The 288,358-nt window shown below is 36.9% G+C and overlaps 2 protein-coding genes, 1 non-coding gene and 1 pseudogene across 6 annotated transcripts; 2 read left to right on the forward strand and 2 right to left on the reverse strand.

Moving 5' to 3' along the window:
- Window positions 1-24,544: 24,544 nt before the first annotated feature.
- PLBD1 (phospholipase B domain containing 1) lies at window positions 24,545-84,134 on the forward strand. Its single transcript, XM_019744731.2, has 11 exons — window positions 24,545-25,038; window positions 36,970-37,189; window positions 52,441-52,524; window positions 53,844-53,982; window positions 56,457-56,597; window positions 57,022-57,166; window positions 75,968-76,168; window positions 76,275-76,415; window positions 80,929-81,114; window positions 81,789-81,895; window positions 83,854-84,134. The coding sequence occupies exons 1-11, from the start codon at window positions 24,918-24,920 to the stop codon at window positions 84,028-84,030; spliced, it is 1,662 nt and encodes a 553-aa protein (XP_019600290.2). The 5' UTR covers window positions 24,545-24,917; the 3' UTR covers window positions 84,031-84,134.
- A 695-nt stretch (window positions 84,135-84,829) lies between these two features.
- ATF7IP (activating transcription factor 7 interacting protein) lies at window positions 84,830-200,216 on the reverse strand. Of its 4 annotated transcripts, none has more exons than XM_019744727.2 (15): window positions 200,015-200,216; window positions 153,019-154,676; window positions 146,017-146,097; window positions 138,096-138,241; window positions 136,244-136,381; window positions 128,243-128,308; window positions 118,524-118,603; window positions 115,060-115,148; window positions 112,067-112,705; window positions 106,846-106,910; window positions 98,880-98,958; window positions 96,613-96,768; window positions 94,853-95,035; window positions 92,626-92,738; window positions 84,830-88,670 (listed from the first exon to the last, which is right to left on the reverse strand). In XM_019744727.2, exons 2-15 carry the CDS (start codon window positions 154,667-154,669, stop codon window positions 88,251-88,253), a joined length of 3,906 nt encoding a protein of 1,301 aa, XP_019600286.2. In that variant the 5' UTR covers window positions 154,670-154,676; window positions 200,015-200,216; the 3' UTR covers window positions 84,830-88,250. The 4 variants fall into 4 exon arrangements, with proteins under 4 accessions (XP_019600286.2, XP_019600288.2, XP_019600287.2 ...); XM_019744729.2 differs by lacking the exon at window positions 200,015-200,216 and adding an exon at window positions 175,971-176,102; XM_019744728.2 differs by lacking the exon at window positions 200,015-200,216 and adding an exon at window positions 160,206-160,305.
- LOC141570335 (U6 spliceosomal RNA) lies at window positions 136,783-136,889 on the reverse strand. Its single transcript, XR_012494327.1, has one exon. It is a non-coding gene; the product is annotated as a U6 spliceosomal RNA (small nuclear RNA).
- Window positions 200,217-223,086: 22,870 nt separating the features above from the next.
- Window positions 223,087-224,387, forward strand: LOC109454251 (mitochondrial import inner membrane translocase subunit Tim8 A; annotated as a pseudogene).
- The last annotated feature ends 63,971 nt before the right edge of the window (window positions 224,388-288,358 follow it).

Here is a 288,358-nt window from a genome sequence, read left to right on the forward strand (position 1 = left end):
CTCACCCAGGCCTCTACCCCGAAAACCACTCTACAGATTAAGAAACATGTGTCTTCTTCATCACCTAGAAAAGCAGAAAATCAAAAAGTAAATTATCTCCTGATTGACAGGTTGAGAACTTAGTATACAGCAAGAGTCGTTATTTACAATCCAGAGGTTTATAATCTGTGCCTCAGTGTGCGGCACAAGAAGACATTTTGCATGGGGATGAGGTTGTGTTGTAAAAGTTCCTGGTCATTCATTTAATAAACATATATTGAGCATCTTTTCTCATTCTAAGAACTGGGCTTAGTGTTGGAGTTATGGAAACATGGTCTCTGCCTGCCGAGCTTTGAATTTTATAGGGGAGAGAGAACTGTAAAGAGGTAAGTGGGTTTGGGTACAAAGCAACATTCTTGACAACAGACAAACTTAGCAACTCTAAGACCAACCAGGAAAACTCAAAATCATCTTTAATGCTAAGGGGCACTGATAAAAACAACTTCTCAATTGAAAGCTCGTGTTTGTCTTCTATTGTAGAATCTACATGACAGTGAAACATTTCTTAACCTTTAAACAGATGTGTGGCCTCCGCTTGTCCACCTCACGGTGGATATATGATGCCAGTGACTAACAGTGGGACCCAGGCAAGGGTCAAATTCCTGCACTGCTCTTTTCTAGCTGTGTGTTCAGTAATGTTTCTAAGCTCCTGGTATTTCATTAATAAACCATGAATCATAATACCCACCTAAAGGAGTTATTATAAAGATTATTTTTTAAATGAACTTTGTCAAGCAGCTGAGCATAGTGTCAGCCACATAGCAGGTTCCTGACAAATAACCTTTACCTTCAACTTTCTCCCTCTCTCTACTTGCTTTATAAATCAGAAGTAAAACAGTTCAAACCTGGGATGTTCATGTGCACAAAGTATACATAAGATGATTTATTTTTAACATTTGATTATAGAATTTTTTAAGTGTACACATAAGTAGAGGGAATAGCTAATAAATCCCTATATAGTCATAATTAGTTTCAAGAATTATCAACTAGGGTTTCCGGGCGGGAATTCCTGCCCGTTCTCAGGGAATTTTTTTCGCTTTCCCGTTCCCGAATCCCGAGATATAAACTGTTTTCTGTTCTCCACGATGAATCGTTCCCACAAAGTGATGGCTGATACTACCAACCACCTGGGTTCAAGGAGCCGATTTTCCCGATTTCCCGACCAACTTTTCTCAGGATTTGGGAATGGAAAAGCAAAAAGAATTCAAGAGAACAGGCGCTGAATTCCCCCCCGGAAACCCTATTACCAATATTTCCCAGCCTTGTTTCGTCTATCTTCCACCAACCTTGTTTGTTTTGATGTATCATTTTAAAGGAAATCCCAAATATCATATCTTTCACCTACAAATACCTCAATATATCTTTTTAACAGAGGATTGATGAGCTTTTTTTGTGAAGGGCCATATAGTAAATATTTTAGGCTTTGTGGGCTAGATTGTCTCTGTTGCAACTACAGTTGACTCTTGAACAACACAGGTTTGAACTGCATAGGTTCATTTTTATATGTGGATTTTTAAAAAGAAGTATATTGGATAATTTTTTGGAAATTTCCTGACTACCATGACGCGGTCATATCGATTACACAAGGCTACCATAAAGCAATCATATTGCTGCTTCCTTGTTCTCAGTGCCTGAATGCTTATACCTGTAAATATGAATTTTCTTTTTCACATTACCATTTTACTTTTTATGTCTAGTGTTAATAATATGTATAACATCTACAGTGTTTTGTGTCATGTAAGACAACATTAATGTAGGTACTGACAGATGATTCCCCTTGTAACCAGATGACGTAAACGTAGGGTATCTATAGATATATTACAGTACTGTAAATGAATTTTCTCAAAAAAAGGTGAGAACTTATTCGCAGTTAACCTACCCTATAATAAATGTTAAATGAAGTTCTTCAGACAGAATGAATATGATACCAGATAAAAACTTGGATCTTCACAAAGAAATTGAGGAGTACTGGAAATGTACAGAAGTATAATGAATTTTTTTCCTATTTTTAATAATTTGAAAAAACTCATGTTTACCTTCTTGTTTTGAGTTTCCTGTTGGATAGTACAAATTTAGAAAATTAGAGCTTTGTGTTGGTATGTTGTCTGTGAAAAGCAACTCAGTATTCTGTTAAACAGGACAGGACCATTTTGAGCTGGTTCTGCAGTTACAGATGGAAGGCAGCTTTCCAACTGTGAGACCTGCTAGGTTAAAGCCTCTGTAATTGCATATGGTCAGGGCTAAAAACATCACACACAGGTTTTTAACCAGAGCCAACCTCCTCAACATTAAAAGCCAAAACACAGAAACAATGAACTAGAAGGGGTATGCTCTGTTGTTGCTGCTGAGGAAAGAGCGAAGTTAGGGGAAAATGATGGGATCTCTTCTTAGCCTTACTGCTAAATTATTAACAGAACTTGAAGCTTGAGGAAAAACAATAAATATATCTTTGACTTTTGAACTTTCAAACCTTCCTGTAACTCTTCAGTCCTGCCTTAGACATTATACAGATTGGTGCCTGGATTCCAGTCAAGCATAAGACCTCCTCAAAGAAAATCTCTCCATTACCAGACTGACGCCTCTCATAACCACCACTTGAAATTCATCATCATACTTATCAATACTAGTTGACTCATCATAATGAACCAAATAACTAAGAATACAGGTCTCCTTTCTCTTTTGTGATTCACTTATGCTATAAAAACAAATGATTTTCCTTTGTTCCTTGGAACTCTTCTGGGTTTAGCCTAGACTTGTTTCCACTTTGCAAACTCTAAGACCCATGAATAAATCGCTGTCATTTATTTCTAGCCAAAGCCTCCAGACTCTTTTTGAATTTGACACTGCACTGCCACCTCCCAGGTTTTCCAGGGAAGGCAAATAAAGCATTATATCCCTCTAGTGACAAATTCCTGAGAGAAGAGTCCAAACCTATAGACCAACTAAAGCGAGGAAAGAATACATACTCTTATAGTAAATTAGAAAAGATTGACAAAACTATGACCTAGAATTTATCTATACTTGGGAAAACTGATGCAGTTCACCTGTAAAAAGCAGTAAAAGAAAGAGTAAAACTATGAGTTTTCAGTGAGACACCACTAAATATGTGGTGTCTTTTCAAACACCAACAGCCAATTCTCTGACACGAACTGGGTGACTAGATTTCAATTCATTTCTGACACTAGTGGGCGTTAGCACCAACTCCACAGGTTAGGGGCCCAGTCCCACATGATGTCTTCCATTTCAGGTGCCAGTCACACATCCCAGAGGGCCACCCTTGTGATTGAATGACTCAAAATCAGAGGTTCACACTACCTATCGCCTCCTCAGTTTTGGTAATTTGCTAGTATGACTCACAGAATGCAGGAAAACATTTACTTATATATGCCTGTTGATTATATATGACACAACTCAGGAACAGCCAAATGGAAGAGAGGCATTATCATGCAGGGACTCTGGTCCCGCTCCCCGCATAAGAACGCAGGACATGGTGAGGCCAAAAAGGAATACCCACAGAGCCATAGATAGGGGAGTCATACCACTATATTCTCGATGACGGCTGGGTTGGAGGCACAGGGAGCAAACATCTGCCAGTACCCCAACTCGGGGTCTTCCTGCACCCCAGTCTTGCTGGCGGCCAGGTGAGACACAGAAAGTAGGATCCACACGATCAGCAATCCACAGTCTGCTTCTCTGCCTGCCTGCCAATCAATCAACCAACTAACCAACCAACCAACCAACCAACCAACCAACCAACCAACCAACCAACCAACACAGCCACGGAAGTTATATCTGTGGCTAATTGGCTAACTGGTTACAGCTGATGTCCAACAAGCCACAGCTGATGGCCATCTACTACCCGAACCAGCACCTTTCCACATGAGGCTGAGAGCCTGGAAACTACTTTCTGGGACTCTGTCCCCACAGGCATATAGGAAGGTAATGGGGGAGGGAGGAAGGGGGGGCTGCAGAGGATGTGTAGAGCATTCAGGCCCTCTCCAGGTTGTCATGCTTACAGAATTTTGATGTGTTCACCAATTCAGAAGCTCTCAAAACCCCGTTATTTGGGGGATTTTTATTGAGGTTTCATGACGTAGTCATGATTGATTAAATCACTAGCCATTGGTCTAATCTCTAGCCCCACTCAATCTCTCCAGAGGTTGGGGGTCAGATCTGAAAGTCCTATGGCTGGTTTTTCTGGCAACCAGCCCACATCCTAAAGCTATCTAGGGGCCCTCTGCCTTGGGTGATCTCACTAGCATACAAAAGACACTCTTATCACTCAGGAAATTCTCAGCATTTAGGGAACTCTATGCTATGAATAGGGAAAAGACCAAGCCTATTTTTTATTATAGTATAGTCAGGCTTGCTGAAAGTGGACAGGTTGGGAATAAAGAGCCAATTTGCAACTTCCAGAAACTGCTATGCATGCTCCATAGAAGACAGCTATTGTTATTATTAGTATACTACTATATACTCATTATTTATAATTGGTGTTGATTGGATACTGTATTGATTTCTATGGCTGTTTAGTGTGCTGCTCTTGAAACGGGTCTAGTTGGGACCCCCAAAGTAGAGGCCTCACTGGGTCCCTGGCCTCACGTTTCTTTGACCTATAGCTTAACAATAAATCAACCCCCTGCGGCTTGAGCTCGGAATGTCCCCTGTCCCACCCAGTTCCCAGTTTCAGAAAATTACCCTGAAATTTATGATTAATACCCTTAGGCTTATTGATCACAATCTCTATGGTCTCGCATTCTTTCTAGGCTACTTTCATCATTATTCCTGGGTTCCTGACTCCACTAGAGAATCCTGTGGCCAGAGGGAAGGCTCCATGCAGAACCTGGAACCATCACTGTAGCCTTTAGAGGAATGCCCAGATTTCCCCTTAAATATCCCAGCCAGACTGAGCATGTTAAGGCAGTTTTTGGAGGTGTTAATCCACTGCCTTCTCAGACCACCGGTGCAGAATAAGCCCAACTCCTGCGTCCGTCAATTGGCTGAATGGCACAAACAGCACAAGCCCCAGACTCTGTTGGCCTCCGATTTCACTCTCAGCCTGTCTATTACCAATATTGCAGCTGGACTGGTCCTTGTGGCTCTTCTTACGATTACAAAATACCCTTTAGCAAAGATCATCAGGAAACTTTGGGGGGGAAAGTTTTATTATATGGTGAAGAAAGAAACTTTCCTCTACTCTCAAAGTTCTGGTCTAATAATCAAATAGGCATGAGACAGATTAGCAAGAGAAAACAACCAAACTTAATGTAAACATATGTATGGGAACACGACATACATGAAAAAGCCAGAGACCACATGTGTACGCCAGGTTCAGAGACAGAAAGGGAACATTGATATGTAAGACATCCTGTGCTAAGGATGAGGTTAGGAGCCTCAAGGGCTTCAAAAGCTCACTGTGGGATGAGAAGAAGAGCAGATACTCTGTAAGTAGAAGTTTGTCCTGCACGTTAGGTAGGTCAGAGGTTATCTCTAATAATCTCTTATTATGGGCAAGGCCCCTAATTCAAGTTCCTCTAGGTAGTTAAGGGAGGGGCAGAAGTTTCTCTTGAGCCTGAGGCTAACATTGCCTTTAGCTCAAAACAATCTGCATACCACAGAGGCATGTCTTAGGATGACTCATTCCGAACCTCCATAATTACTTATGGGTCCTGGAAATTACATGGCACACCTGTGGTCAGCAAGATAATGGGAAGGGGGGCCAAGGAGGCGAGAGAGAGGAAAAGAGAGAGAGAGAGAGAGAGAGAGAGAGAGAGAGAGAGAGAGAGAGAGATAGAGAGAGCTCACACATGCTGTGAGCTTGGGCCTGGGGTTCTGCTTTTATTGGGGTCAAAGATGGGGGCTTATGATTTTACCGACTCACTCTATTGGTGAATTTAAAATATCAGAGCAGGAATTTAAAGCACAAGAAGAGAAAAAACAAGTGGCCCAGATGGTCAGTTATCAAAATCAGCAAACTCTCTAAAACAAAGATGCATGTATGTATATCCCCAACCGGTCTGGGGCCTGGCTCTTTATCAGGTCCTGTGCTACCATACCTACAGCCACTGTGGACTGGATACCTCTACTCTGAAGTGAGCGCCTCAACAATACAGCTTAAGTTGGGCACTTGTGTTACAAAAAAGAAAAAACTAATGTCAGGGCTTACATTACGGGCTGCTTGTAGCAAATAACCACAAACCTGGTGGCTTAAAAAAAGAAAGAAATGTATTCTCTCAGTTCTAGAGGACAGAAGTCTGAAATCAAGGTGTTGGCAGGGTCGTGCTCCCTCGGAAGTCTCTAAGGGACAGTCAGTATTTCCTTATCTCTTCCAGCTTCCAGTCATGGTGGACCTCATGACTCCAATCTCTGCCTCCATCTTTACGCATACATGGCCTTCTCCTCTCCTTTCCTGGAATGAGGGTTATTTTGAGTTGAAGGCAACTAAGACCCAGCAGACTCAGGAAAAGTTTTTTACCTCTCCCTTAACTGCCTAAAGGAATTTAGATTGGGGGCCTATACCAGGAAGAGAGCTATTACCAGAGAAAACTTTTTATACCAGAAACACTTACCTGCATGAGATGGCAAACATGTGTACCAAATATTTGCTCTTTTCTTCTTCTGGTGCATTGTCTTCCTCCCCCTTAAAGGGACAGACCCCTGTCCCTTTCCTTAGCTCAGGATGGTATATAAGACTCAATTGCCTGACTGTGTTTGAGTCTCAAATTTTTATGAGACACTTGTATGTATGAAACTAAATTTGTTTTTTTTCCCTGTTAATCTGTCTTGTGTCAATTTAATTATTAGGCCAGCCATAGAACCTGCAAGGGAAGAAGGGAAAAGTTTTCTGTCCCTGCACTATCCTCTGAGTATCTCTTATAGGGACACGTGTCGTTGAATTTAAGGCCCAGCCAGGCAATCCAGAATAATCTCTGAGGAGCTTTCATATCATTGCATCTGCAAAGATTCTTTTGCCACATAAGGCCACATTCACAGGACATAGACATATCTCTTTGGGCGGCCATCATTCAACCGACTGCAGATACATTCTGCCCAACTCATATCATCTCAAAAGGGAGGCACAGACTTCCCTTTTTCATCCCTTTTATTCATTTCCATGGCAGGGAAGCGTAGACACAGATCTGGGTGAAAGCCAGTGAAGAACTAGAGAGTCTCAGTGGGAGAAGTGAATGAGACTCCTTGGTCCTTTCTTCCTCTTCTTTACTCTTTGCTCTGGACTACTGTGACCAGGAAGGCCCAGGGGACAAGAGCAAAATCCACAGAGCCCTGGCTACTGGAGATAGGAACTGCTTTGGCTTTAGAGAAGGGCCAAACAAACTGAGATTCCTAAGTCCAGCTCAGCTAGTAAGAGTGGCAGATCAGATGGAAATTTGAGCACCTCTTTGGCACTTTATCAACAATAACTCATAAATTCTCAGAACGATACTGCATTTTGTAACTGAGAAAACTATGGCTCAGAGAACTTAAAGCTACTTGCCTCTACTTATTGGTGGAGACAAGATTTGAAACCAGGTCTGCCTGACTGCAAAGTCTCCATTCTTTCCGTCAAGCCCAGAAGGGAAATTCAATAGCATTCTCTGAAAAATGGCTGTACTCAGCAGAAGTAGCCATCTATGCTGTTGTAAGGGAGAACTTCCTAACCAGGAGAGTTCTCAGACATTGGATAACCATCTCCCCTTTTTTGGAGATCCCACAGAACTAGAAACCTTTTCTCAACCCGTGCATTTCTCTCTGTGACTCCAGCTTTCTTCTATTTTCCTATGTTCATTAAACACTGAGTCCTAGGGATACCCTTTAACGTAATCCACAACCATCTCTGCAGTAACTATTATCCTTGCTTTACAGACTTTGTAGCCATATAAATGAGCAGTTTGCCTAACATTTCATGACTACTGAAATTCAGGGCCTGTATTGGGACACAGGTTGGCTAGACCCCAAAACTAATGATGCAACTGAAACCTTGGGGTTATTATTTACTCTCTCCTGTCAATACCGCTCATTTGGTATTTATACTTATTCTTTAGTCATATCGGAGATATATCTATACATTGCCATCATTGACTAGTCTGAAAGTTTCTTGCAGGAAAGACATTTGCCTTATACCTCCTTCATTCTTCTGACACTAGATACAGAAGTTTATAGAGATAAACATCTTCTATTTTTATCTGGGCTGGATATTTTCTTTCTGCTCCTCAGATCCAATCTGCACCCTCCTGTACTCTGCTCTGTGTCCCCAGGAATCTGGCCTTCAGAAAATAGGCTCCTTTGAGTTCTGGTTACCAGCTGAGTTAGGCAAACAGAGAGCTTCAGCTTGGAAGGGGGGAGGAGAGCAGGGCCGGATACATGGGTGTGTGACCTGTATTGGTACACAAGGTCCCATAGAAGGGACTTATACTTGGCTTAATGTTCTGCTGTCACTGTCTTAAACTCCTTAATGATTTTTAACAATGATCCCTGCATTTTCATTTTACACTGGATCCCAAAATTATGTAGCCAGTCCTAGAGGTGAGTGAGTTTGGGGTGCCAAGATCACAGCTTCTGTACCCTCTCCACACAGCTAGCCCCAGTCACTCCTTCAGGTCTAGGGGTGATAAGAGAGTCTCTGCTGTTACTAACCCCGGTGTATTTTCCTATACCGTGCTCACACAGTTCTTAATAATCTCTTTGACTAATTTGAGTGTACTATTTTGAATGTAGAAACATGACCATAGAGATGCTCTTAGTCCAAATGAGAGCTGTAGTGCCTCAGCCTCTGGGCAGCACTGGGGATGAGAAGTAGTCAGATTCTGGGTATATTTTGAAAGTATATCCATCAGACACAGAGATGAAAGATGTCAAAGCCCACGCTAAGATGTTTGGCTGGTGGAACTGGATGAAAAAGGTGAAGGGATTAGAAAGCACAAATTGGTAGTTACAAAATAGTCATGGGGATGTAAAGTACAGCGTTGGGAATATAGTCAATAATACGGTAATAGCTATGTATAGTGCCAGGTGGGTACTAGATTAGTCAGGGGGATCACTTCTTACATTATATAAATGTCTAACCACTATGCTGTACACCTGAAATTAATATAAAATAACATTGAATGTTAACTGTAACTGAAAATTTTTAAAAGGGGAGGAAAAGGTGAAGGGCAATGAGTGGTCCAAATTTCCAGGTATAAAATAAGTTAAGTCATGGGGATGTAATGTACAGCATAGGGAATATAGTCAATAATACTGTGATAGTGTGGTACGGTGTCAGATGGTGGCTGGACTTATCATGGTGATCACTTCTTTAGGTCTATAAATGTTGAATAACTATGGCGTACACCTGAAACTAATATAATATTGTATGCTAACTATATTTTTAATAAAAATCTTTTAAAAATAAATACATAAAATTTTATTTTTCCCTTTAATAGAAGAGTGTTTTTTTTGTTTTTTTTTTCTTTTCTATAAGATCAGCAAAATATCTCACACTACTTAGTGGGTTCTGGAGGACAAACTTCTCATGTGATTTCTGTTCAAGCTTCTCAGCCGTTTCTTGAACCACTTTCTCTCTGAATGTCTCCAGGTAGCTTGTGAACCTGCCTGGGGGCTTGTCCTGAGGCTGGCCTGAGTCACGTGGAGCAAGTGGAAACTGCTGTGCTGCAGGCTCCTCTGGGGTCTTTAAGTCTGATCCCAAGACTCACAAGCAAAGAATAATGTGCAAGTGGCTTCTTCCCTGCCTTGGCAACTGGTTGTTTTTCTCCTACTGGGGGTGAGGCTTCATCAACAGCACAGTAGCCTTCATAGGCTTTCACCTGCAGTTGGTCTCCCTGCTTAACTGCCATCTTAAGTGCTTGTCCGTACTTTCCTTGACTGTTGACCGACACCTCTTTATTTTCCTCATTCGGGCATATTATTTGAATAGTGTTCGGATCAAAAGAAACTTATTATAGCTTCGACATCAGCCCAAGTTGTATTTTCTGGATCAGAAACCAGACAGCTTTGAGTTTCATTTTTAGAAGGCACATCTAGAGTAACTTGCGGTTCATGCTGTAAGGCAGCTTCCTGCCCCTGTGTGTGGGGTGGGGGGTGGGGGGAGGGCGCCTACCAGCGGCCAGTGCAGGAACCGGCTGGCTGCCCGCTCTGCTGAGATCCGTATGGGGTGAATCTCGATGTTCTTTTTTCATATAGGGAAAACCACTTATAATAGTTTATATAAGCTTCCATACCTTTTTCTATGCATATACACACAATTATTTTTCATGAATGGACAATATGCATGATACTGTGAATTTATGTTAACATAATTTATCTAGTTCTCAAATGTTCAGAGATTCCCCCATTTTCACAGCCTAGATTGCACTAATTCTGTGGCAGGTGCATGTTCTAATGCCTATTTCTTTCCCCTGATATCTTAATATGACCTCAGTTTATGATGCTGCCTCAGCATGTACTATTTGTGCCTCTTCCTAATGTATTCTCATTAGGAACTGCCGGCTTCCAGATCTCAGCTTTCAAATAAACACAACAGTGAGAAGCAGTTCCTGAGAGACTGGTCATCTCTTATTAGCTGACAATCAACTTCCTGTACCATCAAAGCTGAGGACCACAAGGACATCTCCTAAGCAATTTCATCATTGGTAGTAGCCTTACCTGGACTCCAGTTTCCTTAAAATACATTGTGTCACTCTGCCCACAGCAATTCCTGCTGTATTCACTGCCAATGAAGTTTTGCCTTATCCTTGTATTGTCATGTCACACCTTGTTCCTTACATATCACTCAAAAGGTCAATGAATTTCAAATAACTTTTTAGTAGTATAATTTTTTTAATTAAATAAAGCATGGAATTCCACTGCCCTTGGGTTGAACTTTGTGGACAAGGCAACTTTAAAATCATTTCTCCACCTGCCTTCTTTCTTTCCTCTGCTAACACCTACTCACTTTAAGAATCAGCTCCAGTTTCACCTCAACCAGGAAGAAGACTTCTTTGATGCACCTCACCCCAAACTATGTTCTTACTTTTTTGAATTTCCAAAATACCCTGTGTTTATCAATCACTTACCACATTGTATTATAATTACATGCTTATGCTTTGACTACCCTATTGTTGTGAAATCATCAAGAGCAGAGATTTTATCTTATTCTTCTTTGTACCCTAATGCCTAGCAAAGTTCCTTTTACACATGTTATGAATGAACAAATAATGAATGAAGGTCTAAAGCACTAGTTAAACTTGTAGGTCAAAGACAGCTATATTACCTTAGATTTATTTCCATGTTGAATATGTATGCTTTCATATTTGGTTGTACAAACCTGCCCATCTGACAACATAATTACAACTATGAAAATAATAATGGGTAACATTTATTGAGTTTGTACCATGATAACCAGTTCTATACCCATTAGCTCATTCAATCTTCAAAACAATGCTGAAAAGTAACTATTATTATTTCAAACTTTCAAGTAAAGAAACTGATTCCAGACCCACACTTATGCTATATTGTTTTTATTGCCTAGTTCACCCAGCCACAGGCAAGCATATTATCTATCATATGTGTCACTTATGGCACACACACCCTCAGATTAAAGGTAGCCCCAAAACCCAGGTACACTGGGGTGATCTGCAGCTGTCCCCGTTTTCTTCGAGCTCTCCCTCTTCTCAGTGACCATGTGCCTCTACATCTGTGAGGGTTTTCTTTATTCAGCCTCACAAAATCCTATGATTTAAAAAATTAAGCTACAAAGGAGAGAAAATTGTCTATTATTCAAAGGGAAAATAAGATAAAGAGTTTTGTTTTTAATGATAGATTGCAGCAGGTTTACATGTTTTGCAAAAGGAAAAAGACAGTCAAAGATAGAGAAAAAAGAATAAACATTTGATAGTATTAGGTTGAATTAGGAGTAAAAAAGGGAAAGGAAGAGAAGGTGGAAAGATGCTAAGAGGAAGAATACCTCTTTTATTGAAATAGGCTGGAACAAAGAGCTCATGGGTGAAAATGCAGCTACTCGTGTAAAGCTGCTAGAGGCAAGATGAGGGAATTCCTACATTAAGCCTTCTACTTTCTCTCTGTAGTAAGAGGTGGGGCCGTCTGCTCAGAAAAGAGAAATATGAAGAGAATTGAAGTAGTCTTTGTGGAAGGGAGACAGCAAACTGATAAAAAGAAATAGAATAGCATGGCTAGGTGGAGCTGAGGACCCATCTGAGGTTGAGACTTATGAACGCTAAATGGCACCAATCTTTTCTGCTGACAGGTTTTCTCCTTTAGGACTCAGCTAGTGGAGTGGAGTCACAGACTAAACAGATGGCTGGATTCATCCAGGGATTTTGTCAGTGGGGTTAAACTGGTAATTGTGATGCTATTAGTGAAACTGAGGGTCCCTATGACTTTTATTAAATTTATTTTTAAATCCTAGCTCTAGAAATCATATCTCTTTCTCTTTATATCTACCCCTCAGAGACTTGCCTTTCCCCTGGATAATCAGCAACCCCCGAGGCTGCAGAGGACAGTAACCCCAGACCTGATTAATGGTCACATGGTCCAGACCTCAGGCAGGCTAAAGATAACATCTTGACCTAAGTTATGTTTCAGTTCCTGAGCCCCAAGGTGGAAAGACCCCCTGGCTACTTTCCCATGAGACCAGACAGAGGGACTCCAGAAAAGACTTCAGAGCTGTCCTCAAGACCCAAAGAAATGATTCATTACCCTTACTTCACCTCTGACCAATCAGTTCCCAACACGACCCCAAACCTTTAACCCACGGTGTCTTGTGATTTTGTCTTGTAGAATACGTAACCCCCATGCCATGGGGGAACCAGGTCCGAGAACTAGCTTACCTGTGTCTCTGCACTTGGTGCGATTTAAAAAAAAAAAATAAACCCTTACTTGCTGTGCTACAAACTCCTGTCTGTGTCTCCATGGGCCTTGATGCATGCAGGCAAAATGAACCCCTAGTTCAGTAACATTAGGATTGGCCTCAGTAGGTCCACTGTGAGGCAAAGTGGTCCTGTTGAAGCTCCAGCAACTCAATGATGCCACTTCAGTCCTTTTCAAAGCAAACCATTATCCAAAGTGAAAAAGTTTGATCTGAAATTCACTTTATGTTTCAAAGTGTACAACAGCCAATTTAAAAGTCCTTGTTTTTAATTGATTGTTGTACACTTTGAAACATAAGTGTACAACAGGTTCTGGTTATAGTCTATGAAGAGGATTGGTTCAGTCAAGACACCTTCAAATATTTTTATTTTGTTTATATAAAATGAAATATCCTATGGATATTTTAAAATAAAAATTTTAGATGAGAAAACTACTATATTCTTGTAAAAATTTTGGAAAATGCTGACATGTGGGGAAAATATCACTCCAAATCCTACAACACAGAGATATCCATTATAATATGCTCACATAATTCTTTCCTTTGCTTAGCCTACTTCCCCTCCCCCACCCCTATTTAAAAATTGCATCCATTTGGATATATAACAATGTATCTATAAACAGGCATGCAGTAAAATAAATTTGTTATAATACAATTGGCAATTAATTCCCATCCTTCACCCAGCCACCATTTTTATTTCATTAATCTTGCACAAGTGTGTCCCTTATATTAAACTGTATAGTTTTTGGACTCTACTCATGGCATTATGGTGGGATTTTACCACACATATTCATTTTATCTTAGTGTTGTCAATGCAGTTTGGCCCTCCCTGTTGTTTTACATACTGGAAGCCATGCTGACCTGGAAAGTATGCTCTCTTCCCCACTCCATAATGTGAACTGTTATCTGGCATCAGAACAATGCTCTAATGGCCCCAAGTCTCATACTCTTCCTTGAAATCTGCTTCTTCTGCCTCTGCCTGAATCCCTATTCTCCTCCAAGAGCCCAAAGCAAGGTAACAAGGAAGGCAATTTATGGAAGAGACACCATGCTTTTCTCTACATCCCTTCTTCTTTCTCCCCATCCACTCTGCTTCCCTCCAAGTTCCCACACACAGACCTACTTCTCTAGTTTCCTTTCTCAGTAGAAACCAACTCAGACAGGTAGATACATGTGGACTCATGCATTCATCAGACACATCCAAACACGAATTCTTGTTCAGCTCAGCCAAAGCCTTGTTAATAAGATCAATCCCTAGAAGAACAATAAGAGAATGAGCTTCTTGAGTATTGATAGATTGATTGCCCCTGAGTCATTTGCTTTTTGTAGCCACATTTTAAAAACATGGCTCGTTATTCAAGAGTTGCCAGGATGTAGAAAAATCATTGCTCAATGTATGTGGCAATGACAATTGCCATTATGGTTTTTATGCCACTTTGCTTCTGTTATGTAATTTTTGTTGACACCATGTTTCAAACAAGTTACTTGCTTGCAAATGCTGAACACAAAAGCACCTACAAGTGCTTTAAATGGTCGTCAACCACAGTAAGGAATCAATCTGCACTGTGCTGTAAAGAATGCAGCTTGAGAAATGCACCTGGTGCCACCAGGCAAGAAGAGGAAGCAGAAAGAAACACATTCCTGCAAATGGAAGCTCCGAGAGGTTGGGCAAGCTACCCCTTAGGTTGCACCTAAGAATGAAGAACCAACTTGATTCTCGAATCTGAAGTCCTCAATTTACTAAATTGAGTGAAAGATTCCCCTCTAAATCTTTACATTATGATTTCCCTATGCTTCAGGCCTTAACTTTGACTTGTCAGTCAGTTAAAGTACATCAAAGTAATTCTTTCAAAAATGATTCACAGAAGTTATATCTTCTGAAATAGTCCTTGAAAATGTGTTACCTTAACACATGAACTAAAATTAACTCAGTGTAAAATGTCATGGTCACAACCTTTTCCCTCAAAAAGTCTGTAGATGATTCTCCATTGGCAAAGTCAATCTGATTTTTAACGCTTTGCAGAAAGTATTAATAGAAAATACTTTCCACAGTGAGGGATTCTTTTGTTTTTATTTTCTGTTTGTTTGTTTTGTTGTTTTGCATTTGTCTCAGTTCAGTACCTACCATTTTCTTAATAACTGGTATGCAATTACCTCTATGGAGAGATCCAACTTTGTTGAGAGAAGGCTTTGATAAACCTAAAAGGTTAAAGGTTTTCGCCTCCAGGCCAGTGAACTGATGAATCTAAGCTTGAGAATATCTGTGCCTAAGAGAAGGAATGTGCTGGCTGCTGAGAGAGGAAAGGGAAGAGGTTCCCAGAGCTTTAGGTATTGGTGGCAGCACAGAAAGGGAGATTCAGGAGGTGTAAAAAGCCAGCTAGCTAGGAAGCCAATGAAAATACAATTATTAAAAACCGCACCTTTACATTAAAAAAAAAAAAAAAAAAAACCAGCTTGTTTAAAGGATTCTTACGGGGTGTTTTTTTTTTGCCACCTTTATTTTACTTGTCTATGTAAGAAACGTCCAAACATGTAGAGACTTTTTACGAGTTTATTTGAGCCAAACTGACTACATATGCTGCAGAGCAAAATCTCAAATGCTCCAGAGAATAACAGTTTTTCAACTTCTTTTATGCATTTGAAATTACAGAGGGAAATTAAGGAAGATTATGCCAAGGTGGGAGAAAGCAACGAGGGAATGGGATTATAAACAAATGTCACCCCAATAAATTTAATAAAAATTAAAAACACAAAAAGATTATGTGCTCTCTTCCTGGGTCTGAAAGGGAGCATTTCAAAATTGTGTTAGGCTGGATGCACAGAAACAATGGACTAGGTTTACTTAAGGCAAAGATAAAACTTTCACTAAAGAAGTTATATGTCTGGGGTGTGACTACCCACCATGACTTGTCCAGTTAGGAATTTATGATCAGATCACCCTGTGAGGTTACTTCCACAGAACCCCTTTTTTCATCCACATACTTCTGTTCATATATGCATTTATTTTTACCAAGCCATTTGAAAGTAAGTTGCAGACTTCATGACACTTCATAGTATGTATGCCCCTAAAAACTAGAATACATGCTTTTACATATTCACAATACTATTTTCACACCTAACAAATTCTAAAAATATATAATACTGTCTAACATACAGTTCTTATTTATTTACATTTCTCCAAATGTTCTCCTAATAAAATATTGTTTGTGTATATCTCCATACCCACATGCCCCATTCAGGATCCAATTAAAGATTACACACTGTTTTGGGTTGTCATGTCTCTTTAATTGCCTTTAACCTAGAGTATATCCTTCTTTTTTTTTCAGGGGTGTGTGTGTGTGTGCTTTGGGGAGAAGTATTTCTATTAAGCAACTGACATTTAAAAAAATAATATAGGCCAGTTGTCTTATAGAATGTCCCACAATCTGGATTTACCAGATTCAGGAATGGCTACATAATTTGTGAGGCCCAGTGCAAAACTGAAATGCAGGACCCTTTGTTCAGAAATTAGTAAGAATTTCAAACAGTGAAAACAAACCATGGGTCCCATCTAAGGATGGAGCGTATTTGACTGGACATGCCACGTGCCCATGAGGCTGGCCCTACCAGGTTTTATCCTCATTATTTGATTCCGGGTCAACATTTTTGCCCAAACCACCACATCGGTGATGTGCACCTACCATCATATCATTTCCAGGGAAACACTCAGGTTTGTTTATTGAGCTTGGGAAAGTTTTCTGGATAGTGAATTTTTGTTTTTGTTTTTGTTTTCTGACTAGTTTGCTCATTTATTCTATTCTTTAGATTCCACATATAAGTGAGATCATATGATATCTATTTGTCTTTCTCTGTCTGACTTATGTAACTTAGCATAAGGTCCATCCATATCGTTGCAAATGGTAAGATTTCATTCTTCTTTATGGCTGAGTAATATTCCATTGTACAAATGTAGATAGTGTTTTGATCAGTACTTCTTTTTTTTTTTTTGTATATAAAAATAAGCTTTTATTGTAAAAAGGAATACCTTTTTTTCTTTAGTGGGTGACATGGGGTGAGCTGTAAAGATGGAAAATGTTCAGAACCATCAGACCAAGTAGGACTTTACGGAGCTAAACACACGATATCCTTAAAAAGTTTATCTGAGCAAGATAAAGGCCTATCTATGTATTTTAAAAGTAGGGGTTATATATTTAAATTGGTGCCTATTTTGGGGTTGTTGATCAGTACTTCAATGGTAATTAGTTCAATTTCATGTTCAGCAACACATGTCATTCTTAGGTTGAATTGTAAAGTCTTTTGTGTCTCTCACCTTTACCTCCCTTTTCTTTTTTATCTTCTCCCTCTATTTCTTAGAGGGCCTCATCAATTTGTCCTTCAAATGACTGGCTCCATCTTCAAGTGTTGATTTCTGCTCTTAACAATTAACTTCCAATGGAAATGTCAATTCTACTATTAAATTTTTAGTTTTCTATCAACCCTTTTTTATTCTATCCTTTTCCCTATTCATCTCATGCATTTTCTTTTCAACCTGTTTTTCTTTATAAAATTTCTTCTGTTAGTAAATAGAAACTTTGTTTTCTTGTATCCTATAGAAGATGCAAAAACATTCTTAATAATTTCCTATTGGTTCCCCAACTTGGTAGTTTTTGGAAATCTAGATTTCATGATGATGTCCCTTTTTCCTCAACCTGCAATATTTTTCAAAGACTCCATGTTGCTCTGGTCCTTGTTTCTGATCACTTGTCTTTAAATTGAAAAAGCTAGAAAACAGTGTGTGTTTCTCAACAGAGAGAGTATTCATTCAGATTGTTCTTGGCACCACTCCTTCAGAACTTCCTTCTCAGACTACGGTTGTCTGGAAGATTGATAGGCACAGTTTATACTCAGTTCCCTGTATCCAGGAGATGCTCATCTAGTTTACTCAAGTAGACTGAAATAGGATCTTTTTCTAGTAAAATTTTTTGGAGTTTTGACCCTGGGTTATATTTAAATGTTAATTTCTAGCCACTTTCCAATAATTAACTGCCTAAGATTTGTCTTGTTTTTTTTGTTTTTTGTTTTTTTTGTCTTCATTTAAAAATATCAGTAGCAGCCAAATTCATCAAATATTTATCAAATACTTTTTATTTATTCATTGTTATGTACCATTCAGGCTTACATCCTTTCTTATAAACTAAAAGAAGAGTGGGGACATTTAAAATAGAAATATTTTGCATCTACAGTCAAGGTTAAACACATCTAAGAAAGAATTGTGTATTGTTAATTGTTTTTATTTGGCATTTGTACTTCTGTCTGTAGAATGAGAGAAGATACTAAGTTATTAAGAGTGGGAGAAGAAAAGTAAATAGAGGAAGTTGGTGACAGCTACTCCATTTACACACTGATGTACCACTTAACTTAGGAGAGAGGTAGAAAAAGAAGTTTAGAGAAGTTATGAAAAAAGAACTGTCAGACAAAAAATTACATCCCTTAAACAAAGCAGGAAATGCTCTTGGCCCTTTAAGTATTCCAGAATGCCATTTCCAGTCTTTTTGGAGGTAAAAATGGGGATGAAGATGCCTATCAACAGGGTGGGAAAAGTCCATGTTTGTCATGCATACAAAAAAAATTAAATTAAACCACCTAATCAGTATTCAGTTGGTACAGAAATCTCTCTTAACCTCTATCTCTCCTGCTGTAGTCAACCCATTCCTGATTTACATCTCACCCTTACACCACAGTCCTAACGCCAAGACATGCTAATGGCCTTGCAATGACTGACCAATGGCAGACTCTCTTTTGTGTACCCAATTTACAAGACACCAGCAGTCTGGAAATTATAGTGGATGGCAGCTTATATAAAAGGCAGGTAAGTGAGAGGAAGAGAGGCTAGAAAGAGTACAAAGCTGTGTTATAAGTGCTCAAAACAAGCTCCACAGGCATCAAGCCCAAGCCTAGGATTTCCATCCCTTCTTTGGTTCAGGAACAATTTGAACTCAATATTCTGCTATCTAAGCAGCAAATCGTAAGCTTAAACTAGTACCAAAACAACCTAACACACTAATGGAGGAAAAGAATAGAAAATAAAAGGAAAATTAATTACAGAAGTAAATATACAGAAGAGTAGTTGGATAGTGGTCTAAAATATATACTCATTATATAAAATATATACTCAATATATAAAATACTCATTTTTTCTTCTGAGAAGTTCTTGTTTAACCTACTAAATCTTCTACCGCTAGATTTATTCCAAGACTCTAAGGCTTATTGATCAAGAGAGGAGAAAACAAAAATATTGCAAAATCAAAGAGTAACATTTGTGGCTTTTTGAGTAGACAGAAACCATTATAGTTTTCAAAGCCATTAAAATGTAAGATTTGATGCATCTGAGAGATAAATATATTTTCAGATATTCAAAGCTTGGCTTAGAAAACTGAAAGGCACAGATTGCAATAAAAGGACATAAAGAATATTCAAGAACGATACCTTAGAGTAAGGATGTATAATAAGGTTGAATTAGTTCCTATTCAAACAAGTGAAAAGTTTGAAGCACTGATAAGAATACACATGCAAGGGCCAGAACCGGACTCCCTCTAGGAGATGAGTTGCCTACTTGTTGGGTGGGGTGGAGTGTGGAAATATTTGGTAATAGAAACTCAAGATAGGACTAGAGCAGAAGAGATTATGTTTAAACTTTCTAGAATGTAGCCATGAACTTACGAGCCTTGAGAAGGATTTATGTATCGCACACACACCTGAGTTGTGGAGCAGCAATGACTGAGGGAAGTGTTTGGGGAGGTGAGTTTGAGGGTAGACTCACTGATTGATGCACACTAGATCAGAGTATCTTTGAGTCCCGACTGCCACTCCCCAGGGCTCAGAGGGGCCTGAGAATGAGCCAAAGAACCCAATAGAATCCAAATCTGGATGGAGAGATTGCTAAGAGTATCAGAAACAGTTGGCTTTCTACCAAAACTGTGTTCTTGTTTCCACACTGAGAGATGACATCCCAGCTGGAGGTTGAATTTCCCAGCCTCTTTAGCATATAGGTATGACAGTATGTCTAGTTTTTGTCAATGGAGTATAAGCAGAAGAGATTGAAAAGCAGGAGTGCTTTCCCTCTACTCTTTCCCCTTCTGGCTGCAAAAGAAGACTCCAAGGCTGTAGGGTCATGATTCCTGCATACAGTTTGACAACCACAGTGAATTCACAAGGAGTACCTAGGATATATTAAATATTGACAGGAAATAGTAATGTCGGTTAGAAAACAACATAATGAAAAAAAAAAGTGGTATTTGGAATAGAATAGTCACCCGTTATCTGCAGGGGATACTTTCTCAGACCTCCAGGGGATGCTTGAAACTGCAACTCATACCAAACTCTCTATATACTGTCCTTTTTCCTATACATGTAAGAGATTAACAATAGCCAATAATAAAATAGAACAATTATAACAATATACTGTAATAAAAGTTAAGTGAATGTGGTCACTTGTTTCAGGGGATCCCTTGTTGAAGTCTTTGTATAGGCTCAGTGTTTTCTGGTGCAACATGTTGCCATTAATCAGAACACGTTTTCTGTTCGTGTCTTCCACCCACATATTTAATGTCTTTCCATCTAACTAAGCACTTATCATACACTGTGGCTGTAACTTTTGAGTTGAACGTGCAACAGCAAAACTAGCACAAAGTTCTTTTTCACTCCTCATAATTTCACCGACAGAAGATTCGTTCCTACCATACATCTTAGCAACCTCAGCATACGATTTTTTTTCTTTCCTTATTAAATTGAGAACTTTCACCTTTTCACTTAAAGGAAACACTTTACGGCTTCTGTTTGGCAAAGTCGAATTGCCAGTATCACTACTCGAGTGCTTTGGGGCCATTATTAAATAAAATAAGGGTGACTTGAACAAAAGTATCGCAATACTGTGACAGTCGATCTGACAATCAAGACATCTGCTGAGTGACTTAACGGGCAGGGAGCCTACTTAGTGTGGAAACGCTGGACAAAGTGATGATTCATGCCCCAGACAGGACGGAGCAGGAAGTCATGAAATTCTATCACACTACTCGGAATGGCACACGATTTAAAACTTGAGAATTGTTTATTTCTGGAATTTTCCATGTGATATTTTTGGGCCACAGTTGACCACAGGTAACTGAAACCATGGAAAGTGAAATCGCAGATAAAAGGGGACTACTGTACTGTACATTTTTGAGGAAAACAGAGTACTGAGCAAATTACTATAATTAAATTGTTTTTGGCTCTGTCAACTTAATTAAAGGAACTATGAGTTATTTATTTTGGCCTGCAGCCCCAAGGATGTATTATTGAGACTGTAACGGTGCTATGAACCAAGAAAGTTTGGGAACCTCTGCCTTAGGAAATAGTGGAACCACAAAATAAAAGGAGGCTGGGTTCCAAAATTTCTACATGCCGGAAAGCCACCTATCAATCAAGAACTCCCACATTGAACTGGTATATGAGCCAGAAATAAATTTCTGTTGCATTAACCCACTGAACTTTTGGAGTTTATTTGTCATAGCAGCTAGTGAGGACTTATAAGAACTTTACTATCATAACTTGCGGCCCGACATTTGGATTATTGTAGCTTGAGCTCAGAAGTTACTTACAAGGCATAATTTTGCCCTGGTGGGCTCCAAAACCACCTTCAGAGCAATCAGCCCCCCTGCGTTGATTGTACTGTTTGATAAATAATACCCGCTGGGCAGTTGATAAGCAATACCCCCTGTACTAGAACTGCTCCACCAAAAACCTTTGTTCTGTGGTAGGACATTGATAAAGGCTTAATCACATATTACCCATTGTTCTTACCATTGAAAGTTCAGTTGCCCCCACCAATCAGAAAATGAATGGTGCAAGTTTATAACCTTGTTTCCCTAGCAACCCTTCTCCTTTTAAAAACCATGTTCTTCCCCATCCCACCTCTGAGTGTATTTTCAAGTCATAGCAAGGGCTACATTTTCTGATTTGCAAAGCATATATGAATAAAACTCTTGTAATTTCTTTTGGAGATTTTGCTAATTTAGTTAGCATTACCCTAACTAAGACAAAGAGCGTGCAGGAATCTAGACCTGAGGCCAAGAGCTGCAGGTGTCAACAGTAGATTTCTGCACACTACCATGATGACCAGAAGAGATAGTGGAGGCCAAAGCCAAGAGGATGACACAGAATAGATGTCCCTTGTCCAATACCAGGTCAATGCATAAGCCCTCTGAAACTACGATTAACCTCAAGGAAAAGAGGAAAGGTAAGGAGGAAGCAAAGGATGCTAAGGATTTAGCCCAAATGAGACTGAGTAACCTTAAAATTTTTACTATCAGTGGAGAAGTGTTTGAATGCTAATTACACCTTTTGGAAAAGAAACAAATTTACATGATATATATTTCATTCTGGAACTGTAAAATTTTTTAATTTACTATATATGTTACAGTAAGGAAAGAAAGAGGCTACTGTCTCTGTTTCTACAACTGGTCACGTGGCTATAGATATTCATGACTTTTCTTCTCCCCATTCTTTCCATGTTCCCCTTGCTTTGGGGCCAGCATTTCAGCTTGTTGGGGTTCTTTGCCCCTTGGGGTGTGGAGCCTGAGTCCCTGTGGTGCTGCCTAGGTGAGGTGACAGCACTTTTGTTAACCATTTAAGTAGAACACATTGATACAAGGGACTCCTCTGAGCTCCTTCTACTGCTCCTTTTTCCAGCTGGAGCAGTGTTGATTCCATTCCATCATTCTAACCGACACTATAATCCTATTCTTGCCCATTATTTTTTTTCCAGAGGAACCCAATATAGACCAGGCAGCAATTTCAGACTCCAATTCAGTGAAATTATTATTGTGTCTCTTGATGGAAACATACCTTCTCCCTTGATCACTGAAACTTCTAAACCAGTGGAATCCAGATTCATGAAAAATTGGTACGAGGAAGAGGGTAGTGGATGGTAAGCAGCCCCAAACCACACATGTCTACTACAGAAGTAATAAAAATATTTCACAGTCAACATCTTCTTTGGTCCTCCGCCCCTCAGCTTTGGTATAAGTTTTGTTGCTCATTTCTGTCCCAGATATACAAACCGTGCACGATTTAAAGAAGGCAAGTTTTATCACCATCTAATTCAGTGATTCCAACGGAGGGTAATTTTGCCCCCTAGGGGAACATCTGGCAATGTCTGAAGCTGTTATCAATAGTCACAACTTGGGGGGCAAGAGTCACATGGGTATCCAGAGGACCAAGGCCAGGGGATGCATAGGACAGCGACCCCCCCAACCCCCCACCCCCGGCCAATAACAAAGAATTGTATGAGCCAAAATGTCACAATGCTGAGGTTGAGAAACCCTGATCCAGTGAATTTGTTTATATGTATGATTTGCTTCCCCCACTAGAATGCTAGCTCTGTGAGGACGATGACTTTGTCCATCTTGTTTACTGCTCTATGCCTGGAACATGGATGTCAACGAATATTTGATGACTAAATAATAGATGAATCAGTGTCTTGTAGCTCACACCAGGCATTTTTATCTATATAATCGAATCTGAACAGTTGGCTCCTGGGATTGGAAGGGTTAATAAGGTGAAAGAGGGTGGTAGAGGGTAGCATGATTAAAATATTCAGGGTGCAACAACTTCCTTGGATGGCCTAACATATTTCTCTTCCCAACATAGCACAACTAAAATGTTCATAATTTTCCTTCACTTTTATTTTCTAACTTGAAGAAAAATGTGGTTCTTACAGTGTCCTTAATTCCTTCCTTCATTAAATAATATTATCATCCAGGTACTATGATATGTGTTGTCATCAACCAAAAATTATGACTCAGGATTTGTGTTTCACAATTTGCAGAGATTTGATGTAATTGTTCTGTGTCTTTTCTAACAATTATATTTCCCGCCCTGGGATAGATAACTCTTGTCCCCCTTTCCCTTCTCTCCTTAACTCCTCAGTTAAGCTTGGAAGAAAGACTAAGAGAGAAGAATGGGTGCCTAGGCCCCCAGCTGTGTGGTGGCTTGTCTGGTCCTGGGTTCCCTTACTGTACCTTCAGCATAGTTCTATTACAGCACTAACGACAAGTTCTGAGTACCTGTGTATTTATATGGCTTTGTCCCTTCTCGTCTGTGGTAGGGCATGCTCTTCATAAAATCACTGGTACCTGGCCCACAAGATGAGCTCCATAAATGCTTATTGAATGAATAAAATGCCTTTTGCCTACTTCACAATGTCACCCAGGGCACCCTCTGCCAACTTCACAATGTCACCCAAGGCATAATTTTGCCTACTTCACAATGTCACTTTCAACTGACCCTGTACAGAAATGGGGACTTCATGGGGGCTCAGGGATATATGTAGTTTCAGCCCTGTCTGAATCACTTTCCAGTGGAGGCTCCAGCCAATGAAGACAAAAGCAAGGAATCAAAAGTCCTGAGCTGCAGCAAATGGATTTAGGTTAGACAGCCTGGGATGGAGGGGCACTAAACCCTGAGAGATAATGGACCTGTGAAGACCTCTCCAGAATGACAAAGAATCAGAGCTGCGTGTAGTCAGGGGCATGCATTTTCCCATTGCTCAGGGTGCCCCATCCCCACCGCTACAGAGGAATGGCCGGCTCTGGAGTCAAAGACTAGTGGTGTTGGTGTGAACTGATTTGTTACAACCTTGGGCTGCAAAACTGCCGGAAGTGTGCAGAGAAAGTGGCGCGTAACCTCGGCAGATCCCAGAAGTGCAGCTAGGAAACTTTCCCAGCCCTGCCCACAGGGCGCTAGAGGATCAGAAAGGACCCGCCTTTCCCAGACTGGGGCCCAGCAGGGCGAAGGTTGTTCCCAAGGCCACGTGAGGCTTCCTCGCCACCAAAAGCCCCAAATAAGCAGGGCTAATGCAAGAGGAAAGTTAAGGACGCCTCAAGCTCTGAGACGAGACGTCCTGCTGCCAGCACAAGAGCCGGTCTTCCAACAGCTGCCACCGCCGGCCGGCCACCGCGGACGCCTGGTCCAGCTGAGCCGAGGTCACGGCCGCAGAGCGATGATCGGTCGCAGCCTGGACGGGCGCCGCCTCAGGCTGCCCGCGCCGTCGGCCCCGCGGCTCCCGCCGGAGTTGCTGCTGCTGCTGCTCTTGGCAGCTGCCGTGCCGCGGAGCCTGGCAGGTGAGCAGAGCGCGCCCGGTGCAAAGGCCCCTCGCCGTCCGCCCTCCCGCCCGCGCCCGCTGCGCCTGCAGCCGCTCGGTGCGCTCCCACCGAGCCCCGGGTCCCGCCAAGTTTACTTTCAGAGGGTGTCGGGCTTCTGGGTGGGCGCTAAGGAACGCGCTTCTGCGAGTGGATTGGCCAGGCTCGCTCCAGCCCTGCTGTGGCTCGGGCACAGCCCCTGAGAAGGCATGGTTGTGCTCCTGAGAACTTAAAAAGTGTTGGCCACAATTCTTAGCAGGCAAATTGGTTCGCTCATGCACGATTCGGCTTGCTGAGCCTCGGCTGGTCCTCAAAGCGCCAGCCAAAGGACATCTAAATATATTTACTCACATCATAGGGAGGTATAATTCTGAGTTGCATTTTTTCCCCTTAACTGTCAATGACTGGCTTAAAATGATAAGAAATGCAGACTGGTATTGTCAGCTTGATATGTGCCAGGCAGTGTGCTAAAGGGAGTTATATTTTTTCCTATAATGCTCATTATAATTCTAAATAGGATTATTATCCCCGTCTACAGATGAGAAAATTTTAAATTGAGAGAAATCCAATAATTTACATAGATACACAACAGATGAAGGCAGAGCTGAAATGCTTAAAGGGCATTTACTTAACTACTCTCCTGGTAGTAAAATAAGTTTTATCCCCTACAGATATTGACACTTAATCTATATCCTTTGGGGGGGGGGGAAACCCTTGAATTTGTCACTCTCCTTCCCAATGAATGAAATCAACATTAACTAAAGAAACTTGAAAGACGTCAAAAGTAATATTAAGATAGGACTAAATTTGTTTTCTTTCATAATCCATTTCCTGTTCTGACCTTGTGTAAAAATAGGGTGGAGTTGAGGCGAGCATACCCCTTCCAAGATAAGTGCACCGATTCTTGTTACACCACCTTCCATCAAGTATGTGTAGTTACCAGATTTCAAGACCTTTGCTTCCACAACTCCCCCACTTACTACTATTAAATTCTTCCAGTCTCTTACCCTGCCTTGGCTTCTCGCATCAGAAGTGATGCACCCCCAGGCTCCTGACTCTCGATTTACCTGCACATTCTGTTTCTTGCTTGGACTATGGAGATGGCATTGGTGCCACATTTTAGCCCAGGGAGACTGCTCATTCAGACTTACCTGGGACAGGCTAGAGTGCCCCAGAAATAGGAAGGGCTTTTGTATCTGGAATGTCCGCTGAAACTCTTCTCCTTTTCAGGTTCTTCTTTTGGATTTTGGGGATTGTTTTAAATGTACCTGTAGATGGAGGGGGTAGCTTGAGCAGTAAGGAGGAGACATTGTTTTTCTGAAGATGGGACACTGTTTATTCAAGAAGCTACACTATTACCTGGCAAGAAACTGCTTCTTAAACTGAGTTCGCTCAATAAATAAACAAGCAGACTCCATGCCAGGTGGGTTGGGAACCAAGGCAGAGAGTGAGGGCATTTCTGCTACAAGGGATCCTGACAGCACTGTGCCCAGCAATCCAGAAAGACTTCTTATCATGGCGTCCGCGGACAGCTGGTAATGCCCATGCTGACTGTTTCAAAAGATGTGATCTCTGTTTCCTTTGTTCCACCCATATTAACCTGTTTTCCAGTACAACTTTTGGCACTTTGTCTTAGCCTTCTACCAACAACTGAGACTGCCAACAACTGAAGGCAACTGAAGGGTGTTGGCCATTGCTTGCTTTTCATGTTTTCTCTTAAGTGCCCAGCTCAGAGAATTTAGCGAGTACCCAAAAACACTACATGCCCCTGGAGTGAATTTTATATCCACTAATGTGCACCTATTTATTCATAAACAACTTTTTAAATTTTTTTAAAACTTTTTTTATTGGGGAATATTGGGGAACAGTGTTTCTCAAGGGCCCATCAGCTCCCAGTCATTGTCCCTCAATTTAGTTATGAAGGGCACAGCCCACAGGCCCATATGGGAATCAAACTGGCAACCCTGTCATCCAGAGCTCACACTTTAAACAACTGAGCCATCCGGCCACCCAACTTCTTTAATTTTTAAAGATTATTTTGTCCTTTCATTATTCTAAAAATTGACAAACAGTTGCACGTTCCTCCTCGCCATAGCTTTCAAACTATTAAAGACTTCAGACATATAATAGCATTGCCTTTATCTTTCCAGACTGAAAAACCCCGTATATTTGTTTTAGGATGTCTTGTATAATTTTCCTAAGCCGTATGTATAGTAAAGTCACGTTGTCAGTAGGAAAAGGGATGGGTTGATTGCCAAGAGACTCATAAGATGGCATAAACCTTAGTAAAACTGGTTCCAAATCCGGACTTCAGACTTGCAGGGCTAGACTCCAGAAATTCATTCTTTCCAGTGCTTCAGAGCTGATCAGATACAAGGAAGTTGATTCGCCCTGATAAACACACAAGTCTATTCACCAAAATACCAATTGTTAATTTTTAGCAGACTAAATATTTGTGTAGCCTGCTCCAGGCATGTTCTTGTAATCAAACTACATGGGATAGATAACATGAGGGATTCTCAGGATGGAGGTCTGATTCATCTGCTTCTCAGTGGGACTGGACACCAATCAGCCTATGGGTGGGTACTCCTCCATGATAGTGCTCGCCTGGCACAGCTAGCACCTGACTCTGGGACACTGTCTTTTCTGGGATTCTATGGTTCACCAGTGCCCACTTGAGACTAATGATTGCCTCTCTAGATAGGCTAGTACCTTTATGTGGTTGTCGAGGAATTTACTGTCTTGGGAATCATTCAGTCTCCTCAAGGTGACTTAGCAGATCTTTGGTTGAGGCCAGTCACAAACAATGGACCCTTTAACTCTGAGGGCATTCTTATTTCAAAATTCACTTGAAGTGCTCCATATGTTCATTCTGTGGCTGTTCTTCATGTTTGGAAGTATAGTCTTAGAGAGGTGGTATGGAATTCCAGAAACAAACTGTGGAGCCAGACTTCCTGTATTTGAATCCTAGCTCCAATGTTTACTATGTAACCTTCAGTAACTTATCTAATCTCTCTGTGCCTCAATTTCCTCATCTGTAAAATGGGTATTATAATAGTATCTAGCTCATAAAGTGGTTGTGAGAAACAGTGCCTGGCAAACAGTAGCGGCTATATACAGTCATGCCCTGCATAAAATTTCGGTCAATGGTGAACCACATATACAATGGTGATCTCATACATTGTAATGGAGCTGAAAAACTCCTATTGCCTAGTGATAGAATAGCCATCATAACCTCATAGCACAACCCATTACACAGATATTTACTATTATGTTACAATTGCCTACAATATTCAGTACTATAATATGCTATACAGGTTTGTAGCCTAGAAGCTATAGAGGAACATGATTTGTCAACCAAAAATGTCTGTTTGGCATAAGGATTATTTTAGGCTGGTTAATTTTAAGGAACAGCAGACATGGGAGAAGCTCTGAAAACCAAGTAGAAGTTAACTTTTCCAAAAGCCATTTTTATTTGTAAGAGAAATCTCCATTTGTAGGAGTGTCTCCCTTACTGTCCCAGGAAGAGGCGGATGACCTTATCTCCCGAAACTCTTATCAATGTGGAAGGCAACAACTTAAATCTGCATTATGACCTTACTCGTTTCTTGTACTTTTCCTGGTAACGTTTCATAACTGACTCTCCTACCCTCAACATCTTTTGTCTTCAGCTGAAGATGGTATTTAAGGTGGCTTCAGCCATTTTGGTGAGTTACTCAGTTTTCCTGGATCTCTCCCATGTATAGAGGAGGCACACATGTTATTAGACTTTTATTTGTTTTTCTCCTGTTTTCTCCTGACTTTATTTCTGGGATGTCTCAGTCAAAAACCCAGAAGGGTAGAGGGAAAAATTATTTTTTCTACCCTACAGAGCAATAGGCTATCGTACTGTTTACTGGCCAAATAATTCTCCAAGTAACCCACCAAAAGAATGGTTTATTCAGGAAAAGAAACAAAGCCACCAAGGAGTGTGTGTTCGCATACTTGTCAGCATACTTGCCAGCCAATGTCCCAACCAGACGCCCACATGGAAAAAGCCCCGAGACCAACATGGCTTCCCCCTTTATTTGCATCCCTTCCCGGGAAGTTACCACAAAGTTCAACAGGAAGTCAGGACTAGAGAGTTAACAAGGGGCCCAGTTCCACCCATACTCCTTCCAGGTTAAGCATCTTAAGATACCAGTTCACTTTTATCAGCACATAGCCTAGCAGTGTAGTAGGCTATATATACCATCTAGGTTATGTAAGTGCACTCTATGATGTTGGCAAAATAATGAATCACTTAACGATGGAATGTTTCCCCATCGTTAAATGGTGCATGACTGTAATTGAGTGGCTGTTGTAATTGAGTGGCTGTTGGCCATTGGAGTTGCTTTTCTCTGAAAAGGCATCATGGAGCTCTTGATAAGGTAACCAGGATTGCAAATGATCATGTATGTGCTGTGAAGTAATAACTTCTTATACAAGTAGGGTTTGTTGTACAAGCCTGGTTTTCCTTAATCATGGCTCAACATTTAGGGGATTTGGGATACACATATTAAGCAGCTGTTTCAGAAAACAGTGAGCAGTGTCCTTGGTCGCTTTCCTGGGTTATAGCTGTGACTGAAATCACCTTGATTACTTTTTCCTAAGTGAAATTTTATTAACCATGGCTGCTTTAGAACTTCCCAACTCTTTTCTGTCTTTCTGAGCTTTGCTAAGTCTTCCTGCAGCTCATCCCATTGTTGTGGTGTTTCAGACCCAAAAGAAGCCAGTGCTCTCTGTAAACTAGAACATTTTCCTGTGCTTTCCCTGTATCAGGTTGTTTATTACAATGTTTTACAGTATAAGTTCCAGAATAACTTCTGGGAGAAGTGCCCATTTATCTCTACTATTAAACTTTGTTTCCTGGTCCTTCTGGAAATGTGATTCTGATAGCAAAGATAAAAAATTTTCTCCAGAAGAAAATTAAAAAGAAAACTGAGATAGATAGAACATTAAAAAAAAGCTTTTTCATGGTTATTTATTTTTCATAATATATGAACTATGAATCACACGAACTTCATCTTGGAACTTTGTTCTAACATACAGAACAGAAATTTTTGCTTTCATGCTTCTTTAGACATTATTTTTACTTTTGTCACCTGTTATCTTTTGTTTTGTTGGATTCCAAATTATGTATAACGCATAACCTGTTGAGCTATTATAGCAAATGAGGTAGTGGCACCAATAATGGAATGAATCTCAAAGGATTTATTTTGTTCAATATTTTAACTTTTTTTTTTAATGCATTTAAGCTTTTTTTTTTTTAAATGGAGTAGGTTACAGTTGCTCCTAACTTATATTTCACAATCTTTTGAAAGTTAACTTTAAATTGTGGCTCAAAAATATATTAATAATGTTATTATGTAGTGTACTGCTGCAAAACAGGAATTTACTCAATGCGATAAAAAATGAAACTAATAAGAAGTAGTGAAACTATGAGGAGACTTTACCAAAACTTGAAATTCTGTGAAAGTACAAACAACAGATATCATATTATAATCTTCCAGTGGCAAATTGTGAACGTTTCTTGATTGAAAGGTACAGGCTTGTTCTGAAAATTGTCAGTTAGCCTTGCAAATGCAGTGACAATTCCAACATGAGTTAGTATAGAGTCATTCAAACCAGCATTTGCAAACCTAAGATACCAAAATTTGAATTCACAATTAGAAATCAATGATTAATATACTATAGACTTGATACAAATCAGCCTCTAAGTGTGACCTTCCCAGCTAGTGGGAAAATTTGGGATTTAGGCAGCCACATTAATGAATTATGAATCAATAAAGCATTGTGTTAGGCCTAAGGGAGTCAATACAATGGTTACTTCTCCTGATTCTCAAGGAGCTTGTGATTAAATTTATTGGACCAAATACATACAAACACACATAGCTAAAGAGAAATCTAGATGAGGAGGGAACTAAGAGAGCCAAATCAGAATGGGGCAAAGTTGACTATCCGTTGGTAGGACTTTTGGCAAGCACTCTGAATTAAGGTGGCAGTAAAGAATAGATTGGTTTCCAGGGGATAAAGGAAAGGGATCATTCCAGATTCAAGAAAGTCCTCAGCATTGTTCTGCACGAATGTTTTGTTGCTTAGAAGCTACTTTTAATAAGCTATCTCCCTTTCTATATACCTAATGTATCAGGCACGTTACACATCCCACCTCACATTCTTTCACCTGCTTTTTATTCTAGCTTCATGCAGGTATAACCTGGGGCACCTTAACTCAGCCACATTGCAGGAATACCTTGCTTTCTGACTCAGAGCTTCTCTGAAATCATAACCATTTAGTACTGGAGCACATGCAAACCTAGGAGTGAGGGATTCAAAACATTATAGGACAGCCTTTGACCTCTGCAGAGTGGGAGCATGCTGATGAATACTCCCTCTTCTATCCTCGGGATGGGGTCTTCAGAGGCTTATTCTGCACACCTCCTCGGACCATCTCAGAATGCACCCTTGAATTAGCTTTCCCTCCTTTGTTTCACTTTCCCAGTTCCCCATTCCTGTTCACTGGGAGCACTTCCCAAAATAATCCTCCTTTTAGCAAGAGCCCCAGTTTCCGACTTCTGTTAGGAATGAGAACTGAAACACCTACTTATAATTTTGTTGCACGGAGGCTGTTTATTCATGAATCAGTTATTTTTTTTTTAGTGACTCTTATAATCAAAGCAAATCAAAAACTAGATATTAATTTATTGAGAACCCTTTCAAAGAAGGGAAGTGCAATGTCAAGGTACACACAGAGAGAGATCCTGAGAGACTGTGTATGCTCAGTGGACCTAAAAGAAAAAAGCAATCTAAGGATCAGAGTAAGTGAACTATTAGCTAAATTCAATCTGAATAGAGTAAGTTGCAATCTTAATTTTGTAATGTTTTCTCTCACATATTCTGCTTCTGCTCTTTCATGTTTCTTTCTGTCTCTAACTTACTGAATATATTAGCCAAAATTGTATTGCTCAGGGTTGAAAACCACTTACTGTTTCATAAATGAGGTATTAGGAAAATTAGGTTCCAAATATGGGAGAGAGTGATTTAGGTCACTCTATGACTATTTTACAAATTCTAAGACAGGGTTAGGAATTTTTTCAACTGAAAACAATTAACACATAGAAAATATTAGAATATACAAGTAAATACAATAAATTTTAAAAGATTGGATTTCTTCCATCTTAAGTTTATAGAAGAAAAAAACTCTGTTTTTATAAAGTAACATTCTCATTTACCCAACAAATATTTATCATGTGCATTGCTTTTGAGAGTGTTGCTGTTAAAAATATTTAAATGCTATTTTTCATTTTCACAACTCAGAGAAAATATCAACACATGGCACTTGCCCCTTGGGCATCTGAACCATCCTCTAGGCTACAACCTGAGCTTGAGGACATAATTGACTTGAGTGAGTTATTTTAGACTAACTTCTGTGAATGTTCTGATAAATGTCACTTTCATTTCAAGAACACCCACAATTAAACTAGATTCATCACAGAAACGTTCTTGTGCTGGGTACAGTGATCCCAGAATATGCTGTGGTAAGTAGAAAAGATCCCTGCCTTCACAGAATTTGTATAAAGCTAGGTTAGGATTAGAATTATAAAATATTTTTCTACCTTTTCACTATTATGCTTTTCACACCATCTGCCTCCCAACATTGAGATAAAAAAAAAAAAATTAGAATGGCTTAAAAGCTATTAAAGGATTTAAAAAAAAATAGCGTGGTACAAAAAACAACAACAAAAAAGAAAAAGATGATATGTGGAGAAAACATTGAGGAATGTAGAAAATCAATTAGGGGTGGATCAAGAAACTCAGATTTTGGCTTAATTTTCAAAACCTGCTAAATTGGTCAGCTTGTTAGCAGTAAATTTTTATTGAATTCTCTTGATGATTGGGTAAAGATTTTTTATGCACAGAGGACACTAGTGTCAGAAAAGCACAGATTTGCAGAAGTTTATTATCTGTGGTCAGGAAATAAGGTAGTAACAGGAACAGTAAAAATATAGCCCTTGCGTGTTTAGATTGAGAGCAAGCCAAGTTTATAGGAAAAGGGGCTCCTGGAATGGAAAAGGAAAGCCAGGATGCTGGATGAGAAATGCCAACATTTTGGAGAAGAAACAAAGCTGAAATCATGCTATGTGGATAGAACTGAAAAAGGGACTGACAAGTCTTACCATCCCGCTTTCTTTTACAGTTCCTGTTTATGACCTCACCCCTGCTGTAGCACTTGTGCTGCAGCTTTTTAGTCAGCCATGCTTTCTCATTTCCCTACAAGACTCATGGGAGGTGAGGGTGGAAGAGGACATGTGAGAAAGGTTGGGGAAGGGCAAAGGTTATGGCTTTTGTGATCCAAAATCAATTTGGAGAACATATGTATTTATTGTACTAGGGAAGAAAAGAAAGGAAGTTTCTATGGATACTGTCCTCAACTGTCAAATTGCGGCCAGTTGGTTTTATTAACAATTAGACTATTGTTTGTCATCAGGAGTCTGTTGACAAAGTATTCTGCACCTACCTATATAACAATCAATGTTATTACTTCCACTTCACCATTTTTAAAGGAAGTCCTCCATTATGGTCATGATGCTTGAGGGTTAAGATTATACTTTTAGTACTTTATTTGATAGATAATCTTTGCATCAAAAAAAATAAAATGTTGAGTCAGTTTTGAATGTGGACAACAGATAACCCTATATAAATATTTAACCTGAGCTAGAATTTCTAGTATCTTAACCACTAGAAACTCAGTATGTCCAAAACTTAACTCACATTCTTTCCCAGACCTGTTCCCTACCTCCCTATCTGCTCCCTCTCTCAGTGAGTGATACAACATTCATCTGCTGAGTCTCACCCTAGAAACTGAGAGTCATTTTGACCTCCTCCCATCTCTTTGATGACCTGAATGTTAAGTTTGTTTTTAACCTAAGCAGCTGTGCCATGGTTTCTGAGGGAGAGAAACAAATGTATTATATACTGTTTCCTTTCTCCATTTCTTTTTTCTGTTTTTTGTCTCTCTTCCTAAGTCTCCCTTCCTTTCACAAATATTTATTGAGTATCTGTTATGGGTTAGGCTCTATACCTAATGCTGAGGAAACATTCTTTGGCCTCAGAATTTCATAGGCTAGGAGCAGGGGCAGACATGTAAATTACAGTACAAAGCAGTAAGACCTAAAGAAGATGTACATACAAGGTACATTGAGCTTGTAGAGGAAGTCAGCTGCTTCAAAAGGGGTGCTGTTTCCTGAGTTTTAAACAGCAATTTTGAGATTGGTAGGTGATTAACAAGAAAGAAACTCTCAGGCAGAGGAAGCCAAATATGCAAAGTCTGAGGGATTGGACCAGCTCATGGCAGGTTGGAGAGCAGTATGTAATGGTTTCCAGATCACAAAGTGCATGGGTTTGTGGATGAAGCTGGAGAGGGGGGCAGAAACCTGATCATGAAAGCCGATAGTATAAACTGAAAAATTTTATTTCTAGGAAATAGAATCCATTGAAGATTTTTGGTAGTCAAGTAAAGAAATCAGTCTTGCATTTTAGAAAGGTCACTCAGGCAAAGCTTGAAGAATAGATTAAAGGTCAGAGCGACTTTGAAAAAGACCCGTAAAGCTAAGGTTAGCTGTGATATCCAAAGTAGCATAGAAATGCAGAGGTAAAGAGGTAGAGACTGATGGGAGAGATATGAAGGTTTTGCTTAAATATGAGTTATGCGAGGGAGAGAGAGGGGGGGAGAGAAAGAGAAGGCCTGCATGGACTTGGGTTTCTGTCTGAAAGATCACAGAGATAGCAGAAGATGGAGGATGGGTTGGGAGAGAATATGAGTTTTGTTTTTTAATTTCTAATGTTTATAGAATCACCCAGATGTTGTTATCAAATGTGTTGTTAGGTCTACAAGATAAAGAGGAACCCCTGGGGAGAATGAGGAAAAAGACAGGCAAAGGAGGGGCAGATTCAGAAGAGAGTGTTGTCCCAAATGCATGGGAGGAAACAGTTTTAAGAATAAGTGGTCACCAAAAAAAACAAGAAACAACAAGTGTTGGTGAGAATGTGGAAAAAAAGGAAAACTTGTGCACTGTTGGTAGGATTGTAAACTGGCAGGATCCTCTAAAAAAACAGTCTGGAAAAATAAAAAAATAAAGACAGAACTGTGATTTACCAATTTCAGCTCTGGGCATTTGACCTAAGAAAACAAAAACACTAATTTGAAAAGATATATGCACCCCTATGTTCATTGCAGCATTATTTACAATAGCCATTATATGGAAGCAACCTAGGTGTCCACTGACAGATAAAGAAGATGTGGGGTGTGTGTGTGTGTGTGTGTGTGTGTGTGTGTGTGTGTGTGTGTAACACAATAGAATATTACTCAGTCATAAAAAAAAACGAAATATTGCCATTTGAAACTTGGATGGACCTAGAGGGTATTATGCTAAGTGAAATAAGTCAGAGAAAGACAAATACTGTATCATCTCATTTTTATGTGGAATCTCAAAAATTAAACAAATCAACAAACAAAACAGACTCACAGATACAGAAAACAAACTGATAGTTGTCAGAGGTTTGGTCAGTGGGGGGTGGGCAAAAAAGTGAAGGGGATTAAGAGGTACAAACTTATTGTTGTAACATAAATACGTCATTAGGATGTAATATACGGTATAAGGAGTACAGTTGCTATCATAATAACTTTGTATGTTAACAGATGGTTACTAGACTGCTCATGGTAGTCACTTCGTAAAGTATATAAATGTCCGATCACTATGTTGTACACCTGAAACTAATATAATATTGTATGTCAACTACACTTTAATAATTAAAAAGAGCTTTATATCCCCCCCCCCCCCCAAAAAAAAAAGACTAAGTGGTCAAACACTTTCAGATGTTCACGTGAAATTGGGATTCAAGGATGTCATTAGCGACCCAGCCAGAGCAGCGCTGGAAGCATGGTGGAGATAGATGCCAGCCTGCCACTAAGTGATGAAAATGAGGAAGGGGAGCGGATGAGGTCTGGGACCGTGCCAGTCATTGTGACAGCTCTCTCACCAGCACCTTGGATAATCCCTAACACAGCGTGCTCTATAAAAATTGTAATAATTTTATGATGGGAATGAGAGGTTCCAGTAGTAGCCAAATCTGCTCACAGGATCCAGAAAAGAGAGATGCTGTAGTTGTTTTACTTTTAGTTGTGAAACAGTGGAACGTATGAATTCACTAAAGAGGAAAGAGCCAGTGCAGAGAGAGAGCTTTAGCGTACAGGAGCAAGAAGATATAGGATGGAACCAAATTCCTAACGAAAGTGAGAGGGGTGGGATCCAGAGCATGGGTAGAGGGATTGAGGTGAACAAGAAGGGAGGCCTGGGTACAGGATTTGTGAGGATGAATTCACAAAGTTATCAAGAACTTGACGGCGTCACAGGCGACAGTTTCTATTTTATCTGCAAAATAGGACTCTAATGTCACATGTGAAGAATTAAGCAGGAGAGATAGGCTAAGGAGCCAGAGAATATGGATGCTTTGGCCCAACTGCTGAAAGAAATGGAAGGCGTTGCTGACCAGGGACGTGAACCCTATCTTTGGCTGAATGAAGAAATGGGCAGGGTCTCCAGCTCTGGCCTTGCCCAGAATCCCATCTCTAAGGATGGAGCTCTTAGACCCACCTCTGTGATGCTCTAACTCCGCCCCTACTTTAACTGGGTTTTTTTTCCTATGGGCTTTTCCCTTTGATCCAGACTCTGGTTTTTCCCCATTTGCAACAAAGAGAAAATATAGTGGCAGATTTCCCAATTCAAATAGAATGAAGCTCTTTAAAAGAAAATGTGTTAGAATTGTTGGTTACATAGAAAAATGCAACAGCAAAGCAGTTCAGTGGCATCCTATCATTATTTCCTTTTCTTCCAGGAGTCGTCTATGCAACTGCATACTGGATGCCCACTGAAAAGACAGTACATGTCAAAAACGTACTGGACAAGAACGGGGATGCCTATGGCTTTTACAATAACTCTATGAACACCACAGGCTGGGGCATCCTGGAGATCAAGGCGGGGTATGGGTCACAGGCCCTGAGCAATGAGGTCATCATGTTTGTGGCCGGCTATCTGGAGGGTTACCTCACTGCCCCGTAAGTACCCCAGTCATGGTGGAGAAATATCAGGCAACCTCTGTCTCTTTCTTTGTTCAGCAATGGCCCTGGTCTTCCTGGAATTGTACATTTGTAGCTGAGCTTCTTCTCATAGGATAGAAACATTATCAGAATTACATTTGTACTTATAACCAATACCTGCCTAGAAGGAACAAAACCCCCAATTGTGGCACTATTCAATTCTCATGGCTCTCACCTTTTAAAATTTTTCCTTCTCCTGAAACTATTTTAAGAGTCAGCTAAGCCGTTTCATCCTACGAGTCATTTATGGTCTGGTAGAAAGCAAAGGACAGGTGGAGTGATTCTTTGAGAACCACAAAACTGCGAAGATTAATTAAAAATGTCAGAGCATTTATTTTCAGCAGTCTTAAAACAATACTTTCAAGTAGGTAAAGAGATTTTTAGATTTAAATTTTAATGTCTAATACAAATATTCCTTCCAGTTCCATTGTGGCTTGATTCTTGTGTCCTTGCCTTGTCTAATAAAAATAACAAAAATGTAGTTAATGATAATGCAATCAGGACCCATTCTTTTTAGAGAAAAGCTCTTTAAGGTAAAGAAAGTTGCAATCCATTTAATCAAGCCTCATCCTTCCTTTGATATAAAATGTCATGATGAATTGTCTTTCTTTCTTTTTTTCTTTGTGACCTAGATTGTCGAGTGCAGTTTAACCAAACTGTTTCTCATTGTTATTGCCTTAGTCATAGTAAGTACAGTACAGATCTTAATCTGTTTCTGCATTCTGAAGATAATATCAGATGTTGAATGACTAATTATTGGGTTCTGGCTGGGTTTTTTTTACATTTTTTTAATTTAAACTAGAAATTCCTGTTTTTATTTTTATACCAAATTTTACAAGTCTCTTTCATATAGTACACTCTTCAGAGATGTATAAAACTCTATAAATGGAATAAGGTTTTAAGAACATGTCTACAACTGTATTGTACATGTAAACATCTGAACTTTTCATCTTGCACTCAAAATGTTTATCCACTTTTGTATCCACTCATTTGATTGTATTATTTAAATTGAGTTGCAAATTTGGAGAAATAATTTGGACTGAGGTTGTGTGACTATAAGTAAATATATTAGATGAAATATTGCTCAAACTCCTAGACCCAATCTCAGATGTTATCTTCTTGAGGAAGCTTTTTCTGATTCCATTCCCACTGAATTGGAGCTCCATCTCTCCCTTGCACCATCTGTTAGTGCCTTGAGGATGGAGTCTTTTATCTTATTCATCTTTGTATACCCCAGACCCTTGGCACAGTGCTTTTGCCCCCAGCAGTTACTTAATTACATGCTTATTAGGTTTAATTGAATCTTGTGGTTGTTCCAGTTTTATTAGAGATGAAGCAGAATGTGAGGTACATATTTCCATGCAATGCACTGTCTGGCAACCTTGGCCCAGTGGAGCTTCTTCCTTTGTTTTTAACTCTATGGAGTGGCTCCCTAAGAGCTGCGAATTCAGAGTCCCTGATGTTTCACTAATGATGTTAAAGCTTCTAAATAGTCATGGGTTGATTTTTAATAAAATGAGTCATGAAACCTTTCTGGAAAGAATGGTGATGAGGGTGTGGGGACCTGGTCTGCTCTAGTTTTTAATAAAGTGGCTGACTCTTGTGTTGCTGAAGCAGCTGCTGAAATATGACCTCCTCCGGAATTACCCAGTTAGAGTGAGTCAATTCAGTGCAACAAACACTTGCTGCACTACAGGTGCCAAGCTCTGGTGACAGGGAGAAAGGTAGTGGGGAGTGGTAGTTCCTGAGTACATTCTTCAAAGAGGACTCATTTTAAATTAATATGTTGACACAATGGTTACTAAAACTATGATGAAAAGATGTTATAGCAAGATTATGGCACAAGTAGAGAAAGTAGTCAAAGGTGGTACCTTTTTTGGCTTAGGCCTACTGCCAAGAAATATCTCAAGAATCTCCTCCACACCCCCCAACTTGCCCCTTTTGATGTTAGAATCTGAATATGCCTCCAGATCAAGGTTATGGGCAAAGCAAAGATAAGTGAGACACAATCTCACCCTCAAAAATATCAAATGACCCATCAACTTATAATTACCTGGATGATGATGATGATGATACTTTCATAGCAATTGTATAGCATTTAAAATGTACCAGACACTGTTCAAAGCAGTTTACATATGTTAAATTATTTAATTCACAACAATACTATGAGGTATGTACCACTATTATCCCCATATTATTGATGTGAAATAGGCACAGGGAAGTTAAGTAACTAGTTGAAAGTCACAAAACTAGTAAGCAGGAGCCAGGATTGGAAACCAAGCTATCTAGCTTCCGAGTTTACTCGGGCGCGCGCTCTCTCTCTCTCTCTCTCTCTCTCTCTCTCTCTCTCTCTCTCTCTCTCTCTCTCTCTCTCTCAAATGGATTAATCACTGTGGGAAATACTAAAGGAGTCCAACATGGTATCTGACCTCAAAAGTCAAAACAGTTGAGGTCTGAAGTCAAAACAAGTAGAAAACGGTAGGAGACAGCAGATGACAAGTGCTAAGTGATGGGGGTATTACATAATGCAAAGAGATTCAGGACAAGGTGTGTGTCTTCATGATTCTCACATATGAATGCATGTGACAGATGTAAAGGTGAACCAAGTTTTGGCCTGCTCAGGAGGAAATTTACCGATTTTATGCACCACAGGAGCTGAAACTAAATCTATCACATCCATGACATGGACACTAGTGTTGGCTCTGTTTGATAAGAATTCGGAAATGTGGAGAAATTAGCAATCTTGCTTGTGGTCGTACAACCTACAAGTAGTAGAGTCAAGCTTTCCTCAGTATTCGATGCCTGTACTTTTAACTGTTACAATTTACTGTCAGCACACAAAAATGTAGGATCCTGGGCCCAGGGATCAGAGAAGGGCCTCAACCTGAGAAGCCTGCAACTGACTGTATTCCTCAGGGCCCCTGAATGGAGTAGGGTCATTTGAGGCCTCCACTTCGGATCTCAAGGTAGAAGTTTCTCTTCCCCTGCTCTAAATGTCAGAATTGAAAAATCTAGTCTCCATCAAAGAAAGAAAACATTTCAATAATTCTAGTCCAGTTACCTCCCATGTCTCCATCTGTCTTGTCTACTATTATGAGGACATCCTCAGGGACCACCCACAAGTCAAGATTAGTGTTTCCTTGTTTCAGGGTTTCTCAACCTTGGCACTATTGACATTTTGGGTTGAAGTCTTCTTTGTTGTGGGGCTGTCCTGTGTATTGTAAGATGTTTAGCAGCACCCCTGACCTTTACCCACTAGATGCCAGTTGCACCTTATCCCTTAGTGTGACAACCCAAAATGTCTCCAGACATTGCCAAATGCCCCTGGAGGGAAACATCACTCCAGTTGAGGAATACTGCCCTATTTTGAAATACACTGAAAAATTGAGGGGATCTGGAATTCTGGATGGATCTAGGCAGGGTTCAGTGATGGAGACTGGGTAAAAAGTATCAATTTATTGTTTCCTTACCTGAGTGAGCTTTGTTAAGTCAATAGCCCACAAATTATTTTTTTCCAAGAAATAGAAATTTATTTTCATATACATCATTTTAATTTTAAGAGCCCATCTATCCCGATGGTTAGAAAATTTACCATAGTCATTCCTATAGAAACAAAATATCATTTCAGCTAAGTAAATTCAGAATGTTCCACTTTTTTCCTAGAATGGATCTGTGTTACTGAGGCTGCTTGGAGGGAGGGGAGATGTTTAATCAGTGGTTGTCCTGTGTCTTTCTCTGGCATTCACCAATGTGTAACAATTTCATTGAGTCTTGGCTTGGGTGTAGCCCCGTCTGACATCTGATGAACCTACCATGGTCTCCAGCTGTATAATCAGTGCTACCTGAGATCGCAATATTCACTGCAAATGTTAAGTCCTCTGCCCCCATGAGCTCCTAGTATCCACTTATTTCACCCCAGGCTGCACAAGAAAACATTTGGCTCATGAACCCACATTCCAGGCAGCCATCTCTACCTCCCTACACAGTCTTAGAATGAGAAACTATAGGGTTGTTGTCTCCCTGAGCTACTAAATCAAGTCATTAAACTCACCTGTAGCTTCTGCATTTCATTCCTCTGAAGTGTGAAGCCAGGGCAGAGAGTCCTGTCTTGTCACCCACATACCTATCTATTGCTACTCTCTTCGTCAGTTTTAGAGTGGTGAAAAGGGAAAAGTGACCAACTTGATAGTAGAATAGATGTGGCAGCATGAAAGATATATAAACAAAAGTTAAATGCGATCATTCAATTTTTTTAAAAATTTGCAAATCATTTGAAGGAGAAACTCTCATGAAGTGAAGTTTATTGAATTCAAGGACCATAAATTAAGAGTTCAAAGGATTTTCTTGTTGTTTATCTAACTGGCAATAAAAACTATTCTCATTTTATCAGTTTCTATTCTGGAAACTACATTAAGTTCTCACTTAACATTGTCTTGCAACTGCAGTGAAATGACTTATAAAGAAACCAGTTTGACCAAAGGTTAACTGATATAAACAGGAGGTAAGTTCCTACTGCATCTCATCAATATCATAACAAAATGACGTTAAAGGAAATGACGTTATTCGACGACCTGCTGTACGACATAAAGGATATCTAAAGTTCCAAAGTACAGGGAGCCAAATTCCCAATTTTGGAATCTGAGTCACTTCATGCTTACAATGCTGACCTCCTTATAAGCATCAAATGAAAATCAGAACTAGGACTTTAGGCAAACTTAGAGAGTGGAAGGGGGTTCACAATTTGACTGATTTTGCTCCAAGCTTACAGCAAATAATAGATATAGAAATATATAGAAAGAGAGCATCATAATAATATAGTTGGGCTCCCAAACAAGATGAAATATCTCTTTAACACAAAATGGAACAGAAAACAAAGTGATGGAGAATGGATATGCTGGGCTCTTGGCCTGAAGCAGGCGAAGGTCTCAGTGCTCTGGGTGAGCCGAGTCAAGGCTGCTTTTGACTGTAAACTAGGCAGCCACAGAATAACCTCTGTTGATGGGCATCCTAGCCTACAGATTTATACGAAACCATGAGTTTGGGGAAGGGGGGTAGGGCCAGCAACCAAGAATCAAATCATCCACGTGCTGGTCCAATTACACATATAGCTACAACATTCCATAGGAAAGAAGTCCCCAAAAGCTACTTTAAGACCTACTTCTCAGCGAGTCTGATGGAAGCAATTAGAGGAAAATGAGAGGAGAGAGAGAAATAAATAAATGAAAATGCCTATACACCAAAATTCCAAAATACACAATAGAATGCTAAGAAAAATAGTCAACAAAATCAATAATAATATCATGAATATACTCCAGATTGATTTTATGGAATGGTTTAACAAAGACTAAACATGCTTATGGTACTCTAAGTATAAAAGAAGGAAAACTTGAAGAATTTAAGTAACAAAAAGGAAGAAATAAGAAGACATGCAGATATTTAAAAAGAATCTGTTTTTGAATGTTAGAAATAAAAATTATGGAATGTAATTCTTAAAAATATCAGTAAATGGGCAAACCCTGGACTAGACACAGAGAAAATATTCTGAATCTGAAATTAGTATTGAGTGATTTACAAAATATGCTGCCCAAAGAGACAAATGAGTAAAAATAATGAGAGCTGTTAATAGAGGAGTTTGAGAAACCCAATGTATGTCTATTAGGAGTTTCAGAAAAAGAAGCTGAAGGGAATTGGAGATAAGCAATAGTTGACAAGGTAATAGTTGAAAATGTCAAAATTGAAAAAGACCTGAGTCCTTAGTTGGAAGACACAGTCTATCAAATTGTTACAAGATAATGGGTGAAACTATAGAAAATTGAGGATAAAGAGAATAATCTTAAAAGCTATCAGAAAGCAAAGATATTGACTACCAAGGGGTCTCAGCTAGACTGACAGCATACTTCTCATCAGCAGCAGTAGAGCCAGAAGACAGGAAGGTAATACATTAAAAGTACTGAGGAAAAGTAACTAGAATTTTATAACCATTTAAATCACCCAAGAGCAAGGGCAAGAAAGGACATTTTCAGATTATACAAATAAAAATCTTTCAGGCTGGCCCGGTGGCTCAAGCAGTTGGAGCTCTGTGCTCCTAACTCCGAAGGCCGCGGGTTCGATTTCCACATGGGCCAGTGGGCTCTCTACCACAAGGTTGCTGGTTTGATTCTTCGACTCCGCAAGGGATGGTGGGCTGCGCCCCCTGCAACTAGCAATGGCAACTGGACCTGGAGCTGAGCTGCGTCCTCCACAACTAAGACTGAAACGACAACTACTTGAAGCTGAACGGCACCCTCCACAACTAAGATTAAAGGGACAACAACTTGACTTGGAAAAAAAGTCCTGGACATACACACTGTTCCCCAATATAAAGCCCTGAAAAAAAAAATGTTTCACCGCCCACAGATGTGCATTAAACAAAGAAGTTAATAAAATTTGATTGTGAAATTAAAAAAAAAATTAATAGAATTTTTAAAAAATTTTATTAAATTTATTGGGATGACATTGGTTAGTAAAATTCTATAGGTTTCAAGTGTATATTTCTATAATATATCATCTATATATCACATTTTGTGTTCACCATCCAAAGTTAGTTCTCATTTGTATATATTTGTTCTATATATATATAGAAATATATATATATATATATATATATATATATATATATATATATATATATATATATATATATCTGGTGGATTCTATATATATATTAGGTCTCCTTCATCATATATTTAACCACTTTTACCCTCTTCTACCATCTCCCCTCCCCCCTTACCTTCTGGTAACCACTAAACTGTTGTCTGTGTCTATGACTTTTTGTTTGTTTATTTTTCTTGTTCGTTTGTTGCTTTCAGTTTTATAACCCACATATGAATGAAGTCATATGGTTCTCAACTTTTTCTGTTTTCCTGTTTTTCTTTCTTTTTTTTAATTAAAGTTTATTGGGGTGACAATTGTTAGCAAAGTTACATAGATTTCAGGTGTACAATTCTGTATTACATCATCTATAAATTCCATTGTGTGTTCACCACCCAGAGTCAGTTCTCCTTCCATCACCATATATTTGAACCCCCTTACCCTCATATCCCACCCTCTCACCCCCTTACCTTCTGGTAACCACTAAACTATTGTCTGTGTCTATGAGTTTTTGTTTCTCATTTGTTTGTCTTGTTTTTGGTTTATATACCACATATCAGTGAAATCATATGGTTCTCTGCTTTTTTGTTCTGACTTATTTTGCTTATCATTATATTCTCAAGATCCATCCATGTTGTCACAAATGGTCCTATATCATCTTTTCTTACTGCCGAATAGTATTCCATTGTGTATATATACCACAACTTCTTTATCCATTCATCTATCAAACAACGTTTTGGTTGTTTCCATGTCTTGGCCACTGTAAATAAAGCTGCAATGAACATTGGAGCACACGTGTCATTATGGATAAATGTTTTCAGATTTTTTGGGTAGATAGCCAGGAGAGGGATTGCTGGGTAATACGGCAATTCTATTTTTAATTTTTTGAGGAACCTCCACACTGCCTTCCATAGCGGCTTCACCAGTCTGCATTCCCACCAACAGTGTATGAGGGTTCTTTTTTCTCCACAGCCTCTCCAACACTTGTTACTATTTGTCTTGTTGATGATAGCCATTCTGACTGGGGTGAGGTGATATCTCATTGTGGTTTTTATTTGCATTTCTCTGATTGTTAGTGATGTTGAGCATTTTTTCATATGTCTATTTGCCATTTGTATGTCCTCTTTGGAGAATCATCTCTTCAGGTCCTCTGCCCATTTTTCAATTGGGTTGTTTGTTTTTTTATTGTTGAGTTGTATGAGTTCCTTCTATATTTTGGATATTAGCCCCTTATCGGAGGCACTGTTTGCAAAAATCTTCTCCCATTCAGTTGGTTGCCTCTTTATTTTGTCAATGGTTTCTTCTGCTGTGCAGAAACTTTTAAGTTTGATATAGTCCTATTTATTTATTTTAGCTTTTACTTCCCTTGCCTTTGGAGTCAAATTCATGAAATGCTCTTTGAACTCAAGTTCCATAAGTTTAGTACCTACGTTTTCTTCCATGCAGTTTATTGTGTCAGGTCTTATGCTAAGTCTTTGATCCATTTTGAATTAATTTTGGTACATGGTGACAGATAGCAGTCCAGTTTCATTCTTTTGCACGTGGCTATCCAATTCTCCCAGCACCATTTATTGAATAGGCTGTCTTTTCTCCATTGTATGTTTTTTGCTTCTTTGTCAAAATTATCTGTCCATATTTATGTAGTTTTATTTCTGAGTTCTCAATTCTATTCCGTTGGTCTACGTCTGTTTTTCTGCCAATACCATGCTGTTTTGATTATTGTGGCCCTGTAGTACAAGCTAAAGTCAGGGAATGTGATACCTCCAGCATTGTTCTTTTTTCTTAAGATTGCTTTGGCTATTTGGGGTCTTTTGTGGTTCCAAACAAACCTGATGATTTTTTGTTCTTTTTTTTTTTTTTAAATGCCATTGGGATTTTGATGGGGATTGCATTAAATCTGTATATTGCTTTGGGTAATATGGCCATTTTAACTATGTTGATTCTTCCAACCCATGAGCACAGAATATGTTTTCATTTCTTTGTGTCTTCTTCAATTTCTCTTTAAAATGTCTTGTAATTTTCAGCATATAGGTCTTTCACATCCTTGGTTAAGTTTATTCCTAGGTATTTTATTCTTTTTGTTGTAATTGCAAAATGATTTTTTTTTCTTTTTCTGAGATTTCATTGTTAGTGTATAGGAATGCAATGGACTTTTGTACGTTGATTTTGTAACAGGCCACGTTACTGTATTCCTTGATTGTTTCTAACAGCTTTTTGGTGGAGTCTTTACGGTTTTCTATATACAGCATCATGTCAACTGCAGAGTTACAATTTAACTTCTTCATTCCCAATTTGGATGCCTTTTATTTCTTTCTCTTGCCTGATTGCTCTGGCAAGGACTTCCAACACTATGTTGAAAAGCAGAGGTGATAGGGGACAGCCCTGTCGTGTTCCTGAACGTAGAGCAAAGGGCTTCAGTTTTTCACCATTAATTATGAGATTAGCTGAGGGTTTGTCATATATGGCTTTTATTATGTTAAGGTATTTTCCTTCTATACCTATTTTATTAAGTGTTTTAATCATAAATGGATGTTGTATCTTGTCAAATGCTTTTTCTGCATCAATTGATATAATCATATGATTTTTGTCCTTTATTTTGTTTATGTGATGTATCACATTGATGGATTTGCATATGTTGAACCATCCTTGTGCCCCGGGGATGAACCCCACTTGGTCGTGATGAATAATCTTTTTAATGCATTGTTGTATTCGATTTGCTAGAATTTTGTTTAGGATTTTTGCATCTGTATTCATCAGAGATATTGGTCTGTAGTTTTCTTTTTTGTGTTGTCCTTACCAGGTTTTGGTATCAGGGTAATGTTGGCCTCATAAAATGAGTTAGGGAGTACTGTCTCTTCTTCAATTTTTTGGAAGAGTTTGAGAAGGTTTGGTATTAGATCCTCTTTGAAGGTTTGGTGAAATTCACTAGTGAAGCCATCTGGTCCCGGACTTTTGCTTTTGGGAAGGTTTTCGATGACTGATTCAATTTCGTTACTGGTGATCGGTCTGTTTAGATTTTCCAGTTCTTCATGGTTCAGCCTTGGAAGGCTATATGTTTCTAAGAACTTGTCCATTTCTTCTAGGTTATTGAATTTGGTGGCATATAGTCCTTCATAGTATTCTTGGATGATCCTTTGTATTTCTGTGGTGTCCGTGATAACTTCCCTTTTTCATTTCTGATTTTGTTAATTAGTGTCTTCTCTCTTTTTATCTTAGTGAGTCTAGCCAAGGGTTTGTCAATTTTGTTAATCTTTTCAAAGAACCAGCTCTTTGTCACATTAATTTTTTCTATTGTCTTTTTGTTCTCTATTTCATTTAGTTCTGCTCTGATTTTTGTTATTTCCTTTCTTCTGCTAACCTTAGGTTTCATTTGTTCTTCTTTTTCTAGTTCTTTAAGCTGTAACATGAGGTTATTTATTTGGGATTTGTCTTGTTTCTTGAGACAGGCCTGTAATGATATAAATTTCCCTCTTTAAACTGCTTTTGCTGCATCCCAAAAATTTTGGTAGGATGTATTTTCATTGTCATTTGTTTCTATGTATCTTTTGATCTCTCCTCTAATTTCTTCTTTGACCCAGTCGTTCTTTCAAAGTATGTTGTTTAATCTCCATGTATTTGTGTTTTCTCCTGCTTTCTTTTTGCAGTTGATATCCAATTTCAAAGCTTTGTGATCAGAGAATATGCTTGGTATGATTTCAATCTTAAATTTGCTGAGGTTAGTTTTATGTCCCAATATGTGGTCTATCCTTGAGAATGTTCCACGTACACTAGAAAAAAATATATAGTCTGATGTTTTAGGATGAAGTGCTCTATAAATGTCAATTATGTCCATTTCATCTAATGTGCCATTTAGGGCTGCTATTTCGTATTTATTTTCTGTTTGGATGATCTATCCATAGCTGTCAATGATGTATTTAGGTCCCCTAGTATAATTGTGTTTTGGTCAATTTGTCCCTTAAGTTCTGTTAGTAGTTGCTTGGTATATTTCGGTGCTCCCTGATTGGGGGCATACATATTGATGACTGTTATGTCTTCTTGTTGTATAGTCCCCTTTACCATTATGAAATGTCCATCTTTGTCTCTTGTTATCTTATCACCCTGAAGTCTGTTTCATCTGATATCATTATGGCTACACCTGATTTTCTCTGGGTACCATTTGCTTGGAGTGTCAATTTCTACCCTTTCACTTTGAGTCTATGCTTGTCCTTGTAGCTAAGATGTGTCTCTTGGAGACAGCATATGGTTGATCCAATCTGCTACTCTGTGCCTTTTTATTGGTGAGTTCAGTCCATTTACACTTAGGGTGATTATTGATATGTGAGGATTTCCTGTCATTCTATCTTTAGTTTTCTGGTAAGGCTGTGTCTCCATTGTTTCTTTGCCTTTTTGTTGTTGTCTATTATTTCTGTGTGGTGGTATTCTATGATGTTTCCCTCTATTTCTTCTTTTATTACAGTATATATTTCAGTTCTGGATTATTTTTGAGTGGTTACCATTAAGTTTATGTAAAAGAAAGATTGATATTTAGAGTATTACATTTTCTTCAGCATGCTTACTTTCTCCATTCCCATATTCTGGTTCAGACCTTTACTCTCCCTCTTTTTATGTTTTGGTTGCCACAAGTTGTCCCTGTTGATGGTGGTCAAATAGCCTCTTTTAGTATTTCTTGTTGTGCAGGTCGTGTATTAGAAAATTCCCTCAGCTTCTGTATGCCTGGGAAGGTCTTTATTCCTCCTTCATATCTAAAGGATATCTTTGCTGGGTATATTATTCTTGGCTCATAATTTCTCTCTTTTAATAGTTTGAATATTTGGTTCCACTCCCTCCTGGCTTGTAGAGTTTCTGCTGAGAAATCTGATGATAATCTAATGGGCTTTCCTTTGTAGGATACCGTCTTCTTTTCCCTGGCTGCCTTGAGGATTCTTTCTTTGTCGTTGATTTTAGACAGCTTCAATACAATGTGCCTTGGAGAAGGCCTGTTGGGATTGAGGTAATTAGGTGTTCTATTTGCTTCTTGGATTCGAGGATCCAGTTCTGTCCACAAGTTTGGGAAGTTCTCATCGACAATTTGTTTGAATATATTCTCTGTTCCTTCTGTCTTTCTTCTTCTTCTGATATGCCCATTATTTCTTATATTGCTCTTTCTGACGGAGTCAGAAAGTTCTTTTAGAGTTCTTTCATTTCTGATAAGTCTCGAGTCTCTTTCTTCTTCCATCTGTCATTTCCAGGTTTCTATCTTCGATGTCACTGATTCTTTATTCCATCTGGTCATATCTACTGCCTAAGCTGGTTATTTCGTTCTTCATTTCTTCTATTGAGTTCTTAATCTCCAGACTTTCTATTTGGTTCTTTTTTAAAATTTCAATTTCTTTGGTAAAATATTCATGTTGTTCTTTGATTGTGTTTCTGAGTTCATTAAACTGCCTTTCTATGTTTTCTTGCATCTCGTTGAGTTTTTTCAGAATTGCAATCTTGAATTCTCTGTCATTTAAGTCACATATTTCCATATCTTTAAGTTTATTTTCTGGAGACTTTTCACTTTCTTTCTGAGCTATCTTGTTGCCTTGGTTATTCCTGACAATTAATGATTTATAATTTCTCTTCCTAGACATCTACAGGAGTGGCTTCTGCAACAGGTTGATAGGAAGAGGTCTTTCTTTGTTTTCAGTACTTCTTGGTAGAATGTTTTATTTTTTCTCCGACTGCAGCCCTCTTTTTCTCTTTCACACTGTAGTGTTATGTTTTCTCTGCACTATTCCAGCTTCTCACACAATGGTGGGATTTCCTGGAAGGCGGGCTTCTCCTCTGTTAACAGTTCACATGGGTCATAGGGCGCAGTGTCCCTGTGGGGATGTGGAGAGTTTTTGAAGCTCCAAAGCACTTCCTGCACCAGATTCAGATCCCGGTGTGTTTCAGCAGTTCTGTTTACTCCTGTAGGGATCCGCCCAGATAGGTGGGAACAGGGCAGGGTGAGTTGTGAGAGGTGGCCCAGAACAATGGCAGTGACCATCACCACAGCCAGTCCTGCTTCCACAGCTCCCTCACCTTTGCCAGAACTATTTGGGCTGCGAATCTGTGTCTGTGGACCACAGTTCTCAGAACTGCAAATATTCTGTTCTTTTGATCTGACACTGCTACTGTTCTGCTTCTAGCACTGAGCAGGTGGGGGCAGGGTGAGTCTGGGAGGGTGGGGGGGGCGGCTAGTCTCAGTGCCTAAGGCTTCTGTTCTCTGCTCAGCAGTGAGGGCTTAAACTGCCGTTTTCAGCCTTCTTCCCTCAGTCTTTGCTCTGAGGTCTCTGCCGTGAGCGTTGGGTTCAGCCATTTTATATGCTGTCCCCTCAGCCCTGTGGGCCATAAACGGAGCCCTAGCAGTCCAAGTTCTTCCCTCTCCTGCAGCTGCGGTAGTTCCAGGATGCAGCGAGCTCGGAGTACTGAGCTAGTTCTGCGTCTTGCACCCTTACGGCTCTGTCTCCGCACTTCTCTCTTCCCTCCTTCCCTGCTCATGTGATTTGCCCACCTTTAGGTGAATTTAGTAGTGAGACTCTTAGTCTTGCCTGTCTGCTATGCAGGGAGTCCTTTGTGAAGTTATAGCTGTTTAACTTGTTGTAAATTCCACTGGAGATTTCCAGAAGCTCACCTTACACAGCCATTTTGATGACGTCACCCAGTTTTCCTGTTTTTCTGTTTCGCTTACTGTGATAATATCAAGTTCCATCTATGTTGTCACAAATGGCAGTATTTCATCTTTTCTTATGGCTGAGTAATATTCTATTGTAATATACCGTGTTTCCCTGAAAATAAGACCTAACCAGATAATAAGCCCTAGCATGATTTTTCAGGTTGACATCCCCTGAACATAAGCCCTAATGTGTCTTTTGGAACACGACTTAATATAAGACCTGGTCTTATTTTCGGGGAAACATGATATGTACCACATCTTCTTTATCCAATCATCTATCAAAGGATACATTGGTTATTCCTTGTCTTAGCCACTGTGAATAATGCTGCAATGAACATAGGGATACACGTATCTTTACAGATAAATGTTTTCAGATTTTTTGGGTAGATACCCAGAAGAGGGATTGTTGGGTCGTATGGTAATTCTATTCTTATTTTTTCTGAGGACCCTCCATACTGTTTTCCATTTTTTAAATTAAAAAAGTAAAACTAAATCTTTGAACAGTAACATGGTAGAGGATGTCAGTGGGCCATTAAAGCTTGCTAAAATATGCATTGTGTTTGAAGGAGAAGAGAAATATAAAATTCATTTAGACTTTTTATAAGACAATGAATAGTTATAAACGTTTTTTAAATGTTAATGATCACTGAAAGAATAGAATTACATTTTACAGCTTTTAAATCAGTAGAAGTGAAAAGGATTGCTAAAAGAGGAGATCTTAATAGTTCTCATCAAAAAAAGAAATGATAATTATGTGACTTGATAAAGGTGTTTAGCTAACACTACAGTGGTAATTATATTATAATATGTAAATGTATCAAATGAACATGTTTTACACCTTAAACTTATATAATGTTATATGTCAATTATATCTCAATAAAAAATGCTTCCTGTTAAGCATATCAGACACATTTAACTTTTTAAAAGTAAGTTTAAAATAAATAATCATAAATAGCCAATAATCTTGAGGGGATGGACAGTAAAATAATGAGAACCATTGAAAATCCACTAAATATTTGACAATTAAAAGGTCTGACCATACCAAGTGTTGGTGATGCTGTGGTACAAACAGAAATCTCACATGTAGCTGGTGGGCATGTCAATTGGTACAATGTCTGTGGGAACAGTTTGGCAATATCTAGTAACTACAGATATAAAGAATATTCACCCGAGCAATTCTTCTAGGATATTATGTATATCCTAGAAGAACATCCAAGTGTGTGAAAAAAGACATTTATAACAATATTTAAAGATGCATTAGGATAGTGGAAAAAAATATTGTCCATCATAGGTATGTATACATGAATTTTTATAGTATAGTCATGCCATGGAATACTATCAGCAGATGAAAAGAATAAATTTAGGCTGAAGATAACATAGATATTTCTTTTTTTTTAAAGTCATGTTTCAAGAAGTAAGTTAAAGTGATAGATAATATGATCTTATTTATACTTTGTTCTGAAACATGATATAGTACTGTGCATTATTTGTGGTTAGATATATATGTAGTGATGGTATAAAAACATGCATGAGAGTAATAAATCACTGATTCAAGCTTGTGGTTACCTCTAGGGAGAATCGAGAGTAATTAGGGTTGGGAAGGTGTACACAGGGGCTTGAACTGTATCTAATGTTTATTTCTTTTTGAAAATACATGCAGCAAACATGGCAAAATAGAGTGATTTAATAAAGTTGCATAATGGATACCTGGGTGTTTGTTACAGCCTATACATTGGAAACTTTTCCCAATTTTAAATTGTGTTTGATTTGTTAAAAAAAAAGTAGTAGGGAATATTTGCAGTAGGGGACATCCTAGTTAGCCAGTAAATTGGGTAATTGACTGTGTGGAGAAATCCAAGGAGAAAAATAGAAATGTAACAATTTTGATCTATCATTTCAGACACATGTATGACCACTTCGTAAACCTCTACCCACAGCTGATTAAGAAACCTTCCATCATGGATAAAGTGCAGGAATTTATAAAGTATGTATAACAGCTTTTCTCTTCTCACTGATATTGTGGCTACAGGGCCTGAATCTGTTGATTCAAACAGTGTTTTTCCTTCGCTGCTTGCTGTGCCTGTCTCTCAGGCAGAATGCTGGAGTTGTTCTTGTAGTGAGGTATAGCACCTTTTGGTAATAGCAAGAAAATGGGGGGCAGACAACAGGGCCTCTAGTTTGGGCTCTTTCAGAGGTCAGGTTGAATATCACATTATCAGTTGCTGACACAGCTAGAGGAAGACACCATCAGTGTAAGGAAGCCAAAATTAAGTCCCTGGATCGCTTCCACCTGGGGGCCCCTCTCCTTGCAGAGATCCCTCCTCCTTCTCTGTGAGGTGCTTCCTTTTCAAGGGTCTGGTGACTAATCCTAGCTGGGTGTTAGCTCGTATCTGAAGTCATAATTCTTAACATCCTCTGAGAATATTTCCATTTTAATAAAGTTTTCTGAAAATTAATAATTTTCAATATTGAGAAAATATGTTACATGTTTGCAGGATTATGGACTATGAGATTAATTTGGGGACACAAGGGCACTTAGTTTGGCTCTCCAAATTATGAAGGAAACGACCTCTTTATCGAATGTTAAAGTCCTCTGGAGCATCAGTTATGAACCAACGAGCTGAAGCCCATGAAGCAATGACATTGTATTCTAAAATTGATCTAGAGATAGCCTGAACAAATCAGAAATAGCTTTTAGTATACAGTTATGTCAGACAATCCCCTATGAAGTGCAGAGAACGAAAAGAGGAGAAAGAGAATGAAAGAACTCTGGAAAACACAACTTTTTTTTTTTGCTAAGCATTCTGGGACAGAGGCATTGAGGCAGTTATTAGCAACAACTAAAATAGAATGAACCATAAACTATGAAAATGATCTGAAAGAACTATAAACATATACAAACCATCCCATCTGCAAGAGATTTTATTTTTTCCTGTTATTTAACTTTACCTCTTCTACATAGAACAGTAAAGGTAATCAATATATCCTTACTGATTTAGTGAGACATTATGATTTGATATGAAATGCATTTGGATGGTATCCTTGACTTTCTTAGGTCTCAGTATCACAGGCAGGTAAACCCCACACCAGATAGAGCATGGAGGAAGCTATACAGGAAGAGGCAAGGGGAGAAATCAAAAATTATTTTGGATTTGCCCTGATAGCCTTCCAAAGTGATTAGGTTACGAGATCCAAAATTTAAATTCTGCTAGCATAATTATCTGAATATGTAGTCTCTAAATGCCTGGGTTTAATTTAGCTTTATATGAGCAACCTCTAGTACTAATCTAATTCCTCTTCCAGGAAGCAAGAAGAGTGGACACGGAATAACATCAAAAGTTACGATGATGACCCATTTTGGAGACATACAGGCTATGTTATGGCACAAATGGACGGGCTGTATGAAGGGGCAATGAAGAGGGCTCTATTAAGTGGGACAAAGGTAGGATTTTTAAGAAGCTACTCAGGATTTATTGAAAATCATCTTTAAAATTACATGACACTTTAGAAGCAGACTAGAAATTAGGACTGGAGTATAGATTTCTTGCACCCAAGGACTGTCTTATTTACTTATCATACTGCTAGCACTTGACTCACTCACTGTCTGACATGAAAATCAAGCTTACTTATTTCTGCATTTTCTCAATCTCTTTCATTCTACTAGGCTGTGGAATAGGTTAAAGAAACTGGTATGAATATATTAGCTATATAAGTAACCTAATAAGTGTTTTAGATGATATGGCCATTAAAGCAAAATATCTAAGTGTACAAATTCTATGCTTCCCATCTTCCACAACATACCTACACACACACATACACACACATACATACACACATACACACACATGCCATACATCATAAATTTTTTAAAGCTTTACTGAATCATTGAGGATTCAAAGGTACCTTTTAATAGACTTCCAAAAATTATGAAGATCTTGTTCCCTGGGATATATATACATTCACATACATATGCTGGACAAAATATACAAAAAGACAGTTCATAGAAAAGTGAAGCAAAAAATTCTTAATAATATGAGCTCAGCCCTGCTCATAAGATTTGAGATACAAATTAAAACCATACTGAGAAACACTTTGTCACTTATCAATTTGACAAAAATTCCAAAGTGTGAAAGCATAATCTGTTGACAAAGCTATGGGGAAAAAGACACTTTCCTAAAATATCGATGAGACTGCAAAATGGTATATCCACTATAGACAAAGATTTGGGCACTCAGTACCAAAATCACATATTCATTTATCCTTTGACCCAATAATCCTACTTCTAGGATTATCACAAAGGTTTACTGGCAAAAATACAAGCTTATTTATTGCAGTTAATTTATAATAGACTGAAAATAGCCAAACATGTAGAAGACTGGCTGCATAAATGATGTAGCCACAGACAGGAATGAGGTAGATCTCTATGTATTGTTAAGGAATGACCTTCAGGATCTGTTATTAAGTGTAAAAAATAAAGATGCATTGTGTGCTACCTTATACATAAGAAATGGAGATAGAAGATAGATGACACATAGGTAGGTAGGTAGGTAGGTAGGTAGGTAGATAGATAGATAGATAGATAGATAGATAGATAGATAGACAGATAGATAGATTATAGATACATTTGCCTATCTTTTCAAGTAAAAACAACAATGAAAGAATAAAGAAAAAACTAAAAAACAAAAGAAGGGAGATAAGAGGGTGGAGGGGACAGAGATGAAAGCTACATTTTTCTGACTATAACTTGCTTTATATACTTGATTTTGGAACCAAGTAAATACTATTCATAACTATAAAACAAAATTTAATCACAATGAAGAAATACAATCCCTGAAATCTGAAAACAAAGTAACACAAATATATCTAACTGTATTATCAAATTCATGGCATAACCAAATGGATAGCAGTTATTGCAAACCTTAAAACACAGGTATTGTTGTACATCTTTAGTGGGACAGTTCCTAAGGACAAGAAAAATCACCAAAAAACAAAAACGAAACAACCTTAAACTGTATTCAGTAATTTTACTTAGTAATATTGGTATTGTTATTTTGAAATTTGATAGATTTCAATAGATATAGTAAGATAAAGGAAATGAGTAAATATGCTGGATATCAAGATTTTCAGCATTAAAAATCAATAAAGACCCTATTTTTAAAGTTAAATAATTAGGTTGTGGTTTTTTTGTTTTTGTTTTTTGGTTAAAATGTCTTTTGCATTTATCTTCTCACCACCTCTGCCTGAAAACCAGTTTGTATGTAGATGCCCAGCCTGGGGCTTCTCTGGTGGATTGAATCTTGCTGTAGCAATGCTCTCTAGTTAGCACAAAGTTCATGTTCAAGTCTGATAGTTGTTCCAGGGTTAAATGCTGTCAACTCAGTTAGTCCCACGTTAAACACACCATCAGAATCAAAAACATCTTGGTTGAATGTTTTTGCTGTAAAGCAGTTAATTCTCAACTAGGGGTGATTTCCCTCAGAGGATATTTGGCAATGCCCGGTGACATTTTTGGTTGTCAAAACAGGGAGGTAATAGTAATATCTAGTGGGTAGAGGCCAAAGATGCTGCTAAACATCTTACAGTGCACAACCCCCCACAAGAAAGAATTATTTGGCCCAAAATATCACTAGTGCTGAGATTGAGAAAACCTGCTGTAGAGGAATGAAAACAGAACGCTCTGTTTTACTCTTAGGAGACTCTCCCCAAATCTGTGAATATCAAAACATGCTAAAAATAGCTCATAAACAATAATGTAACCAAAATTATTTTATAAGTTACAATAAAATCTAGTGTGCCTCTTATATTAGGGACCCTTCACACTGGAATAATTTAATGAATCCCTAACAAGAGGAACAATAGAAAATGACATCCGACTGTCACAAATCAGTATTGAGTGCTGTCTCTGTCCTTCTCTAGCCCATGACCCTGTTCCAGATTCTGTTCCTGAATGCTGTTGGAGACCTGTTGGATCTGATTCCCTCATTTTCTCACATAAAAAACACCAGCCCGAAGGTTTTTAAGAGATGGGAAATGGGACATTGCTCTGCTCTTATTAAGGTGAGACACACAGCAGCATTTCACCTTTTCCTTATTCTGATCCACATAGAATTTTTCTATACATCACCCATGTGTGGCAACCTCTCATCACCCCTGCCTCTAGCTGTAGATCAGCTGATGGGTCCCTCTATCATAAACGTTAATAACTGGGAGGAACTGATTAAGAGAATTAGATGCACATGATGTTACATCTGTTTCTTCCACCATTCTTCCCATGCTGTATGTGCCTGCCGCTCCCAATTTCCAGAATCTTCCATTTTGGATGCTAGGACAGAGTCTATTAGTTCTGTGCACATTAAAGGTTAACTTTCCAGTAATAAATATAGCAATAGACACCTGAATTGACATAATCCCTGCACACGTGCTTCACTTGTAGTCAGTTATCTATATACCTCTGCATCATTCACTATGATTCTGGCTATAGGTTCTTCCTGGATTTGAGAACATCTATTTTGCTCACTCAAGCTGGTACACGTATGCAGCCATGCTCAGGATATATAAACACTGGGACTTCAACATCAAAGATAAAGACACCAGCTGTAGTCGCCTCTCTTTCAGCAGTTACCCAGGTAAATAAATTTAGAAGGACATCTGAGAACTCTGAGTACTATTTCAGGATAAATGGGAGTAACAGGAATGGAGAAGTGGATAATGGTTGGTATACATTAATGAAATTTGATTTTCAGAATGTTTCTTAGAAGAAATATAGCTATAATGCTTTTTAAATAGAATGACACAAATTAAGTTAACAGAGCTGCCAAAAATCCACTTCAACAAATGCCACTGAGTATTAAGTACAAGGCACTTTCCTATGCTCTGCTGTGGAAACAAAGATGCTCTCTCTATCTCTTTGAGGACCTGTCTCTGTTTCTCTTATTCATTGCAGTGTCCATAGCACTTAACCTAGTGCATGGCACCTAGTACTTAATAAATTTTGCTGAATCAATGGATGAATGAATGTGTAAGCTTATAAATGTTACACTAATAAGGTAGAGATCCAAGATGGTGGAGTAAACACTGTACCTGCTTCTTTCCATGAACACATTAAAATTACAACTAAATCATAGGACAGTCAACCTGGAGAACCATCTGAAGTCTGGCTGAACAGAAGTTTTATAACTGAGAATATAAAGAAGCCATGTCGAGACTGGTAAGAGGTAGAGAAGCAAAAGGGGCTGGTCCCACACCTGTGTGTGGTGGTTGAGATCCAGGAAGGATATCTCAGCCATGGAGATTCCCCTTTGATGAGCGAGAGACCACAGCCCCACACCAGCCTCCCCAACCCAGAATACTGGGGCCAGGAAGAGGAGCCCCCACAAAATCTGGCTCTGAAAAACAGTGGGAATTCCAACTAATGCGGAAGGCTGTGAGAAACCCAGATGTCCTCTTAAACGGCCTGCGCACAGACTCACTCGCTCGCAGGCACTCACCTTAGGCTCTAGCGGAGGGACAGTAACTTGGGGAGCGTTGGAAGCATACGGGGGGCAGACTGAGGTGTGTGGCTTCAAAGCGAGTGCTGGAGAACAGTCACCCTTGTGTGGAGCCCTTTCCCTGTGTGCAGCCGGCAGGCGGGTGCCATCTTTCCTGTGTTGAGCCCGCCCCCACAGGCCAAATCTGATTCTGATTGGTCTGGTGAGCTCTGCTGTTTCACTTTGCTGATTCACTGAGACCCTGCCCCAACCAACTCGCCCAACACCAGAGGCACTTTTCCTGAGAGCAGCCAGCCCCGCCCAGATTTCACTCTTTCTTGAAAAACTACTGGAGTCTGCAGGACCTAGGCAGGCAGCAGCTGGCCTCAATGTACTCTGAGACTTTTGCTGAGTAGCTCCCAGCTCAGCATTGGCACCAAACCAGTCTACATTAACCTGGTGACCTGGTGACCACAATTCTTCCCACTCTAGTGAATCCCTGAGACACTGACTCACCCAATGCGTGTACTGTATGAGGCCTCACGTGGGACTGAACGTTAAGGGAGCCAACAGGTGGCAGCAAGCCTTGGGGTGTCCTGATTTTTTGTGGAGTTACCCAGGCCTGGTACTGGTGGCAGCAGTCCTCAGTTCACAGTGTGGCCTCTCCCACACACCTCCAGGTACACCACAGGAAGCAAAAAAAAAAAAAAATGCAGATTACTTTGTAGCTCCTACCAGATAGTCCCTTCACAGTCACAGGCAGTGGGTGACCTGGGCCTGTAGCAGAGCCCCTTGCAAGAGGCCCCAGAACCAACATACTTGGTTGACTTCAGACCATAGCAGAGTACCACCCAATTAGCCCCCAAAGCAGTACACACAAAGGGCAATCTTGATAGGCACCAAAGCCCTCCAGGGTGAATTCCACTCAGTGAGGTAAGCCCTCCACACAGCAGCCTATAAGCTGTGGACGTGGCCAAAGCCACAGCCAAACAGGATGAGGGTCAATATCACCCACTGACATGTTAGCAGCAATAAAGTTTCAACTATAACAGGAGGTCACCCGCGACTCACACAAGGGACACTCCTGGAGCACCCTGATCAGGTGACTGGGGAAACTGTGCCAGGACCCCACAGGACACCTACTACATAAAGCCACCCAGCCAAGACTGGGAGGCATAGCAGATCTACCTAATACATGGAAACAAACACAGAGAGACAGCCAAAATGAGGAAACAAAGAAATATGTCCTAAATGAAAGAACAGGAGAAAACTCCAGAAAAATAACTAAACAAAATGGAGGCAAGCAAACTACCAGATACAGAATTCAAAATAATAGTTATAAGAACGCTCAAGGAACTTAGTGAGACCTTTCACAAAAAGATAGCAAGCATAAAATAAAATAAAAAAGACAGAAACCATAAAAAAGAACCAGTCAGAAGTGAAGAATACGACTGAAATGAGGAATGCACTAGAAGGAATCACCAGCAGACTAGATGAGAAAGGATCGAATCAGCAATTTGGAAGACAAGGTAGCAGAAAACACACAATTACAACAGTAAAGAGAACAAAAAAAAGTCCCCCCCAAATGAGGATAGTTTGAGACCTCTGGAACAGCATCAAGTGTAACAACATTCACATTATAGGGGTACAAGAAGGAGTAGAGAGAAAGCAAGGGACTGAGAACCTATTTGAAGAAATAATGAGTGAAAACTTTCCTCACCTGGTGAAGGAAGTAGACATACAAGTCTAGGCAGCGCAGAGAGTTCCAAACAAGATGAAGCCAAACAGGCCCACACCAAGACACGTTATAATTAGAACAGCAAATGTTAAAGACAAACAGAGCATCTTAAAAGCAGCAAGAGAAAAGCAACTAGTAACTAATAAGGGAGCTCCCGTAAGATTGTCAACTGATTTATCAACAGAAACTTTGCAAGTCTCAAGGGATTGGCACAAAATATTCAATGTGATGAAAAGCAAGGATCTACAATCAAGATTACTTTACCCAGCAATGCTATCATTCAGAATTGAAGGACAGATAAAGAGTTTCCTGACAAGAAAAAACTAAAGGAGTTCATCACCACCAAGCCAGTATTACAGAGAATGTTAGAGGGACTTCTTTAACAGGAGGGGGGGGGGGGGAGAGAAAGATTAAAATTATAAATAATAAAATGGCAATAACTACATATCTGTCAATAATTACTTTCAATCTAAGTGCTTCACTCAAAAAACATAGGAGGCTGAATGGATAAGAAAACAAAAACCTTACATACGCTGCCTTCAAGAGAATCACTTCAGATTGAAAGACACACACAGATGGAAAGTAAAGAGATGGAAAAAGATATTTCATGGAAATGGAAAAACAATCTGGTGTAGCAATACTTATACCAGACAAAATAGACTTTAAAACAAAGTCTGTAAGAAGAGACAAAGAAGAACCCAGTAATCCCACTTCTGGGTATTTATCTGAAAAAAATCCAAATGCTACTTCGAGGGGACGTGTGCATCCATATGTTCATTGCAGCATTGTTTACAATGGCCAAGATGGGGAGGCATCCAGAGGGTCTGCAGATGGAAGAATAGATAAAGAGGAAGTGGTACATATATACAACGGAATATTGCTCAGCCATGGAAGGGAATGGGTTCTTGCCATCTGCAGTGACTGTGCTGAGAGGAGTGTAAGAGAAAGACAGATGCAAGGTGATTTTGCCTATATGTGGACTCTAAAGAACAAAATAAACAAACAAAATAGTAACAAACTAGTAGATACAGAGAACATATTGATGATTGCCAGATAGGAGGGGTGTTGGGAGTGAGTGAAAAAGCGGAAGGGATTGAGAAGTACAAATTGATTGTTACACAGTAATCATGGGGATGTAGGGTATAGCATAAGAAATATAGTCAATAATATTGTAATAACTATGTACGCTATCAGATAGGCATTAGATTTGTTGGGGTGATGGATTAGAGGAGATTGGGGACAGGGTGAAAAAGGTGAAGGGATTAAGAAGTACAAACTGATAGCTACAAAATAGTCATGGGGATGTAGAGTAAAGCATAGGGAATAAGTCAATAATATGGGAATGCGTATGTATAGTGCCAGGTGACTACTAGGTTAGTCAGGGGGATCATTTCTTAAATTATACAAATGTCTAAACACTATGCTGTACACTTGAAATTAATATAAAATAACACAGAATGTCAACTATAATTGAAAAATTTAAAAGGGTGGGGAAGGTGAAGGAGAATAAGAGGTCCAAATTTTCAGGTATAAAACAAATAAGTTATGAGGATGTAATGTACAGCATAGAGAATATAGTCAATAATATAGTGATAGTGTGGCGCAGTGTCAGATGGTTGCTGGACTTACTATGATGATCACTTCTTTAGGTCTATAAATGTTGAATAACTATGATGTACACCTGAAACTAACATAATATTGTATGTTAGCTATATTTTAATAAAAAATCTTAAAATCAAAAATGTTACACTAACAAGGTAAGTACAATACAGGTAAGAATAATGTTATTACTGGATACTGTGTATGCTACAAAAGAAGTGTGAGGAATGTTGTGTGTATTCAAAAGAGGGAGAATTCACAGGCAATTCTTGGGGAAAAGATAGGTTGACATTTGAGATGAATCATGAATGGTGACTAGGATTAGAATAGGTAGAGATGGATGGGAAGGACAATCTCTGCAGAGTAGGGGCTTGCAAAGTCCTATGCCTAAAGAAGACAGGCAGACGATGTAAATGAATAAAGGGGACTGGTAGAAGAAAATACAATTGAAACAACTATAGGAAACACACGACCCATTGAAAGGTGGCCAACTGCTCAGCTCCCACTGACTGTTGTCACCATGCAGTGGGGAGATCAGTGTCTCCAGATCCTCCAAATTCTCAAGAGAGAAATGTTGATTTAAAAAACAAAACGCACTGTTTGAACCCAAGAAAGCATATCTGTGAAGGTGAATTGCCCCCTCAATTGCAGGTTTGCAACCTCTTCGGGGAACATCGTGAACAAAGGCAAGGGGAAAATTCTTATCAACCACCCAAAAGAATCGAAGGAGGATGTGATCTGGGCACTTTTGACCATTAATTAGATATCTTTAACTTACAGGGTGGTTTTACCAACCACCTGTCATATTTATCTACCATGGTTATATTTATCAGAGTATTATTGCCCCTTGTGGTATAATTGCGCCTGAGAGTATTAACACCGTCCTATCAGGGAGTCTGACCAGGAACATAGCTCAGTATTTTTCTGTCCTTGTGATCTGATCCTTCCTTTGAGACCACTTTGGTTTCTTCTTTGTCATCGTTGGCTTAATTGTTTTAGTATTGAGTCGATCTGGGGACTCCTCGCTCTGTGCTCATTTGTGTTCCTTTAGAGCATAATTTAAGGACAGCAAGAGACTGAGGCCCATCAGATGTCCTTACTTTTCCTCTTATTTGCAATGAAATGCAATGTTCAAATGTTACTTGCACCTCTTTGAAATCTCTGCAAAAGGGTGTTCTCCCACGGTCTTATTGGTCCTGTATCCAAAGGTAGTGATGGGGTAGGACTTGGGGGATTTTTATGAAACATATGACTGTTAACATTTGGATATGCATCCTTTCAGGGTAGATAAATACATAAATAATAGTTTCTTTTAAGCAATTAAACTGAGAGAGAACAAAAGTAATTTTTTTTTTAACCCCAAGGTGTTTTAACAGGAACCAGTGGAGCAATGTGATTCATCTTTTTTCTAACTGGACAGCTTTGTTCTCAATACAAAATACATGTAGAATCTTATTTATACTAACAGAATTGTTTGATTAAGGGATCTGCCACACTGGATTCATCCAATAAATATGGAGCTAGGCTTTGCCGTGAACATCATGCCATAGGAGCTGTTGATCCCAGAACAGAACTGGACGGCTTGTTGGTTTTTCCTTGGTGCAGGAATGCCATGGCTGACTGAGTGGATTAGAAGTGTGGGGTTGGTTTTGTATTAAAGTGGGCAGGACCTGGAGGCTCTTCATGATACAGATGAGGACATAAAGAATTGCCAAGTCAGAACAGACAGATCAAGCCATGAAACATTCCTGACTTGGCTGAGGCACATGTTAAAGCTGATGATAACTGGGATGGTACAGATACCATTGTACTAAAGATAGGGGTAACTCTGAAGGTCTCATATGTACCTATCCATACTTATACAATAAATACATCAGGACCCTCCTGATGTATTTCTGACCACCAAGATGATTGTCAGGAAAAACTCTAAAACTTCAAGACAAAATGACCTCTATTTTTTTTTTGAGGTTTCCAAAAAGGAAAAAGGTAGTTTGGAAAGCTGCTAAAACTGTTCCTCAACATATGAAATCCAACCACTTTACTTCTGTGAACCTGTTTTCTTCTTGTAAAATAAGGTCAACATAATGCTTACTTTATAAAGTTGTAAATGTTATATAATTTATTCATTCATCAACAATTTTCTGTTAAATTGTGCTGGCAAAGTATTTACAATGGAGAACAGGATAGATAAAATTTCTACTCCAACAAAATTTGCATTCTGGTGAAAAATATAGACAAATGAAAAAATAACATTAATAAAGTATAATTTGTGTAAGAATAGGAAAAACTAGCTTGGAGCTGTTGAGATAGCTTCCACGAGAAAGTACAATTTAAGGTGAGGAACAAAAGACAAGTGAAAAATAGCCAGGTCATTGGGGATAATTGGAAGTAGAATGTTCCATGTGCAACAAACAACGTGTGTAAAGGCCGGTAGACAAGAGAAAGTGTGGAGAACAGAGAGAGGGAATGAAGGGTAATGCAAGACCATTAAAGTAACAAGTGGTAGTGGTACTAATAGAGTTTTGCATTTTAGAATTATCTGCCCCTTGAAAGGAGGACAAGAGAGGCTGCCAACAGAACATTTAGAAGGCTGATACATAACCCAGGTGACTCAAACCACATAATGTTTTGCAGGTGGTCAATCAATGTATGGGGGTAAGGGAAGGGCGGGAGATTGATATCCATCTCCAAGAAGAAAAGAGAATGTCAAATAGGATGCTGAGATACCATAGCACATCACAACTTTCTGTGTGCTCCTGTTGTCCCAGCCAGAATCCTTGAGGGATAATTACCTAATAAGAATTGCCAGAAGAGCACTCCCACAATTATACTCCAGCACGGGAGAATAGAAGGAACAGTAGCAATCCTTCACAATCCATTCAACAGTGTTACAAAAGGATTTACTGTCTCCAGCACACCTAGCCTTATCTAAGCCAATCTCATGCTCTGGGCTCATCAAAGCCCCAACTGACTCCATAAAAATAGAGGTGGTTAAGTCAAGGAAGTAAATTAATAGAATAACCGCCATCTTAATCTAGAAAGGATTTAAGTGATTTGGTAGCTTAATAGGCTCAGTGTTTTTTAGTCAGTTTTTTAAAACAGAGTAGGAATTCTCTTTACCCTTGGGGAAATTATTTCACCTGAAGATGCTAACATGAAATGTCCTGAGGAAATCAAAAGTATACCAAAAGTATACCATGCTGATAACCTTAGCACCACCCTTAAACCCAGGTGAGTGCCTTCCTCAAAATTTTCTAAGTGCCTCCAGCACTCTAAGACCAGCCAGGCTAGAATACTGGGGCATCCTGGCCCTAGTCTGTGTCCCATGTGTATCTGATTTAGAAAGCACCTTTCCAGAAATTGTCTACATTTCTTTCCAGTGCCCAAGACCAGCCAGCATGGCAAAGCCATCCAGGTGGGGCCAAGCTCAGACAGGGACCCATATGGGTCCTGGTTTCTGTATCTCCCTTTTGGGGGAACTTTTTTCCTCTACCCACACCCACAGACAAGTTCTACAAGACGCCACAAGTAGCTCTGGTTCTCAGGCCTATGAGGTGGTCCTTGTGAGTAGATACTTTCTGCTGGCCCTCAGAGTATATTTTTTACATGGTTGAGCTGACAGAATGTTGGTAACATGATGAGCTGGATTATTCTCATGTCAGTCAGACACAGTGTATGTTCAGGGCTCTGAGCTATCAAAGGTCACATTTACCCTTGGGCTTAAGTACGTATGTAGGCCTCAGCTTTCATCTGTGTTCTCACTGCAGTGCCACTTTCTTCTACAGCACCTAAGGCCAGTGAGGGAAGTGACAAGTAAACTTTACGCTGTGTGCTCCTCTGCTGGCCCCTGTGGCGGTCACTTCATCTCAGAGGAGAGCTGGGCCTGGTCCCTACCAGGGCTTTTGAGGACCTTGCTCCATCACACAAATGGGCCTTTTAACAGATCTCATGACTCCTGTAAATGAGGTGATTTCCCACTCCCACGGGTCAGTTTTAAGCTGCATAGATAGTTCCTATACAGTTGGAGCCGGTCTTCTGGCTTTGCCCATAGTCTTCCCACCTATCCTGCCCACTGGTGGGGGTGTGTGACAGGTGGGGGTGTGGAAAGACATCACATTCTAGGAATGCAAGGATGAAGGCCTAAAGAGTCCAAGAGAAGACACAATTGGAAATATACACTGCTCTATGTTTCTGCTGTAAAATTCTGAATCTAACTTTAATGACCATAAAATGAATTATCATTCACATTTCTCTTAACACTCTGGGTAAAACTTGCAGTTGGGGTCATCATTAACAGATCACAGTAGTGATCTTTGAAAGAGTCATTAGCAGCCAGTATTCACCAGTGGCACGATAGACATAGCAGAGTCATTAAGTAAGTGGTGGTAGGGAACTAGAGGCCAAGAAATCTATGTTGTTTCTGTACAAACACATTACAAAGAGTCATGGCTTTGTGAATAACAACAGTATTGCTACCTTTTTCTTATGGTGGGAGATAGAAAATTATCCAGGAACCCTGCATTTGATAAAGAATACAAAGAGATGGCACCTGGACACTATAAGGAATCTTCACATGCACTGGCTGATTGGACAACAGACAAATACATAAGTACTTTTCTCTACCCATTATTCTACTTCTTCATTGGTAAATCACTATTCCTCACGGGCCCATGAATTTTGGAATGTATTTTTTAATCAACTTGTCTATATACAGAGATTGCCAAAAAAAAAAGAATACACATTTTAAGAACGGAAAAATATGTATTAAAATTGTAATACTCAATACATACCAATATATCTCATACACTTCCAATATATACCGATGAATGCAAGTCATGTGTATACATTTTTTGGCACCCCCGGTATCGGCAGGGGCCCTGAAAAACATACTTGCCTGCGGCTCTGAAAACCCTAAGGAAGGTGGTCCTGAATGACCTGATTTGGACATGGTGGGAACCAAAGGGAGAAAGGGGGAAATGAAGTGAAAGGTGGAGGTGAGGGCTTCCTAAGAGATTGTTTTCTATTCGTGCTGCCCTCCCTTTTATACCCTTGATTTAAAAACAAGAGTCCAAAATGTTTAGGAATTGTTATCGAGACATTTCAGATGCAGACCTGTATGTTCGGCACAAGAGTTGGACTTCGAAGCTAATCCTTTGTAGCCACTCTGATATTAAATGACAAAATTGGACCTAACTTGTTTTATGGGAATTAGGCAGCACCCAAGTTTTAAATAAATTACTATAAACTTCTTTGTGCTCATTTGCTATTGAAATAAAAAATTTTTAAAAAACAAGACACAAAATAATATTTGTTTAGTTCCTACTTATATGACTGGCATTTTGATTGCCACGATACTAAACAGTTTATTAATATGTCATTTAATTTTCATAAAAAGCTAACAAAGAGGGTAGTAGCTGCATTTTTCACATAAAGAAACAGGTTTAGAGAAGTTCAATAGCATGCTCCAAATGATACCACTCAGAAGTTGGAGCCTGGGGTTCAAACACAATATATCTGACTATAAATATCCATTTTTTCTTCCAGAAATGATTTAGTTTGCATTTAAGTTTAAATGGTTAAAACTGAAAGGGCCTCCTAGCATGCCAGGTGGATGACGCTCTTGTGTGGGAACAAAAGCTGAAACCTATTCCAAGTGTTTTGATTGAAGATTCCAGTAATGATCCCTGTGAGGCTGAAGCTTCAAGCTTTATTATCTGTGAGGGAGGCTCTCTGGAGCCGGCTTAGTGTGTCTCAGCAAGCGTGCACGTGTTCCGACTTTGCATTACAGCCAGACATCCCATCACCTCCCCCACACACTCATACAATACCCTGTAAACTTAAAATCGCCTGTGGAGATTCCTAAGTGCCATCCATAGAAATCCTTATTCAGTTCATCTGGGCTGGGATGTTTGTAACAAGCACCCTACGTGATTCTCACACACTGGGTCCTACGTGATTCTCACACTGGGTCCAAGCCCATCCTTTCTTATTCTGACAGCCCTCCTGGTCTAGGTAGCAAAGACTGCTCAGCCTTTTCCTGTTGGAAGTTCAAATACTCGAAAGTAGGTGCACAAGAAGAAAAAAGAATAGCCTCAAAACCCCAAGAGAATTTACTCAAGTTTCCTTCGTAATCTATGATGTTATTACTTTCCTAGGTTATAAAACTGCCTATGTATGTTATAAATAGCTTTAATGTATTATTACTTTTATTAATTTTACATTACCTCTTTTATCTTAGATACCTTGGTCATAAAGGTGAAATCTATACAAACAATTTATGCCAAATTTCATGCCTTTTGCCTTTAAAAAGTAGAACCAAAGGAGGAAAAGAACTAGGGCACTTATTTCAAAGGATTATAGATAGATTTCATAGCACTTAATTTTCTGCTTTCCTAAGTACCTTTCTTTTGTTCTTTATGTCCTCTTGTCACCATCCCAGAACATTGATGGCTTCTGCCAGGCCACACCTGCCTTGATCATCTTTCCCCACCTAGCTCAGGAAGCTTCCTCCCTATTGTCTTTCCAGAAATCCCACCTTATTTTCCATACTTCTCTTGGTTAATTGGTCTTAAGGGGTTTTTCTCCAGCTCCTCCCTGTCTGCACATACAACTCCCAATGACTCACTCTCTCCGGAATTGCTTCTACTGCATTTGCACCATTGTGTCTAACTGTTGTTGCCATTTGTATGACTACATATCTGTTCCCATAACATTTTTCAGGCATATGGTACAGTGGAAATGTGTTGAGATTTAGTCTTATATTTATTCCAGATGGTGCTGTTTATTCACTTTAAATAGCTAAACATATTTTTAAAATATAAGAACTCATCTAAGCGCTGTTTCGTACAGATCAAATAATAGTATCCATCCTTCTATAAAGCAAGGCATCTGGTGTGTAGTAGGTGCACAGTAAATATTAGTCACCACCATCTTCTCTTTCTTCTTTAGATTTAACAATGATTTATTGTACACCTACTATGTGTCAGAAAAATTCTTTTTCTTGGTGCTGGAGTGAACAAGACAGAAGAAGTCTCTGTCCTGATGGAGCGTACATGCTATGGGAGAGACAGAAAACAGTAAACAAATAATCTAAAGTAACTTAAATAATGCATCACTGAAGAAAAACAAATTTCATGTTTGATGTGGATGATAACAAAATGCTGATGAAATATAAACCCACCTTCTTTATATTCCCTCCATAGAAGCTTTAAGAGACCTACTAATTCCTGTAGTGGACCACTCTGGGAGACGCAGACTCCACAGCATGGACTTCGGGTGTTTGAATACATAATAGTCTGAATCGTCCATTGATCGCATTCCTCCTGCAGAATTAAGCCGAGATGTCCTCAGTTAATACCTGGTAGAGGAATAATCACTGGAAGGAGAAGGGGAGATTGATTGGTACCAGTTAGGATCTTGGCAGGAAGAGAAGCAAATAAATGCCACGCTGGAAGGTGGGAAGATTGGGTCCATTGTAGAGAGGAAAAAATAAATGGCTGTAGGATTTCGTGCCCTGGGATAACAGGATGCCTGCAAGATTCCTTTTATTAGAGTGAGGAAGCAGAAGGTCCTCCTGCTGCAGACAGCGACCTTAGAGCAGGGGTCCTGGTGGAGACTCGGAGGGGAGCAGGGGTGGGCAGGGAGGGCCGTCCAGGCAGGTGCCTTTTGAAACAGTTCCTGAAGGAATTCTGATACAGTCTCTGGGCTGGGAACTGTTGCACAGGACTTGGGATATAGTAAGTGTTTAAAAAACATTTACAGACTGACTGTCAGACTGGCTTAGAGAAATCAGACAGCTCACCACCGTTCGGTGCTGTCCACAGGTCTGAGAAGTGACGCTGTCCCTCTTCAGCAGTGGGAAGAAACTGAGCAGAAAGGCTGAGTATGGCACAAGTTGTTGCTTTATTTTTAAGGAAAAAAAAAAAAAAAAAAAAAAAACAGAAAGAAAGAAAAGGGAGTTCCCAAAGTGCCCCATCCTTCTGTGTTAAAATCGAAGAGCAGCAGGACATTTCAGAACAAAATAGTTGTATAACTGGATTACTGTTATTGCGTGTTAGCTATTGCTGTGTAAAAAATAACCTTCAAAACTGTGGCTGGAAACAATGTGTGATTATTATTGCTTTTGAGTCCACAGGTTAGCTAAGTGGTTCTTTTTCGATGATTAAGCTGGCACATTTCATGCATCTGTGGATGGCTGTGGGTTGGGCGGCAGTGTGTATCCAGCCTCCAGTGAGAGTATAGTGCCGCCAGAGAGAATAAAGTGGTATGACTCCCCTACCTATGGCTCCGTGGGTGTTCCTTTTGGCCTCACCATATCCTGCGTTCTTGTATGGGGAGCGGGAGCAGAGACCCTGCAGGCCTCCCGCATGACAAATGGCGCAGCGAGCAGGGTCCCCGCATGACACATGGCGAGTCGGCAGGATATGGTGCCGGCCAAAGCTCTCCAAAGGACGGTGGAGCAGTTTGTGTGTATGAACACTCAGTCTGAGGAAGACCAGGAGGAGCAGCTGCCGGAGAGCTGGACCCCCGTGGAGGGGTGGGAGGACGTGGACGGTTCTCCCACCAGCACAGGAAAAGCCATGCAGCTGCTGGAGAGATGGAGCCCCGTGGAGAGGTGGAAAGATGTGGACGGTTCCCCAACCAGCACAGGCCGGAGAAAGCAAAGGTCGTTGCAGCCCTGTGGGCCGGGAAGTTCCTGCTCAGGCAGCCCGGATGCAGGACTTATAGTCCCAGGAGGTAACGCTTGCTGAGTCCTCCGTGGGAGATGAGGGTGAGGTCAAGGTCGTCCCTCACCCCCAGGACAGCCCTGGTGAATGACTATGGACTATGGGGAATTGCCTTCCATCCCTAATTTAATGGACCGCTTGACTGTTTGTTTGGGAACTGTTGTTAGTGGAACTGGGGGATATTTGCTTTTGTCTCTTGACTGGCCGCCATTGAGAATATGTAAGCACCTTGGTTGTGAGTCGCTGTTGTTCCAGCAGGGTACCCTGAGAGGCACAGAGAGAGGGGCAGTGCCTTGAGAGCCCTGGCTGAGTCCAGGAAGTGTGGCTGAGCCCTGAAGATACCCTGGCTGTGCCCAGGAAGTCGGGCTGTTCCCAGAGAGAGTAGTAGAGCCCTGAAGGTACCCTGGCTGTGCCCAGGAAGTCGGGCTGTTCCCAGAGAGAGTAGTAGAGCCCTGAAGGTACCCTGGCTGTGCCCAGGAAGTCGGGCTGTTCCCAGAGAGAGTGGCAGTGCCCTGAGAGCCCTGGCTGTGTCCAGGAAGTGTGGCTGTGCCCACAGAGAGTGGTGGTGCCCTGAGAAGCCCTGGCTGTGTCCAGGAAGTGTGGCTGTTCCCAGAGAGAGTGGCAGTGCCCTGAGAAATCCTAGCTGTGCCCGGGGAAACTAGTGGTACCCTAAGAAGTCCAGGAAGTCTGGCTGTGCCCAGGAGTACTGGTGGTGCCCTGAGAAACCCTGGCTGTGTCCGGGAAGACAGGTGGTACCCTAAGAAGTCCAGGAAGTCTGGCTGTGCCCAGGAGTACTGGTGGTGCCCTGAGAAACCCTGGCTGTGTCCGGGAAGACAGGTGGTACCCTAAGAAGTCCAGGAAGTCTGGCTGTGCCCAGGAGTACTGGTGGTGCCCTGAGAAACCCTGGCTGTGTCCGGGAAGACAGGTGGTACCCTAAGAAGTCCAGGAAGTCTGGCTGTGCCCAGGAGTACTGGTGGTGCCCTGAGAAACCCTGGCTGTGTCCGGGAAGACAGGTGGTACCCTAAGAAGTCCAGGAAGTCTGGCAGTGCCCAGGAGTACTGGTGGTGCCCTGAGAAACCCTGGCTGTGTCCGGGAAGACAGGTGGTACCCTAAGAAGTCCAGGAAGTCTGGCTGTGCCCAGAACCACTGGTGGTGCCCTGAGAAACCCAGGCTGTGCCCAGAGAGCCTGGCTGTGTCCAGGATATTGCATTCACCCCCAGGCTCCTCGCACAGGTCCCCTCATGGAAGACGCTTGTCGCGTAGATTGTGAGGCGAGAGCCTGTAGGGGTGGAGTGTGGGGGCGGAGCCCCAGAGAGTAGTTTCCAGGCTCTCGGCCTCACATAGACAGGTGCTGGCTCAGGTAGTAAATGGCCAACTGTGATTGCATGGCCATCAGCTGTGGCTAGTTGGCCGTCAGCTGTAACCAGTGAGCCATTGGCCACAATATAACTGCTGTGGCTACGAAGGAAGAGAAAGAGAAGAAGGATGGGGCTAGCAAGGAGATGGCGGCTGGGCTGGCAAGCGTGGATGGCGGTTTGCGGACAGTGTGTATCCAGCCTCCAGTGAGAGTATAGTGCCGCCAGAGAGAATAAAGTGGTATGACTCCCCTACCTATGGCTCCGTGGGTGTTCCTTTTTGGCCTCACCATATCCTGCGTTCTTGTATGGGGAGCGGGAGCAGAGACCCTGCAGGATCTCCCGCATGACAAATGGCGCAGCGAGCAGGGTCCCCCGCATGACACCTACTAATTCCTGTAGTGGACCACTCTGGGAGACGCAGACTCCACAGCATGGACTTCGGGTGTTTGAATACATAATAGTCTGAATCGTCCATTGATCACATTCCTCCTACAGAATTAAGCCGAGATGTCCTCAGTTAATACCTGGTAGAGGAATAATCACTGGAAGGAGAAGGGGAGATTGATTGGTACCAGTTAGGATCTTGGCAGGAAGAGAAGCAAATAGATGCCATGCTGGAAGGTGGGAAGATTGGGTCCATTGTAGAGAGGAAAAAATAAATGGCTGTAGGATTTCGTGCCCTGGGATGATAACAGGATGCCTGCAAGATTCCTTTTATTAGAGTGAGGAAGCCGAAGGTCCTCCTGCTGCAGACAGCGACCTTAGAGCAGGGGTCCTGGTGGAGACTCGGAGGGGAGCAGGGGTGGGCAGGGAGGGCCGTCCAGGCAGGTGCCTTTTGAAACAGTTCCTGAAGGAATTCTGATACAGTCTCTGGGCTGGGAACTGTTGCACAGGACTTGGGATATAGTAAGTGTTTAAAAAACATTTACAGACTGACTGTCAGACTGGCTTAGAGAAATCAGACAGCTCACCACCGTTCGGTGCTGTCCACAGGTCTGAGAAGTGACGCTGTCCCTCTTCAGCAGTGGGAAGAAACTGAGCAGAAAGGCTGAGTATGGCACAAGTTGTTGCTTTATTTTTAAGGAAAAAAAAAAAAAAAAAAAAAACAGAAAGAAAGAAAAGGGAGTTCCCAAAGTGCCCCATCCTTCTGTGTTAAAATCGAAGAGCAGCAGGACATTTCAGAACAAAATAGTTGTATAACTGGATTACTGTTATTGCGTGTTAGCTATTGCTGTGTAAAAAATAACCTTCAAAACTGTGGCTGGAAACAATGTGTGATTATTATTGCTTTTGAGTCCACAGGTTAGCTAAGTGGTTCTTTTTCGATGATTAAGCTGGCACATTTCATGCATCTGTGGTTGGCTGTGGGTTGGGCGGGCAGCTCTGTTTTTCTTGAATGAACTCTCTTGCATGTTTGGAGGGTGACTGGCTAGAGGCTGGCTTTGGCTGAGATGATGACTCGTCCTCCTCTATGTGGTCTCTCTTCCTAGACACCAAGAGCTTGCATGCTATGGGAGCGACGGGGCTTGATTACAAGGCAATAGCAGGGTTACCAGAGAGTGAGCAGAAGTGTACAAGATCTCTTGAGGTCTAGACTCAGAAGTGGCACATTCTCTCAGATGAAGCCAGTTTGAAATCTAGCCCAGATTTATGAGATGGGGAAACGCCTTTTGATGGAAGATGCTGCAAAGTCATATTGCAGAGAATATGGATAAGAGGGAGGGGGTGAAAAAAAGTAGCACAGCTATTTTCACAATGATGATTCCTACCACTTACTCTGAGTTATACGTTATTCATGTCCTTGGTCAATATTGAGTCTACTCTCTTGTAAGGCAGAAGGGTGTTTGGTCTTTGGAGCTTTGCAGCACCTAATGAATGCATGAGGTGGACAAATGAGTACATGTTAAATGCACATTATAGGCTAATAAGGGTAAACATTTCTGGGTGAGACTGAGCAATAGGTCTAAATAATCACTGTTTACTTTTGTGATTCAAGTGATTTTTTAAAGTCTTGAAATATAATTTATTAACTTTAAGAGTTTCCTTTTATTTCTCAATTAAGTTCAGCAAGAAGCTTACTATTTGCAGGCTGGCTTGTATACTGAAGTGTTTCACTTTCTCCTGATCTAACATAGTCCTCCTTCCAGAACTGCCAAAGACAGATAAAAAATGAAAAGATAAGTTTACATAGTCAAAGAACATTTGTTTCTTACAATGCAATGTTTCAGGACTTTCTCCCCTCTCTGAGCCTTTTCCTTTTTTAAACTTTAAACTCAACACTATAGACTTAGCATCCTTGACTAGAAGTTTTTGCAAGCTCATTCATCCTCTTTGTTCCAGAACTCTGCGTGGTCTACATTTTCCCGTCTTTAATAAACAGCTTCCCTCTTAAAGGAAAGACTACTTATATGTTAGTATGACTCACTCACACTTATTAAAGAATACCTGCCCTCTTGTGGCCATAGAGGTTGCTACAATAAGGAGTGAATTAGCAAGCGTATCATGCCAGAAACAGAGCTTTCCGCCCCACAGGGATGTTTTCCAGAGAGCTTGCTCAAGACTGCCAAGTGTGGTTGTACAGTGTGAACAGTGCAAAATGACCCCAGCCCAAAAGGTGAATGAATGGTCTATGAAATCCATCCCACACTTTGCTTGTCAAGTCCTGTGTCCAGTCTGTATCTTCCCAGAGGGGTTGCCCATTAAAATTTCATTCAAGGGTGCCATCAAACTTTGTGCCCCCTGGAGTGTGCAGCCTTCTCTGCTTTATACAAGCCTCTGTATAGGCCAATAACAGCCTGGTGGGGCTCATTATGAGTTAGTTGTACACTGTTTTCAATGTGTACTCAGAAATTAAAAGTAGACTGTTAGAGCAGAATACCACTTAGTCCCAGGTTACCAGAGGAAGGGATTAAGGAACAGAGGCAAAATGAGAAGTGCCAAATTTGTTAGCAGCAATTCAGGGAAGTGAAATGCAGGGAACTAAAATGCATGCTCTGAAGTCTTACCTTTAGCTTCAGGTGCTCCCTTTATTTGACCCCACCCTACCGATCCATGTGCTTGTGGAGTGAATGAATGAATGAATGAATCAATGGATACATTTTCTGATGTTTCTTTGCCCCCAGCTTCCCAAACGTCCAATCTCCTATGCCATAGCTATTCCTACTGTGCATCTTTGTTCATATTTTTGTTCCTACCCGTAATGCTCCCTGCGCTCGACCTGGTCAATGCTTACAGAAGCTTCAGACTCAGTTCCAGGTCCACTTCCTCCAGGAAGCTCTCCTCCTCCAGGCTTCAGTAAGCCAGAAGAGAGGGGGCCATGAAGGCTGAGCACACTTGTTCAGACTTAGCGGAAAGAGCGCTGGCCTGATCAGCGACCAGCATTCTAGGCCCAGGTCTGCCAGGAGCTGCCCGTGTGATCTTGAACAGATTCCCTCAGCTCTCTGAACCTCATCCTGCTCTTCCCTATTATGAAAGTGCTGGACTACATTGGTGTTGCTCAGGGTGTGGGAGGCATAGTGAGGTGGTATTGGGTGGTTCCCGGACAGGTCTTTTTGGCATGGTCATAGACACTTACTGTTTAAATGTATTGGTTTTGTGGGGAAAGAACCCAAAACGTTAAACCCATAGTTCCCTGGATATTATTATATGTGACAAGGCTAAGTATTTTAAGTTTGAAAAAAGAGTTGATTCAAGGAAAAATATTAAGTAAGCAATAGTACAGGTAGTAATCAGATATGGCAAAAGTGACAAAATGGTATTAAAAGGGGGAAGTTTGTGAAGCCCCAGAGGAGCTCATCACTGAGGAGCTCATCTCGTGGGGGCCCTTTGTCTCTCATTTGTTTAGTATAGACAGCGTGTCCATCACTGTTATTTGCTGATGACAATACATCCTCTCTCTGTTACAGCTGTGTCAGGTTCGCCTTGATTCCACCGTACTCATCACAGTATAAAGCACAAAATAGGCCTTTAAAAAAGATCTGTGTGGCTTCCCTCATTTTCCTGTGTTGCCGCTAACATTTATAAAAACAGTGACCCCCAGGGTCAATATCCTAGTTTGAAAACCATGTTCATTTTTATAAATGTGTTTTTTATATTTATAAAAAGCACGTAGACTCATTATGTAAAACTTGGAAAATACCGAAAAGTAGAACGAGAAGAAAGAAGGCATCCGCGTAGTCTTATGATTCAATAATGAACCCTGCTAATATTCCGCCCTAATTTAAAGTTGTCCTGCAAAGTTGCCCAGCAAATGGGGATCTATTTCTGTTCATCTTTTTGGGAAATTGGAATATTCTGATTTAATATATTCTTGGCATCCCAAATCATAAGATCAAAAAATTTCAATGGAGAATCCGGGGATTAAGGCCCCCTGGCACCTTCCTAAGTAGCAGCTGAGGAGCTGCCACAGAGGGTAGCCAGAGTCGGGAGAGGCTTCTGCAGATCAAGGATAAGAGTAACCGAAACTCTTTGTAAAATGCATTATGTATGTAAAGCTCTGTGCTGATATGTATGCTGATTTGTACATTTGTCTTTCCTGTAGGGTTTTTAGAGTCTCTGGATGACTTTTACATTCTTAGCAGTGGTTTAATATTGCTGCAGACCACAAACAGCGTGTTTAATAAAACCCTACTCAATCTCTTGACACCTCAGTCTCTCCTGGCCTGGCAAAGAGTCCGTGTGGCCAATATGATGGCCAGTGATGGCAAGCAGTGGGCAGAGATCTTTGCAAACTACAACTCCGGTAAGTGGCCCTGCAGAATAACTTTTAGGCATGTACCTATGTTCAGAGTTCACGTGAACCTGTAAAGCCATACCCATGGCCTGCTTCATGTCTCCCGATATTTCAGGCACCTATAACAATCAATACATGGTCCTGGACCTGAAGAAGGTAAAGCTGAATTGCAGCCTTGAACCAGGCACTCTGTACATTGTGGAGCAAATTCCTTCGTATGTAGAATATTCTGAACAAACTGACGTTCTACGGAAAGGTACTTTCTTCATGCTAGAAGTTGGAATGTGATGAGTATGTGTGGGTCTGCGTATACGGTGGGGAATGTTGGTGTGTGCGTGTCTGATGAGGGAGGGTGTGCTGGGACGAAAGGATGGGAATGCCATAGCTGGTTATACTGGGAAGGAATTACCATGTTCAGCACAACGTGTAAAACCTGCACCTCAGGCTCTTATGTGGTAGATTGGGACAAAGGAGGCTTTCGCCATCTTATGACTTCTCACAGCTGTAATATTACCTCCTCTCCTGGGTTCCCAAGTTAAGCTTTTAGTTCAAGTCAGTAAATATTTATGGGAGTGCTACGCTGGCCCACGGACTGGAGAAGCAGACGAGGTACAAAATCCCTGACCTTTAGGAACTCGCAGCCTAGTAAGGGAAGCAAGACCACATAAAGCAGCCATTAGAAACTAGAAAGTGAAAAGTGGTGAGAAGCTCTGGTGTGACCAGGTTTCACCAAGCCCAGTGGTGAAACCAAAGAGGGAGCCGTTGTGAGTGGGAGGGGTCAGAGAGGGCAGTTCTGGGGGGCAAGAATGTAGCCCAGGCATGGAAGCCCAGGTTTTAGAGTCACACTGCCTCGATTTCAACCTCTGCTCCTCAAAATCTCAGGCAAATGATTTACTCTCTCCAAGCCTCACTTTTTTCATCTGTAAAACACAATAGTAATGGTATAGGTCCACGGTCACTTAGCTGTAATTTTTGAATAATCTCAAAACCTCAAAACTCTAAAACCAAATGTTATTTATTTGTTTGTTTGTTTTTGTCCTAGCTCCCTTGGTAGCAAAATATGACCTGATCTGAACTTGTTTGGTAGCAAAAGCTAACTTGAACTGTCTATTTATAGTGTTTATTTGCTCTCCTCTAGGGAGACTATTTATACATTAGGCTACAGAAATATCAGTATCTTTGATTATGAGGTGCTCCCCACAGAGACAGCAATGCCGTATCTAACACATGCATTCCATCGCTGCTCTAAAATTTGAAAAATCCTGAATTCTGAAACACATCTAGCCCCCATGAATTTCTGGATGTGGGATTGCAGACCTTTACAATTTCACGGGGTTGTAATGACAATTAAGATAGTTCTTGTAAATTCTTGAGCGCATTGCTAACACATAGTGAGTAGTGTTATCCTGCATCAAACATCGTGCACACACAGTAAATCATCACTGAATATTTGTTGAATAAATAAAAGGGAAGATGATGTCTGAGTGGAGGTTTAAAGGCCCAAAAAGGAGCTCACTAATTTGACAAGGGAACAGGGTCAAACAAGTGGAAGCATGAAAACTGTGGTGTGACTGAGAAACTATTAGCTCAAGACAGCTAGAGGAAAGGCTGTGAAGAGGAAGGTAGGTAGTGGAGGAAAAATATCAACCTTGTATATCCTGCGAAGCAGTTTAGCCTTTATCCTTTAGGATATGGGGGTTTCTGAAAAGGGAAAATAGACTGCAGGGCAGGGAGAAGATAGGAGACTACTTAGGAAACTACTGAAATAGATCAGCTGATAAGTAGGAACAAAACCAAAACCAAAATAAGGTACGGACCCTGGGGATCAGGGCCTGATACTTAGTTCCCAAAATTGATTTTGTAATGACACCTGGAGTGAGCCATCTAGGGGAATGGCTCACACTGACTAAATGCACATAATATTCATAAAACAGAATTAAGGTGGAAACGTCAATTGTCAAGCAGATTAGAGCCTACCAAGTAGCAGACCTTCCTCCTTCTCTTGTAGGAAAATTCACCTGGGGAGTCAAATCATTAGTCGGTTACTTGGTTAGCATGGCGATTCAATACTGAGACCCTAGTGGTCTGACCTTGAAGGCTGGTCCATCCAGCTCCTAAGAGCTTGACAATAACAGCATGCCTCCAGAGGGAGATGCTGGTTAAAGTGGGCTGGTTACCCACGGCTTTTCTTCTGGAGTGTAGCTGATTATAGAATGGTAGATTCAGGTTCTCTGTAACGCCCTTCGTAGATCCATGAAGTAAACTACCCTGAGTGTGGGGAGCCATGGTTACAGCTAACTGCAAGCCTTAATGGCTCAGTTAATGTATAACCGGTTTTTGCTCCTGCGGCATTGTCTTTGCCTGCACCTGGAGGGTGCTTACAAGCCATTTGAGGTATGAGGTGGGAACGGCCAGTTTCAAGACATAGTGATGCTAATCAGGATAATTGATGGATTCTGTCATGGGACAATCGTTTTGGGGAGTTTCAATGATTATGTAAGTTTCTGGGAAAAAGTTAAAAATCATCTGTTAATGATGTAATGCATTTTTGTGATTGTGAGCTTACACGTACTCAAAAGGTATAAATTCAGCAGAGAAAATAAACCTGGTGCTTCAGGACCACTGAAGACCGGCCGCATTAGCATATGTGTGAGTGTCTTTTTTCATTCCCACTCCCCTTGTCAGGAACCGTTCGACTCGTGGCGGCTGGCTCGCCACACCTGAGACTAAAAAAAATGCTCATGCTGATCTGTCTGTAGTTTTTTTTCTTTGTTGCCAGAGGATGAAAGACCAGAGACTTAAATTAACTGTCTACTGTATATCAGACACTCTTCTGGACCTTTTACTTGTGTTCTCTTGCTTGATCTTCATAACATACTTACAGATAAGTAGTATTGCTACCATTTTACTCCAAGGAAAAGAGACTTAGAAAGAAACGTGATTTGCACAAATAATTGAGTGATATCATTTAGGCATTAAAAAACTAAAGTCCTGAAAACCTCCTAGCATTTGAAAATAGCTGTGGAATGTCTATCGGTGCTTTTAATCAGAAGAAAGGCATTTGACCTGTCTGCACTTCTGTGTCTTCCTTCTTTAAGGAGGGAGGTAATACTTCTACATCATCAGGGAATTGTGAAATGATACAAGACACACTATCTTAAATGCTTTTGTAAATCATGCAACTGCATGAAAATGTGAAGTATAAAGCAGCTGTTTTTGAGATGTTCACATAGAGAAATGTAATTCTAGTTAATATCCGTCTAATGCTCAACAAGTATTAGACACTATTGTAAGCACTCCATCTGTTTGAATTCATTTAATGTCCATAGTCATTCTTATAAGGTAAGTACTATCATTGTTCATTTTATAGATGAAGAAACCGAGGCACAAGAGGTTAAGTAATTCCATGTTTCCCCAAAATAAGGCCTAGCTGGACCATCAGCTCTAATGTGTCTTTTGGAGCAAAAATTAATATAAGACCTGGTATTATATATATATTATATTATATTATATTACATTATATTATACTGTATTATATATTATAAAGACCCAGTTTATAGTAAAATAAGACAGGTTCTTATATTAATTTTTGCTCCAAAAGACGTATTAGAGCTGATTGTCCGGCTAGGTCTTTATTTTCGGACAAACACGGTTTGTCTAAGGTCACATACCTAATAATGGCAGAAACAAGCTGCAGATCCAGGCACTTTAACACCCAAGTCTATACAACCCAGATACGTTGCAGCAATAAATGGGATTTTAGCCTGTAATTTCAACGGTGTCTTTATCTCGGTTCTTCTTCATGCTGGCCCTGGCTCCAAGAATCAGCAAGGTTGAACGTCTTATCATTTGTTTTGTCTCAATAACCTCACCCCTGAATAGGGAATCCTATAACACTGTAAGAAGGGAGAAAGGCAGACAAGGGCCGAGAGACTATGGGGCTAGGAAATTAATCTCTGAGTGGTGGAGATGTCCTGAAGTTCACTGACTATCCTATAGGCAATTACCCGGGCCACGAAAATCTGGGAAGTGGCTGAAATGTTGGTTTTACTAGAGCTGTCACGTGTTCCATGCTTAGTGACTAATGGACTCTATGGCTTTGGCACACTCTGAGGCTTTGAATGAAGCTGAGTCTTTATGAATGCTCAGAGTCAAAGGAGTTGAAAGCCTGCTGGAACCTTAACGATCCTCTCCAATGCCCTTGTATTATGGACTCTCCTTTTTCCTCCCATCACTAAAAAAAAAGAAAAAGAAAGGTTAACTGTCTGGGATCTAGTTATTCAGCCGTGAGCCTAGAATTCAGGTTTCCTGACCCCCAACAGCACTGGGGTCTTCCACTCTCCTGTGCCTGGCACCTGGCATATTCCATTAGGGCCACATTGGGAAACCAGCTATTTCACTAACCAGGTCCACTTACATGAGCTCCCCAGACCACTTTGTGTTAGACTTCATTTTGCTCTATAAACAATAAGGTTATGTTTCTGCTTAATCGATTGCTTTAAGAATTTTTGGTAAAAACCTAAGAATTCTGATGCTTTTTCCCCCAGGGGAATAATGTAGTGGTACACCAATTCTGTAAATTATAAGGATTGGTTTAATCACCAGGGTTCACATTCAAAGTTTTATTTTCTATGTAATATCATTTTGTAAGTACACACCTGTGCCAGATTTCAAAAAGGCTCATTAATAACATTTCTTTTGTTCCCTCTCTCCTTTTCTATCTCCCTCCCCGTCAATTCCACCTTTCCTTCCCTTCCATTCCAAATCAGGGTACTGGCCCTCCTACAACATTCCTTTCCATGAAAAAATCTTCAACTGGAGCGGCTATCCAATGTTAGTGCAGAAGCTGGGTTTGGACTACTCTTATGACCTGGCTCCACGAGCCAGAATCTTCCGGCGTGACCAAGGGAAAGTGACTGATATGGCATCCATGAAATATATCATGCGATACAACAGTACGTAGCACATTTCTCAAGAATCATTCTTCAAAACTCCTTTTCTTCCCCATGGATAAAGAATCCATGTAAGTTTATCATCTCTGTACTAGAAGGAATTATAAGAAGTTATTGAATTAAGTATTTAGTGTTCTATTAATACTATACGTATTTTATACTCAACAAATAGAATTGGTCCCTTATAAAATGAAAGGGAAGAAGATTCTACAGATTTCTTTTTTAATTGAAAAATTATACGTAAAACACAAAAGAAATAAGTACCATGTAGGGTACTTTGTTTTTAACCAACCCCTCATCCCCACACACAGGTTTCCTTCCAAAAACAAAAGCAGCCAATAAAACAAAAATTATTCAGAAATATATTTGATGAACAGTATCAAAGTCAAATTTGTATTTATTTTGTTAACAAAAAATTGATGCACATTTATCCTGTTATCTCTCCTCCATGCACTCTTCACTGAGCAGGCTGGGCCTGGAGCAGGGGACTTGCAGTTGCCCCTTCCTAGTACAAGCCAAAGGAGACTTCTGTATCTGGGAGCAGGCTGGGCCGAAGAGGCCTCTGGGGTATATATTCTCTGATCACCTAGGCTTTAACAGGTCCTAAAAGCTTTCTGTGGATGCGTGTTATCTCAGAACAGCCAGTACTCACTCTTGTCCCCATCTCTGTTTCCTAGATTATAAGGAAGATCCTTACAGTAAGGGTGATCCGTGCAATACCATATGCTGCCGGGAGGACCTGAACTCACTTAACCCAAGTCCTGCAGGTTGCTATGACACAAAGGTAGCCTGGCTTTTTGTTTTTTTCATAGTCACCATAACCATAACTATTCCACCAGCACCTACGCCTATTTAAAGGCAAAGCTGCAAAGGTTTTTGTGGCATAACGCACAATGTTTCTAAACATTCACTCAATTCAGGATTCTGCTTTGTTCTGGTGGTAGGTCCCGTTGCCTATCTTCAAATTTGTGCTCTACCAGTTACTAGTAAATCACATAATCTTGTAATGCTTCCGTTTCCTCATCTGTAAAATGGAAGCAACAGTATTTGCCTCATAAGGTTGTTGTGAAAAGTAAACATTTAATATCTATAAAACGTTTAGACTAGTACTTCGTGGGTTATTTGAAAATATATACATTACGATGAGGATGGTGATAATGTTGATGTCTAAAGTTTTATCAGACTGACCCAAAGTCCAAAGACCATATTACTGAGAGCAGTGTGATTGCACAGTAAACAGAAATTGAATTTAGCTGAAGGAACAACTATTGGATCAGATGCCAAAGAACTAAAGGGTTTTTACTACGTTAGAATTGGTAAGTGCATCATGTGTCTTATTAGTATGTTTGCAGTGGTGGTTTGAAGCCAGCTCATATAGGCTTGTGAGGCCCAGTTAAAATCCGTTAACTTTGTGGCGATAGCTTGAAATCAGCCGTGGGGGAGTATTTACACCATGGAAATCAGCAAACAGTGCAAATCAGGGCGTTTTTCTCCTCAGAGAGCTGGTTGTTAAAAATTTACCTGACATTACTGGTGTCCAAAGGTCTGAGTTAGCCATTTTAGATAATGGAGAGAATCATTATACCACATTCTTTCACATTTTTCTTTGGGCATGTGTCGTTTCACTTGCAACCCATCCTAAATTCTAGAAGAAATCTGTTGGAAGTGGACTTAACTGTTCTATCTTCAGCTCTGTAACTGTAAGAATGCAAACCATCCTACACATTTTTTTCTATCTAATGCCTAAATAGGAGATGCTTTATTTGAGTAGTCTAAGTTCCAACTCACCGTACTTTTTAGCTATGTGATGGCAAAACTTTAGCCTTAATTACGTTCAATATGTTACATAATGTAAAAAGAAACAAAATAGTAAATGGACAGACATGATAGACATTGGCACACATGAAGCCCCAATCAATGTCTTTGTATTTATTTGTTTCCAATGGTATTTGCAAACATTTAATAAAGTCTCTGAAAAGTGTTATATCAAATCCAGTATACAGGCAAATTACCTCTGCTGCCTTACCTAGGAGAATCCATCCAAGTCAAGCTGCCATTTTTCAAATTTTACTTTCTTCTGGAAAAAGGAGCCTGCCAGTTTTGCATCAAAAAAGTTTCTGTTGAGGATGTACTTTAAAAATATAATTTCTCTGTAGCCATATTGAATACAGGGAAAATCAGAAGTTATGAGCCATTTTCTTCTTTCCCCTCGAAGGTCAAGATCTGCTGCAATCCAGTGTTTAGGTGTTTTTGAGAACCACGAACCTCATTTTTGATATTGAATTCCACTTTACAACTCTTGTCACTGTCCTGATTAATAACAACTTTTGAGGAATTAATATTTTCTAGCACTGCTCCCAGCATTTGCTCTCAGTAAACCTCATGACAACTTTTCTGTGAAATAAGGTTGTTAGCCTACTTCTCAAATGAGAAAACTGAGTCAGAGAGACTTATTTTAAAATAAATGTTGGAGCTGGAATTCTGAGTAATTTGAGTATAGATGTCACACTTTGGGCTATGTGGTTAATACCATTCTACTAGTCAATTCGTTCTACTAGTCAATTCGTATTTGAATGCCAAATGGATACAGAAAAGCATATATTGTGGAAGCTCGCAAGATTGTTTTAAAGGGGCTAATATTGTGACTTTGGGAAAAGGACAGGAAAAAAAAATAAACAGGGATTCAGTCAAGTTTCTTCCAACATTTCTAAAATGTTTCCCCCTCCCCCCCTCTCTTTGTAGGTGGCAGATATCTACCTAGCAGCACACTACACAGCATATGCCATTAGTGGCCCCACAGTACAGGGCGGCCTCCCTGTTTTCCACTGGAACCGGTTCAACAAAACGCTCCATGAGGGGATGCCAGAAGCCTACAACTTTGATTTTATCACCATGAAACCAATTTTGAACCTGACATAAAATGAAGGAAGAGGGACTAGAAAGCTGCAAGTAAGATACCAAAGGCACTATTTTAGCTGTTTTTCCATTCAAAATTAGCCTTAATAAAATGTATTAACCTGTTACTTTCATTCCCACTGCTGAGTTTGTAGTTGACAAGCACTCACTGTAGCACTGTGAAACGAACATTACGTATGTGCAGCAATAGCAGGCTTCAGCATACGAGCTTCTGTACAAGAGGGTGTGGCAGTCTGCTCCCTCCCTCACCACAATCCACATTCTCCTTTCATGCCTGGTCATGCAGAACACTCATCAAGGTTCCTAGGTGGGTCTGCCCCGTGATGAGGAGTTCTTGCCAACGGAATCTGAGAGTGCCTTTCAGGCCTGGCTCCTAAGAACCTGTGCTCCTCCGTGCTCTTTCCCCTCCCGCTGGCTGGATCTGCTTAAAGACAAAGCCCTGGGGAAAGGTGGAGCTGTGTTTTCAAAGGAATCTCTAATAGAAGTGCAGTTAGTGATTTTTCTGGGCATCAACAACTCTCAGCTGAGCCTTTTTGTGGTACAGGCTAGGCAAACGATAGAGCAAATCTTAATGCTGTTGCCCCTCATTAGTGAAAAGCAGCACAATGTGGGAGCAACTCTGCATAACAATTTTTCTTTCAAAGTTAGAGAATTGTATTGTGTGTGGTTTGGGCGCTGTGGTAGTGCTAAATGAATTAAATAAACCATATCGTACAGTCTAATAGGTGATTTTTAAAAGGTGAGACTTTCAAAAGAAAGCAACACAAGGGCCGACAATAATCAGAATGAATCAGAGTACACAGAATGTTAAAAACCCAGTAGTTTATTTCAAAGTATAAATTTCAGGCTTGCTGGACAAAATCCCACTACAGTTAACACGTATACAGACGCCAGTCTACTGTACATTTAGAAAAGAAAAAAAACAAAAACAAAAACAAAAAAACCCCACAAAACCTTTAAAATCTAATAAAAATAGGGCAACTTGCTATAGCCCAGTTTAAATTAGACATTAGGAAGGTCTTACATTGCCTTATTATTTACACTTTCAACTGCAATAAAGAAAAATCAGAAAGCAAGTTTCCTACAAAGGATTTATTTTTATATTTAATTTTGAAATGGCTGATGAAATACTAAACCCAGGATCCCCAAAAAGTGAATGTTTGATTGCCCAGTTACCTTATTTACAAACAAAACTTAAAAAAAGACAGCATTTAAATATAAATGATGGTTATTTTAGCTGACTCTACAAAGTAAAAAAAACTTATTTAGCATGATAAAACTGTATTGTCCTATTCCTCCCCATTGGCTGGGGAATAAATTTTAGGAATTACATTAAGTCTGCCACACTAACAAAACACCTCTTAAGAATTGTTCTAATCCCCAAATGTAAAAAAAAAAGAAAAAGAAAAAGAAAGAAAACGCAAAGAGCAAAAGAACATCATTTGCCCAGTAAGGAAGGCAGAATCATACACTGGTTTTAGATAGAGTTACTTGCAATAATCTAATACTGGGACATGGTATTTTGGAAATTAGAATAAAATGGGCCAATGACTGGTCAATGATAAAATCACAAATGAATCATAGGATACTGAAATAGCCCAAGGAGAAAAGTCGGTGAGAACACTTGGAAGGTCTTTGCAGTATTCTACTGAGTTATAAGAGCACGTGTATAAAAGCGAGAGGAGGATACCACAGGCATTGTTTGTTAACCTTTTACAGTACTGGAAAATTCGTGGAACAAGATAAATGCATATCATGCAATATTAACACTCACCTTGCTGCATAAATGATAATTTAGAAAATGTAAGCGAAAGAGCAAACAACAAAAAACTAAGTTAACGCTTATGCATTACAGTTAAGAGAACTGTATGGTGCAGCCTGCCTAAAGAGTTCTGCAGAGAGATAGACCTACCTAAAGATTCTAAGCTCCTTGCTCTAGGACTTCTTTTTTTCAATTAAACTTTTCATTTATTACCCAACAATGGGGGTGGAGAGAGTGGGGAACATCCCTCTGTGAAGCAAATGGTATCCCAATAAACACCTTTCAAGGAAGAAAGTTTTACTCTTCACTTCTCTCATTAACTTCTACTGTGTTAAACAGCACACAATACTCTACATATTTTAAAAAGGGAGTCCAGTGAAATAGAGAGATATAGTTACCTCATCAAGTTAACTGTTAACAACAGATGCTGTCTTTGTAATTTATAAATTTACTGGCAATAACATAATTTTGAAAAGAGACTTACTCACACTTAAAACAGGGTGAAAATTACTCTGACGAAGTGCAAAGTAGAGAGTAACAAACATCACTGTTACCATTAAATCCCATATAAACATTCTATATTTTGGGTTGAAATATCAAAAGTTCCCATGATTTCCAACAAGGCAATACTTACACAAGTATTGTCAGGGTAAAAATGTACCAAACTTGCATTCCCAAAATGGGATAATCAAGCTTATTTGTAATACTTTGAGAAAGGTACCATGAAATAAAAAGGTACCATGGGGTGTGAACTGCTACAAAAAAGTATAATCAGTAGCTATTTCTAGTTTAGTCTTCCCTTCTCTTTCCCAGAAGAAACAAACCAAAAAAAAGTGCTCATCAATATTAAATCATGCCCCAAATAAAAGTCTAGAGTTCTAGCCTTGCACCTTTCAGTAAATCCAATATAGCTGTTGCCTATAAATTCCATGGCAGGCTAATTTGAGCAGATCATCTTACAATATGCTTTCTCCTTAAATAATTACAATTGTTCCTTGTACCTTCCTTCCACTATCTGGAATAAAAAGTTTTATTTTACTGTAGTAAACCTATTTTTAGGATTACTATCTGAGAATTTTTTTCTTTGACAGAAAACATAATGTGGGCTAAAATAATAAGCTGTTTTCATTCTACTGGGCTTTCTTCACCTGACTATATAATGCTATGAAAGCTTCAAAAAAAGGATTAGTGAATATAAATAAAAACATTCACCAAGGTAACCTTTTTTAGGCTAGGTAAGCAAATTGTTATCACATGACCATAAAACCAGCCAATAGGAACAATTTTGAACATGGGCTTTCTATCAGTAGACAGGAATGATCCTGAACACATAATCAACATTGCAACCCTTGCAGATAAAAACATATATACATGCAGATATAGATAGGTGTTCATATACATCTAGAAGGTATCTCCCTTTTGAAATTTTCATTGGCATGACACTGGCAACTTCTTTACCATCATCATGAGTCCTAGAATGATTAACTTCTACATAGTTGCTTGGCAAATCTGATTCATAGAAACTTTAATTCTCATTATGGTATCATTTTCTGAAAGTGAAAGGAAGGTTTGGAGCATTTACACTTTGGCAATGTGTAGGCTTTCTTCAGCATCAATCAAACTTCACACATAACATGACAGTACACTGACCCAGCGAAAATCTCTAGACTTCCTAACTAGAATGCTTCCAACTACAAGCCATCAAAGTTGCAAACAAAGCAGCAGGGGAGTGTGCTATATTTTGTGATGAAGGGAAGATGAAGAGTGAAAGGCTGAAAGGGAAGAGTAAACAATGGACAAATGGCCATGTTTATTTTTGCAGTTAATCTTTAAGGCACAAAATAAATGTAAAGTCACATTAGGAAAGAAAGGGGCCATTGCAGGGGTTTTTTGACCTAATTAACAACCCAGAAGAAACAAAAGATGAACAGATGCTTTCCTGTGTTCAAAGTAACCTATTTTAAACTATTTATCCATTTTCCTTTTATTTCTTTCTTTGGGTTTCGTTTGGATTCTGTTTAAATCATTTAACTATGAAAATCTACAGATCCCTTAGAAGCAGAATCACGCAGGATACATACCTCAGATTCTTTCATCTACCTATTTTATATTGGAAGAGAGGTAAATCTGAGAATGAAAATGGAGATTCCACTGCAATAAACATATAAATAGGGGAGAAAAACAAAAAATACACAAACACCCACACATATCCCCTAGCCTCAAAACTAAAGAAAGGTGCACATTTACATTTCAAAACCTTGAAGCTTGAATTGTCCAGGAAAAGATACTTGCTTTATGGGCTAAGTTTATTTTACTCTGATTATAAACAAATGTAGTGTATATACACATCTGTCCAAGAAATCTTGCACAATGTGGATTTGACAATGGGTATCATGCACAAGATTAAAACATGACCAAAAAGTGGAACTTTTCAAAGAGGAAGAGATAAAGGCTCCAAGGTTTAACTGCTCTGGGAAGAAGAGATCACATCTGTTGACTGAGGATCACAGAAAGGTCCAAAACGTCCATAAATATCCTTGGCTCGTACTGCAAAGTAGTATTTGCTGCCAGATACAAACTGGGTGAGAGTGCACGCCATGGGCAAAGGAAGTGCCTTTACCTCTCCAATCTTTTTCCATTGTGAGGGCACAGTGGCACTGGGTTCCTCGTGGTAAGCATAGAGATGGTAGCTGTCAACAGTGGCACAGCTTCGATCCACTTCCAGGACACTCCATGACAGTACAATGCCATTTTGACTCTGAACTCGTGCTAACTTCAAGTGTGGCTTCTGAGGCAGAGATGTGCTGGCAGCTTCTGGGGGCAGACGCTGTGGTTGTGGGGCTTCTGGTAAGGGTGCTGGGTGCACAGGGCGTGGGGGCTCCTAACAAGAGAGTCAAGTTGATTTATAATGACCAAAGAAAGGACGGTTTCTGAGCCAGAACAAAAACAGCCTTGAGATCACTTTGAGAAATCGTTTTATATCAAGAATACTGGGAAATACCAAATGCCATACTACATTTAACAAGTCTGATTTGGTGATTTGTAACCAATCATGCCCCAAACAACGGTGCTGAGGTAACACCTGCTATAGTTTCTAGACCTACAATACTGAGTTTTCCTTGGGAAATAAAAGCCCTTGCTGATGAAACATCTTGACAGAAACTGAAATAATCATCTATTTCTAACAAAATAATTCATGATTTAATTCTCTATCCTACAGATTCTCATTTTAGGATAATGTAACATTTTTAAAAATTATGTGTGGCAGTCTGTCATGGGAAATTTGAGTATTCAACTCTACTTTCATTTTAGAGCTGGTTTTCCATATAAAGACAGAAGCATATTCTTATAAACAAAAGCACATTTAATGATGAATGTATATTATGTTCTTAGTCAGTCTGCATGAAACAGGTGACATTTAAATTAGACCATGAAAGATGGGATTTAGAAATGCAGAAAAAGCTGTGTACCTTTTTGCTAACAGGTAAAGCACAAGTAAAGGCATGGGGACTGGAAAGTGAGGAGACTTATAGGCAAACAAGTATTAACTTTCACTTAGACATGGGCTATGTGAAGAAGGAAAGACAAATTTGGAAAGGAAGGTTAAAGCCAGATGATGAAATAGGATGAATACTAAGCCTAGGTAGTCAAACTGACTTATCTAACACTGGACGTTATTATTATATCTAGGTTTTAAAATTACAGTGTTCATTTTTTTCAAAAAAGATTCAAGTGAGAGCCAAGAAATAGGGATATGAGTGACCTTTTTTTTCAAGTGAAATATACCATTGCTCATTGACTTTAGGTTGGAGGTCACGAAACAAATAAGGTTTCCTCAACTGAAATTCACTTAACAAAATTTGTTTTAATATGCATTTCATTAAATGGATAATTTGCATATACTAAATAGTGAATTCTGTGATGGTATGATGCTATCATTTTAATTACCAGGTCTTCTCAACTTAGTATCAGAAACATGCACACAGAAAGAGCTCAGAAAGGATATGATGAATACTGTGTTTCCCTAAAAATAAGACCTAGTCGGACAATCAGTTGTAATGCATCTTTTGGAGCAAAAATTAATATAAAACACAGTCTTATTTTACTATAATATAAGACGGGATCTTATAATTAATATAATGTAATATAATATAATACCGGGTCTTATATCATATCATAGATCATATAATATATGTAACACCAGGGATTATATAATAGTGAGTCTTATATTAATTTCTGCTCCAAAGGACGCATTAGAGCTGATTGTCCGTCCAGCTAGATCTTATTTTCAGGAAACACGGTAATTTCAAGGAATGTAAATCTCCTGAAATTCATATGTCTAGTGGAAAAAATTCATATACACGTCTGGAAAAAGGTATAATCTACAGTTAAAGAGCTAAAAATAAATATAAAGTTAGAGGAAAAGAAATCAAATTTAAAGATAAAACACTGAAAACTGAAGAAGTAGAAATGATATGAATACTGGCCATGTTGCTGTATTTCCTCTCTCAAATTATCTTTTTTCCTAAGATGACTTAATGACTTTAATAAATGAACATTAAACAAACATACAGCTAGCAAACTAAGAGAAGATGGGTGAAGCCATGAACCTGACTGAAGGGAGCGCAGGAATTTAAGGAGTTTGACAATAGCTTAAACGGCCTGCAATATCCTTTCTCGTTCTTAAAATTCTAGGATTCTGAACCTGCTCATATCCCAAAACTAATTAAGTCAACTGAGTTATTGTTTTGTTTCATTTTTGCCATTGCAATGGAGGTTTTTACTAAAGTCTAACAGATAATATATCAGGGATTTGTTTCCAAATAATCTGGTGTATACATGATTGTGGAAATAAGTGGCTGGCACCACTGATGAAATAAGACTGACCAAGCGCTGATAATTGTTGAAGATGTGAGATGAGTATGTAGGAACTGTTATACTATTCTCTCTACTTTTACGTACATTTGAAAATTGCCATTTAAAAATATTTTTTAATTAATTAAAAGAATGTTCCTCCTGTGCAATACACAGTTTATTCCCAGACAACACACATGGATGGAATCAGGTAAAAAAAAACAAAAACTCTGATGGGTCAAAAAATTTGCAAAACTATGGTATAAATATATTTTATATATTTGTTTACTATATGTTTACTATATATTTTTTGAAATAATATAGAATGAAAGAAATTATTTGCAACTGCATTCAACAGTAATGGTATATTTGCCACATACCCTAGTAGGGCCAGACTGAAGCACTGTGAAAACACTGTGGAGGTGCTGGGATCAGACAACCTGAGTTTTAAAAAGGCTCTGACTCTGACACTAGTTTGGGTAATGACACTGAGTAACCACTTAACGTCTTTGTGACATGGTATGCTTTTCTATCAAAGAGATTAGTAAGTGAGGATTAAATAAAATACATGTAAAATACTTAGTAGAGTGCCTAGTATATAGTGCTCCATTCATATTAATTTTTTCATTATAGTGGGATAAAAATAATAGCTATAAGAACACAGGCCCAAGAGCATGGGTTTTTAAAAGGTGTAAGAGCATGAGTTTTTACAAGGTATGACCTTGGGCTGGTTACCCAACCTCTGTGCATTAGCTGCCATAACTTTAAAAAAGGAAAGCAAGAGTCCTAAAAGGTTCCTGTGTAAGGTATTAACAGTGCTTGGCACACAGTAAGTACTCGATAAATGCTACCATTATTACGTGTAATAAAAACAGGATGCTTTGCTTGGTAAAAAGTGACCCCTCCTCATAAAGCCAGTATTTCCATTTACACTGTATACCATACCAACTACTATTATAATCATGTCACAGGATAATAAAGAAAAAATGATAACTGTAATAGTATTTGACAGCTTTATAGTTGACATTGTTTTGGAGGCAACATCTAAGGAGAAATCTTCGGTTTTCTGTTAACTCTTAACAAATGAATTCCCAAAACCATTGGATTGTTAAAAACAATAAGGTGATGGCAGTATAGCAGTTAGAAATGGTATAAGGTTTTGAAGAAAAAGAATAAAGTTAGAACATCAAAAAAATACTTTTTAAAATATGCTTTTTAATACTCAAAAATATTCCTTTTAATTTAACCATGAGTGAAAATGGTCTATTTCACCTCACATGCCCAGCTGTCTACTCTTTTTGTACACTGTAAGCCACCACAAGCAAACTCAGTGATCCTCGACGACTATCATCCCTAGGAACATTTGTTCATAATGGTTAGATCTATTTTCTTAAATAACCTTCTTCAGGGCCAGCCCGGTGGCTCAGGTGGTTGGAGCGCTGTGCTCCTAACACTGAGGTCGCCGGTTCGATTCCCACAATGGCCAGTGAGCTGCACCCTCTACAGCTACGATTGTGAATAACGGCTCTCCCTGGAGCTGGGCTGCCATGAGCAGCCGGAAGTTGGTGTAAGCTGCTGTGGGTTACCGTGTGCTGCCATGAGTGGCCGGTGGCAAGCATGAGTGGCCGGTAGCCATTGTGAGTGACCGGCAGCCATCGTGAGCGACTGGTAGCCAGTGAGGGCTGCTGTGAGTGGCCAACTGATAACTGGCGACCAACTGCCTCAGCTGAGGGGGAGCGCAAGGCTCATAATACCAACATGGGTCAGGGAGCTGTGTCGCACACAACCAGACTGAGAAACTACGGCTTGAACTGGATTAGGTGGAAGAAGGGGAAAAAAAATAATAATAACCTCCTGCAGGAAAAACAGAGGACCTGTCATTTCCTGTTGATGTAATTAGTTGAAAGAAAAACTGCTAACTATAACAATATGTGACAAGCTTTATCACGGAGAATTTTGCGAAGCCAAGCATCAGCACTTACAGTATGCACTTGTGGTGGTCGGTGATGCACTGTTAGCTGAGGTCCTGTTGATCCCAGGGTTAGTCCATTGTTTACGACATACGTAGTTGCTTGAGGCACTCGAACTGTGACACCTACAAAAGAAAATTAAGGAATAAATTAGAATTCTATTGTAAATTTTGTGGAACACTGATTAAACACTTGAAGTCAGTAAAGTGATGTTCTTAAAATACAAAAGGAAACATATTTCTAAAGTGAAGTCTACATTCAGCCAAAGTGTCCCTTGCGCATGAGGATAAAGACATTTTCATACATGCAAGCAACCAAAACAAAAAAACAAACAAAAAAAAAACTATCTCCATAAACCCTTTCTCAAGTAGTCAGTGGAGGATGTGTGCCACCAATGTAAGAGAGAAAATCAAGAAAAGAGGAAAACATGAGATACAAGGAAGAGGAGATCCAGCACAAGAAAGAAAGAAATGACTATTTACAAAATGACTATGAACAAAAATCCTAGAACACTGGTAGTACACCACATGCAGAAGGCAAACAGATCAGAATGGAGCAGTGTGATTCTAAAGACAGAAAAAGTGAAGCTGTCTTAGCAAAGATCTCTGCTGTCTTATCTTTTTAACCAGGACAGAAATCTCCACTAAGTTATCCTTGCCTTGTGTTATGAGGTTCCTCTTTCTCCATGCCCTGCTGATCAGCTGAGGATACTCGATCCACCCAACAGAAAACTGTTTTGACGTACAGCACGGCAAGATAAGCAGAAAACTGAGAGCCACCTATTGCCCCAACCATATTTCTTCCATATGTTCAGTACGTGGCCCATACTATAGTTCTGCAGGTACCGACTGTGGTGAGCCTAGTTACCCAGAATTCATTCATAACCCTCTTGACTGATTTCTCCAAACAAAGCTCTTGTAAATTTGAGAAAGTTGAAGCCAGACTATGAACCAGAGACTCTGCTTATTTATATTCTACTGGAAGCCATACCTAATAATGGCATTATTGTGATTTCTTTAAATAGCTAGATTTGTCCTTACTATTAAATTTTGCAAAACTAACTATTTTCAGTGATACCCATGTATAGGTGGCAAAACCATATAGAAAAGCAGAAAGTAAGGATGATTGTTACCTCTGACTGAAAGGCAGAGGGGTGCAATTAAGGGCAGGCATTTCTTAGCCTGGTGGGAAATTTATAGGTCGTTCAGTTTATTGTTTTTCTTTAAACTTTTAAATATACCTTTAATATAAGCTTCTGTTTGAATGATGTATTTTACTACTAAAAGAAATACATACAGATGCTTTTCAACTTATGATGGGGTTATATCCCAATAAACCCATTGTAAGTTGAAAATATTGTTAAGTTGAAAATGCATTTAATACACCTCACCTAATGAGCATCATAGCTTAGCCTGGCCTACCTGAAATGTGCTCAGAACACTTACATTAGTCTACAGTTCAGCAATTATCTTGAGTTTCATCTCAAGAGTAATTGCCTTTTTCTTCTCACCAGAAGCAGGAGACAAAGATGGGCATTTTGTAGACATGATGGAATGCAAAAACAATACGTAATATTTAAAAAATGCTGGTAACATAGTACATTGTAGAGTACCAGTTGTCTACCCTCATTGAATACATAGCTGACCGGGAGCTGTGGCTCGGTGCCCAGCATCATAAAAGAGGATCATATCACATATTGTTAGCCTGGGAAAGGATCAAATTCAAAATTCAAAGTATGGTTTCAACTGAATGTTTATTCCTTTTGTACCATAGCAAAGTCAAAAAATTGCATGTTGCAGGCCATCTTTATGTGGAAAATACAAGCTTTCTTTAATGTTTTCCCATGTTTTACTTCTCGGCCATCTAAGACTCTGTCTCATTGGAGGCTATCCATAACCATTATTTCTATCATCTGGGCTAAGTCATAATTAGTCATTCTCACTTTAATTAGGCAATTTATCTCTTAATAGAGTAGAGTGTAGACCAGCATCAAATACAGTACTGTAATTATACAGGTCATAAATGATTAAAGTGGAAGACAACATACAGAACACAAATCACATAACATGCATGTCCACTTTTTCTGGTCAACTCTCCTAACAAAAGAAAAATGAAAAATAGTTTATATATGACATGACAAACACTTTTTGCTAAATCTAATGTCAACAAAAGGCACTCCAACTAAATGCTGGAAAACTACCTGTAACGTGGGGCCATGTACAAGAAGAGAGTCTCTTACTATTTTGGGGATTGACCTGCCGAACAGCAGGAGCCTGCATAACAGCTCCTCGCAGGGGAGCCTGAGCTGGTGGTGCTGGCAGAGTTGTATAAACCACTTGGTGGTTTGCAGGAGCTCTTGGTACAGGAAGTCTTGTGGTCCCCTGAGTTACTGGACGCTGTGTTACATTCACGGTGGTTGGAGCTAATGACAAGCAGAAAAATGTATTTAAAATATAGTAAGTTCTATGGTAAGTGAAAGTATTAAGTGGTAACTTTACACATAAACTAATTAACTCTAATAAAGAGAGAACTGGAGATAACGGTCTCCTTTTGTAATCTTGATAGGGCCGAACAAAATTAATATTAAACAATCCAAACTTCACCTCAGAAAAGAGCACATCAACCATGTCCAAGGGCCTTTCCACTCTTTAGATTGACTAAATAAGCATGTGATGATAGCGAAAAGGTTTAGACTTGAGAGTATGACCTTATAGCAGTGACTTAGAAAACTTTCCCTCCCCAATGTTAGATTGTTCTTGGTAGAATGGAATTTTAGGCCCTCCCAACTCTCTACAAATGGGTATAAATCCAAAAGAGTTACTCTGCATTCCCTCAGTTCAAGAAACTGGTGGGCTATTGCAACACATTTTCTTCAGGTGAACCAAACCATCTCGCACTCAAAACAATAAAACATCCATTAATATACACACTTCTTCCTTCTCTACCCTGGCATTCCTCCTAATCTATGTTCCAGAGAGCACTAATGCCTTGAGTGAAGTTAATATGTATCTATCAAAAATGAGTCCTAAATGTTCACTTACAGCATGGAACTACAATAATGATTTAGGAGTGAACAGTTTTTTTGTTAATAACTCTCTGAATTAGAATCACATTTTACAAATGACCACATATAAACTATATAATAAAAACAATAAATCTTCTTTCTCTTGGAAAAATGGATTCTATAATAAAATTAATTTGAAGGTAAATGCTGGATATAACAAAGATAAAATGTTTTCTTTACTAAAGACTTTAATCTTTACATATCCTTTCAATGCGAGCCTTTAGAAAGGGGAAGAAAGTATACAAAGAGGAATACTCTCTTCATCTCTTTATTCCTCATTTTATTATCTATACTGCACATGGGTTTGCATAATGACATTTCCTTCTAAATTATCAAAATTAGGTGACTGTCATTTTAATTTCACTGGATAAAATTCCATGTGAACTCAGTGTTTTCCTTAGTGAGAAACGTGCTCATATAAGTGTTCTGCAGCTAAATCTCTAAGCAGTGAGCTATTTTATGAAGAAAAACTGTCTTGATTTGCTTCCAAACAGTTTAGGAGATACAGGCTACATCTTGAAAATGTCTGATTTAAAACTTCTTGAGAGGCAGCAAGTAAAATATTAGTGTATATCTCCTGATGGTAGTATTAGGCCAGTTAAAACTAGTTAAGAATTCTTTAAATAATTTATTGGCTATGATCAGAACGAATCATTACACCCATCCTGTCTAGAAAAACTCTATTCATTTCTGCTGTACATAGTGGCAGATGAAAAAGGCATACAATTTAAGTCTTCTAAATAAGCATTCTATATCCACTGCTGCTTCTTAAGACGGTCAGCAAAACTAAATTACATTGCATTCAAAAAGATACACTGTCTTCAAAAGAACAATGAGTCATTAATTTTCTATTTAACCTTCCATTTGATTCCACAGTCGATATACATCACTGTAGATAAAACTAAAGCTTCAGTTCAATGATTTAGCAAGTTTACCTGTAGGTAGTAAGTGTATTGTTGTCTGAGATGGTCCACTTGTCGGCACCCCAGATGGCTGAAGAGGTGGTGCTGGCTGGATGGGTTGCAATGGTCGAGACACAGGCTGAGAAGAACCCATGGTTGACACAGGAGTGTGATTTAGCTTTTTAGGTTCTGTGAATTAAAAGTGAGGCACTATGATTATTGATACAAAAAAAGCAGAAATACAGGTTTTTTCCTTTACGGGTGAATTTTACTTTTACTTGCCACTCAGTCACATTTATTGCTCAAATAACAATTTCTTTCTATTTTAATTATGTGTATTTTTGCCAGTTTGAAAACCAAGTCAGATCTTAAATAATCCACTGTGTGTTATCACAAATCTAATTTAGATTTACAGAAATACAGTTTTATGCTTTGTTTGTTTTCATGAAAGAATCCTACTTCTGAACTCAATATGTCAATTAGAATAATTTCATTTGTTACATTAATACATATTTAGGTATCTATGTCAAGGACATTCTCCTAGAAAAATATCTATAAATTGATGAGTAACTGAATTCCAAGTACTCTACTGTTATTTAGATTCTTTTATTTAATAATACAGATGGTTGCTTATTTACACTATCCAGTTTTTAAAATAAAATACACAGAGTGTCTATCTCAAAAAGGTCTCCAACAGCCTATGAAATAAATGTTTGCATCTCAGAAAAGGCCCTTAAAAGTAGGTAACCACTATAAGGAGTAATATAAAAATGATCCCCATTAATTTTAGTCCTGTGGAATTCTAAAATATAAATAAATTTCTATGTAAATAAAGTTCTAAAATGTAAATAAAATTTAAGGCATTAACAAGTGATGTTTTAATTGGGTACTGATGGAGAACAGTGCACTTTAGAAAAGGAGAATTTAAGGTACACTCAAAGGTGGAGAAATGGAAAGAGATCCCACGAGGCAGGGAAATGGCAAGAGCACTGATAATAAACTTTGCTTACTTTACTTTTTTTTTATTCAGAATCAGCCCTATCTGAATCTTCTCAAAAATAACTTGTACTTATTTTTGTCCTCTAGGAATTAATAACATTTAGACTTGCCTATAAAAAGAGAGTGAAAGCAACAGAGACAATTTGAAACTTTTTAAGAATAATCATACTGGTATAAATTCAACCCTGACAAATGATGGCATAAATCTTCTAATTTTACAGTAGTTTTACACCAAAAAAAACTCCAAAAAATTACTTGACCGTCATAGACACAATTGTATAGTTACTTAATTTTGTTTTCCTAAAACCAAATGAACTATCTTGTTCCCTAAAATATAATTTTTTAAATCTTCAGGTTTTTAAAAATTTAATGTCTTTAAGGTCATAATTAACTTACACCTGGTTTTAACTATATTTTCAACACGCATTATTTAATTATCACCACAGAGTTTTACAGGTATATCTGTAAAAAGTTATTTTGTGCAGTCAAATAAGTTTGAAAACTACTTTATATCTTGAATCATTCCTGGAGATTTACATTGTAAACTAACATAGTAAAGGCTCAGAGATGTCTGTAGTAAAAAACAACAACAACAACAACAAAAACAATATAATTTTGTTTCCTAAGCATTACCCAAGCATATTTAACCACGGAACTTTTCATAGAACACCTATTAACACTGCAGAAGAATAATCTGGAATATTGGCAAATATCTATCCAATATAATTTTTAAATATTATCACTCAGAATAATATTGAGGATTTTGAGTGTGCATGCTTAAGCTTCCTAACATTACTTTCATTTTTATTTAAATAATACTTAGTAAAGGAAATTAATTCAAATAACCAAAATTAAGTGTATGCACATGTAAAACTACCTACAACAAAACACACACACACACACACACACACACACACACACACACACACAACATTAGTGTCAGAAGACCTGGGTTTGATTCCCAGTTCCCTTACTGACTCATATTCTCTGAGTCAATGCTCAACTCTAAAATGGGCATTACAGGGTTATTGCAAAGATCAAGTGAAATAACATATAAAAAGAGAGGTGCTCCTTAAGTCAAATATTCTTCTAATTGCTGTTTTCCTCTATGCCTTGTTCATATTCACTCAAGATTTGATTTCTACTTTTAAATTCTAATCTAAAAAAACTCTCATTTTAGAAAGGATACAAATACACCAGGCATAAACTCTAAGTATCTGTCTTCGTTGAATATTATACTGGATTAAGAGGAAAAAATGGTATCAAAGCATCACTCAGAATGATTATTTATATTCAAGTACCTTGTGAAACTCCACTCTCTTCATCATCTATTGTGAGATCAATGACACCACCAGAATCACTGCCTGTGGCTTTGCCACTCTGAAAAACAAAATTTATTCATTTTGCAAAAGAAACTCTGGCAGACATAAAGGAAAAATGAAAGAATACTAAGGAGAAATGAGGATAAAAAGTCGCCTGGTTCAATCTGGATCCCTAAATGACTTTACCTGAAGAAATAGTTTGTCAGATAAATGACTCCAGGATACTCATGACCTAAACATCTGCCACATAAAAACTAATTTTGAAATATTTTCATAAGAAATTCTAGAAGCTTTTAAAAATAAAGCTATCAATTGCTCAGAGTTATGAAAATAATTAGGTACCTTAAGTAATAAGTGATTACTACAACATCATGCATTTTCTAACATTTAAAATGTTGAATAATTCTACATTAAATTGTCAGTATTAATTCACAAAAATACCAAAGGCAACTGTAAAGCTAGAATTAGGTTAGATAAAATAATCTAAATCCATTTTTTCTCTAAAAAATGTTATGGTCTGATAGGATATGGTATACGGTACTATTAACTGACATTCAAATTGACTAAAGGCAACATTGTCCAAAATCATTAGAAACGTAATTTTAAAAAAGTTTAAAACTATACAATAGCAACAAAAAAGGAAAGCAATACAACACAGACCTAAAGAACCAGGATCTTCAAGTCAAAAAGACCGAGTGCATCTTTAGTTCCACTACTTATTAGCTATGTGAATTTATGTTACAAGGTAATTTCCTCAATTTGCAAAATTTGGATATGGAGTTTATTATATGATTAATCTACATATGTATACAAAGAGATTAATACCAGGTGTGATATCTGGTCACCACTTAATAAAGTCATGTGCCATATAACGACCTTTTGTCAGCGTTGAATTTAATATACAACAGTTGTTCCATAAGATTAAAATGTAGCTGAAAATTCCTATCGCCTAGTGACATCGTGACATCGCCTAGTGATAACATCACAGTACAACATATTACTGACATGTTTGTGGTGATACTGGTATAAACAAACCCACTGCACTGCCACCTATATAAAAGTATAGCACATACAATTATGTACAGTACACTGTACTTGATAATAATAAAGGATGTTACTGATTTATGTATTTACTATAGAATATTTTTTATTGTTATTTTAGAGTGTCCTCTTTCTACTTATACAAAGAATTTGTTGTAAAACAGTCTGCTGTGTTATGCTGGCAGCAGCATCATATATCTTGTGTTTACCATCTTTCTTGAGTGCATCGTTTTGTCTTAATGTTGTTTTGTACAGTAACACAATGTACAGGCTTGTAGCCTAGGAACAACAGGCTGTACCAGATAGCCTAAGTGTGTAATAGGCTAGACATCTAGGTTTGTGTAACTGCACTCACTCTATGATGTTTACACAATGATGAAATCACCTAATGATACATTTCTCAGAACATATCCCAGTTGTCAAGTAGTCCATGGCTGTATATGAGTATGCTAATCATAATTACTTTATATGTTATACTGTAGATTAACTCGAAATGATTAAGGTTTTCATCTGCAAAACTCAAATTTTGTGACGTTAAAGAAAATAATTCCTTACAGTTAGAAAATTCAGGCCCAATTCCAAGACAATGATATAAATTCTAAATCTTACAATTATAAGCCGTTATGATAATGACTACATAGAAAATGACCTTCTTAACAAACACCACAAACCTGTAAAATACAATAATAGCAGTTCTTAAAAAATTCTCAAAGAACGTAACAGAATCCACTTGCTACAACATATCTATAAGATCTACTTTTAAAATTTCCTAAATTTTAGTGTGATCTCCGAAGCATGGCAGCATGAGCGGTCCCCCTGACCTCTCCCCTTGAAGTTACAAGTTGTACAGTTATAATTCAACAAAGGATTCCCTGCTCAACACACAACCATATCTGAGAGATCTGCATCAAAACATCTGAAGGGGCCAGTGCTGGGATTTCATAGGTTGGGTGCCCCATTGCCCACCACATTCCCTCATGGGGGTGGTGCCCTGATACAGAGTCAACTTGGTCACAGAGGAACTGCCTGCCTCTCCAGGGAATACAAGGCATTTTCCAATGAACCTCAGAGATCCAAGAAGCCCAAGCATCGCAAGAGAAAAATAAAACACTTGCCCTCCAGCGCCATCTACTGGAAAACAAAAGAAAGATTTCTTATCAACCTGCTAAAGAAGTGTCACTCATAAAATTTACTAAATTTTAAATTTATCAAAAATTACTCGAAAAATATGCAAAGCCCAGTAAAGTAGAATCCAACTAAAGACAAAATATAGTCAACAGAAAATGACTCCAAGTGGAGCCAGATGATAATTCAGCAAAGACTTCAAAACAGCTGTTAAAAATATGATCAAAGAATTAAAGGAAAATATGATATTAATGAATGTACAAATAAGAAATCTCAGAAGTAGAAACTGAAAAACAAAAGTAGAAAGGCAACAGAAGAATTGAGATAGAATACCAAAAAAACAAAAGATACAAAATCAAGAAAAAAAGCACACAGCGGGGCCGGCCCAGTGGCTCAGGTGGTTAGAGCTCCGAGCTCCTAACTCCAAAGGCTGCCGGTTCGATTCCCACATGGGCCAGTGGGCTCTCAACCACAAGGTTGCCAGTTTGATTCCTTGACTCCCGCAAGGGATGGTGGGCAGCAGCGCCCCCTGCAACTAAGATTGAACACGGCACCTTGGGCTGAGCTGCTGCTGAGTTCCCGGATGGCTCAGTTGGTTAGAGCGCGTCCTCTCAACCACAAGGTTGCCGGTTCGACTCCCGCAAGGGATGGTGGGCTGTGCCCCCTTCAATTAGAAAACGGCAACTGGACCTGGAGCTGAGCTGCGCCCTCCACAACTAAGATTGAAAGGACAACAACTTGACTTGGAAAAAAAGTCCGGGAAGTACACACTGTTCCCCAATAAAGTCCTGTTCCCCTTCCCCCAATAAAATCTTTAAAAAGAAAAAAGAAAAAAAAAGCACACAGAAACAAAAAAATAGATAAAACAAATTTTAAAAATTACAAAACAGTAGATGTAAATATAACCATATCAGTAATTATAATAACTGTAAATAGATTGAAATTGTCTATCAAAATGTAAGGATTATCAGATGGGATAAGACATCAAGAAAACAAGCAATAGGGCTGGCCCAGGGCTCAGGCGGTTGGAGCTCTGTGCTCCTAATGCCGAAGGCTGCCGGTTCGATTCCCACATGGGCCAGTGGGCTCTCAACCACAAGATTGCTGGTTCAATTTCTCAATGCCCACAAAGGATGGTGGGCTGCGCCCCTCGACTCCCACAAGGGATGGTGGGCTCTGCCCCCTGCAACTAAGATTGAACACGGCACCTTGAGCTGAGCTGCCGCTGAGCTCCTAGATGGCTCAGTTGGTTGGACTGCATCTCTCAAACACAAGGTTGCCAGTTCAACTCCCACAAAGGATGGTGGGCTGCGCCCGCTGCAACAAACAATGGTGACTGGACCTGGGGCTGAACTGTGCCCTCCACAACCAAGATTGAAAGGACAACAACTTGACTTGTAAAAAGGCCTGGAAGTACACACTATTCCCCAATAAAGTCCTGTTCCCCTTCCCCAATAAAATCTTTAAAAAAAAAACCCCATAAGAAATAACTATATTTTTTCTCCTACTGTGTTTCTCTGATAATAAGACCTAACCGGACAATTAGTTCTAATGCATCTTTTGGAGCAAAAATTAATATAAGAGCTGGTCTTATTTAACTATAATATAAGACTGGGTATAATATAATATAAAAAAAATAATACTGGGTCTTATATAAGACTGGGTGTTATATAATATAACATAAGACCGGGTCTTATATTAACTTTTGTGCCAAGACGCATTAGAGCTGATAGTCCAGCTAGGTCTTATTTTCAGGGAAACACGGTAGATACTCACTTTAAATACAAAGATACAAACACACTGAAAAAAGTAATAATAAAAAAGCACTGTGAACATGTAAGTATTAGACAATATACAAAGATGGAAACTTTATCATGATAGAAGTATCAATTTGTGTATTTCTCCCATTAATTTTGTTGCCTTCACTTAATATGTTTTGATACTCTATTGTAAGGTGTATATTCTTCTATAATGTGTAATCTATAATAGGATAAGAAGGTCTGAAATCAAATCCAATCTACTCAAATTATATTTTTATTGGTCATAACCTGACAAATACAATCACCTATTATCATATACTATAAAGGTAGTTTCCTGAGTATATTTTCTTCTATAGAAATAAAATTGGTAATCATTTCAATAATTATTAACAGCAATTATAAGATAATCATGATAGCTGGCATTATTGCTACTGGGCACTGTGCTAAATATTTTATATTAGTTAACAAATTTGATCTTTACAATAATTCTATGAAGTGGGTAATAGCATTAGTCATATTTTATAGGTGAGAAATTCAAGGTTTTAAATAACTTGCTCAAAGGTTATCCACTAATAAGTGACAGGAACCAGATTGCCTGACTCTAGAGCTTATTACCTTTACGCCACCAGGTGCAGACATATATACATGTATATGTATCTTTACATTTCTTTCTGACATCATCTCCAAGAAAACTGATCTAATCAGAGACATCACACATTTATATCTGCATTTACATATTACTGAAGTTCTCAACTAAAACTATCAAAAAAAAATCAAGTAGGTTTTAATACTAAAACTCTGTAAGAAGTTACCTAATCATGTATAATTCCTCAAAATGACCACTCTTATTAAGTGAACACTAAGAAAATTTCAAGAGAGCAAAGATATGAGCTTTGTAGTTTTGTTTTGTAATAAAACAAATAAAAAAAGAATATATATGAAAGGCGACAGTAGGGCACTTCAATAATTGCGAAGAACTTTAATACAGAAGACCTGGTTGTTTACTCCTTGAACATTGTTCCCAGGGAACTTGTACTATAACTGAGACTTGGTTAGCTACCAAGACTGTGGCCCTTGGAAAGTTTACATCAATGATTGATAATTTTCTTAAGTACACCTTAACAAGTGGACTGTGTCATACTGGCTTAACAGAACTGATTTGCACAAACATCTAGACTGATGATGTATGGGGTCTTGAGTTTTGACTGTCATGGCTAGTTACATAGAAAGACATGGCTATATGACCAGCCCTCTAAAATACCTTTGACCTTGAGACTCAGTGAAGCATCTCTGAGCAAAGACTCCTAGGGCACATGTCCCTGCAGTTAATAAGAGAGAGAGAAAGCATATCCTATGCGATACTGGACAGGGGAGGACTAAGAAGCCTGTATTCGATACTTGTATTTTTCCTATTATTTTTGTTCTCTACCTTTTTTGCTGTGTAAACTATAACCATGAGTATGAACTGCTATGGGCCTTATGAGTCCTTCTAGCAAATCAACAAACCTGAGAGTGAGCCTGAGTTCCTCAAAATGGCAATATAACTACAGATAGCAGCATAAAAAGAATTCCACATTGTTTTACAATGTATACTAATAATTTGAATAAATAAGTTTATTTTTCACTATTTAATATATATTAATGTATTACGGAAAATGAGATGTATGAATAAAATATATGAAATAAGTTAAACATTTATTTGGAGGACATTAGAGAAATCTTCATTCAAGAACTATACAGATAATATTTTACATATTTAATGATTTCCTAATTAGGTATGGTTGAACAATTATTTCCATACAAGCCATCCAGATTCCTTCTAACCTATGCACTAGACTTCAAGTGTTCAGAAGTACAACTAAGTAAAATTTGGCATAGAAAAAATAAATTAGCCACATGTACTTAGAAAGTGATATTCTACTAAAGAATCACAGGCTGTTTCACACTATTTTCTATTTGCTAGTAAGTGGCAAGTAGCAAATACTAATTTCTTAATATAGCTTCAAAAAAAAATAAATAATGTCACATTAATGAGATATTCAGCACAAGGACAAAAATTACGTTTGTACAAGAAAATTCAAGCCAGCAGAGCACAGATTTATAATTGGCAGCACATAGATATTTCCATAATGGTTTCTCATTATATAATAAACTTGCATCTTTATTATTCATATCCATAACTAGCACTCATTCAAAGCTGAAACTTTGCTATTTTTGACAAGGCATTACTTTAGCACGTTAGCTGCCTAGTCAAACTGCTTGATTGTGTTTTTCATGCTCTGGTATTGAATTCCTCTTCCTCTCAGCCAAGTAAAATATCTACTGAGAGCCTAATATATTTGGTTGTACTAGCTCTTTGCTGTCTGATACAGTCAGTGTTTCAGGTGACTTTTGGATTGACTGATACAAGTTGTTTCATCAAATATATCAGTTATATACTACAGTATACAGTGAAATATTTCAGATTCTAAAACGTGAAGTGTGGAATAACACATAATGTTTTAGATTTTCTAGAATATAATGAGCAGTTGATATAATTGGATTTTATATTGTTTTGTTTTTTAATTTTTCTTAAATTTTAAAAGTATAGCAACTTTTGTATCAATTTTAATTTCACTTAAACTTTTACAATATTAGATATACTTCATTTCAGTAATCCAATATAATTTCTTGCAATGATGAAAATGTTCTATATCTGTGTTTTTTAATATGATAGTCACCAGACATATGTGGCGATTGGTCTTGAAATGAAGCTACTGTGGCAGAGGAAGTAGCTTTTTAATTTAAAAAACTTCATTTGACTACCATATTGTAGTCTGAGCGGCTACCATATTAGACAGCATAACTCTAGGAGAACCACCATTTCTAAGATGATAAAACACAGCCATTACAATGTCCATTTTCCTGTACTGAAAATGTTACATAGCTTGTCCAAACAACAACAAAAAAATCACAAAGCGAAATAAAGACATTTGTAAATTCTTGGTTCAGTTTTAGGTTTACCTTATAAAGTAAGGCTATACTTCCTATAAATATCACATTAAAAAAAATGAATAATCAATATTTTCTATATCACGTGTCTTCTAGAAAATACCCCATATATTTTTAATTGAAAATATAGCAAAAAATCCACAAGATAGCCTCAGAAATCATCACAAGTGTGACCTTTAATATCATACACAAAGACTGCTAACATTTGTATGAAAAAAAATATTTCTGATTCTTTAATTTGATCTGTAAACCATGGTATATATCTAGCTTTGGTCAAAAATCCATCATTTTAAAAAGCAAAACAATCATAATTAAAGATCGTTATACCCTGTTTTAAAATTCATGTCATTTATTCATGCCTGACTTATTCAAGACTGTGTTTCTAGGAAAAATATGAATTTCTGAACTGGATTAAGAGGAAGGAAAGAAAATAAAATTATCAAGAACCTCATGATTTCTCTATAAATTATTATACCTAAAGCACCATAATGAAAGAAGTAGAAAGAACATTGTTAATACAGGAAAAAAGTAGTTACTCCATTCCTGGGTCATTAAGATTTAACATGAAAAAGTATTAAGACCAGCAAAGTGCTAATAAACTATCAGAAAGACTAAGATTTTCTTTCCAGAAAGCTATTACTGATCAACTTTGAAGAAACTAAAATGGTGCCACTGTATATGTATTGGGGTGGGTGAAGGAGGGGATCCTTATAAAGATAGGCCAGAAGGAACCCACATGTGTAGACTGAACATTTACATTACATGAAAGGCAAATAAATGCACTGTCAATTATATAATCGAAGCAGTTAGTTAATATAATAAACTAATATTATCTCTAAGAGAATTACTAAGCAAAAAAACTCACTTCATGCTAAATATTACAGAGAAGCTGTTTGAAAATCTTTGGAGAGTTGTAAAAAAAAAAAAAAAAAACACAATAATTTTCATCATACTAAAGAATTCTGATAGAAATCCATTCTCCTGTGTACTGTAATTAGAATTTCAATTTGAAACAAGGAAAATCTTACCTGTGATGTGCTATCAGCTGCTTTCTTATTAACAGAAGCATCTATTGTTTTGTTTGCCTGGTTTTCTGAGGAGTCAAAAAAAAATAAAAAGGTCAGAGCCATTTTTAAAAGCACCTATAAAATATGCTAGGTTCGGCTGTTTCATATTCAACAATTTATGTACTGTTCCCCAATATTTTTTTTGTCTGTCAATGTTACATACATAAATGAACTCTCTCATAGACCACTGCTACAGTATCTTTCAGACAGGCGTATTCACAATAGAGATCAAAAAACTTCACAGATCCGTTGACCCCCAAATTTTAACTCTATTCTAAGAAATACCTCAGGGAAATAATTTAAATGTTGCGACTTAACTTAAATGTGTGTAACTTAAATGTTGTAACATGAATGAATGGTTAAATAAAATATAATTCTTCCATACTATTAGAGAAACAAATTTAATAACATGGCCAAAATGTGGTAAGTTTATTAGAAAAAAAATTACAAACAGTGATTCTGGCAAAATACATATGGATAATCTCAGTAGTTCAATCACAGATGATTTTTCTTTATTCATTTTTCAATTAAGTTGTGCTAAGTTTGTGTTGTACACATGTATACACACATGTTACTTTCAAAATAGCATGGATAGTAAACCAATGTTTCTCTGCCTCAATTTTTAAAGAGAAGGCATTGAATTTTATCAAATATCTTTAGTAGCTACTGAAGTGATTATTTAGTTTTTTCCTCTTTGGTAATGTGGTAAATTACATTAACAAGAGTTTTCTAATGTTGAAACATACCATTCTTGCTTTCTGTAGATAAAAATCTTCTTGGTCAAAATTTGGCATTCCTTTCATTTGCAAATCTTTCTTCATAATACATATAGAGTAAACCATTTATGTTAAAAAAAATACAGGAGATACAAATATGTATTTCCATATACATACAGAGGGTGCCAAAAAATGTATTTCCTTAAAATATACACATTTTAAGGGAAAAACTACTAAAATTGTAATACTCAACATACACCGATAACAAAATATGAATACAAGTCACGTTTGACTTCTGCAATTACAAGAGGTGCTCAAAGTGGTTACCATTAGCATCCAGACACTTCTGATTACAGCGAACTACTGCTTGAGCATAGATAACATCTCTCAAAATATGTATACATTTTTTTGGCACCCCCGGTATATAAACCTGTAAATTTAAAAAAATCAGAGTAAACATCTACCTGTTAAAGAGGTTTTTCCAGGCCAAGGAAGTAAAAATGAGGACCTTACCATTCCTCTCTATCCTATCTGAATTATCTTAGTTCTTTTTGTAGGCAGAATATATTATTTACTTTTAAAAGATATCTTTAAATTACTTCATTTATAATTAATCAGTATCTATTTTGGATTGTGGAGCTCCTGAAATACTACTTAATAAAAAACTAATTCCAGGTTACTGATGCTACGTGGTAGAGTATTAAAATATACTGATGACATTACCAAAACATCAGTGATTTACTACCAAAGATTTTATAGACAATGTTAGACTACATTCATTTAGATTTTTTTTTAACATTCTTACATTCTTTTAGATTTGAAACTCATTTTCAAGTGAATATAAAAGGTAACTTCAGATGAAAAGCAGAAGAGGGAGTTTCATTTTCACTTTCTCTTGAAATATCTTCATACAAAAAATTCCTCAATACTCAGGAAAGATTTAGACTACTTAGGCAAAATGTTATACACGCGCATGCACACACATGCACACACACACATTTTTAAATAACTATAAGAGTTTTGTTATCCAGCATGAGTCTCTCTTTGACCTAATTACCTCAAGGCTAAGAGTTAATTAATCAAAGAACTGTAATAATTTTCCTTAATCTAGATTTTCAGTTAACATTCCCCTGCCCCTTTATTAGACTATTTTCCTGATTCTTAATGTAACATTTTACAGTTTTACTGCGTCTTTTTTGTTTTCTTTTACTATAATATCTACTTCAGATGACTTCCATAAGTAAAAGGTTATAACTCAATCTATTAATCAATAAAACTGTTCAGGGTATGAAATCAGAAATTGTACCTCAAAATCTTTCTATCATTTGGGAAATATCTCTATCTCATTATTTTTAAAAGATATTGTCATTTTTAACCAACACTGCAGTTTTTACCAGAGTCATCAAAGGGTTTTATAGAAGTGCCAATTAGTAGTGTCCCTGAGTAGGTGTTGGAGAATGCTGTATGAAAATGAATGGAATGCAAAACTTTAAAATCATTTCCACAACACCATCTCTCACCTAGATCACTACAAGAGCCTCCTAACTGGTCTCTCTGACTCCATTTTTATCCCCTCCAAATCATTTCCTCACTGCATCCAGTGTTCACGAACGTCACATCTCGCGCAGCAAAAAATCCTTTAACCCTATTTTCTACCACCTTTCCATTTATTATCTCATACCTTCATAGACCTCCCATATCTTCTCACAGAAATCTGCATACCTGGACATTCATCATATTTATAATTAATTACTTATTTAGGAGCCAAGTTTCCTATTTGATTGTGGGCTTGGTGAGAATATAAACCATTTGGTACATTTCAGGGTATCTTCAGGACTTGAGAATACAGACATTCAATATTTCATGAACGATTGACATTAGCTATAATTTAATCCCTAAATTTCCAGTCCCTAGGATGATTTTTACTTTACCATAAACAGAAAATACTGACCTACTCTATGAGGATATATGAACTATAATAAAATACATACAAATTTATAGTCTAGTTAGATAGCATATATTCTCAGTAAGTCAATAATACCTATGTAAGTATAGGACTTAAAAAGTTTTAATAATGTATCAAATTAATTTATCATATTAGGGATGTATTAAATTTTGACTTCAACCTCTACTTTAAGCCAAAATTTGCTATTTGGTTTCAGCTTATGTTCTGGGAAGCCTAAATAGTTAAATGCTTACCTTAATGTCATTTATGGCACCCCTGAAATTATTTATGCATGACCAAAGAATGTATCATCTCATAGGATCTCATTCTAATTAACATTACAAATAACATAAACGAAGCTTATCATTCACATTTATGGTTAATATCTAATAGTTTGATTTCAAATGTATGTAAGCATTCTAAATAGAAAAAAATTTAAGAGAACAGAATAAAATTATAATTCTGAAATTTATAGAGGTGTTTTGGGTACTAACATTCGTAATATTAAACAAAATCTTTTATTTATTTCTTTTAAGCCCATGGCCTTTCAAGGAAAGTTCTATATTTAAGAATATATCTTTACTTGTGACCATTAATTGAAAACAATGTCAACTTAGGTTCATTTCAATATTTCACACAGAGGAAAAACTCCAAAATCACATAAAACAATGTCCATGATAAATCATCTTCCACCTGACATACTAAAAAATACTAAGGAGGGGCCGGCCCGGTGGCTCAGGCGGTTAGAGCTCCATGCTCCTAACTCCGAAGGCTGCCGGTTCGATTCCCACATGGGCCAGTGGGCTCTCAACCACAAGGTTGTCAGTTCAATTCCTCGAGTCCCGCAAGGGATGGTGGGCTCCACCCCCTGCAACTAAGATTGAACACGGCACCTTGAGCTGAGCTGCCGCTGAGCTCCCAGATGGCTCAGTTGATTGGAGGGCGTCCTCTCAACCACAAGGTTGCCAGTTCGACTCCCGCAAGGGATGGTGGGCTGTGCCCCCTGCAACTAGTAACACCAACTGGACCTGGAGCTGAGCTGCGCCCTCCACAACTAAGACTGAAGGGACAGCAACTGAAGCTGAATGACACCCTCCACAACTAAGATTGAAGGGACAACAACTTGACTTGGAAAAAAGTCCTGGAAGTACAAACTGTTCCCCTTCCCCAATAAAATCAGAAAAAACAACAACAACCAAAAAAAAAAAAAATATATATATATATATATATATATATATATATATAAAAAACTAAGGATCACAAGGAAAAGGAAAAGAAATGAGAGAAAATTAAAGTAATCCCTTAAAATATTTCTCATTCACTCATAGTTAAAAGTAACCATTTTCAGTTTTGCAGACATGAATTAGAGTATCTAAGGAATATGGTAGCAGATAACGCTAAGAAATATTGTTACTGTACTATGCAAACATTTAATTTTAAGTACTAATATTAATAACAATTGCATTTTTATATAAAATTTCAGATTTCCTCTCACATGCCAGATGTTAATTATATGAGGGTGATATTCAGATTCAGTCCAATATTAATTTTGATTTGCCACTCATTTACTCTCTCAACAACTCTGAAATACCATCACTATTTTAATACAAGAAAATATACTGAGAGGGCAAGTACACTACTAATGGCTATATAAAAAGTTAAAAAAAAAACCAAGGCTCAGATATCTCACTTATAAAAGTAATTTTGTATTTTAGAATCTGTTTCTGATATTTCATGATCACTTATTGTATCAGTAAGACAGATACTGTGGTAATTTCACTATACACTTGATGTCTATGCATTGTTGCTGTCCTTCCACAATAGCAGTGGGGATAAATGTGAAGTCAGAAATGAAGAACAAGGAAGTTCAAGAATGCATAAAAAAACGCACGCTTTCTAAGAACAAGGAAGACAAAGTTTAACAGATTTTAAATACAGATCCAATCAAGCTCTCCTTTTTGCAATATTTTGAAGTATATAGATATATACAAACATAATCATATGTCATAGGATAAAATATACAACAGAGAAAACAAAAAGCAATGAAAGATTTTACAGTAAATTCGAGAGGGAAGAACCTATTTTTAAACTGTTCAAACTTGAAGATGTGACTGATGAATGCACAAAAGATTTTTCCAAATGGATAGGGAAGATATGTCATTTTTATTTTCCTCTTGTAAGCATATATTACATCAGTTAGATACTTTAAGATAGATTTGTTCCATTCAGGTATTTCTGGCAAACGTAGCTTTTCTACAAAGTCTAAATGAAAGATTCACCTAGATTAGGAAAATTCCTAAAGGATAAATTACAAATGTTAACTTCTAACTCATACAAACTCTCTCCGAAATTCCACTTTAACATCATTTCTTATGTAACTAAAAATTACTAAAAATAATCTCCAGGATATTATATTTACTCTGTTTTTCCAATAATGCTAGCCACTTCCACACACAAACATATACCATCTATAGGCCATTATCAAGCTTGCATTTCTATTATTAAACCTATAGTGACTTACCAATTCTTGGGGTAGAAGTGCTGTTCTGTTCTGCAGGAGATGAAGTACTAAAAGCAGAAATTGGAATTTTCATCTGTATAGGACCTCGGTTATTTGACGGACTGTAGAGTCCTGATGGGCCTACCGTTGGTAAAGAAGTCCTTGTGGCTTGTACAATAGAGTGTGCTGTTGGAACGGCCTGTACCGCGAGTGTTGTTCCTAATGATGCAGCACTGGCAGGAGAGTTCCTTTGAATACTAGAGCTGGGCACAGAAGGAACGTTGTTTGGTTTGGTGGGGTTTGGCAAGGATGGCAAGGACACTGGATTTTTGGTAAGACCACTCACTGTAGGTGGGCTTTGGACAGAAATGAACTCAACGTTGCCAGATGGTTGATTGGTCACTAAAGTCCCTGGATGGCTCTGTAGAAGCTGAGGCTGGGAGGATACCGCAACAGGTACATGCAAAATCACTGGTAAAGGTTGTAAAGAGATTGTAGGTTGGGGATTTCCACTAGGCACCTGCGTAGTTGCAACTACTGTAGCTGTGTTGGGTGCAGGAAGAATTGACGTTGCTGTCAGAGAACCCGAAGTCACTGGAGTCTGTAATTTAGGTTGACTACTGACAACTGTTGGAGGAGTGACAAGAGTGGCTGAAGATACTACAGAAGAAAAAAGAGATCTCAGTTTAAATGGCTATCTTCATTTATCAGGTAGGATAGCAAATACAAATTTTAATGCATTGCAGTAGATATAGTAAAATCCTTCATAATGAAATTTTTTCCAGATATAAGTTCTTGAAATTCTTAGAATTAAATTGGTAGAAGCATTCATTATTGCATCTATGATTGATACATTATAAAAATATCACATAGTTTAAGATTAATATGGAGGACTGCTACCTCATTATCCAAACAATCTCTGAAAACTAATAATCACTTCAGAGTAACTGGAAAAACAACTGAAAACTTACATAGGTATTTTTGAAACTAGACTAAAAACATTATAAATGCTTTAGGACACAGGAAATATATAAACTCAAATAGAAATACTAGTGAGAGTCATCACTGTTGATGACTCTAATAGTGAATAATAGATAAATTTGGTCATGTATTTTATCATTTGGACCAGGTGAAACCTGCATCTGTAGATCAAGTTGTATTGAATTGCCTCGGAAAGCATTTAGAGAGGGAAGGTTGCCTATTGACTCTATTGACATTGTATGATATAGAAAATAGCAGAGTAATGGTGGGAGATGAACTAAGAAATAAGGCAGCTGATACCAAAGACCAGAGAAAATCAAAATGCTGGTCACAGGAGTTTGACAGTAATTTTGGTTCAACTATTTGCATTTATTCTCATTTGAACAGGTTTGAAATAGACGACCAAGTTTCTTTCTCATTGATTTGTAGTTTTTCTTCCAAAATCATAGGCACACTAGAGCAGCAATTCTCAAGGTGATCTGGGGAACATCTGGGAGTTACTGAGACACTTTAGGGGAGGTTGCAATGTCAAAACTATTTTTATAACAATAATAAAACATTGTTTGACTTTTTGACCATGTAGATACTTGCACTGACAGAGTAAAAGCAATGGTGAGTAAAACTTCTGATGCGTCTGCAAAAATCGACATAGTGATACCAAGCTATCACTGCATTCTTCATCACAATATGTTCACAGTAACAAACAAAATCATTTTCACTTAAGAATGTCCATGATGAAGTATTAAATATTAATTTTATTTAACCTCAACCATTTAGTACAGGTATTAATATTCTGTGTGAAGAAATAGGAAGCACACATAAAACATTACTGCTGCATGCCAAAGGAAGAAGGCTGGCTCAAGGAAAACTACTTGTACAATTGAGTTGTAGGCTGAGCTAACAGGCTTTTTCATGGAAGTCCATTTTTACTTGAAAGGTTAACTTACAGGGATACTGTGGTTATTCACACTTGGGTATTTGGCAAATCATTTCTTGAAAATAAACCAAGTAAGCAATCACTTCAAAAAAGAACAACCAACAGTATTTATTGGCAATAATAAAATTTGAGTTTTAAAAACAAAAATTAGAACTTTGGAAAAACTTGTATCTGCCACTAAGAGCATGACAGCTTCCCAAATCTTTAAAAGGCTTTTCTGAGAAGAATCAATAGTGAAATAAGTGAATGTAAATTAAAAAAAATATTAATGAGATGTGTCGACATTTGGAAGATTTAGATAAGTCAGTGAGCTCTTCCCAAATGATCAATAATGGTATTCGTAAAAGATCCATCCAAGTTCAAGACAAATGGATTTTAATGAAAAATTTAGAAAAATTCATTGGTATAGTTTCAGAGCCACTTTGCAACTAACTTTTAATAAACTACTTGACTGTGTCAAAGAAAATATCCACAGTTCTCTAAAAGGGCAAGTACCTTTCTAACCACATATTTGTATGAGGGTCAATTTTCTTCATGTACTTTAACCAAAACAACAAATTGCAACTGATTAAATACAGACATAGATATGAGAAACCAGCTTTTGTAGGCTGTGTTAATGTTTTAAGTGAGACATAAAAGAAATTTATAAAAATATAAGATACTCTTTTCAGTACTTAAGCTTTGCAGTTATTTTTCATTAAAACATGTTATGTGTGTTACAAAACAGGTTTATTATTTTTAAATATTTTAAAAATAGGTTTATTCTTTAAAGTTTTTATTTTAATTTTTACTATAGTAAATATCAATAAATATAACTCCCATAAACAAAAGCTCTTTGGGGGATCTTAATAATTTTTTAACATTATACAGAGACATGGTAACCAGAAAGTCTGAGGACCACTATAGCAAAGATTTGAACTTCCACATTTTCATGTGTGTATGTAATCCTAATGTATAAAATTTTATACATAGCCCTCAATTTTAGATCAATATGCTCAGTTCCTTAGTACATTTCAACCTCAAAAGAATGTGAAAATAAAACCAAAGCCTCCAATTACCAAGAAGATGTATTTCAGTGTTAAAGGATATTATTTACCTGTATTCACAGGGGTTTGAAAGGATGGCGTTGTACTCTCGCTTACATTTCTTTTGGACTCCAGTAACTGTCTCACTGTGCCTACATTTCTATGAAACATATATACACACAAATAGTTAGTCATGGATGTGTTGTTCTAAGGAACATCAGTTTACATATAGACAAAGCATAGGAACAAAGGGTGGCTAGACTTGGGTATTGTAAGTGAATGCACTGAGGTAAAGCTAACCCATAGAACTTCAGAATGCTGGGGTCCATGGCACTAGGGAAGAGTCTTCCTCTTATATTCTAATGTCATCAATACTTTTACCTGAAAACCAAATGTAGATTCTATTATCTGCAGATGTTAGTTTTTATCACCCTGACCAAAACATTTCAATTACTTGAGAGAAAACTATTTAGCACAAGTGATGAAAGAAATCTGTAATAACCAAAGAAAGCCTTATAATAATCAGCAAAATGAATATCTACAGGTGAATAATTATAACAAAGCAAAAAAGAAGGACATATACTTAATCCAGGTTACCACTTATCTCTACACAAATAAGATGACATTCCAAGATTTTTCTGATAAATATAATCAGAACCTTGTTCTCTTATTTTAAAACTTGAGAGACTTATTATTTAAAACAATTGTACACTACTGGTGGAAATGTAAACTGGTGCAGCCACTATGTAAAACAATATGGAGTTTCCTCAAAAAATTAAAAATAGAACTACTGCATGATTCAGCAATTTCACTTCTGGATATTTATCTGAAGAAAACAAAAATATTAATTAGAAAATATCTTTAAAAAAAAAAAAAAAGACAGAAATATCATCTGGCCTAAGGCTCATGGCAGGCCTAGTGTCTATCCCAGCATGTTAGGGAACTGACCCTTGAGCTTTACCTGGTAGACTCAGGAAATGCCAGTCAGTGGGCTGAGTTTGAACAAACTTTCAGGGTGGGTTGAGGGACTACCCGTTTCACTTAGTAACTAAAGCTTCATTGAGAACAGATTACATGATCCAAAGAGAAGTGTTTTCTTTCCTTTTTAGGACAATCAGGGAATTCAGTTGGGAAAAACCCCACAGTGCTGGTGTGGGTGTCTCCCTTCCACGCTCCTGTCCCAGGGGAGAGATGCCAGCCCTGAGCGGTATAATCCTGGAATCTTCCCAGAAGGAGGCAGCATGGAGAGAGAAGCTTGGGGACAAGTTTTTACTGGAGAGAGTTGGTGCTTTCTGCAGCCTGGGGAACCACAGAGAACATAGCCTGACCACATGGGAGACGGTGGGTGGCTGTGGGCTGTGGAGACCACCAAGGGGGGCATATTCCAGCCCCTCTGCAGCACCAAGTTTGGGGGGGACCTCAGCCAGCATCAAAGGAACAGAAGTGAAGATAGTGGCCACCCCGTGGGCCACAGGCCTGGATACTCCCCCATTTTTCTAGCACTGACCTGGCTGAGTTACCCCTTTTGCAGAGGACAACAGGGGATCCCCAAAGTGACTGAGACATTTCCTGCCAGGCGGGTGGGGGGAGGGCCAGTGGGCTTGAAGCAGATTAAAACGGATTTGATCTGCAAGGTACAGCTGCCACCCTAGGTGGCTAATGAGGACTTGAAATGTGGCTTGTGTGGTGGATTTTCACTTAATTTTAACGAATTCAAATGGAAATACCGACACTTGATTCAGTAATTGGAAGAGTTTTAAGTACGTTTGGAACAACCTGGGTAGTGAACTTACTTTTGCAGTTCTAAATTTAGAGTTCAGAATACAGATTAAGTATTTCTAATGAAGATACAGCATTCGAATGGAGATGCTGCTGTAGGTGTGAAATAGTCACTGGAGTTTGGAGACTTGGTATTAAAAAAAAAGAATGTAAACTATCTTATCAACTTTGTAAGCGGGCATTTTCCCGCCAAATCGCGTCATAACGCGGGGCTTTTTTGACATTTTCTCGCCAAAATTAGACTTTCCGTAAAATATTCATATCTTTCGATCTATTTGATATTTTTCTATGAAACTTTCAGTGTTTTAGTTTAAAAAGAGGTCTCTAGTTATTTACTTTGCAAAATTTTTGCCGGTTCCAACTAGAGGTGATATGACGAGTTTACTAGTTTCCCGCAAAAACTGTGTTAATAATTGTATATTGATTAACTGTTGGAGTGACCATCATTTGGATATATTGGGCTAAATAAAATGAAAATGCAAATTTACTCGTTTCCTTTTCCTTTTTTAATATGGCTACTAAAAAATTTAAAATTACATATGTAACTCATGTTATATTTTTATTGGGCAGGGCTGATTTGGGGGAATTAGGAATCAAAGATTAACAAAACAAAAAAGTTTAAGTGGTATTAAGTGATCTTAAGTAGACTGCCAGACATATTTTGTAAAATGGTGGTGGCAGGGGCCAGTGAGAGTTTTCTTTTTTTTTCCCCCTGCTTAACTTAATCCCCAGGAATGTCTGTGATCTGTAAAAAATGTTCTAGAAACAGCAGATCCTTGTCTAGGCTCATCTGCAAAACCCTCAGCTATAGAAAAGACCTGTAAAGCTCATTGGAAAGACTTTTGATCACACTCAGAGTAGAAGCTAGAATTTTCACTATGACCCAAAAGCCCACACTCAATGTTCTGTCCCCTTTTTTTTGTGCTTTGACCTTATCTCACATCTTCTCCCCATCCCTCATGCCTGCCCCAGCTGCCTCCTTGCTGCTTCTTAGGGGGGGGCGAGGGGGGGATGCAATAGCTGGCTAGAGCATGATGCTAATAACACCAAGGTTGCTGGTTGCGCCCTCCTTAAAAAAAAAAAAAAAAAAAAAAAAGGTATATATGCATGCCCATTTCATTGCAGCATTGTTTAGATTAGCCAACATATGGAAACAACCTAAGTGTTCATCAATAGATGCATGGATAAATAAACTTTTACACACACACACACACACACACACACACACACACACAGGAATATTATTTAGCCGTAAATAAAGAGTAAAATCCTTCCATTTGCACCAACATGAATGGACCTTGACAGCATTGTACTAAATGAAATAAGTCAGACAAAGAAAGACAAAGACTATATGATCTCTCTTATATGAGGAATCCAAAAGAAAAACAAAAGTATAAGGGTGGCTGGTTAGCTCAGTTGGTTAGAGCGCTGTACTCTTAACAACAAGGTTGCCGGTCCGATCCCCACATGGGCCACTGTGAGCTGTGCCCTTTACAACTAAATTGAAACAACTGTTTGACTTGGAGCTGATGGGTCCTAGAAAAAGACATTTAAATAAATAAAAAGTTTTTTAAAAAAAAGTATACAGAGAACAGATTGGTGGTTGCCAGAGGTAGGGGTTAGGGAGTGGAAACTATATTTTGTTTTCTGTTTTTAGTCTAAATAAACTGAACTTAGAAAGAAAAAAACACCAGAGAGGCAGAAAAAAAGGAGAAGATAAAAAAACAACTTGACAAATAGACTTTATAATTCTCACCTGTAGGGCACATTGTTACTGCTGTTGACATCAACTACAGACTTTCCTGGTGCTACAGGTACAGGTGGGTTTGGTGGATTCTGAGGGAGAAAAAAAATACAATGTTAAAATAAAACCCAATATTCAACGAAACTTTAAAAATAAGACGTTAAATACTATATCAAAAAATTATCTATTACTTCTATAATGTAGTAAAAAAATTACCAGTTGAGACAAAAATCTGAATCTTATAATTACCACTTGAAACAACTGCTTATCAGATGAAAGATTAATATAATAATTACTATAACTCAGTTTTTTGGGATGAGTAAATAAAGAATTTGAAAATGGCTTACATACTGTAAGGGTTCAATAAATATTAACAATAAAATATAAACAATAAACCAGATACAATCACTCAATAAATATCTAATGAATGCCTACTATATACTTGGTATAGCAGGCACCAAATTACCATCAGAAACTCAACAATGTACATATTTACTCTTCCCAAGAAGTAGTGGATTATCAATTAAGTGGCAGCTTAGGTGGTCAAATACCAAAATTCTCAAATCAAAATTATGTTTATGATTTTTGTTTAAAAATCACTTGCCACTATGTGACATAATTTCATAAAAATGTCTCGATTCTAAATTCAAGTATCAACTAATTTCAGCCTTTTCCCCAAAAAAACAGGAAATATAGAAATAAATTCTAATATCTACATGTTAATTATTATTTGGGTCTCCATCGGTGATAACACTATCATTATGTATTTCTTCAATTAGGAAAAACAAAGTAACTCCCCTCAAGATTTGTATTACATGTTAAAGCAAAGGTGATTTAAGTGCTTAGGATCACATCAAGCAGATGCCACTAAGCACTCTTCCCTTCACATCAACAAATACATTCTGCTGTTTTTATAGGATAAAAGGATAATTTTAACCAACCAGTATAGGGCTGTATAATTTATTTGTGTAGAACAAAAGATAGAATTAAGATAAACTGCTCTAAAGGTGCGTAAAATCTGATTGTAAACACAAAAGACATTTTGAACAAATAGAAAAAGTTAAAGTAATAGTGTAGTGCCAATTAAAAAACTTTAAAAAAAGTGTTTTGGGGAAAGAAATATATCTTCAAATAGGCCTTTGAGTAATTAGTACACTCAGAATAGTTCAGAGGCAGATAAATAACATCTCAGGAAGAAAAACAGAAAAAGGAGGAGTAAAAACAAAATAAATAAATACAACTGGCTTAGAACATAGAATGTAGTTATCAGAGCACATTAAGCACCACAGTGTGGTGACATCAGCAAGATGGCAGACTAGGAGCTCCATATCCCCCTTCCCTCACAGAGACAATGACTTAACAATATACAGTCCAAATTCCTTTGTGAGAATTCCAGAAACCAGGTTACAGCATCCCAAGCAAGAGCAAGGCCAAGAGGAGGTACACTATAGTGGGGAGGAAGCTCTATTGCACTTACATGCCATACCTCATCCCCTCCCAACACAGTGTGGCACAATCAAGAGAAAATTCCACACTGTAGCTTTTCTTTCAGGAAAGATAAAGAAGAATGGAACTTGCATGTAACATTTTGACTTTTCAGGAAACTGCCCAAGGCACTGGTTTTTGTCTCACCTGATTTGGAGGAAGTGGGACACACTGAGTATCTGGGGGCTAGATGAAAGCAGAGGCATGATTTTCAGCTTGGTACAGCAACAGAAAAATTACAGTAACACCGACAGACAGCAGGAGGATTTCCAAAATCATGGCTTACAAAACCATGATTGCAATATGGAAGACAAATACCAGGAGGAGTTCCCAGGTAGAAACAGACAAACCACTTCAGATGGCAAATTACGTGCACAAGCTCAGAGAAGATAAATCTTTAGAAAACATTCAAACCTTTTCTAAGGATTTATCTACCCAGGTTTATCTACCTGGGTTGACTAGGTAAGGTCTTCCTCTGTACAAAGATATTCTGAAAAGACGGGGAAAGGTGGCTGTTTTTCCAAATGCCCAAATTTTAACAAAGATAGGTAGATGTACAGAGAAACAGGGAAATATGGCCCAATCAAAGAAATAAATCTCCAGGGACTAATTCTAAAGAAACAGAGAGCTATGAATCACCAAACAAAGAATTTTTAAAAACCAACATTAAGATGTTCAATGACATAAAAGAGACTATAGAAAGAAAAGTAAATGAAATTAGGAAAATGATGCACAAAGAAAATAAGAACATTAACAAAGAGAAAATTTAAAATAGAACAGACAGAAATCCTAGAGCTAAAGAATACAATTGGACTGAAAAATTGAACTACAGGCAGTCAACACCAAACTGCATTGAGGAGAATAAGGAATTAGTGAACTTGAAGCAAAGCTATTTGAAATTATTGAGTTAATGGAGCAAAAAGAAAAAAGAATAAAAAAGAACATAGGGGATTTATGAGATGCAGTCTAATGAACCAATACATGAATATAGGAGTCCAAAAATGAGAAGAGAGAAAATGTGCAGAAAGCCTACTTGAATAATGGCTAAAAACTTCTCAAATTTGAGGAATTAAATTGATATACAAATTCAAAAAGCTCAAAAAACTCCAACAAGGTTAACTCAGAGAGACCTATACTGAGAAACATTCAAACTGTCAAAGTCACAGATAAAAGAATTTCAAAAGTAGTATTAGAAAGGCAACCCACCACATTCAAGGTAACTCCCATATCAGTGGTTTTCTCAGCAGAAACCTAGCAGGCAAAAAGGCAGTATGATATATTCAAAGCACTGAAAGAAAAACACTGCCAAGCAAGAATATTATTTCCAGCAGAACATTCATTCAAAAATTAAGGTGAAATTAAGACTTTCCCAGAAATAGAAAGCTGGGGAGTTCATCACCATCAGATCTGCCATACAAGAAATGCTAAAAGGAGTCCTTCAAGTTAAAATGAAAGGACAAAAGACAGCAACTTCAAAGCATAATAAAATATGAAATTCTCTGGTAAAGGTAAGTACACAAATACAGAATTCTGCATTACTGTGAAGTTGGTGCAGAAATCATATTTAATTTTGGTATAGCATTTAAGCATAAAAATAATTAAATCTAGGGTAAAAGATATACAAAGTAAAAAGACATAATGTACAACATCAATAACAAAGTGGTAAGATGTAAAGAGTAGAGTTCTTCTATGTGATTGAAGTTGTTACCAGTTTAAAATAGTTGTAACTTTAAGATAATTCATGTAATTCCCAGGGTAACCTCAAAGAAAATACTTATAGAACATACAGAAAAGAAAATGAGAAAGGAATTAAAGAAAAAAAGCAATGAAACACAGGAAATAAGCAAGAAAGGAAAAGAGAGCCAAAACACCTCTAAGACAAATAGAAAATAATTAACAAAATGATAGTAAGTGCTCTCTACACCAATTACTTTAAAACCAAATGGGTTAAATTCTCCGAAGAATGACATACATTAGCTTAACGGATATAGAAACAAAATCCTGCTATACGCTGTCAACAACTGACACACTTTAGATTTAAAGACACAAACAGGCCAAAAGTAAAAGGATGGAAAAAGACATTCCATTCAAATGATAACCAAAAGACAGTAGAGGTGACCATACTTAAGACAAATGATATTTTAAGTAAAAAACAATCACAAGAGACAAAGAAGGGCATTATATTAATAAAAGGGTCAATTAACCAGACATAACACTTATAACTATGTATGCAAATAACATCAAAGCCCTCAAATATATGATGCAAACATTGACAGAAATGAATACATTGCAACAAAATTAATACTAGTAGTCTTCAATATATTCTATATAATGGATAGATAGATAATCCAGACAGAAAATCAATAAGGAAACAACAGAAATGAACAATACTATGGACCAAATGGACCAAACAGACATATGCAGAAATTTTCACCCAACAGCAGAAGAATACACATTTTTCTCAAGTACACATTGCGGTCAGAAAGGATATTTGATATTCTCCTGGATAGATCATATACAAGGTCACAAAATGAGCCTTAACAAATTTAAAAAGATGAAAATCATATCAAGTATCCTTTCTGACCACAATGGAATAAAACTAGAAACAGCAAAAGGAAAATGGAAAAGTCACAAATATGTGGAAATTTAAAAAGACTTAAAAACACTGCAGGTAAAATAAAATATCACAAAGGATATTAGAAAATATCTTGAGACAAATGAAAACAAAAACACAACATATCAAATATATGGGAAAATTAATGCAGCAAAAGTAGTACTAAGAGGAAAGTTTAAAGCACTAAATGCTTACATTAAAAAAGACCTTAAGTCAACAATCTAACTTTATACTTCAAAGAACTAGAAAAAGAAAAACATACTAAACTCAAAGTTAGAAAGAAGGAAGTAAGTTACAGCAGAAACAAATAAAAGAGAACAAAAAATTCAATAGAAAAAAAAATGAACGAAACTAAGAGTTGGAATCTTAACATACCAACAAAATTCAAAAAACTTACATAGATATCTAAGAAAAAAAGAGAAGACATAAATACATAAAATCACAAATAAGAGGCATTACAACTGATGCCATGGAAACAAAAACAATCGTGAGAGACTACTGCAAGCAATTATATGCCAACAAATTGGATACCTAGAAAAAATGGATAAATTCCTAGAAATATACAACCTACCAAGAATGAATCAGGCTAATATCCCTGATAAACACAGATGCAAAAATCATCAACACACTTCCTGATTTCAAAAATCCTCAACACACAGCTACAGTAATCAAAACAGTGTGGTACTACCACAAAGACAGGCATGTAGACAAATGGAATAGAGAGAGCTGAGAAATAAAATCTCACATATTTGGACAAATGATCTTTTGACAAGGGAGCCAAGGCTACACAGTAGAGAAAAGAAAGTCTTTCAACAAATGGTGTTAAAACTGAATATCCAACTGCAAAAAATTGAATTGGATCATTACACCATACACAAAAATTAATTCAAAATGGATTAAAGACCTAAAGACGTAAAACTATAAAATACCTAGAAGAAAATAAAGGTGGTGGTGGAGGGTGCGAAGCTTCATGACTCTGGGTTTGGCAATAATTTTTTGGATACAACATCAGAAGCACATACAACAAAAGTAAATATAGACAAAGGAGAATACATCCAACTTAAAAACTTCACGTCAAAGGTAATATTTAACAGAATGAAAAGGAAACTTAGGAATGGAAGGAAATAATTGCAAATCATACTGATAAGGGGTTAATATCTATAATACATAAAGACCTCCTACAACTTAACAACTGAAAAATCAGGTAACTTGATTAAAAACTAGGCAAAGGATCTGAACAGATATTTCTCCAAAAAAGGTATGCAAACAGGCCAACAAGCCTATTGATCATTGACCAATGATCAATATCATTAATCATTAGAGAAATGCAAATCAAAACCACAATTAGCTGGGGTGGCTGGTTAGCTCAGTTGGACAGAGCATGGTGCTAATAACACCAAGGTTGCCGGTTCAATCATGGGCCATTGTGAGCTGTGCCCTCCTCAAAAAAGAAAAAGAAAAAAAAAAAAAAAACCACACACACACAATGAGATACAACCTCACATATGTGACAGGATAGCCACTATCACAAAACAGAAAATAACAATTGTTGGCAAGACGTGGAAAAATTGGAACCCTTGTTCCCAGCTGGTGGAAACAGAAAGTGGTGTGGCCACTGTAGAAAACACTATGGAGGCTCCTCAGAAAAACTAAAAATAGAATTACCATATGATCCAGCAATTTCACTTTTGGATATATACCAAAAAGACTAGAAACCAGGATCTCAAAGAGATACATACATGCACATCAATGTTCACTGCAGCATTATTCACAAGAGCCAGAGAATGAAAGCAGCCCAAATATCCATCAATAAATGAATGGATAAAGAAAATGTGGTATATACATATAATGAAATACTATCCAGCCTTAAAAAAGAAAATTCTGTCACATGCTACAACACATGAAATCCGAGGGCATTTTGCCCAGTGAAATAAGATGATCACAAAAAAAAAGAAAACACAAAACAAATATTGAATGATTTCACTTACAAGACATCTAGAGCAGTCAAAGTCATATAAATAGAAAGTACAATGATGGTTGCCAGGGGTTAAGGGTAGGGGGAAATGAGTGTTGTTGTTCCATGAGTATGGAGTTTCAGTTTTGCAAGATGAAAAAGCTCTAGTGATCTGTTACTCAACAACGTTAATATAGTTAACACTACTGAACGGTTGAATTTAAAATGGTACATTTTATGTTATGTTTCCACAATTAAAATAAAAAAAATTTTTTAATAAAAAATATTAAAATGCAGGAACTTAGATTTAATCTAAAATTTGACTGAGAATCAATTATGTCATTGTTTTTCATAGATAAAAGATGACAAATATCTTGACATTTCTCTTACACTAAGAACTAGAAATGATGAAAGTTAGAGATATCAGTCATAAGGCTGTAGATTAGATTATTAATGTGATCTTAATAGCAAACAGACATGAAAGAACAAAATTCTTGAGATTTCTATGAATCTCACTCACAAGAAGAACATACTAACAATAATGGGTAGAAAGATGTCGAAGTTTTAAAATTTAAAATTGGCCTTGTCTACAAGTTAATCTAAGGAAGAAACAAAATTTGAAAGATTGAAGACTGCCTTAACATTTTTCTTCTAGCACAACACACTCTAACTGTTCAAATTAATCTTTTCCAATCTTCAGGAATTACATATTTTTTTATTGTTCCTTGTTTCCATACTACATACAGCTCTCCAAAACAAGCCTTTCAGGAATTGTAACATTTTCATCTGTATTCCTTCAAGTCTCTGCTTACTGCCATTCACTAAATAAACAAGAACTGAGAAGAAATCTGACAAGCACAAACACTGGAAAACTACCCAAGCTCAGACACAATGAAGAAAGGGAAAAAATGAAAATTCATACTGACAAAATTATGAAAAAATTTCAAAGCCTGACGTTTGGTTCAAGCATAACAAATACAAATGGCTTAAAAAAGGTTTATACCAATTTTCTAATATAATAGCTTATTTTTACACTATGACAAGGAAACAAAGTTTAAAATGCCAAGTTTACAATCAGATAATTACATAATTGAAGAAAACTATAATTTAAAAAAACTTTGGATATGGCCAAATGAGGATTCATGAGATTTGTCTGCATGGAACAACGATAAAAATCAACTGTAAGTTGCTCAAGAAAAAAAGAGAAACCAGTTTAAAAAGTTAAGTAAAAACAACACAGACATGGAAAACAGGTTAGCAGTTACCAGGGGACAGGGAGTGGGTTGGGGGTGGAACGAACAAAGTAAGGTTGAAACTATTAAAGGGCAGCATGAGGGAGTCCCTTTATGGTGATGGAACAGTTCTATATCTTGTGGTGGACTCAAATCTGTACATGTATCAAATTATGTAGAGCTAAACACACACACACACACACACACACACACACACACACACACACACAATAGAGTCATGTAAAAATTGGGGGAAAGTGATAGGGTCCATAATCTAATGAACAGAATTGTACCAATTCCCTAGTTATGATATTGTACTGCAGTTATGTAACATTTCACCATTGGGGGAAGCTGCGTGAAGGGTTCATAGAAGTCTATGTACAAGGTCCAATAATTAAGTTTGCGAACTCATCCTAGAAAAAGTGCCACATACATTGATGAATATGACTACAGTCACCTACGAAGTGCTCCCCTTGGGAAGCTATGCACTGACGCCAGCATCTAGTCCACCCTTCAAAGCAATTCTGGAACTCTTTCTGGAATGGTCTTCAGAGCTCTCCTCGTACTACCCTTGATGTCCTGAATGTCATCAAAGTGTCTTCCTTTCAATATTTCCTTTTTCTTCAGGTAAAGAAAGAAGTCACTGGCAGTCAGATCAGATGAGTAGGGAGGGTGTTCCAATACAGTTATTTGTTTACTGGCTAAAAACTCCTTCACAGACAGTGCCGTGTGAGGGGGTGCATTGTCATGATGCAAAAGCCATGAATTGCTGGTGAAAAGCTCAGGTCGTTTTTGTCCAACTTTTTCATGCAGCCTTTTCAGCACTTCCAAATAGTAAATTTGGTTAACTGTCCAGTTGGTATAAATTCATAACGAATAATCCCTCTGCTATCAAAAAGGGTTAACAACATCATTTTGACTATTGATCTGGACTGATGGAAATTTTTTGGTTGTGAAGAATTGGCTGACTTCCACTGTGCGTTGTATTGGTACACCCATGTTTCATCAAACAGTGATAACATGGCCCAAAATATCGTCTTGCTTCTCCAAAAGGTCTTGGTAAACTTCGACTCTCCTTTGCTTTTGTTCATCGGTAAACTCCTTCAGAACCATTTCTGCACAGACCTTTCTCATACCAAGATTTTCAATTAAGATTTTCCTAACTATTTCTATATCGATGTTTACTTGGTCTGCTATGATTCTCAAAGTCAGCCGATGATTTTGACACATAATTCATCGAATTTTTGCAATGTTTTCGTCAGTTCTGCTCATTACTGGTTGCCCTGACCTCTCTTCATTAGTGATGCGTTCCCTCCCCTCAAAAAAACGTTTAATCCATTTGTACACTGCTGTTTTCTTCATGGCATTATCCCCATAAACTTGGACTAACATGTCCCTGACTTCACTTCTACTCTTGCCAAGTTTAACAAGAAAGTTAATGTTTGTTTGTTGCTGTAATTCCAGTTCAGATATTCTCGCAACAGCACACAAAAACACGCAACAATAATGAAGGCTACTCAGCAAGACACAGCCACATGTTGACACAAACACAGCTGTGAGACACTGATATACCAAGATTATGAAACCTTATCGAGCTGTTTGTACAGTGCTGCCAATGTAAGCGCACGGTGGCAAGTTCGCAAACTTAATTGTTAGACCTTGTACAACTATGTAGTTTTGCAACTTCCCAAGTGTCCATAATTGTTTCACAATAAATTTTTTAAAGTAAAGAAAATATCAAAATGATTCAAGCTAGAAAAATCCTATAGAAATAATAATTACTACTGAAATAAATATTATTGGCAATTTACATGTGCCAGACAATGGTGGTATCAGGACACAAAGAAATTTAACTTACTCAAATGAGGAAAAAGTTAAGAGGAGGAGAAAGAAATCCAACTGAAAACTATAATGTGACATACAAACATTTATTAAAAATATGTACTACAGAGTAACTATGGAATCAAAATGTGAAGCTAGGCCATAGACTAGAGTTTATGCTATGGTACGCGATTGTCTGGACTTAACTATTAATACATAGAGTAAGAAAGAAGAGGCGAACAGGGCTACTGGAGGTAGTGGATACTAATATACTTTGGAGGAAATGATAAGAGAATAGACTAGGACACTGGCAAGAACGTAAAAAGAAAGAAACATGGAAGACAAATCCCAAAAAATGTAATTTTAAAGATGGATAGAAAATACAGCTGCAAGAATGCCATAACATAAAATTCATTAATATAAGTGTTGAAATATGAAAACATTATTTGAGGATTAAGAAATGGTTAATAATTAGTTATAGAGCCACAGGGCTAGAAACATACAGGCAGTGTAGTATGAAAGCAAATTTCAGATCAGTAATAAAGGAAGTTTCCTCCTAACTCAGCATTTCCTAAGATTATCACTTAGAGCTAAATGTTAACTGTGCAAGAATAGGAATTCTTACTTCTTGTCTTTTCTTAAGATCTTCTTTGGCTGCTCCAAAACGTTTGGTTAACCTGGCTATCTTGGCCTAAAAAAAGCAAAAACGAAACAGAAATCAAGTGACATTATGGCATTAAAAAGGAACCCATGCATACATAATAAGAAACACACAGATAACAAGATCCTTAAAAGATAGCTATCAGCAAATAAATAAATAAAATGACAGGCTGATTGTAAAATACATATTTGGAAGCTACAGCAAATCATAATGAAAACTAAAATGACTCTTGAACTTGATACCCACAGGTAAATGCTCTTATTTTTTGAAGGTTTGCTTTTTTCCTCCTAGTACTGTGGATGTTTGTCACAAACAAGTACATTTCTGAATATGTATGTTAGTGTTTTTTATTATTTTTTAACATAGTTGTAACCACACTTAACTTTCTCACAGAGAATTATGTAGTAAACACATCTGTAAGTCATAAAAGATCCTTTGCCAATACTACTTATGGGTGTATTTATAATATACTGAATTACTACCTACCATTGGTCATACATACAGAGGGTGCCAAAAAAATGTACACACATTTTAAGAAAGGAAAAAAATTATTAAAATTGTAATACTCAATATATACCGATAACAAAAGATGAAAACAAGTCATGCTTGACTTCCGCAATTACAAGAGGTGCTCAAAGTGGTTACTATCAGCATCCAGACACTTCTGATCACGGCAGACATTGTTGGGTAGACTTCTGTGATGAGCGTGTAAACTGTTCCAACACCACAGTAGAAGAAGCAGGACTTGCTACTATGCAAGGCCTCCCGGATCTGAGTGTCTGGCAGGAAGTTAAGCACTCAAAAACGCAATTACTATGAGCTATAGTTCTTTGTCTCATTTTCCTTGAATAGCTGGCATCCCATATACTGGGGGTGCCAAAAACAATGCACACAAGTGGACACTTTGGTCAACGTTGCTCAAACAGTAGTTCGCCATAATCAGAAGTGTCTGCATGCTGGACTACAATTTTTCTAAATTATAATTCAAAATATCTGCCATAATGTGTCTAAGGTTGGGTCTCTATTTTGGCAAGTATTCTGTGAGATTTTTTAAAAACTCTATAAACAGTCACTTTTTTTTTTTTTTTTTAGTTTAGGGAAGTCATATTCTATTATCATATCTTTGATTACTACTATTTCATTTGTTCTTGGTTTCTTTCTTAGGCATATCTATAATTTCTTGATAATGGCATACTGGTAGCTATTCAAGTCACATAATTGTTGGGATTTAGACATACTGGGCCTTGTTTAGCAAACTAGGCAAACCAGAAACTTCTTTACGTACCAAGGAATCACTTAGGAAATAATTCTGTCTGAATAAAAGAGGTAATCATGCACCAAGTTTGGCATAATAACAAAATATTAGTAGTAAAAAAATAGATATGTAGTATCCCATTAGTCCAAACCGTCTCTTGGATTAGAAAGCCACAGATTTACTTAGGGTGCAGGGGGAGGAGGAGAGACTAAAAGAAAAAAGTGAAAAGGCTATTTTCATTTAAACCACTTGAAATGGCATTTTATAAATCATAACCAATGGAATACTGTATTTCAGAGTATGCATCATTAAGACTCAATGGGCAAAATTTGTAGAGACACTACAAATATCTTGGCTAAAAGCACTATTAGACCTTCTAAATTTCAGGTCGACCCCTTTTGGAAACCACAAACCTTTACATAAATCTTTACATAGTTACAGTATCTGCCATGCAGATCTAGCTCCACCTCTTTTGATCCACAGCCAACAAAAGGAGATATCCTTCAATACTATAAATGCCTTACTGCTTTTGCCGAGAATAACCACGCTTTAGCAAAACAATTTTTCCACAGCACATTCCTGGTAGACCAAGGCCTTAAACATCACCTTGCAATGTTGGAAAAGACATCTCCAAAAATGCTCTTTTACCCTGCTAAGAATGCCCAATCAGGTACTGCTAGCCAACCCTTGTGCCTCCAAACTCCAAGGAACAGACTGTTAGATTCACATGTCACATCTAAAGAAAGCACCAAACTCTGACTGGACCTGCATACCAACTGGTAACCTGAAAATAAAGATTTTCAGGAACTGATGTAGACAACAGCTTTCCCAGGATGACAGGACCAGGCCTGTATACCTTTTTCTCCCTGTGGTTTATCTTATTTTCTCCCTTTCTTCTTAAGAAAGACAACAATCTCATCAGCATTTCCCAATCTACTGCAAGAAGGGGAACATTTCTGATTGTTGGATCTATCACCTAACTGTGCATTATGTCAGAGATCCCTGGGTCATACCTGTAACCAATCTCTCTTTAGTCCCAAAAGCCACTGTCAGTTATACCCACAAACCTATAGATATTACCTATCAGGTTAAACTATTGTGGACAGATGTTCCCAGATCTTGTTTCAACCTTTTCCCAGCCATAACCATACAGGTCAACTGAAAACCTCCACCTTTACTCATCCGACCCTCACCCTCCCACATTCCTATCCTTATTTGAATACAATCCGTGCACTCAAGGGAAACACAAAAAAGGTAATACCTTTTTACAGGGCAACACCTTCTTACAGGGCATTTAGAAAAGATTCCTTTAAGGTTAGACAGTTCCTCACAGAATGTCACCCAACTCTGTCTGACCACTGGCTTGAAAAGGCCAATCAGGAAATTCCAGGTAATGACGCCATCAATAACCTATGCTTTAGCTGGAGTCCTCTGAGCTCCACCTGGTTTCACTTGTCTATGGTGGATGGCATTTCTCCTGGCCATATGAATGTTTAGATAGCAGGCGAACTGGAAGTCAATGCTTACTGGCACCATTTAGCTGTCCCTATTGACACCCACAACAAATCAGAAGCTTCCCATTGGTCTACCCCATTGAACCTCCATAGACACCTTAAATGGGAACATCCAGGAGGTGTACTCCTATGTGATTCCCAGTTTGCTTACATACAGAAAGCTTTCAACTCTTGGGTAGGATTAAGCTGACAATGAAGGTGCGGGTAGGATTAAGTTGACAATGAAGGTGTGGTCAGAAATCTCTCCCTAACATTATGACAGCTATTCAACTCTGCAGCCAAAGCTATAGCAGCCCAACAACAATCACTTGACTTGGCTAAAGTAGTTTTGGACAATCACATAGCCCTTTAAAAAAGTTATTTTTCTTTCAATTACAGTTGACATTCAATATTACATTAGTTTTAGGTGTACAGCATAGTGGTTAGACATTCATATAACTTACGAAGTGATCCCCCCCAGTAAGTATAGTAACCCCGACACCACACATAGCTATTAAAATATTATTGACTGTATTCCCCATATTAAACTTTATATCCCCATGACTATTTTCTAACTGCCAATTTGTACTCAATTACTTCACCTTTTTCACCCAGCCCTCTACCATCCCTCCCATCTGACAACCATCAGTTTGTTCTCTGTATCTATGAGTTTGTTTGTTTTGCTTGTTCATTTATTTTGTTTTTCAGATTCCACATATAAGTGAAATCATATAGTACTTGTCTTTGTCCAACATATTTCACTTAGCATAATACCTTCTAGGTTCATCCATAAATGGTAAGATTTCATAATTGTAAGATTTCATTCTTTTATATGGTCAAGTAATATTTCATTGTATGTATGTACCACATCTTCTTTCTCCAATCATCTATCCATGGATACTTAGGTTTCCTCCGTATCTTGGCTATTGTAAATAATACTGCAATGAACATACAGATGCAATATCTTTTCAAAGTAGTGTTTTCGATTTCTTTGGATAAATACCCAGAAGTGGAATTGCTGGGTAATATGGTAGTTCTATTTTTAATATCCTTCTTTGTCTCTTGTTACAGCCTTTGTTTTAAAATCTATTTTGTCTGATATAAGTATTGCTACTCCAGCCTTTTTGTTTGTTTGTTTCCATTTTCATGAACTATTTTTATCCAACCCTTTACTTTCAGCCTGTTTCCTTTGATCTGACATCTCTTGTAGGAAGCATACGTATGGCTCTTGTTTACTCATCCATTCAGCTACCTTATGTCTTTTGATTGGAGCATTTAATCCACTTATACTTAAAATTATTGACAGGTATGTAATTATTGCCATTTTGTTATTCATATGTTTGATTCCTCTTCCTCCTCCTCCTCTTTCTTCCTTCTCCTCCTACCACTTCTTAAATAAGCCCCTTTAACATTTCTTATAATACTGGTTTGGTGGTGGTGAACTCCTTTAGCTTTTTCTTGTCTGGGAAGCTCTTTATCTCTCCTTTGATTCTAAATGATAGCCTTGCTGAGTAGAATAATCTTGGTTGTAGGTCCTCACTTTTCATCATTTTGAATATTTTGTGTCAATCCCTTCTGGTCTGCAGTTTCCATTGAGAAATCAGCTGACAGTCTAATGGGAGCTCTGTTGTAGATAACTGCTTTCCTCTTGCTGCTTTTAAGACTGTCTTTAACCTTTGGCATTTTGCTTATGATGTCTTGGTGTTGGCCTCTTTGGGTTCATCTTGTCTTGTTAGAGACTCTCTGTGCTTCTTGGGCTTGTATGTCTATTTCCTTCTGCAGTTTAAAAAAGTTTTCAGTCGTTTCTTCAAATAGGTTATCAATCCCTCGTTCTTTCTTCTCCTTCTGGTAATGCGATGATGTGAATATTGGTACCCTCGATATTTTCCCAGAGGTCTCTTGATCGAGCCTCAATTTTTAAATTTTTTTTTCTTTTTGCTGTTCTAATTGTGTGTCTTCCGAATTGCTAATTCAATCCTCTGCTCCATCTAATCTGCTGTTGATTCCATCTAATGTATTCTTCATTTCATTTACTGTATTCTTCATTTCTAACTGGTTCTTTTCTATAGTTTCTGTGTCCTTTTTAAATACTTACTATCTCTTTGCTAACGTTCTCACTGAGTTCATCTATTCTTCCTTTAATCTCATTGAGCATCCTTATAACCAGTGTTTTGAACTCCGTATCTAGATTTGCTTGCCTCCATTTCGTCTAGTTCTTTTTATGGAGTTCTGTCTGGTTCTTTCACTTGAAACATGTTTCTGTTTCCTTTTGGCTGCTTCCTTGTGTTCGTTTCTATGTATTGTGTAGATCTGCTATCTCCTAGTCTTGGCATGGTAGCCTTATGTAGTAAGTGTCCTATGGGGCACAGTGATACAGACTCCCTGATTACCTGAGCCAAATGCTCCAGGGGTGTCCCTTGTGTGTACTGTGTGTGCCACGCTGTTGCAGGTGAGAGTTGATTGCCGTTGGCACAACGGATGGAATTGGCCCTCAGTCTGAGTGGCTGTGAGGAATGGCCATAACTGCAGTTGAGCTATTGTGTGGGGACTGACCCCATGGAGTGGGATTCACTGCAGCAGGGCTCTGTTGCCTGCCAAGTCCACCCTTTCTGTGTGTCATGTGTGGAGCTAATTGGGTGGTGTTCTGGTGTGGTCTGAAGCTGGTCACTGGGTATGTTGGTTCTGGGGACTCTTGGAAGGGGCTCCAGTGCAGGCCTAGGTCAGGCACTGCCTGTGCTGGGCCCAGGCCACCTGGTAGGAGCTACAAAGTGATCTGTGGTTGGTAGCTGCCTGTACGGGGCTTAGAGGCACCTGGGAGAGGCTATGCTACCAACCTAGGTGGTCTACCACTAACACCAAGCTGGGGGCCACTTAGCAAGACACACGGGTCTCACTTTGACCAGCTACACAGGAGTTGTTGCCAAGAGCTAGGGAGAGGAGGAAATGGGGAGGAAATGGAGAGTAACTGTTTAATGGACACAGGTTTTCTTTTTGGTGGATGAAAAACGTTTTGGAACTGGATATAAATGATGGTCACACAACAATGTAAATGTACTAAATGCTACTGAATTGTAAACTTTAAAACAGTTATTTTGTTATCTGAATTTTACTTCCATAAAAGCTAAATATCAGAACAACACAGAAAGATACAGGAACTAAACTGGGCTTAGTAAAATTTAAATAAATGCCATGCTAAGGGCAAATCATTATGGGTGAGTGAATGGGAGAAACAATATAAAGTCAAAAGAAATAAATATACTATGAAGACTGATACTTTAAAGGACAGTGAAGCAACTGGTAGGTATTAGGAAAAGTGGATCAAAAACTAGGAGATCTAAGTTAAAAATTAGAAAATGAATACTGATTTAAACTGGTTCACAATTGAGGGACCTGGACTACATGAAGGAGAATGAAATAAGCAGTATTTTAGAAAGATGAGTACAATGCTTGGGAAGGAGCAGCAAGGATTTAAAAAGTAGTACCAGAGGAGTTATGTAAAAGGCTGTTACTATAATTAAGGAATTGGGTAGTGATGGCCTTGTGAAAAGACGAAGTAGACTTTTATAAGAAATAAAAAAGATGTAATTAGGCAACTAACTGTATATGGGAAGTGATCGAGAGGAATCAGTTTCCAAGAACTCAAAAACTATCAATAAGAGAAAAAATGGGATGACATTCCTTGAAGATTTTTCCAAGAATTCAAGAATTGTGAATAAGAACAACAATGGAAGGAGGGTTTATTTGCAAAGGAAAGATTGGTTTGGTGTTAGAAAGATTCAGATTCTGAGGCTACAAAGACACATCCAAGGCAAAGGTTTACTAAATGTTAAGAGATCTGCACTTGCACCGTAAGTGAGACTATAGAAGTCAAACTTTCAGGTTTTAAAAACACAAATCATAGTGGTGGCCATGGGACTGATGAGACAATAAATGAAATGAAATTACTCTTTTAAATCTTCAAGTATTTTCAAGTTTTAATTCAAAATTCTCAACAGTAGTAAATTAAGTTTAATAATCAGACACTATCAATATAGAAAGACCTGCTAAAAGTAAGAAACAGGACAAGTGTTCTAAATAGTGCATTACATAATTACTACAAAAAAACTTATTAATCAAGTTTCACTTCAAGCAAAATTAACAATATGAAACCAAGAAAACTTTTAGGCTGAGAAATATAATACATAAATTCTAGTCACATTTGGTTGCAATTTGTTTTATAATTGGGAAACAATGACTTTATTTTCATATACCACTTTCCAATCATTTGTAAAATAAGGTTCTAAAAGTGGTTTGTAACTCAGCATTTGTAGACTATGTTCATATTTCAGATAGCCTAATAGAAACCACACATTTACTTATGACAGAATAAATGGACCGATAAAAAGTTCCAGTTTCTTCATCTGGGAATAAAATGAATAACTACAGCATGTTATCATGTTCTCATTCAGCCATTTAGAAATTCTGGCATTGTATGTTAATATATATTTAATATAAAATGAAAAGTAGTAATTATTAATATAGATTAATAAACTAATGTCTTTAAAGCATGGCAGAAAGTTGACTGATATAAAATGAATGACTTACAACAAATATTTAGTACTTATGACATGTTAGATGAAATGAGCCTTTCTTCAATGACTAAACAAATATTTAAGAAGGACTAAGTTAGGTAATTTCTGAGGTTCTGTTATGGGTTGAACTTTGTATCTCAAAAGCTCTATACTGATTTCTGAACCCCAAGTATCTCAGAATGTGACCTTATTTGGAAATAGGGTTGTTGCAGAAATAATTCACCAGAGAAGAGGGGGTCCCAATCCAAATGACTGGTATCCTTGTAGAAAGGGGAGATGTGAGCACATACACACACAAACGTGTGTGAAGACGAAGCCAGAGATCAGGGTGATGCTTTTCCAAGACAAGGAACACCAAAGACAAACCATCAGAAACTAGAAAACTAGGAACATTCTTCCTCACAGCCCTCAGAAATAACCAAAGCTGCTAACACCTTGTTCTAGGACTTTTAGCCTTCAGAATTATGAGACAATATCGTATTTCTGTTGTTTGAGCCACCCAGTTTACGGTTCCTCTTTTATGGCAGCCCTCGCAAACTAATAGAGGCTCCTCTTCTAAAATTTTGAAGTTAAATGTATTATATCACAAAAAATAAGTTGTAAAAATGATGACACACAGCTATATAATTCAAGTCAGTGTACAAACCTGTAGTTCAGTAAGAACTGTCTTATGCCTCTTGTTACATTCAATCTTTTCCACTCGTGTTTTCAATTCTGCCAAAGTTTTATCAAACACAGCACACTGCAGTGCACACAGTTTTTCTTCCAGCAACCACTGGACAACCTAAAGAAATATATTCCTTTGTTACACAGAGCAAAGAATAAATTTCAGAAAGAAGCAAACAGTACATACTCTTAGTACTAATACAATAATACTAATGTATTTAGTTTAGTGAAAAAAACATGTTGGCATCCATAACACAATGCTATCTGCTAAAGTCTGAATTTCTACGTGTATCTACTGCAAAAGAATAATATACACAAAAAGTAGAAAATTTCCAGATGGTGAAAACTAATTTAAAATTGAAGTTTTAATATTTTCTTCTCAAACCCTCTGTCATGATTTAAAGAAAATCAGTTAAAGGAAAAGACCAGTTTTAAAACTTCTAATCTATTGCAGATGATGTTTTTGTGATACACTAAGAATGTCACTGCACTAAGAAATTTCTATAAAACATTTCTTTTTTATATATGGAACGCTTCACGAATTTGCGTGTCATCCTTGCGCAGGGGCCATGCTAATCTTCTCTGTATCGTTCCAATTTTAGTATATGTGCTGCCGAAGCGAGCACATAAAACATTTCTAAATGCCTACTCTCAATTTCCGTATTTATCTCCTTATGGACCCATAACAAAGAGGACACATGGTGTCCAGACCATACTTGAATAACACTGTTCTAGACTAGGAGTAAACTCTGGTACACAAAAAAGTTTTCAAAATTCTTTCACACAACTATCTTCATATTTCAAAAAGCTCTATAAGAAACTAAATAAACATTATTTATCACCATATGACAAATACAAAAGACTGGGAGAAAAAAAGCCAGTTTTCTCACTGCCTCTTAGTGGAAGAACATTGGTCTACAACCTAGATTATTTTTAATTTCATTATTAAATCTGTAAGACGATGAAAAATTAATTTCACCTGAGTTTCATATTCTTCTCTTAAAAAAGCATTTGTCATAAACATTCGTGAAAACATTTTGAAAAACATATTAAATATTGCGTTTTTCAGTTCTACTTTTAGTTTAGCAGGTATAGGGGTTGGGGTTAGTTTCCAAAGTCTGTACTTTACATACTCCTTTTTCCTAGTTCTCCTTAAGCCTTGTCCCGACCATTTTTAATACCAAGCTTAAAGTATATAACAAAGATTTTAGAACGTAGGGACTTACAACCATGAAACCAGCTTATTATAAAGACTAAAATGTTACATATAAGACTCTAATGTTTCCACTAGAATCAAGTTCAATATAGAAGAAAAAATCTGAAAACTAACATTCAATTTTATTACTAAAGGAAATAAAAACAAATCATCACATCTCTCTTCCATTTTGATAATTACTACCATATCTAAAAAACAAAATTATGCAGCTTTTTAAAAAATCAAAAGGAATTTTAAAATTAAATTACTGGGGCAGCCAGTTGGCTCAGGTGGTTAGAGCACAGTGCCCCAGTGCTCCTAACACCCACGTCGCCAATTCGATTCCCACATGGGCTAGAGAACTGCACCCTCCACAACTAGATTGAAAAAACAACGACTTGAGTTGGAGCAGATGGGTCCTGGAAAAACATACTGTTCCCCAACATTCCCCAGTAAAAAATACATAATTAATTAATTAATTAATTAATGATAATAAGTTCGACCACTTTCTTCAAGTTCTCTTTTCTATGAAAAACCTGAGTATGTCAGTAAAATACAGAATAATTTAAAACCTAGAAGAATAAACATCGTGGTCCTTTTTACTTAATATGATTTTTAACTTTATAATCTATAATACCTTTTGTAGCTTCTGGTTAATATCTCCTTTGGCTGTAATCTTTACTTGAAATTCTGCCTCGTATTCTTCTTCCATATATCGGCGGCGTTTGGACTGTACATTGTCCATGTCCTCTGATTTAGAACGTTTTCTTCTGGAAAATTCAACTGAGAACAAAAAGCATAATAACCAATCAGGTGTTTTTATTATAGACCTTAATATCTATTCTCCATCCTTAGCAAAATATTATCTTAAGATATCACAATAGCATTCTCAATTATTTTATGAATTATTTTTGAGATCAAAAAAATTGATAGGCAGCATTTAGCTTTGAAATGGAAACGATTTTCAATATGCAAAATAAGAACTTCCTAATGACTAAGCAATGTAAACACAAAACATTTTATCCTTGAAATCTTCATAAGATGGAGAATTTTTTTTCTAGTCATCAAAATGGCAGCGTGAGGTGAGCCTCTGTAAAGCTCCCCTGGAATTTATAACTAATCGAACAACAATAACTCCATAAAGGACTTCCTGTACAGCAAACAGGGAAGACGAAGAGGCCCACTACTGAATGCACCTAAAGGTGGGCAAATCGCGCAAGCGGGGAGGAGTGAAGGGAGAAGTGCGGAGACGAAGACGGAGACGGAGACGGAGCAGCACTGGCGCATGATGCAGACCTAGCTCAATGCTCCGAGATCGCTGCTCCGAGCTCACTGCATCCAGGAACTACCGCAGCTGCGGGACAGGGAAGAACTCGGACTGCTAGGGCTCCGCTTATGGCCCACAGGGCTGAAGGGGCAGCATATAACACGGCTGAACACAATGATCACTGCAGAGACGTCATTGAAAAGACTGAGTGAAGAAGGCTGAAAACGGTGGCTTAAGCCCTCACTGCCGAGCAGAGAACGGAAGCCTTAGGCACTGAGACTAGCCACCCCCTCCCTACCCTTCCAGAGCTCGCCCCGCCCCCACCTGCTCAATGCTAGAAGCGAAACAGCAGCAGTGTCAGATCAAAAGAACAGAATATTTGCTGTTCTGAGAACTGTAGACTGCAGACACAGAATTGCAGCCCAATTAATTCCGGCAAAGTGGAGGGAGCTGTGGAAGCAGGACCACCTATGGTGGTGGTCGCCGCCATTGCTCTGGGACACATCTCACAACTCACCCCGCCCCTGGCCCCAGCTATTTGGGCGGATCCATGCAGGAGTAAACAGAACTGCTGAAATATACAGAGTCTAAATCTGGTGCAGGAAGAGCTTTGGAAATTCAAAAGCTCTCTGCATACCCACACGACACTGCGCCCTGTGACCCAGGCGAACTATTAACAGAGGAGAAGCCCTTCTCCCAGGGAATGCCCCCATTGTATGAGAAGCTGGAATAGTGCAGAGAAAACATAGCACTACCGTATGAGAGAGAAAAAAAAAGCTGCAGTCGGAGAGAAAATGAAACATTCTACCAACAAGTTCTGGAAAACAAAAGAAAGACCTCTTCCTATCAACCTGCTGCAGAAGCCACTTCTGTAGATGTCTAGGAAGAGAAATAATAAATCAGTAATTTCCACGAATAACCAAGGAAACAAGACAGCTCAGAAAGAAAGTGAAAAGTCTCCAGAAAAGGAACTTAAGGATATGGAAATATGTGACTTAAATGACAGAGAATTCAAGATTGCAGTTCTGAAAAAACTCAATGAGATGCAAGAAAACACAGAAAGGCAGTTTAATGAACTCAGAAACACAATCAAAAAACAACATGAGCATTTTACGAAAGAGATTGAAATTTTAAAAAAGAACCAAATAGAATTTCTGGAGATTAAGAACTCAATAGAAGAAATTAAGAATGAAATAACCAGCTTAGGTAGTAGAGCTGACCAGATGGAGGAAAGAATCAGTGACATAGAAGACAGAAACCAGGAAATTACACAGATGGAAGAAGAAAGAGACTTGAGACTTAAAAGAAATGAAAGAACTCTACAAGAACTTTCTGACTCCATCAGAAAGAGCAATATAAGAATAATGGGCATACCAGAAGGAGAAGAAAGAGAGAAGGCAACAGAGAATATATTCAAACAAATTGTTGATGAGAACTTCCCAAACTTGTGGACAGAACTGCATCCTTGAATCCAAGAAGCAAATAGAACACCTAATTACCTCAGTCCCAAAAGGCCTTCTCCAAGGCACACTGTATTGAAGCTGTCTAAAATCAACGACAAAGAAAGAATCCTCAAGGCAGCCAGGGAAAAGAAGACGGTAACCTACAAAGGAAAGCCCATTAGATTATCATAAGATTTTTCAGCAAAAACTCTATAAACCAGGAGGGAGTGGAACCAAATATTGAAACTATCGAAAGACAGAAATTATGAGCCAAGAATAATATACCCAGCAAAGATATCTTTTAGATATGAAGGAGGAATAAAGACCTTTCCAGACATACAGAAGCTGAAGGAATTTTCTAATACACGACCTGCACTACAATACTAAAGAAGGCTACTCGACCACCATCAAAAGGGACAATTTGTGGCAACCAAAACATAAAAAGGGGGAAAGTAAAGGCCTGAACCAGAATATGGGAATGGAGAAAGTAAGCATGCTGAAGAAAATGGAATACTCTAAATATCAAATTTTCTTTTACATAAACTTAATGGTAACCACTCAAAAAAAATCCAGAACTGAAATATATACTGTAATAAAAGAAGAAACAGAGGGAAACATCATAGAATACCACCACACAGAAATAATACACAACAACAAAAAGGCAAAGAAAGAATGAAGACACAGCCTTACCAGAAAACTAAAGATAGAATGACAGGAAATCCTCACATATCAATAATCACCCTAAATGTAAATGGACTGAACTCACCAATAAAAAGGCACAGAGTAGCAGATTCGATCAAAAAACTAAACCCAACCATATGCTGTCTCCAAGAGACACATCTCAGCTACAAGGACAAGCATAGACTCAAAGTGAAAGGGTGGAAATTGACACTCCAAGCAAATGGTACCCAGAGAAAATCAGGTGTAGCCATAATGATATCAGATGAAACAGACTTCAGGGTGAAAAAGATAACAAGAGACAAAGATGGACATTTCATAATGGTAAAGGGGACTATACAACAAGAAGACATAACAGTCATCAATATTTATGCCCCCAATCAGGGAGCACCGAAATATACCAAGCAACTACTAACAGAACTAAAGGGAGAAATTGACCAAAACACAATTATACTAGGGGACCTAAATACATCATTGACAGCTATGGATAGATCATCCAAACAGAAAATAAATAACAAAATAGGAGCCATAAATGACATATTAGATGAAATGGACATAATTGACATATATAGAGCATTTCATCCTAAAACATCAGACTATACATTCTTTTCTAGTGTACATGGAACATTCTCAAGGATAGACCGTATATTGAGACACAAAATCAGCTTCAGCAAATTTAAGAAGACTGAAATTACATCAAGCATATTCTCTGATCACAAGGCTTTGAAATTGGACATCAACTGCAAAAAGAAAACAGGAAAAAACACAAATACATGGAGCTTAAACAACATACTTTTAAAGAACTACTGGGTCAAAGAAAAAATTAGAGGAGAAATCAAAAGTTACATAGAAACAAATGACAATGAAAATACATCCTATCAAAATTTTTGGGATGCAGCGAACGCAGTTTTAAGAGGGAAATCTATATCATTACAGGCCTATCTCAAAAAACAAGAAAAATCCCAAATACATAACCTCATGTTATACCTTAAAGAACTAGAAAAAGAACAAGTGAACCCCAAGGTCAGCTGAAGAAAGGAAATAACAAAAATCAGAGCAGAACTAAATGAAATAGAGAACAATAAGACAATAGAAAAAATTAATGAGACAAAGAGCTGGTTCTTTGAAAAGCTTAACAAAATTGAAAAACCCTTGGCTAGACTCACTAAGATAAAAAGAGAGAAGCCACTAATTAACAAAATCAGAAATGAAAAAGGAGAAGTTATCACGGACACCACAGAAATACAAAGGATCATCCAAGAATACTATAAAGGACTATATGCCACCAAATTCAATAACCTAGAAGAAATGGACAAGTTCTCAGAAACATATAGCCTTCCAAGGCTGAACCATGAAAAACTGGAAAATCTAAACAGACCGATCACCAGTAACGAAATTGAATCAGTCATCCAAAACCTTCCCAAAAGCAAAAGTCCGGGACCAGATGGCTTCACTAGTGAACTCTACCAAACCTTCAAAGAGGATCTAATACCAATCCTGCTGAAATGCTTCCAAAAAATTGAAGAAGAGACAGTACTCCGTAACTCATTTTATGAGGGCAACATTACCCTGATACCAAAACCTGATAAGGACAACACAAAAAAAGAAAACTACAGACCAATATCTCTGATGAATACAGATGAAAAAATCCTAAATAAAATTCTAGCAAATCGAATACAACAATGCATTAAAAAGATTATTCATCACGACCAAGTGGGGTTCATCCCCAGGGCACAAGGATGGTTCAACATCCGCAAATCCATCAATGTGATACATCACATAAACAAAATAAAGGACAAAAATCATATGATTATATCAATTGATGCAGAGAAAGCATTTGACAAGATACGACATCCATTTATGATTAAAACACTTAATAAAACAGGCATAGAAGGAAAATACCTTAACATAATAAAAGCTATATATGACAAGCCCTCAGCTAATCTCATAATTAACGGTGAAAAACTGAAGCCCTTTGCTCTACATTCAGGAACACGACAGGGTTGTCCCCTATCACCTCTGCTTTTCAACATAGTGTTGGAAGTCCTTGCCAGAGTAATCAGGCAAGAGAAAGAAATAAAAGGCATCCAAATTGGGAATGAAGAAGTTAAATTATCACTCGTTGCAGATGACATGATACTATATATAGAAAACCCTAAAGACTCCACCAAAAAGCCTATTAGAAACAATCAACAAATACAGTGAAGTTCTTGGCTACAAAATCAATGTACAAAAGTCCATTGCATTCCTATATACTAACAATGAAATCTCAGAGAAAGAAATACAAAAAACAATTACTTTTGCAATTGCAGCGAAAAGAATAAAATACCTAGCTAGAATAAACTTAACCAAGGATGTGAAGGCCCTATATGCTGAAAACTTTAAGACATTTTTGAAAGAAATTGAACAAGACACAAAGAAATGGAAAGACATTCCGTGCTCATGGATTGGAAGAATCAACATAGTTAAAATGGCCTTATTACCCAAAGCAATATACAGATTTAATGCAATCCCCATCAAATCCCAATGGCATTTTTTAAAGAAATAGAACAAAAAATCATCAGATTTGTTTGGAACCACAAAAGACCCCGAATAGCCAAAGCAATCTTAAGAAAAAAGACCAATACTGGAGGTATCACACTCCCTGACTTTAGCTTGTACTACAGGGCTACAATAATCAAAACAGCATGGTATTGGCAGAAAAACAGATGTAGACCAATGGAATAGAATTGAGAACTCAGAAATAAAACCACATAAATATGGACAGATAATTTTTGACAAAGAAGCTAAAAACATACAATGGAGGAAAGACAGCCTCTTCAATAAATGGTGCTGGGAGAATTGGATAGCCACGTGCAAAAGAATGAAACTGGACTGCTATCTGTCACCATGTACCAAAATTAATTCAAAATGGATCAAAGACTTAAGCATAAGACCTGACACAATAAAGTGCATAGAAGAAAACATAGGTACTAAACTTATGGACCTTGGGTTCAAAGAGCATTTTATGAATTTGACTCAAAGGCAAGGGAAGTAAAAGCTAAAATAAACAAATGGGACTATATGAAACTTAAAAGCTTCTGCACAGCAAAAGAAACCATCGACAAAATAAAGAGGCAACCAACTGAATGGGAGAAGATTTTTGCAAACAGTGCCTCTGATAAGGGGCTTATATCCAAAATATACAGGGAACTCATACAACTCAACAACAAAAAAACAACCCTATTGAAAAATGGGCAGAGGACCTGAAGAGACATTTCTCCAAAGAGTACAAATGGCAAATAGACATATGAAAAAATGCTCAACATCACTAATCATCAGAGAAATGCAAATAAAAACCACAATGAGATATCACCTCACCCCAGTCAGAACGGCTATCATCAACAAGACAAATAGTAACAAGTGTTGGAGAGGCTGTGGAGAAAAAGGAACCCTCATACACTGTTGGTGGGAATGCAGACTGGTGCAGCTGCTATGGAAGGCAGTGTGGAGCTTCTTCAAAAAATTACGAATAGAATTACCATATGACCCAGCAGTCCCTCTCCTGGGTATCTACCCAAAAAATCTGAAAACATTTATATATAAAGACACGTGTGCTCCAATGTTCATTGCAGCTTTGTTTACGGTGGCCAAGACATGGAAACAACAAAAATGTCTTTCGATAGATGAATGGATAAAGAAGTTGTGGTATATATACACAATGGAATACTATTTGGTGGTAAGAAAAGATGATATGGGATGATTTGTGACAACATGGATGGATCTTGAGAGTATGATGCTAAGCGAAATAAGTCAGACAGGAAAAGCAGAGAACCATGATTTCACTGATATGTGGTATATAAACCAAAAACAAAAGAACAAGACAAACAAATGAGAAACAAAAACTCATAGACACAGACAATAGTTTAGTGGTTACCAGAGGATAATGCAGGAGGGGGGTGGGAGATGAGGGTAAGGGGGATCAAATATATGGTGATGGAAGGAGAACTGACTCTGGGTGGTGAACACACAATGGGATTTATAGATGATGTAATACAGAATTTTACACCTGAAATCTATGTAATTTTGCTAACAATTGTCACCCCAATAAATTTAATTTAAAAAAATGGAGACTAACGTAAAAATATGAATATTGAGAAAAAATCACCTGATATTCATTCCACTTAAATTTTATAATGCACATGAATACTCTGACAAAATAGTTTTTATTATCATATCACAGATCTCAGTATTCATTCTCATATCACAGATTTCTAACAACTGTGACTAGTTTTATTTAATTCTTCCTCCTCGTAAATTTAGGAAAAATTCTTAATCATCAGCCTTAGGAAAATAACAATAATAGCTATTCTTAACTTATCTTAATGAATTTCAAACATATAAAAATAATAAAAATGTCAGTATAAAAGTAAATTTGGTAAAGAATAGATATACAAAGATCTTCACTTGGAAAATTTCTATAACATTCATGGGATCACAAGCAAATTTTATCTGGTTTCTTTTTCAATACATAAACAGTGAAGAGTCTAAAATCTCCACACTTATTGAAGGCAAATGTCTTTATGTGATCATACCTATCCCTCTCCACTTCACTCTATATCCGTATCGATGTGCCTTTTAAAATATCCAGTTCTACTCAATGACTTCTCTTGTAATCATAATGTACATAGTCATACAGGGAGAGCAGTATGAGGAGGAGAGTTACAGAACCCAGGCATCCTGACTTCTAGTGCAATGATCTTCCTATAAACCTAATGACACTCAATCCCTTCATTTTCCCTTCCACGAAGCTTAACAGCCTTAAGTAGACTGAGACACATACTATCATTCACTTCCGAGTATATCATCCCAGACAAAACTGTTGAGTCCCATGCTCTAAACATAAATCTTAAACAATTTCTCTCACGAAAGTCAGATAGTACCTTACCAAATATTACGCTTAAATCTTTCTTATGGAACAATGAAAAGTATAAATAAACAAAACACTGAAGTTCATAAAGTAATACTTTCAAAGGTCCTTTGGTTAGCCACTAACAAAATGATTTAAGAGTGGCTTAAATTGCAAAATTTTACAATCATCTCATAAGACAGAAAATATATTCTGTGGCTTTAAAAGTAGAAACAATGAATTCGTATTTTTTAAAATGGTACAGTTTTATGTACATGCTTACTTTTCTCAGGGGGTCTTTCATCTTCATGTATTACTTGCTCTTCTTCCTCAGGTTTGCTGTCCTTTTCATTACTTTCTACTTCTGTAACAAAAACAGAAACTTACTTCCATTAGAATTCATAACAGCTCATTATAATTTATACTTTTGGTGTAACCATCCAGTTAATAATCTTTTATGAAATCAGAGTCTCAAAAATGTGAAATTTTGAGAAAAAGGGAGCATGAACTGGTAGATATGAATGACGAAGTCTACTTTCAAATGTTCCTGCAAATTCATAATAAACTCTTAACATGGAAAAAACTTAACAGTACAGATTTTTAAAACAAAGAAGCTTAGTAATTTACTTCACCAACAGATTAATAAAATGTGAAAAAAACCATAAAACACTTAGACTCCTTATATTCGATTACTAAAACTAAAATAGTGATTGTGACAATTTCAAAAAAATTACAAATTAGTGGCAAACCACTGTCAAAACATGGAATAGTTTGACCAGACAGGTTGAATTATTATGTTATTTCAACGGTATGGAACAGTTCATAAAAGAGGAATGGAAAAGCTATCCTAAAGATATTTACTGAAAAGTAATAGCTACTTTGATACCAGTGCCAACAACTGAGCTAGATGCTTGACATATATATATTACTCCATATCCTCAATATAATCCTACACTATACATGTATTTTTTCCATCACACAGATGAAGAAAGTAACGTTCAGAAAGGTTATTTTCACAAGAAGCACATAAAATATAACAATTAAAGAGTACTCCAAAAAATATTGCTAGTCATAGCTACACAACTGTATTGCTACAACAAATAAAATCCCAGACGTACCAGAAATAGCCGTTTGCCAATCAATCTATATCTCTTTAACTAACTTAGTCGTTAAATGGGAGAGAAGAACAAATCATTAATGTTTGGGTTTCTATTTCCCCCCCTTACAGCACTACAACTGGCTTCCTCAGTGCCTTCAAGAAAGAATGCTATGTTTCATCATTCTCTGCAAAACAATTACATAAGCAGTCATGAGGCATATAGCACTACATAAAGATTTTGATATGGCATTTCTTTTCGAAACACCAGGGCTTTAATCCCAACAGCCCTGACAGTAGAAAGTCAAGATTAAAAAAACTTATAAGATCTTTTAGCTGAAAATAGACATGATCATTGATGAACCTATTAAGGTTCTTACAAATATGTTTTTCACACTAAAACAATAAAGCTGTAAAATGCGACTATAGTAAAATAAAACAAAAAGGCTAACAAAATACATAAAGATTACTAAAACTATTTTTAAACTTTAAAATAAATGAGTATTAGAAAATTAAATTCCATTTACTACTCTATGCTCATTAAAAATGTTTTAAGATCTCATTCCTCACCCCCAGTTACAATTAAATGAAAGTGTGTTTTGTTCCCTTGTAGACTGCGAACTCTTGACAAAGCATTTTTTTCTACTCGTATATGGTATATAGTTTTCCAAATCTTCCTGATTTTAATACTGAAAATGATGACTCCTGAATTTCCTAGTCCCAGAGTTTCTAGAGAGACAGAGAAATTGGGTTGCTAGAAATGAAGGTTTACAGTCTTTATTTACCAAATTGTCATACCACCCACAGAACAAAATTTGCCATGGCTCCAATTAGGGTAACTGCAAGCCAGATCATTTAGAATACAGCACAGCCAATTGGCCTGGTTTCATCTGCCTTTTATGCATGTTAGCTCGCTCGTCTTACAGATACATCAAACTTAACTTGAGATTAATTTTACTCAAACACCTCCTCTTATCACCCAGTTTCCATTTTCCAGATATCCTGAGAGGGTATGACTGAATTCTCAACACTTAAAATACTCACTGGGATTTTAGAATAGACACATAGAATTAAAATCTATGCTTGAGTTTTATTTGATGGAAAGAACCTGGGGTTCTATAGAAAGAGTTAAGGCCCAATATTTCTTTAATGGTTTTGTTCTGAAAGTCTCTAGAGAATATGAATGGACCTCCATCAACCCATAATAATAATATCAAAGGCCCTTGTACACAGACATCTTTACATACAGAGGGTGCCAAAAAAATGCATACGCATTTCAAGAAAGGAAAAAACTGTATTAAAATTGTAATACTCAATATATACTGATAAAAGATAAACACAAGTCGTGTATACATTTTTTTGGCACCTCTTATAATTTCAAGTAGTTCTTGGGACTTCTGAAACTCATCCAAATGATTAGGTTCAGACTGTTTTTTTAATTTGTCTTCATTCACAGACAGTTTCTGCTATAATTCCTCTGATATTGAGTATAACATCATTACAAGTTGGCAATTTTAATATATAGTTCAATGTGTGATATTTTTTTCAATCAGACTAGACAGTAAGCTCACTAAGAGCACATGCCACGTCTTGTAATTCTGGTAACCCTCAAAACTTTGGTAAAGACAAAGTAGATGTTTAATATTTAGCTGATGACCATTATCTTGACAAAATTCCATTAAGATGGAAAAAGTGTGTTACAGAAGATTAGAAGACAGAATTTACATGAGGGTGTTAATTTCCCATTTTTAGAATTACACTTTATAGAACTTTACTCCAAGAAAATATGGACACAACTATTGCCTTGGATCAGGGGTTGGCAAGTATTTTTTATTTAATCAATCATAAACAATGTGTAATGTATAAACAGATGGGTCTGGCTATGTTCCAATAAAACTTTACTGACAAAAACAGACAGGGCCTACAGGTCATAGTTTGCCAATCCCCTGCCTTAGATTATTGGCTTTATGAGATAATTGGGGGGAAAAAATCCTACAGATTAATTAAAGACATTAGAAAAATGGACCAAAGAGATGAACAGGCAATATATAGATAAGGAAATACAAATGTCCAATAAACATATGAAGAGTCTCAACCACACAAGACATATCAGAAAAATGTGGCACTACTGGTAATGTGACTTTTCCAGAAATTTTTTGAAGTTTTACTTAACTAATAAAAATATACAAATAATATCTTCCATAGTAAATTTTTGAGCCCCTTTTTAGCAAAACTAGGGGTGGGGGGAGTTACAGTTTATTGTCTCCAATTCTTCTTCTCCCCTTCTCTCTGAAACCCAATCTCAATTAGGCTTTCAATTATACTGTCCCTTGTCAAGGTCACAAATGATACCCAGGTCATTAAATATTTCTCTTTCATCTTACTTGAACAAATAACAGCATTTAATACATAGAGTTAACTGCATCCTCCTGGTTGAAACATTCTCTTTACTGGACTTCTAAGACAACAAAATCTGTTTTTCTTTCTACCTGAAGAGCTGCTCTTGATTGGTTTCCTCTGCTGGTTCTTTCTCATATCCCCAACTTTTAAACACTGGAATGCCAAAAGCTGAGTTCTTGGATCTCCTTTTGTCTCCATTTATACTCACTCTGAAGTGATCTCATCTTGCTACTCAACTTCAACTAATGTCTATATTCTATCTACTCCCAAATTTTCTAGACAGTCCAAGTTCCTGCCCTGAAATTCAGAGATATAGCTAACTCTGGCAACAACAGTCATTTAAAACTTATTTTCCTCCTATACTCACTCCTCTTCCCAAAACCTGCTTCATTTTTTTATCTTCCTCAACTCTGAAAAGAAAAATCTGCAATTTCCATAGCAGTGTAAGGAATAAGAGGTCCCACAAAGAAAAACCAAATACATAAGAAACAGTTGAATATAAATGGATGGAAAAAATAAAGAATTTTAGCTGAACATAATAGTGACAACAAATTATTAAATTTTAATTGACTTTTAAACCATGACAATTCTATCACTACCAACCTAGAGCAAAAATAGACAAAAACCTTAATTCTAGTCCCATGCAATTATCCTCATTAGCATTTATGTTCATCTTATTTATCTTAAAGATCCAATAAACAGGGAAAAACAAATCAACCACAGATATTTTTTAATCTGAAATAAAAATTGTAAGTAAACTAAGTCAGAATTTAATATAAAATCTGATCTACTCTAAAACAGATTTTTCTCTTCAATAACATTAATAGCAATGTTTATTTAAAAAATAAACAAGTAAGTGGAGGGGAGCCCTCCCTCCTATTTCTCCATAAGAAATAGAACGAGAAGGGCCAAAAAGGAGAAAAAAATGGAGAATGCAGTAGCTCAGAAGCTAAGAAGAGTCTTAAGAGGAAGGAACTGTTGAAGAGGCCATCCAATTATGAGAGAATCAAGACCAAAAAAAGATGCCCCTGGAATTAACAACATGAACATCAATGTCACTTTACTGAGAACAATTAGGAAGGGGGCTGGTAAGGTGGAAATCAAAATTCAATTAAGTTAAATACTAATAAATAGGAGGAGAAGAAATGGTGCTAGCTTTGTTAACATAATTTGAAGAATGGCCCAAAAAGAGAGGAAAGAGATGGAACAGTAGCTAGAAGAAAGTACATGGTATGGAGAGTACATGGCAGATATAACTAATGTGTATACCTCCTCTAATGCTGTTTGACTTTCCCAAAGAGAAATCTTCATTTTCCTAGGCTTCTTAGACTATGATTTTAACCATTTAGTGAGTATCAGTTATTATATAGTATTATGCAACCACATGATAGTGTCTTCAGGCCTACTAAGGTATGTCTGCAATACTTTTTTAGATCTTTCTTCTACCTTTGTAAAATTCAAATTGCTTTTCTATTTGCTTTCTGGTATCTTTCATTACTTTTTGTTGCTGCTCAGACCCATCATAACTGCCATATTTAAAACAAATTTGTTAAAGTAGTTCCTGAAATAACAGAGATTTCCTATTAGTACCACACATAGATGTTAACAGAGGGAAGAGCTAAACTTCAGTACTTCAATTTATAATTCTGTGTTCTAAACACATCAGGTGCACAGCAACAAATATGACATATAACAGATTCTGCTACCATATAAAGAGAACAGGGTATAGTTTAAGAACCAATGAAGAAACTATACGTCAACCCACAATACACAAAATTTCCTTGGGGGAGAAACAAAAAATAAGTTTAGTAACTGGCTAAGAAATTAAATCAATCACTAAACTTATTCTGCTAATAGCATACAATCAGATAAAAGTCTAAAAGCAAGTAACCAAAAATACACCCAACTGAATTTTCAAAGTATGCAACATGGGTTGCTTAATATTCATCTCTCTACATTTAACAGCATTGTGTGGGAAGGATGGTCTTCAATATCAAGACTCTGACATAAAAGCAAAATGTATAAACTCATTAAATAATAAGCTGCAATTTACTATGACTTTCTTGTAAAGACTACCAAAAAGTTTTTTTAAGGACTTGACCCAATATTATTCTTTATTTAAATACTCAATGCATGAATGAATGAAGCTCACTCTAAATACTGTTAATTATTATCTTTCCAAAATGTAAATTTCATATCATTCTCCCCTGCTTGAAATCATTTAATGGCTCCCTAGTACTATCAGAATGCTTCAGCATTGTAACTAAAGTCCTCCATGATATACTTCTCCTATATTTCCAATTATTCATTCACCCCACAAATTTTTACTGAGCACTTAACAGTAACCCAGGCATCATTTGTCCCACTGGTGGTGGCTCAGCACTGGGGTGATAGCAGTGAGGATGGCAAAAAGAGACTGGCTGGAGTCTAGATCTATTCTGAAGGTAAAGCCAACAGGAATTCCTGATGGATTGGGTATGGGATATGAAGGAAAAAATAAGAATGGCTCCAAGGTTTTTGGCCTGAGCAAGCAGGATGAAGCTATCTGTCGTTAAGAGGGATTACACTCTCCCCACCCTCTACCCCCCAAAAAAGGAGGGATTAACCTATGCAATGAAAGGCAAGTGCTTTCCTGAATACATATTATACTCTCATAAAGTTACCCTTCCCTAAACTCCCATAATACCAATTTAACATTATTACTGTATTCACAGCCTTGTATTTAATGGTCTGTGTCTTCATTCTTGTCTGCATCCTGAGGGCAAGTACTAAATTTTGTCTTTAAATCCCCAGAACCAAGAAGAGCCTGGCCTGTCTCTCTACGTAGGTTTACTGAATGAATAAATGCTCTTTGGAAATGGAAGTCATCTTTTAATAATAAAACAATCTCTACCTCCAAAAGCCGGTACGATATGTTGTTGGGGCAGGGGGGAATCCTGTCTTCTAGGCCAGCCTCATTTTTATTTTCTTTGAAGGAACTAGAAACCGGATGGTATGTTTCATGCTAGTAAGGTCACCCCTCTCAGAACTCTAAGAGCATGAGATACAATAAGAACATAAAAGTACTCACACCCACCTGAAAGGAACTGAGATAGGAATCTGAGTTTGACCATGAAAGCAAAGTAGGATTTTTCTCATTCTCTTTTTCTCTATAGAGATTTAGGTTATAGAGAGATCATTCAAAAAATGAGAGGATAGAGAGTAGGTTGGGTAAAATCATGAGGACTTGAGAAAGCAAATGGATGATGTCTTCATCAAATAGATAATCAGGCTTCAAGATTTCTGGCTTCCAGCAATAATGGTATCATTTCCCAAACAAAGAATATTAAAAGAAACAGATGTCAATGGGAAAATTAATTGTAAAAAGTGATTTGTATCAATGGAAGCAAATAAACTAGTAGGCTTTTATATTCTAAATTATTTGGTTGCTAAGTGATAGCAAGAACAATTACTAGGACTTTGGTCAATCATGTACTGACTTAAAATTGCTATATCATAGTGTTAGTTGGTCCCTCTTATCTCTCTTCCTAGACTGTAAACCTCTTAAGGGCAAGAGCCATATTTTCTTCTTACACTATCTCCCTTCTTAGCACTTCACACAATGCTGCTCACAGAGTAGATACTTTGTAATTCTGAACTCTGTGAAGTTAAGATCTATGAGTTCAGAGAACATCAGAGTCACCATCATTCTCAACCTTCTTTGCAAATAAATTTAAAACTTTACGAGAATGTTTTATTAAAGTTTGTTAAATCTAATCAAATTTTTTTAAGTTTAAATAATATGCTAACCTGGAGTGTGTGTCTCATTTTGTGATATAACTTCAGACTCATCTTTTTCACCTGAAATATCCTCTTCATCAGAGAGGACCAAAAAAGCTTCTTTTGGCAAACTCTCACTACTTTCTTGTTTAGATGGTGAACCAAAAGAACCTTCCATCTTCTCTTCCAAATCTGGATTTGTCTCATCAATTGGAAGGAGACAAGTTTTAGAGAAGCAAGTAAGTTCATCTTCAGCAGGTGCAAGCTTTTCCAAAATAGGAATAATTTCATCTGTCTCCATAGAATCTGTCTTTTTTAAGATATTCTCATTTTTGTCATCTTTTATAACATTTTCACTAATGGTTTCTGTAAGGTCTGTAGAATTTTCATCTTCATTCTTTTCATTTTGGTCAATTTCCATACTGCTAGATATAGCCTCCTCTCCAAGAGCAGGTTCTGTGATAGCATCTTCTTCTACCTTCTTTTCGTTTTCAGGAGGTAGATCTGAAAAAATAATTGTATCATCTGCCTCTAGAATTTCTTCATCAGCATCAATATTGCTATCAGCTTTATTTTTCTCATTAAACGAGAAAATCATGGTGTCATTGTCTAACTTTTCACCATCCCCATTTTTTTCAAGAAAATCATCACCTTTATTGCTAGTCGGTTCTGTATTATCAGTTTCAGGAACTGGTTCACAAACTGGTACAGAACTTGGTTCAAAGGTAGGATCAAATGCTGATTCAGAAGTTGGTTTATCAGATGTCGGTTTATCAGAAACCGTTCCATCAGAGACTGGATCACCAGAGGGCAGATCACCAGAGTCCAAATCACCGGAGGCTGGATCATCATCAGAGGCCAGTGTTCCAGAGGCTAGGTCATCAGATGCTGAATCATTAGAGGCCGGATTACTGGAGACTGGTTCACCAGAGACTGGTTCACCATCGACTGGTTTACTTGAGACCAGTTCATCAGAGACAGGCTCACCGGACATCGTTTCACCAGAGATTGGCTCACCAGAGACTGGTTCACCAGAAACCAGCTCATCAGAGACCGGCTCACTGGAGACGGGCTCACCAAAGACCGGCTCACTAGAGACTGGATCACCAGAGTCGGGATCACCAGAGGTGGGATCACTAGAGGCAGGATTACCAGAGGCAGGTTCATCAGAAGTGGAATCACCAGAGGTGGAATCACTAGAGGTTAATACTGCAGAGGTCAGATCTCCAGAGGCCAAATCTCCAGAGGCCATATCTGCAGTAGCCAGATCATCAGAGGCTGGATCACCAGAAGCTGGTTCAGCAGGCAGTTTAGAGGGTAGTTCAGGAATTGTATTATTAGGAGACAAAGGTTCACTCTTTAAATCATCATCTGGTTTGTTTTTTACATTAACATTTAAGGTACAAGGTGTTTCTTTCCATTCTGATTTACTTTTTTCAGGGCCAAAACAAAGTTCTTCAATGCCATTCACCTCGTCCTTGTCATTAATATAATCCGTATTTTCCAAAGGTGAGGTTGGGTCCAAATCTCCATTTTCATGGTTGCCATTTAACAGCTTGACATCAGTTTTCAGCAGTTCTTCTTTTACCTTGTACACTGCTTCAAGTTGTTGCCGATCACTCACTCTCATTGTTTTTCTAGCCTTAAAGACTTTTTTCTGAGGTTCTTCTATACTATCCATTTTGAATCTTTAAAAAAAAGAGAGAGAGAGTTTATTAATAATTGAAACAGAAGCCACCTAATTATAGACTTACTGCAAATTCATCTTATAATACCACTTCATGTAATTTTGAAATAATGACATATAGAAAGCATAATAATCCTTGCTATATGTTAATTTTGTATTTATTGGATTTATGTAATATAAAATTGATAATAGGTACAGTCCATAGAAGATCAATTACAGGAAGTATTAGAAAAAAGTAACTAATTGCTAGTTTTCATTCTCAGTAAGCCAATGGATTTAGAGAGTTTAATGATGATGTATATACATAAACAAGTAGATGAAAGTAAAAAAAAAAGTAGATGGAGAAAGAAAAATGAAAGTATAAGAGAATAAAAACAGTAGGAGAATGGGAAACAGGTGTAGAGATAAATAAAAAAGGGCAGAAAACTAAGGAACATAAGGAAAGATTGTGAAGTCATATTTAGATGAACAGAACTATAAATATATTAATAAGGAACTGCCATCAAGAAAGTGAAATGACAACTTACAATAAAGAAAAATATGTACATATATTTGCAAATCACGTATTTACAAATAATGTATCTGATGAGATAACTTGCATCTAGAAAACATAAAATACTGTTACAACTGAATAACAACAAAAAACAATTTAAAAATGGGCAAAGGACTTAAATAGATATTTCTCTAAAAGATACACAAATAACCAATAGTCAATAAGCAATAAACATGAAAAGATGCTCAACACCATTAGTTATCAGAGAAATGTAAACAAAAATCACAATGATAAAACACTTCACACATAGCAGGACGGCTATAACCAAAGAGAAAAACAAGTATTGGCAAGGATGTGGACAAATTGGAACTCTCATACAATGGTGACAGCATTATAAAATGGTGCAGCTGCTTTGGAAAACAGTCTGGCAGTTCCTCAATATGGTAAACATTATTGATTACTTTTCTATCTTTCCTTTGTTGTAAGGTATGTATACAAAGCTATAAATTTCCCCCCAAGTGCTGTTTTAGCTACATCTCACATTTTGATGTGTCATACCTATTTTTGTTCGGTTAAAATATTTTCTAATTTCTACTGTAATTTCTTTCAGTGAGTTGTTTAGAAGTAAATTTCTTTAAAAAGTCACACGTTATGATCATATGAAGCTCATTAAAAAAATACATGGTTGGTTTCATAGTGAAAAATCACGCAATGTAAATTACAAGTGAGTCATGAAGCATTATGGCTTTATTTCAGGTCCGACCAAGGTGTCCACTTGATAAAAATGTATTACAGACCTAAGCCCCAATATCTCAGAATGTGACTTTATTTGGATAAGGTCTTTGCAAAGATAATCAAATTAAAATAAAGTCATTAGAATGGGCCCTAACCCAATATGATTGGTGTACTTATAAAACGGGGGAAATTTGTAGAAACACACACAGGAAGAAAACCATGCGAAGATTTGAGTTAGGCAGCCGCAAGCCATAGCTAGGAAAGAGGTCTGGAGTAGATCCTTCCTTAGTTCCTTGAGAGGGAACATGGCCCTGCCAATACCTTGATTTCAAACTTCCAGCCTCCAGAGCTGTGAGACACTAAATTTCTGTTACTTAAGGAGGAAAAAAGCAATGTGAATCACCACATAAACAGAATCTGAACAGATACAGAATATTCACTCATTTGATAAAATTCAACACTGACTCATAATTAACTCGCTCAGAAAACTTTAAGAATATATGGAAACAACTAAAATCTAATAAAAGTTATCTACTAAGAAAACTACAAATACCATACTTCATGGTAAAATAAGATCAGAACCAAGATAAGGGTGTTCTCTATTACCGTTTCTGTGTTAACATCTGGCCAATGGAGAAAGGAAAGCAAAAGAGGGCAAGGATTTGGTACCGGAGAAAGATAATGTCACCAGGCTCTAGTGGAATAAAACAAAAATCCTGTAAGGGCTAAGACGTACAGGGAGCAAGAGTAATGCTTTCACAATGAATATTCATTTACCATCATTATTACCAGTAGGAATGATGGTAGGACACACTTGCTGTAGCTGGAGAAGGAAAAAACGGCAGACTCTGAGGTCTCAGAACCTATCTGTCGCTCACAAGTAGGCCTTAATGTTATTACAAACTGACTCAACGCTTATAGCCAAGCCATGTTGTTCTCCTGTTGGACATAAAACCATCTCAACATTCAAATCAGATAGGTCACTGTGCAACCCATAAGACACCAACCATCTCCTTAAATGAGTGATGCCTATCCTTTACCAATTGCAGCTTTATCCTCACTGTAGTCTGTCCTAACTATAGATAAGACGTATTGAGATACCCAAGCACAGAATTGCCCCCACTTTCTGACAGTACCCAATCCAGAGAGGTTCTACTTCGTCAAACCCTCCCCCAAATAACCCAAGCTATACTATACTACAACGACTAAATCCCATAGTAGGTTTTTTCCTAACATCCTCTTACTGATGTGTCTCACAGTTTGAGCATTCTCTCTCAATGCAACAAATAATAAACCCAACTTGTTCATTTTCAGGTGTTCCATTGTTCCTTTGGCCGCAAGGCATAAAACAATGGCCTAGCCTGTTTGCTGCAGGCCAATACAGCTTGAGAACCTACCACTTTGTCACAGTACTTCTGGATTTTGGTATACTCTGCATTCATTCTCTCACACTAAGAAAATTGTATTTCTCAGGCTTCCTAGCCTTTTAATTCAAATTATGGAACTGAGTAAAACTATTTAGGAAAACTTATCTTGCAATTGAATAGAAACTTCAATGCAAAATTATCATAAGCACTATTTTAAGGATTATGAATTGCAGTCTAAAATTCAAACTTCAAGTTTTTTTCCACTCACTATCCATTCTAAACTCATGCTAACTGAAAATTTTTCTGCAAAGACACAATGCAAATTTTACAGTTACTTTTCCTTGCTGACCCCAAACACACAAAATAATGAAATTTATAATATAAGGAATATGGTTACCCTTTAAATATTTTCAAATATTGAACTGCAATTCTTTTGGACTTAGATTTCATAATATCCACATTTCTCAGCTGTATATGAATAGCTAGCAGTTATTACCAGTTGCATTAAAAGTAAGCTTTCCTCTAAAAATAAGTGTATTTTCATAATTTTTAGTAACCCCGTTAAGAACATGAATTCTGCAGACAGAAACATAGATTTGAACTCCCGCTCTCTCTCCCATATAATTAGGTGACATACAGCAAGTTACCTAACATTTCAATTTTTAGTTTCAGCCACTTTAAAAAGGAAGTATCAGTCAGTACCTGCCACAGAGGTTATAGTGATGATTAAATGAGATTCTACATATTAAGCACTTAGAACGTAGTAAACACTCAATAAATGTTATTTTAATTGTGTATATTCAGGATGTTTTTAGGCACAAACTACATAATCTGAGGAAAATTTCTCTTAAATACTCTTATTTTCTATATAAATTAGAAAATCCAACATGCAAATATCACCACCAAATAACATTTAATAAACTGCCACCACCAAATGACATTGACTAAAAATAAGTATAATCTAAGCAAGCTAGTTTTATCAACAAAATTGCCACTCAGTTCAGAAACAATAAAATACTGTACAGAATTATAGAATAACTACCATCTATACCCACAAGGGAGCACACTACAGCCATTTACCAGGTCTTTTATAGGTTCTAAGTATAATGAAAAACAGACAAAGCAATAAGGAAGTAGCCTGAACAACCAGTTCAAACTAGTTCAGCCATATCTGTGCAAACCAATCAGTAGCAGGTTTTTAAAAATCTGTTTTGCATAAGCAAAATATATTTGAGAGACACATTATTAGAGATGGGTGTGTTACCTGCAAATAAGTCTCCATTGCTGCACTATGGGAACAAAACATTTCTAAGGATTATTTTAAATATCATCACCTTGTAACTGAGATGCCATTCACAAAACTATTTCACAAAAGAAATACTTCTGTTTTAGGTGGCAACACTAGAATCATGAAGTTCTCACATGACTGTAATTCATTTTCCCAGAAAAAAGCATTCATATTTTACAGTAGAAAATGTCTGCCATATCTGGAAGTAAATGTATAAAACGTGATGAACTACTTTCTACTGAAAATATTTTTTCATGAGGAAGATAGTCAAAAAAATGTTTGTAAGTCCTTACTCTGTATATTTAGATTCAAGAACTCTGGGGAAATACCATCACTAATAAAATCTTTTTCTACAGCATTCACAAGGGTTTCACTTTTACCAAAGGAATTTATATTTAAATAACCAAGAAGGGTATGTTACCTGCAAATAAGTTTCTATAGCTTGGAAGTTTTTTTTCCAATTTTGGGTAAATTATTTTAGGGAAAGCCCAACGAGCCTCTTATTTAAGTGAAAACATTATTTTCTTCTCTGCTTCATCCCCCTCCACACATTCCTTTCACTCTTCTTTTTAGCGAAGAGACCATAGCTATGAAACAACAAAGAGAAGTATTACCAAAAGCTGTAATGTCAAAACCTACAATCTCCAAGCTCAAAAAGGCTCAGAATTTAAGTGGCTGTTCAAGAGCTGCTCACTAACTCAGCCAATCAGCAGCCAGCATTCTGATTCCTGCCCAGCAACAGGAGACAGACAATAAGGTCAGAGAAACATACTTAAAACCTGGATCTGCAATACTTCAGTGAGGTTCTTTTTCTTTGTCTGATATAAGTCATCTAGAACATAACTGCATAAAATCCTAAATCCACATACAATAAAATATAAAACATAAATAAAATTTACACCTTTTATGCTATTTTAATTTATGTTCCTTTAAATATCCATGAATGTTTCCAGAAATATAAATCAATTTCCTATCTAGGGGAATGAGTGAAATAGAAATAATACATAACAAGAACATCCTCTTCTACAAAATTCAAATGTAAATTTATTTTTAAAAATCCATAGTCATCAACATTTATAAGACACTTATAACTAAAAAGCCAGCGAAATCTTAAATTTGAATAAAAAAATTATTTTCATAGCAATAGTGATTTCACCTATCACTATTGCTATAGATTTCCAATTCCAAAATTAATAGTATTCTGAACCCAAAGGTTTACTGTGGCTAGCATTATAAAGTGTTTTGTTGTCTAGTGCACTGAACTGACTTAGTTTCATTCATTTAATGAAATTAAAATGTCTGATTCTTGACAAACTAAGTTGTGTTGTAAGTACAATTATTACATCCTTTCCTCCTTAATTACCTTTCACAGCAGGTAACAAAAAGGTTGCATGAACTCTTTCCCCTTTGGAAACAATAAAGCAAATGTGTGGATTACACAGTAAATAAATATGTAAATTAAAGGGTAATTTTTCTTATTTACATCACTCTACATTCCTTTAAAATAAAAATAGCCAATCTGTCAAAATATATTTTTTCTCAAATTCCCTACCTATCAAATTTTCTCAGTAAACAAGTTTTTAAAATAAACCTCATTTTTTTTCCTCCTTCAGTTATAGATGAACCTAGTAATTTTTCAAAACGTACCCAAGAAGGAGCTTGCTGCAGCCATACTCTTAGTTTACACAATCTCCCCATAGGCAAAATAAATCAGCAGCTGCTTCAATGCTTCAGTCCGGTGAGAGAGCTGAAATTCACTGTCTGATTGGCTCAAAGCCGTAGTTGCCTAAAACCAATCAGACATCAGCAGCAGAACCTTGCCCAGCAACAAGGGAAGCAGATGAGGGCAAGTGCTTTAACAACAATCCAAATTATGTGAAAATATACATGAACAATGAAACTGAAACATATCTGTAATATACCCCCGGATTCTTTCTATAACAGCTCTACTATAGGGTTTTTTCTGCTAAATAAACGAGAGTCTGTCCTACTGCTTTCCAAGAACAGTCTTAAACTAACAAAACAATATGAAGTAGCAGGATTGTTGGGTCAAAATGCACACACATACAAACACTTATTAACTCAAAGTTATGGATACCTGTTGAAGTATATTTTAAAATAAAACTTAGCAAAAACTTATAAAATGTTAAGCAAAGCCATTTCAGTGGACTTGACACTCTATCTTTGATACATGCATTCCAATTACATTCATGTTAACTGACATTAGTATAACATTATTCTGAGTAATAGCATGCAGAAAATAATTTTTATTCAAATTTGAGTTTTCATTAAATGGCTTAAACATAAGTCAATAGACCTAATAATGGCTTACTCATAAACAGTCACTTAATGCTGATGATTCCTAGCCTCTAGAAATGCAACTAGATTCTTAAGTTTTCAGTTAAGAACTGTGTGATTTTATTTTGCACTCCTAAATTTTGAGAATTTTGCAACAGTCCTGAAAACAAAATCATAAGGAATAATCAGTGTATTGTACAATAAATGTTAATAATCTACTCTACTGTTTACTGCCCACTGAGACTGGTGAACCTGATAATATAATGGTTCATTCACTTTGATACTTATCTATTAAAATTGAGTGAACAGACTTCCAAAATTTTTATTTTAAACACTGGGTATCTTTGTTAATAATTATTTTTCTAAAACTGTAGTAAAACACGATCACTAATTGCACTAATTCTGTTAAAAATCCCATTATTCTCATACTTTCTGGAAGTTCTCTCTCCCAGTCACTCACAAAGCACTGGCACTATTTTCTTGAGGACCCAGAGCACCAATAGTTCAGAATTCAATTCTTCAATTCTACTACGCAATGGTTCTCTCAATTGCATAAAAACACTGTCAAGAGCTATCCTACCATATTTTTTAAAAAATATTAATTGGTGAAATCTGTTCTTTACCTAATATTCACAAATTCAGTAAAGTATTGAGTGGTCATGATTATCTGACACCTCAACAAATAACCACTTCTGCCTGTCATCAACTTAATACTAGCTAGGGCAACAAAATGTGGAATGGAATATCCCCTAACGAAATTTTAAAAAAATAAACAACAAAGTAAATGGTATTTTGCTTTACCACCAATTCCTTGGGCAAAGCAAGAGCAAATCATGCTCTTGAAAGTTTGGTTACATCAAAACCAGAATGCTCACTACACTAACCTACTGCATTCACTGCTATGTTTTGAGAAATTCTAGGGTAGTCTACATGAAAAAATACAAGATACCTTAAAATCACTTCTCCAGTGTAGTTTTGGGATCACTCTGTTATATAGGCAAATTAAAACTGATCCCAAAACATGCAATTTTAGAGTAACATTTATCAAATTACATCCTCTTAGAAAAATTAGACAGTTATCCATCAGGGCCCTCTCCTCTAGCTTGTCCTATACTTAAATGAAATTCCACCATCTATGCAGACAATGAGTGAAGTTACAGAAGGTCATGTTTTTAACCGACACTTTTCAAGGAGCAAATTATATGTCATACACTATACCAAGTCATATTCTTTTCTCATTTAAGTGACAATTTGTACAAATTCAACTTTACAATGATCTGAATCAATACATCAATACTCATGTTGCTATCATACCTTCCATTACACAAATAATTGTAACTTAGTAAGGTCAACCAGCCACCCAAGTCAGCACGAAGTTGTTTTTATTAGCATAAGCACCCTTCTTATGCATTTCAGCCTTTAAATTTTGCACCCATGGGGTGTAGCAAATCAACTGTATGATAATATTAAGCAATAAACTATATATTTGCCACAATTTTCTTCTCTCTCTCTCTGAAAATGAAGAAGTCATTTAATATAATTGCTAAGGCAAATCTATAAAGACAGAAAGCAGATTAGAGGTTACCTAAGGTTGGGGGGTTGGGGAGGAAATGGGGAGTGGCTGCTAAAAGGTACAGGGTTTCTTTATGGGGTAATAAAAATGTTCTAAATTTAAGTATAGTGATGGTTGCACAACTCTGAATATTTTTAAAAGCACTCAGTTATACACTTTAAATAGGTGAATTGTATTGTATGTGAATTATATCTCAATAAGTCTGTTATTTAAAAAAAAGGAATAGCAGTACAGTTGAATATTTTGCTCTTCATTTGTTTTTAACCCAACTTCCCTTTACTAAGTCACACTTCTAACATGGACAAAACAACTATACCAAGAGAACTGAGTGTTGGTTCATACTTTAGAAAGTTTACATTGTTAAGGCCAACAAGTACATCTGTAATTATACCAATAATGAAAGGCTACATATGTAAAATTAACAGCAGCCCTGTTTTCTATGTACTTATCTTAGATAAGCCACTCTTTTTCCCTGTCCTAAATGGGACATAATTCTATAATATGCTTATCTCTCAGGATGGTAAGGATGGACATGAGATACTCGTAAAAGAACAAAACATTTTATTAACAAAAAGATAGTACTGAACATGGTGTGGATGAACACTCCATGTATATATATTAATAACGTTTCCTACACATAGAAAATGCAATTAACTGTCTATTACCAGAAGGACTAGACAATCAGTCTCAAGGGAAACAGAAGCATTCTCTTCTATTATACACTGGCACTATAACCAAAGGCCTTATATGTAATTAATGTTGATAAATTTGTTTTAAAATGAGGTATACTTACTGAACTTTCTGGAGTTATATAAGGCTTAGTCACATTTTATCAATACTGTTTTTATTCATCTGATGTGTCTCGCCACCATCTACTCTAATTGCCAGTACTTTTAAATGTATCTTTTTCGAAATAATTATGCTAAATGGACTTTAATACCTATACTTATGTATTGTTTAATCAAACACTTTGGCACATCTCATCATGTACCTAGTATAAGATTAATACATTTTAAGTGTCCAAAGCTTTGTTGTCAGAAAACATACTAAAATATATTGATATCATTACGATGTGCTTTAGAGGACATTTAACAAAAGAATGAAAAATAAAATAAATATTCTGGTATAATATTAATGAACCTTATGTTGTCTGGCACATAGTATACAGTAAGTAAATACCGGCTAAAAGAATGATGATGCACTATATACATATAATTAATATCTAAAATAAGTCTTAAATAAGAAAACTAAATTATTCTTTTAGGAAGCAAAGATAGTAATCTAGAATATTTCTGACAGAACTGTAAACTATCATGCTGGTGACATATTCACATATAGAGGACAACCTGTCTGGAGATTCAGGATGCTTATTCACTAACAAAAAGTAACAATATATACCCCTTTGTACATAAAGCTGCCTCTGACAGAGTACAATACAGAGCACCATTAAAATTAACCAAATATGACACGAGAGGCATTTTTTAAGCCTTAAAACTTGTTCAGATAGTTTCATTGCATATTTCAAAATAAAACACCAGTTTTGAAAGAAATCTACTTTTGTTTATTACTACACAATGATGAAAATAAAATCTGCCTTAAAATAATAAATATACTCCAAAGGGAACCCCCTGCAGCCATCTTATCAGTTCTCTCACAGCAACAGAAGCTGAAATACAATTTGCATAGTCACTCTGGTTGGCTAAAGAAAGCAAGCTCTTGTAACCAATCAGAAAGCTAGAAATTAGGCAACCATGGAGAAAAAATTTTTAACCTGCCTAGCAACAGCCTAAAAATAGAAACAATATACTAGTATGGATCCCAAAATAGATGTGAATATAAGAGCAAAGCTACCAGCAAAAACAATTTATTTTCTTGGGGAAAAAGATGTGCTTTGCATTTCATCATCCAAAATATTAACTTGGCACCTTTTCTTATTAAATTGCAATTAAAGAAAAATGAATGCTAAGCTAAATAAACAGGCCATTTTCAAGTTACATGCCGTTGTCCATATTACTTTATTTATATATGTATACGTGTGTATGTAAATATTTGTTTTTCTTTTTTTCAGGAGAATAATGAGGCACTTTGATCACAGTTCTAGTGTCTCTAATCTCTAAAATCTGAACAACACTGCATTTTTTACTAGCACTTTTTCCCTGCAATTATTTGGGAATCTGAGTTATGCGTAAGAGACTGTTCGCTGTGTATTCAAAATACAAAGATTAAATAATTTATCACAGCAGATCTCTAAATAGGGTGAGGACTATGCCTTATTTGTTTTTAACAGACACTTGTTCCAACATACAGTATCTTTTATACAGTAGGCATTCAATAATTATCTTCTTAAATTAAAACAACTCCTGTCAGTGAGGAATACAAATTATTGTTTATGTCAAGTAAAAGTTGAATCAAACATATAAAAATATAATTTGTACAACAGTGCTATTTTTGATTTTTCAATTCTGTCTAAAGTAGGGTAATGTTAAAGTTGACAACGACTGATATGATTTATTCTGTTACTCAGAAAAGGGAATGTACTTCATCATTCTGACTTTGCAACCTAATTATGCTTAATATGCATGTTTCCTTGTACATTCCAAATTTACTCAAGTGGATTTTAGATCCTAAAGATGTCAACCAATGTATAGTCTAATTTAATAATTATGAAGATTATGGGCCAGTAAGAAATGACCAAACCACAAAAAAAAAAGGAAAATAATAAACTTTTAATTTCAAGAATTTAAATTATAGCTGCTAAAAGGATGGTTAGACAGTCAAGTGATTTGAAAACAAATGCTGTTTATCAAAGTACATATTCTACGCATTTCTTACATCAAACTCCATCAATGTGTTTTAATAAAATGGGAAATTAATTTTAAAATGTTTTCTTTGGTCACTATCTGTTATGCAAAATGAATTCACATATTCAATACTAAAGGAATTTACAATTTTAATTATTAAAATTATATGTAAAGGACTTACTTTAATCATGAATAAAGCTTAGAAAACATGCCTTTAAAACATGTAAGAACACAGTTGTTGTTTTTTTGTTTTTTTTCCAGTTGTGTAATTATTTTTATTAATTTAACAGATCAGCAATAATTAAGCTTCCTTTAAGGAGTGCCCTTCATTAACATTCATGTTAATGAATTGTTTTCAAACAAAAAGAGGAACATATATTTATTATCTTCCTCAGCATTTAGCCAAGGTAAATATTATTCTTCAAAACACAGTTCATAATATTTAAGCAGATTTTCATTTTTGATTAAGTAAATTGTAACATAGAATTATCATTATCTTTTCAGTTCTTTTTTTTTAGTTTCATGTGTACAAAACACTGTAATAATTAGACATTTATCATTTATATCCCTCACAAAGTGGTAACTCCTCTCCCCCAATCTACTACCCCTCTCACATCTCCAACAGCCATTACATTTCCACTGTCTCTATTCCTTATGCACAGACAGTTTTAAGTAACAAAAAGAGCTCCAGTGAAGGATGGAGAAAAATTAAATGAGCAATCCACTGAGTAACAATCCTTTTAATCTAAACATTTAAGAATAGATTTTAAAGTTAATTTTAACCAAACATTTAAAAACATACTGTTATTTTTAAATACTGGTCTGGATGAAAAGTAACTTATTGTCTTATTTATTTTTCTTTTCTTTTTTTTAAATTTATTTTTAAAATTTATTGGGGTGACAATTGTTAGTAAAATTACATAGATTTCAGGTGTACAATTCTGTATTACATCATCTATAAATCCCATTGTGTGTTCACCACCCTGAGTCAGTTCTCCTTCCATCACCATATATTTGACTATTTATTTTTCTTAATGTTCTATTCATATATTACTTGGATATCAGAATCTAGCTACAATTGTATTCACATCTTTAGGATAATTTAAATCTTATATGTACGTAGATTTTGTTTACTTATCTGAATAAATTATAATTCTTATCACAAAGGAAAGTAATATGCATTAAACTATGAGCTACAATTGGGGGGGAATATAACAAATGGGTCTAATTTTATAACGAGGCATTATAAGTGGGAAAAATTATTTTATAATTCCAGGCATGTAAGTCAAGTATCACTTTAAATATAAATCTCGACATTTCATTTTTTCTTAGGTATTATTTAAAGTAATTATAATACTTCTTAATTTCTACTTATACTGTCCAGTTTTATTTCAAGAGAACAGAAAGCACAATACCTGCAGAACAATATTTATAAAGTAGTCACATATCTTACCACGTACGAATCTGAACTTTAGTGGACTGAACAATCAATAGCACCTTAGTGTTAACAATTAGTGCAGTAAATTAAATGCCTTGGAGAAGTTTGGATAGTTCCAGAAAATTCACCCTCCCTCTCCATTCTCTCCCCGGTCTTGGCCCTCTTCCTAAGAACCCACAGGAGTTTAAAATGTCAACTGAGCGCCAGATGTTCTGTGGCCATAACCTGTATGTACAGAAGTCTAATTTTAATAACAAATATAATTAAACTGAAAGAAATAACCCAAATATTTCATATTCCGGGGAAACTCAAATTTCTCTTTGTACCTATTATTTTCCTGTTATTTTTTCTCTTCTGTAGCAAAGCAATATTCCTGGTATGTTACCCCTCCTTGTAGATCTAATACAAATCACATTTACTACAACTTTTCGAGCTAATCCTATTTACAAATCTGTATCATTCTTCCATTAGAACTTAAGAAAAAAGCTATGCTTTTGATAGCAAGATATCTTCTGGGCATAACTCAAAATGCACCAGCACTTCCCCAGGGAGCAAAAGAAGAAAAATTACATTCCCATTCTAAAACTTTCCTGGCAAATAATGCCAGGAATATAATATACGTGTTTTTGGCAAATGTTCCTAAGAAGCTTAGGTTGGGTTGACAGAAGCTACTATCAAAAGTTTATGACATATTTTAAGAAAATATAGAGTTCCTTTATTCAAAACTAAGAATTGATTAAGCTTTTAGAACCTAAAAAAATCTGCAGAGATTTGACCAAAAAACACTATACTTTGGAAACTCTCTTGACCCATCCTCCTAACCATCATACTAAATAAGCTAAAGTTCTCTACCCATTCTATAAACATATTGACTGATAACCACAAATACACTGAGATCTCAGGTTCTTCTGCCCTCATCTAAACCTGTTCATTAGTTGTGCTTGTTACTCAATTCAGTTATACATTTTTACTAAAAATTACAGAATACAACTAAATTTTGTGTAAATTGATGAAATATGAGTGCAAAAAATAGCTGCTAGAGATGCATCAGTAAAAGAGACTGCTGCAGAAAAAACACAGATGGGGGGGTTTGGTTTAGAAAAATTATTTAACATCTTTAGGTCTAAAGTTTTCCATCTGGAATAAATGGAAATTAAATTAGGAGACCTGAAAGGATCCTTTTAAAGTTTTTTGATTCTTAAATAAAATTTTAATCAATTCCACTCCAAAATACACTGCTCTACTGAGGAATAGTAAAGACAGGTTGGTGTATTCACGTATTCAATACATGAATATGCCATGTAGGTTATATAATTATAGGAAAAATTTTAATACATTTCAAAAAAACAATGTGTTTAAAAGTACAACATATATGTATATGTATATAGGGGTGTCGGTTAGCTCAGTTGGTTACAGTGTGGTACTCTTAACAACAAGGATGTTGGTTCAATCCCCACATGGGCCACTGTGAGCTGCAGCCTCCACAGCTAGATTGAAACACCTACTTGACTTGGAGCTAATGCGTCCTGGAAAAACACACTTAAATAAATGAAAGTTAAAAAAAAAAAAGTACAATGTATATAGCCTAACATTAAAGTGTTATGGCATGTAGACTTCAATATATAAATACAGAAGAGAAATATAAACAGTAATACAATACATAGATATCTTCCTACATGAATGACCATGAAAATTCGTAGAAGTTCTCTATTGTCCATTAACTGCCATCTCTCTAAGATAGACTGTTTAATCCTAATACTAAAAAAACACGCTTTCAAATGTGTAATTGCAAACAAGGCCTCTACAGTGCCCTTATTATCTTCCTGATAGGGTTAGTACTCCCAATTTTTGTGAGCCAGATTTCTGAAAACTGTGCATAAAGAATCATTCAAATTCAAATGGAAGGGGGAAAAAAAGAGTACGCCTTTCTTTCAAATCTCAATTTCAATTGCACTTCTGCTCATAACTCTATTTATAATTCAGTTATATCCACAAGACTTCACATGTAGTTGCTAAGCAACAGCAACATGCTGAGTTCAGGGCTATTGGAAATCTGGCTCTCTGCCACATGAAAATATTTAACTGAGCCTAGAGCCTCCAGAATTTTAAAAAAGAAAGGGAGGGGAACATCCTAAAGAAATACAATGCTAAACACAATAAGTCACCAAGCTCTTTGCAAGGAAGGGTTCACAAACTCAGATGAAGGACTTTATTTCGGTATTTACAAGTATTTATTATATTTCTCTCCTAAATTTGTCTTTTTAATGTTGGAATAATGACTCTGAAGCTATTCTACTGGAAAACAGAAGACATATGATTAGCCACGTCACTGTTAATAGCACAACAATTGAGTCAATAACTATTATTGTGCAAAGAATAGCCTTTAGAGAGACCAGGAGAGCAGCCTGAGTGGGAAATGACTTTCTATGTTGGATCTTTAAGGCCAGGAGACAAAAAAACTACACATTTTCTTCAAATTCCTTTATCCTTGTATGCCTGGTTAACTACTAAAAGAAGGGATAAATTTTTTATTCCAAATTGAAGTTTTTCCATTTTAAATGCCTTTTAATACTTAAAAAGTTAAGCATTTTCAGAAATTTGTTAACCCAAAATAGTTACAAAAATTAACTGTCATTTTCAACAGAAATTGAGAAGGCACTGAATATGGTTCAACATTCATTCACTGATAAAAATAAAAGTTAACATAAAGATTGTTCCTTAAACTGATAATAACTACTTCAAACCAATAGGAAACTTCTGATTTAGTGGTAAAAAACCATAAGCATTTCCATTAAAGGCAAAAACAAAAAAGTGTGATAGTATCTACAACAGTGTTCTAGAAATCCTGATCAAAGCAGTAAGAGCTCAGTCAGAATATATAATGAAGAAAATATTTAATTCAGAATAGCAAGAAAAAGGTATCGAGAAACATTAACCTATATGAATTCAGAGGTATGAAAATATATGAAATATTAGAGCTATGTTGGATATAAGACTCAATATAGAAAAAATATTAATTTCGAAGATACATAAACTAAACACAAATTTTAAGAAATAATTGAAGAATAAAAAGCATAGCAATATGGGATTAGTATCCAGAATAAAAAAGAACATCTATTAGTGAATAAAAAGGACAAACAATTCAAAAGAAAAATAAACAAAGAAACATAAACAGGCATGTCATAAAATAACAAATATAAGATGTTCTACCTCACTAATAATCAGGGAAAGAGAAAATACATGTTTATGGATCACACTGGCAACTATTTATGGTTATCAATAATGTACAGAAATGAGTAATCTCATACACTGTTGTTAGAAGACTTTATTGTCATAACCTTTTTTATGGGAAAATAGGCAGGAACTGTGCATCACTTTGACACACCAAAGAAAGTTTGAGATATTTATCTTAGGATAAAATGTTTAAAAAGGTAACGTATCAGGAAAACTATTGCTACACTGTAATAGAAAAAAAACAAACATTCAAATTTAATATCCATCACTAATAGTTTTTTAAAAATACTGGAGCATCCACACTAAAAAATAAAGGACACTAAGAAATTTAGAATTTTAATGTACAACAAAGCTGCTGTAGAACTCAAGTGCAAACTCTGGAGCCAGACATACCTTTTTGAATACTGGAACTACCATTTCCTAATTAAGTTACCTGTCGAAGACATTTACCCTCTTCTTATTTGAGTATCCTCATCTATGAAACTGAGACTATAATGTCTGTCATGAGAATGTTATGGGGGTTAAATGAGAAAATAAATAGAAAGAACTTAAATATATAAGCAGTCAATAAATGTTTCTGGTTTTCATACCATTATGTTTTAATACACGAAATAACTCCTGTTTTAAACATTTATGTATACAGTCAAGTGATATTTTAAAGTCTGGAAGGATAAATGCCAAATTAAATGCAATTCACTAGGGGTGAAGAAAAGAGGATATAAATACAGACTTTCACTTGGACTTGACATGTTAGTTTCAATTTTCACAATGAAAATACATTCATGTAGTAATTTGTATCTTAACAATTAAGCTCATTCGACTTTCCCCTATCTCTTCCATGCTAATGTTAAGCCAGGGCATTAGTGTCATTTATGAAAGTGGATAGGGTAGTGACCAACATAGTTGTGACACTAAAGCTCCAGAAGCAACAAGGAAGGGATACCATCCAAAATTCATAGCATATCCAATGAGCAGCAAGTACTACTTGTCCACACCCCCCACAATCACTTGAGTCAGTATCCCACTGAAGTAAAACAGGAAATCTCAAATACAAAAATGAGTGCAATCAAGTATTTAAAAATAATAAAAAAAGGTAACAAACCCCACAGGCAAAAAACTAGTTAGTTAGTAGCAGAATGGAAAGAAGACATTTTAAAATAGTATATCAAGTATCCACAAAGTGTATGGGATGTTATTTCACTCATAAACAACAAGCAAATGTAAAAGGAAATCAATCTGAAATCTTAAAATTTCAAAATATGAGCTTCAATGACACTGCTGTAGCGACCAAAGTTAATCAAGACCAGATATCCTCTCAAAATATTATACAGAGAAAAAACAGAAAAGCTAAGAGATATGGGGGACATACCCAGAAGCAACAACTTTTCACTTTAGAGGAGTTTTAAAAAAAAAGAACTGAGAAAAAAAAAAAGAGAGAATAAAATTAAAAAAAAAAAAAATCACAGAGCTAATATGCGTATATATATCTATATCTATATATATAGATATAGATATAGTATATATACACAGAGAGTGCCTCCCAAAAAAGTATACACATTTTAAGGAAAAAAACTGTATTAAAATTGTAATAATATATACTGATAGCAAAAGATGAATACAAGTCATGTGTATACATTTTTTTGGCATCCCTGGTGTACACACAGACACACACACACACACACACACACACACACACACTCTTTCCACAGAAAATGCCCACTGATTAGCAAAACAGACTAAATTAAAATAAGTAAAAAAAACCCAATCTTTAACATCTAGACATACTGTGTTAAGATTTCAGAAAACCAGTAAGAGGAAATGCTAATAACTTAGAGTAAAAAAAAAAAAAAAAAAAAAAAAATTCACTACAAAGGAGTAAGATTAAACTGACATCAGACTTGTCTTCAGCAATACTTAATGCTAAAATAAAAAATATCCTCAAAGTTCCAGGGGAAACTTATTTTTAACCTAGAATTCTATTGTTAGAAAAACTAGCAATGAACAAGGATAGAGAATTAAAGATATTATTCTGAGTAAAGTCTGAGATAACAGACCCTTGTTAAAATAATTTCATAGATATACTATACATACAAGATAGCAAAAGACCCTGAGAAAGAACTCAGATATGGGAAACAGCAATGCTCCAAAAGACTAGCAAAACTCATGGAGAGGCTGAAATAATTTAAGGATCCATCATCTTTAAAGTAAGTATTGTGAAATTAAAAACCCCGATAATTACAAAATGGGAATTAACGGATTTCAGAGTTGTGGAATATGGGACAAAAATAAACTATCAGTCTAAAAATAACAGGTTTCAAGCTGGGTAAAATTACAAAAATATCATCACATATGTACTATAAGCAAGAGACACTTTCTAATAAAATAGCGTAATAGAAAGGTTGAAAATTAAGGGATGAAAAGTGATACACCAGGCAAATGCTAACAAAAAAAAGGTTAACTAAACATATAAAACCTATATACAACATATAAAAAAAGAATTCAAACTAAAAATCAAGTGATAGTACAAAAAAGTATTTCCTATTGATAAATGGTACAATCTACTAAAAATAAGTTATCTTTGATATACCTAAATATCACTTCAAATCACTTAAAGTAAATATTTTGCCGTGTATAATGCACTCCCATATATAATGGGCACCGTCATTTTTGGCCCAACCTTTCAGGAAAAAAACTCTTAATTTTTTAATTCAAATTTTTAATTGTTTACATTTAGGTACTTGTTTTTGTACTATAAAGGAATTTTAGCATTTATTTTTTAACATAGTATGGTACCAGAAAGTTTATGTAACAAATAATTATAAAACACAAGAACAGATACAAGGTACAAGAAATTTTACATACTGGTAACAAATTTATGATATTTATGCATCATAGAAGGCCAAGAACTCTTCCTCGTTGAAAGTTCGTCATAAATTCGACAAAACCGATTATCATATGCCAGGGTATTATTTTGCATACGGATATTGTTTGAGTTCTAGAATTACACTTTAACTCATAAGCATAAGTAAAAGAATTAAAAGCATTTATATAGATAGGGAATTAGTACTACCCATGTATAATGTCCATTCTTATTTTTCCCTCACAAATTTGGGCCAAAAAGTGTACATTATACCAAGCAAAATACTGTATATATATCTAACAAACCCAGAATATGCATTTTTATGAATACATCCAACATACATTAATATTGACCATGCATGTAGTAACAAGGGAATATTAAATTCAAAGACAAAAAGAAAAAAATCACACAAAGCCACACTCTCTGGCCATAACATAATAAAGTTAGATAATGAAATGAGAGGGAAAGTATTGCCTTATAAATTAAAAAAGCAAAATCTTTTGGATCAAGGATGAAATCAGTGGTGAAAGAAGAACAACAAAGTAGTAATAGAATACAACCTAGGGAATTCAACTAAAGTGATATTCAGAGGAAAACCTTAAATGCATATATTAATTTAAAAAGCACAAACTCAAAAAGAAGTAAAGGAGGAAAGATAAAATCCAAAGCAAGGAATTAAAATAAAAACAGAAAATTATGAGGGAAAAAACATCACTCAATGAATGAAACCAAAAGCCAGTTTCTGAAGACTATTAAAGGGGGAAAACATCACAAAGGAGAATGGAAAGAAAGCACAATAAACAATGTTAGAAATTATGAGACATAACCATAAATATAAGGTAATACACTTGGTTCAAATATTCAAGTGTATTAAAGGTGAAAAAGCCTGAGAGCTTTTAATTTACTGCAAACTCAATACGATTCAATGGTGCTAGTTGGTTGCCAAAAATGTCAATGCAAAGTTAAACTGCGGACAGAAATATACAAGGAGAAAGGAGCTTTTAAAAACAGTAGGTCGGACAAAAGTATGACCAAGTTAAAGAATGAACTAGAACATGTTTGAGAAATAGTTAGGAAAATGGAGGCTATTTAGCCTAAAAAACACAACAGAATTTTAATGGCTTTCTTTAAATAGTACAAATCTGTCCTAAAAGAGACAGATACAGAAAAAAAGAGACAAACACAGGTAGGGGTTACAGAATCAAAAACAGTGAAAGGCCAATTTTATCTCAAAATCAACAAATGTTAATTTGTTCAGAAGTCCAACAAAAGGAGGAACTGCCTTATGAAATTAGAGACACTCCCTTTCTGTCATTAGAAATGTTGAAACAGAAACTAGGTATTAACCTGTCAGGAATACCAAACAGAAGATTCCAGTGCAAAGTGCGATGTTAGACTACTTTACCACTTAGGTCCATTTCACTTCAAAGATTTTGTGATTCTACACTGCTTGCTAAATAAATTTTGTTGCCTAAAAGAAAACACAAAAACTAAAAACTCAAATTTTGTCCGCTAGATTTTTGGATCATTCACACTCAACTTCAAGCCTCAAAGATTATATATCTTTATGCTCATCACTTTTGTCATTGTCTTATGCTTTCTTTTAGGTTTATTTGTCTACATACAAGACTCGTCTCTCCTACTTTCCCTCACCTTACTTTGCTATGACCCCTAATTCCAATAGCATGCAATAAATTCCTGTTTTGGTCTAATAACTCCTTGCCTCTTTACCTATATATAAAAACCAGTCACTCCATCTTCCCAACCTAACATTCTCCCGCACAATGGCTCAAGAAATTTCTGAAAACATTTCCCAACATTGGGAACATTTCCCAACACCAAGAGAAGCATGACGTTCTCCCTGTCCAATCTCAAACACGTTAGTCAAAATTACCTTTCTTTCCTCATTACTCCAATCCTACTGAAATTATTTACTGAGAGGAAAAACACACACAAACATATAAATTTTTATAGTTTAGCAGAACATATATTAAATTTTTTAAAGCCCAAGCAACGCTGGTCAAAAGGCCACAGGAAACAGTTTAGCCCCTGAAACACAAGTGGGGATTCTTTACAGCCGGCTTCTAGTTTTTAAGTACCCAACCACAGTTGTAATAAATGACTAATTGCCTTTAAGAATCAAGAGAACTGGAAGTTCCACCTAAAACTAACACTTTTAGGTTGCAGAAAGAGCCTGCTGTTTAATTTCTATAGAGAAGGAGGCAAAGAGCAGGAGGTGCCTCATATTAATGCCTTTCCTCCTCCACTTCTCTAAGCTAAACTCACTCCCACTCTTTACTTCATCCTACTTACCTCCCCACACTCATTCCCCCCAAATTACTGTATCAATCAATCATAGATTTTATCATTGGTCATACTGATATTGATTGATACACATACTTGCATAAATATTCGTATCTTTACAGTAATGATCATGTATTTTTTATTTTGTACAGCTATTTATTTTTATTTCAATGAGATTTTTCTGTATGCAATTTTTCAGGCATACAAAAAAAGAACATAATAGATGCCTGCGTACCCTTCACTTAGCTTTAGGAATAAAATATTAGATTCAATAGAATTTCTAATTAATACATTCTAATATATTCTAATACATTTCTAATTAATACATTCATTTTACTTTTACTTTTAGATTTAAATGATGGTAAATTTAATGATGTCCAATATGTGGAAATGGAAATGATAAGGGTGGTACTGGAAAGCTTGACCATGTTATATGTATAAATATACATTATCTAATGAATGTCAATGAGCCATTTGTTAAAACATAAGCACTCTGATTTCGATGATGAATTCAATGTGGTAAGTTTACACTAAAACTTTACAGTTCAGTAAGGTTACAAAATGTCACATCTCTGTATGTACTAGTCACAGGACTATAATGACAAGAAATCTAAAACTGATTTCTATATAATAGAAATGTACTCTATGCATTAGTAATATTCATATTTGAAGCCTACTGTTAATTCATTTTAATTCAAACCCGAGGAAAATTAGAAAATGAAAATAACTTTTTAAAGACCAAATCTAAATATGGCATTCAAAATCTGAAATCTAACATTAAACAATTTTACCAATCCTGGTGCTACTAAAACTAAAAACGAAAAACTTCCCAATAGTGAGAGAGATATAAGGCCTGAGGGAGTGGGGAAGGAGGAGTGTCAGAAAAAGGACCTGAATCTCTTACCTGTGGTCAGCTTGATTTAGAGAAAAAGACTCCTCTTCTATAAACCACTGCTACTTAGTTCATTTGTATAAACATTAAAAGTTAATGCAGACTTCTAGATCAGACTTCTTGAGCCTAAATTCCTTATTTGGTTCATATTCATAAGAGAAACAGGAATACAGTAGATTGGCTACATATTAAAATTCCTTTTAAACAGTGGTTCACATCTGTTGTTTAGTTTGTGCAGCAAACATCCCATTAACCACAAAAGCCAAAAAACATCATACAGTATGTCAAAGAAGCTCACAGCATACACAAAGTACATCTTTCCAAAGGACTATTCCAAGTGAAGATGCCTAGAATCAGACTTCTTTTGTACTGCTTTCTATGCTGCCAACTATTAGGTCTGCAGTAACTGTGGGCAGTTAAGTACCTCCCACATATTATCCAATAGTATCAAAAGGCATAAATCTATAAAAGCAGAACTAAAAGCTTAAAAGGCTTATAGCTTCTCAATATTCCACATATTCATTACCAACTGTGGAGGTCTCAGTACTCCTATTCTAACGCATCAATTCTGTTCTTTCACTCCAAAAGGCTGATTCGTATACATTCCAAACAGAAAATCCATGACACATATTATTTGCTGCCCTAGTACAGCCCTACTGCAGTTACAGCTAGCTGGCGCCAGTTAGGACGATTTACATAAAGCAGTCCTCATTTCAAGACCAAACTAAAGGAAAATCTGCTGAGTAAACCCTCCCCCATTAGTTCCCCACAGGCACTGACTGGCTCTAGAATATACCTAGTTATCTATTTACTAATATGATTCAAATCCAGATAATAAGAGAAAATCAACTTATAATTCTTACATATAATTCTATATAATTCTTATATAACTTAAAATTCTACCCCCACCACTCCCCAAAAAATGTTTAAGTCCCAGAAATATTGAAAAGCCTTAGTTTATTTGTGGCATAGGCCAACATGATTACATAAATCTAATGACTGCTATTTTTAACATTATTTAAAAGCTGTGCTCATTTTACTCTACAGCTACCTTTCAAATTTTGTTTACTAATCACTTAAATAGTAAATGATCATTAAACAGATTTGCTTTTAGAAACACATTGCTTTATGTTTCACCAAATAGTAAGACAATGCATCTTCAGGTATCACTATTATGGATAAATAATTCAACATACTACTAGTTAATATTACTAAAGCAGTCTCTCAAACTCAAGCACATTAAATTTTGTGTATTGTTTTAAATGACCAAATCTGGCTGGGCAAGTATTGAGTCATTATCTATAAAGTCCTTTCAATTTTTTTAAATATTACTTTATGGACTACTAATAAATAATTCTGTATCTCCTCTTATATTTTTCCACGTATTTTATTGATTATAAATATATTAAATTTCATTTTCAAATAATAATCCAGTATCTAATTTAGAGCCACACACCTAAAATGACAAGATGAAAAGAGGTAGTTAATATGCTAACTAGGGGTCATCCAAAATATGTTTCTTACTTTTTAATCTTATTTTCAGCCATCTTAAAATTATCCTTAATAGTCCTTAAATTATCCTTAGTACATAATAAAGAAAATAAAAGCTCTAATTTAGGGAATGATAAAAATAAATATATATATATATATATATATATATATATATATATATATATATCAATAGGAATTGGTAAACTTCTGATACGTAGCTAATCCTGTTACCTAGGTTACCTTTGATAAGCAGTAATAGATTTCCTGAAACAACTATATTCTCTTGTCAGGATCTGTTGCCACCAAGCAGCAGATGAAAGGGGAAGGACAAATATATGAGTAGTGCTCATCTGGCTATTGGCTAGCTATTCCACCCTACCCCCAACGTTCTCAATGACTTAGCATTTTAACTTTCTCATATTTACTGTCTTCCCACTTCCCCTGCCCCAGTGTTAACTCACTGAGGGCAGGGATCTTGTATTCCAACCGTCAAAACAGTACCTGGCAAATAATAGGTGCATAATAAATATTTGTTAAATTTGTTGAATCAATTGATCAATTCACAGTCGATTTTTGTTTTTATTCTATTATGCTACCTTAGCACAAATAAGAATTCTTGTTTTGGCCCCTGTAGGCTCTTTAAAGTCTTCACTTTGAAATTTAAACACCTTGCTCTGGCATTTTTACTATAAATCAGCCAGGCCCCAAATAACCCCATCTCGTTAAAAGGTCCTTTTCTAAAGTACCCAGTAGCCCAGAATTCCCCAAGTCCATAATGACTGAAAAAAAGAAAAACATCGCTGCTGAGGAAAATGCAACTAACATTCACTCATAACTTAATTTATTCTGCACATTGCAGTAGATACGTTATATTTGTTAAGGTCATTTAAATCCCAATATCAACTCGGTATGGTAGACTTTAACCCCACTTAAAGATATGAAAACTGAGGTTCTGAAAATAAGCAACTAACCTCATCCTATAAAAAAAATAATGCACAGAACTTATTTAGCACTTAATATAAATAGGCATTATACTTTGAGCATTATATATATTTCTCATACAAACTTCTACCTAGTGAATAGAAGAACAAGAATTCCCCTTGACTTTGACACCAAAGTTTGTGTTCTTCTCTGACTCCTTATCTAGTCCAACCATCTCCCTCATTTAATGGTCAAGGAATGGTATTAAGAGTTTAAATAATTTATCCAAAACAATACAATTGCTTAATAGTACTTGAACAAAAAATAATTGTTTCCTGACTTCTATATTAATACTTTCCACTTTGAATGCCATGATACTTCTATGATAGCAAAGGAAAGCACGAGGTCAGATGGCTCCGCTGGGCAGTCGCGTCTGGTTTGCTTTAGCTGAGAAGACAGAAGCCCTTACTTAGGCAGATGCGGAAGAAGCAACTCCTCAGACTTCCCTCTGGTGGTAAACGCCCTCTTTCACTAAACTCACACATTCACTGAGTCAATAAGCACTGTTTTCATCATTTCCATATTGACACATTAATGACTAATAACAGTCTGTTACCAATTATTAACAGAGAACACTCTGTGAAAGTTCTAAACTGAGCAATTGTTTTTAATCCCTTATTTTAATAGACTTTAAGCTTTCTCCCAAATCACATTCTCTTTTCGGAGTATGAGGAGGAGGAAAGCAGTGCAGTCCATGTTTCCTGTGCAAGTTAACTGCTTTTTCAATTTTCACTGAAGTTTTCCCTCTAACTTGGAAATCATTTTCCAAAAAAGAATAACATTCTTTTAGCACTTCGCTAGAGTTACTACTGTCGTGGTATCACATGAATGCTAAGAAGCTGGCTTTCACTCTGGAAAATGTGGAATTCAAATTCACATCAGATCATGATTATAAACTACCATGTTTCATGGATCATCAAGGTAGTTCACATAATTGAGACAACGAATGTTAAACAGAAGCAAACTTTTAACAAAAATAAGTTTATAATGGCCTATGAAATTATCTAGTCTAATGCCGTTAAGAAAACTTTCTATTAGGAACTTACTCATTTTCAGTGCTAAAACTTCTTAGCTCAATCAATTTAGACGAAAATCTTTTATAAAATATATTTCATTTACCTGTTCAGTAAACTGCTTATCTTGAATATAATTTTTTCTTATTTACTATCATCAAGAACATCAAGCTGATAAACAGTGATAACATTTAACAATGGTAACATTTAAAGACAACTTATTGTTATATTAAAATACCTGAAAGTACTTTTATGCTTCTAATTAGTATTTCTTTAATCTGTTTACTTTCAATCGTCACTTTTGTTAATGTCGGCTGTATCTCCTTCAATCAGCCACCACAGTACTCCAATATAAAAATCTGGACAAAGCTAATGGTTAGCAAATGTGCCCTATCTTCTAAAGAGTAAACTGACTTTACATATGCTTCTCCCCTACCAAATGAAGTAGACTGGATTTTTCTTATGTTTACTTTCCTCTGGTTAGGAGCTGTATTTTAAATATTAAAGGCTGCCAACAATCTGTCAAGTAAGTAGGATAGGGATTTAAAAGGAACAGCTTGCAAGGGCCCAGCAGGTAATATGAATTAATGAAGAAGACCAGATGTGAGGACTAGGCCCTATCTGAAAGGGACAGTAGCTACTCAGCTGAGATTATTTTTTTCAAACAGAAACACACTCCTAGTACTGCCCAATCTTCTATTTTTCAAGTGATGAGATATCCATTTTTGTGTAATATCTGACAGCTTTAAATATCAACAACTAGAGAAATAGGACAGTGGCTAAAGGATAAAATAAGTCTGTTGGCTCCCAGTTTGTGGCCACTGAAAGAGAACTATACTGTTCTTAAGATTCTCCTTTGTACTGAAACAGAAAATTCTAGGCTCTGAATTCATGTCACCTATTTAGAGAAATTCTTTTCTCGCTGTATATTTGGAGAACTCAGCCAGACTAGAACTGAAACATTTCTCCCACTCTTCTGTTTAATGCAAACATTCTATATTGGTTAATTTATTTAACAGAGTAGGACCCAGTAGAAAATATATGATAGTACCAAGTCAATATACCGTGTTTCCCTGAAAATAAGACCTAGCCGGACAATCAGCTCTAATCAGCTCTAAATATAATATAATACAACATAATATAATATACTATAATACCGGGTTTTATATTAATTTTTGCTCCAAAAGATGCATTAGAATTGATTGTCCAGCTAGGTCTTATTTTCAGGGAAACATGGTACTTAGTACTTTTTGCTTCTGAGCATGAGTTTTATGAGAAATTTCCCATAATTTTTAAACATACTACAATTTCTGATCCAATCACATCTAAGAAAGTATATGACATCTGAGAAGCAAATAAACTAAAATGCATTCAAATATTACAAGAAAATTAGCATACCAGATATTTGGGGAGTATTTCATGGTACTATTCAGAAACATTATAAACCGATCCTCAGCATATCCTTTCCAAATAGATAGAAATTTTCTCCCATTTTACAGATGAGGAAACGAGGCAGAAAATGGAATATGTTGGCCAATATAAGAAAAGGGTGGTAAAAACAGAATTCACATTTAGGTCTGAACTAATGGTCAATGTTCTTTCCACTACCTCAACATTTCCCTTAAAGTCCTATGCTAATAAAATGGCTTATGAAAAAGAGTAAACAAATGGGGAGGACAAGAAGTGACAAAATAGTAATATAAAACCTCAATTATCCAGCTCCCAGATTTATTATGCCCTCAACTATCCAACATAATAGCCAACTTGGAATTCAGCATAGAAAATTTGAAACTGTTACCAATTCCAAAAGTAATAATCCCAGTGGGATCTAGTTTATGCTCATAGTTGCAAAAATGCAACATGGCACTGAAAGAATTAGCAATATCTTGAGTAAACAGAGTGTTAGTGTTTCCCCATGTACAATAATTAGTGGGGTCACCTTGAGGAGGGTGGAGATAAATGTTATAGTTCACAGAAGAAGGCAAAAAGAGTAGATCATTAAAATCTCCCTCAGGTCCTTCTCTGAAGACCAACATAAATTGATTAATAATTTCAACCTAGCCAGTTTTTCTCCAGCAAGAAAGAATATCAAAAGACGGCTTCTTGAATTGCATGAAATTTTTGAAACACAGTGAGCTGTTCATAGTATGAGAGGCATGAAAATAAGAATGATTATAGTCACAGTACATTCACTTTCCTATGTCATACCCACTTCAGGGCACAACCTTACTGAAAGGCATGATGGACAGAATCTCTCACATGTACTGAATTTCTTTTTATTTTTCTCTTTTAGGAGATTTACATAAAGTAATGTTCATGTTATGAAAATCTACCATATTATGTTTAAAAAGTCACAACTTTACAAAGTCAGTCAATGAAAGTGAAATAAATGTGCTAAAGCTGTTGATGAAACTGCGCTAGTGATATGTTTTAGGCCACTGAACACTAAGTTAGGAAAAACGATTATTTTATTTTTAAAAAGAAAAAAATAGGATAAACACAATTTTGTAGCAAGGGAGCAATTTTTTTAAACTGTTAAATTGTGTAAATATAGATCTTATAACCTATCTTCATGAAAGTCAAAAAAGAACATAAAGAATGTTACGTTCTAGAATACTCCTCAAACTGAATTCCAGTCCCTTAGCGCCTGGAGCTTTACAAATAAGCAACCTGGATACTGATACTAATACAAGATCATAATTGTCATATGTTCTCTATTTGTAAACTTTTGTTTTCATCATAACAGCCTAATTGTTCTCATTTTATTATATAACTTAAAAGTAAATGTTATAAATTTACATTATAAAATAAGTACACAATAGTAAAATAACCTATGTATCACTTTTATATACTGAAGTCCTTCATAAGAATTTAATGTGCAAAAAATTACTGTTTTTTAAAAGGTTGTTGTATTTAGAAAGTTCAAAACTTACTGTTCTATGTCATATTAGTCAGGGATATATTCATAATACTCTATTGACAAAGCTAGAAAAATGTACTATATCATTAAAAAAAATTTTTTTTAAGTACTGTTATTTAAACATTAATGTTAAAAGTATAACTTCTGCATATCTGCATACGTGAATAAGGATTTAACTCTCCCACCTTTCTGGGTCACTGTGGACTTCGAGTATCTCAATAAATGTTTCTATTTCAGAACGACGTTGAGAAAGCTTTTTGAAATTTTTGAAACTAAATTCACAAAATCATTGAGTTGCATTACTTTTAAATATACCACAGGTTTAAACTAAGACTAAATGGTCATCAACAATTAATGTCAGTTAATTAACTTAAAAATTGAGTATTTATTTCAGTTTTGTTGCATTAGAATATACTAGCTATAAAGAAAACAGATATCCCGACCTAGAAGATGTAAACTTATTTCTAAATTCAAAATCTGCATTTGAATGCCAATTTAAGCAAAAGTAATCAGGATAAAAAGTTAGCACCATTAAAAATGTGAAATAATTGGATGGCCGGGAGGAGGCAGCACAATGAAAAAGAATTGAAACCCATAGTACAAAAAGTCTAACAGTGTTTAAAAAAAAAAAAAAATGTTCCTTCTGTAACTATGATTTATATACCGAGAATTAACATTCTTCCCAAAAAGCTACCAAACAATACCTCTAAAACACATATATATACACACAACACACATACACACCCAGAAAAATCACACTGTGCAAAACAAGGTTTAGTTATGGCTTCTTTAAAAAAAAAAAAATCTATTCAGATTAATGTAATGTTTTTTATTTCTACAAATAAATATCAAGCAAACTAAAATATCCAACACAAAAGGAATATTAAGTTAATGAGAGCCAGAAAAGCACCACTGTGGTGATCAAATGTTCTGGTAATGACAGAGCAGAAGATGGTGAGAAATTACAGGAATTTAACCTTTGACCTCACCATCCTATGTACTGTTTCCATAATAGAGGCTTAAAGGTTCTATCAGCAAACATTTGAACCTCCTAGCAAGCAAGCTCTAAGTTTGCCTTCCTATGTAAACTCAGTAAAATTCAAATGTTTTTTAATTAAAATGTTAAAAAATAAAGAGTAATTGGTTCTTACCTCTTGTCTTGATGCATGTGACAAATCTCCACACTGGCATAGTTGCTGCCTAAGCAGCTACAAAGACTAGGTTAGCAGCCATTTTGAGACAGCTGCACTGTCTCAGTTGCACTAAAGTGTAATTAAGATGGCTGCAATGTGCACTCAAGAACTCACACAGTGAAAAACTCAGCTATGTATCAAACAAAACCCCTCCCACTTTGTCAGCCTGCAGGAAACTGAACACAGACAACAGCTAATGCATATACTGCAACAAACAATGCAGCTACTCAGGACACAGAAAACAGAGAAGGCAGCAAGCCAGTTTTGTAACATAATGCCTGTGTGTGCGGACTTGCAATACAGACTTTGGGCACATCCAGATCCCAGACAGCTTCAAGTCCATGCCACATATTAGCAGTTACTGAGATGGAGCCAATTCACACACAGCAAACATCAGGGAATTTACTTGAAAGAAAGCCTCCATTTCAGTCCAGAAAAAAAAAGTCAAACTCTGCTCAAGGCCTTTTAAAAAAAATCTTTTGTAGTACTTTTATCATGAAAAGAAAGCCAATTTTTGTAATTTCTGGAAAATTAAGCTGTTTAAATCCTAAGAGTCAATTTCCACTTATAGAAGGCTAATTAAAGATTTTTCCCACAGAATCTAAGCCGCCAAAGTGCTCAACTCTAGCAGAAAGGTTAAAGATTGCAATCAAATATTTGAATCTTGACAATAATTTTAAATATCTGCCGGGGAGTGCCTAGAATCATTAGGCCTATGATGGCAACAAAGCATATTTTGAGTAATCTGCCATAAAGATAAAAATTTCTTCTCTTTTGTAGTCCAGATGGTCACAAAGACATTCCCACATGAGTGTTTGGTCCCAGGGCAAATTCAATTTCGTGCCCTGCCACAGACCTCCCAACATTTTGACATGGGTGAAAAGCAAATAAAAATAATGTGGACACTCTTGGGGAAAAAATAAATAGGAAGAATAAAAGGATAAAATTCAATCTGAAAGTAGATATATTATCCAAATTTGAGAGTGTAATCAACAAATGTGTCTTGGTTTTAAGCTAGCCATTAAGAGAAGTGAAGGATTAAAGCAGAGAAAGAACCTGTTTGCTTGATAGCTCACATCAGCTAGGAAATTCACCTTCTTCTCTCTTCCTTGGTTTACCTTCCTAAAATTTAGCTGCCCTATGCTATCAAGTCTCAATCCTCCACTTGATACAGGTATTTATTAAAACTGCTGGGGGAGAAGTAGGGATATAGCTAAAAGGCCCCCTAAATTGATTTTTCAAGCTGAGTGACTGGGCACATGGAATTCATTATTTCATTCTATTTCTGTATATAGTTGAAATTTTCCATAATAAAAGTTAAAAAAAAAAAAAACAGAAAAAAAAACTACTCAGCTTTTAAAAGGTCTTTATTCTCCAGGAGGCAAACTCGATAATGTATGTAAAAACTGCTTTACGTACTTTATCAGAAAAAAAAAAAGTTATAATTGACCCAAGCCACATTAATTCTTCAAAAATATTACTAATTCTCTGAGGTGGCTCAAATCTATTTGTTAAAAGCAATAGGTTGGTAAAATGGGAAAAATTTGAACAGAACAGACATTACTACTGCAGCACTAAAATGTGACTAAGGTTAACGGGGAGACAAATAGCCAAAACATTTAGAGCTATCTGATGAACAGCTTCTGATACTCAGTAAATAGATTCTTTTGGAAGTCTGTTCCACAAAGATTTAAATTATGTAACAAACCCTCAAATGTCCTATTCACAATTCAACCTATTTATCACTGACAATCCTTTCCTTACTTTCCTTTCTCCCCACTATGTCCATCCCCCAACTAGGTATAACTGCCCTCTTAAGCTCTTTTACACATACCATCATTATACTTACCAAATTTCATTAGTTATATCTTTACATGTGTTCCTAAAGGACAGATATCACATCTTAATTTTCCACTCACTTCCATAGTGTGAAACACAATATTTATTTGCTCAATAGATGGTGAGTTGAAACATTTCCAGTGTTTTTGTTTCTACCACAAAAATCTCAAAAAATTCTACATCTCAAAAAATTCTTCATTTTTGGATCTCAACTCTTACTTTCCAGGAAGAAGAATAAGTCAACTAATAAGTTCACCAAGCTGTTCTTTAATCTTGGCCTATTAACTTCTGCACTTCAAAACCCAAAGTGGAAAAATACTTTTTGTGGAGCTTTGTTCAGTTTTCAGTGTTTTTTAGACACTACATAGTAGGAGCTAGTATGTGCTTAGAAGAGTTGAACTCTAAAAGTCTATAGAAAATTATAGAACATATGCATATCATTTACCTCTAAATTTTAAATATTACTAAGAAAGAACATAGCTTGATTATATGATGAAATAGATTATATTTGCTTTTGATGTTGAGTCATAATAAACCCAATCATTGTTTATGTGTAAAAGCAAGCATATTAAAAAGCTATTTTTAATGTTAAACATTTCCATGATTACCAAATGTTTTATCTTTTCCTAAATAAAAACTAGCATTTACCACATATTTTTTTCATTTCATTCTTAAAATGACCCTGAAAGTAAGAGTCCTATAATCTCAAATTTTATGGCCAGAAAATGTAATTATTTGTTGGGGGTCACACAAGTAGTAAGAACTAGAAGATATTAGCTATAATCAAGTGCTGTACTTTTTATATACAGAGAGTGCCAAAAAAATGTATACACATTTTAAGAAAGGAAAACCATATTAAAATTATAATACTCAATATATAACAATAACAAATGAGGAATACACTTCACGTTTGACTTCTGCAATTACAAGAGGTGCTCTAGTGGTTACCATCAGCGTTCAGACACTTCTGATTACAGTGAACTACTGCTTGAGCAATGTTGACCAAAGTGTCCTCTTGTATACATTTTTTGGCACCCCCAGTATATCACACTATTAGAAAAATTTTTATATTAAAATACTGAAAATTTCATACAACCTAAATAAAAGGTTTTACTGTATTGAGTAGGAAGCAAATACATTTTTCATTTATTTAGTTAACACAATTATACAAGCTACTTTAATTATCAAGTTACAAGTTACTTTTATTATAATATAATTTATAAAGTTACAACACACTTTAATTATCAACATTATGCACCCTGTATTAAAAGAGAAAAGGAACATTAGAAGGGCATTAAGATGGTAAACTAAAGCTAACTTCATTCCCTCAAAGCCCATTAAAACTACAGTAAAGATACTTTTTTAAAGCATAAATCCTCAAGAATAGGGAGAAAAGTAAAAAAGACAATAGCTGGAAAGATTTGGGGAGCTGAAAAATAAACAGAACTATTGGTAACTAACTTAGCAGTTCCCAAAACATCACATTCCAGGCTACAGTGGAATAGGTTAAGAACCAATTTGATTCACATGGTGGCAACTTCAAAAAACATAGGAACTAGGAGAACTAGGCACCTTTGCAAACTGGGGGGAAGGGAGCAAACAGTAGGATGGTGTGACTAAAAAAGGAAATACTAATGAAAACTATTTGTGTAGCATTAAGATGCCTTCACCACATTTCACTGAATACCTGCTTATCCCAATCCTAGCAAAAGTCTGAAAACAACTTAAAATGAGAGTAGCATACCAAGTAGAGATGATTATGTACTAACTGCAGAGACTCCTATTCCTCTTCCTCCATTAATCTCCCAGAATGGTGGAAATCAGACCCTGATTTTCCATATATGAAAATGGAAGACCATTCTCTGGAGATACTAACAAGTCCAAGAAACAAGATCTTAAGATCTTGGGAGCTCTCCAAAAATAGCCCACCCAAATCAGCATATAGTGAAGTTCAAAACTGACAAATAAGACTAAAAAATAAATAAAATAAATAAATACAACTTTAAAAAACACCAAGCAATGGACTACACAGGAACAAAACTTCAAAAAAAAAATCATTAATATCCACAGATCAGAAATGATGTTGTATTCATGTGTCAAGAATAGAATACTACAGGCAAGGAATGAAACACATAAATTAAGAACATGATAGAAAAAATAAAAAAACTAAGTAGAAGAACTAGATGACAAAGCTGATTCTGAGCAAAAAGAGAAAGTTGTAAATAGGGGGGAAACATAAAAAAAATTAGAGTTTCCATCCAAAACTCACATTGTAATGACAGAGTAGCAGAAGAAAATATCACCAGTGATCTCATGTAAGTAAAATGCCCAGGACGGAAGGGCAAGAGTTGCCAAACTGTAAGAACCCAATGAATGGCACCAATGATAAACTTTCAGAATGTTGGTGACTAGTAACAGATACTACACACTTCCAGTGAGGGGAATATCATAAATAAGACTGGCTTCACATTTCTCAGTAATAATAGAAGCAAGAAGGCAATAAAGCAGTGCCATAAAATTCTGAAAAAAAATTATTTCTAACCTAGATTTCTATACCTAGCCAAACTATCAATCAAGCATTAAAAACATAAAATGGCAATTTTCAGACACACAGTCTCAAAAAATATACCCACAGTATACTCTTTCTCAAACAGTTATCAGAAAATATGGTCCCCTCCCCCTAATGACAGAAGACATGACACAGAAAACAAGGGTCCTACACAAAAGGATAAAGAAAATCCCACAATGGCGAATAAAATTCTAGGAATGATAGTGGTGTACCAGATGTAGAGAGTAAACTAGGCTAGGCTGGAGCAATGAGACTCAGAAACAAAAATGAAGTCAATATCCTTACTGCCAGTATACCTAAGGGGGAAAAATCTGTCTTCTAAAAACATCAAAAAGATCCTTAGTAAAGGACTGTACCAAATCACCTTCACCATTATTATGTGGAAGAGACTCATGAACACAGGCGTTACCTTCATGAATCAACATCTGTCATAACTGTATGAAGAGAATGGTTCAAGATTTCCATGATTCTGTTAGTCTGGTGAAGACAATTTTGTGTAAGTTAGATAATTTAACCCTAGGTCAGTAAAACAAGAACAACTTAGGACTCAATGAACTGATTTAATTGTGGTTAATATTTTATTTTTAATGGTGATATAGAAAAATACTATTCTTTTATTCTATATTTAACCCTTAATTAAAGTATACTTTGTATAAATAGTATTTTAAATAATATCTTGATCTGAATATACTCAGAATTCCAAAGGGAAAAAAAATCCTATGAAAGACCTTTATATAGTTTGTTACTAAACCATCAGAACATTTTAAGAACACTTATGTATAAAATTATTGAATATACTGATTAGCTTTGTCTAAAAAACTACTTAGAACAGTGATTAAATATTGTATAGTGTCATCACTGAGCCTCTACTTTTAATGACTAGTTCATATAGTTACAATAGGAATCTGTTTTCCTTCCTACCTGGATAAAATTGGATAAATCAAATTTGTAACCATGACCACAAGAGAAATGTGACCTTTAAAAGCAAATCTCATAATTACATGTGACAGAAAACACAGACTGCATCTCAAATGTAGAAAATATGCCTACTAAGTCTTCACAGCAAAAGTCAGTTTAGTATCTCTTCTGTAACTTATGGATTCTCAGCTTTAATGGGATTAAAGAATATCACTTCCAGACAGACAACGAAAATTGATAAATGTGGGAATCTCCAAAGAACCATGATACCCTACCATTTTAAGTACTGCTGGTAAAAATTCATTGAGGTAAGTTAGATGGCTTTTGGTTCCTGATCTTATAATAAAGCAGATAAAAATAATTAAGATAATTATTATACTTTACAACATCTAGACAGAAGTTAACTCTTAAACCTTATATCAAATGGATATAGTGTTGTTAACCTCATTAGACCTATGTAAATAAAATGGTCAAACAAAATAAAACATCAAAATAAATAATCAAAAAATTATTGAACATATGGTCAAATCTGTGCCTTAAGGGGCAGGTGCTTGGCCAAGAAAAGGTTATGGAAGAAAACTGACACTTTGTTTTGCCTCAGTTTTGAGTGAGCATATCCAGCAAGCTCCATAACTGGAAGGTAAACAAAGGGAGAGGAAGGACTTTGCACTTGAAATTTAAAAAAGAAAATGGGATAATCCTACGTGGATTTAGTACCCAAAATAAATGACATTATATCTAACTTTGGGAATGATGGTTGTCTGAAAAAATGTGACAACCACTGAAGGTAAATAATGTGAAAAATGGCTGCTTTTTCACCATGAAGAGGCTTACTGTACACTCGGTAAAATTAGTAATCTCAGGGTTTTCAGTCTTTAAATACTGTTTTTTTTAATTTAATGAATCAGTACTAAAGCTGGACTCCCTCACAAATCTTTGTAAATCAACTACTTTTCTAAATACTTATTTTCCCTACTAGTGAGTGGTATTATCAAACCTACATTTCTAAATCACTTTTTAAATATATTTAAATTCTAGCTCCAGTAATCAAGAACACTGTCATTTTATACATATCTCCTTGCACTTCAGGGCTCCCTATAGCTGCACATAGCTGCATCTTAGCAAATATTCATGCCTGAATTGACTGAAGCCAGAGAAGAAAAATGTGTCAAAACAAATGCTAAGCATTTTATATATCTAATCTCTTTTAATCCTCACACAGACCCTAACAGGTAGAGGGTATCACCATTTTATATATAAAGAATACTGCTGGGAGACTCTAATTGCTTAGGTCCCAATACAAAATTACTGTTCTTTCCACTTCACTGTAGTATTAACTGATTTTAGGGAAGTCTTTTGTCTTTTATTTTATTCTTTCTTAAGTTTATTGGGGTGACAATTGTTAGTAAAGTTACATAAATTTTATCTATACAATTCTGTATTACATCCTTTATAAATCACATTGTGTGTTCACCACCCAGAGTCAGTTCTCCTTCCATCACCATATATTTGATCTATTTGTTTGTTTTTACCTTCCAATTTTTAAATCACTTAAAATAAGTCTGAGAGGGAAAGGAGAGAATTACACAAAACACAAAATTATATCATTCCATCTTTTCATCAAACCCTTATTAATTTATATATACATGTCCTTCAGAGTTATATTTTAGAAACTTATGTATAGGTAATTAATTTTCTTGTTTCTTAAATGAATGAGATTTAAGAATTTTTTCTAAAAATTATTTTATTATTTACAATTTTTCATATGCAAAGTGCCTACCATATCTTTTAACAATCTAGTAGGTGCTTGTTTAACTAAATTACATGTTCAATCATTTTGAAAAGCAAAAGTTCTAATATCTGTGAATAATCATGAGTTAAATGAAAGAAAGGAGCTAGAATATCTTATTCCCCCCTTTTATTCACTTCCACTTGAAACAAACGGGTTTTATTTTTTTCAATAAGCAAATACTTATTGAATATTAAGATAGGCACTGTAGAAAGCAATTTTATAGTTTTAAAAGTGACCTTATCATGGTCTAGTTTTACCTAATTCAAAGGGATTTCTCTTTAAAATGTGACATTTGTCAGGGATGTCAATAAGATATTCCTAACTGCAGGAAGCTTATAAAGTACTACACAAATAACTATAAACATAAAAGCAGAAAGGAATAAATGTCTTTAAAAGAGATACAAAGCAAAACAAAATAAAAAGAGAAATTAGTGAACTTTCAAGTGAGAATAACAGATCCTTTACTAGGCATATTATGTAGGCACCATGGCAGTCATGACTCATACTTACAAAAATCGAGGATTTATATCAGGGAGTTAGAGTTCTCCTAACATACTAAGATCTCCTTGATCTCCCCACAAGGAAGACTCCCATTTTCTGTGCCTTACAAATATTTACTGTTTTACTTCGCATCTACAGAAAGCTACTTTTAATTACTTATTAATCAGGTAAGTTTTATCTATATGCAAAGAATTTATGACTACAATCTTTTTATCTGTGTATATTACAAGACCCTCAAAAATCAACTCTCCCATCCTGAAAATGTGTATTTTACACATACAGTTACAAATGAAAAAAAAAAAAAGATAATGGTAACATAAACTCAACTTTGAGACTAAAACAAGCAGTTCAAATAAATGTCACTCACAATCTAACTACAGTCCTTCATCCTTTTAAAATAAGTGAGTTAACTGGAAAGGTTCAAAAATATTACGCTGAGTTTTAAAACTTAAAATTCCAATTCTTACAAAACTAATCATGATTTAATATGTTTTCAAGGCAAGGAGAAAGAAGGAATTCTAACACATAAGATAAATATTTATAATAACTAGAACCTTGGCCACAAATCATGAATATGGAGCTCTCCGAAATTCTATTTCAAGGGAAGATATACAGAGTTATAACTGGATCTCTTAAAAAAAAAGTTTTCAATATCAAATTATGAGCTACTTAAACCATTTCTCCAACTTCCTTTTGTAGTAGGAAATTCTAGTTGTTCTCATATCCATTTCTCCCCTTTTATAAAATTCTCTAATTTTAGTTGGGCACATGGCTGTCCAACTGGATACTACATTTTCCAGTCTTCCTTTCCTAGCTAAGTATGTCTCAATGACTAAATTTTTGCCCATAAAACGTAAGTCAAAGTGATATGTGCCACTTCCAGGTCATGTTCTCAAAAAACTAAGTGTGGACTCCAATTGCCCTTTTTCTTTTTCTCCCTTGCCCCTGGCTGGTGAAATTGGGGTATAGTCGTGTTCAACCTAGAAACCACGTTCAACATATGGAAACCGTATGCTAATCCAAAGCCATCTCTAAACCCTAAACAGTCTTATTCTGCACTGTTGTATGAGAGAAGTAAATATTTATCATCCTTAAATAATACTAATGAAGTCTCTCAAACATATTTAGCCTTTATGGCAATCCAGTCAGCTCCTGACATTTACCACTTAAAAGGAAGAACAAAAGTTCAAAAATAGTCTTTTTTCTCTTCCCCCATTTCTTCCTTTGATTAAGGCATTTAATCTAATACGGATAACAGGGCAAATACATTCCTAAACTCCAAAGCCTTAGTTGAGAATGAGCTGAAGCAGTCATCATTCATCAGTTTCACCAAACGCTTTTTCTCTTGGTCCCGGAAACAGACTCACTTCCCACCTTCAGGGTTACCTTTCTACAAAATGGAAGAAGGTATTATCTTTGAGAATTACTGACTCAAGAAGAGATCTTTTTACAGCTGTCAGTTCTGAGAATCACTATTCTAACATACAATTCAGATTTCTTATTAGAATGTAAAAGTGCCACAGAATGCTACCATGTTTCCCCGAAAATAAGACCTAGCTGGACAATCATCTCTAATGCATCTTTTGGAGCAAAAATTAATGTAAGACCTGGTCTTATATAATACTATATTATATAAGACCAGGTCTTATATTACATAAAACCTGGCCTTATAGTAAAATAAGACTGTGTATTATATTGTATTATATTATATTACATTATACCCGGTCTGATCTTATATTAATTTTTGCTCCAAAAGACATATTAGAGCTGATTGTCCGGCTAGGTCTTATTTTCGGGGGAACATGGTATACACATAATGTCTAGTTACCCACCAAGACAATAGTTCCACAAAGTAACACAGGGGCTATACAAACAACAAAGAAAGGGAGAAAGGATTATCTATATAGAAAGACATTATGACACTACTACCTCACATCATCATTATACAAAGGGGCCCTCTCTCACAAACTAAAGGGTATGCAGTTAGTTATTCTCAGCTATTAGATACAAAATAATACAAAACATTTTTCACACTATTCTGAGCAATAAAAAATTGCAGACATTCTGAATAAGTATTTTTGATGGTAAAGTTAATAGGTCATCTTCATTTCCCAGACATTCATGTTTATATAGGTCCAATTATAAAGACGCTCAGGAAGGCACTATCAACTATACTCTTAAACCAGCCACATTTTTTTGGAAGGTGGCCAAGGAGAGGCCTGAGTCATTACCTTTAAGACTCAAAAATCCAAATGATTAAAAATCAAAACTGGGGGTGGCCGGGAAGCTCAGTCGGTTAGAGCATGATGCTTATAACACCAGGGCTGCCGGTTCAATCCCCGCATGGGCCAGTGTGAGCTGCGCCCTCCAAAACTAGGCTGAAACAACTACTTGACTTGGAGCAGATGGGTCCTGGAAAAACACACTTAAAAATATATTTTTTAAAAAAGTTTTAAAAAAAAAATTCAAAACTGCAAACATTCACATTGTATAAATCTAGTGCCCTGATCTCATTCTGTAGGACTTAAAAACTTAAAGAGCTGCTCAGCACTCATACTGTCTCCATTACACCGTGCAACTTGAAGCACATATAAACAAAGTTTAATTTTGTGGAACTCACTTTTCTGTTTTGAACAAGCTAACATGGCAGGGGCAACTATTGGATTTACCCTGTAGATTGCAAGACAATCTGAGAAAGAACATTGTAAAGTAATTTTTAAAATCTTGGGCTCTCTAAAGAATATAACAAGATCAAATAGGCAAGAATTTTAAAAACAGAAGCTCCACTAATAGATAGGTAATTTCTAGATGCTTAGGGAACTGACAGGGACAATGGCTCCCCAGATTTACGTGATGATATTTTTGGAATTAGTTGTGTAAATACTAATTTTTATCTATAATATGCCCCACTACTGTTAGGAACGCAAAGGCAAGAACTTTATCTTCAAAATTCTTTCTACATGTGACTCCCTTGAAAAACTAGGCATGTCAATATATGAATTTTCCAATACCTCAAAACTTAAAAAAAATATAAATAGAAAACTTTCTAAACTAAATCATGCATTTCTTTGCTTTCCTGAACAAGTTAAACATAACTAAACAGTCTCTATGATATAGAATCATTAATGAGAATATCAATTACCATAATAAACATGGTATAAATACTGATTCAGCTCTAGGAATACTGACTACCAAACTAAATAACCTCAAAACTAAGATTTTACCTTCTTGCTTCTAACACTTGAAATCCGACACCTCTTCACTATCAAGATGTTAGTTACACAGCATTTCTTACCACTATCCATAAGTTTTTCTCAAGTAGCACTTCAGTCCAAAATTTGCTAGTTCTCACTTATTACAGTCTGAAAAAATCAAGTATTATCTGTCAGAACTAGGAATAGTTCTCAGGTAAGGGCAAAGGTGATTCAAAAAAAGTAAAACATACAAACTTCTGTGAGCACATTTACTTGAAAAAGACACAAAGATGGATATTTTTCATTTAAAAAAAAGGAAATGCTTAAGAGAAGCCAATATTTTAACATTTCTACCTACTTCTTAAAATTATTTTCATAAAGCCAATAATATTTTACCATTTGATTTATATCTTTACTTCTTTGGTTTCTTCTTCTCATGCCTCCATCAATTTGAAGTTTCATTAGTTCAATAAAAACATTTTAGCAACAACCTAACTTTCCTATACCCATTATAAAAATAGTAAAGTAGAATTACAGCTGAAAACACCATTATTAATCAAGACTATACTCGTCAATGCAATCAGCACAAAGAATAGATTTAATGGAGAATGAATTTATACAAATAATTAGGGAAGCATCCTTATAACATTAAAATGTTATAAGGATGTTACCGAACAGACCAAAACCAAAAACTTTTACCTTTAGTATAGTATTAAGTTCCATTCTGGTCAGAAATTGAATTAGATAACTTTTCAAAATTCCCCCATTTAAAAAAAAAAAAAAAGTATGTTAACCAAAGAAAAAAAGTTTTGGTTTTCAAATATTATAGAACATTTTATCTTAGCAACATATTTTTTCCACTTGTAGCTTCAGACTTGCACTATCATCATGTCACCATGTTCTGAAGCAGATTAAAAATAGAAATGTATGCTGTCCTATATACTCTACCAATTCATCCCTATTAACATTGTATAAGCACAGGAAAACCAGTAAAATGACACCTTAGTGAGAAGTAATAGGTATCACAGAGTTCTTAAAGCAGTACATTTTATGTGAGATATGCAGGAAGTGTATCATATTCATGAATAAAGAAAAACAAATATTATTAATACAAAGATTTAAATTCACCCCAATTTAGGTTTAATGGAATTCTAAACAAAACCTCAAAGAGTTGACTTTTTAAAAACTTAACCGAATGAATTACAGTTCATCTGCAGAAACAGGGAAGACTAGCTAAAAAAAATCCAAAAACCATGAAAAAGAATTATGAGTATTGTCCCTGCATACATTTACATAATCTATAGCACTACAGCAAATAAAATACGGTACTGCTATATGAATAAGGCCTCAAATACAGTGGTTGTTAAACTGCTTTTAGATTTTATATTGCATTCCTATGTGAAGCTAATGAAAACCGTAACTGTTTCCCCAGAAAACTGTATATATACACACTCACATAAAATTGTGTACATCAAGGAATCCATGGAACTCTTTAGGCCTACCTATGGAACTCCAAGGGCAATGGACTCCCAGTTAACTATCCCTAGTAAAGGAAGCAGAACGGATAGCTCAAACCTTGCAAGTTATGATCAAAAGAAGCAACTCAAAGCAGTAAGAGATGGATCACCAGCACAAAAGTGTAAGAAAACAAGATATTTGGAAACAATGGAAATTAGCAACCCATCTTTACATAGTATGTCAAAATAACTCCATATACATTAAAACGTAATTTTTGTTAAGATCATTAAAACATCTAGAAAAAAATAAATAAAATAGATGAACATTTAATTCATCTCACAACATGTAGTATTTTCTAGGCAGAAAAGTCCTGGAAGAAATCACAAGTGAAAAAAGCAGTGCATTTGCCTACATAAAAATATAACACTTCTGAATATGTAAAACCATGAGCAATTTAAAAATAAACTAAAAAAAAAATGAAAAGCCAAAGGCTGATATCCATAAATAGCTGTTACAAATAAACAAGAAAAACATTAACATCCACCATAGAAAAATACACTAAAAATCCTCAAAAATTTCACCCAAAATGAGAAAACTGCATATATGTATTAAACATAAAACAGTTCAACTTCACTAGTTAATATGAAAAAAAGGAAGTTAATGAGATACTATTTTCAACCACCAAACTGATGGAGGTATGGGAAATGTTTTTCAAAAAAGCTAAGTTTTTATCAATTTTGTAAATTACTTTAAAAGCCCTCTGCAATACTAATTTCAAAGAAATATTATGAGATGCAGATCATGCCTCATGTACAAAGATGTTCACTGTAGCATTTATAATAGAAAAATGGGCAACAAACAAAATGGTCAACAAGAAAAGAAAGGTTTAGTAAGTCACAGAACATTCTAAATAGAGACATCATGTAGCCATTTAAAAACATATTTGAAGAATATCTGATAATTTGGGATATTTTCACAATATAATGTATCATTAAAAATATTTTAAAAGAATAACAAAATGGGAAAATATCTATAATACTAAATTAAAGAACAGGAATAAGATTATGATCCAAATAAAAAACTGATCAATTGTTACCGATCAATAATCAACCAAGGAAAAGTCACATAAATTACCAAAACTTTTAGGGCAATTATTTCTAAATGCTAATTAATTTCAACATGTTTCAAATGTGCTATCATAAGTAAAAAATGTTTAAATATATCCATCATGCATTTAAATTACACTTTAAAGGGAAAAAGAGACTATTTTAATGGTGTATGACTTAAACCTTTTTTTCTGTCTTTTTTTTTTTTTTTTTTAATTTTATTGGGGAATATTGGGGAACAGTGTGTTTCTCCAGGGCCCATCAGATCCAAGTTGTTGTCCTTCACTCTAGTTGTGGAGGGCGCAGCTCACTTCCAAGTCCAGTCGCTGTTTTCAATCTTTAGTTGCAGGGGGCAAAGCCCACCATCCCATGGTGGAAACTGAACCAGCAACCTTGTTGTTGAGAGCTCGCACTCTAACCAACTGAGCCAGCCAGCCGCCCCATCAAAACTTTTATTTCTAAACTAAATACTATGAGGCTTTAAGCTCATAAAACTAAAAAGATTTTAAATGACCCCAATCACTTTCATTCTTGCGTAGCGTGACCTAGTTTTAATATTTATATATGCTGCATATGTGTCAAAATTTTGTGGCATCACAACTATGAAACCACAATTTCAAAATATGTTTGTTATTGATAAAGTACAAATGAACAAATAGTGGATATTCAGACAATTCTTCAATCTTAGTTTTAAGTTTATAGAATTGTATTTGCCTTTTTAACAAACATGACAGCAAAATTGACCTATCAATAAATATTTACATTGTACATTATGTTCTTCAGTGTTTTCAAGTACCTCTTATAATCTTAACATTAATCTACAAGGCAATCATTTGTATATTCAAATAAAAACATCAGCTTAAATATATAAACCAGGGGCAGCCAGTTAGCTCAGCTGGTTAGAGCGCCAGTTAGCTCAGCTGGTTAGAGCGCGGTGCTCTTAACAATATGGGCCACTGTGAGCTGCACCCTCCACAACTAGATTGAAACAACTACTTAACTTGGAGCTGATGGGTCCTGGAAAAACACACTTAAATTAAACTCTCAAACTCTCTCTCTCTCTCTCTCTCTCTCTCTCTCTCTCTCTCTATATATATATATATATATATATATACACACACACACACACACATACGTACATAAATATATGTATATATATATGTATATGTATGTATATATATACATACATATATATGTATATATACCAAAACATTTCACTTTTATGGAAGTGCAAAGTCTACCATGCCCTGAGATCAAAGTTCTTTTCTTAACTTAAATATCTATGTGTATACACATACTCACTAATACAGAAAAAACAACATATTTTCAACTCTAAAAAACACCAGAAACAATGTCAAAGGAGGTGGGGGAGGGGTGTGTATAAAAGGGAAGATTATACAACTACCTTCTAAATATTGTTCTGTTGTAGAAGACTTCAGAAGTCCAGGAATTACATGAACGACAAATTTTTATTGTCAGAATAGAATAAAGAGGAATTTTTCCTATCACTCCATTCTATCTCATATTCGTATATAATGTCATGTTAAGAATAAAGGAGAATTTTTCCTATCACTCCATTCTATCTCATATTCGTATATAATGTCACTTTTTTTTAAAATCCACCAACCACAAGTATTCCTGTCAATTACATCTTAATACTTAGTAATGGTGCTTATTTTAGGCAATAAAAACGTCCCTAAAGCAACCAAGATTACAAAGCAATAACCACTTCTTCATCTGACAGGTGACTGAATTAAACTTGAGTTATATAACCAACCAAAACACCAATTGTTACATAGACAAACCACAAATGAAGTTTATGAAAACCATTTACAAGTTTTTAGAACAGTAAGAAATAATTTGCACAATGGTAGAATTATATCAAATCGTGTAAAACTTCTCCCAGAGGTGTTATATAAGATTTACATATAATGACACTACCATTTTAAAGTCAAATAATCAGTAACTTACTTATAACTACCTTCTTTAAGAAAGTAAAAACAGGAACACACTTATAACTTTAAAAAAGATCAAACACAACAATTTTATCTCACACGTATGTATATGGGGAACTTTTTATTTTAATCAGCTAATTTGTTTTTATTTTTATTGATGGTTCACTTCCTCATAATGGCCTCAGTGTAGGTGGGAGATCTTTGCAGAGTTTTTTATCAGAAAAATGTACCAAGTGTTATATTTTATGTATTATAACAAACAAAATGCTAAGAAAATGGCTTAATTTTTAAGCAGTAACAAAAATGATCTAACTGAAGCAGTAATAGACAAGTGACCAGAGACTGAAAAAATGTAAAACTCAAATGCATGTATAAGAGGAACAAACTGATTAAAATTGGAACTTCCTTGAATTAGGATCAAACATTTTAAAAAAATAAACACCCAAGGAGATTAAGATTACTTCTTAAACAAGACCTCCTTATATTTCCAAAACTCAAATTGTTTGTCTTTTGTAAACATTCCATAACAGTATTGGTAAAACAGGGTTAAAAATATAATTGCAAACATGCAGTTCAAATAAATGCACTTCCCGTGAGAACACCACTAGGTGCTGATCTTTATCTCCCTAAATATAAACTGAAATCCAGCAACACACTAAAAGTGAAATTATAATCAAGAACCACCAGTGACGATCACTTTTACAGAAAGTAAGTCTACAGCTTCTCAGAGAATCGGAGAAATATAAAAAAACAGTTTGAGGTCAGTACAAAAGTAAAACATAAAAGAAACGTTTTCCCTGAAAAATGTGAGAATTTTAGGGTAACAAAATGTAACCCCTCTAGAAGGAGGTAAATTAAATCTAGAACCCAAATGGCGTCCAGCAAGAACATTAGATCTTGAAAATGAATATTGCGCTTGCGCAGCCACCGCCCCGCCAGCTGCACAACTGCAGCTAGAGCCGGACCCGCAAGATCACGTGCTCCCATGCAGCGCCGCCCGCAGCTCCGCAACCGCGCAGGCGCAAACACAACTCCCGCAGCCGCCATAATGCGGTCTTGACTCTTCAGAAATACAATAGTAATTTAAGAAAATATGGTTCTAACAGCCCCTAGGTTGCACATATACCTTTCGGGTCGCGAGATGAGGGAGGGGGAACCAAGATCCTTCCCAGAGAGCCGTTTCCCGTAGCCGTCCCCAACGCTGCCTCCTCAGTCTCGCGCGCTTCACTCGCCGCGCCGCCGCCGCCGCTGCCGCCGCGCCGCCGTCGCCGCGCTGCCGCAGATTCAAAAACAAACCCGCTTCTCCCTTGCACGCGCGGGGCCGTTATGCAAATTACTATAGGCGGGGCTCAGTGGTCGTAATGTTGACCACGCCCCCTGCGCTATCAGCCAATAGGCTCTCGGACTGGCCGTTTCCCATGCAAATCGCCTGGCTTATTTTTTTTTTTATTTGAATGAGGGAAATTGGCCACGCCTCCTGTCGTGGAAGAGAGAAGGAAGTCTGAGGTGGTGGCGCTGTGCCTTTCAGTTGCAGTGTGAGGTGTTTTTCAGTGGAACTTCGACCAGTGAGTAGCACTTTTTGAGCGCCCTCTATGAGTCTTAGAAAGAAGGAAGGAAGGAAACAGGTAGGTGAGAGTTAACGAGCTGAGGGGAAGATTTTCAAAAATGCTGGAGTATGTTGATTTATATTAAAAATTCACTAAGTGTACTAAGTATAAGTAATGAAGGAATGACGAAAACACATCTTTTCTTTCAGTTGTTCTGTGCTAGACCAAGCAGTTCCAATCACATACTTCCACTAGAAGTTGTATTCCTTATATGCAATTTTATAGTGGGAGCCAACCCTTAATGAAAGTCACGGGAGGTAGTGGAGAAGGTGCTACTCCTTTGGGAGATCTGGGCTTACACCCAAGTACTTCTTCTTACTTGCCTGTTACGTGGAATAAGTGTGTTACTCAGTTTTCTTATCTCTAAAATGGTGATAATTCCTGTAGTTCAAATCGGCTGGGAAGGCAAAAAGATAGGATAAGAATAAGGGTGTTATGCAAAGCAAGAAAAGCTTGACAAATAGATCATAAAGTTTGGTTATTGTTTTTTAATGTAATTTCTCCCTTAAATTAATCAATTCATTTAGTATTTAGCAATCACTCGGTTCCAGACCTATATTAGATGCCTATCCTCAAGAAATCTATACTATCGTGGAGAAGACAGAAAAGTGAACAGGTTTTGTAAATAATTAAGAAACTAGTGCAGGGTGGTTGACACTGGTTTTTATAATTTGGGCCTTTTAACTTAGTTGATGCTGGGTGGCTTTTAAGAATATCATCTAATCCAGATTTGGAGAATCAGTAATGCCTTCCTAAAAGGTAATCTCTAAGATGAAAACTGGTTTAATAGATTTCTTACCTAAAAGCTGGACTTTATTGTGAGAGCAATGAGGAATCACTTAAAAGGTTTAAGTCAGGAAATAACACTTGTATTGCTTAATTGCTAGGCTTTATAAAGTACTTAGCACAGAAAATTGTACATAGGTGTTCAATATATTTCAAATAGAGGCTCAATTATAACAAATTTATGTTACAATTTATAGGTGCTCAATTATAAAATAAATGCTCAGTAAATCACAAATATTGACATTGATATTAAAAGTTACATTCTATAGTAAGAGAAATGGGATTGGGATAATAGAATCCATTAGGTTTCTCTTTGTATATCTTCTATAAGCAAGTAAAAAGGAATCATTTTTATAATACTTTACTCTCAACTGTCTAGGCTAATGGCAAAGGGAAAAATAATTCAGCACTAACTCAACAATTGATCTATTTTCTTAGATATGCTGATATTCTAGACTTGTCTCCCTACGTCTTCAACTAGACAATTTTATTGTATTTGATTGTCCCCAGATATTCTCAACCACACATTTATAGTCTCTTCAGCTATTCTACCTGTTGGTTGACCTAACCAATTCATTGTTTCTTCATTCAACAAGTATAGTATTTATTATGTACTCACATACTATTCTAAGCATTGGAGATGCCCACAGGAAATGACACTGCCTCTAAGTGGGGAATAAGTCATATATACAGATAAATAATATGAAATTAGTATTGTCATGGAGGTATACACTAAGTATAAAAGAAATATAAAACAAGAGGACCTAAATCTTTCTTGTAGTATACAGCAAAAATTCATAGAAGAGGTGATATTTGACCTGACTCATAATGTAGAACTAAAAGTGGTTGTCAGAATAAGCACAAAACAAAGAGAATTCAAGTTAGATAAAACAGAAACTCAAAGACACTGAAGAATGAAAAAAGGTATAGTTTCAACTTCTAGGTAAGATGATATTCAAAATAATTATCAATCCCTGTGGCATTAGGTACTGACCAATTAAAATAGAAGCAGGCTTGAATACTCGCTACTTTGTAAGATGTTAATCTTCTAGTTGTAGGACTGTGGAGAGATTCAGGGGTTCTTCGGTTGGGGACTGACGTGGACTCAATGGTAGGAGGAATATTCAGGATGGGGAATATAAGGGATACAACCTCTAGTGGAAGTATGTGATTGGAACTGCTTGGTCTAGCACAGAACAACTGAAAGATTTCCATATTTTACTCACCGTTATGGCCTTCTTTATACATACTTTCTGAATATGCTTCTAGAAAAAAATGCCTGAATAAAACAAGATCTCAGAACTTCTGACAGAAAAAAAAAATCCAAAACCCAAAACTACCTAAAATAATAAACATAAATAAATGTTTTCAGTTGTAGCAATTGAGCAGAAATTAAACAAGGAAAACAGAACTTTTGAAAAATAGAATACTGGGGTGGCTGTATGGTTCAGTTGGTTAGACTGTGAGCTCTTAACAACAAGGTTGCCGGTTCGATTCCCACGTGGGCCAGTGAACTGCACCTTCCACAACTAGATTGGAAACAACGGCTAGAGCTCGGAGCTGAGCTTCAGGTGGGCTGCCGCTTGGCTCAGTGGTTGGAGCGCCAGTGCTCATAACACCGAGTTCGATTCAGTTCGATTCCCACGTGGACCAGTGAGAGGCAACAGCTTGAGTTTGGAGCTGCTTGAACTTGGAGCTGAGCCACCAGTGGGCAACCAGTTTGCTCCGTGGTTAGAATGCAGTGCTCATAACACCTAGGTCACTGGTTCGAATCCCACATGGGCCAGTGAGCTGCTCCCTGTACAACTAGACTGAAAACGACGACTTGATATCCTGAGAAAACACACTGTTCCCCAATATTCCCCAATTTTTAAAAAAAAGATAGAATAAACTGGAAAAAGGAATAGCTGAAAAGGAAAATTGAAGTTTCTAAGTACTATAACATAAGAGACAGACAAATATTAGTGCTTAAAAAAATGGGCTCTGAAGGCTTACTACCTGAATTGGAATCTTACTTACTTGCTGCATGTTCTAAACTTCTCTATGCAAATGCTTCCTGAAATATAAAATGGGTATGATAAAAAATAGCTTCTATCTGATAAAGTTTTTATGAAGATTAAATTCTGGTCAACCACTGAGCAATACTGGCTATATAGTAATATCTCAATAAGTGTCAGCTAATAGTAATTGTAGTAGTAATAATAGTAATAATAGTAGCAGTACTTAGAATAGTAATAGTACAGATATAGCTTAACTTGAGCACTTTCTATCTGCACATCTGACACTACCATTAAGAAAGGATATGAATTAACCACAACCTGATAATTTGCATTATTGTTCTCCAATTTGCAGAGAAGTTTACTGAAGTGTTAAGTAGGCAAACCTGGGAAAACTCAAAAAACAACTCTCGGGAATAGGAACTGTGGTAAACAGACCTCTAAAATAATCTCTACCTTTTTGTGTTCACATCTGTATAATCCTGTCCACTGGAGTGTGGGCAGAACCCATGACTTGCTTCTAGTCAATAGAATATGGCAAAGGTGAAAGAATTTTGCAGATGTAATTAAAGTGCCAAATATCAATATGGAGTTAACCAAAAGAGAGATTATCTTGGTTGGACCTGACTTAATCTGGAAAAGGCCCTTTAAAAAGGAGTTGGGCCTTCCCTGAGGAGATTCTCCTTGCTGGTTTGATGAACTAAGCAGCCAAGTTGAGGAAGCCCAGATGGAAAGTTACTACAAGTGGCTTATAGAATCTTTGGGTAGCCTCTAGGACCTGAGGCTAGGCTGCAGCCAACAACCAGAAAAAAAAGGCAGGAACATCAATAGTATAGCCAAAAGGAAATAAATTCTACCAACAAACCAAATGAGCTTGGAAGCAAATTCTTTACCAGTCAAGCTCTCAGATGAAAATGCAGTCCAATTAATACCTTGATTGTAGCTCTGTGAGACTCTGAGCAGAGGATCCATCTAAGTCAGACCCAAACTCCTGATACACAGAAACTGAGACAATGAATGCACGTCGTTGTAAGTTACCAAGTTTGTGGTAATTTGTAACTTGGTGATAGAAAACAAATACAGGAAGTCATCAGAGAATGGAAGGGGTATCTAAACCATCTTCCAAGGTACATAGGTGACCTAAATAGATGAAATGGTTCCCATTAGAAGATATTTAACTGGCACTCAGTAAAAAAAAAAGAACCAGTACTGAGATTATACCTGGGCAAGAGGGGCCTCTGTCCTGGTCCCATATTTTAGAGAGCACCTACATAAATATACATACATATTTAAAAGAACATATGGATGCCTTTGTCACTCAGAATCTGACACTCAGCACTACCATACTGAGAACTGTGACCTTAAGTATCTATTCTCATAATATTATTCAAAGCTTCAGGGAAATGTTTCTCTATATATCTTGCTCTGTGTCCTTAACAGAAAAGGCAACTATCAGAATGCTGTGAAGGTCAATGGGTTGAAACACACACACAGTTTCAGAGTATGTAAATTTTGAGCAGCAAAATAACTCAGGTAAGAAAAAAGTTAAATTAACTTCTCAGATCCTTCTTCTCTATCAATACAGATACAATCGATTTTTGCATAACAAAGTCATTTGCCAGTAGTGTCAAGCCTCTCTTTTCTTTCTTGTTTGCATGTTCCAGTTTGTGGCTCTGTGGGTACTCAGAACTTATTGCAGTATTCCCAATATTTGTACATAGCTTTTGGAAAGTTTTTTGAAATATTAGATCATCCATATTACTTTTAATTTGTATATCATACACGTAGATGCTGATGTAACATAAATGAATTTAATTACATTAAATTCTAGACTTATAAATAATTTCATTTTAATACAAAATATTTCATTACTGAACAACCAATGTGTCAAATTAAAAAACCAAAATTAAAAAAAATACCTTGAGACAAATGAAAATGGAACTACAACATACCAAAGCTTATTGGGTGAAGCAAAAGCAGTTTCTAAGAGTGAACATCATAGTAATAAATGCCTACATCAAGAAAAAAAAGTGTCTAAAAACCTAGTTTTACATTTCAAGAAACTAGAAAACATAAACAAATGAAGCACCAAATGAGCACAAGGAAGGAAATAACAAATATCAAAGTGGAAATAAATGAAATAGAGACAAAAAGACCATAGGAAAAACTGAAATGAAAAGCTTGTTTTTTGAGAAGACAAACAAAATTGATAAACATTCAGCTAGACTCACCAAGAAAAAAAGAGAGATGATTCAAATAAATAAAATCAGAAATAACTCATATCACAGAAATACAAAGGATCGTAAGACACTACTATGTATAATTATATGCCAACAAATTAGACAACCTAGAAGAAATAGATAAATTCCTAGAAACATACAATCCACCAAAACTGAAGCATGAAGAAATAGAAAACGTAAACATACCGATTACTAGTAAGAAGACTGAATTAGTAATCAAAACCTCCCAATAAAAGAAGCCCAGAACCAGATAGCTTCACTAGTGAATTCTACCAAACATTTAAAGATTAATTAATACTAATCCTTCTCAAAATTTTTCAAAAAATAGGAAAGGAGGGAACACTTCTAAAATCATTTTAGGAGGCCAGCATTACCCTGATACCAAAACTAGACAAGAACACCGCAAGGAAAGAAACTTACAGGGTAATATTCCAGATGAACATAGATGCAAAAATCCTCAACAAAATATTAGCAAACCTAATTCAACAATACAGTGAAAGGATCACCCACCATGATAAAGTGGAATTTATTTCAGTTATACAAAGATGATTCAAAATCTGCAAATCAAATATGATATACCACATTAATAAAATGAAGGGTAAAAATCAAATGATCATCTCAATATATGCCAAAAAATCTTTCACAAAATTCATCATTTATGATAAAAACTTAACAAAATGTGTATAGAGGGAACATACTTTAACATAATAAAGACCATATGTGACAAGCCCACGGCTAACATCATCAATGATGAAAATATGAAAACTTCCTCTAAGATAAGAAACAAGACAAGGATGCCCACTCTCACCACTTTTATTCTACATAGTATTGGAAGACCTACCCATGGCAATTAGTCAAGAAAAAGAAATAAAAGGTATCCAACTCAGAAAGGAAGAACTGAAAGTGTCAGTACTTGCATATGACCTGATATTATATATATAGAAAACGCTAAAACCTCCACCGAAAAACTGTTCGAACTAATAATCTAATTCAGTAAAGTTGCAGGATATAAAATCAAAATACAAAGATCTGTTGCATTTCTACACACTAATTATCAGAAAGAGAAATTGAGAAAAGAATTTCATTTATAATTGCATCAAAATAAAATACCTAGGAATAAATTTAACCAAGAAGGTGAAAGATCTGTTCACTGAAAATTATAAGACAATAATGAAAGAAATTGGAAAAAACACAAATAGAAAAATAGTTTGTCCTTAAGGACTGGAAAAATTGATATTGTTAAAATGTCCATACTACCCAAAGCAATCTATAGATTCATTCAATCCCTATCAGAATTCCAATGGCATTTTTCACAGAAATAGAACAAAAAGTCCTAAAGTTTGTATGGGACCACAAAAAACCCAAATAGCAAAAGCAATCTTAAGAAAGAAGAACAAAGCTGGAGGCATCCTGCTGCCTGATTTCAAACTATATTGCAAAGACATAGTAATCAAAGCAGTATGGTATTGACATAAAAACAAACACATAGATCGATAGGATAGATTAGAGATCATATATGGTAAATTCATTACGAAAAGGAGCCAAGATTATACGATGGGGAAAGGACAATCTCTTCAATAAATGGTGTTGGGAAATCTGGACAGCCATATGCAAAGGAATGAAACTGGACCACTATCTTACACCATACACAAAAATTAACTCAAAATGGATTAAAGAATTGAATGCAAGACCTGAAACCATACAACTTCTAGAAGAAAACATAGGTGATGAGCTCCTTGACATCAGTCTTAGCAATGCTTTTTTAGATTTGAAACCAAAAGAAAAGGCAACAGAGGCAAAAATAAACAAGTGGGACTACATCAAATTGAAAAGCCTTTATACAACTAAGGAAACTGTCAAAAAAATGAAAAGGCAACCTACAGAATGGGAGAAAATATTTGCAAACCATATGTATCTGATAAGGTGTTAATTTCCACAACATATTAAAAACAACAACAACAACTCATATAACTGAATAGCAAAAATAATGAAACTGTCCAATTATAAAATGGTCAGAGGATCTGAAACACATTTTTACCAAAGACCCACAGATGGCCAACAGATACTTGAAAAGGTATGCAGATCACTAATTATCACTAATCATCAAGGAAATGCAAATCAAAACCACTGCATACCTATTAAAATGGCTATTATCAAAAAGACAAGAAATGACAAATGTTGGCAAGGATGAGGATAAAAGGGGGGAACCCTTGTGCACTGTTGGTAGGAATGTAAATTGGTGTAGCTACTGTGGAAAACAGTATGGCGGTTCCTCAAAAAATTGAAAATAGAACTACGTTATGATCCAGTAATTCCACTTCTGAGTATTTATCCAAAGGAAATTCAAACATTAATCCAAAAAGACATATGCACCTCCATGTTCCCTGCAGCATTATTTACAATAGCCAAGACATGGAAGCAACCTAAGTGTCCATCAATGAATGCTGATGAATATATATATATATATATATATATATATATATATATATGTATGTATGTATGTATGTATATGTATGTATACATATGAATATAATATTCATATATATGAATATTACTTAGCTGTAGGAAAGGAATGAAATCTTACCATTTGCAACGACATGGATGGACCTTGATGGCATTTTGCTAAGTGAAATAAGTCAGACAAAAACAAATACTGTATGATCTCCCTTATATGTGGAATCTAAAAAAAAAAACCAAACTCATAGATACAGGTTACAAATAGGTGGTTGTCAGAGGTATGGGGTGGGGGAAGGCCTAAGGGCGAAAGTGGTCAAAAGGTACACATTTTCAGTTATGCAAGAAATCATGGGGATGTAATGCACAGCATGGTGATTATAGTTAATAATACTGTTTTGTATATTTGACAGTTGCTAATAGAGTCAATTTTAAAAGTTTTCATCACAAGAAAATTAATTTCAAACTATGTGTGGTGATGTATGTTAACTAGACTTACTGCGGTGATCATTTCACAATATATACAAATATCAAATCATTATGTTATACACCTGAAACTAATACAATGTTACATGTTAATTTATCTGTTTTTAAAAAATTAAAAACTTTTGTGCATCCAAAGACACTATTAAGACAATGAAAAGACAACCCACCTAACAGGTAAAATCTTTGCAAATCTGAATTAATATTCAGAATTCTAAAGAATTCCTACAAGTCAACAACAACAAAACCCAATTCAAAAATAGGCAAAGGACTTAAATACACATCTCCAAAAATGATATACAAATGGCCAATAGGCACTTGAAATGATGCTCAACACCATTAGTAATTAGGAAAATGCAAATCAAAACCACAATGACATATCACATCACACCAATTAGGAGGGCTATCACCAAAAACCAAAGAAAAAGAGAAATGTTGATAAGAATGTAAAGAAATTGGAACTCTCACGCATGGCTGGTGGGAATATAAAATGGGACAGACAGCCTCTATGGAAAACAGTTCAGCATTTCCTCAAAAAGTTGAAACAGAATTACCACAGATCCAGCAATTTCATTCCTAGGGTATATTCCCAATAGCATTGGTAGCAGGGATTCAAAGAGATACTTGTACACAAATGTTTATATTAGCATTTCTCACAATAGCCAAAAGGTGGGAAAAAAACCCACGTCTATCAACAACTGAACAGATAAACAAAATACGGTATATACATACAATGGTAAATTATTCATCCATAAAAAGGAATGAAACCCTGATATATGCTATAACATGGGTGAACCTTGGAAACATTATGCTAAGTAAAATACGCCAGACACAAAACGACAGATATTGTATGATTCCACTTACATGCACTAATGCACTTACATGCACTTACATAAACTAGGGCAAATTTATGGAGATGAAAAGTACAATAAAGGTTACCCGTGGCTTGGGGAAGTGGGGAATGAAGAGTTATTGTTTAATGAGTAGAGTTTCTCTTTTGGGATGATGAAAATGTTCTGGAAATGGATGATGGTGATAATTGCCCCAAATTGTGGATGTACCTAATGCCACTGAATTGTACACTCACACATGGTTAAAATGATAAGTTTTATGTTATGTATATTTTCCCATGATTTAAGGAAAACAGAACAAGAGCAAATCTTGGATATTATAAATATTATTACCAAAATTTTAAAAATTAAAGTGTTTTTTTGAGTGTTAAGTTGTCAGATTCAAGAAACTCAAAGAGTGGAAAATAGAAAAAAAGAGGATCAATCCAGGAGGTCCAGCATACAACTAGTAGTTCAAAAAAGATAAAAGATCCAAGCGAGGGGAGGACATTTTCAAGATATATGAAATGAAAATTTCCCAGAAGTAAAGGATACAAGAGTCCAAATTCAAAGGGTTCACTGAAAGTCAGTACAAAGCATAAGACATATACCTAGGCCCTTCACTTTGAAATTTCAAGATCTTGGGAATAGAGGAAAGATCCTAAAAGTTTATGGCAGGATGGGTATAGGGGAATAATAGGCCACATATACATAGCATAAAAAATAAAAATGATATTAAGCTTCTCAATAATAATATTGGAAGCTTGAAGACATTCTGAAGTATTATCTTCAAATTTCTAAGTGAAAATGCTTCTCAACATTCAATTTTATAACTAAATTATCAATCAAATATGAAGCTAGATTAGAGACTTTTTCAGATATGCAAAATCTCAAAACTTTACCTCTCATATACAATTTCACAGGAATCTTTTTAAAAATATTTTATTGGGGATTATTGGGGAACAGTGTGTTTTTCCAGGGACCATCAGCTCCAATTCAAGTTATTGTTTTCAATCTAGTTGTGGGGGGCGCAGCTCAGCTCCAAGTAAAGTTGTTGTTTTTCAAACTAGTTGTGGAGGATGCAGCACACTGGCCAATGTGAGGCTCAAACTGGCGACCTTGGTGTTATGAGCACCACGCTGTAACCAAGTGAGCCATCCAGCTGCTCCACTTTCACGGGAATCGTAATCAAGGATGCCATCTACCAAAATGAGGACATTAACCAAAAAGAAGAAAGTGGATTCTGGGGAAAAGATCCCAGTATAATAGACAACAATTAGAAATGAATAAAAAGGAAAAGAACAAGTCATGATTGGAATAGGATAGGAGAGACTGCTTCAGAGACATCTCTAGAGGGAAATGGGAATAATAAATACTCTGATACATTGGACCATGTGAAAAACTGTTTTTAGAGAATGTTTGAGGGTATGGGAAAACAATCCTCAATAAAAAGAACAGGAAATGAAAAACAGTGCAGTTACTACCCTAAGAAAAATTAACTTAGAGAAGAAGGAAAATATAATTTTAGGGCATTATTTGGTTCAACAGTCAATAATATTTACCAAGTCTAAATAATGTAAATATTGTTTGTTGAATTCATAATGCTTTAGCCACGTTGAGACAATCAAGGGAAGGATAATTTGGAGGAATTGGTTATAAGTGAGATGACTCCTAATCTACCATACTAGTATTTTAATAAATAAATGGTTGAATTAAAAAATGAATGTCACTTAGAAACATGTAGTCAATTAACAGATAGAGCTTCAAAATTTAAGTGGGTGTTTTTGGAAAAAGGGGTGCAGTAGGGAGGGAAGGGGTAGCAGAATGCTATTTTTATTATAAGGCTTTTAGCACTATTAGATTTTTAAACTGCATGTATTGATTTGGTAAAAAATAAAAGTAAATAATTTTAGCAATTAAAAGGATTCACCTAATAGGATAAAAGAATGAAATTATTGGTGTGGCCGGTGGCTCAGTGGTTAGAGCACAGTGCTCATAACACCAAGGTCACCAGTTCAATTCCCACATTGGCCAGTGAGCTGCACCCTCCACAACTAGATTGGAAACAATGACTTGACATGGAGCTGATGGGTCCTGGAAAAACAGTGTACCCAATATTCCCCAATCAAAAAGAAAAAAAATGAGTGAAACTGTTAAATGTTCAGCTATCAACAAATATAGAGCTTCTACAATCACTAGTGAAATTACATCACTGCACTAAATTATGTACACAGCAGATACCCTTGGTCGGATGAATTTCTTAAAGTAGAGTCTAGTTCTTTTCTTTTATACATGTTAAGCAATGTTCTTACTTAACTGCTGTGTATTGAACTGAAGAATATAGAATAATTAGATAAGGTATAAAATATCTGGAATAAAATTGCAGAGTCCAAATGTCCACAGCACCAAAACGATCTCTTGTACCTAAGGACCTCTTGTACCTAAGTATCTTGTACCTAATTTTCATATTCTAGCTCTTATCCAATCTGTATTGATAAAATCACTTTTGGAAAATTAAATTAATTCCAGAAATTAATCTCCCTAATTTCCCTTTGCAGAACTATAGTATTTTCAGTCAAAGTGCAAACTGAAAATTGACAATACTGCTTTTGTATGGGACACTGTGGTAAATGAAAGAGGCTGCTCATGGTCTGGGGAAAACAAAGATAGCTGGGGTTCCTGCTGCCCCAGACCCAAGCTGACTGTATCTGCATACCTGTAACCTATAAATGGCACACCAATGAATCTTAGCACATCATTGTATCTTGGTACCTCAGTTAGGATGCTCTAGTCTACAAAACCCAAATTAATGTTTTTTCTAATAAAGGAAGACCTATATTTACAATTTGTAGAGGTAGAAAGGAACAAGCTAGAGAAAAATAACAAAGTTTTCAGGATGTTAAAGAGGTATTCCTCTGTAATATATTCAGCAAAGCAGTAGTTTTACAAAGGGGAAGGAGTGAAGGAAACTAATATACTGTATGCTAGACCCTATATTGGGTGTTTAAAAAAACTGTAATGAATAATACTTAGTAGATATCCCCAATTTAAAATAAAGAACATTCAATTTCCATGGTAAATTAAGACTGCTAATTTGAATCTGTCTTTATGACTGTAAGATTGAATTACAGATATTAAGCACAGAGCCGGCCAGTCCATAATCCCTTGTAATGAAAATTTCTATAGTTCACAATAGTTGTTTTGTTTTGTCTGTCCACAGTCATTCTCCCTCCTTCTGGTAGAGAATGTTTGAGGGTGTGGGAAGACAATCCTCAACAGAGATAAGCAAAGAAACATAAAACTTAAAGATAGGTCAGTACAATACTACCCAAACTACAATAAAAAAATAAAAAAAGAATGATGAATGAAAGAAAAGAATATCCAAGAGATGTGAGACAGTATCAAATGCTCTGACATATGCATAATTTGAATACCAGAAGGAGAAGAAAGAACAGAGCAGAATATTTGGATAAATAATTAATAAAATATTTTAAATTAATGACACAGTAATCACAGATTCAAGAAACTCAGAGAATACCAAGCAGGATAAATACCAAAATCACACACCTTAGGCATATCATATTAAAATATCTTCCAACCAAAGACAAACAAAAATCTTGAAGGCATCCAGAGGAAAAAAAAGATACATATAGAGGGACAAAGTTTAGAATTATAACATGTCTCATAAAAAACTATGCAAGCAATAAGACAATAAAGTGATCTTTTGAATGCTGAAAAAAAAATCAACCCATAATTCTATACTCAGCAAAAGTATCCTTAAAAATGAAGAAAAAATAAAAATGACCTCAGGCAAATCAAAACTCAGATAATTCATTACCAGTAGAACTACTCAACCAAGAAATGTTAAAGTTTTTCAGGGAAAACTTTCAGAGAAAGAATAGTATGTAGGTCAGAAACATGAATCAACATAAAGAAATAAAGAGTGTAGTAATGGAATATATGAAGGTATAAGAAAATATTTCTATCAACAAGACAAATAGTAACAAGTGTTGGAGAGGCTGTGGAGAAAAAGGAACCCTCATACACTGTTGGAGAGAATGCAGACTGGTGCAGCCATTATGGAAGGCAGTGTGGAGGTTCCTCAAAAAGTTACAAATAGAATTACCATATGACTCAGCAATCCCTCTCCTGGGTATCTACCCAAAAAATCTGAAAACATTTATACATAAAGACACGTGTGCTCCAATGTTCATTGCAGCTTTGTTTACAGTGGCCAAGACATGGAAACAACCAAAATGTCCTTCAATAGATAAATGGATAAAGAAGTTGTGGTATATATACACAATGGAATACTATTCGGTGGTAAGAAAAGATGATATAGGAACATTTGTGACAACATGGATGGATCTTGAGAGTATGATGCTAAGCGAAATAAGTCAGACCAGAAAAGCAGAGAACCGTATGATTTCACTGATATGTGGTATATAAACCAAAAACAACAAAAGAACAAGACAAACAAATGAGAAACAAAAACTCATAGACACAGACAATAGTTTAGTGGTTACCAGAGAGTAAGGGGGTGGGGGGTGGGAGATGAGGGTAAGGCGGATTAAATATACGGTGATGGAAGGAGAACTGACTCTGGGTGTTGATCACACAATGCGATTTATAGATGATGTAATACAGAATTGTACACCTGAAATCTATGTAATTTTACTAACAATTGTCACCCCAATAGATTAAAAAATATTTCTAATTTCTCTAAAAGATTACTTAGTGTTTAAATCATAAGGCCACTCCACCATTTAATTAGAATAGTTATTTTACGTGATGGAAACATGGTAAAACTAGTCAATTCTATAAGATGAGCATATCACCAAACTTCATTTGCTGTAAGCTTAGTTCCTTGCTTGAAAGCAATATTCTTTGGAATAGTATGATTAAGTCATTCTGCAAATCTTTGGGTTGTGGTGGTTTCAACAGAAGCATTGCAGGAGTTCTGCTTCTGGAAAAGATGTAGTCAGTCTCACAAAGCCTAGTCTCAAAAGTCCTGTTAGAGGAATGGGTACATTATACACACAGGAGAGAACTCCAAATCTCATCCTCAAGATGTCTGAGGAAATACAATCTTTGACTTTAGATATACAAAGTTCAACATGCAATTAAAAATATATAAGACATGCCAATATAAAGGAAAGTATGACTTGTAATCAAGAGAAAACACAGGCATTAGAAACAGACCCAGAGTGAACTACATGTTGGAATTGGGAGACAAGGACTTTTAAATTGCTATTATAAATGTTTTAAGGAAAGCTATGTAAAAAGATTTTTTAAAATATGTAACTTAAACAAAAATCTCTTTAAAAAGATGAAGGATCAGTGAGCTTGAAGAAAAGTCAATACATAATATAAACTGAAGCATAGGGAAAAGAAGAAGAAAAGGATAGAAGAGTGGAAAGAAAAGGAAAAGAAAGAAATTGAGAGAATTTTGGAAAAATCATTGCCATTCATTTCTTCAAACATTTCTTATGCCACATACTCTTTCTCCTCTCCTTCTAGAACAACATTTAGATGCATATTAGACATTTTAATTGTTCCAACATTTCTCTTATGCTCTTTTCTGTATTTTTTATTCATTTTTTGTGCGTGTGTTTCAGAAAGAATTTTCTAGTTTCAGTTCACTAATAATCTTTTCTGCACTAATCTGCTGTTGGACCCCTCTATTGATTTGTTAAGGTCAGTTATTGTATTTTAGAGTTTATGACTAGAAATTTCATTTGATTCCTTTATATATATTCTAGTTTTCTGATTAAATTCTCCATAATTTCATTGATTTTTTCCATCTCATTGTTTCCCTGATCTTCTTGAACGTATTATTTTAAAGTCCTTGTCTGCTGTTTTCAATGTCTGGATCAGCTGAGAATCTATTTTATCTTCTATTTTGTCTTCACTTATCTATCTTATGGTCTTGTTTCTTGGCATACCTAGTAATTTTTGTTTGGGTGCTAAATATCATCTATAGAAGTTGTAAAATCTCCATATGATATTGTTTTCTCCAGAAAAGATTTACCCTTACTTTTTCTTTGAAGACATAATAGGTGCTCATTTAATCAATGAGATGTCATTTAGACAAGGTTCTTTGGCTACTCTTGTTTTTCCCGCTGCACCTAAACACTTCTATAGGGCTTTCAACTAAATGCCAGGAATGTTAACTTGAGTCCTCCCCCAGAAAGTTCTAAATTCAAATCTTTATCTCCTCAACACCTTGAGACTGCAAAATACTCCCCTCTAATTCATGGAAGCATTCTACTATGTTTCTTAGCTTAAAAATTGTGCAACGCGATTTATCAAATGTCTTTAAAGGGAAACTGTTAGCTTGTCAACCTCCATTCTCTACTGCTCTCTTCTTACTGGCATCTTAGCTCCTCACACCTTCAATTGTGTTTCTCTAGCAAAAGACTTCCACAAAATTCTGTTGGTTTCTGTGTTACCCAGCAGTAGTTCTCTGGATGAAGCCTGGAATATCATCCCACTTGTTTTGTATCCAGAAATAGAAAATTCCCCCAGGGCAAAGCATTAGTAGAGAATCATTGATCTAGAATAAGATACAGGTAACCCCCATATAATACGGTTGTTAGATTCCTTAACAATGCCGTGTTATGTAAATCCACGTCATACAAAACAAAGAACTAGTACAAAAAAGGGGGTTAGGTTCCAAAAATTTAAAAAGCATACTATTATATTTTTATAATTAAGAGAAATATCTTTATTAAAGCAATTTTCACCAAAAGAATAACATATTAATATGTATTAAATAACATTTTCTTTGTCATCACTACTAAGCACCATTAACCGAGGGCATTTTCTTTTTGACAAGATATCTTCATCCTCTGAACTTTCTTCAACATTATCTTGACTTCTATTCTGTACTTTTTGCAAAAAAAAAAATCTGTTATTTTAGATTGCTGGCTTTTAGGTGAGAGATCTTTATAAATGTCATTATATGGTGCAAAGCACTTGTAAAGTTCCCTCTTAAACTTTGTGCTTCTTTCAGTGGAAGGATTTTCATTTAGGAAATATAGCTCAAACTGTTCGGCTAAGTCTAGGCCTTTCTTTATACTTTTTAGAGTAAAGTGTTTAACTTCTTCGTTTTCACCTGTGCTATCGTCCCCTGAATTATCTTGGCATATTCCAGATGTCATTTCCACCAAATTTGCTTCATCAGTTTCTTCTTCCACCAGTAATTCTTGGATATCTTCGACAGTGATATTGTCAAAACCTTCCCCTCCTAGAGACTTAGCAAGTTCTACTATTGCATCCATTGTGTTTTCTGCTGGCTTGATTAGATTTTCACTTTGAATTGACTCTGGCTATATATTTTTCCAACAAGCACATAATGTTGTAAGTTTTACTTCTTTGATGGATAAATTTATGAGATTAATACAGGCCAAAATTGTAAAAAGTTTTCATGCCTCCGTGACTTCTATAGATTTGAGATAGAACAACCAGCAGCAATGGAAGCCCTAATTTTATGTTCATTTTTCTGTATAGTCTGGATTGTTGCTTCATTTAAATCCAAGGTTTTTGCGACATATGATACTTTTTCTCCCTTTTTGAGCCAATCCAAAAGCTGTAATTTTTGTTTTAGCAAGATAAAATGTCTTTTAAGAAGTGTTTGTTTTATTTCTGCCAGACATAGTTCAGGGCTACAAATTAATTCACAAAAATGAAAAACATAATTACCATTTCTTTAAAAAAGGTTGAATAATACTCATCCGAAAATTTTTAATATATGTATAAGGTAGTAAAAAGAAAAACACAAAGTTTTAAAACGTATGTACTTAATACTCCACGAACAAAATGGATTTAAAATTCCAATACATTTTAAAATTCTGCAGTCAAATCTGATACGACATCCACACTCGAATGAAAAATTTTAAATGAGATATCTTTTGCTCGTAAAAGCTCCTATTATGTTCTGTGTTGTTCTGGGATTTCCCTAATTTTGAATGAGATATTGTTTGCTCTTAACAGCTCTTATTATGCTCTGTGTTGTTCAGGGATTTCTCTAATTCTCAAACCATGTTACAGTGAAACCATGTTCTAGGATGCCGTGTTGTATGAGGGTTTCCCCCAATTCTCGAACTGTTATGGAAATGCCATGTTCTATGGGGATTACCTGTACTCTACTATGTCCCTTGGATGTTGCACTTTAACCTAAGAACAATCAAAAACAATTTAAGCAGAAGAGAGAAAAGATCAGGTTTATATTTTAATATTAACGCTACTATTTTACAAACACTAAAGAAATAATAAATTCAGGGAATAATCATCAATAGCTGCTAAATCAATTAGCTCCATTCAACTTTGGATCCTATTTTAAACAAATTATTTTTTTAATGTGTGCAGCCCCTATGGAAAACAATGTGTAAGTCCCTCAAAAACTTAAAAATAGAACTACCATATGATCCAGCAATTCCACATCTGAATATTTATCCAAAGAAAACAAAAACACTAACTTGAAAAGATATATGCACCTATGTTCATTGCAGTATTATTTACAGTAGCGAAGACATGGAAACATCTAAGTGTCCACTGATGAATGAATGGATAAAGAAACTGGTGTATATACAATGGAATGCTATTTAGCCATAAAAAAGAATGAAATCTTGCCATTTGCAACAACATGGTTAGACCTTGATGGCAGATGCTAAGTGAAATAAGTCAGAAAGAGAAAGACAAATACAGTATGATCTCAATTATATTTGGAATCTAAAAAAACAAAACAAAAAAAACCCAACAAAATAAAAACTGAATAATACATATAGAGAACAAATAGGTGGTTGTCAGAGGTGTGGGGTGGGGAGGTTGGGCCATAATGGTGAAGGGGGTCAAAGATACAAGCTGTCAGTTATAAAATAAATAAGTCATAAGGATGCAATGTGCTAATACTATTGTAAAGCATATTTGAAAGTTGCTAAGACAGTAGATCTTAAAAATTCTCATCACAAGAAAAAAAATGTATAATGAAGGATGTTAACTAGACTTATTGTGGTGATCATTTTGTGATATATACAAATATCGAGTCATTATGTTGTATATCTAAAATTTGTATAATGTTATATGTCAATTATATCTCAATAAGAAATTTAAAAATAAAAAAGTGACACAGGAAATTTTGAATAGTGATTTAATATTTGTTGATATAAAGATATGATATCATATCTGTAATCTAAGTTAAGATAATCTGGTGAAGTAAAGAAAAGGTGGGAGCAATATATGAGACAAGAATGGCCATGCGTTGACAACTTTTAAAGTTTGGTGATCAAATTCATGGGAGTTCACTAGACTGTTGTTACCATTCTACCTACTTTGGTATATGTTTAAGTATTTCCATTAAAAAATGTAAAAACAATCCATATTTTTTAAAGATTGTAGATAAAATAATTCCAAGATAAATATAGGAAAATAAACACTATCTAAAAAGAACTAAGTCAATTTTGAAAAAGAATAGCAAAGAAAGGTGACTGCCCTACCAGATATTAAGAAATACTAGATCACCCTCCAGAGTTTCCAGTCAAGATGGTTGAGTAGGTAAACACTGTGCTCACCTCCTCCCACAATCACATCAAAATTACAACTAAACTACAGGACAACCATCATGGAGAATCACCTGAAAGCTAGCTAAACAGAAGTCCTATAACTAAGGATATAAAGAAGAAGCCACATCAAGACTACTAAGAAGAGCAGAGACACAAAACAGCCTGGTGCCATATCCACGTGTGGCAGTTAAAGATCAGGAGGGATATCTGGGCTGCAGAGGTGCTCCCTGAGGAGCAAGGGGTCCCAGCTGCATAATAGGATCCCCAGGCCAGGGTTCCAGTGCCAGAGAGCAAAGTCCCCACAACTTCTGGCCGTGAATACCAGTGGAGATTATGGCTGAATGAGATAGAGGGCTGCTAGAGTCCCAGGCATTCCTCTTAAATGGCTCATGCACAGACGTATTTGCAGATGGACTTACTCACTCTGAGCTGCAGTACTGGGGCAGTAGGTTGAAAGGCTCCAGGGACATATGGGGAGGAACTAAACTGTCTGGCTGTGGGGTGAGGGCTGAAGGGACAGCTTTCTCCCAAACAGCAGTGCTGGCATAAGCCATTGTTCCTTTGTTAAAACCTCACCCCTCCACCCTGCACAAACAGATTGGTGCCATATCTGAGTCTCCATCCACTGAGCTAACACCATTCACCCCACCCTAGTGATTCCCTGAGACCCCACTCCACCAAACTTGCAGGCCCACTGAAGCCAGTTCCAGTGGCTTTTCCATACAAATAGCCTGTCTTGGCTCATGATGCAGACTTTCCTAAATCTCTCAAAGGTTCACAAACCCCAAACAAGCAGAATCTAGCCTTGTTGTGCCCCATACCTCTTGCTAAGTAACCCTAAGCCTGACACTATTAACAGCTGGTCTCAGTTCACAGCTTAGTCTCTCCTAGGCACCTCCAAACCCAGCATAAGTGGCAACCGTCTGCAGATCACTTTGTAATTCATACCAAGTGGCCCCAGACAAGACACAGTCAACAGCTAACTTTGGCCTGCACCAGAGACCCTTCCAAGAGGCTCCAGAACTAATACAACCAGTGGTCAGGTTCAGACCACACCAGAGACTACATCAGAGCACCCAACCACCTCCACAAAAGACACACACAAAGGGCAGACTGGGCAGGCACCAGAGCCCCACTAAAGAGAATCCTGCTCCATAGGGCCAGTCCCTACACAACAGCTGAAAACGACAGAAACGCCAATGGCAAAATGGGTAAAGGATCTGAACACAGGAGGAGAAATGCTTGACAACAATAATCAGAAAAATAAAAAAAATATAAATGGGAAATCTGAATAGACCACATACACACACAAAAAGAAAATCCTCCATACTCAGATGGTATCACTTATGAATTCTAAGGCACAATTAAGAAGAAAATACCAATATTACACAAATCCTTTCATAAAACAAAGGAGGAAGGAACACTTTCCAATTCATTTTATGAGGCCAGGATAACCTTACTACCAAAACCTGCTAAAGATATGGGGGAAAAGTACAGACAAATTAGAGAATATGGAAAATTCCTTAACAAAAATTACGAAATCAAATCTAGCAATACATAAAATTGATAATATCTTATGACCAAGTATGATAACTATATTTTCGAGAGAAAAAAATAAATGAGACAAAAGGCATTGTTTTATGTTTTTTACCTTTCTGCAAATCTTTTGAATATCTGACTTAACAAAGAAAAGCTGGATTCTCATATCTGCTTCTACATTCAGTCTGTTGTAATAAAACACATCATGTAGTCTCTGGAGAATTATTTTGTCCATTGTGAGATAATGAGAGTGAAAATGGCAAATGGAATCTTAATTTTATTAGGAAACTAGTTTTGGAATCCCTGAACGAGTCTCAGAAAAATCTGCTGGTCCCCAGACCACACTATGGGAACTGCTCATCTAAGCAATAGCAGTTTTAGTGGGAAGCTGGGAGTAGGGGTAGATAGAAATCAAATGCTTAAGAAATGCATAGTAAGCATATAAAACATTGAGATTTTTCTTATCAATGCTTGTAAACAGTGGGCAAAAGGAGGGAAATGTTAAGAGTGTTAGCTGAAGGTAGGTGTGGTTACAGGAGGCTTTTTTGCTTTAAAAGATGGGAGTATGGTGAAGAGAAGGATTCATTATAGAGCAACAACCATGTTTCCCTGAAAATAAGACCTAGCCGGACAATCAGCTCTAATGCATCTTTTGGAGCAAAAATTAATATAAGACTTGGTCTTATTTTACTATAAGACAAGGTCGTGTATTAACTTTTGCTTATAAGACCTGGTCTTATTTTACTATAAGACCGACCTTATATAATATACTATAAGTCCGGGTATAATATAATATAATATAATATAATATAATATAATACCAGGTGTTATATTAGTTTTTGCTCAAAAGAGCTGATTGTCTGGCTAGGTCTTATTTTCAGGGAAATACAGAATTCATGGCTCTTGCATCATGACAATGCACCAGCTCACATGACACTGTGAGGAAGTTTTTAGCCAGTAAACAAATAACTGTATTGGAACACCCTCCCTACTTACTCACCTGCTCTGGCCGCCAATGACTTCTTTCTTTACCCAAAAATAAAGGAAATATTGAAAGGAAAACATTTTGATGACATTCCGGGCATCAAGGGTAATACAACAACAGCTCTGATGGCGATTCCAGAAAAAGAGTTCCAAAATTGCTTTGAAGAATGGACTAGGCACTGGTGTCAATGCACAGCTTCCCGAGGGGAGTACTTCAAAGGTAACCATATTGACATTCAGCAATGAGGTATGTAGCACTTTTTCTAGGATGAGTTCGCAAACTTAATTGTCAGATATATATACATATACATATACATATATATATATATATATATATATATATATATATATACATATACACATATATACAATGAGTAAAATAGCACTTATAAATATATAGAAAGTATTGATTTGAAAAAAAATTGAGATTTCCAATAAAATTTTTTGCTCTCCTACTAAAAGGAGCTTGATAGAAGCATTCATCTTTACAGTTGCTGTGTGTCTGAATTTACTTTCCAAAACTCATATGCTTCATATGAGTATTATGTGTGTAGTTGTGCACGTGTGTATTTGTGTGTATTTGTGTGTGTGTGCTAAATGAAATAAAAACTAGGAATAATATAGACAGTGCTTATTAATTTTTTAGAGCCTTGACTAACATTGTTAGCACTTATTGTTTTGGTAAATGAAAAACTTTATATATTTGCTTATTTCTATAAAGCTTTTTTAAGTGTCTTGGTATGAAGGGGAAAAAAAACAATGTAAACATTTTTTTTTCAATGTAATGAATATATCTTTTGCTTTTTTTAATTAGAAAAATATTTTTAAGTATATTTAACTACCTTTTTATTCCTGGTACCTAACCAGATAGTTAAAGAATGGGTGTATTAGCAAAATAGCCCTTCAATCACTGTACCTTACATGTGTTATCTAGGGAGAAGTAAAGTAAAATGAGATAAAGAAAAGTTGCCAGCTGGCAGGAAACCGTTAATACTAAAATACCTCCAGTCTTTAGACATTTTATCACAGTTCCCTGTATCAAATATAAAAACGGTGTATATGTGGATACTTATATTATTTAATAAACCATGTGTATGTAAAATATATGTCACTGTGTAAAAAGATGAATAAGTCTATCATTAGATACACTTGGAACTGAGGTACTAGATTACTTAAGGAAAACGGTCTTGAGAACAAAACAGTGGAGAAAGATATAAAGAGGTTCATAAAAGAGAAATTAGGGTTCAAATGTTAGGTTTCAAGGTACTGAAATACAGTTCTGTGGGGCTAATGCAAGGGGTCGTTTTAAAAGTGATTTATTTCTCTGTAAATGTTGGTAAACTTTTTGTTTAAATTACTTCTTAGTTATATTTCACTTCAATTAGTACTTGTGTATGGAGGTGATGGAGGTATTTACTCTAAGTAGGCTCTTAATTTCCATGAGTAAGGGTTGCTCCAGCCCATATTTTGGATCACCAGGTAACAACAGCTCTTTACAGAACACCTAACTTACTGGAACGCAGCAAGCCACTGGTTAAGAGCACAGCACAAAATATCCACCCCTCACAAGTACTTCTGTTTAGCTGAGTTTCCATCCAGACTCTGTATTTAAAGTGCTCATCATATAGTTCTCCTCAGGGTCTGTGCAAACAAACAAACAATAAAGGGAGTGGGACGAGAGGGGAAGCGGGGGCGGGGCTTTCGAGCACGGATTGTGCAGACGCAGTGCACTCACCAGGCGGTCCCCAGGGCAGCGGTTTGTGGTTCTAGCTCCTTGGTGGAGACTGGTGAAGGTAGGTGGGTTGGTGCGGTGTTGGTCTCTGCACACGTGGCCATGCTGGGATGGATTCCTTTTTGTCTTCCTCCATGGCAGGTTTGGGCTCCGTGGACCCACAGCTACAGCATTTTATCGAGGTGGAAACTCAGAAGCAGCGCTTCCAGCAGTTGGTCCACCCAATGACGGAACTTTGTTGGGAAAAGTGCGTGGACAAGCCTGGGCCAAAGTTAGACAGTCGGCCTGAGGCCTGTTTTGTGAACTGCACTTCATTGATACAAGCCAATTCATCTTGAATCAACTGGAACAGACCAAGAAATCCAAGCTAGTCTTTTCAGAATGCCTTTCTGACAGATTTTTGCATTACCTTTTTGGAAAAGGAAGGTAGTTGAAGAAATGAAAAGTGGTTGATGGGATGGTTGAAGAAAGGGCTCCTACTCTTGTCACTCTTGGGACATTCTTGTCATCTGAGAATGAACAAAGACCAATTTTTTGTGTGTTTGGGGTTTAAGGGTCATATGAGTATTTGGTTGTGTTATTTTATTTTATTTTTGTCAATCTTGTGAAAACAATTGACAAATGAATGGAAAACTTGACTAGATGCATATTACTGTATGTGGGACTATGTTTTTCTCAAACTTCCATTAACTGCTTCCTATAATTTGTGTAGTGGACCTACTTTCTATAATTTGATGGTGGGACCACATGGTAAAATCTGTCAACTGTGTGGATTCATGACACATTTCCAGGGACATTGATACACATCTTTGTGTCTCTGAGAAAGGGCAGCAGCGGAGGAAGAATAATTTGGTACTTGACTTGCAGGCCTCCTTATCTTGTGTTTTGACCATCAGTGCTGTAAAAAAAATCTGTGGTATGTTCATAACAATACAATTCAGATTTCTAAATTATCTCCTTATACTGTGATCAAGGTAGTACAGGCAGCCTCAGTGTCTAGGGAGGCCTTTAGTTATAAAGGAATCTATAGACAGTGAATGTAATTCTCGTTACTAAACTGCCACAAGGAAGAAGTTAACTTACCCTGTATATCACAGTCAAGAAATTCAAAGATGTGCCTTATTAGTTGTAAAGATTTAGACCTGTCAAAACTAACAGCAGTTTCAGGTAGATGTGCATGCCTAATGTTAATCAGTATAGACTCCATTTATTGAATTCTTTTGATCATTGAAATAAAAGCTACTACAAGATTCAAAATAAATAAATATAAAATAAAATGAGCCAAAGTTTCTGGCTGGCATCACTATATTCTGCACAAAGTCTGCAATAGCTTCTCCACCTGGAAATTCTGATAATAATGTAGCTTTGCCCTTGTCTCTGTCATTTAAAACTTTAAAAACCTTTTTTTTTTTTTCCAGCTTATGCCTTCTCATTGTTCCTCGTCTATGTTTTCCATAATATTTATTTATTTGGAATTTAATTTATCATTTTAACTGTGCTATTATTTTTATTAGCATTTTTTGTTACTGCTTATATTTTTAGTGCATACTTTAGCAAGTGGATGCATCTAGTTATATTAATAGCAGAAATCCAAGTATAGTCTTAGGCAGTAAGGACTAATCCAGAGCTTCCTGCTCCAGACTTAACTCCCCCTACCTTTGAAGAGTTCTATGATGCCAGACTCATATGAATACCCTTTGCCACTACAGGAAAACAGTCTTGTTAATGTCGATTAGGGCTGAAATATAATACCTTTACGATGTAAAACCAGGAAATGCCTCAGTAGGACCAGGACACAGCCACATAGGGCCTGCAATCTACAGATAGCCAGAAATACAAATTTCTAATCAGAGATATGAGGTTCTTAAACATAAGTTAATTATCCCTTATTATTATGGTGTTATCACGCTTGATAGGAAGAGAAATTTTAACAAAATTACTTGTATTGAACCAGACGAATTTGGAGAACAGGAAACCAATGGGCTCCTGGTAACATTCCATAAAAAGAGTTGGAAAAGACTGAAGTACTTTGTCAAATTTGTTAAACTTTGTGATTCAACATGTTTGTAGTTTTACTCACCCTATTTGTTTCTCTTTAGAAATGGCAGTAAAGTCTTTGCTGTATTCCATTTACTTAGGGCTTCCAGTGTGCCTCGTTCTGTTAGGTATTTAAAATATATTGTGTCATGTAATATTCACAACCCTGATAGACATAATCTTCATAGTGGAGGAAATTAAAGATCAAGGAGATTAAGTTACAATCACAAAGTTAGTAGTGGTAGGAACAAGTTTTAAATACTTGACTCACCGTGCCGTATCTTTTCAGTACAGCAGAGATCTCCAATTATGGACTGCATAAGAACTAGCGGAGAGCTGATTGAGAGAGAGAGACCTCAGTTTCTACCCTTGACCTACTAAATCTATACTGACTAGAAGTCTTCTCCATATTTCGAACTCCATAGTCCAAATTATAGAAGAAGCTAGTGTATTTGTCTTAGATAGTTACAATCACTTCTACAGGTAATCTCAGGATATGAACTAGCAGCATCACTTGAATCATGTGCCTACTCTGATCTAATCAGTCAAACTGGAATGCAATTCAAAACAGCTTCCCTGGTCAGGGCTTCAGTTAGGAGGACAGTGGGTGTGGCATCTAGTATGACTTTATGTCCAGTATATTTTACTTCTTGGGTGTAATGCATGAATCGTTTCCTTATAATTTCAAAGATTATCTATCACATAAAAAACTATAAATGTATTCAAACTGTTTTAACACACAGGAATAAGTACTCTATTCAAAAGTGGTATTAAGGTGTGTAATAGAAAAAAAGCCACCCCCCAAAAAAAAAAAGATATATTCACTTCCTAATCTTCAGCTCCTGTGAATACTACCTTATATGGCCAAAGAGTGAATATTACCTTTTATGGCAAAATATGTGATTAAGTTAAGGATCTTCATAGGAAGAGTTTACCCTGGATTATCTAGGTAGGCCCTAAATATAATCACATGTATCCTTAGAGACAGAGGCAGAAGTGGATGAGAAAGACACACAGAGGAGAAAGCAATGTGAAGATAGAGGCAGAGTTTGGAGAGATATGGCCACCAGCCAAGGAATGCCAAGGAATGGCACACAGCCACCAGAATCTAAAAGAGGCAAGGAATCAATTCTCTCTGAGAGCCTCTGGAGGGAGTGTACCCTTGTCATCACCTTGATTTTGCACGATGGCCTCCAGAACTGTGAGAGAATAAGTGTGTGTTGTTTGAAGCTACCACATTTGTGGTGATTTGTTATGGTAGCCACACTAAACTAATATCAGGGGTAATTTTCAAAGTTGTATTTTTCCCTCCAGTTCAAAATCACCAGGTATTTTACATTAATTAGTTCTCTAATTCCTTTGGGAAACCTATCCAGATTTTACCCTTTGCTATCCTTTAGTCTTTGGACTAAATTCTAAATGTAAATACCACGCACATTCCATACTGGTCAGTGCCACAAATATTAGTGCCATAAGAATATCCAAGGAAGCTCATCGCTGGTGCAGATTCTTAGGCCTCACCACAGACCTTAGGGGAGCATCTGAGAAACTCAATTTTTGACAAGTAGCTTATACCATTTTGATTGGCTTTGGACCACCTTTTGAAAACCAATTATTTGAAATAATGGAGGAAACATGAAACATTAGTACATCAAGTAGAATTAGGTTCATTTGTGAGTGACAAAAACTAATACTGACTTTTAAAAGATAGAAATTTATTTCTCTCAAAAATAAAAAATAGTCAGAGGTAGGCAATCCAAGGGCTGTCACAACCCTCCATTATGTAAGGAACTCAGGTTTCTTCTGAATTGTGTCCCCTGTCTTCCAGCTACTCCATCCTCAGCATGGACCTTTCACCTCACCCAAGATGGATGCTTGAGTGCCAGCCATTAGGTCCACATTTTTCTTGTGGGAAGTCATCTATATTACAGACTCTAAATACACTACCATGCAAGCTATCACAGAGGTCATGGAACCAAAAGGCCTGCAGACCAAATAAAGATGCTCAAGTTATGTGGTTTATTAAATCATTTTAAAGCACAAAATGAGAAACAAGGAAAAAGAGATGGGATAATTTAAAGGGCTCTTGTAGTTAGGTCAAGCCTACCTGGATGGTCTCCCTATATTAATGTCAACTGATTTGGTACCTTAAGTATGTCTGCAAAATCCCTAAGGTTAACACACTTAGGGAATAGTGTGATAGGATAGGATGCAAGTGGTGTGGAAGGACCACACTGCCTGAATCCTGGGATACGCAATGTTCATACATCCTCCCTTCTCTCTACCACATCGTCTTCCCGTTGATGGTGTGATTGTGAGGAGCAGAACTGGAATTTGAGCAAGGGAGCTTGGCAAACAGAAGGTGTCTGGAACCAACACACTCATTCGCTCTATCAACAAGAAGCAAGGGTGAGTCTGCGTCGTTACGAATTGTAGCTCCCTAATTAACCTGCTGAAGAACTGTGGGTGTTACCTATGTCTGCAGGGTAGAGCACATGTGAGGCCAGAATGGGACCATGATGAATATCACTAACTGTATTAGTTCCTATTGCTATGTAACAAATTACCACAAACTTGGCAGCTTACAACAATACCCACTTAACTAGTCATAGTTGCGTGGGTTGTAAGTCTGGCTCTGCATGACCAGATTCCCTGCTCAAGGTATCACAAGGCTAAAATCAAGGGTTAGCTTGGCTGAGTTCTTGTCTGAGGCTCTGTGAAAAAATCTGCTTCCAAGCTCATTCATCTTGTTGATAGATTTCGTTCACTTCCTTGAAGCTGCAAGACTGAGGTTCCTGTTTCCTCACTGACTGTCAGCCAAGGGCTGCTCTTAGCTACTAGAGGCTGGTCACATTCCTTGCCATGTGACCCTCTCTATTTTCAAGGCAGGAATGGTACAGCAACACTTCATGCTTTGAATCTCTGGCTTTCTGTCTCTGATTTCTAGATCCAGATTTAAAAGGATCTTGTAGTTAGGTCAGGCCCACCTGGATAGTCTCCCTTCCTTAACATCAACTGATTTGGAACCTTAAATACATCTACAAAATCCCTTCAAAACACCACTTAAATTAGTGTTCAATGAATAACTAAGAGAAGATGTATATACCCCAGGGGCCAGAAATTTGGGGGGCCATTTTAAAATTCTGCCTACCACAGCAACCAATTTAGGGATGGCATAGCTGTCAGCCTAGACATGTGTCTGTGCCTTATGACTTGATCTTTCCACCCCTTCCTACCTATAAATGGCATTGTTTGTCCTGTCATATACTCCATTGATTATATGTAACTTTAACGTGTCTTACAAGTTACTAACTTACTTAAAAATCTACATTTAATACATTTTATAAATTCTGTCCATTTCAAAAGCTACTTGCTTATACATTACCTGTAGTTAACACTTACTATGAATTTCACCTAAAATTCATAAACTACTAGCATCTAGGCTTAATAAGTCTTAGGAGTTTCAAATATCTCATGTGTTTGTTTTATCCTGTATGGAAGAATTGTGTATTCTCAAATAATAGAGCAAACATACATTATTTCAGTCAGCAAGAAAAAGAAGGAAGTGAAAATGGTATGTCCCCGTGCCCCCACTTAAGGGCTTTCACAAACATTTCTGCTTGTATGCCACTGCTCAGAGTTTAGTCACATGGACATACCTAGCTGAAAGAGAGATAAGGAAAAGCGGTTTGAGTAGTCTTGTGCCTAGGTACAAACTGGGTGTTCTGTTACAAAGGAAGAAGGAGAGAGGAGATTGTGGAGAACAATTAGTAATTTCTATTACAATTAGTAAAAACCAAAATAGCAATAATAAACTCGATGTAGAGACTCTGGCTAAAGCTTTCATGTCTGTAACTGTTCATGAGGCAGTAGCTACTATTTATGATTTATGACTGACTTCTCCCTTAACCTAGATTGTATTCCTTGCCTCTGGCAGCACTTTAGCTTGTACAGTTCTTCTCCTCCCTACCCTCTGTCCCTTGTCTACTCACCCCACCCCCACTGAACTGACTCAGATCTTCAGTTCTGAGGGCAATGAATCATTTGTGATCTTGCCTGTACATGTCTCTGATGCTCTGATACCACTAGATAATAGTAAGAGGAGATGACCCCAGGAGTCCCCTAGGATTCTTACTTTACTCTTCATTCTCCTTTATAATTATGATCCATCATCCAGCTGAAGTCATTACCTCCTTTTTTGCGGCTTGCTTTGGTGGCACAGGAAGCCTGAAATAGCCCAGTAGTAGTTTCTACTTCAAACTTACTTCCACTGTTACCACATTCCATCTTCAACTTGGTTACTATGACTTGAAAGCTGAAAAGTCCATGGTTTCAAGTTCAGGAGTCAAAAATTCTGAAAGTGGATGTTTTGGTGTGATCGTAAGCAGTGCCACTCTCCAGTACGCTGCTAGTTTCCTAGAATCTTATTCCCTACTATGGGAGATAAAGTATCGTTGGTCACTGGTTCAGAACATATATCACATTCTGCAAGCAGGACTAACTTTTTAAAATGAGGTTCCCAATCTGACGCCCTGGGTAGATTTTCAATAAATTAGTCCCACTTCTTACAAGGCCAACTTGTATAGATGATGGCAGTATAACCATGGAAATAAATACAGAACCAGAGGCTGTCTAGGTGAAAACAAAACATTGTCCTCCGCATGTCAGGAAAAGCCCAGTGAAGTTGACCTACAATCAGGTAGGTAACTTTCTCCTTAAAGTATGGATAGATTCTCTCTCCATTTCCTCTTAATTGGCTTGCCAATTAGAACTTGAGCAATACTAACAGATGAGTTCGCCTTGGTGAAGTGAAGTCCAGGGGATAAACTTATGATGGCCTTCTTCACTGCCACCACTGCTGCTTTGCTCATGGGTCCATGGAGCAAAAATAGGACCAAGGATGATTGACAGTCACAATATAGGTCATACCATCCAACTAATTATTCGCCCATCATGTTTTAAGCAAGGACTGTCTGAATCTGAAACTTCAGGATGAATTCAGAATCTGATTGGGCAAACTGTGCAACAAATTCATACTAGAGTTCCAACTCTCATGTGATATGTCTAAGCCCGTATTGTGACCAGTGGGATTGGTGATGTCCTGGATCCTAAGGACTTGTATGTCCAGTCACAGTACCAAGTAGTCTACAAAAAGTTTTGCTGTTGGCCTTCCTCCAGTGTGAGATGTTATATCATCCTCTGTGGGGCTCCTCATCTCCCATTCATTCAGATAGTCTACTTTTATGTTTATTTAAGTCAGAAAACTGCCAAAGAGCCTGTTATTGTATTATGGTAGTTGAAACCATTCTTTGTTAGGTCCAGTATTTTTCTGAAATACACATTAAGCAACGTTTAGTGAGCTGGTTGTCAGTTTTTTCTTGCAAATCCTACTATTCTGAAGGTAAAGTCCTTGATACCTAGAGTGAGGCATCTTTTGGCAGCATTCACATTACAGTGCCTAATTATCTGATGCTTTTCTTTCAACCTCTGTCACTGCTATGCCTGGATCACTACACCCATTTTATTTTCTTAGTAGTTGCCACTTGGGCCATGCCAACCTCAAATCTGCCCAATACTATAGTTACCAATAATTCTATTTTGGTTTCTGCCTCCATACCAGTTGGTATGGAAAACTAGCTTTCACTCCCTATTTGCAAAATGTGTTCTAAGGACCACATGCACGAGAATTCCCTGGGAGGTAGAAGTGCAGAATCCTGAGCTACTCTCAGTTCTATGGAATCAGACCAGGCATCTTGATTTTAACAAGTTTCTTGGGTAAGTCTTATGTACAGTAAGAACCACTGCTTGGATGCCCTTTTCTTATTAACTGAATGCTAATGACAAGAGAGATGGATGAATAATTAAACCTGATTGATGAATTTGGTGCGGCAGTAAAACAACAGTATAATATTCCTTCCTGGGGAATACTTTGTGTTCTTTTTCAACATAAAACCTGGTAAAGAAAGTGAAAGTCAAAGCATTAATGCATTTTGAGATCGCAGAGCTAGAAGGAGTTATGCTGTCCTTTTAACCATTGATCTATGCTGAAAGACATAGGGTCTTGGGGTAGACCAGAGAATGTTGTTACCTCAAAACATGTAACTAAGTTGTAATTAAGTAAAACAGCCAAAAAATGTAAAAACTTATTCATGTTTATTTGTGGGGAGTTGTGAAGTGTGAGTGTTATATTAGAACCCGATGTGCTTCAAATTCTATTTCTCCTTTTTGAAACTCAGCTAAAAGTGTTCCCATTGAAGAAACATTAGCGTTTTTCTGCTTAAAAGGAAATTAATGGTATTAGAATTCTTACCTTTTTCTTTTTTCTTTTTTCTCCTGGTTTTGTTTTGTTTCTGGTTCTTGGCCAAGTTTGGTTCCCGTTCTGGTTTGCATGTAGCGGATAAATTATTTCCCATTGGTGGCAGCAGTGATTGGAAAACTGGTTTTATGAACTGACCATTTGATGGTCTCTATTGATTTGGCAGGAATCTATTCTCTGTTGAATGGGATTTGGCAGAGAATTTGGTTTATTAACTTCTTTGCTTGTTTATCTAACAACTTGTGAATTGAAATTAATTAAGCAAATATTCTGTGTCCACTGGAAAGAATTGTCTTCAGATATCTGGACTGGTGCATTTTTGTGTTCTGAGTTTACTGTTTTACCCATGGGTAAAGTTGTAGAACTGAATCTTCAAGCTGTCAATGTGCCTTTATGTCTGTAATTAAAAATAACCTATATGTCCCATTGCATAAGTATGAAATAATATCCCACCTTTGGAGTATATTAATGAATTTAATTATAAAGTCTCTAAAGTTAAAGGAGCTCCAATTTGGTTGGTTTAATAGACACTAAAAAAACTTAAAACCTATACTTGTAAATAAACACAAAAATTCCAGGGGAAAAACCACTGAATTTTTAATACTCTAAATGTGCCGGCCTTTTAAGAAGAAACAAATCTCATAAAAACTCCTAGCTCAGATGCCTTTGTATATGAGAATATAAGATCACAACACTATGGTGAATTCTTGGATAAATGGGGTTAGTTTGATAGTTTGGGTTTTAAAAGAACTCTGTCTTCTTGATTTAATCAGTGGAAAATACAAGCGTTTAAGATTATGAAATATGAAAAATTATGTCTTCAACTAAATTGAATTACAATTGTGACAAATGTTTTCATATCAATGTATAATTGTGTTCCATAGCATGTCAACTTAAAATCTCCAAGATCCTTACTTAACTTTCAGACATTGATATTAGTTAATTAACAGTTCATCTTTGATTACCTGAATAATTTTTAACTATGATAGAATACTGAAGCGTTGGTTATTATATAGAATATATATTTACATACTTTTTATATGTTATTAAACAGTTGGAAGTGTTCATTTTTGCACCTTAAGAAAGTGTTAAAGTAATGTGAGTATGTGGCTATGAGGATCACCATAGATAGCTCCACTGATATGCTGAAATGCTTACATATGATAGCTATCAATAGCCTACCTCCTGGTTCTTTTTGTGAAATAGCATTGAATTTGTTTTAAAATGAATTTGTAGTATGAGTAAAGACCACAGGTAGTCCTTACTTTGCAGCTTTCACATGCATGAATTTTAGTTACCACATTGTATTTTACCATGTGTGTCATTTCAAATGTTAGTTACTGTGAGATAATAGAAAATACATATTGGTCTCTGCCCCTCAGTTCTTGGCACAGGGTTCCTGAAACCCTAGTAATTTCCTGGGTGACAGGAGTGTCTTTTGTTCTAACGAGGTGAGTCTGGGTGGGCTCCTGGATGGCTCGTAGATGAGGGCCACTCATTAGAAAGACCAAGCCATGATTAGAAGCTTGGAATTTTCAGCCTTGCCTGTCCCTGCCCCCACCCCATTCTCTTGAAAAGGGATAAGGGCTGAAAATAGAGTTAATGATTAATCATGCCTCCATAAAAATCCCAATAATATGGGGTTTGGAGAACTTCCAGGTTGGTGAGCACTTCCACGTGCTGGGAGTGTAATGCAGCCCAACTTCACAGGGACAGAAGCACCTGTGCTCTGGACTCTCCCAGACCTCACCCTGTGTATCTTTTCTTCTGGCTGTTCATCTGTATCCTATATGATATCCTTTAATATGCTGGTAAACCTGTTTCCTCTAGCAAATCCAATCCAACAGGGAGGAGGTCCTGGGAACCTCTGATTTGTAGCCAAGTCAAGCAGAAGTTGTGGATAATCTGGGACCTACTACTTGCTATTGACAACTGAAGTGGGGAGCAGTCTTGTGGGATTGAGTGCTTAACCTATGGGATGTGATGCTATCTCCAGGTAGTCTCAGAACGGAGTTAAGTTGTAGGGCACCCAGCTGGTGTCGCAGAATTGCTGTAGGGAAGAAAACCCCACAAATTTGGTGGCAAGGAAGTGTCAGAAGTGAAGTATTCTGTGTGACAGTAAACTAGAAAGACAGGAGAACTTTAGGTTTTTCCAATCTAGTTACCATGGGTATTAGTTTCCTAGTGCAGCTGTAATGAAGTACTAGACTGGATGGTTTAGCACAAGAGGGTTTCATTCTCTCCGGAGGCCAGAAGTCTGGTATTGGCAGGACCTTCATTTCTTGCCACTTCCAGCTTCTGAGAGCCGCAGGCATTCCCTGGCTTATAGCTGCGTAGCTCCAATCTCTGCCTCCATCTGCACATGCGATGTTCTTCCCTCCTGTCCTCATGTTGTCTTCTTATAAGGACACCAGTCATATTGCATTCAAGACCCACCCTATTCCAGTATGACCTCATCTTAACTAATTACATCTACAACAATTCTATTTCCAAATAAGGTCACATTTTAAGATGCAAGGAGTTAGGACTTCAAATTATTTTTCAGGGTCACCATTCAACCATGGTTTAGTTAAATAACACCAGTGCCCCAACAACATGTTTCAAATTTCAGTTACCATGGCATATTAACTGCAATTGCATAAAGGAAAAGCTTTGCTGATAGGTCTTGTCAAAAACAAGACAACAGGCCCAAAATGAAGTCGCTTATGCTAAGCCCCAGGGCATCAAACTGAAACTTAACTTAATTGTAGTTTCTTCTCTCCCAGAAATGTAATCTTAAACCAGTTAATCCAGAATAAACTGTTCAGCACTAGGTAGTTAGGTAATCTACCTGATACACCCATGTCATTCCCTAAAGGAAAGTAATCTTGCCATTACTGTTTTTTTGCCTGGTATACCTTCCTCGTTCCTCCTCCCTTCTGTCTATAAAAGTCTTTCATTTTGTACAGCTCCTCAGAACTGCTTTCTACCTGCTAGTTTGGAGGTTGCCTGATTTGAATCGATTTTAGTTCAAATAAACTCTTAAAGTTTTTTTTTTTTTTGTTTGTTTTTTTTTAAAGATTTTATTGGGGGAAGGGGAACAGGACTTTTATTGGGGAACAATGGTCAAATTGTCCTTTCAGTCTTAGTTGTGGAGGGTTCTGTTCAGCTTCAAGTTGTTCTTTCAGTCTTAGTTGTGGAGGGCGCAGCTCAGCTCCAGGTCCAGTTGCCGTTGCTAGTTGCAGTGGGTGCAGCCCACCATCGAGTCGAACTGCAACCTTGTGGTTGAGAGGACAGGCTCCAACCAACTGAGCCATCCGGGAGCTCAGCGGCAGCTCAGCTCAAGGTGCCGTGTTCAATTTTAGTTGCAGGGGCGCTGCCCACCTCACCCTCAGAGTCGAGAATTGAACTGGCAACCTTGTGGTTGAGAGCCAGCCCAACCAACAACTGAGCCATCCGGGAGGCAGCTCAGCTCAAGGTGCCGTGTTCAATCTTAGTTGCAGGGGATGTTGTCTTCTTATAAACACCAGTCATATTGCATTCAAGACCCACCCTATTCCAGTATGACCTCATCTTAACTAATTACATCTACAACAATTCTATTTCCAAATAAGGTCACATTTTAAGATGCAAGGAGTTAGGACTTCAAATTATTTTTCAGGGTCACCATTCAACCATGGTTTAGTTAAATAACACCAGTGCCCCAACAACATGTTTCAAATTTCAGTTACCATGGCATATTAACTGTAATTGCATAAAGGAAAAGCTTTGCTGATAGGTCTTGTCAAAAACAAGACAACAGGCCCAAAATGAAGTCGCTTATGCTAAGCCCCAGGGCATCAAACTGAAACTTAACTTAATTGTAGTTTCTTCTCTCCCAGAAATGTAATCTTAAACCAGTTAATCCAGAATAAACTGTTCAGCACTAGGTAGTTAGGTAATCTACCTGATACACCCATGTCATTCCCTAAAGGAAAGTAATCTTGCCATTACTGTTTTTTTGCCTGGTATACCTTCCTCGTTCCTCCTCCCTTCTGTCTATAAAAGTCTTTCATTTTGTACAGCTCCTCAGAACTGCTTTCTACCTGCTAGTTTGGAGGTTGCCTGATTTGAATCGATTTTAGTTCAAATAAACTCTTAAAGTTTTTAATATGTGTCAGTTTAACTTTTAGCAGTCTTTAGTGCAAAAATTACTATGTAAATACCATGTTTCCCCGAAAATAAGACCTAGCTGGACAATCAGCTCTAACGCGTCTTTTGGAGGAAAAATTATTATAAGACCCGGTCTTATAAGCAAAAATTATTATAAGACCCAGTCTTATAAGCAAAAATTAATATAAGACCCAGTCTTATATTAATTTTTGCTCCAAAAGATGCATTAGATAGAGCTGATTGTCCAGCTAGGTCTTATTTTCAGGGAAACAGGGTAGTAGCTGCACATTATGATCAGTGACCAATCATGTACGTCTTTCAAAATCTGTCAGCTCTTGATCACTGTGCATCTGTGGGGACACAGCCAGGAGTGCAGTTTCCAGGCTCTCGGCCTCACGTGGAAAGGTGCTGACTCAGGTAGTAAATGGCCATCAACTGGGATTGGATGGCCATCAGCTGTGGCTAGTTGGCCGTCAGCTGTAACCAGTGAGCCATTGGCCACTAATATAACTGCCGTGGCTACGCTAGCAGGAAGAATGGGGGCTAGCAAGAAGATGGTGGCTGAGCCTGCAAGCGGTACAGTGAAAGTTGCGAACAGTGTGGCTTCTGTTTCCTGTGTCTCCAACCCAGCCTCCAGCGAGAATATAGTGGTATAACTCCCCTATCTATGGCTCCGTGGGTGTTCCTTTTTGGCCTCACCATATCCTGTGTTCTTGTGTGGGAAGTGGGAGCTGAGACCCCGGAGGCCGCCCCGCACGACACATGGCGCAGCGAGCAGAGTGCCCCGTGCGGCAGCATCTCATGGAAGTAACAATTACAATAAGTACCTAACCCTCCTAATACTAAAGCAACAAAGGGAAGAGGTTGGAATTATTAAAACTTAGAAATTTAGGGGAGAGTTTTTGTGAAGCTAAAATCTACACTTCCAAGGTAGAAGTGCTGAGAGGGCACCAGTCAGTTGATGCTGGTGTCTCTGAGAGTATTGGAGGCAAATTAAAATTCATTCTGCCACTGTTGGAAAATCGCAAACTATATTTAACTCCTGCTACGAGAAGGAACTGCTGGGGGTAATGCTTACAGGAAGCATAAGCAGACAGGAAGCAGACAGAAAGGGCCAAATTCTTTCCTCTAGCCTTGCACTCTCCCTCTAACACCCTTATTGACAGAGCCTAAAATGGAGCCATCTGGCAGAGTAAAAATGTTTGAAGAATCCTAGCTTTAGCATCACAGAGTGAAGATAGAAGGGTGGATTTGGAGCTGGAAGACAGTAATTTAATAACTGTACACTATTCTAGGAATAATAGTGGCAGAAAAATATAACCAGGTATGCAAGGTAATGGGATGTATTTCATTTATCTAGGGAAATTAAGAATGGTTTTGTCCTAATGTCCTTGTATGATTGAGAATGTGAAAGACCTAATGATGAAACTTAAATGGTTATAGATAATTGTAAAAAATATGCAAAATGTGGCAAAGTATTTGCTGTGGTTTCTAATACCTACCATATCTGAAAAGAAGGAATGCAAAAACAAAACAGTAATGAGCATGTTTTTTTTTAAAGTTCTGCAAAGTTTGCTCAGCTTTGATGGACTTATTCATAAACAAAATTTTAAAAGGAACTTGTTAATCATTTTTGGCCAAATAGTAATGCAAAGTGAATATACTTCATAAACTACCAGTGAGTATAACATTCTGGAATCAATTTGAAAAGGACCTGCCTTATTCCCTGGTTGGACCTCCGTTAAACTAACTCACTTTAAAAATTTTTTAATCATTTTAACCATTTATGAGTGTACAGTTCAGTAGTGTTAAATATATTCACATTTTTGCGTAAAAAGTCTCCTGAACTTTTTCATTATGAATAACTGAAACTCTATACCATTAAAAAATTCTCCATTCTCCTTTCCCCAGCTTCTGGCAGCCACCATTCTAATGATTTGTTTCTGTGAGTTCAACTACTCTAGATACCTCATAGAAGAGAAATCATATCGTATTTGTTTTTTAGTGACTAGCTTATTTCACTTAGTATAATGTTCTCAAGATTCATCCATGTTGTAGCATATGTCAGAATTCCTTTCCTTGTTTAGGCTGAATAATATTTCAGTGTATGTATATGCTACATTTTATTTATCAATTCCTCCTCTGACAAACGTTTAGATTGCTTCTACCTTTGACCGTTGTGAATAACACTGCTATGAACATGGGTGCATAAACATCTCTTTGAGACCGTGCTTTCAATTCTTTTAGATGTATACTCAGAGGTGGGATTGCTGGATCATATAGTAATTCTATTTTTGATTTTTTTGAGGGATCACCATACTGTTTTCCATAGGAGTTGCAGCATTTTACATTCCCACCAACAGTGTGCACTAGGTTCCAAGTTATACACATCCTTGCCAAGACTGATTGTTTTTTGTTTTTGTTTTGTTTTTATTTGTTTGGTTTTGATATCAACCATCCTAATGGATGTAAGATAATACCTCAGTGGTTTTTATTTTTTCATTTGAATTTCTCTAATGATTAGTGAACTTGAGCATCTTTACATGTGCTTGTTGGCAATTTGTATATCTTCTTTGGAGAAATGTCTATTCAAGTTCTTCACCTATTTTTTTAATTGGATTTTGTTGTTGTTGTTGAGTTGTAGGAGTTCTTTATATATTCTAAATATTTACCCTTTATTGGATATATGATTTGCAAATGTTTTCTTCCATTCCTTTGGTTGCCTTTTCATTCTGGTGATTGTTTCCTTTGATGCACTGAAGTTTTTTTTTTGTTTGTTTTTTTTTTTTTTTTCCTTTTACAGAATTGTTTTATTTTTAATATCTCGAAATCTCCCATTTGGTTGTCAGTATATTTGTAGGAAAACATTGCAGCTAATTGTATACTTCTTGTATTTAAGTGAAAACACAGGCAAAACCAATCATTTAAATATTTCCAAATCTGAAAACTTAAAGAATCAGAAATTGTTGTTATTGTTAGAGTCATACTACAGATGGGCGTCTCCGCCTTATACACTCACTCATCAGTCCATGCCTCTTTCAGGGGGACCTTTTCTTACTCTGACTTCTCTCCTTGTTAACAAAGAGCTATCTTTCCAGAGATGAGTACTGATTAAAAATGATGTACCATAGAATTTCAGCATCAGTGGTGTTCAGAGCCAGTTGGACAGTGTTCTTATGAGCCTATGCACAGGCCAAACTTTAAATTACACCAAGTGATGTACTTGACAGCTAATTAAGATTTCGTATTTTGGCCACTTAGCAGAGGGCACCTGTTATGATTCTTTCTATTAGCTTAAGGATACAATTTGCAAATGGCTGCCTTAAAGTACATTATTAAAACTTCCCTAAAGTCTTAATTCTTTCCTGAGGGTGGGAGTTAAGACAAGATTGAGGTAATTAAACAAAAGGAACCTAGAGAAGGTGGGGGACCAAGGCAGAGGCAGAGCTCTCCAAATGCCCCTGTTGTTTAATTTCCTACTGGAAGCAGCCCATGTGTGCTTCTGTGCCCTCCCCCCATCCCCACCCCCTCCCCCTTCAAGCCGTGGCCGTTGCAGAGGCTGAACGGCTGGGGTCAATGCCTTGCCTATTGATCAGTATCCCTGCAGTCCCTTAATGATGCACTGAAGTTTTAAATTTTGATATAGTGCAATTTATTTTTTTCTTTTGTTGTCCGTGCTTTTGATGTATATACATGAAATTATTGCCAAATCCAATGTCATAAAGCTTTCCTCCATGTTTTCTTCTAAGAGTCTTCTAATTTTAGCTCTCAGGTTTTTGATCCTCTTTGAGTTAATTTTGTGTATGGTCCAGGGTCCAACTTCTTTCTTTTGCATGTGAATATCCAGTTTTCCCAACACCATTTGTTGAAAAGTTACCCTTTTCCTATTGAATGCCTTGGCATCATTGTCAAAAGTCATTTGAGCATATATGTGAGGGTTTGTTTCTGGGCTCTCTATTCTATTCCATTGGTCTATATGTCTGTCTTTATGCCAGTACCACACTGTTTTGATTACGGTAGTTTTGTAATAAGTTTTGAAATCAGCAAGTGTGAGTCCTCCAATTTTGTTCTGCTTTTTCAAGATTGTTTTGGTTATTTGAGATCCTTTGAGATTCCATGTGAATTTTAGGATGGATTTTTCTATTTCTGCAAACAATAAAGTTATTTTTTTTACCTTCTGCTCAAATAGAAGACCTTTGTTATTTCACCAAAATAATGTTCTGTGCTTTGTACTATACTCTATTATTTTTTAATATCTCAGTTCTGAAAAAGCTAAGTTTCCTTGCAATTGTGTTACCTTCTGCTATGTTTATTTTAAATTACCTTATTGATACTTTGATTAATAGGCAGCCAAGCTATAATCATTAATTGCTCTAAGTCACAATGATGTTATCAAATGACCACATCTCATCTCCTCTGAGAGTTGTTTTTTTTTTTTTCCTTCCAAGATCAGAGCCTAAATTCAGGGGAGTAAAAATAAATCTCTAAATGTCTTTTACAATTACACTATCTTAAGGGGTTCCCAGAGGGCCGCTTGTCAATCACAAAGATTTGTTCTTTTACCTTATTTAAAGAGAAAACTGAAAAATGAAGATTTTTCGATATGCTTTATATTTTGTAATTATTTCAACACTATTTTAAGAGGTGCATAGGAAGAACTTCCTGATCAATACAGAAATGTAATCTTTCCCTTGGTTAATTTTGTTTTTCATAAATTTTTAAAGTAAAAACTATATATTTAAAGTATACAATATGATGCCTGATATACATATACGTAATAAAATGATTCTACAGTCAAGCTAATTAACATATCATCTCCTCACATAGTTACCTTTGTGTGTGTGTGTGTGCGCGTGTGTATGTATTAAGATTACCTGAGATTTACTTTATTAGCAAATTTCAAATATACAACACAGTATAATTAACTATAGTCACCATGTGGTATATTACATATCTAGAATTAGTTCATCATACATAGCTAAAACTTTGTACACTTTGAACTCCATATCCTCCCACCTCCCCACCCCTGATAACCACCGTTCTACTCTCTGCTTCTATGAATTTGACTTTTTTAGGATTCCACATATAAGTGATATTGTGTAGTATTTTTTTTTCCTGTATCTGGCTTATTTCTGTGTTTTAGCATAATGTCCTCTAGGTTCATCCGTATTGTCACAAATGGCATAATTTTTTTCTTTTTTAAGACTGAGTAGTAGTCGTGTGTGTGTGTGTGTGTGTGAGTGTGTGAGAAAATTTCTTTATCCATCATTTGTTGACGGACACTTAAGGTTGTTTCCATATCTTGGTTATTGTGAATAATGCTGCAATGAACATGGGAGCACCGATATCTCTTTGATGTACTGATTTCATTTCCTTTAATCTATACCCAGAAAAAGGACTGCTGGATCATATGGTAGTTGTATTTTTAATTTTCTGAGGAATCGCCGTACTGTTTTCCGTAATGGCTGTGCTGATGTACATTTTCACCAACAGTGTACAAAGGTTTCCTTTTCTCCGTATCCTCATCAACACTTACCTTTTGTCTTCTTGATAACAGCCATCCTAACAGATGTGAGGTGGTATCTCATTGTGGTTTTGATTTGCATTTCCCTGCTGATCAATGATGTTGAGCACCTTTCCCTTGATTGATTTTGAACAGGTGAAATATTAATCATATAAATATGTTTCAGATACTGTGTATACTTTCTCTGGAAGAAGATTGTCAGTGTCCTCACTCCTAATATGTTCTTATTTCAGAAAAACAGCAATAAGGATTTAATGAAATTTTCACTATTTCGTCCTATAAACAATATTCTTCTCCATTCTGATATCATTGGTTAGTGTTATTCATTAATCAGAGCCATTCAGCCTGATCATCAACATATGGTTTCTTCTTTCCTTTCATGCTTGCCTAAGGGCTTTCCCATAAGCTACAAGTACAAATTAAGTCTTCAGTACAGAAGGCAACCTCAGAGCCTCATGAACAGGGCTGTACCAAGTACTCTAATTATTTATACTGCAATGAAGAGACTCATTGGTACAGGCTTCTGAACCAACATTGCTTACACCCTGTCAGACTGTATCAGAGGACTGAACTGTGATTTCCAGATTATTCTTAGAACAGAAGCCATGACTTGGTGAAAACATACTAACCCAAGATCTTAATGATACACGATCTGCATAGAACTGAGTGAATTAATGAGAAAGATCTAATAGAGAACATTTTGAGGGGAACATTGTTGTATCACTCATAATGTTTTATTTTCTGATGAGTATATGAGGGAGCCCTTTTTCTTTTTTTAGATTCTATCTCCAACACTGAATGTTGTAGACCATGCTTTTGCAAACTGAAGTGAAACATTTTAAAAATGGTATTTCATTCTCCCTGACCCCACAGCATTCAAGAACAAATACTTCTGCTGAGTCTCATTATTTTTCATGCTAGTATAGTAATTTACATGCATTCAATAAGAATCTGTCTAACTTTCTATCAAGATACAATTAAACAAATCAATTATCCAATCAGGGCTATACTAGAGTGTCATATTAGAGAATAAATCTCATTTCATTTGGTATGACAAGCCTGCCCTGAAGGAACTGGTATAGTTCTTAATCTGTGAAAACCATACACAGAAATGAATGAGGTTGAAATATAATTTACAAGGCCAGCTTTTAAAAATACATGGTATCAAGGCTTATCGTCAGAATTTTTTTATAATTATATGGTAGACTAAGAAAAATTATCCAAAACTCAAGAAATAAGACCAAAAAATGATTGCATGTTCCTTTAGTGCCTAACAAACTCCCTTAACCCCAGAATTATTTAATTTTCTAGGGACTCTACTTTTGTGTAACTTAATAGTTAGTATTGATTAGAACCCATACTTTGTGAAGTTGACTATTAAGTTGCAAAATTTTTAGAAGAGATACAAATGACTTCTTTCCTATAGAAAAAAAAAAAAAAAAAACTCCAAAATTTTGTCTCAATAGGTTTGTATAGTAAATGTATTTTTATATGCTTTTTCAGATAAACTATTATATAGCCTCCATTCTTCTAATTATTCTTGGAACTAACTTCCTATGTAACTTAATGAGTTAAATAATAATTATTGACACATGTTCATTCTATATTTGTATTAAAGTCATGTTTTTTAAAATTATCCTCTTTTAAAATTGTGCTTTGACATTCTCTTATAGCTTCTCTGATTTTCCTATTCTAATTCAAACTACATACTGCCATCAGTCTGATCTTCCTAAAATACTGCCTTGTGACATTTACTCACCTCCTTGATAAAACTTCCTATCAACAGGATAAATTTTCAAGTCATTAGCCTGGTATTCACAATCCTTTGCTATTGAGCTCCTGATGACTTTTGTACCTTATCTTCCACACGAATTCTCATTTCAATCAATCAAACAAAAATGCTGTATTTTTGCTTGTTTGTTTGTTTTTATCAATATGTCATATTAAAACAATGATACTAAATTTTTTTCATCTGTATTGCTTTACCTGTCCTCTTCCCTTCTTGGAATTTCTATTCCTGAAAGCCAACTCATTTTATGTCAGCCAGTAACCATGGGAAGTGGATTCCTGAACTCTTATAGCATCTAATATAACATAAATAAAGATAAATTGTGGTATAAAAAAGACATATCTGGTCTCTGTCCCTGCTTCCTGGCAGAGAGCTTCAAAACCCTTGGAACGTCTCTAGTGAGAGAAGTGTCTTTGTTATGTTCTTGGAGTAACTTACGGTAGGCCTCTAGATAGCCTCAGGATGGGGCCTGCTCACCAGAAAGACCAAGCATGTCATTAGAGGATTAGATGATTGAGACTTTCAACCAGCCTGACATCTAGGGAGGCAAAGGGGGCCAGAGATTGAGTTTAATCATGTGGCCAATGATTTATTCAATCAATCATGCCTACTTAATGAAGCCCAATGGAAACTGTGGACACTGAAACTCAGCAGAGCTTCCTGGTTGGTGAACACATTGATATGCTGGGGGTGACTCACCTGGATTGCATGAGGAGAAGGCACACACGCTCTGCATTCCCTCCCACACCTCACATGTCTTCATTTGACTGTTTCTGAGTTATATCCTTTGCAATAAAACTAATCACAAGTAGAGCACTTTCCTGAGTTGTTCCAGTAAATTATGAAACCTGAGGAGATAATGGGTACCCCTGAATTTGTAGCTAAGTCTGTCAGAAGTTCAGGTGGGCTGAGGACATCCAGAACTTGTGGCTGGCAACTGAAATAAGGGCAGTTTGTGGAGGATTAAGCTCCTAATCTGTGGGGTCTTCACTAAATCCTGGTGGTCAGTGCAGGAATTGTATTGCAGTATAGCCAGTTGGAATTAAAACAGTATATGTATGACACTGTATTAGGTTTATAGTTTACATTTCATGTATGGAGAAGACATGTACTCCATTTGTCTGCCTCATCCAGCCATCTTCTCAAGAATTCTTTACTGCATGAGTGGCCTACGTGACTTTTACCCTCGGCATAGCTGATCAGAGGGGATAGGTGACCTAGCTGAGCCAGTAAGATTCTGCCTTCCAGGAATGTGTATGGGAACACTGAAATGTCAATCTGTTTGTTGGTGGTGCTGGAGCTGGAGGTATCTGGCATAGTAAATACCTAATAGATTTTTGTTGAATGAATGAATAAAAGAAGTTTCTGTCACTTTGAGAGGGCCTTTTCCCCATATACATGGAACAACAGAGAAAATCAATCTGCTGAAAGAGAGGAGAATGAAGCAGATGCAAGATGAGAAGCATAGATAAAAGATCACATGGTTTGGAAAAGGTGGTGAAATAACCACTTTAGGCTCCTGAAGATTTTCTTGTTCCAGATCTAGTGAGGCCCTAATGCATTTTTTCTGGAAATGGGACTGAATATTCCCACTATATTTCCCCATTTGCCCAAGTTAGTTTGGTAGATTTTTGTTACTAGTGTTAAAGGATACTTTTTTTAAATAACAAAATCATGATTCTCATAAAAATATGAAAATAACATATATCAGATATTTTACTAACTCTTAAGTTAAAGAGGAAACCAGTAAGATGTTACAGTAGGTCAGAGGAGAATCCAAACAGCATATTGACCAGGCACATTAAAAATGAATTTGCAAATGAATGCAAAACTGGCTCTTGGGAAAGAGGGAGCTGTCACCCTACAGAACAGAATTTATTTGCATGGCTCTGGACAAGAATTATTTGCACTGCTACTTGTTTCCTACAAGTTAATTTTCATCTCTAAAGAGTTGTAAAATAGCTTAGTCAAAGATAAAAGGGAGTATCTTTATATGATCAGACAATCGCAATCTGTAAGTATATCCAGTAATCTTTTTTGCTTATTCCAGTGTCTTAAGTGTTTCCTCATACTAGTAAACAAATGATTCCTTTATAAAGGCAAGTGTTTCTCATATCACTGTGTAAGAAACTTATCCTTTTTGTGAAAGATTTGTACCTATGCAGAGACAAGAAGGGAATTCCTGCTGCGCTAAAGACTGAATCAACCCTAGTGACCAAAGGATAACAAATCCCCTGGTCTCCAATCTCCCCGACCAGATTTGAAGCCACTTAGTGCAGGAAACTTGCCTTATGCTTCGCTACCTTCACAAAGTTTGTTATAAGATGTAGGTTAGAGAAATATTTGCTAATTGATTGCTTGAAGTTAGCAAATTGAAACAAGAAATTTGTGACTCTGAAGATTTAAAACAAAGACAAAACAACAACATAAACTAAAAACAAATACTCTTCCTAGCCTGCCATCAAGAATAGTCAGAAACTGTAGATTCTTGTGATCTAATAAAGGAGTGCCAATGAACTCATTATCAAAGCCTAGAGGCTTTGTTATTATTATATTTCAGGGACATTTAAAAATCTCTATAAAACTTATGAACAACTATACAATAAAAATCTCTTATGTTGTATCTTATATACGTAAAAGATAGATGCCTGTGAAAAAAACAGGAATTTGCATGTACAAAATATTAGGGGAGATAGGTTGATCCTTTAGGTTGTTTTTTTTCCCCAGCCCCAGGAAGTTATTGTTAACATGAAAGGATAAAGGATAAGAGACTTGATAGTGGAGGTTGCTAAGTACCCACCTAAATACAACTAATACTGAGACCTTGGAAAACAGAGGGAGTTCTTCCAGGAGCAGACTTGGGGGAGGAAAGCATGTCCTCCATAGAGATTAGCTGGCCCAGTTTGAGTGAAGAGGCCAATCGCTGACCACAGAGCTTCCATCTTCAACAGCTGCATGAATGCTTAGGCATGTCCTGGGAGACAAATGTAAGACAAATGATCGTAGATAATAAATTCAAATGTTATGACAGCTAGTTGAGGGCCCACATGTGGGCCTTGGGAGGCTGCTCAGCCACAGGGCCCCGTCTCAGTGCTAGGCTGTGTTCTCCTTTCCTCCGTGCTGTGGAGGTTGTAGGCTTCTTTCTTGCCTTCAGATGCTGCCATGTCTCACTTTTCTGTCAGGCTCTAAGGACTAACCTATGACGGGTTTTTTTTTTCCTCTGCAGGAGTTTTCTTGTTAATCAGTACAAGTAACTAAATTAGTGTGAAAAACCAAGACAGAAAAATGGGAAGTTACACTGTTCTTAGAGTAGCCTAGTTTCCGACTTAGTAAATGGCAAGTGGAAAACAATTTTTTGTTTTTCCCCCTCTACTTTTATTTCTCCAGTGGGGGGAAGGGTGGAGTAGTCCTCCTGCCCTGCCCTTTCACTTCACATTCAGATGTAAATGAGAGCTGAGGATAAAACCCTGGTGCCAGAGTAGTAGGCGTCTATTTGGTACAAGTGGCAATTTATACCTTGTAGAACCCCCTAGAACTTTTTCTTGCCCAGGCAGAAAAGTGGAGACCAACATAATTTTAAACGAGTTAATCTCCTTTTGGAAAGAGTGGAAGAAAAAAATGTCAGTTGCAGTTGAAATTTGGAGTGCAAATTTTGAAAGAATAAAAAAATAGCTTTTTAATTAAGAAGAATTAAAGAATGCTGATTTTGGAAAATTTTGCCTGATAATATGAGAATTTAATTTAAGAAATTCTCCACAAACTGATATGATGCTGGGTTCTGAGTACCTAACCAGAAGGGCAGTTCGCTTTGGGACAAGGTGGTCTAGTCTCCTTGAGTTGAAGTCAGAAAAGACCTTGTTCTTCTGGTAGTAAATTAGGGGTACAACCTGATACTTGAACAACATGAAAACAATGTTTTGTGTCATTCTGTAGCAAAGGAAATTTAGTAATTCAAGACTGCAGCTTAATTACTAGGAAAGCTGTGGATTGGATGGTGAAGTAAGTCAAGCTTACTTTTGGCATCTTTCCCTTTCTAATGTTTTCATCTCTTTCAAGTTTCCCTACTCTCCAACATCTTTTATTTTCCAAGTCCTCAGTTAGCTAATTTCTAGTAATGTTATTCCTTTCTAAGGCATTCATAATTTAAAAGTGGATTCTTAAGCACCAAAAATACTCAGAGGTAAAGAAAAGATTAGTGGAGGAATTTGGGTAACACGGCAACCTGCAGGGGAGATAGCTCTTTCTGAATGCCTCTAATAAGTCATTGATTGTCCTTTCTGCTTCTTGTTTCTACTTAGGTTTGCTTAGTCACTGCTACATGTCTACAATTGCTATTGGCTCACTTGCTATTTAAAGAATTGAAATTTTGTTAAGTTCTTATTTTCCTTTCTTTTCAAACAAAATATGACAAGATCTATCATCAGTTATTTATACCTTGACTGAAGGCTATTTACATTATTCTGCCACTCCCAGACTTGATTTCATTTATCTTTTACTTTTGATAAACCTTCACTTAACAGACCTAGATGCCTAGCCTATGACCCCGATGCAGCCTTACCAGAGTAAAATAATCCTGATTCATGTTAAATGAAAGCTAAACACTCTGATCCCAAAGGGGAACCTCACCTACTCAGCAAAGGCAGTTGGATGCCATAATCCTGAGATGGGCACCAAATACACAGTAGGTCAACCAGCTCAATGCTTACACAACTGATAAACCCAGGAATCACTAGCCAATGATACCACTCAGAGAATTTGCTTTCCTAGTATGGGCAGATATAGTATGATCTTTTGACTTCAAAGGCTATCCAATTTTTCCTTCCTCAAGCCTGATTTCCAAGAGCCTACTTAAAGTACCCAAATGGGTTCCTGGCTTGGCAGTAACATTTTATCACTAAGCTCTCAATCTTTGGTCTCTAATAATATTTATTTTTTTCTTTGAAATCTTTGTGAGATAAAAGGCATTATCTCTTTTAGAAGGATTTTCAGATGTCAAGGGACAGGAGAACAGTATTTGAGGAGTGTTGAGTAGGGTAGCACTTCCCATAGCCCCTGAAATGTTACCCTGTGATTGTACTCAGTTAAGAAGAACTAAATCTTCTGTTTTACCATTAGCAAAGATTTAGTTAAGTTTAACTTGCTGTTCTTTGTGTTATTAAAGCAGTATCAACTTTTATTTTCTCTCCAAATAAAATTTTATAATATAGAATATGTTTATTCACACTGCACAGATCCTCAGCGGTACCATAAATATTCTACTGATCTATGCTTTCTTTGCTTTTATTCTTTGACATTCATGAAATATGTTAATAATATACACTTAAAAAGTATAGAGAACATTGGTTTTATTCCTTAAAATTCCACTTCCGTTCTCTTTAGGTATATAGTTTGTACACTAATATTTCTTTAAGTTGCAGTGAAGTAGCTTCATACTCAGTGTCTGCTGAGTTGTGCTTCTATTTTGACAGTAGAAGAATATTAAAAAGCAGAAGCCTAGGTTTCACTTCTATATAGTGAACTTAAAGATTATCCATTAAAGGTGGGGGAGGCTGTGCATGTGTGGGGGGCAGGAGGTACGTGGAAACTCTGTACTTTCCACTCAGTTTTGCTGTAAATCTAAAGCTGCTCTAAAAAATATCTGTTAAAAAAGAAGTTAAGCAAGTAGGAGTGAAACAAGGCATCTTGTGTATGGTATTCCCTGGGTCACATTATAACACTATAAATAATAGTTAATATTTATTGAGTTTTTAACTATCTGATAGCCATTGTACTATGTGATTCACATGCCATAGCCAGGACTGCCATTTGTCGTCAAATCTCTGTTCTTGCTTTCCCTTAGTAATAAAACTCTGTTTTTACTTGGGCATTTGGCTCCCTAGAAAAAAGGCTTCATGTTCTAGTTGCCCTTGCAGGTAGGTGTGCCAAGTAACTAAGTTTCTACCCATAGGGCACAACTGCAGTTGGTGAGTACTTTTACTGAGCAGTGTACCCAAAGGGAGCGAGCATACCTTTTTTTGTCTCTTCTTAAATAGCTTCGCAATTTATCTGTATTCCCACACCTAGCTGAAAGCAGACCATGTGCTGACTGAAGCTGTAGCTTTAGGGGAAATGATTGGAAAAAGTAATGATTTTTGTGTGTATTGGCTGCTTCTCGATACTTTCAGCAAAGCCTTACAGGCAAGAGAAAGGCCGTATAGAAGCTAAAAGAGTTGCTATCTGTCTGAGGCTGGCAATCTAAGTGGATGATGATTTGGGCTTTTGCAGGGATAAAAAGGATAACTGCTTCTGTACTCAAAACTGAAGCAGTGGTTAAAAACCTGCAGCTTGAGCAAGAGATAAAACTAGTGTCTCATCATACAAAGGCATAAACTGGCTGACAAACAGTAGATTAAGGGTTCTTTCTTCCTACCCAAGTCTGTTTTAAATAACTTCTACTTAGCTCTGTTACATTGAGAGAGAAATAGATGGGTAGAATACTACAAGTAATAAATAAAAGACCAGTATTTTGGCTTTTTAAAAAATGACATCTAGACAAGATCTTTGGCTGTGATTATAAGGACAGGAAATGGACTGAAAGTAAATAAAAAGGAATTCCTATTTGAAAGAATTATATTGCCTGCAAGGAGCAACTTCTGAGATAGCAAAGCTAGAGACCCCGAGGATTATGTTAGTTTTCTAGGGCTGCCATAACAAAATACCACTGACTAAGTGGCTTAAACAACAGAAATTTATTTTCTCACAGTTCTGGAGGCCAGGACACCAGGGTTAAGGTCTTAGGAGGTTTGGCTTCTCCTGAGGTGTCTCTCCTTGGAGAGTAGACAGCTATCTTCTGACTATGTCCTCACATGACCTTTCCTCTGGTGTCTCTTTCTCTTCTGTTGAGAACAGCAGTCATATTGGATTAAAGCACCACCCTTTTGACCTCATTTAAACTTAATCACCTCCTTAAAGGTCCTATCTCCAAATACAGTCACATTGGGAACTGGGTTGGGGGGTACTTTGGGGGGGACATAATTCAGTTCATAACAATGACAGTAAGTGAAGGAGTTCATCACAGAGAGCAAAACCAAGGGCTGCCTGGTAGGCTAATCAAGGAACTGCATTCCCAAGCGAGGGAGTCTTTGTAATTTTTGCCCAGCAGGGTTTGATAATTTCTATGGACCAATGCTAGTGAGTGTTGTGTAAAAGTTTCCTATTTTTTCCTTATCCAATTGGAATTTTAATTAAGGTGGTCCTCGTCTTGTTTCAACATTGTATATTATGATTAAGGGGAGAGGGCAAATAACTTTTAGTTTATGGATTTCTGAACTGTGAAGTGCATTCTGCCACAATGGAGATAAATGAGTATCACCCACTATTTCTGAGTTTAACATAGTGGCCAGATGGCACTTCGGAGTCACGTCTCAAAGGGACTTGGTCTCTATGAGGAAAGAAGGAGCACACGGATGGGTAGACTGTGGCAAGAATAGCTATTTGTCCCAATATCTTATTTCTCCCTCTTTTGAGTTTTAGCTGGATATAAGATTTCCTGAAGTAAAGATGACATTTCCTAGCATCTCTTGCAACTATGTGATTTTTCCAGGAAATGTTTTTACAAAGGGACCAACTCTACTTCACTTTTTTTCCCTTTCCTGCTGGCTGGAATGAAGATATGAATTCTGGAGCGTCATTACTTAAACTATGAGGTAAAGCTGCCCGCTGTAAACAGCAGTGCAAAAAGATCTGAAAAGTTAGATCCCTGTCACTGTGGGATGACTACCCCTAGGCTTCTTTTATATGAGACAGAAATAAACTATACTTTTAAAGCCAGTATTATTTAGGATATGCTGGATTGTTCGGCTCTTGATTTGGCTAATCTGGGAAGTGCATCTCCCAGAATTCCCTTCGCTGTATGATTCCAGAGTTAGAGTTAACCACAGAGGAATTTGCTCATGATTTGAGAAGCAGAAGTGAAACAATGGCCATACTTCTCTAAAGGTATTCATCTTCCCATGTGGTAATAAGCAAATGTCAAGGTGCTCAGTGGGTTCAACTTGCCCACTCTCCACTGTTGTACACCAGGCTTTGCTAGCCCTCCTTGTCAACAACAGCCATGCCCACCACCAACACTCAGCGGAGCGGACGCAGAGGTTGTGTCTATGGAGAGGCATAGCTTCCCATAGAGTGCTCAGCAAGTTCCCTACTCACAGGCCCACTTTGGCTGATAGAGGTGGTTGACTTCTCAGATTTCCTTGCAAGCTTCAACTTGTCCACCCACCACAAGGCTTCAGGAGGAGTGCTTAGTGACCATTCCTCCAACTTACTCTTTGGGTCTTTATTTCCTCAGCTCCTCCCACAGTTGTGTAAGTTCTAATTCCTGTAATAAGTCCCTTGTCCAATAACACGTATAGTGCCCCTATTCCCTCACTGAACCCTGACTGATACACTAGGTTTTAAGACAAATGTAGACAACCTTTATCCCAAGAGACTCACATCCATTATCCTGTTCAATCTTCCTAAGAACTGTTATTTCCTCTGTTTGTGAAAACTGATTTAGAGATGTCAAGTAACATTCTGACTGTCACATAGCAAGTCAGTGGTGAAGCCAAGTTTGTAACCTAATCTACCTGGTAGAGCCCAAGAGTTTAACCACTACATCTTAATACATATACACCTACTGTCCAGGACTTCTACTCTGATTCTTATCCCTTCTTGCTTTACAACCATGTTATATGAGCAACAATCAATAACAATTGCCAATTGCCAGTATGTCACCAGGACTTAATTAATAGCTTGTGAAAGAATCAGTTTTATTGAAAGTCTATTCATCTATTTTCCACTTCAGTTTCTCCAAAGCAAAACCCATGATTAGGTAGAGCTCCACTCCAGGCAAGGGCTAGGGTCCAGTTTTTGGTTTTGTTTAGTATTTAAAAGCTGACGAAATATTAATGCCACACCCTTGGCATGTTGCCTATTGAAGCAGAAACTAGGCTAAAATTGCCACAATTAATGTGTGTGTGTGTGTGTGTGTGTGTGTGTGTGTACACCAAATAGGTACTAATTCTCGTAATGTTTATTAAATCATCCTGAATTCAAGAGTTTCAAAACAACTTTTTAAAGAAGGCACACTTGAGAACAGACACATTTGCATATATTATGGCCCTTTGTCTCAACATTTTAGTGTGCATTTACTAGGAAAAAGGATATTCTCTTATATAACCACTGTACACTTATCCAGTTCAAAAATTTAACATTGATATTTTATTCTATGAATCATATTCTGATTTTGTCCTTCATGGTACTTTTTTTTCTTTGAGGATGGGATCCAGGATCACATATTGCATTTAGTTATCATGTTTCTTTGGTCTCCTTCAATTTGGAAAATTCCTTAGTCTTTCTTTGCTTTTCATAACATAGACATGTTTGAAGAATCCATTCTATTTTATAAAATGTTTCTTAATTTGGGTTTGTCTGATATTTCCTCATGATTTGATTCAGGTTATGCATTCCTGACTGAAAAATGATGAAAACGATTGATGAGTCCTTCTCAGGATAGCAGATCTGCTGGAAACACTATCTAATACTTGGTTTTGTTTTTATTGTTTTTTGTTGCAGTGCGTATAATTTTTTTCCCCAAAGACAGCCACAATCAATTCTGAAAGAGCAGGTTAGAGCCTGATATTGGGGTGTAAACGAAAATGAAGTCAGACCTATGGTACATTTTGGGGATTTACTATATACACATAACTCACAGGGAAGAGAGAAAGAAGGTAGGCAATATGGAGAGTTGCTGTAAAGTACTTTTGAATTAATTTGAATCTCAGTACTTTATAGGGGACTGAGTCCTCATTTTCTTGGCCAGTGTGGAAGATACTGTTAGTACCATGCTCATACCCTACAGCCCTTACTGTTTCTATACATATAGACAGTGCCTTGCTGCTAGCACATGACTCTGCTTGATGGCTTTCTCTCGGCCCAGGTGGAGAGTGGATTCTAAGTGCCGGGGAGTTAAGACCCTTGGGAGCAACCCTCTGCCAATGACTGATAAGAATTACAGGATAAATACCCCAGCTTCCTCTCCCCTTTGTGAGATAACTCCCAGAGGCTCCCAGCATGACTGAGCCTCATTGCCCCAGTGGTAACTTGCTAATTAATGCAACTGATCTAGGTTTCCTCCCGGCCCTGTCTTACTTTCCCAACTCCCTATCAAGGCTTCCTGGGATCACCTCTAAAACTACTTGCACTGAATTGTTTTACTTAAGTTTGCCTTCCAAAGAATCTGCCCCAAGACAGCTCAGTTATGGGACTGTCCCAAAATAATTGGCTAAAATTCTCCTTTTTATCAAGCTTCAAATTCCTGCTATTAGAGATGCATATGGGGTGTCAGGTATTAACTTGGGAAATTTAAATACCCCTTGCAGGATTAAAAAGTGACTGTCATATATATCTATATCTATATTTATATCTCTATATAGCTCTATCTATAGATGTCTATAGATAGAAATATATAGATAGATATAGGTATATAGATATATAGATATAGATAGATTTTAGACAGATAGATAGATAGATAGATAGATAGATAGATAGATAGATAGATGATAGATAGATAGATAGATAGATAGATACCAGGGGTGCCAAAAAATGTATACACATTTTAAGAAAGACAAAACTACTAAAATTGTAATACTCAATATATACTGATAACAAAAGATGAATACAAGTCACGTTTGACTTCTGCAATTATAAGAGGTGCTCAAAGTGGTTACCATCAGCATTCAGACACTTCTGATTATGGCAAACTACTGCTTGAGCAACGTTGACCAAAGTGTCCACTTGTACACATTTTTTTGGATATATATATATATATATATATATATATATATATATATATATGTCTATCTCGGGTGTGTGTGTGTATGTGTGTGTGTGTGTGTGTATATATATATCTTAGGAAATATTAGTAGTTACATTGCTTTTCTTTTATTAATATCCAACCTGGCCTCATTATTGTTCAGAAGAACCATTAACCATCATGAAGTAAGTAAATTCCTACTGTGTCATTCTGGAGCAGATTTAATAGTTTTTCTGTGTCAGGAGGAGCATGATTTCAACTCTACATGTATAATCTGGAGTTGAGAGACTGAATATACAAATGGACAATGACCAGACTATTTATAAAGCTAGAACTCTGACCCATGAAGGGGATCAGAACATGCCACTTAAAATATGACATATTGATAATTTTGAGCTGACGGCAATTGAGAAACTCGCTGCCCTCCCCCTTTCTGCCTAAAAGCAGGTCATAAATTTCCCTCTAGAAAGGTGCCCTCCTAGTATCAGGAAGAAGAGAGAACATTCTTATCACCAGAGAGAGTCAACACCAAGATGAGTCTGCATGAACAAACCTTGCTAAAATAACCCTTATCTTCCTTTAGTTTCCCCCATGTATTTCGTAGTTGCTTTCCCCAAATTTACTGCCTGTAGAGCCCAAACTTATTTCCTTTGTCTAGTCATTTCACAATTTAAAGCCCTGGGTTAAAACGGTATATCAGTCTCCAAGTCTAACCACTTCTTTAGGGTTTTCACTTCTTTAGGAAGCCTCCCATACCATGTGAAAACATAGCATCAAATAAAATTTGTATGCATTTCTCCTCTTAATTGGTCTTTTGTCAGCTTAATTCTCAGGGCTCAGTCACTGAACCTAAGAGGGTAGGGCAAAAGTATTTCCTTCCCTACATCCACAACCTGAAGCAATCAGGAAACCAAGCTATTATTTAGAACAACCAGCTTGGAAAGCGAGTATACTATAAGTCAGACTTGTAGGAAGTCAGTCTGCTATCAATCTCTAGTGATAGTCCAGGAAGTCAAACAATAACCCCTGTGATAACCAGCCCCAAATGGCCAAGACTTGATTAATAACTAATGCTTCCCTAATTTTTGTCCCCACTTCCAACTTAGGACCAATTAGAGAAAGCCATATATGCAACCACATAGGATGCCCCACTTTTCATTAGCCCACCTACAATTTCCCTATGCCAACAGCCTTTATTTAGGGCATATTTGAAGCTTTCCCTTTTTTCCACTATGAAGCTTTCCCACTCCTCTGCATGCCTTTGAGTCTCTGCCAAAACATAAGTGATGGCGGCTGACTCTCTTGCTACAGCCAACACTGAATAAATAACCTTCACTTGTTCTCATTTGATTGATCTTGGTTTATTTTCACAGTGTCCACCTGTGTAACTTTCTGTTTGGAGCTAGTATTTGAAATTATACCTTATTCTGTCCATCTACACTGTCCTAATATGAATGGCATGCTATTTTAGAGTTTCAAATATGGTGATGCTTTTCATCCCTGGATAAGTAGCCATTTACTTATTTGTTTATTTTTTTGGTGTGTGTGTGTGTGCATTTAATTGAGGTACAATGGACATTATATTAGTTTCCGACGTACAACATGATGATTTGATATACACTGTGAAATGATCACCACAGTAAGTCTAATGCATTTTAATTTTAATAAAGATTGCACTTCATTTTAATCTCAATGAGACAGAAATTTTGGGACTCCGAGAGAAAAAGGTTTTCATATGTCCTTTTCCCCCTATTGTTTCCCAAAACAACATTTAGATATTACCATATTACCAGTACTGCTTTCATCCCTTATCCTTTGCCTGAAGGTAGGAATCTTCAATTGTCTGAGGTTTCCTAGTCTCCTAATAGAGTCCTGCACCCTCAGTGTCTGAGGGCTTAAGACACTTGAGCTCCTGCTATAGTTTTAAAATTGAGTCTCTTTAGAGAAACTTCTCAGGGAGATGAGGGAGTGTTTTGACCTTGTTAAGGGTCATTATGGTATAGCTGCGTTACAACCTGTGGGGATAGAGCCAGGAGTGCAGTTTCCAGGCTCTCAGCCTCACGTGGAAAGGTGCTGGCTCAGGTAGTAAATGGCCATAAACTGTGATTGGATGGCCATCAGCTGTGGCTTGTTGGCCATCAGCTGTAACCAGTGAGCCATTGGCCACTAATATAACTGCCGTGGCTACGCTAGCAGAAAATGGGGGCTAGCAAGAAGATGGTGGCTGAGCCTGCAAGAGTGGGTTGCAGAGAGGCGGATGGCACCAGTGAGAATATAATGGTATGACTCCCCTATCTATGGCTCTATGGGTGTTCCTTTTTGGCCTCACCGTATCCTGCGTTCTTATGTGGGGAGCAGGAGCTGAGACCCCGCAGGCCGCCCCACATGACACAATCCTTAGGTTGGTTATTTACTTATTTCATCTCAACCCTCATTCTCACACTTCTGTGTTCTGCTGTACATTGCACGATGCTTAGATTCTGTACTCTACATTTACCAGATGGTTTATGATCAGAATCTGCCAATGATGGGAGATTAAAAGACAACAGGAAGGAAGATGTAAGTCTCTTTTTCTAGATTCAAACAGCAGTTGAAACAACAAAGACTGCACCAATGATACAAGAATGGAGGTGGCGACAACATTGGCGTCAGAGGCAACAGTAGTAGGGATGTCTGGGGCAGGGGAAGCTACAGTGACTCCAATAGCAGTTCAGGCTTGCAGGCTCCAGGGCTGCAACTCAGGCAGCTGGGCTCCAGTAACAGATGAAGCTGCACACACCCTCGGCCTCTGCTTAAAGATTTTTTCCCCCCAACCTAGGAGTAGTAGTCCTTACTACTCATTGAGTAACCTTCACTTATCCTCCAGACTTCCAAACAAGCTTAACCAATTCTTTTATTTAAATCTCTTCTGGTTGAAATAACTAGAATGGTTTCTGTTTTCCCAATTGCATACTGAATGATAAAGAGCCTCAGTGGTGACATCCAATTAAAATTCTACCCATAGTGAACTCTCAGTGAATCTTTCTTTTGTTCTAATTGGGGTATAAAAAGACAAGTTTCTGTCTTATATCTTTGAGAAAGTATTTGTTGTAGAGAAAGAGTCTCAGGCAGTGAATTTGCATAGATTATTTATTCTCTGAGTACAGATATGCAAACATATTCTAAAAAAGGACTCTGACCTTGAGCTACTTTGCTTAAGAATAACCATCGTGATACTTCAGTACTCTTTGTTTATAAATTTAAAAATATAAACAATAATAGATAATAAAAAAATTCATTACATGGGCAGGGCTAATCTCCCATAATACAGATTTTTTCCAATCAGCAGTCTGAGGTATGGTGAAAAGTTGTAAAGGTAAATTAATATCTGTCATCCTCAGTTTTCCTCTGTATGAAGCCATACACTGATGTGAAGCACTAGTTGTTTTAAAAAAGAAAACAAACAAACAAACAAAAAAGCTAACTTCTTATCTGTAAGTAAAGAATCACTGACCTAAGCCCATGATTCTCTTCTCTTGCTTGTAGCCCTGTCCATCCAGGGTCCTTCCCTGGAACCTCTCAGAGCTTCCTAAGGTCAAACAACTAAAGGGTTAATGACCCTGCTTCAGAACTGTGACCACAGTCCTTTCTGATTGGTTGATGTCCATCCCAATCACTACTAGGCTGGGCTCAGGCACCCATTGTCTAGCCCAGGTGTGTCCAAGTTTTTTTCAATGCTTTTTACCAAGGACCATATGTGGTAAAATACACAAACTGCCGGGCCACTCACTCGAGGTGAAGTACATATTGCCTCACCTGGTTTATTTAAGTAAACTAAATATATTTTTGGGATTTGCTGCAGGCCAATTAAAAATGGATTGCGGGCCGCAGTTTGGACACCCCTGGCTAGCCCATGTCTCCTGCAAGGCCTCTACTTAGTGAAGTCTAGTGAAGACAGAGCCCCTGATGTGCTGCTGGCACTCTGTGTCAAAAACCTAGGGTCCAGGTAGGGACCTCTGCTTAAGGTCCCACTGAGTGACCCTCACATGACTGCCTATGGGAGCTGCAGCCTCTGTAGAATTTTCGCTCTGAGCAAAACAAGGAGAAAAACTTCAATTGGGCAGGTAGTAGGGGCAAATGTAGCCATGCATAGACAGAGCGCTGTACTCTGCTGGCACTGCAGGCACTCCCCAAAGAGGAGGGAGGATGCAGGAAAAGACAAGGCTCTTAGAGGCAGGTTGGAGCCAAGGGTGGCCTGAGGTATGGGTACCACTTTTCACTATCACCTCCATTTAATGTGATGAATTCATTAAAACTCACTGAATGCCTATTGATTGAGGACATTAATGTTAATTTCATTAATAAAAATGTTACTGTTACTTACATAGCATTTTCTCTGTGTCAGGTTATATTCTTAAGGTATATTAGCTCATTTAAGAAAATCAACTATATTTTACAGGAGTGGCTGTTGGCTCAGTTGGTTAGAGCACAGTGCTCACAACACCAGCGTCACTGGTTCGATTCCCACATGGGCCAGTGAGCTGTGCCCTCTACAACTAGAGTGAAAACCACAACTTGACTTGGAGCTGATGGGTCCTGGAAAAATACACTGTTCCCAATATAAATTTAAAAACAAAAACAAACAAACAAAACAACTACATTTTACAAATGAGAAAATTGAGGTGCAGAAAATTATTTAAAATTTATCTGGCAAGCCAGCATTTGAACCCAGGCAACCTGGCACATGAGCACACGTTAATTGCCACCTTTCATCTGGCCTGAAGGATTATCTTTGTCTTATTTTAAAATGGTATTTCTATTTGATTGTTGATAATATGTATATTGATTATATAAAAATCCAAGTATTATAAAACATTTTTTACTAGAAATATTTTGAATGGAATCACTTTTAGATAGGTGGAAACTTGAGTAATTAGCACCATGAATAACACTGCTGGTGTTAGGACAAATTGAAAACTTATTTAGATTCCAAGCCACTTAATGACTATCAATTCAATTGAAATATTGTTGAAAGAAATCATAGCTCTTACTGGCGCATCATTTAGCTAGTGAGAGCTGCATCGAAAGATAACACAAAATATTTCTAAAAACCAACAAATTATTTAGAAATTATTAGAATAATTTGAAGAACAATTTGCACCAAGCTTTTATCATATGGTAAGCAGTTCTATACACATACATACATACCTACATTGTATGTATGTAATTGAATAAGTAGTTTTATATACACATAATTTAGAAATGAAGGAAAATATGTTTAAAAATTTTACATTTTATATATTGATATATAGGCTAATTTACAATATATATTGGTGATCAAATTGCTGAATATCAATCCCAGCTGCAAATATTAGCCAACCGCATCTCAAGCAGTCTGAAATGTTAGGGAAAGAAATTTATTTTTTCTCACGTAACTCGTAGTTCAGGGTAGGTTGCAGGCTTAATAATGTCATTAAAGTCCTTTCCATATCTATTCTGCTTTCCTCAGTGGGAGGAGGCTCTTAGGTTGGAGCCCCTCATAATTTGAGTATGTCCACAGTACTTCCTGCTGTCACATCTGTGGTGATTTAAAATATGCCCACAAAATCTTTAATAATCCTCCTTGCAAAAGTGTAGCCTAATTCCCTTCCTCTTAACTTTGGGTCGTATTTAGTGATTCACTTTTAGTGAACAGAATGTGGTGGAAATGACAGTCCTGAAATTAGGACACAAAGGCATTGCAGTGTCCCCCTTACACTTTCTCTTGGATCCCTCACTCTGGGGAAAGTGTCATGAGGACACTCAATTAACCCGATGGAGAGGTCCACATGGCAGGTAACTGAAGCCTCCTGCCAAGAGCCAGCACTGAGCTGAGAACTTCTGCCATGTGAAGGAGCCATCTTGGAAGTAAATCCTTCAGCCACTGTCGAGGTTTCAGGTTACTGCAGCCTCATGAGAGACCCTTAGCCAGAAGCACCCCACCAAGCTGCTCCTGAATTCCTGACTCATGGGAACTGTGGGATAATAAATATTTGTTGAGATAATAATGTAAATGGTAACATAGTGCTAGATAACTTGTGCAATATCTATATGAAAACAGCTAGGGAAAGAAGGGAGCAACTCTTCTCACTCTCTTCCTTCTTTTGGAGAAACTTTTGTGAGGCTTCCCAGAAGACTTCTTTTCACATTTCACTGAGCAGACTTTGGTCATATTCCAATTTCTTAATCAGTGACTGGTAGGAGACCATTACCATGATTGGTTTACGCTGAACAAGACCAATCCCTGGAGCTGGAATCAGATTCTCTGAAACAGAAGACTGTGTAGAGGGTAGTAACTTCTGTTAGGAAGGAAGTAGGGTAGAGGAATGAATATTGAGGTTACTTAATCACTGTAGTTCACCAATTCTCAGTGGTGTAACATACCAATAGTTCATTTCTCGTTAAGACTACCTGTCCAATTTGGTTTGGCAAGGAGACTCCGGCTGAAAGAGGTTTCAGGTCAAACTCTTGTTTCTGTGATCTCCCCAGAGGTGGAATAGGAAAGTGGCAAATTGTTTACTGGGTCCTAAAGCTTTTGCCTAGAAGTGACACATATTACCTTCTCTCCTCTTTTTTTTCCTTCAATTTTTATTTATTTTTTAAAGTGTGTTTTTCCAGGACCCATCAGCTCCAAGTTAAGTAGTTGTTTCAATCTAGTTGTGTAGGGTGCAGCTCACAGTGGCCCATGTGGGGATCGAACCGGTAACCTTATTAAAAGCACCATGCTCTAATCTAACCAACTGAGGTAACCGGCCGCTCCCTCTCCTATCTTATTGACCAAAGTGAGTACTGTACACCTAATTTCAAAGAGGTCAAGTAATGCAATCGTATGTTGTAACCAGAAACTGGAGACACAGAAACATGTGAACATCACTGATGAGTTACCAGCAGAAAAAAAAATGTCTGCAAAACCTGCTCGCTGAGGGGCCAGAAACTGTGGTTGTAGTATGAACACAGACTTTTCACACTATCCTCCTACAATTCCCCAAAACTTGTAAGCAATTTCTCTCTTCTTGGCCTTGTCTTTAAAGAGCTAAAGTGGTTAAATAGATCAGCTGTTAGGCACATGGCACAGGGAGAGATCCTAGCTTAATTGCTGGTACTAGATCTTAGTTTCTAGCATGTGTGAACAGGTCTTAGCAGACTACTTGAAAATTTCAATGAAAACAGTATTGACTCAACTTCAGGCATTTAATTGCAGCTCTGATATCAGGTGCAATAATGTGTAATTTTGTTAATAACCCTAAAGTTATAAATAACCTGTTGAAATTTTAAAGTGCTGTGGTGTTGTAATCTGCAGGTCAGTAACTTACCTTGTCTCAGGATTCTTCATGCTTGTGGAGTGCCTATTATTCTAATAGGATGCATGGAAGCTTCCTGGCCAAGGAAACAGATCATTCTACTAGGCTAGTCTTCCTGTTTCAGGCCTGCAAAGCTCCTGGCCTACTGGATTTCAGCGTCCTCCTTTGCCTTTATCTTTTAAGTTATTTTATGACTGCCTGATAGCTGACCTATTGATAAATCTGGAACTAAAACTCAGTTTTCCTGACTTCTCACTCTGCTATCATTCTAGCTAACTCCATCTCATTTTTCAGTGCTTTCCAAGCTTTCTAATTACCTCACTGCTCCACCCAGCCTTACTCTGTTTTTCATGTCCCTCCTTTCTTCACCCACAGCACATCTTCTTGTTCCTATCTTTATAAAGCATATATTACACCACTCTGCACTATCTGATTTCCTTCCCAATCTGTAAGCTCTTTGAAAGTAAATTCCATGTTTTATGTGATTTTTAAAATTCACAGGTCTAGCGGAGTGAATAGGACCATACCGCCTGATTGTTAGGGAGTGTTCAGTGAATCCTGTGTGAATATTGAATATTACAAGGCTTAAACTCTGGGAAGAGGGATGATATATCCCTGCATTCTAGGAATTTCCAACACTGAGATAGTCTTTAAAATTTCACTATAAAGATCTATTGTTTTCACTTCCTAAAGCAGGGTAAGTTAACAGTATTTATTGAAATACAAATTATCGTGGGAAGGACAACAAATTTAGGCCTTAATTTAATATGAACAGTTCATCCAATTAACTCCTTATAAAGGTAACACTGGCAGTGGTTCTCCACATTGTTCAGGGTGGGGGAAGGGTGATACTTCCTATCATTAAGTAATCCGATGACAAAAGAATCTCTAGGAATGAGGTAGAAAGTGTAGTTTGAGGAAGCCCCTCAGGCAATTCGTATAAATTCACCCCCAGGAGAATGTGACCCATTTTCCTTCCTCCCTCATTACTACACAGAGGGGCTGACATTGTGTCCCAGACCAGTTTGATTTTGGTCTTGCAGATTTTTATGATGGATTGGGCTCCCCAGGGGACACCCAGACTCAAGGAGCAGGGCTTTTTATTACCACAAGTTTGCTGAGCTCTTACTCTTTCTGGTTCACATAACTTAAAAAATTACATTATTTATAGGTGTGGGCATTTGTGGAAGATGGCTTTTTATTAAGTTTATAGTAACTGCCTTTGTTCTCAGTCTTACGGGTGGGGATTGACAACCGCGCCCTGCTGTCATCTTTACGGAGGTCATACCCTGGCTCAGCAAAGCTAGAGACAGTCTTCAATGCACAGGGTGTAGTCTGGCTGTAGATCACTTGAAAGCCTGGGGCAGTACAGTCACCCTCAGGCACACTGTCTTCTTTTAGCCCTCTTAGCAGGAGTTTCCAAACTCTCTGGAGTGGAGACTTGCAGGGGTGGGACTGGAATGTCTTCAGCATTCCTTCTGCTCCTCTTCCTCCTCCCACTCCCCTCCTCCTTCCCCTCCTCCTTCCCCTCCTCCTCCTCCCACTTCCCTCTCCCTCCTCCCCCTCCACCTCCTCCAGGCTGCGGTTGCTGGTGTGGGGGAGGGGCGAGTAGCTGGAAGCTGAGAGTATAAGGACGGGAGTCCAGGGAGTCTTGGGAGCTCCCAGGGTCCCCGAGCACGTGGACCTGAACCCTCTTCTTCACTTCACATTATCTGTGGGATTATCATAAAATAGGCAAAAGACAGGACCAGCTTCACAAAGCCTTCTGAAAGGACGCCCTGGGGTTTTAATTATGGTTATACAGAGTAAATCCATTCATGCTTACTAATCTCTCATCTGTAAAATGGGGATAAAATAAAAATTAAACAAATATTATCCCAAAATAGGAAGCTTGCGTAACAAAGCTGTATTCATTTCCTGTGAACAGTGGAGAGGAACTAAGTAACTGTGCTTTGTTGATTTTATTCCAGCCAAATACAAAGACAGACCCTATACAACAAATGTTTTCCTTTGTTCTGGGCCTTGTAAAGAGTCATTTCTCTACAAAGAAAGAATCCCCTTTGTGCATTCCGTGGCCCAACTGGCCGTGGGGATTGTGAAGAAAAAGCTCTCTGGAGCTGTTTTCCCGGTTAGAGACATTGTTCTGGAAAGCAGGCTGGGTTGCCATGGCTACGGCTCCCCAGCGGCCTCGTCCTGCCCCTTTCCACCCCTCCTGTCTGTGCTGCCTGCTCTTACCAGGGCATTAATGACTTCAGATATTCCTCCTGCACAGATAGGAAATGGCAGGGAAATTCCAAACTATGTTCCCTAGATGGCCTTTGAGGATTGGAAAAAAAAAAAATTCCTTGTCAGGCAGTCCTGAATGTCCTTGAAAAAACTGCCATTAGATGGAAAGCTTGTTGAGGGTAAGAATCATGTTCTCATCACTGAACCAATTCCTCGGGTTCACTATGACCACCCTCCCCTGCGCTCCAGGAGGCCGACACATAGTAGGATCTGGAAAAAAAGTTTATAACCATTTGCCAGTGAGGTGGCGGTTTAGCAGCGGGTTAAAAGCATGGACTCTCGAGCCAGAATCTTGGTCTGCCACTTAAGTAGATAAAATACGTAATCTTTCCAAGCTTCACTTTCCTCATCCCTAAAATGGGGATAATAATACCTAACTCAGAGATGTGGGTATTGAATAAGATAATTTCATGTATAACACTTGGTACTGTCTGGTTTATAGTGAGCTCTCAGTATTACGATTATTACTGTCATTGTCTCTTCTGGAGCCTCTTGCATGTTCACGTGGGAAAAAACACTGTCCTCGACTAGACACAAACAGACCCCAAACAACAAAAAGCCTTCTAGCAGAGTCCATAGCAGCCCAGGTCTAATAGTTAATGAAATGAATATAAAAATGCTGTGTAAGTTACTTATTTGTGTCATTAAATGACAAATACACATGCCAGTAACAAGTTTAGTTTAATGGTAGATTGTCGCACATAAATAATGCAAAGTGTGTGTGTTCCAATTTTCCACCCACACCTCTATGGTAAAAAGATTAAAATAGCACTGTGACAACTTTCAGCTTGACTCTCTCTCTCCCCTCCTCCAGTCTCTTAGGGGATTTCTGAACTCCACACACCAGGTTGTAATTGTGTGTGTGTGTGTGTGTGTGTGTGTGTGTGTGTGTGTGTGTGTGCTTGTGCGCGCGTGGGCGCGCGTTGCGCAATTTATAAATTCGACAGGGGCCCCCACACCAGGGCTGCGTTCCAAATCACAGAAGTCCTGGGGTCTGGAGGTACTTAGTCTGATACCTGGATAAGAGTCTAAACATCTTTGAACACTCCCAACCCCAAGATTGCTCTGCTCCTGCACCTTCCCAAGGCAGCCCCGAACTTTGCCTAGAATTCCTAGGAAGCCTTTGGAATTGGGGGGAGAGGGGTGGCGGTCAGGATATGTAACTAGTCTGGGAAGGCTCTGAGCAGAACCTGGCCGCAGGATGCACATACCCTCGACAGCTGCAGACCATAGTTCAGTCTATTAGACTCTCCGTGAAGAGCCACCTCAGGGTGGGACTGATCAGATGTCAAGAAGTTCTGGCACCTGGGGGAGGGGAGGCGAGGACAGGATTATCATTCCTCTGTTACCTAATACTGCTGTGTCTCTTGGTTGAGAAGGTATGTACAGCTTGTATGTATTTTAGGATACAAATGAAAAGAGCATGTGGACAGTATTGAGTATGTTTATTGTCATTAATGCATAGGACTGAAGAAAACTGGTAATTATATGTACAAGTGCCAGTTGTATGTAGGGCGCTCCCACACACCTATGTTCAGTGTTTTTTGAGGTTGTAGAGTAATGCGGCAAAGGTGCAGAAAGGTGGTGTGAACTGCAGGGTGTGAAGTGTTGTTCCCTCTCCTTCAGATCCTTTTATATATTACCCCCTTCAGCACACACATTAAACCACCCAAGACACTTAATCCTCCCCTCCCCCAACACTGCAGCCAGCTTTCTCTGAAAACTGATACCCTGAGGCCCTTTTCCCTCACCAGCTACAATTAGGTGCAGTGAGATAGAAAATGCGGACTGGAGTATGGCACAGAGTCAGTGCTCTGTTATTTTTCCTTTTGTAACAGGCCGCTCTTCCGGCTCCAGGCCTTATATTTTATCTGACTTTGCTACTGCAGGAAACAGCTTTAGGCTCCTGAAATGCGGGCCAAATCCACTTCTTTCTGTGAAGTCCATTTTGTGTTTTCTATTTCACCTTAGTCAAGTCTCAGCCGAGGCTGTTGTTCTCAATCCAGCTCAGAAACTGGCTCAAACCGCCCTGAACTGGATTTGGTGGCTGTTGAGACAGGGTTTCTGCCTCTTTGTTAGGGCGGATCCGGCCTCATTCGCTCTTCAGTTTCCCTGCCTCCTGTTTTCCCAGAGTCACCAACAGCAATTGAATTCCCCTCCCCCTGCCTCTTCAGTTTGGCATTTTTTACCTTTCCCTGGGCCAAGGCTCTAAGAAATAGATTAAATTTTAAAAATAAAATAGTGGATTTAGGTTGTAAACCTTAAGCTTTTATTGTATTAACTCTTTAGTTCTGCTTTCCTCAAATTTGTTATCTAACCTAATTGACTTGGTGCCCTTAAAATTTTGGCTCTCATTTATACCTAGAAATATCTTAAATTTTCACTGTGGATGGAAATAACTTTAGATTTCACATGAAAGGCTGAAGGGTGTTGGTGCAGTACATTGTTTATTTCTGTTTTGTAACTATTTAAATGAAAATAATTCACTTATTTGCTGAGAAGTGACAAAACATAATACGTATAGAATATTTAAACAGTCACCCATACTGGCTGTCAATTGCAACTACGTGATTCCTAGCGAAAGAACTGGAGAATTGAGATGGTTTTGGTTTTCGAACATGTAATTTTAACCCTGGATCAGATTCTGTGAATTTAGTGAAGGAGGCTGTTTGGAGATTGCGCGGGGAACCATTCCTAACATAATGCAGGTGGAGGCAGAACCAGGAGTGTGACAGAATAAGTACAGAACAGGGCTGGGCTTTTCTAAGTTCTCTTTATATAAAATTTAAGCATTTTTTATGTTTTAGAACTAGATGGAGGGAATGGCTGCACACCATTGTAGATGTACTAAACTGTACACTTTAAAAAGGTTAATTTTATGTTACGTGAATTTTACCTCAATTTTTAAGTTAGGCATTTCTTGACAAGAGTTTTTCATTTTCTTTCTGTGTTTCTTGAAAAAATCAGAAAAGATAATAAGCAACCATATTATGGGTGTGGCTCCATTTGGTGCTTGACGGCTCACTCGTCTCCCTCTGCTGGCCAAATTAAGCAATGTGTACCAAGTCGGAAGGCCTTTTGAACATCTCAGTTATATATCGAAGCACAAATACAGGCTACTTGACTAGGATTCGTCCTCAGTACCTTGTTTCATGTGCATTTTGTTTGTCTTATGTGTGTTGTACAGGGCTATTTTACTGAACACAGATCACAGAGGTTTTTGCTTCTGTGGTGTTAGAAAGGCTTAATTATAAATTAACGATTTAAAATTCATTTCTAAATCTCAAAGCAGAACCAAAAATGTTGTCATTTATCCGAGGCTAAAAACTGCATTTAAATCGCTCATTTAAGTGTTTAGTTTCAGTAGAGCATAAAGCCCTGGAAAAAAGCCAATTATGACAGTAGATCTCGAAAAGCTATTTTTATACGCAAGAGGGAGGGGGCTGGGTTTGTCGAATGAGTCAGTGCTCTGAGAAAGACTCGGATTTGGGCTAAGGTAACCTTCAAGATGTACGTTAAAAAGGTGAATCTATCAATTGAATTTGTTTTTATGAAATTTAAAAATCTTTAATAATTACTGTAGGAAGAAAAACAGTATATGCTGTATTGGCGGTCAAGTAATCCAGGCCAACGCTCTCATCGTTAGATTAAATTTAACTTTAGGATCTTGACACCTTTTGTTTTCCATGCTTGAGATACTTACTTCTACTCACAGGTCAAGCCTCACCTGTCAAGCCTTGCCTTAATATGTCACCTCCTCAGAGAAGCCTTCCCGAATACTTGGTCAAAAGTAGATTCCTTACACCCTGTTATGTCATATGGCATCCTCTTTTCTTTTTTTAAAATTTCTTATAGTATCACTATAACTTATAATTATATATTTTTGTTTTCTTGTATATTCTCTTTCACACTCACTAGCTTTCTAAATCTCCTAAAGGCCATATCTGTCTGATCAGAACTGTATAACCAGCTTTTGTTGTAGTACCTGGCAAAAAAGTAACAAGCAATAAATATTTGTTGAACAGATAAGTTAAATTCAAATACCATATGTTTAGCCCTAGTCCACTACTTTTTGGAGTATTCTTTTATACCTTGTAGCTTGTTCAAGACGTAGCCTGTGTTTTCTCTCGTGAACTCTCAGTGACTACTGATTTATTTTAGGACTCCTCTTTGGGTAATGTGAGAGCTACTGAGCATAATGGAAATCCTCACAGTTCTTTGAATGTTATCTCCCTAAAAAACAGTAACAGACTAATCCTATAATTCTTACAGTCTGTGTTTTCTCATCTGTAGTACTTGATTTTACTCTGAGATAGAGTTTCCCTGGGTTTTGATTTCTGAATCTGGAGTTATCCACTTGGTGCTCCCCTCCCCTCCCATCAAAACCTTCCCTACCACCAGGGGGAAAGGGTCTACCAATTCTTTCTTGAAAAAAGTCTCTTCTCCTGTTCAGAGACAGATTCATTCATGCAGAGATGTAAATTCCCTGGAATCTTAAGTAGGCAATTTGCATCTCTGAGAACCTATAGACTAGGTGTCAGTTACTTCATTGGATTTCAGCCCAACACAAGAATAATCCCTTTGGATTATTTCTTTACCTCAGCAAACTAGCTACCATGTTTCCCCGAAAATAAGACCTAGCCGGACAATCAGCTCTAATGCGCCTTTTGGAGCAAAAATTAATATAATGTAAATTATTAATATAAAATAAGACCGTGTCTTATATAATAGATAATATAATACCAGGTCTTAAATTAATTTTTGCTTCAAAAGATGCAAGATTGCACTATTCCTAAAAGCTGTGCTAGGGGTTGGAGGACATTTATCATATGTGACTTTATTCTGTATTCATTACATAATTTTGATTGACTGATGTGTAACTGGTAGAATTTCCCTAGCTGCCTACAAAATGCTGTGACTTTCACTCCTTTGAGATAGTATAAGGTAATAGTTAAGAAACTAAACGGGCATGGAAGTCAGAAAAGCTCAAAGCTCTGAAGTCTTAGATTTTCTCATCCATTTTGGTTTTCACCTATAAAAAGGGGATGTCCACTTTACAGAGTTGTAATAATTATTATAATAGCATTTATAGAGCAATTACTTTATTCCAGTTACTGTTCTACATATATAAGATTACTGTGATATATACATATATACACACACATATATATCACAGTAATAATATATGCTGTGATATATACATGTATAATAATAAGTGCTATACATATATATACATACACAGATTGACCCTGACTTAATGATAGTTCAACTTAAAATTTTTTGACTTTATGATGGTGTGAAAGCGATATGCATTCAGTGCAAACTGATTAGGCTAAGCTATGTTATTCTCTAGGTTAGGTGTATTAAGTACATTTTTGATTTAGCAATATTTTCAATTTACTGTGGGGTTATTGGGACATAACCCCATCGTAAGTCAAGGAATATATATATATATATATATATATATATATATATACACACACACACACATATATACATATATACACACATAACACATATATATATGTACACATACATATAATCAGGAGTTTGTGATTATACATATATATTCATATATATTATATATAATATATATATTCCATATATATATTCCATAATATATATTCCATATATGTCCCATATATATGTTATACGTATATTATATATGTGTGTGTGTGTGTGTGTGTGTATATATATATATTCATTTAACCCCAGCCACCCTTTGGGGTAGGTACCAGTATTTCTATTTTACTGCTGAGGAGACAGAGTCACAGGGAAGTTAGGTAACTTGCCCTAGGTATCACAGCCACTAGGTGGCAGAACGGATACAGAAACCCAAGCTGTTTGGGTTCCAAGTTTATGCTTTTTAACTCCTCCCTTATTTCCATGAAAATGGTCATTACTTCTTCAAGGTATCTTAATCTAAAACTATACAAATTTAGAAGCAACACAATCTCCTGCTTTTTCAGATAAGGAGATGGAAGTCCGAAGAGCTTGAACAATTTGTACTGTGTTGCTGGGAGGGACTAGATATTAGCTCTCCCGACCAATCTGTGAGGGAATAATGGTTCCTCATCTTCATGTGTTCTATTTCCTTCCTCTTATAATTTTTGAAAAGGAAGGAAAATAGTTCCCTTTGTAAATCTTACCCCTACCCCCACCTTGTTTTTTGCAATTTAACACATGCTACACTAGCAGAGACTTAATTAAATGGAATGTGCTGCTTCTCTGCCAGAGCACACAGAGGAAGTGAGCTAGAGTGTGCCCCTGGCAAAGCCAGGAGAAGGGAAAATTAGTCAACACTCCTTTGTTCTCCCTCACTCTTCCCTCTTGATCTCTTTCCGACTTGTTTCTGGCTCCAGCTCTCTATTGCCCTCCCTGGATTAGGAGTATCAGGCTGTTACTGATGTCCATCCTAATAAAATTTAGCCCTGACCAGAGATAGGACGTGTGATGAGGTGTGAGGAGGTGTTATGAGGTGTGATCAAAATATATGGTGAATGTTTAAATAAAAAAATGTATTACACTAAAAGACACTTAAGCCCCCTCAAAATACTCCCTCTCGCTTCGAACACACTTATCGTTCTTGCCACCTTCTGAAGCAGTTCTGGAAGTTCTCTTTAGTGAATGTCTTCGGTTGCGTTTTTGTGGCTGCTTCAATGTCCTGAATCGATTCAAAATGTTTACCTTTCATGGTCATTTTGACTGGGGAAGAGCCAGAAGTCACACGGTGCCAGATCTGGTGAATAAGTTGGATGAGGACACACTGTAACGTTTTTATTTGACAGAAAATGCCAAACCAGAAGCAATGTGTGACACAGAGCATTGTCATGATGGAGGACGATTTACGGCACACTTTAAAACACACCTTTTCTCAACTGTAGCATACACCCGACTGACTGTACCGAAAAAGTTGAAACTTGTCACACACTGTTACTAAGGTTGGACGTGCTGCTTCCCATATAGAAGATCCCCGTCTTTCTGTTGGATGGCACTCGGCAACAGCATTCACCGTATTCTTTGATCAAAACGGAATTCAGTGCCCCAAGCCTTATTTGTTATATCCAAGAGCAGGTCCCTGAAGGCAGGGAGAGACGACTACCACTTAAAACTGTAAAAGTGACAGGACGAATGAATATATAGGGGAAAAAGGGTGGGGGGAGGACAGAATAATGATGAAAGTCTACATTTAGGGTTGGGAAGAGAAAAAGGAGACATATCCTATATGATGCAAGGAGAGAGAGAGAAAGAAGCAAGGAGAGTACAGTTTGATCAAAAAAATGAGAGGTGATTTCATAAAATATGGTAGAAGCTGAGGACAATGAGAACTGTGAAAAGATCACTAGAATTAGTATCAGGTTGTTAATGAACTGTTTCAAGACAGAAGCCACTTTGGACTAAGTGAGTGCAGTAGCTTTGTAAAGTTGTCAAGTTGGCTAGGCTGAACTATATTTCTCAGTATTTCCTTCCCTGTATGTTTCCCTTTAAGGGTGGGCCATAAGAGATATTAATCTGGAAGATTGTGACAGCTGAAGTTAAACAGTGGCCATTTTGTTTTTTATTTCAGAAGATGGGGGCAGTTGCTTTTGTAGCTCACATAAATTGTTTCTGAACTGCTGGCTCACCCCATTGGTGTGAGCCAGGCCTGCAATTGCTCTGAAATGAAGCAGAGTTTGCTACCCCAAAGTATGCCTTTAGGATGTTGATTTTTTAAGCTGGCTATTTTCACAAAACAGAAAGGCTCAGGAAGAAACTTTGACCTCTCCCCTAACTGTGTGAAAGAATTTAGGGAGAGGTCCTGCTGCAGGAAGGGAGCTATCTTTGTAGATAACTATAGTTTGATATGAAGTAGTGTGTGACAGACAGGGAGGAACCTAGGAAGACCCCCGTGATCAAAATCCTCTCTGTGTCCTGTTGTTAAAGATGGCCCAACAAATGCTGTGACCAAACATTTACTTTTTCATTTCCATGTGAATTGCCTCCCTTCCCTTTGAAGTCCCAAACCACAGTGTCCCCCTACCCCTTCTCCTTAGCTCAAGGTGGCTCAGGGTAACTCAACTGCCTGATTTGTCCTTGGGACCCATATTCTTAAGGAATCCTCATATGTACATATGTAATAAATTTGGTAATTTCTTCTGTTAATCTGTTTTATGTCAATTTAATTATTAGTCAAGCCAGAAGAATTTAGAAGGGTACAAGGAAAATTATTTTTCCTCTCCCATCTCTCCACTTTTCCCCAAATTATCCTTTAGCTTCTCTGACTCCTGGACGTCTTGTTTGTTTAACTCTAATGAAGCTTCTCCCACAGGACACTCACATCACTAGATGGAAGGCAGTGAGAACTGACAAAGGTTCCAGTTTGCACTGTGTGTTCCAGCTGTCCTTACTATCCCTCACTTTGTCTCCATCTTCTTTTTCCAATTGCTTGACCTGCAGTTGTCACACACTGGCATCAGACATGAAGCCAACAGCCTTGCAGAGATTGTTTACCTAGATCTCACAATTACATAAGATCTCTCTCTATATATTTTTGTGTGTATATAGCTATATCTAAATATCTGAATCATCCATCCATCCATCCATCCATCCATCCATCCATCCATCCATCCTATCTATGTAAACTTATAGTGATTCTACTTCTTTGATTGAACTCTGATATAGTGAGAGATGAGAAAAAGGAGACAGAAAGTGTAAATTACTCTCTGGAAGAGCATGGTAGTCATACAATAAATATCTACTGAGCCCCTGTATGTGCCTGTCCTTGATTCAGAGAACATAGTGATGAACAACACTGATATGGATAGGAAACTATAATCTAGAAAAGGAGATAGATGATTAAAAAGCAAACAATCAAGTGTATTTTACAAATGGTATGAGTACTCTGAAGGCAAAAAGGCAAAACAAAACCAAAACCCCCAAATGACAAGATATCAAGATCAACACAGAAGGGATATATTATTTAGATTAGGAGGTCAGGGAAGCATTTTCTAAGATATGATGTTTAAGTTGAAATCTGAAGGACAAGTAGGACTTAAGATCATTTTTGGAAAAGGGAATAGCATGTATTGGCCCTAAGGTAGAAAAGAGTCCCAGGTATTCAGGGAACTGCAAGAGGCCTGAGTGATTGGAGTCTCGTAAGGTGAGAGAGTCCTGAAAGACTGGAGAAGAAAGTTTGTGGTTAGGCAAGGATTCTGGAATTTATCCCAGGAGTAATGGAAAGCCGTTTCTAATAGCTAAGATTCTCTCGTTGCAGGGAACAGAAACACAAGTCAAAGTATCTTAAGAGAAAAATGGATTTTTATTGGTTCACTTAACCAAACCACAGGAAGTGCAGACATGGAGGTGGCCTTAACATAAGATAGAATGAAGGCTATTCGGACCAGTAAAACTCTTTCTTTTTGTCATCTCCACTTCTCTTCACATGTCTATGTCATTTCTATAATTAGATTTTTAATGAGGCTAGATCCACAAATCACATCTTCACAGCTTTCCCCCTAATTAGCCTACAACATCGTCCTTACCACTAAATCTAGTAACTGAGTTATACTTAGAAGAAGATTTCTCTGACTGGGGAAATTGAGAAGCAGCTAACAGCAACTTCTCATGTCCTTACAAAATCTCTTTTTCACAAAGAAGTGCTCCAGATCTTAAAAAGAGCATAATTATGTCACTTTGTTCATGTATAGATAATATTTCGTGCCAGACTTCCTGATTCTTTCCCCCCCAATATTGCAATCTTACTTCACCTGTGTTGTGGTACCAAATTCCACTAAATGCAGAATCTGTATTTGAATAAACTCAAATTTATTTTAAATCAATTCTGAGGGCTGCAATATTGTTAGAAACTAGAACTAGAGTAGATTTTGTAGGATCAGAAATGCACTAGAATGATGGAAGCAAACTTGAGACTATATTGCTTTTATCTGAGTTTTCTTTTCTGTCTTTTCTTCTGAGAAACAAAATTGGACCCAGCCCACATTGGCAGCACTGACAAGAAAATTGTCAGTCGTATTCCTCCCCTGGATTGGAGCTTTACCTAAATGACTGTGGTCATCAAAACTCTTTTTAGTTGTAAGTATCAGAAACTTCTCAAACTGACTTAGAAAGGGAGTATGTTGGTTAATATAGCCGAAAAGTTCAGGAGTAGGATTGCTTCAAGCACAGCTGGATTTTGAGCTGAAATGACTTCACTGGGACTCAACTTCTTCCAAGTCTTGGCTCTGCTTTCGTTCTTGTGGCTTCATTCTGAAGCAAGTTATTTCCATGTGATAGCCCTTGCCGCTCAGCTCTAGACTTACGTTCTAACAGTTCAAAAACCACAACAGAGGAAAGCTTTACTTTCCATACCGTTATAGCCAACGCCCAGTCCAGGCATATCTCAAACTTGAATTGATAGTGACTGGGAGGATGAAATGTATGTAATATATGCTTGACCAGACTTGAGTGTCCTGCTGTGGAGCGAGGACTGGAAGTGGGAGAAGCCTTACTTGAATTTGAAGTACTTGCACTGAAAGTGGAATTGGGGGACTGCATTCCCGACAGGCAAATAAAAACCATATGCTCACGACAGTCAACCCCTTGGCAGCTCAACATCATGCATACCCTAGTTCTTGCATTTAACATAATGCAACCATTCATATGAATAAAAAGAAACTGCCATCTCCAAAAGACAATGACTCAAATTGTCACTTAGTAACTGTATTCAGCTCAAAGTTCACAGTATCTAGGTGTCATGAATTCCTCTTACTTGAACGTAGAGATATTTCCTCATGATGATATACTTGATCATCCTGACACATCTATTGCACAGTTATGAAAGGAGAAGAATATTGCCATAATTAAAAACTACCATGTTCAAGGAGAAGAAAGGGAGACAATATTGTATAATGGTTACTGGCCTGCGGCATATATAATATCCCGAAGAACAGGAGTAGCAGAAACGTTTGCCCTAATAGTGACATGAGTTCCTTGGTCAACTAGTCTTTTATGGGTTCTACTATCTGAAAAGCCTTCTCTTCTCCATTGGCCTGTGTGGCCACAGCTGAGATGATCATCAGGGAAGATGCTTTTTTTTTTTGCTTAAGCAACCAGATTCCTTTGGGAAAGGTTTTGGGGTACTTAAGTATTAAGTGCCTTACAAGTTGAGTAATCATAGGCTTTGTTTACCAGGCCTGGGGTTTCTAAGGCAATACAACTCCCTTATAATATTAGTGCTTTTTTCTATTTTTTTATTTACATTCCCCAAACTGGTGACCAAAGCCAGAATTCTTTTTCTCTTCTCTCTTAGAAACAAACATTGGTGCCTGGTCACCCACTAGCTCATAGCTCTATCATGGTTCTGTCTGTGGTGGGGAGACACAGCTAATCTATTCCTTCTTTTCTGGCTGCATTCCAGTGACTAGCTCTTTGCAGTTCGAACAATTGTCTCCTTTGTTAGGCAGGGAATGAATAACAGGAAGTGACTGGGAGTGATCTGTGGGTATCAGTATCCTGGTTTTGTTAGCATTCACTTAGCTTGGAATATAGAATGTGGACATTCTAATCCTGGAAGGCAAAGACTGACTCTCCGCCATCTTGGATTATTCACCAAGCTGTATTTTTTTAATCTTTTCTGTTTTTAGATAATCCAGATTCAAACAAAGCTTGCTTCTTCCTTGTTGGACTTCAGCAAAAAGTAAACATTCCATCATAATACATTTTCTATCCAGTCTTCTAAACATATTTTCTACCAAGTCTCTATAAATATCCAGTTTTGTTTGTTTGATACATGGAGAGTCCCAAAATAAAATAGGAAGCCATTTAACCAGTTGCTTGCCTACCAAAAAGCAAGAATTGATAATCATTCCTATCTGGGGCATGAGGGAATCCTCACTACCCTGCTCCTCACTTCAATTAGCCAATTTCACATTTTAGGGGCTGTTATTTTAAGAACTATATTCCTGATACTATGTGAAGCAATTATGTTTCCATTATAAGAGTCAAAAAGTCCAAACTCAAACTGTATTATAAAAAAAAGTAATAGCTTGGCTCTTGTATGTGAAACATTCAGGGATAGCACTTGTCGTAGTCTGCTAGAGCTGCCATAATAAAATACCATAGAACGGGTACCTTAAAAAATAGAAATGTATTTCTCATAGTTTTGGAGGTTGGAAGTCTAAGATCAAGGTGTCGGCAGGTTTGGTTTCTCCTGAGACCTCTCTCCTTGACTTGCAGATGGCTGCTTTCTTGCTGTATCCTCGCATGGCCTTTTCTCTGTGTGCACACATTTCAGGTGTCTCTTCCTCATATTGGGTTAGGGTCCATCCTTATCACCTCAGTTAACCTTAATCACCTCCTTAAAGGCCTTATCTCCAAATACAGTCAAAATGGGGGTTAAGACTTAATTTTGGGGATACACAAATTTTGGGGATACACGATTTAGTCTATAACAGTACTATATTCACATGCATTTGGATTGAGGGCCAAAATGAGGTCATCAGGATTCTCTGTCCAATTCTTTTTTTACTTTTTTCACTGCTGTTTTTATGTTGAAACAGGCCTGCATGTGCTGGCTTTTTGACAACTCTAGATCACATCATTCTGATATAATAACTCCAGTGGAAAGATAACATCTTTTTCTCAATGATTCCAGCAAAAATTCTGTGGTTTCCTCCTACTGGCCTGGAGGGGCCATGTATATAACCTTGGAACAATCACTAGAGCCAGGGCAATAGGATATGTTGATTGTCCAATCCTGGATCATATGGCCACCCTTGGGCCCAGGAGAGGGTGAAGTACCCCAGCTTAAACCAAAGGAACTCAGAGTAGGGAAGGTGTTTCTTCAAATGAAAATCAAGATGTTGCTATAAAGAGAATGGGAACAGATGTTGGCAGGTAAAATCTAACAAATACTACTCTGTGACAGCTATATTTTCTTCTAATGTCAACAAGCTATGACTTAATCCTGAGTCACTGAGTATTTTGAACCATGCTGATCTATTGTTTTATAGGACAGTGTTGGCATTGTTTATAAAATTCAGAGTTTCCATGATCCTTGGAAGAGTAAAGGAAACATGTAGTTAATTTTGAAGTACAGAAATGTACTGAAATAACTACCTTTACTGTAGATGCTAAATTAGGAACCATACACCAGTTGTCATCTTAAGATGTGCCAAGTTGAACTTAACTATAAAGAATTCTCATTTGAGAGGGCTGTTTTCTAAGATGGCCCTTTTCTGGTAGCCATAAAAATAGAATTCCATAAACATACAAATGACCACCTAAATAGAACACTAATCTTTTTTGTTTTTTAAACTTTTAATTATTTATTTTAAGTGTTTTTTTTCTGGGACCCGTCAGCTCCAAGTCAGGTAGTTGTTTCAATCTAGTTGTGGAGGGTACAGCTCATAGTGACGCATGTGGGGAACGAACCGGAAACCTTGTTGTTAAGAGCACCACACTCTAACCAACTGAGCTAACCAAGAATACTAATCTTTACATAGGTAAGAACAATGAACTTATTTATTAATTTGAATATAATAATGTTGCTGTCTTCTATATTCAGAGATAGTCTGTTAATTATTTCTCTGTTTTTTTAGAAAGAAATCTCATTTATAAGGTAAAAGAGAATCTATTATTTTCAGTTTCTGATTAAAAATTCTGTAGCTATTTGCTTGTCTACTTCATTTTGTAAAACTGTTCCCTATGACACCATGCTTTTGTTCCTGCTGTTCATAGCAGTATCAGTGTTCATCGGAAGCCAGGAACGGTCCCATTAGGATACAATTACTCTTTTTTACCACATATTTTGTTCCCAAGGTAAACTATTAGAGGTGGAATGGTTCTGAGGACCACAGGTTATGTGCCAGGTCCCATGTTTTGGCAAACGTTTATAAATGTAGGTTGCTCCACTTCCTGTCCTCTGTGTGAGCTGTTAGTTTCATGTGCTATCTCTTTTTCTTTAGTTGTGAATTTAATCTCTCATCTTGTCATTCACTTATGTGTGGTCAGCGCCTTTCTCTTCTCTGCATGACCAAGGATATAAGGTATGTCTCTTGAACAAAATGTACTTTACCAAGAGAGCCTCACTAATTACATTTTAGGGAAATTAACATTATTCGGGGGATTGTTTTTTTCCTATTTTTCTTTCTCCATCTATACTGACTAACAAGATGGTTACCTTCAACTGGACAGAAATGAAATTTGGCGTAATGCCTTAAATAATACTTTGTCTGGAATAATCTGTGAAGAGAAATGATGGAAAATATACTGTTAGAGCTGTTTACTTCTGGGGGTTAAGACTAGATGTTAGGGTGGCCTGGAAAGTTGGTGGTATCTTTTACATTAAAAAATAAATTTTCAGATTAAAGTATACTTCATATTCACAAAAGTATACAAATGTTAAGCATACAGAAAAATGATTTTATGAGTTTTCACAAGGAGAGCACACTCTTCTGACAACCCCCAGGTCGGGAAGTAGGACATTACCCCAAACTTCTCTTGTGACTCTTCTAATCACTACTCCCTCCTCCCCAAAGGTAGCAACTGTCCTGACTATTAACGCTATAGATTAATTTGCCTGTTTGGGAAGTTTTTATGGATTTTAGTTCTTGTGTCTTGTTTTTTTCACTCAATATTCTGTTTGTAAGAATAGATGCATTTTGTTGCATGGACGCACATATTCATTGGTGTATAGCTTTGCGTTGTATCCACAATTTATTTTTTTCATTGTTTCCAGCTTTTAGTTTTTATAAGCAATGCTCCTCGGAACAGTTTTTCATCATTTTATAGTATAAACTTCTTTACTAATTCATTTTTTAAACTGCGAACATGACTTAATTAAAGCAAAATAAAATGAAACAAAACAAATAATTGAGGATTGCACGATATCCTTAACAATTCTTAAACTTTTAACTACCCATTCTTCATATACTTTCCCAATTTATCTTTTTCTACAACTTCCCAAATGTGTTTAAACTTTAAGTTTGAGGCTTAACCTCTGTTGCTTTTCTTTTTCTACACTAGCTTCTGTAGAGAATTATTTGCTGTGAGGGCTTCTCACGTTACTTCTAGGGAGATTTAAATCAGTGTCTCTTCTCCTATCCCATCCAACTCTAACCCTCATTTATTAGTCAGCCCTGAAGCCCTGTATTTCATTTCAGTCATCTCCTTTCTTTTACACTGTTCTAGTCCTAGCCCCACGGCTTTCTACCTGCCTTAATTTTGAAAGGACAAACTTTTTTTATGTGACAGTCCCTGTCCCTATAAACAATTTAAGTTACTGAAAATCAGCATGTCCACCTTACTCTGGCAGTTCAATCTTGTGGAATCCCACAAAATAATACTGCTCTTACCAGGCACCTTTCTGGAACTGAGTTGGCTATGCGCACAGCCACAGGGCCCTTGTATAATCCCATAGGCACGATCCCAGGAACTCCTCTAGATATCTGTGCAACCCAGTTGGGAGGAAGGGAAAAGAAGGGTGACATGACAGGTAGGGTGTTGGAGAGTGCCCTGAAGGGAAGAAATTGGCATGGGAGCACTGTAACCTTGGCTGGTACTGGCATTGGACGGGGCCTTGGAAAACGTTGAGAAGGCACTCTAAAGCATGGAGGGCAAGGAAAGGAGACCCTGAGGCTTAGTAATACCTAGGGAAGGAGCTCTACTTGCTGGGGTTGAAGGGTGGTACTGGTCTTCCTGTTATCTACAGGGTAAAGTCCAACCTTCTTTGTTTAACGTAATTCCTCCACAGTCTGGCATAGTTCTCTAACAGGTGTGGAGGAAGGACTTTGATTCAGTGGTATACTAGAGCCAGTTCTCACTGGCTCCCAAGAGCCAATTGTTTGCATTTCTTCCCAATTCCATGTTCAGTGATGTCACATTGGTAGCTTGACATTTGCCATGGTGGCTTATTGGCAAATGCTACAAATCATGTTTTTTTTTTTTTATATTTGTTTTTGAGAGCCAGTTAAGCGTATAGCCATACAGCACTGCTTACCTTACTGTTGAAAGGATGTCTTCTTACTATAGTGAAAGGTATGTTTTGCTAGGCACGCCTCCCCCCCCCCCCCCAAGAAAAAATGTTTTCAAAGTGTGTCCTGAACAGAGTATTTTTGGAGCTGACAATTTGAAGAAAGAACAAGGAAATGTACAGGGAAGGGAAGGGAGGTAGATTTATACAGTTACACTTAATGTAGTTACATTTAATTTAACTAAGGCCTTTGGCATCAGGCAGACATGGAAAAGTTGGAAATCTCTCTAATTATTTTTTATGAATTCAGCTGATTTTAATACTAATATGTGATAAAGGTACCACTAAAAACAAAATTAGACAATATTATCACTTATGAACATAGATGCAAAAATTGTACAAAAATATTAATAAATATAATGAATAAATATGTTCTATTAATAATAAAGAATGCCCAATTAGGATTTATTGTAGGAATGCAAGGAAAGTTCAACACCAGGGAACCTATCAATATAATTATTTATATTAAGTTTTAAGAAATCATATCATATCAATAGATTTTGAAGAGATAATTGATAAATTTCAGTAGCTATTCCTAAAACTCCAAAGGAAAGAATTGATACATTTCACTATATTAAAATGAAAATTTCTTTTCATCAAAGGATACCACATACAAAGTGAAAATATAATCTACAAATTGGGAGAAAAAGGTTGCAATATGAAAAAGGATTTTTATTCAGAAGATTTAAAGAACATCTACTGATTTGAAGAAATCAGTGTGTAACAGGCAAAGAACCTGAAAGAAAAACTGGAAACAGATTTGAACAGATAACTCGCTGAATGAAAAGATACTCTGTCTCATTGTTAATAAATTAAATGCAAATTAAAACAATATGAATATCATTACATGCCTATCAGATTTGCTAAATTTCTGAAGCATGATAATTCTAAGTGTTGGCAAGGATGTAGAACTGGGATTCTTGTAGACTGCTGGTGGGTGCATAAATTGGTATGATCACTCTGGAGAGCAATTTTACAACAGCAGATAAAGCTGAAAATGTGTATACTCTACTGGAAACAAATCTTGTGCAGTTCCTCAGATTCTTGTGACCACATCCTTCTTTCTAAAGGTACTGTCACCTTTTCACTGATGTGGCTGCTTTTGCTAGTGATTTCGCCAAGCTAGCTGGAGTCTGAGTTGAAAGCTGAGAATTTGATAGCCCTCATAGTGGCTTATGGTTAGCCGTATTCAAAATGAGGGTCTCTCCACTTCCAGACTTAGACAGATGTTACACACAGGTTATAGGATTTAGCTTTCTGAGTCACTTCGAAGAAACCAGATGATGCAGCTCTGAAATGCAGGGATAGCAAAGGTAGTCAGCCCTTTGTGGGGTGAACCTTGATCTATGGGAAGAGGGAGATGGGGAAAGAGATAGTCAGGTAATTCTCTTCCTTTTTCATTCTATAAACTATGCTGTGATGTGCTTTCTCCTGCAAACATTCTGGAAAAGATTCACATTCTCTGTGAACATATCTGCCAAGTGATGCACTCTCTCTTTGTGGCTTGTTGTGACGCAGAGGTGAGCATGATAATGAATTGCACTGTATTGCTTTGTTTCTTTTCTTCACTTCCCCTTTTTCTTTTTGGTCTGGGCTTGTACTTTCTAAATAAAGCATCAGTACCTTAACCCTTTTCTCAGGCCTGGTTTTCTAAAGGACTCAGGCTAAGATATTTACAGTTCTACTCTAGTTCCAGACCATAGAGAGACGCTTATACATATGATGAGGAGATATCTATAAGAATATTAATTACAGCCTTGCTTGTAATAGTAAAAATTTATAAACAATTAGATATTATTATGGTGATTTTTACAAAGGGATAATATACCCCACTGAAAGTAAAGGAACTGGAGACGCATTTATAACATACAAAACATGCATGTATAATCATACTGTTGCCAGAGAACGGTTCTTGGTTATGCTGCAGGAAAGAATTCAAAGGTGCACTGAATAAGCCAAGCAAGTGGTGAATTTATTGAGACAGGATTGGACAGTGCACTCCCAGAGTGGTGTGAGGGGCAAGCTGGGAGAATAGTCACTGCACCGAAGAGGGTTGAGGTTTGGGAATTTATTATTTCCGAAATGAGGGCATGAAATATTCAAGACCTAGGGGTGGCATTATAGGTGTTCCCAGGAGGGTCTTTGCCGACCACTCCTTCCTGGGGGGAGGAGGGATTTTATTTCCTTATTTGGCCTTTGTTGGAACTGCCATGGCAACACAGGGAGTTGAGATTTCCCCTCCCTGTAATGCTAATAATATTATAATTAGCTAAAGTTTACCTTGAGAGGCAAGGTGGCATCCTGGTCTGCTATCGACCACTGAAATCGAGTTCTGGCCGTTCTGGTAGCTGCACCTTTTTAAAAGAATGTTCTCATCTCCTTCCTCCTTTGTTTTCCTTTACTTCTTTTTTCCCTTCTCCCTTCTCTCCCTGCAGCTCTGTTCTTTCTGGCTATGGTAACAGCACAATGGAGCAAAAAAAGAATTAGCAGCAGAGAAACATATTGTACACAACCATTTATATAAAGTTTACAAACATAATAATGACATTATGCAAATTTATAGATATGCACATTTGTAGTGGAAATATAAAAATATTTTTGGGAATAAGAAGCAAATACTTCAAAAGAGTTGTTGCCTTTGGAGAGAGGAAGGGAAATGAAAACTGAGTGGAGTCTTTTGGGAGCTTCAATGATATCTGAAATAATGCTTTATTTCTTAAGTTGTGTGGTGTAGCACAGGTATAGTGATCTTAAAAAAGGTTGTACTGAGTATTTTTATTTTCCTCTCTAGGTTCAAGGTCCCCTTCTCTAGCCTGTTGTGTGCCCCAAGGGCAGAGGCTGACCTAGTATGTGAACTGTGTTAATAAGCTTCCTTGCTCTCTGGCTTCCATCTGGGTCCAGCTAGCGGGAACATCCAAAGGAGATAGGAGGGTGGGAGGAGTAAAGCTCAGGTATCATCCTCACTTTTCTTTTTGCTCAGTGTTTTCTTATTTACTTAAATATTCTACATAAGCACGGATAAGATGTGGCAGATACTGACTAGGTGGTTGACATGGGTTATGGAGGAAGTGGGATTGGGTGGAGGTATTGTGGGGACAGAGCCCCAGAGAGCAGTTTCCAGGCTCTCGGCCTCAGGTGAAAAGGTGCTGGCCCAGGTAGTAGATGACCATCAGCTGTAACCAGTTAGCCATTAGCCACTAATATAACTGCCTTGGCTAGGGTAGGGGGTTGGTTGTTGGCTGGTTGGCAGAGAAGCAGAGAAGCGGATTGCAGTTAGCAAGTGGGGTCGGTTGGCCGAGAAGCAGACTGCGGATTGCAGATCATGTGGCTCCTGCTTCCTGTGTCTCCAACCCAAACGCCAGAAAGAATATAGTGGTATGATTCCTCTATCTATGGCTCCGTGGGTGTTCCTTTTTGGCTTCACCATATCCTGTGTTCTAATTTGGGGAGCGGGACCAGAGACTCCGCATGACACCATGCATGACAAGTATTGATACAGGTGAAAGGTAAGGAAAGAAGGAAGGGAAGCCAAACACAGAAGGAAAAAGAAAATATCTGCCCTTTGAAAAGAGATCTAAAGTTCAGATGTGGGCATTTTATGAAAGCTCCTGTTAAAGAACAAAAATTCAACCAAGTATATTTGAAGATCTGATTGACTTTACAAAATGATTCACGAATTCGGTGGCATCCCATCTAGCAAATAGAAGGAAGCTCGAAGGAGCTGTACAAAATGGAAAGCTTTTATAGGCAGAAACCGGGCGGGACAAGAAAGCTAAGGGTGGTTTATTTCAGGCAAGGTCACCTTCCCTTAGGGAACGGCAGGGGGTCTTATCAGGCAGATTTATGTCACTAGTGCTGATCAGGAAATTCCAGGCTGATTGGTTTAAAATTCCACTCTTTGGAGAGGCTGAAACTGCAATTAGTTTAGTAGTAATTCTTGGTAGGATTTACCAGAAGTGACTCGATTTTGGGCCTGTCATTTCTTTTTAACAAGCTCCAGAGGGAATTCTGTTTCTCATCTAGATGAAACAGCTAATGCAAACTCTTTGAGGCCTACGGAGGCCACTACTGTGGCTGGAGCCAAGTGACTGAGGGGCAGGGTTGTAGAAGCAGAAGTGAGAGGTGAGGGCAGGGTGGGTGAAGTGGGATCCCATACGAAGTGGAAAGGATTTTAGCTCTTACCCTGAACTGAACATCATTTTGCTAATCTCATCTGCAGATTGTTTTATCACTTGGGAGGTAATTTGTCAAACCTCTCCTCCCTTCTCTCCACCACTCTTATGAGTCAGTCTCACTATGCTTGAGGCTAAGGGGTGGAGTATCTCTAACCTTCATTTAGTGGCACAAAAAGTCGACTAAGTACATAGTTTCCAAGTCAAAACTGGAAGAACAAGTCAGAGCTGGGTTGCTAGTCTAGTAGGATAAATAAAGAAAAGGCAGCCAAGATATGGAACCAGAGGGACTTTGAGGCACCAGCCCAGCAAGAGAGAGGAAGGGGTAGCAGTGCTGGCCAGTGGAAGGAGGGATTCAGGAAATGAGGTGCAGATGTGGCTGTTTAATTTATACACACCAGAAATCTTGAAATTACTTAGAGCAGCTACTTGTTCGCTCACAATCTTGTCATCAATCTTGGATTTCAATTGCCTTTTTCCAGTCTTCTGTTTTTGTTTTTTTGGTTTTCATTTTTTTTTGCATTCTGAAGATACTCTCATTGATAAAGGAAATACAAGTGCCACAGTTAAAATTCCATTCTCTTTGTCATTTCTTAACCCAGTCATCTCCAATCTATTGTCCTGCAGCTATAGCAATCTACTATGCAAATCTGATTATGTTCCGCTTTTGCTCACATTTATGATAAAATCTAAACTTGTGTGTGTGTGTGTGTGTTTGCCGCCATGAGGTTTCCCTAATTGTGTGTTCGCTTTATTATTTTGGCTTTATCTGTTTCCTCTTTCCTATCCCTACCCTGCAACCTGGCCATTCCAAGAGATGCAATTTGCACTTCAAGCAGAATTCTCAAGAGCGGCACTATTTTGAGTTAGATAATTTAATTGTTGTGGGAGGCTGACTTGTGCGTTGTAGGATGTTAAGCTGCACACCTGACATCTACTCACTCGCTACCCATAGCACCAAAAGTATTTGCAGACATTGCCAAATAGCCCCTGAGTGATAGAATTCCCTATGGTTAAACACTGGGATAGCGCATGCTCTTTCGTGTCTGGTATTCTTTCTGCATGGAGTGACCTCCCTATGATCCTCCTGCCAAACATCTGCTCATCTCTTAACATCTCTGCTCAGTCCTCCTTCCTTGGTAAGTCTTCCGTGACTCTCAGGTGGAGTTAGGTAAGCTGGCTCTTCCAAGTTACATAGCAGCTTGCTTTACCAGAGCAAGGCCCAACTGTATTCAGTTTGTTGGGTTTGCCTGTCCCCATATCAGAAAGGTGTGGAGGGCCAAGGCTATTTTTGACATTGTCTCCTCTGCCTAGCTAAATACCTGGCCCAAAATATTGACAATATCTATGTGTGTCTCTAAAACTTAACAAGTTTCAATGGTAGGTATGATTAAAACACTTTAGAAATGACATTTATTGGCAAATTAATTTTTTTCTCATAGCTGATGTGATGTCTGTGATATCCAGGTTTTAATTTATTACTGCATTTGAATTGTGATACTTTGTATATATTTTGTGAATAGTTACCTCTAGTTATTAAACTTGCTTTTGAATACAGTTTGTAGATTACGTCTTGCATATCTACAACCCAAGCTTTTAAAATTTAATAATTTATGCAAATGTTATAAAGAAAGTATATACAGTAGTATGCTTTTATGCATGGTTCTGCTTTCTACAGTTTCAGTTACCCATGGTCAACCTCAGTCTAAAATATTAAATGGAAAATTCCAAAAATAAACAATTCATAAGTTTTAAATTGTGTGCTCCTCTAAGTAGTGTGATGAAATCTCTTGTCCTGCTCCATCCAGCCCGAGACATGAATCATCTCTTTGTCCAGTGTATCCACACTGCATACACTCCCCATGCATTAGTCACTTAGTTGCCATCTCAGTTATCAGATCAACTGTCAAGGTATCGCAGTACTTGTGTTCAAGTAACCCTTATTTTATTTAATAATGCCACATTCACATATTTTTTATTACAGTATATTGTTATAATTGTTATAATTTTCTACTTTATTATTAGTTATTGTTGTTAATCTGTTACTGTGCCTAATTTATAAATTAAACTTTATCATAAGTATGTATGTACAGGCGAAAAACATAGTATATATAGGGTTTGGTGATATCGTCAGTTTTAGGCAAATACTGAGGGTCTTGGAATGCATCCCCCATTGATTAGACGGGGCAACTTAATACTATGTATGTTTGTAGGTATGTGTCTCTTAGATTTGAAGATTTTATCAGGAAAGTACTGCGATATATGCATTCTTGAATAACCGCATTTCTAGAGCCATACTATTATTTGACAATAATTTAGTATTTTTGCACTTTGTTATTTAGGATCAACCATGCATTAAAAAGTTACTTCCATTTAGGAAGTTTGTTATCTATCAGCGATAATTGTGACAAATCTTTTGAACATTTCTAAGTAGTGATATACTTTGCCAATGCTGCCATCTCCTGGATGCTATTAAGCACTGTAACAATCAAAGAAGCTCACAGTTCATGGTGGTTTCCAAAAGTAATGCGACATGTGGCTATAAAAAAGCTTTCATTCTGTTTTTCGTTTGTTTAGTTTGAAAAAGTTCTGGATATATATATCCAGAATATATATATTTTATATTCCCCCCATAAAATACTTGACTACCTACCTTCCTAACCACCTACTGCTGCAGACAGAATGGTATACAGTCATGGGTAACAACATCAGGGATATATGCTGAGAAATGCGTCATTAGGTGATTTTGTGTTGTGCAGAGTGAGTAAAATGGGTGCACTTACACAACCCTAGCTGGCAGAGCTTCCTACACACCTAGGCTGTATGGTGTGGCCTATTGCTCCTGGGCTACAAGCCTGTACAGCTTGTTACTGTGCTGAAGGCTGTAGGCACTTGTAACATATTGGTAAGTATTTGTGTATCTGCACATATCTAAACATGGGAAAGATACAGTAAGAATACAGTCTAAAAGATTAAAAAGGTACACCTGTATAGGGTACTTGCCATAAATGAGCTTGCAGGACTGGAAGTTGCTCTGGGCGAGTCAGTGAGTGAGTGGTGAGTGAGTGTGAAGGCCTCGGACATTACTGTACACTCCTGTAGAATTTATAAACACTGCACATTTATAAAATAACACAAGATTAAATCAAACAAGAGAAAATGATGCAAGCAAGAGATGTAGTAAACACAATATGTATGAGGCTGCTGCCAACATAACACGGCATACTGTTTTATAGCAAACTTTTTTTTATAAATAGAAAGACTACACTTTAAAATAACAATAAAAAGTATAGTATAGTAAATACATAAACCAGTAACATAGTCATTCATTATCATTATCAAATATTATGTGCAGTATATAACTGTACATGCTATATGATTTTATACAAATGGCAGCACAGTAGGTTTGTTTACACCATCATCTCCACAAACACGCGAGTAATATATTGTGCTAGGACTTTATAATGGCTACAGTGTCACTAGGCAATAGGAATTTCTCAGCTCCATTATAATCTGATGGGACCACTGTCACATCTGTGGTCCATTGACTCAAATGTTGTTATGCAGCACAGGACTGTAGTAGTACTAGGATATAAAATGGATACGCTAAATATCTTAAGTTTGCCTCTCTAGACCTATTATCCACCCTTCTCTACTCAGCTTTGTGTCCTAGGAGGCAGAGACTGACCTGTGTGGACTGTATTAACAAGCTTCCTTGATTTTTAAACTTCTAGTTGGATCTGGGCAAGGGGAAGTATTCAAAGGAAATCAAAGGGGGAGAAGAGAGTAGAACTAGGTTGTTTGTGTCCCCAGCCTCTCGTCTATGAGGTCATAGGAACTCTATCCCATAACTGAAGGTCGTATTTCCTGGCAAGGGCCCTTACCAAAATAGCTCACTACATCTCAGGGAAGTAGTGATCACTTCCTCCCTGTGGTCTTCAGAGCTAAGGAGAATAAGTACCTAGGTGTTAGGAAACCTAGAACACTTCACTCTCCTCTGTGGTTACTCTACTCTACGTTTGTAAATGATCCTTTTATTAAATACTCCTCAAATAACCCAGCCTGAGTATATTTCCTGTTGGGCCCCTAACCAAAACAATGTTAATAATGATAGCAATTAGCCCAAAGGTGTGTTATACTAGTTAAATAAATTAAGACCTGACTAATGCTTAAACAATGGCTGAGAAATGAGATAAAGATAAAAGCAATTAGAGAAAAAATGATAGTGATGGAAAGCAAAGGTGATTTAATACTAGGATAATTGCTATTTGTTTAGTGGTTAGAAATCCCACAAAATGGAATACTTATATTGAAATATCTGTATAGGAAAGATTCAGAGATATAAAAGAAGAAAACTTTCCTGACGAATAGCTGAATCAGCAGTCCAGCGATTCACACTATACAGGAAAAAATGGATATAGAATGATCAACAATAAGACATGGGAAAAAGAAACAATTCTTTAATCAGCCATCTCCCTTGAATAAAAGTCTCCTAAAAAGAGGGAAAATAAAAGATTGGCCATATATGAATATTTAATTCTAGAAGACATCAAAGTCTACAAAGTTCTAAATGAAAGAAATGTGACACAAGATGATAACCAAATATGGCAGCTTTCCTTAGTGTCAGGGAATTCCTTGATTAAAAAATGCCTAAAATATCACATTTTACAATTGTCATTCCCAAGGGAATCTTACTTTTATCTGTGGTCACCAATGAATATTTTACCGTAATGGTAAACTTAACTGTTAAACAAATTATAAACATGATTTTAGAACATACCTGATAAAAAATAACATGGTTGTAATTTGTAAACGAAACGATGCATTTGAAGGCATTC

Source organism: Rhinolophus sinicus, linkage group LG02 (assembly GCF_036562045.2).
Source record: "Rhinolophus sinicus isolate RSC01 linkage group LG02, ASM3656204v1, whole genome shotgun sequence".
In the NCBI taxonomy this organism is placed as follows: domain Eukaryota; kingdom Metazoa; phylum Chordata; class Mammalia; order Chiroptera; family Rhinolophidae; genus Rhinolophus; species Rhinolophus sinicus.

What these genes read in the sequence shown, in the direction of transcription:
- ATF7IP (XM_019744727.2), bottom strand. Translation starts at nt 154,669, where the DNA reads ATGGATAGTATAGAAGAACCTCAGAAAAAAGTCTTTAAGGCTAGAAAA. An exon ending in TGAAAGACCCCCTGAGAAAA is followed by an intron (nt 138,242 to 146,016) that starts GTAAGCATGTAC and finishes TTTTGTTCTCAG; the next exon opens with TTGAATTTTCCAGAAGAAAA. An exon ending in AGTAACAATGTGCCCTACAG is followed by an intron (nt 115,149 to 118,523) that starts GTGAGAATTATA and finishes TATGTTTCATAG; the next exon opens with AAATGTAGGCACAGTGAGAC.
- PLBD1 (XM_019744731.2), top strand. Translation starts at nt 24,918, where the DNA reads ATGATCGGTCGCAGCCTGGACGGGCGCCGCCTCAGGCTGCCCGCGCCG. An exon ending in CGTGCCGCGGAGCCTGGCAG is followed by an intron (nt 25,039 to 36,969) that starts GTGAGCAGAGCG and finishes CTTTTCTTCCAG; the next exon opens with GAGTCGTCTATGCAACTGCA. An exon ending in CTCTATTAAGTGGGACAAAG is followed by an intron (nt 53,983 to 56,456) that starts GTAGGATTTTTA and finishes GTCCTTCTCTAG; the next exon opens with CCCATGACCCTGTTCCAGAT.